At 37.8% G+C, this 288,358-nt stretch overlaps 2 protein-coding genes, 1 long non-coding RNA gene and 1 other non-coding gene across 21 annotated transcripts; 3 read left to right on the top strand and 1 right to left on the bottom strand.

The window, feature by feature from the left end:
- Nucleotides 1-58,706: 58,706 nt before the first annotated feature.
- C2CD5 (C2 calcium dependent domain containing 5) lies at nt 58,707-150,478 on the bottom strand. 18 transcript variants are annotated; one of them, XM_070789951.1, is made up of 30 exons: nt 150,309-150,477; nt 150,030-150,148; nt 137,427-137,513; nt 135,341-135,512; nt 133,194-133,289; nt 130,465-130,620; nt 128,794-128,992; nt 123,586-123,737; nt 120,128-120,319; nt 118,425-118,510; nt 117,815-117,847; nt 112,550-112,658; nt 109,508-109,573; nt 100,435-100,549; nt 96,970-97,065; nt 91,205-91,396; nt 87,648-87,834; nt 85,704-85,868; nt 83,747-83,887; nt 81,776-81,839; nt 81,327-81,388; nt 81,003-81,101; nt 80,296-80,385; nt 79,730-79,817; nt 78,585-78,671; nt 67,045-67,095; nt 66,047-66,148; nt 64,541-64,731; nt 60,731-60,877; nt 58,707-60,005 (listed from the first exon to the last, which is right to left on the bottom strand). In XM_070789951.1, exons 2-30 carry the CDS (start codon nt 150,117-150,119, stop codon nt 59,874-59,876), a joined length of 3,447 nt encoding a protein of 1,148 aa, XP_070646052.1. In that variant the 5' UTR covers nt 150,120-150,148; nt 150,309-150,477; the 3' UTR covers nt 58,707-59,873. The 18 variants fall into 18 exon arrangements, with proteins under 18 accessions (XP_070646052.1, XP_070646056.1, XP_070646060.1 ...); XM_070789955.1 differs by lacking the exon at nt 81,003-81,101 and having other exon boundaries at nt 150,309-150,478; XM_070789959.1 differs by lacking the exons at nt 120,128-120,319; nt 123,586-123,737 and adding an exon at nt 124,766-124,890.
- On the top strand, nt 142,776-142,848 carry TRNAG-CCC (transfer RNA glycine (anticodon CCC)). Its single transcript has one exon. It is a non-coding gene; the product is annotated as a tRNA-Gly (tRNA).
- Nucleotides 150,479-150,641: 163 nt separating the features above from the next.
- On the top strand, nt 150,642-174,775 carry LOC139183184 (uncharacterized). The gene is made up of 3 exons (XR_011566718.1): nt 150,642-150,958; nt 167,765-167,806; nt 173,384-174,775. It is a non-coding gene; the product is annotated as an uncharacterized lncRNA (long non-coding RNA).
- Nucleotides 174,776-232,035: 57,260 nt separating this feature from the next.
- On the top strand, nt 232,036-286,803 carry ETNK1 (ethanolamine kinase 1). Its single transcript, XM_019961461.2, has 8 exons — nt 232,036-232,472; nt 245,742-246,001; nt 257,506-257,646; nt 262,568-262,710; nt 271,517-271,600; nt 273,406-273,566; nt 280,728-280,801; nt 281,114-286,803. Exons 1-8 carry the CDS (start codon nt 232,317-232,319, stop codon nt 281,184-281,186), a joined length of 1,092 nt encoding a protein of 363 aa, XP_019817020.1. The 5' UTR covers nt 232,036-232,316; the 3' UTR covers nt 281,187-286,803.
- The last annotated feature ends 1,555 nt before the right edge of the window (nt 286,804-288,358 follow it).

The following is a 288,358-nucleotide window of genomic DNA, read 5'->3' as shown; positions in this document are numbered from 1 at the left end:
AGAGTATCCCCCACTCCCTGCAACCAAGAGAAAAGCCTGTGCAGCAACAAAGAACTCAGCACAGCCAAAAATAAATGCAATTTTAAAATAATAAAATACATGCTTAAAAAATATATCTGTCGATGTCACTTAGGTAAAGCTGATTATCCCAGTTTCTGGAAAAGGCTTGTGGACAAAGCATGGACAATAAAAAATCTGAGGCTCCCCGTACCAGAGTGATTGATTCAGGAATGGGCACCTGACCCAACCTGGGCCAACCACTGCCAATAAGACTCTGTTTTAAGACTTTTATAAAAATTTGTTGGGAAAGTGAAGCTCTCTTTCTACTGAACTTGAACTAGTAGAGTGTATATCTTAAGATATTGGTGTCCATCTCCCCTGGTGGCTCAGATGGTAAAGAATCTGCCTGCAATACAGGCAACTTGGGTTCAATCCCTGGGTCAGGAAGATCCCCTGGAGAAGGAAATGGCAACCCACTCTAGTATTCTTGCCTGTTGAATTCCATGGAGCCTGGTGAGCTACAGTCTGTGGGGTCACAATGAGTTGGACATGACTGAGAGACTAACACTTTACTACCATGCAAAGAGAGTTGAGCAAGGAGTCAACACAGAGAAAGTAGAGCCTCCAGATGTAGATAGAAACTGAGTCTTTGATGGTATCATGTACATCTCTGGGTCTATTTCTGTAGCTCTACCTTTGAACTTTCCAGTTATTGAGTGAATAAATTTACTACGTTTGTTAGTCCGTTTTAGTTAGGATCTGCCAAATCTAATGGAAAGCACCCAGGCTAATACAATTTATAAGTGTCTTTTTCTACATTTATGATTCAAAAAAACAAAAACCAAACTGAAAAACCAGCAGTAAGAGTGAAGGACCAGTAGATAGGGCAACTGATTGCAAAAATGAGTTGGGAAGCAGGAAGTGTGGAGTGCCCCTCTGCCTCATTTCCCATCAGCAATATCAAATTGAGAAAAGTTTTTTTTTCGTTTTTTAAGGGGGTGGGCTATGCTGTGCCTTCATTGCTTTTCTCTAGTTGTGGCCAGCAGGGGTTACTTTCTAGTTGCAATGCACAGGTTTCTCCTTGCAGAGGCTTCTTGTTGCAGAGCACAGGATGGCTCCAGCCTCTAGAGCACAGGCTCAGTAGTTGTGGTGCACGGGCTTAGTTGCTCCACATCAAATGGGATCTTCCTAGATCAGCGATGAAATCCGTATCTCCTTCATTGGCAGGTGGATTTTTTTTTTTTTTTTAACCACTGAGCCACCAAGGAAGCCCAAGAGACGATTTTTAAAAAAGCTTCTATTTGTGTCTGATTCTGAAGCACAAGCTGGAATCAAGATTGCTAGGAGAAATATTAATAACCTCAGATATGTAGATGACACCATGCTTATGGCAGAAAGCTAAGAGGAACTAAAGAGCCTCTTGATGAATGTGAAAGAGAAGAGTGAAAAAGTTGGGTTAAAACTCAACATTCGGAAAACAAAGATCATGGCATCTGGTCCCATCACTTGATGGCAAATAGATGGGGAAACAATGGAAACAGTGACAGACTTTGTTTTTGGGGGCTCCAAAATCACTGCAGATGATGACTGCAGCCATGAAATTAAAAGATGCTTATGTCTAGTCAAGGCTATGGTTTTTCCAGTGGTCATGTATGGATGTGAGAGTTGGACTGTGAAGAAGACTGAGCGCTGAAGAATTGATACTTTTGAACTGTGGTGTTGGAGAAGACTCTTGAGAGTCCCTTGGACTGCAAGATCCAACCAGTCCATCCTGAAGGAGATCAGCCCTGGGATTTCTTTGGAAGGAATGATGCTAAAGCTGAAACTCCAGTATTTTGGCCACCTCATGGGAAGAGTTGACTCATTGGAAAAGACTCTGACGCTGGGAGGGATTGAAGGCGGGAGGAGAAAGGGACGACAGAGGATGAGATGGTTGGACGGCATCACCGACTCGATGGACATGAGTTTGAGTAAACTTCAGGAGTTGGTGATGGATAGGGAGGCCTGGCGTGCTGCAGTCCATGGGGTCGCAAAGAGCTGGACACGACTGAGCAACTGAACTGAACTGAACTGTGTCTGATTCTCCGTTCAGCACCATACAAGTGGATTATGACATATGTATGTCAGCAGTCTTCAACCAAAGAGATTTTTTCTCCAGGTGCTGCTGGGCAATGTCTGGATGGAGACAGTCTTGGCTGTGATAACTGGGGGAGAGGGTGCTACAAGCATCTAGCGGTAGAGACCAGGAACAGGGGTGCCAGCAAAGTCTACAGTGCACAACACTGCCTTCCACAACAAAAAATTACCCAGTCCAAAATATCACGAGAATCAAGGCTGGAAAACTCTCATCTGTGTCTCTCAACATCTACATGCTTATTTGTGTCTATTTTTAGGTCAAGTACTTGTTTGGGTTTCCGGTGGCGTTTACAGTTTTCAATGTTTGGGGTTTTCTGATAAGTATCACAGGTTCTGGGTGAAAGACCACAGGCTCCAGTACCAGACTTTCCTAAGGCCTTAAACAAAGATGTTTTCAGTCATACTGACCATTTGCAATTAGTTTCTGACTCAAGTGACAGAGCCCTGATTTATACAACCACATAAACCCTGAAAAGGAACAGATCCTGTGATCAGGAATGGCAGCTTCCACAGTTCTGAAGATTGCACAGCTGGCCTCCACTGGAGAGGTAATATTATTCCTGTGGCACTTCTTTAAAATGATAGCAAAAGGGAGGGCTAAAAAGGAAACTAGCTTTTGGTGTAGAATGCCAGCATGAATATATTTTCAAATACTTGGGAAACTGGTACTTCTTTACCTGGAATCTGGTGGCTTAGATGGTAAAGAATCTGCCTGCAATGCAGGAGACCTGGGTTTGATCCCTGGGTCGAGAAGATCCCCTGGAGAAAGGAATGGTAACTCAGACCTCCAGTATTCTTGCCTGGGAAATTCTATGGACAAGAGAGGCTGGTAGGCTACAGTCCATGGAGTCGCAAGGAGTCAGACACCTCTGAGTGACTAACACTACCTGGAATAATAATAAGTAAATTCGATTTACTCCTAAATGGGTATTCAGGCTCAGGTAATACTATTCATCTCTGAGAGGCACTGAAAGTGCAAAACTTAGGTTCACCCTGTTAAGTGGATAGATGATTTATGTATGAAATAAATCAGAGAAAATCTTTATTTTTGAAAATGGAGAGTGTCTCAATAAATCAAACGTTTACTAACAAAAGAGTATGGGGGAGGGAGTGAGAGTAAAAACTGAAAAATTCTCTAGTTTGCATGTAGCAAAACCTCTCTATAAGAGTAAAAAGATAAAGCTACATTTTGAGCCATGGTATATTTAAAACTGGCTTGGGTATAAAAACAAAGAAAAAAGTCTTTTTAATCGTTGCTTTATTTTAAATGCATTTTTTAAAGATTTCAAAAAATTTTTAAAAATTTGCTGTGCTAGACTTACGAAAACTTTGATTACAACCATGTTTAAGTATGTGGAAATTTTAATTGACTACATAAATAAATTTCTACATATAGTTATAAAAATAATTTGTAAATATTTGTATTAAGGATTAAACAAACATAAAAGTGAAGATTCCTCTACACACATAAAAAACCTTCCAGAAGAATGTTCATTTTACAAATTACTACTTCATATTTGTCTCCCTTTACTCTAGGTTTCTCTGATTATAATGTCATAAGGAAGCATGAATCCACTGAGAGAAATCATTTGTTATAAAAGATTAAATTACCCCATTACAAAATCCTTTCTCTGAATCATAATATTTTATTTAAGAGTCCATGTATGAGAACTAGATTTCATAGATTTAACTCCTTTGGCTCAGCCATTTAATACTGGTGTCCCGTGGACAAATTATTTAGCTTATTCAATTATTCTCTAACTCAGTTAATTTATTTATAAATGGGGAGAATAATAGGGTGGTTATGAGAATTGTTGTTATTATTAAGTTGCTAAGTCGTGTCCAGGTTTTTGTGTTACCCCATGGAATGTAACCCAGCAGGCTCCTCTATCCAGGGGATTTCCCAGACAAGAACACTGGAGCTGGTTGCCATTTCCTCCTCCAAGGGATCTTCCTGACCCAGAGATCAAACCCGAGTCTCCTGTGTTAGCAGGCGGATTCATTACCACTGAGCCACCTGGGAAGCCCAGCTATGAGGATAGAATGAGATAATTTTTTAAAGACTTGGCATAACACATGAAAGATGGATAATCTTATATTACTCAAAACACTGTAAACTTTCTCCCTGTCCCCTAGAATTGGCAGGGGTTTGTTTTTGCTATTGTTGTTTGATTTTGATTTTTACATTTCAGAGACACAATCCTGAAAATCAGAAGGGGAACTAGATAAAAATTTTCAAAATATTCCTCTGACTTCACCAAACTGTACAAGAAATGTTCTGTTACTTTTAGTAAAATGTTCTAATAGTGCATTTAACAAATACAAACAAAAAAAGTACAAGGTTGAAAATAGAACATAAGATACATCACTGAGTTCCATTTAATACTTGACTGGATCAGAATGAGATAAAACTTAGAATAAAAGGAGTCATATGGACTTTCACAGTGATGGTGATATGGGGATATGGGGATGGTTCTGATTTGTTGGATGTCTACTGTACCCACAGTCTCTATTAGGTATTTGTTCACTCATATTCATTCAACTGGTTTTCAGAACATCCTTGTAAGTGGACACGAGTGTGATTTTCATTTTTGTAAATGAAGAAGCTACACACTGAGAAGTTGAGAAGTTTACCCAGGTCTGTGACAGATGTCACGCCAAAAAGGTTGAGACTTGTGTCTGTAAGAGTATAACATTTGTCTTTTATTATACTTAGTTTACTACATTGTGTTAGTTTCAAGTGTACAGCAAACTGAACAAGTTATGCAAGTATGCTGCTGCTAAGTCACTTCAGTCGTGTCTGACTGCGTGACCCCATAGACGGCAGCACACCAGGCTCCCCGTCCCTGGGATTCTCCAGGCAAGAACACTGGAGTGGGTTGCCATTTCCTTCTCCAATGCATGAAAGTGAAAAGTGAAAGTGAAGTCGCTCAGTTGAGTCCGACTCTTTGCGACCCCATGGACTGCACCCTACCAGGCTCCTCCATCCATGGGATTTTCCAGGCAAGAGTACTGGAGTGGGTTGCCATTGCCTTCTCCAATATGCAAGTATATATTGATATATATATATATTCCCTTTTCAGATTCTTTTCCATTATGGTTTATTACAAAATATTGAATATAGTTCCCTGTGCTACACGGTAAGTCCTTGTTGGCTATCTGTTCTATGTATAGTAGTATGTATACATTAATCCTAAACTCCTAATTTATCTCTCTGTCTCCACCATCCCCTTTGGTAACCATAGAATATAATATTTTTAAATTACTTTTATTACTGTAATAATAGTTTACTTATATGAAACAATAAAGTTAATAAAATGCTTTTTAGGCTCATAATTGTAGCAGGTAACACTTAATGCTTACTATGCCCCAAGAGCTATTCCAAATGCTTTACATATGTTAGCTCTCTTCACACTCAAAACTCTAGGAAATGATTTGCTGTTATTTGACCCAACTTGTAGATGAGGACGCCAAGGCCCAAGGAAAGCTAAGTGACTTGCCAAGGAGTATCCATGTCAGGGAAAGGAAAAGGGTCAAGTTGCATCAGAAATCTATATCCAAGAGGAATACTGCCTCTTACTATGAAAGAAATAGTCTTTCTACCTTAAAACAGTAAATGATAAATATGTATTATGTATCTGAAAATAGTAATAAAAGGCTAATTATGGGAGAAATAGTTTAGTTCCTATGTTGGCTCATAAATTCATATTTTCATCTAACTCCTTTCAAATGTGTACTAAAAATTGTTCTCCTTAGTGACAATCCTGGCGTGAATCACTAATACTTATACAAACAAATTAGATTCAAGAAAAATGTGTTGCTTCAAGACAGAAGCAAGAGACAGAAATGTTTCTCTATTTGAACTAGGTATTTAATAGATTCCTGAAACTTTCATTGCCAACGTGTACAGCAAATAATTTCTTTGTAAATCTTTGTATTTATCTGGGCCAAGCAAAATAGAATATTACCTTGATTAAATGTCTTTGAGACTTTTATAAGCTTCATCATTTGCATGAAAATCTATCTTACTCAATTAAAACCTGGCACGGAGAGAAAGCTACTAAAGTGTTCAATTTTTCTATTTTAATCTTCAATATTTCAAATATTTCTATTTTATTATTTTTTATTTCATGTGTAAATCTTGTTAAGTAAGAATGATCTTCATAAACTATAACAGAAATCATCTGAATGAATTTATTTACCAAACACAAACAGATTCAGTCACTACCTTTATGTAAAAGTTGGTGGTTAACCTTTATGGTTACTAAAGGTGAAAGGTGAGGGCAAGGGATAAAGTAAGACCTTGGGATTAACATATACACACTACTATACATAAATAGGTAATCAACGAGGATGTACAATTTATCATGGGGCTTCCCTGGTGGCACAGTGGTAAAGAATCTGCCTGCCAATGCAGGAGACATGGTTCGATCCCTGGATGGGGAAGATCCCCCAGAGGAGGAAATGACAATACACCTCAGTATTCTTGCCTGAGAAATCCCTTGGACAGAGAAACCTGGCAGGCTACAGTCCACGGGATCGCAAAAGGATCAGACACTGCTTAGCGACTAAACAACAGCAATATCATACAGCACAGGGAACTCTGCTCAGTGTTTTGTAAGAACCTATATGTGGAAAGAATCTGAAAGAGAATGGATACATGTATAACGGAATCATTTTGCTCTACAGCAAAAACTAACACAGCATTATAAACCAACTATACTCTAATATGAAATAAAAATTAAATTAAATTTAAAAAAGAAACAAGCTGGCATCATACCCATACCTCACTGACATTTTAAGCAGTGAGGAAAATATAATTCGGCTTAGGTAGTTTGAAACCCTGGTCTGAGGCCACAGCTTCTGTAGCTTTGAACTGTTTCACAAAGAAGTCGAAGTTTGAATTCTCCTTTCTACATTTTTTCATAAAAAGAGGGATGTTACATGAGCGACACTTTATTTGTTCATTTATTTATCTTTGTTGGTGTTGGCTCTTCATTGCCGTGCTGGCTCTTCTCCAGCTGTGGCGAGTGAGGGCTACTCTCCAGTTACAGTGAGCGGGCTTCACGTCGCAGTGCTTCTCTCGCTGTGGAGCACCAGCTCTAGGACATGCAGGCTTCATTAGTTACACATATAGGCTCAGTAGTTGTGGCTCCTGGGCTTTAGAACACAGGCTCGATAGTTGTGATGCACAGGCTTAGTTGCTCCGAGGCATGTGGAGTCTTCCTAGATCAGTGATTGAACCCATGTCTCCTGCATTGGCAAGTAGATTCTTAGCCACTGAGCCAACCAGGGAAGCCCTAGATGAGTGACATTAATCAAAGAAAAAAACTATATTTTCAGAGTTAGTCAACATGCATCAGAAGTCCAGATGCCAAGAGTCGGAAGAAGTGAAGGGTGAGAAAGTGATCCCCAAACTGAAAGCCGATGTGTAGTATCCAGACTCCAGTAAGACTGTGGGATTCCCTCATCCCTGGGCATACAAAGCCTGGACACAGCCATGCTGGCAGAACCAATTTAAAAAGAAAGCATCAGAGAAAAACTGAAGAAACAAAGCAATGCCCAAGAATGAGGGAGGCAGATAGATGCAGGCTAGAATGAGTAATTATGATTAGCCTCATGGAAAAGCACATCATCTCTGCTTTAAGTAGATGTATGGTAGGACCAAGCATCGTCCTCATTCATCTAGAAAGACAAAGTAGCCCTTCCTGAAATTGTTGGTATGAGGCTTAAAGATGAGGTCACTTAAACTGTATGTAATGCTACTCTATCTTCAGACATGTGCTATTTAGACTTGCAAAACAAGACACTAATAATTACCAGCTCCAAACAAATAATTTAGGGTATTTAAGCTCTTGGGAATCACACGCTTAGGGGTATTCCTAAAAAGCCCACGCAGTGGAAAATGTTTTTATGACACTTCTCGACCTCATGCTGGCTGAATTTCTTTATCATCACTCTAGCTGAAAATAACTACAAATGTTGCATACAATTTATGTGTTTTTATCTCATCTTAAAGTCGCTAAAGAGAAAAAGAGATAGTAAGCAATCTCAATGTCTAAATCTAAATGAAGGCAGAGACCCACAGAGGGAAACCAAGCCTTAATTTTTCCCTAAGAGTATTTGATAAAACTAGGCAACTTTTGATTTTGTTTTCACCATCTATAGGAGTGTATAGTCATGGGTGGAAGGAATAGGCAAAGACAATGTATGTGCCAAACATCCCCTTTCTTCATCCTAGACCTGCAGGGTGACTGTATTTCCCATTCCTACTTATAGGAATGTTGAAGGCACATGTCTAGTTTTGGACAATGGAATAGGTGCAGAATTTAATGTATGCAGCTTCAGGCCTGACTCTTCGCATAATCCACAAGGTCCTTGGCTTGTTAAGCTAAAAGTTCAAGGTTTCTAGAAAGGGACTGTGATGGAGATTAACCCAAGAGAGCCATTTGACTTACATCTGATTGTGACATGAGCAAAATAATAAATTTCTATTTTTTTAAACCACCAAGGTTTTGGCTGGGGCAGCTTGTGAGCATTATGTTAACAAATTTGGAGACTAAGAAGAGCCCTTAAGCCCCATAAATATAAAAACAATGTCAACTCATGCTATTATCCTAAACCTAGGAAACAAAGGGAACACCATCTCAAGTTGAACAAAAAATGGAGACAGTGAGAATGAGCTTGAAAAATTGGAAACACTAGTGATTATTAGATTATTAGATGGATTATTAGATTCTATTCTTATTTCCTGGATAGTGAAAAACACCTCAAGTTGAAAATTTGGCTTAAAATTATCTCAGATGATATTGAATAGTTTTACCTGGAAATATCAAATGAAAACAAAAATTCTTTCTGTGGAATTCATCTTCATCCTGGGCATCAAAGAACTTCCAAAAATAATTTTACAGGAAACACTCGTGAATCACCCCCCAAAATCACTGGAAACAGGGAGAAACAAAGCAGCAAAATAGCAGAAATAATACACAGTAGAAACAGACATTAAAAAGGATGATATAGTAGAATCATCAGATATATAATTCTATAATTACTATGCTTAAAACATAAAAGATTTATTTGAATGTATCTGAAATCAGAAAACTGTAAAGAATGACCAAGAGATTTGAAAAGCATGAAAACAGAGCTTCTAGAATTGAAAAAAATCTAATAATCAATTTCATGAACATAATATGTATTTATTTCTCCTTTTTACTTCTTTGAAGTTGAGAGGTTGCTCACAAGCTATGACAACACTGTTACAAAGAAACATCATCACTGAAATGAAAATTCGTTGGAAATTTAAACAGTAGATGAGACAGAGCTAGAGACAGAACTGGTAAAATGCAAGATAGCTCAGAAGGAATTATCCAGAAAGATGCACAATGAGAAAAAGAAATTGAAAATATTTTTTGAAAGATTTTCAAAACATGGGGGGAAAGTACTTCCAGAATTGTGGAATATGGATCTCTGAAAATCATCTCCTTCATAAAAGTAGATGTTGTCAAAATCAAGTTTCTTAGAACTCTGGAAATTAACTACTAGTTTACAACAATCTAAGGGGTATTGTTCAAGAAAACAGCTGCATCTCAGTAGTAATTATGAGCCTTGTGATGTTTTAATTTGCTCTAGTCTCATCTGCCTTTCCAGCTTCATGGTAGCCATGAAAGCCAACAGCCTCACAACTGTCATAGGTGTGAAAACCAGCACACTAGAGAACCTAGACAGGACAGACAGACTTGAAGCTGCCTGAAAATCCCATATGCAGAAAATTGTCAGTATCTGAATATCTGTTAGTTTCCTGAAAAAGCTTCATTCTCAAGACTTGACTCAGCACATGGTCTGTGCAAGCTATTCTGTCCTAGCATATTTCTTGAAACAATAAATGGCAATTGTTTAACATAATCCCTAACTTCTCACAGACCTTGAGACTGTGCAAGCAAGAAGAGAGTTAAGGCAGAGTTGTGAACTTCCTGCTGTAGCATTGAAAACATGTCCAGTGCATGCATCCGCGCAAAGATACTTAGCAAAGGCTGGGATAGTTATTGAAATAACTATTAGAATCATTACCTGATCAATAAGTTAACTGATTTCAGTTGCTGCACAGAATGCAGAATATAGACTTTATAGAATTAGTCCAGGAAAGTCACTAAACAATCAAACAGCAACAACAGTAATAATACCAATGAAAAGCAACAACTAACCCTAAAGGAGGAAGAAGGAGACTGTGATTCCCAGAATTAAAATATTTTATTATTTTAAATATTAAATCTTAAACAAAAAAAAAATGATGAGAAACAAGAAACTATGACCCATACTCAGAAAATAAAAAGTTAATAGAAATTGTCCCTGAATATTTCTACTGGATGTACTAGACAAGAACTTTAAAGCAAGCTATTATAAATATTTTCAAAGAAATAAAAACAACCATGACTAAAGAATTAAGGGGAAGTGTGAGAACCATGTGTCACCAAATAGAGAATATCAACGAAGAGACAAATTATGACAAAGAACCAAAGAGAAATTATGGAGTTGAAAAGAATAACTGAAATGAAAAATTCACTAGACGGGCTCAACATCAGATTTGAAATGGCAGAAGAAAAAACTATAAAACTATGACCTAGGTTACTTGATATTATATACACTTAGGAGTAGAAAGAAAAGAGAATAAACAAAACTGAACAGAGCCTCAGAGTCTTATGGGAAACCCTCAAGCATTCAACATACATATAATGGGCATATTAGGAGGAGAGGTGAGAGAAAATTGAGAAGGAGGAATATTTGAAAAATAATAATTAATAAATGCACACATTCCATGACTTTGCATCAGGAATCATGGAGCCAAGGAACAGTAGGACAGCATATTCAAAGTTCTGAGAGAAATAGACTGTCAGCCAAGAATATTATATCCAGAAAAACTGTCTTTCAAAAAACAAATGTGAATTTCAAGACATTCCCAGATTAACAAAAACTTAAAAAATCCATCACTAGCAGATGCACCTTACAAGAAGTATTAATTTTACCGAAGCTACAGTTGATCATTGAGTACAGGCTCATCACTTTTATATAACTTTTTATTGAAGATTCTAGGGAAAAATTTTATTCCTAAAAGGAAAACATTCAGAAAATATAATTTTTTTAAATGTGTACTTTCCTGTTTATAACCACAAAATATAGAGAGTAAAATTTTACATAACTATAATGGAAAGTTAATACTTGCACAATCAGAATGGAAAAATTTTAACACCTCTTCCTTCAGTAGATTAGAATTCAGATTAAAAAAAAAGCTATAAAATGTTTGAATAGCGCACCCTACAAATCTGACCTGATGAACAGCAGTGCTTCTGGAACATAAGCACAAACTCTACAAATCACATTCTTTCAAATACACATGAATTATTTACAAAAAGATTTGAAGTCACATAAATGATATACTATGACCTTAATTCAACTTAGAAGTCAGTAACAAAAATATAATGGAAAAAACTTCCAAGTTTGGAAATAAAGAAATATGCTTTTGACTGAGCCATGGTCCAGTTAATGAATTATAATGGAAGCAGATGACAAGGAAAGTAAAACTGTCTTCTGAAAATGAAATAGACTATATAGTAACATAATAAAAGAGGAAGAAAGGAAGGGAATGATGTCTTGAAAATATAAAAAGGAGTTAGGAAAGAAGATAGTAGGTGGAGAAACCACGAATATCTTTAGAAACAATAGAAACAAACAAAATAATAGGAACAGAATTTTCAGAAAGTAAGGTGGAATGGACAGAATTTACATCAATCTTGACATGTAAAATTCAACAAAATAGGAGCATCTGAATATGTCCTTTACACATTCACCACACACACATTTCAACCACCTAGTCTGACTGACTTACTATCAGGACAGAAACAGCAGAAGAATAAAATCAAAAGAAAGGAAAAAACTTTATTACACTGAAGGGAAAAAAAAAGATATTTTCTTAGGAAGTGGGATTGAGGGCATACTAGAGAAACATGAAAGGAAAATGAGATTTTAGAGACTAGCAAAAATACACCTAAAATGGAGAAAAAGATCTATCCAGCTATTGGAAAAGAGAGATGTACAAGCTGTATAACAGAAAGGGCGACTGGAGCCCCAATAAATCGGACAAAGGAAGAGTGGTGAGGTCTCAGACCGTCATCAGGAAGGGCCCAGCCTTTGACCCCCAACAGGAGACAGGATCAAAGGTGCAGAGAGACCACAGTACAATTAACTGGGAGAATTACCCTTGAAGATTGGGAAAGGTTTGCAAAATGGCTAAATAAAATTTGGACAGATTTGATGGGGGAAACCAAGAGTAAATTATTCAAAGAATTATTGGATGAGCTTCAAAACAACACATTTACTCTAAGTAGACAATGCAAGCATTAGCCAGGCCCTGTAGAGACATGCCAAGAAATGTATGGAATTTGGGACTCTTAAGGAAAGACCCAACCAGGATGAGCCAAGATAAAAGGGAGCCAGGTAGGACAACAATAGATCAAAAATAGGCCTGTGGTAGATGTTCACAGAATACAAAATACCTCCTCTGTCAGATTAGTCAGTTCAAAAAGGTGAAGATGGATGAGGTTTGTTTCAACATTGATGCTTTTAATAGATCCATAACTTAAATGACTCATCTATCTTACTATGAGAAATACCACAAAGCAAACTCCAATAGAACAAATGAGAAAATAAACATATGGGCTGGAAATAAAGAATTAAAAACAAAAATGCATTCATCTTGGGGTTTTTCTACAGTAGAGAAGTAAAGGGTACAAGCATTTTAAATGCAAGGATCTCAGCCAAACCTTTCTGAAAGAGGTCAAGAAAGAGCAGAGGGGAAGCAAAATACTTAAGATATACCCTGCAATTGACAAAATAAAGATATAAGAGTAAGAAATGCTACTTAGGGCATGAAACAAAGGCTGACAGAACATGTCTTAAGGAGCAGATGGCAGAGGTGCCCATCCACCTTATGATAACCCTGGTGGCACACTTTTGAGACCCTCAGTTCAGGAACTGAGGGTCTTCTCAGTTCAGGCATCTTCTCTAGTTGAAACCTAAATGGAGACTAGGTAACAATTTCTTCCAGAAGAAGTAGGTTTCACACACACTTCATCAATGAGAGGCAGTCACAGTTGCCCCTGTGTCATGAGCTGAACTTGGCTCACAAAAGTAGAACAGCGCCCAAATTCAAAGGATCAGTGGAAATAAAGAGATTTTGTACATTCTTGCTGAGGTAAAACTAGAGACCCACGAAAGACCTGAGAACTGGGATTGCCACCATTGAAATCCTCAATTCTTGAGAAAGACCATAAGGTACACAGGTTGGGACATCCCTCCTCTTCATGGATCACAGCCTTGTCATAGCAAAGAGGCTTGTGTAACTCGGTGAAGCTATGAGACTTGCTGTGCAGAGCCACCCAAGGCAGGCAGGTCATAGTGAAGAGTTCTGACAAAGTGCGGTCCACTGGAGGAGGAAATGGCAGTCCACACCAGTATTCTTGCCTGGAGAACCCCGTGGACAATAGGAAAAGGCAAAAGATATGACACCAGAAGATGAGCTCCCCCAGGTCAAAAGGGGTCCAATATGCTATTGGGGAAGTGGTGGTGGTTTAGTCACTAAGTCATTTCCAACTCTCGCGAACCTATGGACTGTAGCCTGCTAGGCTCCTCTGTCCATGGGATTCTCCAGGCATGAATACTGGAATGGGTTGCCATTTCCTTCTCCAGGGGATCTTCCTGACCTAGGAATCAAACCCAGGTCTCCTGCGTTGCAGGCAGATTCTTTACCAACTGAGCTATTCGGGAAGAGCAGAGGATAACTATTAATAGCTCCGAAACAATGAAGTGGTTGGGCCAAAGTGGAAACAATGCTCAGTTTTGGATGCATTTGGTGGTGAAAGTAAAGCCCAATGCTGTAAAGAACAATTATTGTATAGGAACCTGGAATGTTAGGTCCACGAATCAAAGTAAACTGTATGTGCTCAAGCAGGAGAAGGCAATGGCACCCCACTCCAGTACTCTTGCCTGGAAAATCCCACGGACAGAGGAGCCTGGTAGGCTGCAGTCTGTGGGGTCACTAAGAGTCGGACACAACTGAGTGACTTCACTTTCACTTTTCACTTTCATGCATTGGAGAAGGAAATGGCAACCCACTCCAGTGTTCTTGCCTGGAGAATCCCAGGGACGGGGGTAACCCTAGTGGGCTGCCATCTATGGGGTCACACAGAGTTGGACACGACTGAAGCGACTTAGCAGCAAGCAGGAGATGGCAAGATTGAACATTCACATCTGAGGAATCAGTGAAATAAAATGATAAAAGTGGGAGAATTTAATTCAGATGACCATTATATCTACTACTGTGGGCAAGAATCCCTTAGAAGAAATGGAGTAGCTCTCATAGTCACCAAAAGCGTCCAAAATGCAGTACTTGGTGCAATCTTAAAAATGCCAATATGATCTCAGTTAATTTCCAAAACAAACCATTCAATATCACAGTAATCAAAGTCTATGCTCCAACCACTATGCCAAAGAAACTGAAGTTCACCTGTTCTATGAAAAACTACAACACTTTCTAGAACTAACACCACAAAAAAAAAAAAATGTCCTTTTCATCATAGGGGATTGGAATGCAAGGGTAGAAAGTCAAGAGAGACACAGAGTAACAAATAAGTTTGGTCTTGGAGTACAAAGTGAAGCAGGGCTGGCAGAGTTTTGTCAAGAGAGCATAGTGGTCATAACAAACACCCTTTTCCAACAACACAAGACATGACTCTACACAAGGAGATCACCAAAATGGTCAATACCAAAATCAGATTAATTATATTTTTTGTAGCCGAAGATGGAGAAGCTGTATACAGTCTGCAAAAACAAGGCCTGGAGCTAGCTGTGGTTCAGATCATCACCTCCTTATTGCAAAATTCAGGCTTAAATTGAAGAAAGTAGGGAAAACCACTAGGCCATTCAGATACTACCTAAATCAAATCTATAATGATTATACAGTGGAGATAATGAATAGATTCAAAAGATTAGATCTAGTAGACAGAGCAATTGAAGAACTATGGGCAGGGCTTCACAACATTGTACAAGAGGCAGTGACCAAAACCACTCCAAAGAAAAAGAAATGCTAGAAGGCAAACTGGTTGTCTGAGGAGGCTGTACAAATAGCTGAGGAAAGAAAAGAAGTAAAAGGCAGGTGAGAAAGGGAAAGATATACCCAACTGAATGCAGTATTTCAGAAAACAGCAAGGAGAGATAAGAAGGCCTTCTTAATTGAACAATGCAAAGATATAGAGGAAAACAGTAGAATGGGAAAGACTAGAGCTCTCTTCAAGGAAATTGGAGATATCAAGGGAACATTTCATGCAAGGATGGGCACAATAAAGGACAGAAGTGGTATGGACCTAACAGAAACAGAAGAGATTAAGAAGTGGCAAGAACACACAGAAGAACTATATAAGAAAGGTTTCAATGACCTGAATAACCATGATGGTGTAGTCACTCATCTAGAGCTGGACATCTTGGATTGTGAAGTCAAGTGAGCCTTCAGAGGCATTACTGCAAACAAAGCTAGCTGACATAACAGAATTCCAACTGAGCTATTTAAAATCCTAAAAGATGATGCTGTTAAAGTGCTGCACTCAATATGTCAGCAAATTTGAAAACTCAGCAGTGGCCATAGGAGTAGAAAAACTGTTTTGATTCTAATCCCATAAAAAGGCAATGCCAAAAAATGTTCAAATTACTGCCCATTTCACATGCTAGCAAAGTAGTACTCAAAATCCTTCAAGTTATGTTTCAACAGTAAGTGAATTGAGAACTTCCAGATGTACAAGCTAGATTTAGAAAAGGCAGAGGAACCAGAGATCAAATTGCCAACATCAATTGGTTTGTAGAAAAAGCAAGAGAATTCCAGAAAAACATCTACTTCTGTTTCATTGGCTACATTAAAGCCTTAGACTGTATGGATCACAACAAACTGTGGAAAATTCTGAAAGAGATGAGAGTATCAGATCACCTTACCTGTCTCTTGAGAAATCTATATATATATAGCTCAATAAGCAATAGTTAAAACTGGCATGGAAAAAAGGATTGGTTCAAAATTGGGAAAGGAGTATGTCAAGGCTGTATATTGTTACCCTGCTTGTTTAATTTATATGCAGAGTACATCATGTGAAATGTGGGACTGGATGAAGCACAAGCTGGAATCAAGATTGCTGAGAGAAACATCAACAACCTCAGATATGCAGATTACACGACTCTAATGGCAGAAAGCGAAGAGGAACTAAAGAGTCTCTTAATGAAAGTGAAAGAGGAGAGTGAAAAGACTGGCTTAAAACACAACATTCAAAAAACTAAGATGATGGCATCCAGTCCCATAACTTCATGGCAAGTAGAAGGGAAAAAAGTGGAAACAGTGAAGATTTCATTTTCTTGGGTTCCAAAATAACTGTGGATGGTGACTGCAGTCATGAAATTAAAAGATGCTTGCCCCTTGGAGAAAAGCTAAGACTAATCTAGACAGCTTATTAACAAGCAGTGACATCACTTTGCCAACAAAGATCTATATAGTCAAAACTGTGATTTTTCCAATAGTCATGTGCAGATGTGAGAATTGGACCATGAAGAAGGCCGAGAACTTAAGAGTTGATGCTTTTGAACTGTGGTGCTGGAGAAGACACTTAAGAGTCCTTTGGACTGCAAGGAGATACAACCAGTCAGTTGTAAAGGAAATCAACCCTGGACATTCACTGAAGGACTGATGCTGAAGCTGAAACCCTACTACTCTGGCCACATGATGTGAAGAGCCAACTCATTGGAAAAGACCCAGATGCTGGGAAAGATTGAAGGGTGAAATGGTTAGACAGCATCACTGTCCAAATGGATATGAAATTGAGCAAACTCTGGGAGACAGTGAAGGGCAGGGAAGCCTGGTATGCTATAGTCCATGGGGTCACGAAGAGTTGGGCATGACTGAGCGACTGAACAACAACAACAGGGACTTCCCTGGCAAGACTTAGCCTTTCAATGCACAGGATATGGTTTAAATCCTAGTGAGGGAGCTAGGATCCCACGAGTTTCAAGACCAAGAAATACCAAGACATAAAACAGAAGCAATACTGTAACAAATTCAATAAAGGTTTTAAAATGGTCCCCATTAAAAAAAAAAAAAAACTTTAGAAAAAACTATTTTAAAATATAGACAGGGGATATTCTAACAAATGCACAGTAGCGTAATTGCCTCAGGAAACCCCATGGCTCAGATGGTAAAGAATCTGCCTGCAATACAAGAGACCTGGGTTCAATCCCTGGGTTGGGAAGATCCCTTGGAGAAGGAAATAGCAACACACCAGTATTCTTGCCTGTAGAATTCCATGGACAGAGGAGCCTGGCAGTCTACAGTCCATGGGGTCGCAAAGAGTTGGACACAACTGAGCAACTAATACACACACACACACACACGCACATAATTACCTCTGGTGAATTAATGTTGACAAACCATGGAATCCGAACAACTCACTTAGATGGATTGGCATCCTGGTGAGCCAGAAATCATTCATGGTTCTCTCTTTTCCATCAGTCTCCTTAATACACTTACAGAGTTCCCATCTTTGGAGTTTACCAAGTTCTAGGTTCTAAGATGGAGAAGGAAATGGCAACCCACTCCAGTACTCTCGCCTGGAAACACCCTTGGACGGAGGAGCCTGGTAGGCTGCAGTCCATGGGGTCGAGAAGAGTCAGACATGACTGAGCAACTTCACTTTCACTTTTCACTTTCATGCATTGGAGAAGGAAATGGCAACCCACTCCAGTGTTCTTGCCTGGAGAATCCCAGGGATGGGGGAGCCTGGTGTGCTGCTGTCTATGGGGTCACACAGAGTCAGACATGACTGAAGTGACTTAGCAGCAGCAGCAGCAAGTTCTAAGAACATCATTTTGCTTGGTATAGGTCTTCTCTAGGAGGTATTTTTTTCTTTCTTTTTTTTTAGTCTTATAGTAGGGTAGCTGATTATCCTGTGTAGCCTGTCATTCAAAGATGAAAAGTGAGAGTGAAAGTTGCTCAGTCGTGTCTGACTCTTTGTGACCCTGTGGACTATACAGTCCATGGAATTCTCCAGGCCAGAATACTGGAGTGGGTAGCCTTTCCCTTCTCCAGGGGATCTTCCCAACCCAGGATTTGAACTGGGGTATTCTGCATTGTAGGCAGATTCTTCACTAACTGAGCTATGAGGGAAGAACCATTCAAGGATGAGTCATATTTAATTTTCTGAGGTCCCCAAAGAACCACACCCACATCGGTTACAGATAGTACCTGCTGAACATTTTCAAACAGTGGTTCTCAGCCTTGACTGACATTAAAATCAGCTCGGAGCTTTTAAAAAACTGCCAGTTCCACAGCGCAGTGAGTGTCAGGGTTTGGTCCCCAGACTGCTACCAGAACCACCAATAGCATCTGGGAACTGTTCAGAAATGCAAATCAGGGACCTCCCTAGTAGTCCAGCAGATGGTACTCGGTGCTTCCACTGTTAGGGGGGCACCTCTTGATCCCTGGTCAGAAAACTAAGATCCCACAGTCCACGTGGTTCAACCAAAAAGAAAAGAAAAAGAAAGTACAAACCAGGGGATAGGGTCCAGCAATCTGTGTTTTATCAAGCCTTCCAGGGGATTCTAAGATACATAACAGTTTGAGAACTACTGCTCTAGTTCATCTCAAGCAAAAGAAATTAGAATTTTTGGAGGAAAGGCCTAAACATAAGACTAAGGACCACTGTATTAAAAAAAAAAAAAAAAAAAGCAAACACTAAATCTATTCATGCAATTGGAGATGCACCTGGCTGAGATTAAGCAGAAAAAAAGACTGGGAAATTGGGGTAGGGGGTTAATTTAAGAAAGTTAGATTATAATTTCTTTGGACTTTCAAAGATCAAGAAAATTTGATTAGGAGTTACATTTTTTGGATTTATGACTCACAAAAGTAAAATAATTTGATTTTAGATTTTAAATCTTCTGTTGTTCAGTCACTCAATCATGCTGACTCTTTGTGACCTCATGGACTGCAGCACACTAGGCTTCCCTGTCCTTCACCATCTCCCAGAGATCACTCAAACTTTAAAAGAAAAATCTATTAAAATGAAAGTTGTCAAGCATACAGAAATGTACAGTTAATAGTATAAGTGAACTACATATTTCTCAGATTAAACTGTTATTACTATTAACACTTTAAAAATACTCTTTTCAACTAATTTTTTTTCCATTTTTCTTTCCTTCATTTTTGTTTCATTATGTTTTCTTTTCTAGGGGTATGTGTTGGAGGGTGGAGTTGGTGCTATAGTATTTTCAGGAAAATTCTTGGTATTATCTTATTTAAAATCACAAGTACTTCCATAGATGTCACTGAAATTAGGAGCATTATTCATGTAATAACAATCTTATTTTCTTTTGTAACAGAATTAACAATAATTCTTTGAGATTATCTAATAACTTGTTTGTAATAGTATTTCCTCAGTTGTATCAAAAATATCTTTTGCGATTCCTTTGAAACAGAAAAAAAACCAAGGTTCGCACACAGCATATGATGGTTATATTTCTTAGGTCTCTGTTAGTTTGGGCTACCCAGGTGGTGCTAGTGGTAAAAACCCTCCTGCCAACGCAGGTGCACCTAAGAGATGTGGGTTCAATCCCTGGGTTGGAAAGATTCCCTGGAGGAGGGCACAGCAACCCACTTCTTATTCTTGCCTGGAAAATCCCATGAACAAAAGAGCCTGGTGGGCTACAGTCCAGGGGTCACAGAGTCTGACATGACTGAAGCCACTTAGTATGCGCTGTTAGTTTAGAACAGTCACCCTCCCTTTTGTATTCATGTCATTGACTTATGGATGAAATAAGATGGTTCTTCTGTAGAATATCCTCCTTCAGAATTTGTCTATTTGCTTCCCCCTGGTGATATTTAACTTTCCCCCTGCTCTTCTTCTCTCATTAAACCAGAAGTTAAATTAATAATCTCACTTACAGTCAAGTCCAAGATATTTTGCAAGAAATATTGACATGTTTACATTTACTCACACGTAAATTCAAGAGTGCCTGTCTGATCTATTATAGTCATCAACTTTCCTCTTGATGTTTTGATATCCATTAATGATTATTGCTTGAAACAGTTATTACTGTAGAAGTTATAAAATGGTTCATTTATAATACTATCACTCTTCCTGTATTTTCATCTGGAATTCTTCTATAAAACCAACTACTTTTGTAACTGAATAACAAGCTCATACTGCTCACCACACAGCAGGCCAATAAATCGAGTGATGAGTTGTTGGGACAAGAAACAGTGATTTTATTTGGAACTCCAGCAAACCGAGAAGATAATGGACAAGTGTCCCCCAAAAATCTTACCCAAGTTAGAATGCAGGCTTCTTTATACTAAAGGGGGAAGGGGTGTGTGCAAACATTTTGGCACCAGAATCCTTTGTTCTTGCAGCTATCTGGAAGGTCTGGTCATATTATTCCTGTAAACCTCCAACAAGATCATTGTTATTTTACAACAATTTTAAACTCTGTTAAGGACTTTGAAAACAAACTCGATAAAAGGAGAGATAACCATGTTCATGGTTGAAAAACCTGAGATTGCAGAGATATTTTTCCTTACACAGAAACACATAAAGAAAAATAATCCAGAAATTCCTCATGGTCCCAATCAAAACCCAGGTGGATTTTGAGAAAAATATGACAAACAGACTCTCAAATTTAAAAGAAGGAATAAATGTTTAAGGATAATTGACACAGCTTTGAAAAAAAGGGTTAAAGTGACTATAACTGATACTATTAGCTGCCTATACAGCAACCATTTCCCCATTCTTCCTCATTACCAGAGGTCCAGTTGTGTTCACCTTCTTTGCTGCAGAAGGAATGCCCCTTTCCCATGTCATTCCTAGGGCTCATTGTAACTGGTCTTAGACAATCAACAGTCATGTCTCATCCTCTTTGCCTCAATGTGGGTGTTTGGCGATCTGCCCAATGATGTGTAAGGGGGCAAGTTTTCTTCACTCTTTATTTTTTTTAACTGAAGTACAGTTAATTTCTTCACTCTTAAAGAAACAAGAAAAGACAGTTCCTCTTTCAAAACAATGCTTTGGCATATGCCAGAATACACTTTCTGCTACTACGACAGCCATTGTGTAACTAGGAAGAGAAAGCCGACTTGCCAATGACAACTGAGTAAATAAAGCCTTGGTGATTTCTTATCTCAGGATTTTTGGTTTATATAACATAGTTAATGACCCTTCTTATATAAAAATTGGGTGATATATATATATTCAAAAACTTGATAGTAGAAAAATAATTCAAAATAGTATGTATAGTATGATTCCATTTATGCAAAACAAAATACATATGTATTATTTACATGTCATATGCATAAAAAATTCATCCAAAGAAACAAAGCAAACTATTAACAATGTTTACTTTTTTGCATAATATTAGGCTCTTACTTTATAATATTTTAAATTTTAAAAATTTTATTTTCTGTTTATTTTATTATTTTTGGCTGTGCCAGGTCTTCATTGATGCATGCGGGCTTTTTCTCTAGTTGCAGCAAGTAGGGGCTACTCTCTAGCTGCAGTGTGCAGGCTTTTCATTGCGGTGGCTGCTGTTGTTTCAGAGCACAAGTTCTAGACACGTATGCTTCACTAGTTGTGGCTCGTGGTCTCAGTAGCTGCGGTGCACAGGCTTAGTTGCCCCACAGCATGTAGAATCTTTCCAGATGAGAGATCGAATTTATGTCCCCTGTGTTGGCAAGTGGATTATTAACCACTGAAACCACCAGGGATGTTCTATAATACTTTTTAATATTTGAATGGTTTTATCATGATTATACATTATTTCTGGGGGAAAAATGAGATAGAAGAAAACGGCAATTTGTCAGGTCAGAGATGAGATAAAGAATAGAGCACAGAGTAATGTAAAGAGTTGTGAATAAAGAACAAAAAAACAAAGGTACTAGCAAATAACAAATAAGTCTGACGTCAAAACCTCTGGGTGATGACATAGGTTGGACTAGGCTTCAGTGTACTAAAGTGAAGCTTCAGTTTCAGTCATAGTCAAAATCTAGCTGCTGCCCCGTGTTCTGGGATTCTGGAACAGTGAATGGGGAAGGAGAATAAATTCCAGGTGGGCTCTTTGTATATCTGCCCTCTGCTGGCTGAGGAAATGTTTATTTTTGAAACCTTGGCTCATCTCATGGAATGCCCACCTGCATTGTCTGCCATCAATGGATTTGGGGCTACAAGAGGCAAGTTTCACAAGTCATTAATTATACCAGATGGTGGTGGAAGATTTAATAGACAACATAAATCTTCTGGGGAAAACAAACATCAACCAATCAGTTCAGAAAATAGCATCCATCCATATATCAGTACAGACAGTTACTAGTCTTGGCACAGCAGGTATCCATCATGGAAGTTGGTGAGGTAGTTGTAAATTACATCACCCAGATACAAAACATAAAATCCCAGAATGATCACCTCTAGGATAAAAAAATATATATTTTTTATGCTTCTCTATTTGAACAGAAATATAACTCAATGTGATAGAGTCACAGTACAGCCTGCATAGGACCCTGTGAAAATAGAAAATTGATTAAGAACACACATGTTACAGGGGCAGAGATCTTGAGTCTGTGACAGAGTTGCTCTTTTGAGTAGAAAATGGTGCTAATGTATTAGCAACCAGGTCAAAGTTGTGTGTTCAGTACCCCAGGTAGGCCAATTTTCTGTGTTTTCAGGCTACACTGTGCAATTTGCCCTTAAATAGGTCAAAAAAAGGAGGGCATTGAGAATGTATGGATCTATCTCTATTACTGGAAAGCCATTCAAATGGCTTAATCTGCCAGTGACAGGTCAGCAGTTTCACCTTTAAAACAGGAGAGAACCAATCATTATGAACACAGCAGACACTCGTAATTCATATCAGTGGTGGAAATGTTAAATAATATTATTGGGTGTGTGCCAAGTTGCTTCAGTCATGTCTGACTCTTTGCGACCCTTTGGACTGTAGCCCACAAGGCTCCTCTGTCCATGGGATGCTCCAGGCAAGAATACTGGAGTGGGTTGCCATGCCCTCTTCCAAATATTATTATTATTAGATGTTAAATATTATTTCCAGAAATATGACTTTTACTTTTGGCATAAAGTAAAATGTGTCCCAGTTTTCAGGACACTGAAAACTATATCTTCTTTGCAATTTTCCTAGTTCAGCATTAAACATCAAAAGAACTCACCATAGTAACTCATGGAGAAGGAACATATTCTAATGATCTTGCCCCTGATATTGCAAAATGTCATTCTGTTAGTTCTTTTCCATGACACTTGTCATTACAATACTTTTAGCACTTGACTTTTCCTTTGTGAGTTAAAGAAATAGGTATTAAAAACTTAATAATAACACTAATCAGGCAAATACTACCACTAGTATATAAATACTAGTATAATAAAAGTAATAGTATTTATTTATTATGTTTAGAAATGACTCATTAGTTGGACACCTTGAAAATCTTTGCCAATTTGTCCAAACTGCTACTCATCAAATATTTCAAGTGTAGATGTTTAAATAAAAAAATTAACACTGAATCTAATTAAACCAAAACCTTGATACTTGCATTCTAGTCATAATTTTTGAAGATAAAGTTACCTTAGAAAGAAATGCATAGCTTCTTTAGTCTACAAATATAGCCCCTGGCTGCTTAACAGCTGCAGATGAAGAAAATAAAAGAAGAAAGAAGAAGAAGAAAATAAAATCTATGGAATGAGGCAGAAGTGGAGAAATTACTGCTACCTTTCTGGGTTGAGCAAGGAAGGTTCTTTCTGGGTAAATCCATGTATCAGGTAGGACTGGCAAATACTACAGCAACCCAGGAGCTCAATGGCTTAACCTTATAGAAGTTTGTTTCCTATCCAGTCCTGCCTGGACTCTGAGCATCATTGCAAATTTCAGTCAGACCTTTACCATTCTTTACCAGGACCGTCCGCAGGGTTATAGTTACTGTGTCAGCCTTGAAAGACGAAGTAATGTCTTCTCCACAGAAAAGGGCAGGCTTGATTCTGCTTACAATAAAAGTGGTGACTTCCCCAAGCTAAGTTTCCTTCCCTATAACATAGCTCACTGCATGTGGAGACATCTCTCCCATGTCCTGTGTAGCCTGAATAGAACTTGGGAGACAAGAAAAATAGATAAAAACCAACAGGAAGCTCTGGCTACCGATTTTGCCAGGAATAGTAAAGTCTTTTGTTTCTGACTACAGAGTTTTATGTCTTCTTCCAAGATCCACGAAACAGTAGCAGATACACCAGTTATCCTGTGAGTCTTGTAAAATCCCAGATCCTTCATAATTCTTGACAGGTGGAGGTTGGGGCTCTGTTCCAAACACAATTGTTCAGGGATCAAGGCATATATCAGCTTTTCCAGCCAATGAGTCCTCACCTACATCTTCAGCACACAAATGACAGGTGAGGGAAGTAACAGGGAATGTATAGGAGGTTCTAGGGCCCAGACCGCCAAGCAACATAAATCGCTTCCATCCATTTACAATAGACAGGACATGGAAACAACCTAAATGTCCATCAAGAGGTGAATGGATAAAGAAGGCCTGATACATATATAAAATGGAATATTACTCAGCCATCAAAAGGAATAAAACTGGGTCATTTGTAGAGATGTGGATGAACCTAGAGTCATATGGAGTGAGGTAAGTCATAAGAGAAAAACAAATTTCTGTATGAACGTGTGTATGTGGAATCTAGAAAAATGGCACAGATGAACCTATTTCCAGGGCTAGGATAGAGATGCAGATGTAGAGAGTGGACATATGGACAGAGCAGGAAAGGGAAGGTGGGAGGAATTGAGAGATTGTTTGACATAAGTACAAAGAGCTAGTGGGAAGCTAGCTGTAAAACAGACAGCTGGTGGGAAGCTATTATATAGAACAAGAAGCTCAGCTCGGTGCTCTGTGATGACTGAGATGAGTGATGAGGGGGGTGGAGTGGGAGGGAGATCCAAGACGGAGGGCATATATGTATAATACATAGCTGAGTCACTACGTCATGCAGCAGGAGCTAACACAACATTGTAAAGCAATTATATTTCAATAAAAAAATAAATCACTTCTACATTCCATTGGCTGGAATGTAGCCATAGCCATAGCCAATAGCCCAACCTGTTAATGGGAATCTGAGATATAATCTGTGTGGTCAGGAAGATCCCCTGGAGAAGGGAATGGCTACCCACTCCAGTATTCTTGCCTGGAGAACTTCATGGGCAGAGGAGCCTCCCTGACGAGTTACAGTCTGTAAGTCACAAAGAGTCAGACACAACTGAGCAACTAACACTTCCACTTTCAGGAGTAAAAAAGAAACAGGTCTTGAAAAGGATACAGGGATCTCCTTGCTACAGTCCAACAAGGTGATGTGATCATGGAAAACATGAAATCATTTTTGGAATTTTAGAATTTACTCAATAGGAGTTAGTGCCTGGACCAAATAAAGTTAACAAGCACATCTAGAGTTTTGTTTTCTGTGGAGGAATCAGCATTTCTACAACACTTTCAGAAGAGGGGGAAAAAATAAGAAACGCACGGCATTCTCTATTTTTCTAGAGAACGAGGAAAGCTTTCCCATCTTGACCTGTAAAGGTTTGAAGCAAAAAGTGCAATTAAATTTGCCAATGAAATATAACTTGGGCACCCATATTGTTTAAAATTCTACTCGGGTTTAACTTTTTTTATTTCAGGTGATTGCTCAGGTGTTCAGAATGTTTCCTCTATCAGAGAATGTGTGGAGGCGGAGATGAGGAGGAAAGGATCCTGAGGCCTGGGGCTCTCACCCTGTTTTGCCAGGGTCCAGCCCCGGCTGATCCAGGGTAGAAGGAGAGACGTCGAAGGAGAGACGGCGTAGGTGAGGATCAGGAAACAACTGTTTAATTAAATGTTAATTAAGGATATAAAGAGAAATAGAATGAGGATAGCTCAGTAGGAAAATTCAGTGGAGAAAAGAGGCTGAGTAGCTTGGTTTACGCGGGAGACCAATAAAACTTCAAGACAAGAAGTTTGCACCACTTACGTAGGCCGCAGGCGTCCTTCCATTCTCCCGAAGGAGAGGAGACACTAAGGCCTCCCCGGTCGGATCTTAGAAGCCCAGGCATAATTAGCAAGCATGGCGGGTTCCGCGCTCCAGATGGAGACTCAGCCAGAATTTGAGAGAGAGAGCGACATGGGGAGACCAAGTTTCGGTGAACAAGGCCTGCACTTTATTTTCCAAAGTAGTTTTTATACCTTAAGTTATGCATAGAGGATAATGGGGGAAGGGGTGGAGTCATGCAAGGACAGCAGTTCCTGGTTTTAATCGAAGCCAGGCTTTCAAACTTATCATATGCAAAAGTTCAGGTGATTTACATCATCTTCTGGCCAGGAGGCCTGTTAACATTTTAAGGAACTTATTTTTCTCTAAAGGTGATTATTCCAAAGTCAGGCACCAGCCTCCAAAAAAGCATTGGACAAAGCTGCATTCCTATAGGGCAAAGGTGAGGTGGGCTCAATCAAGAAAAGAACTAACTCAAGGGTCCAAGGTTACAAACATTGAGGCTACTACTTACATTTCTATACACCCATTATATCAGTCAATACACTGCCAAGGACACAGTAGGTAAGGAGTATGGAGACTTGGCAGCAAACATTGGCCCAATAAGTGAAAAACCCTTCACCAATACAATTTCTAATCAATCTTTTAACTACTCAAAGGAATCTGTGTTTAGACAATTCAGAACATCTCCTGCCTCTCACAGTTGGGAGGCTCTGAATAATCACATGTGGCCGGAAAAACCTATTCAGGCAGGCTAGAGGACTTCCAAAGGAGTTGTAGGTTGAAACACTGTCACACCCAGGAATTATTAACTGGAGCTGTAAGCTAACTCTTTTTTCAGAGAGGTAGTGGGGGACAGCCCCCCGTAAAGTCAGAGGTGTAGGTGAAAGCACAAAGCAGAAAGTAGGCAGACTCTGGTTTTGGCGGTAGATGCTCAGAATTTCCAGGGGGACTCCTGAGGCTCAATCCCGCCTTTGCGTATGCCAAGCCTCCTTCCTCATGACCTTTGTCATGGTGGAGCTCCTCACGCTGGCTCCCGGCAGTGATAGAATTCCAGTTGAGCTATTCCAGATCCTGAAAGATGATGCTGTGGAAAGTGCTGCACTCAATATGCAATATGCACTCAATACGCAATATGCCGGCTCCCGGCACTGTTTGACTTCTCTGAGGCTGTTTCTGATCTTCCCTGGACACTGGGCATTTTTCTATTCGTTTGTTGTTGTTTAGGTGCTAAGTCATGTTCAACTTTTTGTGATCCCATGGATTGAAGCCCACCAGGCTCCTTTGTCCATAGGATTTTCCAGGCAAGAATACCGGAGTGGGTTGCCATGCCCTCCTCCAGGGGATTTTCCTGACCCAGAGGTCGAAACTGCAGTCTCTGTTATTCGTTGCTAAAAGTCACTGGGAGGAAAACTTGCAGTTTTTTCTCTTTCCTGATCAGATCCTTGTGCTTGTCCCTCCACGATGACTGAACTCTGCCTTGGTTGGAGAGGCGAGGAGTCGACAACACCCCCAACATCTGTTCTAACCTGTCAACTGGATGCACCTGGCTGGTTGCTCTTCTTTCTGTCAGTCAGTCAGTCAGTTCAGTCACTCAGTCGTGTCTGACTTTTTGTGACCCTGTGAATCACAGCACACCAGGCCTCCCTGTCCATCACCAACTCCTGGAGTTCACTCAAACTCATGTCCATCGAGTCGGTGATGCCATCCAGCCATCTCATCCTCTGTTGTCCCCTTCTCCTCCTGCCCCCAATCCCTCCCAGCATCAGGGTCTTTTCCAATGAGGGGACTTGAAATTCCAGCCTGTGCCCAGAAAAAATGGAGAGAAAGCCCTTCTTCTCTTACATGCCCGAAACCTTACCTGGTTGTTTTTAATACCTCACTTCCAGGCCTTGACGTGAAACAGGGAGGAAGGAGTCATTGATCTGACCATGTCCTCTGTCTTCCTTTTCTCCACTCACCCCTGGGGATCTCCGGTTCTTCCCTGTGCAATCAATATCCTTCCTAGATCTCAGCCCATCTGCTCCCTCTTCCTGCAATCCCTAGTGAAAGCTGAAGTTCAGACCACCAATCTTTAAGGAGTTTGAAAATGTAGAAAGCCTTTCTCTCTCATCAAACCTTGCCTCCCAGGATCCTGCTTTTTGCAAGAGTCCTATAAATATCCAAGCAATTAAGTAGTGTGTCCTAGCCTTCCACTGAGGGGCTTCCCAGGTGGTGCTAGTGGTAAAGAACCCACCTGCCAATGCTGGGGACACGAGAGACTTGGGTTCAATCCCTAGATTGGGAAGATACCCTGGAGGAGGGCAAAGCAACCCACTCTAGTATTCTTGCCTGGGAAATCCTATGGACAGAGGAACCTGGCAGACTACAGAGCTGCACAGAGTTTGACACAACTGAAGCAACTTAGCACAACACACACACCCTTCTTCTGAAGAACTGAAACCCACTGGTTCATTAAGTGGAAAGTCCCGGGACACGATACTGGATGCTTGGGGCTGGTGCACTGGGACGACCCAGAGGGAGGGTATGGGGAGGGAGGAGGGAGGAGGGTTCAGGATGCGGAACACAGGTATACCTGTGGCGGATTCATTTCGATATTTGGCAAAACTAATACAATATTGTAAAGTTTAAAATAAAATTAAAAAAATAAAGGGAAGAAAAATATATCACTGTTTCAAGTAGGTATCTGTTACACTCTCACTCTTGAAGGAAAACAACTAAAAATATGGATAATGTTTTCTTCCCATACATATTCTTCCAGCACCACTTGTAACAAATATTCTCTTGTGGTATTTGGGGCTATCATAACTTTACCTTCCAGGACCACACTCACATCTTGGATGACTTTCAAATCCAGTGTTATGCAGTCTACATCCAGTTGTTACTTCTTTGGCTCTTTTTTCCACATGAGTGTTGAGTAGTATCCATTGTCTTAGAACCACACTTGGAACTAGAGTATGGCTATTTTATTTTTTAAAAGGAAGCTCTTGTCTCATTTGAGTTTTCACTGTTCATATCACTATTATAATTAAAAAGGGAAGTTTTCTTGTTTACCAGTACAGTTTTTCAATGTGATTTTGAGACAGGGCTGGTCTTTGTGCTAGAGGCCTGGCTCCTCAGGTCAGAAAAATTAAAAACTGTCTCAAGTAGAGAATTAGGAAATAGACAGGACTTCCCTGGTGGTCCAGTGGCTAAGACTCCACACTCTTAATGCCTGGGTTCAATCCCTGGTCAGAGAACTAGATCCCACGTGCTGCAACTAAGACAGTGTACATGAGTGCTAAGTCGCTTCAGTCGTATCTGACTCGTTGCAACCCTATGGACTATAGCTCCTCTGTCCATGGGATTCTCCAGGCGAGAATACTGCAGCGGGTTGCCACGCCCTTCTCCAGGGGATCTTCCCCACCCAGGGTTCGAATCTGCATCTCCTAAGGCTCCTGCATTTCAGGCACTTTCTTTACCTCTGAGTTACCAGGGAAACACATGACTCAGCACAGCCAAGTAAATAAATAACATTTCTAAGAAAAGAAAATTAGGAAGTAGAATTACAGAAGTTTGCTATTCTAAACATGCTACCAGAAGAATCACTCTAGGCCAGAACTCAGCAGAGTGGTGTCACGGAGTAAGCAACTATAGTTAAGCACGTCCCTAGATTCAGGTTCCAGCTTGGAGTGAGCATAGAGTATGAACACTAGTATTTGGGCAACCAAGAGGCTAAATATGGGGCCAGATACAGGCTGTGGGGAGAAGAAGTTGTGGAGTCCTGGTGGTTAAAGACCCCAAACAATATCCTCCATACACTTTTGTCAGATGGACGTTTCCTCAGCCACAGGTCATGAGGAATATTTTGTCCTTACACACCACAAAAACATGCTCTGACAATTGCCAACCGTCGATATCAATGTTCTCATACTCCAAGCTGTATTTCTTAAAATAGAAAATCTGTCCTCTGAGTTGTTTGATTCTTATCACAGGAAGTATTTAAACAGAGGCTGTTGAGGCTTATTATTGAAATGCGAAAATAGATTCGCCTTTTCCAAGCTCTACAGTACAAAGAGCAAAAAGACAAAATAAAGATTTGGATTTGCAGAAGAAAAATCACGTCATCCAAAAAAAAAGATTTTGTCTGTAAGAATGGGCTCAGTATTAGGAAGTGGTTCTTGTTGATTTACTTCTACAATTTTTCCACTTCTCTATTTTTATAACTTCAACAACATAAATATCAAAACATCTCACGTTCTACAAAGAGTATCAGCAAGACATGGCTTTTATGTGTAAGCCAGTAAAAGACTGATCGAAGATTCTTTTCCCATGTTTGCCGAGCATTTGCAATAATTTCTATTTTAGGAGCTTCCAATGATCCAGAGTGGAATTAAAGCCAATGTGCACCGTTTTTTTTTTTTTTTTTTTTTTTTGTAAGAATCATAAATATCCTGTGATTTCCCTGGTGGTCCAGTAGTTAAGACTTCATCTTCCAATGTAGGGGGTGCAGGTTCAATCCCTGGCCAGGGAGCTAAAATCCCACATACCTCAGGGCCAAAAGAGCAAAACATAAGACAGAAGCGATATTGAAACAAATTCAATAAAGACTTTTTTTTAATTAATTACAATTTTTTTAAATTTTAAAATGTAAATTTTAAATTTTAAAAGACTTTTGTTTATTAATTGGGCATTCCCGATAACTCAGCTGTAAAGAATCTGCCTGCAATGCAGGAGACCTGGGTTTGATCCCAAGTTGGGAAGATCCCCTGGAGAAGGGAATGGCTACCCACTCCAGTGTTTTGGCCTGGAGAATTCCACAGACTGGTTGCAGAGTCAGACACGACTGAGCGACTTTCAGTAAAAATGGTCTATGTCAAAAAAATCTTTTAAAAAATTTGTAAATACCCAAAACACTGATGACTCAGGAGAAGCACTCAAAGCCCCTCTAACGCTCTCACACCTCCCTCCTCCAGCTCCCAGGCCAGCAACCACATAGTATTCTGGCACCTCCTTGATGTCCCTGGAGTAGCAATAGGAATTTCTTGTTCTTACTATCTTTGGGGAGCATAAGAAATACCCCAGGGGAGAAACACTTGTTGTTTTAGAGTATCAGTTGCCCTTTTTGTTCCTCTCTTGTGGCAGAAGAGGAAGCCATATAAAAAGATGTTAAAAATAGAAATAGCTGTGGTTACTCATGTTTGGCAAAGAGATTCAGAGAGCTTTGTCCAGGTTTTATTGCAGTGTTGGACTCAGAGAATTTAAATTGAAATGACAGTTTTGCCACTGCTAGCTGTGTGACTTTGGGGAAAAGACTTCATTACTCTGTGTTTCATGGAGCCCACAAAATAAAAAATGAGGAGAGTAAAATTCATCCCTTCCTGAACTGTTGCATGAAAGTTAAAAATTGAATAGATGTAAAGCTTTTGAAGTAGTAACTGTATATAAGAAGCATGATATAAATGTCAGCTGTTTTTGTGGTGGTTTGCTCAGGTGGAAATGAAGAACACAGATGGAGCCGGTGTCCTAACCCTCCTGTTATTTCAGTGTATTCCTTCCTGTTTGGTCTTCAGGAAAACTACTGGCTTATCCCCTTTACCTCAAAGCGTTCGTGTCATTCACATTTGCATGCTCAGTTGCTTCAGTCATGTCCGACTATTTTGTGACCCCATGGACTGTAGTCACCAGGCTCCTCTGTCCATCAGATTCTCCAGGCAAGGATACTGGAGTGGGCAGCCATTTCCTCCTCCAGGGGATCTTTCCAACCCAGGGATCGAACCTGAGTCTCCTGAGTTTCCTGCATTGTGGGCTCTTTATCGCTAAGTCACCAGGGAAGCCATCATTCACATTTACTCAGCCTTAAAAAAGAATGAAATTTTGCCATTTGCAGAAACATGAATGGAATTGGAGGGCATTACACTACATGAAATAAATCAGAGAGAGGACAAATATTGTATGATATCACCTATATGCAGAATCTAGAAAAATAAAACAAACTAGTGAATATAACCAAAAAGAGAAAGCAGAGCCACAGATATGGAGAGCAAACTAGTAGTTTGAGAGAAGGGAGGGGGCAATATAAGGGTTAGGAGGAAGAGGTACAAAACTATTAGATATAAAATAAGTTACAAGGATGTATTGTACAACAGAAAGAATATAGCCAATATTTTATAATAACAGTAAATGGAGTATAACCTTTAAAATTGTGAGTCACTATATTGCATACCTCTAACTTGTATAATATTGTACAGCAACTACACATCAGTTTAAAAAATAAAGATTGTTTTCATCCAACCTAGAAAATGACTTCCAGTCACAGCAGAAGCATAAACAGAATCTGAAGCCACGTGTTAATTATTCTTCCTGTTGAGGGCACAGGGACCCAGGCTTTCAATCTCATTAAATGACACCATGATGGATAGAACCATCATCCATACAAGAGAGGCTTAAAGACAAGACAGATTTTCCAATCTAAGGATTTGTGACTTTTTGCTCTGATTTGAGACTGCTGTCTGTGATTCACAAAGGAGAATCATGGACAACAGCCTAAAGGAGCCCCTAAATGCAGCTCCTTTACCTTAGAGGAACTGAATACATCCAGTCTGCCTTCTCTAACAAACCACTGACTTTTTCATGTATTTTCTAATGGAAAATAAACACACTTTTTCCCATCTATTTCTGTACTAATTTATTTTCTCAAAGGCACCAACATGCCACAAGGATTGACTCCTTTATTTTATCACCTACTTCTACTGACTGCTAACCTCTTAATAATCTGATATCAAGAATAGGTGAGTTTTTAGAAAACTGGTAGAAACTGATAGAAAGTTTCTGGAAACAAGATAGAGATCAAAGGGGGGAAAGTAAAGGTAATTTGAAAAGTATAAAGCACTACAATTTAAATAATTACACAGGGTATAATTAATAACATCAATAACCCTGGTGGTCCAGTGGTTAAGAATGTGCCTTCCAGTGCAGGGAAAGTGGGTTTGATCCCTGTTGGGGGAAACTAAGATCTCACAAGCCACAGGGCTACTGAGCCCATGCACTCTAGAGTCCTGGAGCCACAACTGGAGACATGCCTGTGTGCTGCAAAGAAGGTCCATTGCAGCCTAATAAATAAATAATTTTAAAATAAAGAAATAATTACATATACATATGCACCCAAATATATTATTTATATATATGTGTATATATGTCTCTACCTTTTTTGTAGACCTGTGTAAATATTAATGAAACAAGGAGTGGAAAATGTCAGTTTTTCATTCCAGTCTCTAAGAAAGGCAATGCCAAATAATGCTCAAACTACCACACAATTGCACTCATCTCACACGCTAGTAAAGTAATGCTCAAAATTTTCCAAGCCAGGCTTCAGCAATACGTGAACCATGAACTTCCAGATGTTCAAGCTGGTTTTAGAAAAGCCAGAGGAACCAGAGATCAAATTGCCAACATCTGCTGGATCATCAAAAAAGCAAGAGAGTTCCAGAAAAACATCCATTCCTGCTTTATTGACTATGCTAAAGCCTTTGACTGTGTGGATCACAATAAACTGTGGAAAATTCTGAAAGAGATGGGAATACCAGACCACCTGACCTGCCTCTTGAGAAACCTATATGCAGGTCAGGAAGCAACAGTCAGAACTGGACATGGAGCTGCCGGGGTCCTGCCCCGGCTGATCCAGGGTATTCGAAGCGGGGACGGCGTCGGCGACCTATTTATTTAAATATTTTATCAAAGATATAAAGAGTAATAGGATGAGGATAGCTCAGTAGGAAAATTCAGTGGAGAAAAGAGGCTGAGTAGCTTGGTTTACGCGGGAGACCAATAAAACTTCAAGACAAGAAGTTTGCACCACTTACGTAGGCCGCAGGCGTCCTTCCGTTCTCCCGAAGGAGAGGAGACACTGAGGCCTCCCCGGTCGGATCTTAGAAGCCCAGGCATAATTAGTAAGCATGGTGGGTTCCGCGCTCCAGATGGAGACTCAGCCAGAGTGAGAGAGAGAGCGACATGGGGAGACCAGTATTTCGAGAAACTGATCCCAATTCTTTATTTTCCAGAGTCTGTTTTTATACACTGAGATGTTATACAAAAGTCACGTGGGGACAGCAGTCCTGACTTTTATTAAAGTCAGGTGCTTCACACAAATGTATACAGAGGTCTTAGGGGTGTTACATCATCTTCTGGCCAGGGGGGCCTGCTGACAATTTACGACCCTCTCCTTGTGACAGCGGTCAGTCAATCAGGACACTTATTTCTCCAGGGCTGATTATTCTCAAAACAGACGCCACCCAAGTAAAGTTACACTCCTACAGGGTGAGGGTGTAGTGGGTTTTAGTTAAGGAAAGAATTTACTTAGCCTAAGGTCTAACGTGATTAATATCAAAGGTCAATTCTATATATTCATTAATGTGTGTAAGGGCAGGGGATATGGAGACTTAGCAACAAACATTGGCTCAACAAATGAAAAACCCTTCACCAACACAATTTCTAATTAGCCCATTATACTTATACTAATAGTTTTCTAACTTCTCTAAAGAACCTGTTTTTAGAGGGTTTAAAGCATCTTGTTCCTCTCACGGTTGGGAGGCTGTGAGCAATCACATGTGGCTGGACGAGCCTGTCAGGCAGGCTAGAGAACCTTCAGAGGAGTTTGTAGGTTAAAACACTCTTATCACGCCCAAGAATTATTATTAACTGGAGCTCTAGGTTAACTCCTTCTCCGAAAGAGGTGGTGGGGGACAGCCCCCCGTAAAGTCAGAGGTGTAGGTAAGAGCACAAAGTAGTAAAGTAGGCAGGCTCTGGTTATGGGGTAGACGCTCGAGGATTTCCAGGGGGACTCCTGAGGCTCGATCCCGCCTTTGTGTATGTCGAGCCTCCTTCCTCATGACCTTTGCCATGGGCGGAGTACCTCACTCTGGCCCCCAACATCTCCCCCTTTTTTATTTCTTAAAACAACCAGATGCAGCTCAGTCGCGAGCCTCCGAATGCTCTGCCAGAGAATCCTGACAATACAAGGAAGAATGATTATGAGAAGTAGAATTAGAGACTAGGGATATTAGACAGAATATTTTTTCCAGAAATAAAGTTAGAGAAGGTGTTAAAAAAGTCATTAGCTGCTCCAGTGGCGGTAAAATCCAGCCAAGATTGTTCCAAGGTCTGTATTTGATTATGAAGTTTCCCTAAGTCCAGGCCAATATCAGAACTGTTCCAAACACCTGAGATATGATTTTTAATCTTTTCCCATTCATAATCTGTCTCATTTACCTTCAAAGATGTCACGCATATCCACCTGTAATCAGCGTGGCATGTCAATGCCATCTTCACCTTTAAAGCCTGTAACTCAGTCCCAATATGCATAATTGCTTCTTCTAAGGCATCTACTCTCATCTCTAATTTCCTATCTATAGCTTCCTGTGTTGCTAGAGTTAAAGAGACAATTTTAAACATGGTATCAACATATTGGGCAGTATGCACTTGTTGAGTCAATGATATTGCTGCCGCAGTAACAGAAGTAATTGTTGCTATCAAAGCTGATATTCCTAGGATAAGCAAGACCACAAACCGTCGCGATCGCATTAATTCCTGCAGTTGTTGTAACACAGTAAGACCATAGCTATCATATAGGCACCATAAGATAGGATGGGCATTGTAACACCACAAAGGAGCAAACATTACATTGAGGGTTTAAACAAGATGAAAGCATACATTGTTCACAAGTCACTACGTTAGGTCCACCTGAATAATTCATGCCTACATTAAGTTTGTTGGAGTCATTAGTAAAAAGGAAAACATAAGGCGAGGGTGGACAAGCTAAAACAGAATAAGTAGAATTATTTTCTGGTTGGAGTTCACGCTGCAGCTGCCCTGTCAGTCTCGCCGGGATCTCGATGTTTATCTTGTCTCCCCTGCTGGCCGGCGCCGCGCTGGTCTGGACGGCACTTTGCGGGTGCGCTCTCCTCTCTGGCCCTGGAAGGCGCAAACGGAGGCGGCGGCTATCGCCCCAAATCAGAAAGTGGTGGATAAGTTTTTTTAAAAGTTTGCGCAGAGGGGGAGGTAGCTCGCCAGGGCGTCTGGCCACAGTGTCCTGTAAGTCCTCTCCTCTCTCCTCTGCTGATTTTTTCTTCCTTCTACTCTTTAAATCTTTCTCAAGTTTTCTTTCCCTCACTCTATCTTTTTTCCTTCCTCTTCTCTTCTCTTTTACTTTCTATCATTTCCTTCTTGTTTCCCTCTTTCATTCTCCCTTCTTCCTTCTTACTGTCTTCTCTTTCTTTCGTTTCTTTTCCTTTACTTTCTTTCTCTCTAACTTTTTCTTTCCTCCTCCCTCTCTTTCTCTCTGTATCTCTTTTTCTAACTTCCTTTTTTCCTTTTTCTATCTTGCTGCATTCCCTGATTTCTTCCTCCTCCGTTCCTCTCTCCTTTTCACTCTTTAGTTCTTTTTCTATCTTTAGATCTTTCTCTATTTTCTTTCCTTTTTTCTTTTTCACTTTTTTTCTTTTTTCTTTTTCTTTTTCTCTCTCTTTTTTTTTTTTTTTGCTTGGGTGAAGCCCCCCTGAGGGGGTTTTTCTGCAAGGAGTAGGCTCTGTATATTGTGTATTTTTTAAAAGCTCCTTTCTTTAAAAATAAAACTTTTTAATCTTTTTCAACCTTAGGCAATGCTCTGGGAGGCTTTGGATGTAAACTGGGGAATTTTTAGGCCCTGAGAGGTGCAAGCGGAGGTGGAGTAGTCGCCTTAAATCAGAAATTGTTGGATAAATTTTTAAAGGTTTGTGTAGAGGGAGAGGGGGCTCGCCAGGGCGCCCGGCCGCAGCGTCCTGTAAGCCCTCTCACTCCTCGGGAGGTAGAGCACAGTGTCCCTCCTCTTCCTTGTCAATGGCAGAAAATATGATCTGCGCAGAAGGTGGAGACCCACTACCATCCACCGCTATAGCCTCTCCCATAGGTCATCCCACAGCCTCATGATGAGGGTCCAGAACATTTTTAATCATATTTATAGGATAAGTGTTCAGTTGTTTTTTTCACCTTCACCCAAGTATCTAAATTAACAGTAGCTTTAACAGTTTCAAGATTACTTGTATAAAGAGTTGCCATTCTTAGTTTCAGTGTTACCCATGTCAGAAAGTTAAGTATAGTAAAAGATTTTGCTTTAAGCTATCAAAAGATCAGGCTTTTCTTTGGCCTTTTAACTTCAGAAACTGTTTTTTCTAACTCTAACTCTTTAACACTTTCAACACTTCCCACTCCTACTCGCCCTGTCTATCCTACAGGGGGGTCCGCGGCACCCTGAGTGGGGTCCTATCCGTCCCTAAAATTCAACACTGGGGGAAAGGGTTGAGGACCTACCTTCGAATCGTCCCTGTATCGGGCGCCACCTGCCGGGGTCCTGCCCCGGCTGATCCAGGGTATTCGAAGCGGGGACGGCGTCGGCGACCTATTTATTTAAATATTTTATCAAAGATATAAAGAGTAATAGGATGAGGATAGCTCAGTAGGAAAATTCAGTGGAGAAAAGAGGCTGAGTAGCTTGGTTTACGCGGGAGACCAATAAAACTTCAAGACAAGAAGTTTGCACCACTTACGTAGGCCGCAGGCGTCCTTCCGTTCTCCCGAAGGAGAGGAGACACTGAGGCCTCCCCGGTCGGATCTTAGAAGCCCAGGCATAATTAGTAAGCATGGTGGGTTCCGCGCTCCAGATGGAGACTCAGCCAGAGTGAGAGAGAGAGCGACATGGGGAGACCAGTATTTCGAGAAACTGATCCCAATTCTTTATTTTCCAGAGTCTGTTTTTATACACTGAGATGTTATACAAAAGTCACATGGGGACAGCAGTCCTGACTTTTATTAAAGTCAGGTGCTTCACACAAATGTATACAGAGGTCTTAGGGGTGTTACATCATCTTCTGGCCAGGGGGGCCTGCTGACAATTTACGACCCTCTCCTTGTGACAGCGGTCAGTCAATCAGGACACTTATTTCTCCAGGGCTGATTATTCTCAAAACAGACGCCACCCAAGTAAAGTTACACTCCTACAGGGTGAGGGTGTAGTGGGTTTTAGTTAAGGAAAGAATTTACTTAGCCTAAGGTCTAACGTGATTAATATCAAAGGTCAATTCTATATATTCATTAATGTGTGTAAGGGCAGGGGATATGGAGACTTAGCAACAAACATTGGCTCAACAAATGAAAAACCCTTCACCAACACAATTTCTAATTAGCCCATTATACTTATACTAATAGTTTTCTAACTTCTCTAAAGAACCTGTTTTTAGAGGGTTTAAAGCATCTTGTTCCTCTCACGGTTGGGAGGCTGTGAGCAATCACATGTGGCTGGACGAGCCTGTCAGGCAGGCTAGAGAACCTTCAGAGGAGTTTGTAGGTTAAAACACTCTTATCACGCCCAAGAATTATTATTAACTGGAGCTCTAGGTTAACTCCTTCTCCGAAAGAGGTGGTGGGGGACAGCCCCCCGTAAAGTCAGAGGTGTAGGTAAGAGCACAAAGTAGTAAAGTAGGCAGGCTCTGGTTATGGGGTAGACGCTCGAGGATTTCCAGGGGGACTCCTGAGGCTCGATCCCGCCTTTGCGTATGTCGAGCCTCCTTCCTCATGACCTTTGCCATGGGCGGAGTACCTCACTCTGGCCCCCAACATGGAGCAACAGACTGGTTCCAAATAGGGAAAGGAGTATGTCAAGGCCGTATATTGTCACCCTGCTTATTTAACGTACATGCAGAGTATATCTTGAGAAATGCTGGGCTGGATACAGCACAAGCTGGAATCAAGATTGCTGGGAGAAATATCAGTAACCTCAGATATGCCGATGACACCACCCTTATGGCAGAAAGTGAAGAATAACTAAAGAGCCTCTTGATGAAAGTGAAAGAGGAGAGTGAAAAAGTTGGCTTAAAGCTCAACATTCAGAAAACAAAGATCATGGCATCACGTCCCATCATTTCATGGGAAATAGATGGGGAAACAATAGAAACAGTGTCAGACTTTATTTTTGGGGGCTCCCAAATCACTGCAGATGGTGACTGCAGCCATGAAATTAAAAGACGCTTACTCCTTGGAAGGAAAGTTATGACCAACCTAGATAGCATATTCAAAAGCAGAGACATTACTTTGCCAACAAAGATCCGTCTAGTCAAGGCTATGGTTTTTCCAGTATGTATGGATGTGAGTTGGACTATAAAGAAAGCTGAGTGCTGAAGAATTGATACTTTTGAACTGTGGTGTTGGAGAAGATTCTTGAGAGTCCCTTGGACTGCAAGGAGCTCCAACCAGTCAATCCTAAAGGAGATCAGTCCTGAATATTCATTGGAAAGACTGATGTTGAAGCTGAAACTCCAATACTTTGGGTACCTGATGCGAAGAGCTGACTCATTGGAAAAGACCCTGATGCTGGGAAAGATTGAGGACAGGAGGAGAAAGGGCCGACAGAGGATGAGATGGTTGGATGGCATCACCAACTCAATGAATATGAGTTTGGGTGAACTCCAGGAGTTGGTGATGGACATGGAGGCCTGGCATGCTGCAGTCCATGGGGTTGCAAACAGTCGGACAGGACTGAGCAACTGAACTGCACTGAACTGATGCAAACTCTGGGAGGTGGTGAAGGACAGAGACACCTGGCAGGCTGCAGTCCATGGTGTTGCAAGGAGTTGGACATGACTTAGCAACTGAACAACTATGTAAGGGATGCAGTGATGAACAAGAGACACCTTAAAGCAGAGGAAGCCGGGATGGCTGGGAGCTTCTGTCAGAGCGGGTGCCTGGGGACAATTCATATAGGATCTTGCAGGATTTTAGTTGCATTCTAAATGAATGAGACTTAAAAGCAGGGTAAGGGGGTTATTGGGGGAGAGTTTGACTTGAAAACTCTGTGTTCAGGTTCACTAATACAGTTATACCTGGTTTGTTGTTATTTTAACTCTTCTTTGTATTTATTCTATATGTGATAATATTTCAGGCCTTCCCAGGGTTTTTGGACACTTACATGTGAGATGAGTTTTTAATTTGCTGCTCAGTTGCTCAGTCGTGTCTGACTCTTTGTGACCCCATGAACTGCAGCACGCCAGGTTTCCCTGTCCTGCACCATATCCCAGAGTTGGTTCAAACTCATGTCCATTGAGTCAGTGATGTCATCCAACCATCTCATCCTCTGTCATCCTCTTCTCCTCCTGCCCTCAACCTTTCTCAATCTTTCCCATCATCAAGGTCTTTTCCAACGAGTCAGCTCTTCGTATCAGGTGAAGGAGATCAGGGGAGAAGAAGTCATACATACATACATTTCACATTCTCCTCCCTTGATTATCCTTGCTTCAGCTTCAGCATCAGTCCTTCCAGTGAATATTCAGGGTTGATATCCTTTAGGATTGACCGGTTTGATCTCCTTGCTGTCCAAGGGACTTGCTTTCGAAGAGTTTTCTCCAGCACCACAGTTCGAAGGCATCAATTCTTCCTTGCTCAGACTTTTTTTTTTTTATTGTCCAGCTCTCACATCTGTACATGACTACTGGAAAAACCATAGCTTTGCCTATATGGAGCTTTGTAGGCAAAATAACGTCTCTGCATTTTAATATGCTTTTCAATATCCTTCACTAAAACCTGTAGCAAAATATTTAAAAATGGATAAGCAACAAGGACCTACTGTAAAGCACAGGAAACTCTGCTCAGTGTTATGTGGCAGCCTAGATGGGAGGGGAGTTTGGGGGAGAATGGATACATGTGTATATGTACGGCTGAGTTGCTTAGGTATTCACTTGAAACTATTTCAACATTGTTAATTGGCTATACTCCAATACAAAATAAAAAGTGAAAAAAAAAACTGTAAAAAAGAATAACCTTAATGGACAGTAGATGGGTCTTGGTAAACCTGAATTTACCAGGCATATAATTCCATATACAATCATTGGGAAGCTTCCAAGAAGGGGGAGAAAGTTACCTAGAAAAAGCATCCTATCTAATCTTCTCCAAGGTGTTAGCTGCAAATGGATAAGTGATGTTTTCCACATCCTCAGTTGGGAGACATCTCTTATCACCTCCATTTCAGGCCTTAGCATCTGCACAGAACCATAAACAATAAAAGACGTATTTAAATGGAGAAGGTGATGGCACCCCACTCCAGTTCTCTTGCCTGGAGAATCCCATGGATGGAGGAGCCTGGTGGGCTGCAGTCCATGGGGTTGTGAAGAGTCAGACAGGACTGAGAGACTTCCCTTTCACTTTTCACTTTTATGCATTGGAGAAGGAAATGGCAACCCACTCCAGTGTTCTTGCCTGGAGAATCCCAGGGACAGGGGAGCCTGGTGGGCTGCCGTCTGTGGGGTCACACAGAGTCGGACATGACTGAAGTGACTTAGCAGCAAACAATTGGCTTGGAACATAAATCTCTTACCCATCTTTCATTTTATTTGTTTATCCTGCATCTAATAATAAATTCTGTCAATGTTTTTGTGTCAAATTTCCCTAACTTGTTATTTTTCTTTAAGCTTTACCAAATATATATATATATATATATATATATATTTAGTGCCTTTATTATTAAAAAAAAGAAAACAGTTGACCAAGAGTGATTGTTCAAAATGCTAATAGTGTAAATTAGCATACATGTGGTTTGAAATGTGGCAGGTAGTTTTCCATTATGTAGGATTCTTGAAAGCTAGTATATAATGAATAATGTATCTGAAAGAGTGTAGCCATTAGTCTGAACCTCTAGGGTTTTGCAGTTTCAAAGGAGAAAATATATTCTGTATATCATTACTTGGTATTTTCAGTGCCTGCAGAAATACCAATAACTAAATACTTTTGATGATAATATTAGCAAAATAATTTAGCAGGGTACTTAATAATTTTTAGTAAATGCAATACATTCAGAACTGGTGGGATATTATAAGTATTCCTGAAGTCGTCTTTAAATATTGAAATGGGCTTCTTTCTAGTCCTTCTTTGATTTTGACTTGGAAGTAGAATTTCAAATTATGCTGAGAAACAGAGTCCCAAGGTAGTGGGGGGTGTTAGCACCATGCCAGATATAAGAAGGGGTCTGGGAGGCAAGTTTACGACAACTTCTCTCTGCAGGACGTAACAAAACTGGAATGTTTCCTGGGGCACTAAAACTACGATAAATTATCTATTACAGGATGGCATTAAAAAAAGAAAGGAATGTGTACTCCATTGTTCTTCCCCAGTTCTCTGCGGAGTATCTCATAACCTAGAGAAAGAAACAGGCAGGAAGCAATTACTTACAATAGTCAGATACTGTCGGTAATAGCAAAAACAAAGGAGAAGTCAATCCAAGGTTTCCTTATTCTAGTTTCAATCATCTCACTGATGTGCAGAAGGTCACTGTGTCTAAGATATGGCCTCCTGAAACATAGCGAGGTTTATAGCAATTTCAAGGCCATAGAGATTACTTGGTGTAGGTAGCCATTCTGGGCAGTGCCTATAGACATACTTAGCTGGATGGTGTGAATACACACACGGGTTATCTGGTGGTTCATGGAGTTGCTCCCCAGATTTGTAGGCACTACCTTCAGGCTTATAAAGGAGCAATTCTGTATTCACAAAGTGTCCATTCAGCCATGTCTGGAGATATAAGACCCTGAGGGCTATGTACAGAAAGAATCAAGACAAAATTGGACAGACAAGATATTTTAACTTATGCCCATTGGGTCACCAGCAGTCAGACCAGATAGTCCTTTTACAATGTCTGGAACCTGAGTCTTGGTCAGGTCATCCCTTCTTTACATCCCGAGCCATATAGAGGTTAAACATATATTTGTTCCTGTCTGGAAACCCGCTCAATGATGTTTTTCTCTCTCTGATGGCAGTGTTCTGGGTGCTGTACACTCACTCACCATCTGCAACTGGGCAGCTAGGCAAAGGCACCAGTTAAGTGTGGTGAGAATCCCCACCCTCCACATAACTTACATCTTTTGAGCTGAGCTCTTGCACCTTCCATCAGTCTCCTGAAGAAATAGATGGGTGGGATTCTTATTGTCTAACCTGGAATTTTGAACATTTGAAGACCAAAATTAGTTAGAGGATTTTTTTTTTAATAGTTCACCTGAACTACACTGTCTTACATTTATACAACTCTAGCCACTTACAAGAAGAGACAATTTTTCTTTTAGTAAAAAATGATCTTAGAGGGCTTCTAGTCTCACACCTTAATTTTCTATATTAGAAAACAAGACTCAAGGAATAAACTGGCTTGCCTAAGGACAGAGAGCTTCATTTCTCCAAGTATTCAAAACGCATTTATTTATTGAGTATCTATAACCCATTCGGGCAATTCATGGATGTACAATTTTTCATATTTTGACAACTCTGAAATCTGGGTGACTTTTAGAGTTGCTATCTGCCAGGCATTGACTGTCCACAAGCATCAAAACTTGCAGAGCAAATGTTACCCTCTGGGAAGAAAATCACAAAGACAATAATGGCTCAGTCTTTTAAGAAACACTGCTTTGCTAATGCTCTTGATGACAAAGACAATAATACTGTGTGAAAAGTGTGTGTACTGGCAACTTTTCATTGAAAATTGATACTGGAGAGTTGGATTCTGAGTGAGAAGTTGTTTCAGGAATAGGTTAACCAGTTTAGTTTTGCTTATGTTCTCATCTTTCAAGTGTTCGGTAAGATGTATGATAAATTTATGGTCTTTCTAAATAAATCTAAAAGAGCTCTTCAATATTTTGAGATTAAAAATCTAAAGTGACAAGAAGACATTGTGCCATAGCTTAAGTGGTGGCGTTTTTTACATACATATGTAAAATGATGGTGTGTCTTATAATTGACATCATGCTAGATTTGGTGAGATAGGTATACTCCTGCTTCTCTTCTAGACGCTGGATATTTAGCAAAGAAAAAGACATAAAGTCTCTGAAGCTTAAATTCTGGGAGGATCAGTCACAAGAAACAAATAAGAAAAATATCAAGTAGTAAGTGATAAGGGCTATGTAGAGAATTAGTATTAGGTGATGTGTAAGAGAGAGATTGGGTGGCTTTAAAGATCAAGGAGTTAAGGAGGTGACTTTAAGGTGAAGAAGTAATAATACTAGGTGAGTGGAAGAGCCACCCACCTGGACACCAGTTCCTGAACACCAGTGCCTTTGCCAATATACCTACACAGGCTGAGAGTATAATTACTGTGCCAAAGCTTATCCATAGGTTTTTTTCCCACTCTGGAGGCACAATTCTTATTTCAAAGCGAATGTGGACTTTAAAGCAAACTACTTTTTATCTCATCATTTTAAATGGAAATGCCTTAGAGGGCTAGTGTTTTATGAATTAAAAAAAAAAAAACCACTGAAGCTTTGATTCATTGCGATTTTGGAAGAAATGAATCTCTCAAATCCTTGTGAAATGAAGAATGAAAGGAGGGAAGGAAAGAAGGAAGGAAGGAAAGAAGGGAGGAAGAATGAAGGAAGATGGAAAGGGAAAGAAAAAGAGAGAGGGAGGAAAGGAAGAGAGGGAGGGAAGGAGAAAAACAATTACTTAATATCAACTTTCCTGTGAAAACTTTTGCCAAAGCGTTAAATAATCAGACAAAACTGATTTTATTTTCTTGGGCTCCAAAATCACTGCAGATGGTGACTGCAGCCATGAAATTAAAAGACTCTTGCTCCTTGGAAGAAAAGCTATGACAAACCTAGGCAGCATATTAAAAAACAGAGACATTACTTTGCCAACAAAGGTCTGTCTAATCAAAGCTATGGTTTTTACAGTAGTCATGTATGGATGTAAGAATTGGACCATAGAGAAGGCTGAGTGCCAAAGAATTGATGCTTTTGCACTGTGGTGTTGGAGAAGACTCTTGAGACTCCCATGGACTGCAAGGAGATCCAACCAGTCAATCCTAAAGGAAATCAGTCCTGAATATTCATTGGAAGGACTGATGCTGAAGCTGAAACTCCAATACTTTGACCACTTGATGTGAAAAACTGACTCATTGTAAAAGACCCTGATGCTGTGAAAGACTGAAGGCAGGAGGAGAAGGGCATGACAGAGGATGAGGTGGTTGGAAGGCATCACCGACTTGATGGACATGAGTCTGAGCAAGCTCTGGAAGTCGGTGATGGACAGGGAAGCCTGGTGTGCAGCAGTCCATGGGGTCGCAAAGACTTGGACACGACTGAGTGACTGAACTGAACTGAAAGACCCTGATGCTGGGAAAGATTGAAGGCAAAAGGAGAAGGGGGCAACAGAGCATGAACTGGTTGGATGACATCACACTGACTCAATGGACATGAGTTTGAGCAAACTGTGGGAGATGAAGGACAGGGAATCCTGATGAGCTGCAGTCCATGGGGACTGCAGTCCATGTGTCCACAAAGAGTGGGACACAACTTAGTGACTGAACAACAACAATTTCAGAACGGAAGAGTATCAATCTGGAGTTTGGGCAGAGGGATAATCAACCTCATTGGCTTTTTATTCTTCTCTTGATTGATTGCTATTTAGATAACATGTATTTAATATCAGGATGTCTACTTAAAAATGACCAAAAGATTCTTGGCCTGTGATCTTAGTTTTAAAATATCAGAGGTTCTGAAAATTAGATTCAAACAAACAAGTGTATGAAGAAAGTGATCAAATAAAAGATTCTTAAACACTAGGATCAAAAAAAATTTTAAGTTAATTAAAAAAAAAAGACACACAAGGCAACTCCTAGGACAGATGAAAACTCAGGGAGCATGATGCCAAAATGATAAAATTTATTAGAGATACACAAGCACTAAGAGATATAACTGGTTTTTACCTTAAACAGCTTTATGCTTAAAAGTTTATCTTGAATTGCATTTTGATTTTTTTAAAAGAAGAAACAAAAGCTTCTCATTCATTTTACTTGTAATAAATATTTACTCTGCCCTTACTATGTACCATTCACTGCATTAGAAGAGTGGCAGAACTCTTAATATACTAAGATCAGTTGAAGCAAAATAAAAGAAACTGTAAATAGGTTATTAGTAGTTTAAGACCTAAAATCTGAGGGATAAAGTGGTATCTATGTCCATCCCAATGAGCATCCAAGAAAACTGGCCTATAGTTTCCCAGCTAGAGACATTAAGTGGTAATCCCTTAGGGTCCATGCCTCTGAAACACGATAAGAATAAATGTGAAAGGCCTTTCTGGAAAATGCCTAAGGTTATGAATAGCAATCAGTCCACGGAACCCAGCTGCTCCCCACCTCCTTCCACCCATTACAAACTGATGCTTCATCTTTTATTTCCATCATTATAACCACTCTGGTAAATGAGGTATTTATGCCAATGTGTGGAGGAAAATCTTAGGGACCAATAAGTATCTCTTCTATCTATCCTGGGATCCAATAATGGCTGAGTACTTTATTTCAAAGTGGAGGATTAGGAGACTGATCAATGGAAATTTTGGCAAAGGTCCATCCAACATAACTGAATGTGACCAAGCAAAAATAGAAATGATTATTCCTCAATTTCCTCAACTTCAGAGAGGGAGAAAGAGATGAGAACGTCTGTAAATAGGTCCTTTCTATTTAGATTGTTTCTCTAAAAACACCTAGCAAACACCACCCAAGGCAGGCAAGAGCAATTCACCCAGGTGACTCTGCTATTAAAACATGCATGTGTGCCTTTTTGTCTTATGGGTATGGAATAGTTACCTTCATTCTTATGCCATAAAGAATCCATCTTGTTCCCTCAACCTGAAGCCTAGTAAGATTTTCAAAGAAAATTTCACAGATTTTCTTTGAAAATCTTACCTGTGAGGATAAAGTGCTATGTGCGACTAACTGCAATGCAAAATGTTTTCTAACCATTACAGATTCTGGTTCATTATTCATTCGAAGCTTCATCTGTCATCTTCTCTACAGATCTCATCAACTCCCTTAAACAGTCTCAAATAAATAATTTCCTGTCAAGAAAACATTACTGCTAGGAATATCAAGGCTTCTAATTAACCTTTTACACATAAAGTTACTTCAAAAACCATCACTATGGAAATGCTGTACTGATATACTAGAGAAGAGTCTTCAGATACACAATATATTTTGCTGTGGCAATATGAAAGTGAAGTGAAAGTTGCTCAGTCGTGTCCAACTCTTTACGACCCCTTGGACTATACACTGCATGGAATTCTCCAGGCCAGAATACTACAGTGGGTATTCACTATCCCTTCTCCAGCAGATCTTCCCAACTCAGGAACTGAACCGGGGATCTCCTGCATTGCAGGTGGATTCTTTACCAACTGAACTATCAGGGAAGCCCCTTGCTGTGGCAATATACTTTTTACTAATTGATGTAATTAAATCTCACAGGTCAAAGTTATGTTTGTGAAACATAATCATTTACTTGTTTAGCAATAAAAAAAAAAAATATCAACCTTGTCAAATACTCTGAATCACTTGAAAGAGACACTCTCAAGCCCAGTAAGTGGATGTAGATTTAAATCAGCGTTTTGGAAATGCTTTTCAGTTCAGTTCAGTTCAGTCGCTCAGTTGTGTCCGACTCTTTGTGACCCCATGGACTGCACCATCACCAACTCCCGAAATTTACTCAAACTCATGTCCATTGAGTTGGTTGGATCTCCTTGCTGTTCAAGGGACTCTCAAGAATCTTCTCCAACACCACAGTTCAAAAGCAACAATTCTTTGACGCTCAACTTTCTTTATAGTTCAACTCACATTCATACATGACTACTGGAAAAACCATACCTTTGACTAGATGGATCTTTGTTGGCAAAGTTATGTCTCTGCTTTTTAATATGCTGTCTAGGTTTGTCATAACTTTTCTTCCATGAAGCAAGAGTCTTTTTCATGGATGCCATGAAATGCAGTCACCATTTCTGAGTAATCAATTACTTATTATAAAAATAATTAATATAACAAGTAATTGATTACTCAGATATTGTAAAATTTCACAATTCACAAAGAATGTTCAGATCCATTATTTTCTTTTTATTTGGAAACTCACAAGACCATTGTGATTTAGGGCACAGATTAATATCCCCATTTTCAAGTGAGATTGTTATGTTAAGTGGCTTTGTCTAAACCAAACTGTGATAAGGAGCTCTGGCATTTAAGGCCAGTTCTTCTGAACGCCAGTCCATGTTTTCATCCTAATGATTATTTTCACTCTTCTGTTCTCTTAATATCTGTAAAGTTCATTCATTCATTCACCCCTAGGTATCTGGTGCTCTGCTAGAAAATATGGTACTCTTCGGAGGGAAAAATATTGTGAACCTAGAATTATAGAGTCAACTATACTACATAGTGAAGGTGGAACAAAAAAATTTCAGATACAAAATTTTAAATATGCACAGGACCCGAGCAAACTAAATTCTAATAAATATACTTGTGATGCAAGAATGAAAATAAACCCAGAAAAAAGGAATGGTACACAAAAAGCAATGCTAAGTAGATATCAGAAAAGTACATCAGTAATCTCCATAAATACATAAAACTCAGAAACAACCACAATTTGTTTATGTTTTAAAGTGTGAGAATTAAAAATCATAGACAGTAACATTAAATCTTTGCTTATTTGGGAGAAATATAGGAACACTCAAAAGTTTCGACTTGTTAGAGAAATAACATACTAAGAATGGGTACATGAGGACTTATCTCATGGTCCAGTGGTTAAGAATCTGCCTTGCAATGCAGGGGACGCAAGTTTGATCCCTGCTTGGGGAACCACATGTCACATACCCTGTGCCGCAACTACTGAGCCCATGTGCCATAACTAGAGAGAAGACCCTGCACTGCAATGAAAGAACCTGCATGATGCTCAGAAGATCCAGAGTGCCACATCTAAGACCTGATGCAGACAAATAAATAGGCAATTTTTTTTTAAGAAAAAAAAAACATATATGTGGTAGGCTCCTTAAAGGGCCCCAGAGACAGCCATGCCCTAAATCCAGATCTGTGAATATTATTTTATACACCAAAGGGGCTTTGCTGACGGGATTAAGGATCTTGAGATGGGGAGGTTATCCTGGTTAATCCAGGTGGGTCCTACATGTAACCACAAGTGTCCATAAGTGTCCTTCCACTCTGAATGCAGGCTTTCTCTAGCTACAGCTCAGTCTCTTCTAATCTTTGGGATCAGCTATCAAAAACCTCAGATATGCAGATGACACCACCCTTATGGCAGAAAGTGAAGAGGAACTAAAAAGCCTCTTGATGAAATTGAAAGTGAAGAGTGAAAAAGTTGGCTTAAAGCTCAACATTCAGAAAACGAAGATCATGGCATCCGGTCCCATCACTTCATGGGAAATAGATGGGGAAACAGTGGAAATAGTGTCAGACTTTATTTTTGGGGGCTCCAAAATTACTGCAGATGGTGACTGCAGCCATGAAATTAAAAGAGGCTTACTCCTTGGAAGGAAAGTTATGACCAACCTAGATAGCATATTCAAAAGCAGAGACATTACTTTGCCAACAAAGGTCCGTCTAGTCAAGGCTATGGTTTTTCCTGTGGTCATGTATGGCTGTGAGAGTTGGACTGTGAAGAAGGCTGAGCACCGAAGAATTGATGCTTTTGAACTGTGGTGTTGGAGAAGACTCTTGAGAGTCCCTTGGACTGCAAGGAGATCCAACCAGTCCATTCTGAAGGAGATCAGCCCTGGGATTTCTTTGGAAGGAATGATGCTAAAGCTGAAATTCCAGTACTTTGGCTACCTCATGCGAAGAGTTGACTCATTGGAAAAGACTCTGATGCTAGGAGGGATTGAGGGCAGGAGGAGAAGGGGACGACAGAGGATGAGATGGCTAGATGGCATCACTGACTCGATGGACGTGAGTCTGAGTGAACTCCGGGAGTTGGTGATGGACAGGGAGGCCTGGCGTGCTGCAATTCATGGGGTCGCAAAGAGTCGGACATGACTGAGCGACTGATCTGATCTGATCTGATCTATCAGTAGAGAACACAAATTCTGCTCTGTTCTGTTTTGCGCCTCAGTAAGGAAGGAATCCTGTGGTTACTCTACACTGTTAGGAACCAGATAAGTCTGCCTAATTCAGAGATAATAGACTTAAAGTCACATTCTCCAAAATGTCATCATTAGTAATAATTGACAACTACATAATTACAGTGGAAAATTTTTTAAATTATGTATCAGTTAGTTATTCCTTCATAAAAATTACCCTCAAACTCTCTGGCTTAAAGCAATTGTCATTCATTACTATTTATGAATCTACCTAACAGTTAATTAATTCAAGTGTGGGATGGACTCAGAAGGACTTATTTTTGCTTCACAAAGTTCCTCAGCTTCTAGCAGACTAGCCAGGGCCTGTTTGCATGGCATGGTAGAGGTTCCAGAGAGAAAGCAGAAACTCACAGTAGAGTACATGTGTGATCCAAGTGCAGTGTAAGCAAATATACTCCTGCTTTATCCCATTGGCCTTTGCAAAGCAGGAGGCCAGTCTGTTTCCTCAAAATCTGGGGAAATAGAGTCCACCTCTTGATGGTAGGAGCCACAAAGTCATATGCTAAATGCCTGGTTACCTGGAGGCCATTATTTAGGGCCATCAGTGTAATCAATGCACCACAGTCACCTCTTTCAGAAATTGACAGGTCAAGGGGACAAAAATAGTGGTAAGGATGTAGAAGATTCAATAACGTAATTAATAAGCTTGATTTAATAGAGCCATGATGATAGATGACAGATAGATGATATAGAGATATACAACTTGCTTGCAACAAATGAATTTTCTTTTCAAGTGCATATGAAACAGTTACATAAACTGAACAGAAAAACAACCAGGGAATTTTCAACAATTTTCAAAGAACTGATTGAGATCACAATATCTTATCATAGTGCAACTTAATTAGAAAACACCAAAGAAAACAACAACAAGAACATGCTTTTGGAAACTAAGAATACACTTCTAATGAAGACATCATAATGGTAATTGCTAATATTCAGGTAAAAATCTAGAGATACTGAATTAAACGTGCGGGATGATAAAAAAGCAATTGCAGGGGAATTTATAACTTTAGATACACTTATGAGAGTGTATCTAAGTGTATCTAACTAAGAGTGTATTAGTTAGAAAGTGTATCTAACTAAGAGTGACAATAAACAAGCTAAATGTTCACCCTAGGAAGCTGATAAAGTCCAAAGGGAAAAAAATGAAAAGTAAAATTGATTTCAATCATTCAAAGAATATTCTTGAACTGCAAAGTTATGCTGCTATACTATTATTTGATGGTAGACTGTGATAAATATGAAAATACATATTGAAGAGTCTAGAGCAACCACCAAAGCTATATTAAGAAGAGGCAAAATTTATATGTCAATTTTGAAGACAAAATGAAATCAGAAAATCTGACCTTGAGGATATTATGCTGAGTGAGATAAGTCAGACAAAGACACAAATACTGTAAGGTATGTAGAATCTTAAAAAAATAAAACTTGTTATAGTATAGTGATTATAGACAACATACTGTGTTTCAAACATAACACTTGCCAAGAGACTAGATCTTAATTATTCCCATCACAAAAAAGAAATGATAATTACATGAGCAAATAGAGGTATTAGTTAACAGTATGGTGGCAATCATATTGCAATACATAAATGTAACAAATTAATAAAAAATTGCGCACCCTAACCTTACACAAGGTTACACATCAATTGTATCAATAAGCTAAATAAACAGTAAACATTTTAAAATGAAAAGTTGAACTCATAGAAACAGAGAATAGGATGGTAGTTATCAGAGCTCAGGATGGGGAACCAGTGGGGGCATTGGGGAGATGCTCTTTAAGGGTAAAAACTTGCAAACAATAGATAAGTAAGTCTTGGAGCTCCAACGCACAGCATAGTTATTACAGTCAACATCATGTATTCAGTTCAGTTCAGTTCAGTCGCTCAGTCATGTCCGACTCTTTGCGACCCCATGAATCGCAGCACGCCAGGCCTCCCTGTCCATCACCAACTCCCGGAGTTCACTCAGACTCACGTCCATCCAGTCAGTGATGCCATCCAGCCATCTCATCCTCTGTTGTCCCCTTCTCCTCCTGCCCCCAATCCCTCCCAGCATCAGAGTCTTTTCCAAGGAGTCAACTCTTTGCATGAGGTGGCCAAAGTACTGGAGTTTCAGCTTTAGCATCATTCCTTCCAAAGAAATCCCAGGGCTGATCTCCTTCAGAATGGACTGGTTGGATCTCCTTGCAGTCCAAGGGACTCTCAAGAGTCTTCTCCAACACCACAGTTCAAAGGCATCAATTCTTCAGCACACAGCCTTCTTCACAGTCCAACTCTCACATCCATACAGGACCACAGGAAAAACCATAGCCTTGACTAGATGGACCTTTGTTGGCAAAGTAATGTCTCTGCTTTTGAATATGCTATCTAGGTTGGACATAACTTTCCTTCCAAGGAGTAAGCCTCTTTTAATTTCATGGCTGCAGTCACCATCTGCAGTGATTTTGGAGCCCAAAAAAATAAAGTCTGACACTGTTTCCACTGTTTCCCCATCTACTTCCCATGAAGTGATGGGACCAGATGCCATGATCTTCATTTTCTGAATGTTGAGCTTTAAGCCAACTTTTTTACTCTCCACTTTCACTTTCATCAAGAGGCTTTTTAGTTCCTCTTCACTTTCTGCCATAAGGGTGGTGTCATCTGCATATCTGAGGTTATTGATATTTCTCCCAGCAATCTTGATTCCAGCTTGTGTTTCTTCCAGTCCAGCGTTTCTCATGATGTACTCTGCATAGAAGTTAAATAAGCAGGGTGACAATATACAGCCTTGACGTACTCAGTTTCCTGTTTGGAACCAGTCTGTTGTTCCATGTCCAGTTCTAACTGTTGCTTCTTGACCTGCATACAGATTTCTCAAGAGGCAGGTCAGGTGGCCTGGTATTCCCATCTCTTTCAGAATTTTCTACAGTTTATTGTGATCCACACAGTCAAAGGCCAGACATCCTGGAATGTGAAGTCAAATGGGCCTTAGAAAGCATCACTACGAACATCATGTATTATAAACTTCAAAATTGCTGAAAGACTCAATCTGGCTATCACCACAAAAAAATAACTGGAAAAATCCCTAAATATTTGGAAATTAACACTCTTTTAAACAACTCATTAGTTCAAGAGGAAGTTAAAAGGAAAATTGTGAACTATTTTGAATTTAAGAAAAATATAAAAATTTGGGGAGCCTCTTCAAGGAGTGTATATAGAGAAATGTGTCACATTCAATTTTACATTAGAAAAGAGGCCTCAAATCCATGATCTAAGCTTCTGCCTTAAGAAACTAGAAAAATAAGAGAAAATTAAACCAAAAGCAAGTATAAAGAAGGAAATATAAAGGTAAAAGCAGACACAGAGTCTGAATACAGAGGGGAAAACAGTAGAGAAAAATCAATGAAACCAAAAGCTGCTTCTTTGAAAATATGCTTCTTCGCCCCCTGAGATCTGGAACAAGGTTAGAATATCCACTCTTATCATTCTACATTATACTTAATAATTTAATAAGATAATTACTAATAAAGCCAATTAAGTAAGGAACAAGAAAAATAAATATACACTAGATTCAAAGGAATAAATAAAACCGTCCCCATGTACAGTCATAAAAATGATCCTCCACATAAAAACTCCAAAGAAATACAGAAAAAGCTAGTGAATCAATACATCCTGGATGCAGGATGCAATACCAATGTAAATAATCAATATTTGTATATACTAAAAATCAGTTCTCAACCAAGAGGTCCTGTCAATCCAGTGTAGCAGAGCTAGTCAACATTGTCATTGCTGGAGCAATTCAACATCCATATGCAAGCAAAGGAATGAATCAATGAATAAATCCTTGACCCCTACCTTATACCATATACAAATGTAAATTGAAATGATCATGTACTTAAATGTAGAGGCAAAAACTGAAATTTCTAGAAAATGTTTTCGAGGTTCATTAGGCAAAAATTTCTTAGAACACCACACAAATTACAAAACAAAAAAAAAAAGAATTAGACCTCACCGAAATTTAAAATTTCTATTCCTCAGAGATAATGTTTAAAGAATGCAAAATAAGCCACAAACTGAGGGGAAATGTTTGCAAAGTACATATTAAAAAAAAAAAACCCTGATATCTAGAATTTGTAACTCTCAGAACTCAATAAACAGTTGAGCACCATAAACTGAATTTTGGCAGGTTTCCTCAGATGGAGCAGGCATGAAGAAAATTACTTGCTAAAGAATCCTGGAAACATACATGCGCATCTTGGCCAGTTTGACATCCTCACTGCAGAAAAACCAGCATCGTCTGCTCTACTGTGTGGAACCCGTTACAACAGTGACACCATGTGGCAATGAGAAGCAAGTGCAAACCAAAGAGGTTCTGAGAGCTGAGTGCTTTGGGGGCTGAGACCTAGAATTGAAGGCAACTTCAAAGACTGGAGATCATGAATTTCTGCTTAGTCAATGAGTATTAAAAAATTAATTGGAAAACAAAAGAGATACAACTATACTCGTACCTTGAGTTAGTGAAGCATTTTGTATTAGATGTTATTACCATGTGCTGTGCTTCAGTTCAGTTCAGTCGCTCAGTCGTGTCCGACTCTTTGCGACCCCATGAATCGCAGCACACCAGGCCTTCCTGTCCATCACCAACTCCCGGAGTTCACCCAGACTCATGTCCATCGAGTCAGTGATGCCATCCAGCCATCTCATCCTCTGTCGTCCCCTTCTCCTCCTGCCCCCAATCCCTCCCAGCATCACAGTCTTTTCCAAGGAGTCAACTCTTCGCATGAGGTGGCCAAAGTACTGGAGTTTCAGCTTTAGCATCATTCCTTCCAAAGAAATTCCAGGGCTGATCTCCTTCAGAATGGACTGGTTGGATCTCCTTGCAGTCCAAGGGACTCTTAAGAGTCTTCTCCAACACCACAGTTCAAAAGCATCAATTCTTCGGCGCTCAGCCTTCTTCACAGTCCAACTCTTGCCGGGGTCCGGCGAACTCTCACAGCCATAGATGACTGCTGGAAAAACCATAGCCTTGACTAGACGAACCTTTGTTGGCAAAGTAATGTCTCTGCTTTTGAATATGCTATCTAGGTTGGTCATAACTTTCCTTCCAAGGAGTAAGCCTCTTTTAATTTCATGGCTGCAGTCACCATCTGCAGTGATTTTGGAGCCCTCAAAAATAAAGTCTGACACTGTTTCCACTGTTTCCCCATCTATTTTCCATGAAGTGATGGGACTGGATGCCATGATCTTCATTTTCTGAATGTTGAGCTTTAAGCCAACTTTTTCGCTCTCCACTTTCATTTTCATCAAGAGGATTTTTAGTTCCTCTTCACTTTCTGCCATAAGGGTGGTGTCATCTGCATATCTGAGGTTATTGTGCTTAGTCACTCATAAAGAGCACTGTATTTGATATTTGAACTATATCTCTTCAGTTTAAACTTATGAGAACTTGTATTAGTTTACTATTCCTACTATTAAAAAATGACTGCAAACTTAGTGACTTATACAAGTTTAGCTTACAGTTCCACAGGTCATTAAGTCTGATGTGAGTCTCCCTAGGCTAAAACCCCTTTCTGCAGGCTCAAAGGAAAGAATCTATTTCCTCCTCCATTTGAGGTGAGGCAACATTCAGTTCTTGCAGGTGTAGAACTGAGAACCCTGTTTCCTGGCTAGCTGTCAGCTGGTGGCCATTCCCAGCATTGAGATGCCACCCACATTCCTTGGTTTATAGCTCTCTTCTTTCTTCTTGAAAGTCAGCAATGGCAGTTGAGTTCACCTCTCAAAAGAATCTCTACGACCTAGTCTCCTATCCCTCTTTGAGAGGTAAACTCAACCTGCCATTGCTGAATTTCAAGAAGAAAGATTAGGTTCTAGGACTTTCACAGATAAACTTAGATAATTCGCCCATCTCTAGGTCTTTAGCTTTGACCCTATCTGTGAAGTCCCTTTTGTCACGTAAGGTAATATGTTCACAGGCCCTGCAGGTTAGGCTGTGCACATCTTTGCTGGGAGGTGGGAGGCCGGGGGGACATCATCCTGCCTACCATAAATATACATCTTTCAAATATTTAAACGTCTAATCTTAAAAATGTCTTTTCTACTGGAGAAGAGGCAAACATTTTAGGACAGGATTTACCCAAATCTTCCTAATGTTTCCTTCAGCCTGGTTCCTTATTCCCCTCCATATGCTGTGCTGTGCTAAGTTGCTTCAGTCATGTCTGACTCTGACCCCATGGACTGTAGCCCACCAGGCTTCTCTGTCCATAGGGTTCTCTAGGCAATACTAGGGTGGGTTGCCATGCCCTCCTCCAGGGGATCTTCCACATGCAGAGATGGAACCCACGCCCCTTATGTCTCCTGCATTGTTCTTCACCCCTAGCGCCACCTGGGGCCTGTACTAAATTTAACTTGAGCTCAACAATGGGGCTTCAACAAACCTGAAATAGTGTGCAAAATTTCACCTCTGTGCTTATTTTTCTGGAGAAGAGTTCCAGAGCTTAGATCAGATTCTCACAGTACTGTTTGAAAGACCTCATAGAACAGAAACACAAGTTTCACAAGAAAGTGTGAACTTAAATAAAAGTTTTATTCATAATAGCCAAAAATGTTGTCCAAATGGGATGCCTCATACTAAGTGAAAGTTACCAAGCACAAGATCGTATTGACATGGAGGGGGTAAGTTAACTGACTACAAAGGGGCACAAGGCATTCTCCTTGGTGATGAAATGTTATCTTGGTTACACAACTGAATCTATTTGTCAAACTTTGACTCATACACTTAAAATAGATAAATTTTATTGAATGTAAATTATATATTAGCATATTGTAATATGTAAGAATACATACTAGGTTATTAACATGGATTGGGAGGGATAAGATGGGGGAAGAGAAAACCAGGTGAAAAGGTAAAAAAAACAAACAAACACCAATATACTTAAAAATTAGGTACTTGATCCAATTTATGAAAAACTGTTTGTGTATGCATGAAGCTTCTTAGCTACCTGATACTGCAGTCCAATACTTGCATCCTTGCCAAGTTCAAATTTAGGGGTAGATCAGATGATGGAAACCTGGTGATGGTTTATGGCAGAGTAGGGCTTCCTGCATGGCTCAGCAGGTGAAGAATCCTCCTACAACGCTGGAGACATAGGAGATGCAGGTTCAATTCCTGGGTAGGGAAAATCCCCTTGGAAAAGAATATGGAAACCCACTCCAGTATTCTTGCCTGGGAAATTCCATGGACAAAGGCGCCTGGTGGGGTACAGTCCATGGGGTCACAAAGAGTTGGAGATAACTGAGTGACTAAACACAGACACACGGGAAGTGAGGAAATGGGACAGTGAGTTTAGCAAATCTAACAAAGGATTGGATAACTTGTATAGTTTAAGCTTTGGAGTACCAATAGAGAATGAGATACTACAAGGTGTGCTAAAGTCCTGTCACTGGCCTCAATATTTCCAAAAGATTAAGTCCCAGTATGTTTGTCTAAAATGATGTTTCTGAGGGAACTTACACACAATGAACAGCAGCAACTCTTTCGGCATCAGGTAACATCAGCCTTTCCAGAAGGAGCCATTTCTGGCATGGGCTGACTACCTCACATGTGACCCACATTGAGCAAATGGCCTGTGTCAGCAGACAGAAAACCTGAGTAGTTATAGAAACTCTAGCTTTTCTAGAAATCAGTCTGTGCCTCTGTTAAGTATCCAAATGTTGAGACCAAAATGGAAATACATTTTGGTCTCAAAAGGTAAAACAAAAACAGCCAGTATTATGTTTTAAACATTAGTAATAAGGTACATGCACAAACCTAAAGGAAATCAACTCTCAATATTCATTGGAAGGACTGTTGCTGAAGCTCCAATACTTTGGCCACCTGACGGGAAGAGCTAACTCATTGGAAAAGACCCTGATGCTGGGGAAAATTGAAGGCAAAAAGAGAAGGGGACAGCAGAGGATCAGACAACTAGCAGATAGCATCACTGACTCAGCTGACATGAATTTGAGCAAACTCCAGAATGTAGTGGAGGACAGGAGCCAGGCATGCTGCAGTCCACGGGGTCGCAGAGTTAAACATGACTTAGTGATTGAACAACAACAACATGCACAGGATATGACACAAAACAGGCACTCAACCAGTGAGCTACATTATTAAGCCCCTGTCAAGAAAGAACTCAGAAACATACTCAGGAATCACAAAATAGCTGTTGTATGGATGGATAAAACTATGAACAAGTCAGTCAATTCCAAGTACCTGTTTTTCCAGAATGAGCTTAAGTATTATCCTCTTGGGGAAGCCACCTTCATCCCAAGCTACACACATTTTCTCACTTAACCGTGCAGGTTTCCTACCACCAACAACGAAAGTGGCACAATTACAAGTGTATTTCTCCTCCAAATGAAGAACAGACATACAACAGAAGATTGTTGACTAAAGAAATGAAGATGATCATATGGAAAGTGGTTTCTGACCACTGACAATACTACAAAGGGGCAAAAAAACAGATTTAGGAATATTCCAGTTTATAAAATCTTTTATTTAAAAAATAAAATTATAAACAAAATACAGAAAAATATTGACACCTGTGATAACAAGGAAATGACTCCTAATCTTTAGGGCAGTTGTTATCCTGGAAGAGCAAAATCATGAGTTTTAAAAAGAAATTTTATTGTCCAAAGGAGGAATGTACTTTTAAAGGTTCATCTGTAATATGTATTTGGCATTGACAAAAAAAAAAGTATTTCTATCTATACATTCAACATTCTGCAGCATATTTACATTCAAGTTACATTTCCAAATTCTATGCCAAATACAGTCTACCTCACCACCCCAAACCCCTAATAAGATAGTACTAAAATTCTGTTTATTTGTAAGAGTTCAGTATGACTTTATTAGAAAATAATTTTATGTTCCAACTAGATCAATCATATTTTAACTACTCCAACAAAACTCATTGGCCTGTTCTTCCCAGTTGAAGCCAAGCCCCTTCCAGAAAAATTAAACACAAATTGAAACTTGGGTAAAAATGAAGTTATATAGTAATTTTTGCCTCCTTCCTTAGAGATATTATTAAGCTTCCGATAAAAGGACATTGGCTCTGATAAACAGATTTTACTTTTGCAGCAATTAAGATACAAGTCACAGAAGCTTAACTCCTTTTTCAAAGATGGCTAAAGTACTTTTCCCTTTCAGCTGTTACCAGATTCTTCATCAAAATAACACATTAATAAACTCAGAGTTTTCTGAAAACTTTTCTCCATTTTCCCCATACATTCCTCAAATCAGATTATTTATTAACAATTTGTTAATTTCTTGCTTAATTTTTATAAATTACACCAGGATAGCTAGCCTAATTTCCTGATAATTTAAATTACGATTTTATTAAAATCAACATAAATTATAAATAGCTTGCATCTTTGCTACAGTTCTCAGAGAAATTTATCTGAACTTCCTGGGGAGTCAAGCCTCCATAAGGCCTGTCTGTCTAGCCTTGGTTAAAAAAAACGTCAAGATTCGAAAATTCTCATGCCTCCAAGCGATCCCATTCAAATCAAACATTCTCATATGGGATCAATTCTTTCTTAATTCTCTCATATTAAGTTCATTTTTTATGTCTAGTACGATAAATGAATGACAAAGGAAATTGATGAATGTCATTTAGTTGAGCTCTTTCTAACTGACTTCAGGTTGTGACTTCTCCTCCAGTACATGAGGGCTGGCAACTGGCAGCAGGCTGCGGAGTAGACACCACTTCTAATTCAGATTCACGAACAAAAACCACCGCATCACCACTGACGTTTATAAGACACTGTGCCTAAAAGAATAACACATTTCAGTCACATTTCAGTAACACGCTCATACTCTCCTGTTACGCTGGGGGCAGTGTTTATGTTCTACTGTTTCTGTAGAGCAGAAACAGGCATACAGTTCAAGAAAAAAATGAGCAAAGGCTAAGAAGGCAATGCATAGGAAAGGAAACAAAAAAAATTCATTAATATAGTTATTTAATTTTTTAAAGGACTATGTTTAACAGTTGTAAGTGAATTATTATGTTAACAAAGCTGATAAGAGAAATCTATTCTAAAATTTAACCTAAGTAACACTCCCCTATCCTCATTAACAAAATTATATTACTTATTAGAATTAACAGTGTGGCCCCATCAGGATGTACTCTTTACCAGCAGGGCAGTCAGAAGTGGACAGCATCACAGCTCAAACCACAGGGCATCTTTAACTGTCCTCCATTAGCCATCACTGGATCCCAAAAACACCCCCCCTAAGAAGGTGGTGGGAAAAGTAATTTAGGAGCAAAACTTCCAGAGGTATTTCAGACTACTAACTAGTCACTGGGGATGTGAAAACAACACCTGACCTATGTATGACCACAGTTACCAAAATATTTACTAAAACATGTTTTAAGCCTCTGGAATCAAAGAGCTCTGAGGAACAATTCTCTTTTTTGGAGGCGGATGGGAGGTGAAAAGGCCATAGGGTGAATTCGTAGGGTCTCCCCATCAGAGGTTTTTAACTCCACCTCACCTGGTTTTTGTTTGGATTCTCCATGAAGACACACTGCTTCATTATGTAGGAGACGACAGCGTTCCCTCCCAGCGCAGCCACGTGTGCACGCACCATTGCAAACACTTCAGCGATAAAAGCATGGAGAAAACCACTGACCCCACCTTCCTAAAGGACAATGCACAAGCAAACCAAACTATATACCTGGGTAAATGAATGTACATAAAACATCAAAGAATATATATTAAAACAGTTTAAGTGATCTTACTATAATGGATGGTCCTTTTAATTTCCTTCACCATGCAGATCTGTTGCATGAATGAAAAACCTTTACCTAACACATGTCTACAACAGGGATTATTGTTGGTGTTCAGTCATTAAGGTGTGTCATAATCCCAACAGGGATTACTATCTTGATTTTAGAGACGATGAAACTGAAGCTCATGTGATGTGTCCATGATGAAGGTGGAACACAGAGCTAGTGGACAGATGGCAGAGCAAGAGTTCTAACTGTTCCTCCACCGTCAACACCTCCCTCCATGAAGCTGTTCCCGTCATCATTCAAATAAATTGATGGTAAATATACACAATGAGACTTCCCTGCTATCCCTATCTCCCACTTTGAAAATGAACCATGTTCCAAGTCACACTTGTCTTTTACAGTTTCTTGAAGGTTTGACACCTTTTCCAGCCTCGGGGTCATCGTACATGAAAGGTCCATACCCAATTTTCCACCAGGGTAACTCATACTCAATTCTTCAGGTCCTGGTTTACACGTGACTTCTTCAGAGCAATCTACCCCGCTGCTGTTGCTGCTAAGTCGCTTCAATCGTGTCCGACTCTGTGTGACCCCATAGACGGCAGCCCACCAGGCTCCCCCATCCCTGGGATTCTCCAGGCAAGAACACTGGAGTGGGTTGCCATTTCCTTCTCCAATGCATGAAAGTGAAAAGTGAAAGTGAAGTCGCTCAGTTGTGTCTGATTCGCGACCCCATGGACTGCAGCCTACCAGCCTCCTCCATCCATGGGATTTTCCAGGCAAGAGTACTGGAGTGGGGTGCTATTGCCTTCTCTGGCAATCTACCCCATCAGACCTAAATTACATTGTCCTGTTAATATTCTCTGAGAGCCCTTGTTGTATTTCTTTATATGACTTACTATTACTAAGAGCTATCTATTCACCACATGATGATGATTTACTCCACTAAATTCCATCATGCCAGGGACCGCATCTGCCATGCTCACAACTATATACGCTAACACCTGTTTCAACAGGGGCATGTACCCAGTGATCTATACATATTTGTCATGGAAGGAAATCCAACAATTTGGGGAACTTTTGCAGTGTTCAAAACCAAACAAGACAGAAACCAAAGGCTAGCTGATAGCTTAGAACGCTTTACAATCTAAATTTCCCACAAATTTTACTGAAGGTTTTTTACAGTCTAGGAAGAAATTTCCAACTTCAAATTGGAAGGTAAGGGCAAAATTTAATACACTGTTAGAAAAAGCATTTGTCTAGGTCACATTTTTCTGAAAAGCTACAGGATCCTACATAAAGTTTGTCATTAAGGAATTAAAGGAGTTGCTTCAGCCTCCCTCTGACTCAATCACAGTCCAGGACAGTCTTTTCTTCTACTTTCATCAGTTTTCCTCTTACATATAAAATCAAAAAATTCTTAGAGTAAAAGACACTACAGAGGGGTAAATTCTAATATTATGTAATTGAAAGCAAATAACTCAACAAGGAATGAACAGATTTCAGATATTACACTATATACAGGCTTCTCAGGTAGCACTAGTGGTCAAGAACCCACCTGCCAAAGCAGGAGACGTAAGAGATGTGGGTTAATCCCTGGGTCAGGAAGATCCCCTGTAGAATATGGCGACCCAGTCCAGTATTCTTTCCTTGAGAATCTCATGTTCAGAGACGCCTGGTGGGCTACAGTCATGGGGTTGCAAACAGCCAGACACAACTGAAGCAAATTAGCCCACATGCATGCATATACTACATATTATACTATTAACTATATTACAGCTGGTATTATAAATCTCTGTTGAAGGAAAATCTGTGAAGCAACATTTCGGGGTATGGTTGCTTCAGCAGTTGAAAAGACACTTTGGAAAGAAAATTTTACGCATTCAACAGTATAATATCCATGTGCAACTGGAAAAGGTTAATTCACCAATCTATGACAGCTTCTCAAACCCAAATTTGTCAAACCTCAATGGATTTAAGTGTTGCCTATTTTAATTCTATATTAAAAGGTTTTTGAGAATATCGAGATAGTTTCTTTTCCATCTCAACACAGTTAGAATATGATTATAAAAATAATTTTTCTTAAAGGAAACATCTATCTAATTAATTAATCTGTCAGAAGTCACTCCCTCATTTACACAAAAACGGCTTGTGGTTACTCTGCACCAGGCACTCTGCTGGGTGCAGGAGGGTGAGCCTGAGTTAGTAAGCAGGCTGCCATTTCCAAGAAGGCATAGAAACACTGCTGGTGAAACAAGGGGGGGAAAAACACAATTAAGTTGTGTTTATAATTGACACACTTTTAAAAAATACAAACTTCTGCTAAAGTAAATTTTGAAGAGTTTATTGGGTTTCACATTTAAATAATTAAACATTTTCCCTACTCACTATATTAATTTGTTTAGCAGCCCTGCTCAAGAAACATAAGACAAATAGAAATATAATCTTTTCCTGAGTTTAAATTCTTCTGTAATGCAAGATATAATAGGCTGACTCTGATTCTTAATTCTGACCTCATCAAGCAAGAGATTATAACTGCTGTTACTTAAAAAACAAATTAAAGTTTAATGATACCCAGTGTGAGGTAGAACTTGAACAAATAACACTGATGGCTAGAGGAGAAAACAAGCAGCCTCCTTCTTTGTCAGGAGAAAACGACAGAACTAAATGATATAAAAAAACCTCCAAAGACATCTATTCAGGATACAGTCCCCTACTATTTAATGTGAACTCTTAAAAATTGCCATTTAAATCCATCTCAGGCAAATACCTACTGAGAAACTAAGCTATTCTTTCAGGGCTGTTTTAAACCTCTATCAAACATGGATACATTTATTTTTTTTAATTTACCATCTGATAAGGATCTGTAACTTCTAATAACAAATGAATTTAAACCCAACACAACTCTTGTGATAATACTGAAAGTGAAAATGAAGTCGCTCAGTCACGTCCAACTTTTTGCGACCCTGTGGACTATAGCCTACCAGGCTCCTCTGTCCATGGAATTTTCCAGGCAAGAATATTAGAGTGGGGTTGCCATTTCCTTGGAGAAGGCAATGGCACCCCACTCCAGTACTCTTGCCTGGAAAATCCCATGGACGGAGGAGCCTGGTAGGCTGCAGTCCATGGGGTCTCTAAGAGTTGGACACAACTGAGCGACTTCACTTTCACTTTTTACTTTCATGCATTGGAGAAGGAAATAGCAACCCATTCCAGTGTTCTTGCCTGGAGAATCCCAGGGACCGGGGAACCTGGCGGGCTGCTATCTATGGGTTCGCACAGAGTCAGACACAACTGAAGCGACTTAGCAGTAGCAGCAGCCATTTCCTTCTCCAGGGCATCTTCCTGACCCAGGAATTGAACCTGGGTCTCCTGCATTGCTGGCAGACACTTTTACCATCTGAGCCTAATCTACAGCCAATCCAGACAGGTTATGGCAAAAAGTGTGTGTGTGTGTGTGTGTGTGTGTTACTTTTGGCAAAAAAACAATTTGAAACATGTTTAGTTTTGATACTACTACTTTCAACCACAGAAAATTCACACACACAATGAAATAACAACTATAAAATTACCTCACGTAGAGAAGTGGTTTCCCGAATGAAAAACATGTTAATTATCCCAAGATATTTTGTTATTTTTGCTCCAGGAATGAAAGAAAGAGGTGTCATCTTAACAACCCCAACGGTGGAATTTGCACAAGGGGGAGCAGAACGATTCCGGAAGTTTCCTTCACCCATTGGACTTGCTTTTTCAACTGTCACTGCTAAAATTGGAAAGAGAAGAGAAAGCATCAAGATCACATGTTGGTGACTCAATGATTCCCTAGTGTTTCCAAATAAGTGGTGACAACATTCAGCTGTCTGTGAGGCTAAGCCATGTCATGAAAGAAAAGAAATTATCATGCACTGCATGCAGTTACAAATAGAGAGAGAAAGAAAAACGTAAGAGGAAATGCTGGAATGGAATCTTTGGGAAGAAAAATGGCATTCCTGCAAAAGAAAATGTCAATGCGGTGTAGCTACACACACAATGATCGTTATAAAGTGAAGACAAAGAAAAAGCGGTAGAGCATTAAAAAATCTGCTGTAGGAACAAATTATTATGAGAGTGTGAAAGTTGTTACATTTCCCAGTGCAGTTTTCCATCTCTTTTTCAGACGACTTCTTCATTGTCAACTTGTAGATAAACCTTATCTTAACTAGTTGTAGCAGGTTTCTTTTCCAAACCTTCTCGATCAAAGTTGTCATTTAAAAAATTTAACAAATGACCTTGGCTGTCTAAAAGTTAATTGTTCATAAAATAACAAATACCTACTGCTTATCAAATAACTACCATGAACCAGACACACACACACGTGTGTGTGTGTGTAATTTTCACAGCAACGCAGCGACATAGGTGTTGTCATCCCCATTTAACACATGAGGAAACTGAGGCTCACAAAACTTAAATAACTTGCCAAGGTCACACAGCTATTAAAATGACACTTTTAGGATTCAAAACCAGACCTGGTTGGTTTCATAGCCTGTGAGCTTCCCCCTAAATACAGTTCCTTCCCTTTAATGTCAACTCTTTCACTCAAATACATTTACCTCAAAGTCTACCAAAACACATGGAGTATAGATTAAAAAAAAAAAAAAAATCTTAGTCCTGATGCTGAGTCTAGCAGTGAGGTAAGAGTTGGCCACTTTCTCTCTGGAGATACCTTCTACTCTCACTCTAGACATTACTCTTAGTAATCTGACAGATGCCATATACTACCGAGTACCTTGGGCCCTGAAAGAGTCTCTTCAATAAAAGCTCATTAATTTCCTTCCACTATGTGACATAATATCTATTTATATACATCTAAGAATACCTTCCTAAAATAAAATACTAACAACACAACCCTGCAGCTACAATTTAAACATCTAAAGGCCCTTCAAAAGCTTTTGCTAAATGACAATTAGCATCTGCAGCTTTCACACTCCAACACATGATTGATTGGCAATGTTATTACTGAGTAGTCAGGGCCAGCCTTCACCACTGGGAAATCACGGATATGCTTCTCAAATCACAACGTGGTAGAAACATCCGCCTACTTGTCTTAATTGATCCGCGCCTTATGGTCTGAGCTTTCAGTTTAATGAGCTCTATCCAGCTGCTGCATCTGTCTGCAAAGGAACTGTAATCAACTGACGTTGCTGAAAACACAGACAGAAAACAAAAGAAAAAACAAAGAAAAAATATGGATGACGTCTCTTACTCATCACAACACTCCTCTCGATGATGTAATTTAACTGTAACTTAGGGGGAAAGGTGGTCCTTTTCAAGTCAGGTTGAGAGAGATAGTAAAGAATCAAGCTTTAGACACTGATTTGTCCAAAGCCAAGTTGTCGGTTGGCTGAGCATCTCTGGTGATGTCAGAGCTGTGTGGTCTCTTAGCGGGAACAGAAGCGGGTCTACCAAGATCAAGGAAAGGGTCACGTGCTGCGTTTTAACTAACTTCCTTTCCCTTGTTTTTATTTTACACTGTTTTTAGCTGTTTATACTTAGGACTTTAATTTACAATCAGAACTTTGTGAGTAATTCCTTGCCCTGTTTTTGCCCTGAAATCAAAAAAATAAATGAATAAATAAATAATGAGAATCAAATGCTAAAGGATACATGAAAAAAAATCACTAGTTAACTTATTTTTTGCAAACGATCTTCTTTCTACCAGTAGTAACAAGGAAGCCAAAGGGTCATTTTTATCAATATTCTATTTCCACATCTGATTTTGGCAACAAAACTTCGATTAACATGGAGTGAGGATCAAGTGTGAGCCCAACAAGTTCTCCTTTTCCAAAGGATATCTTTTACTACTGTTGAGCTAAAAAATAATATTAAAAAGCTAAAGTCTTATATTTAGAAACTGGGACACTACTAAAATGCTAGATGGCGTAAATATTACTTGAATTTCACAATCTAACTACAACAAAGCCACATTTTGGTGTGTATCCCATTGTCCAGAGCACTTCTTCGATGTCTGTATGCTTATGCACCACCACGCTAGAATTTCACACCTTTGGTGACTATTGGCTTCATTAGACAAACTCACCTCTCTGTGCAGCTGGTATACCTGAGTTAGAACTTGCACTCTCCAGGTGTTCTAGTAAGACAATATGAACAACATTAGCTTGGATGCTAAATACAAGCCAGTATCTCTTTGCTCTTGGTTAATACTCTCTAAAAACCAGATGAATAGGAGAAAATTTTTATGGCCTCATTATAAAAGCAAACCAAATAGAAGTACTTAGGTTTAAAATGGCAGTTTCTATTGATATATGAAAACTAGCTCGGTTAATAAACACCATGCCAAGAAAGATTACTTGTTATTATAACACAAAGAAAGTTCCAGAAAGTCTACATGTTAGAAAATATCAACACAGTAACAAATGTTAGCGGGAGGGAAGCAGGATGTGGGAAACCTGAACAGAGAAAAGGGTCGATGTACTGGGAAGAAAATCTGAAATGAAAGAGGGAAGGTAAATGTCTATGGGGGAAAAGCCAGTAAGATTAAGAGCTACAGACAAAGCAATGACCTGTGTCTCATAGATAAACACACACCATACATTAGCCCTGCCCCACCCACCTCACCACCAACCCCCTCATTCAAAGCTTTCACTTTCAACAGCTTCCTCTGAAACTATCATGACTTTATGGAACTAAAAGGTGACTACTTTTCACAGAAATAACTAGGAATCCCAAACTATAACCTCCTTTCTAGTACGCTCACAAAAGCAACATCTTGAATTCTTCCTGAAAGTTTACATTTTTATCATACATATTTAAGGAACTGTACAATTCAAACAGCACTACATTAAAAAAAAAAAAGTCATCATCTATTTCTAATTTTCAGGCTCTACCCACACTAGCATATTTGAATTTTTGTTTCTAAGAATCTCATAACTGAAGATATATAGTGTTGCCAAGACAGAAATAACTCATAAAAACACTAAGAATAATTTGGGTCAGCCATTTTTTATTATTATTATAAACTAAGTAAGTAAATATATAATATTTTTGTGTCTGTGTCATATGGTGATTTTGGGGGTAATATTCTTAAATTTGTAAAAGTTGTACTTTTCAAAAATCAGAAGTATACAGAATGTATCTGCCAACTGGGGGACAATGACATATCTCCCATCCCCACTCCACCTCTTTTTCCCTAAGGCTAGTGACCACGAGCTAATACTGGAGAGAGTACAGTGGTCAACATTCCTCTTGAGATACACAGCTGTCCAATAAAAGGGATCATGAGGAGAAGTTCACAAAATGACTTGTGAGGGGATCACACTGGGTGTGCCCTGACCATCATGAAGTTCTCGAGGGAGTGTCCTCCTGATTCGGGATCCTGAGGGGTACTGGAAGCCCAGAAGGAGACAGGACCTACAGCAGGAAGACTAAACAGAACTGACACTCAATTTCTAGCAACAGCTGATCCAATGCAGAAGCTGGGAAAGTAAGTGGCCCACCCCAGGCTCACATATCCCAGGAGAGTTCCAGGACTCCCAGAGGTCCTGGGCAGCACAGCCTCACTGAGTACAGACACAGAAAATACAGTTGGCATTAAAGACCCTAGTTTTATCGTGTGGGGATGGGAAGAAGGGAGAGGAAGCTAAGAGAAAACATGAAAATGACTAAATTATCCTCTATACCTTCATATTATCTTGGCAATATGGAATTCCCTGGTAGCAACTGTATATGAAATGTCCACAAAAAGAGCTTATACATGTAGAATCTATCTGCTCCCATCTTCAAATATGTCAAGTGTTAAAAAGTAAAGGTATACAATGGTCTGTAGATTATCTGTGTTTTTTTTTTTTTTTTTAAGGATAAATAGAACATCTTTGCAAAGAGAGACAATATAGCTATTAGAAGCACTTGCCTCTTGGGAAGGAAAATGAAGGGAGAAGGGAGCTTTATTTTGGACAATGTGGTCTTTTTGCAGGGTTTGAATTTTTTATCATGTACACTTACTACACTTACTACTTTCCCCAAAGTTTTACAAAAGTGGAGAAGAAGAGAACCAAGAGAGCAAAAGTATTTATTCCCAGCCCTCAAATGTGAATGAGTCAGGAGACCTCTGACCTCACTGAAGGAGAGCAGGTTCACCTTCTGCCACGTTTGCCTGGACACTCATTTTTTTCCATCAGAGAAAAGGCCCAAGAGAAGCTAGTCCTGTGGACTTCAGCACTTTGGACTGGTCTGAACACCTCAAACATCTAATGACCTCAGGCTCTCTGCCCCTTCTGATTACTGTTTGGCTTCCCAGGTAACAGCCTTTTCAAGAGAAGGTGGCATAGACATTAGCTGTCTGGCTCACTGACAAAGCAGAAATTCTGGTGGTGTGTGTGTTAGTTGCTCAGTAGTATCTGACTCTTTGTGATCCCATGGACTGTACAGCCTACCAGGCTCTTCTGTCCATGGGATTTTCTAGGCAAGGATACTGGAGTGGATTGCCATTTCCTTCTCCAGGGGATCTTCCCGACCCAGGGATCGAACTCAGGTCTCCTGCATTGCAGGAAGATGCTTTACCGTCTGAGCTACTAGGGAAGCCCTCTGCAATCTCTAGTGCGTGCATGCTCAATTGTGTCTGACTCTTTGTGACCCCATGGACCATAGCCTACCAGGTTCCTCTGTCCACGGGATTCTCTAAGGCAAGAAAACTGCAGTAGGTTGCTGTTTCCTTCTCAGGGGCTCTTCCCCACCCACGGGTCAAACCCGCATCTCCTGTTCCCTGCACTGCAGGCAGATTCTCTATTGCTGAGCCATCGGGGAAGCCCCATGCAATCTCTAAGCCAGTACTTTAAAAAGGCAACAGATTTCATACTCAGAAGTAGAAACTTTTTAAATGTCCTTGAGGCTTTGCTGGGGAGCCAATGCTCAGTTCTGGCCATTTGTATATCTCTGTGGAAGACTTTGAGACAAACACTTCGTATGTCAGGTCCCCACTGAAGCCGCAAAGAGAGTTTAAATCAAGCCACACAGCAGCCCAGTTCTCTTACCATTTCCTTGCCCACTGAATACAATTTTGCTATTCAAAAAATCTACTAAGTGATAGTGATGATCCCTCAAAAAAAAACAATGCTGGAAAGTTAACAAGGCAAGCAGAACAACATATAGAACTATTTCCTTAGTATACTCTAATGACTTTTAACAGGCCTGAGCAGAGTGGGGAGGGGGATTAATCCAGATTAAAGTGGTTTAGTGGAAATGAGCATACAGATGAAAAACAAAAAGAAAATGTAGCAAGAATTCTTCCTCCTTCAATTATACCCCTGCCAGTGCTTCCGAAGTTTGAGATGCCTCCATCCTCCTAAACAATCTGTCATACCAATGACAAAGGGATGTACTAGTCACGATAAAGTCTTACACTGACTACTCTTCTGACAATTTACTATCATTAAATTTTACAGATCATCTTTGCTCTGAATAATTAAAAAAGTCTTTGAGACATTCTTTTCCTGTCACCCTAAGAAAAGTATTAAAGCTGAAAAAATTCCTGCAAACTCTGAAAAGATTCTCTGGCAGATAAAACTATGTGCAATCTGGAGTCTCTAAACTATATTGCTTTATTTTCCTATTTAAACATGCTCAGTTTTAAACTATGATGATCAAAATTTGGTTTTATGTTCCTTTAGGCATTTCCTTAATGCACTGATCAGTATCTGGCTTAATGACTGAGTGAGACAAATGATGTATGTAAACATTCAGTATATACCTGGACCCTAATGGTCTTCAAATATTGGTGGTTTGATAATGAAATTGACATATTACAGTTAAAAATTATTAAGGCATGGAGAAAAATATAAGTTGTTTTTCACTAGAAGAAAAAAATTCAACTAGAATACACAGATAATACATATATGACAAAAGACAATTAGTTGCCCTATTTGAATCATTAAAACTTCCAATTAAAGGTGTACAGTATCTTAACCCACTTGCTTTTCTTCTTTAGTCCCCATCATTCACTCCTCTCACTACTATCCTTTGTTATCTTTTTTCCCCAAATAATCCTGGGTTTTGGTCAGTAGCCCAATTCAACTTTCTTTGCTTTTCACTCCCTCGATTCCTGATTGGCTTTTACTGCCCTCGGGCTGCCTTGAAGAAGCTAAGATTCCCTATCTCTACTTCTTCATCCAACTCTTTGCTTCCTTCACACTTCTTAGGTGCAATTTTCACATTTTCCACTCTTTATAGAGTTCCTATTCATTCTCTTTCCCCTCAGTATCTTTCTCCTTTCAGGATCCCCTACTGATTGCTGTGGCCACCAATAACAAGGAAAATTTAGCATTTTTAATAGATTTCCCTGGTGGCTCAGACGGTAAAGCGTCTGTCTACAATGTGAGAGACCCAGGTTCGAGCCCTGGTTTGGGAAGATCCCCTGGAGAAGGAAATGGCAATCCACTCCAGTACTATTGCCTGGAAAATCTCATGGACAGAGAAGCCTGGTAGGCTACAGTTTGTGGGGTCGCAAAGAGTCGGACACGACTGAGCGACTTCACTTTCACACTTTCAGCGTTTGGTCACGTGTGCTTAGTCTCTCAGTCCTGCCCAACTCTGTAGCCTGCAAAGCACTTCTGTCCATGGGGATTCTCCAGGCAAGAATTCTGGAGTGGGCTGCCATGCCCTCCTCCAGGGGATCTTCCCAACCCAGGGATCAAACCCAGGTTTCCTGCATGGCAGGCAGATTCTTCACCATCTGAGCCACCAGGGAAGCCCAAGAATACTGGAGTGGGTAGCCTATCCCTTCTCCAGGGGATCTTCCTGACCCAGGAATTGAACTGGGGTCTCCTGCATTGCAGGTAGATTCTTTACCAGCTGAGCTACCAGGGAAGCCCACCATTTGGTCATAGTGACTAAATATATCTTAAAAAATAAGAGAGAAAAAACAGACATGCAATGAACTGTTAATATAAAAAAACTTTAGTTAATATAAAGAATTATATATACTTGTAAGAATTCAGAACCATTAGTTGGTAGGAAAAACTAAAAGCTAATTTCTGTAATTCTTATAGATTTATATTTCTAATAACTAGTTTACAATAATTTAAAGCAAGTCATTTAAGTTTAAAATATTAAACTATATTTTAAAATCAAATTTGGTTTAACAAAAAAGTAAACTCCAATAGTCTACTGTAAAAATAAAGGAAAAAGGTTCCAATGTGGATACCTAATTATGGAGTACAATGCATTGAGGGGTGTAAGTTTTCTTTTTTACTGAAATCCAGAATGTGACCTATGTTTGTCACATTAGTCAGCAACTGCTCAGTGAAAAGAGAACTCCTCCCAGCCTCTAGTTAATGCAACTGAACGTGAGGATACCACCCCAGCATAAAGCCAAGTGACAGCAGAAATAAGCATGGGGGGTAGGGAGTAATAAAAAAATGTTTCCTCTATACAGTTTCATCCAACAGTATACAAACACTAAAAGTGACTCAATTAAACACTTTTATAGCCTTAAATTCTCAGAATTTTAGTGAAAACCATTATCCTGATATAGATTAGATTTATAAAGTATTTGATATCTATTTATATATGTGTGTGTATATAGTGGTATATGATTCACACACGTTTGTCTAACGTAAGTTCTTAAAGTCCCACAATATGGTATCTAATATCTCAAGATTCAGGTCTTTAAATGTGTATCTACTAAAGCAATATGCTAATCTTTTATATAAAAAAATTATACACATCTTTTACCCAGATTAATTTACTCAGATTCTCTATTTTTACTATATTTGCTCAATCTTTTTTCACTTTCACTTCATAAAATATATATGATTTTAAAATTCTCTTAAAAACCATTTCAGAGTGAAGTGACATATTAAAAAAAATTGACATATAGATATTAATGAAGGGGAAAAATATTATGAAAGTGCCATAAAAATTTATGATAAAAACTCTCCAGAAAGCAGGAATAGAAGGAGCATACCTCAACATAATAAAAGCTATATATGACAAACCCACAGCAAACATTATCCTCAATGGTGAAAAATTGAAAGCATTTCCTCTAAAGTCAGGAACAAGACAAGGGTGCCCACTTTCACCATTACTATTCAACATAGTTTTGGAAGTTCTGGCCACAGCAATCAGAGCAGAAAAAGAAATAAAAGGAATCCAAATTGAAAAAGAAAAAGTAAAACTCTCACTGTTTACAGGTGACATGATCCTAAAGACTCCACCAGAAAATTACTAGAACTAATCAATGAATATAGTAAAGTTTCAGGATATAAAATCAACACACAGAAATCCCTTGCATTCCTATACACTAATAATGAGAAAATAGAAAGAGAAAATTAAGGAAACAATTCCATTCACCATTGCAATGAAAAGAATAAAATACTTAGGAATATATCTACCTAAAGAAACTAAAGACCTATATATAGAAAACTACAAAACACTGGTCAAAGAAATCAAAGAGGACACTAATAGATGGAGAAATATACCATGTTCATGGATTGGAAGAATCAATATACTGAAAATGAGTATACTACCCAAAGCAATTTATAGATTCAATGCAATCCCTATCAAGCTACCAACGGTATTCTTCACAGAGCTAGAACAAATAATTTCACAATTTGTATGGAAATACAAAAAACCTCGAATAGCCAAAGCGATCTTGAGAAAGAAGAATGGAACTGGAGGAATCAACCTGCCTGACTTCAGGCTCTACTACAAAGCCACAGTCATCAAGACAGTATGGTACTGGCACAAAGACAGAAATATAGATCAATGGAACAAAAAGAAAGCCCAGAGATAAATCCACGCACATATGGACATCTTATCTTTGACAAAGGAGGCAAGAATATACAATGGATTAAAGACAATCTCTTTAACAAGTGGTGCTGGGAAAACTGGTCAACCACTTGTAAAAGAATGAAACTAGACCACTTTCTAACACCATACACAAAAATAAACTCAAAATGGATTAAAGATCTCAACGTAAGACCAGAAACTATAAAACTCCTAGAGAAGAACATGGGCAAAACACTCTCCGACATACATCACAGCAGGATCCTCTATGACCCACCTCCCAGAATATTGGAAATAAAAGCAAAAATAAACAAAGGGGACCTAATTAAACTTAAAAGCTTCTGCACAACAAAGGAAACTATAAGCAAGGTGAAAAGACAGCCTTCAGAATGGGAGAAAATAATAGCAAATGACACAATAGACAAACAACTAATCTCAAAAATATACAAGCAACTCCTACAGCTCAATTCCAGAAAAATAAATGACCCAATCAAAAAATGGGCCAAAGAACTAAATAGACATTTCTCCAAAGAAGACATACAGATGGCTAACAAACACATGAAAAGATGCTCAACATCACTCGTTATCAGAGAAATGCAAATCAAAACCACTATGAGGTATCATTTCACGCCAGTCAGAATGGCTGCGATCCAAAAGTCTACAAGCAATAAATGCTGGAGAGGGTGTGGAGAAAAGGGAACCCTCTTACACTGTTGGTGGGAATGCAAACTAGTACAGCCACTATGGAGAACAGTGTGGAGATTCCTTAAAAAACTGGAAATAGAACTGCCTTATGATCCAGCAATCCCACTGCTGGGCATACACACTGAGGAAACCAGAAGGGAAAGAGACACATGTACCCCAATGTTCATCGCAGCACTGTTTATAATAGCCACGACATGGAAGCAACCTAGATGTCCATCAGCAGATGAATGGATAAGAAAGCTGTGGTACATATACACAATGGAGTATTACTCAGCCATTAAAAAGAATACATTTGAATCAGTTCTAATGAGGTGGATGAAACTGGAGCCTATTATACAGGGTAAAGTAAGCCAGAAAGAAAAACACCAATACAGTATACTAATGCATATATATGGAATTTAGAAAGATGGTAACAATAACCCTATATACGAGACAGCAAAAGAGACACTGATGTATAGAACAGTCTTTTGGACTCTGTGGGAGAGGGAGAGGGTGGGATGATTTGGGAGAATGGCATTGAAATATGTATAATATCATATATGAGACGAGTTGCCAGTCCAGGTTTGATGCACGATACTGGATGCTTGGGGCTGGTGCACTGGGACGACCCAGAGGGATGGTATGGGGAGGGAGGAGGGTTCAGGATGGGGAACACATGTATACCTGTGGCAGATTCATTTTGATATATGGCAAAACCAATACAATATTGTAAAGTTAAATAAAATAAAATTTTAAAAAATTGCTATTGTTATCTTTTTTTCTTATAACACAGGTTCATATGAAAAAAAAGTAATTTATGGTGATGCCACATCATCTCTGTTCCTCACAGTATTCAGAGAATTTTGATGACCTTCACTTGATAATGTTCTTTAAGAAATTACTTAAATTACTAAAATTACTTAAATATCAAAAATTACTTTTTGATATTTCAAATCAGAAAAATCAAGATAACTAGCAAGGTAACATGAAATCAACCATAATTTGAGACACACATCAAAACTGTTTTGTTTACCTTGAGAAACAAAACCAAGTATAACAAAACATAGAAGGGGAAAAAAACTGAACATGGATGGACAACTCAGGCCCAGGCTTACTCTACACAGTCAATTAGAATACACATAATTGAAACATATTCTCTTCAAAGAGTCTCTCATTTTCAGTAACACCAAAAGATAAGTAAAGGTTTATCTACAAGTGAAAAGATGGAAGTATTAATAAACATACTGTGCATAGCTCTTGACACTACTCTGTCAACTAAAAAGAAATAAAAATTTTCATAAATCATCTCATTTGTGATGAGAACTTGGAAAATAAATTAGTATTCAAAGTTTTCAGAATTAAAAAAGATAAACCTCAGTCAGCTTAGCTAACTGACCTAACTATAAAAACTATATTTATTTATCATATCAGTTGTCAATTTTTAAGCCTCTGGTTGCAGAAAGAAAGTAAAGTTTTTTTTTTTTAACATTTATTTCCCATCCTTGCCTTTCTATCTCCCACCTATTTCCTCTAAACTGCTAAGCTTAACTGTTTCCAGATATTTCTATTCTCTATTCAAAGCCTGTCTTCATGTTAAAATATTCAGCTACTACATTCATGATATAACACTCTATTATTACATGTTTCCTACCTTTCAAAAGCCATTCTATCCTCAAATTTTCTAAAATATTTTGAAATAACTTTTTCTAATGTATATAGCATAGCACACGTTCTCCTGGAGAGACGTCAGGAAGCAAAGACAATAAGTAAGCATGCAACGTAAACCACAGTATACACGACTTTAAAAAAAATGCACAGGTAAACTTTTTAGTATTCACTGATGAATTTAAAATATAACATTCAAAGAAAGGCACGTAGGTTTTACAGTTAAGTACTTAGTATTAAAAGTTTTATATATATATATATATATATATAAGTATTAGATGTGATGATATTATTATGAAGCTGATAACGGTGACAACGATGATGATAAAGGCAGCAGGATCTCATTCAGTGATTTTCAAACTTTTTGAAACCCTTTCTTCTAACAAAATCACACAGAAAGCGAACACAGAAAGCACAGTGAATCAAAGCTACTCTAGTTCAGAGGTAGGTGAGCCAGCACTAACCCCGATACCTTGCCTCTTGGAAGGCCACAAGGCACCTCTGAAGAAATTCTAGGGTTTGGAGGGACAGAGTTTAAAAATCATTGGTTTAACTGATTTGAAGCTATTTGGAAAATGAACTCAAAGAAGCTCAATGTGACCTCAGGCATAATTTAGCTTTTGTTTTTAGTAATAATTGAAGAACCATACACCATAGAAACTCAAAAAAATCCGAGAATTTTAAAGGCTGGAGAGAATCTTCATCTTTTCACATTTTACAAATGAAGAACTGAGACTTCAGTGGCTTAACTGCAGATTAACTGGCCCAAGTTCTCACATTTGATATCATCAGGAGTAGAACTGAGAAAAAAGCCAGGTCTCTTGCTTTATTAGTCCACTTTATGGCCGTTTCCCATGCTCCTTAAAATAAACTGCAAATATTTTAGGTATTGTTTAGATATAACTTATTCTGCTCAAATTCTTCTTTGTTTTTCAGTTCACAGAGTATCATTTGTGCAAAATACACTGATTACTACAAAAAGCATTAGTTTTAATTACCTTTGAAAACATTTTGAAAGCTATTACTGAAACTGTAAGTTATCAATATAGACATGGTTAATTTACAGAGTTTAAATTTAATCTTCCGCAGATTTCAGTAGCTATTAACAACATGGTAAAATAGAGCTGACAGGGACCTCAACTCCACAAATAAATATTTTTATAGATTAGCAACTAATCAAACCTTATTGCTGATAGGGTTATTGGTTTTAGTTGCCCCCTCCTCACCACTGCTGGGTAAGGATAAACTAAGTGAAAACTAAAAGTAGTTTGAAACTAACCCCGTGTTAAATGTAAGTTTCTATAGAAAGCAGGTGTTTAAAAAAAAAAAATCTTATGAAGTCAGTTCAAGGAAGATTCTAGACTGTTCTGCTTTTTGTTCTAAAAGCTATATTTAAGTTATAAATCTGAACTCAGATTGTCTTTGGATTTATCCCTTCTTTTTTTTTTTTTTTAAAGAAATTCTCTATGAAGTTCTAAATGAGAATTTTATTTGGATAAAAAGGAAAAAGAACCACATGGTAACCATGTTAGAAAGTTCCAAATCTGAAAGTAGCTTAACTTTTTCAGCTCCAAAATATGAGTCAAGATCTATTTATCTTCATAGACTCTGAACTGATTTAGTAAAGACTCTACTGATATACACACAATGTGAATTTAAAGCTATTATGTATTATAACTAACTTCATATCAGATAAAGTAACTGACAAATAGAAATCATATGCATGATAAAATGTAAACATTAGAAAGGCCATCTGATTTTAAATAATGAATGCATCATTTCTCAGAATAAAAAATTTAGGAAAAACACAAACATTTATTGTATATAAACTGCTCTAAGATAAGGTACAGTAATTCTGAAATTTTTGTAAGAATTACATTGAAATCACAAGAGAAATGGAAAAAACTACCTCCCATTTTTCTCCAAAGATTGTAGAGATATAAATATACCTAATGTTACTGAATTAAGGGATAATCATTTTGCATTTGAAAAAATGTTCCTCAAATATAAGATACCCGAAAGACAGAAAGCTCATCCCTTTCTCACTTGCACTAATCCTTGCCCAAAACCTCTCTCCACATAGCTTCTGAAGAAAATAAGTATTTTGTTGTCTAAGAAAATCTAGAAGTTTCTGCAAGAGGTTACAATGTTGCTGGAAAAAATTCACCAGATAAAAATATCAAAAATACCATATGTGAACAGTTAACTTTGGGAAATCCAAATCTCTGAAAATAAAACTTTAATATATTTGAGGTATTAGAACAGAATATTATATGAAAAATTACCTTAATAAGTTATGATGAGATTACTAGAGAAATCAAAATGAAAGCAACAGTACTCCCTCCCCTTTATGAACATGAAGAAACATACAATGGGGAATGAAGAACAAATCTCCATTTCAAAATTAAGTTAAGATCACCTACAATCAAGAAGCAAGTAAAAGCATCTAGAAACTAGTATTTGTGCTTGCATTTCTCTTGCTTAACCAACCTTTAGCTGGTGGAAAAGGATGAGAAGGAAGTGAATCTGAACAGAGTTCCAGGGGAAACTGCAGAAGTTCTTCATTATCTGTAGAGGCTAGAGAAGCAAGAAAAAATATAAATTACTATGTAATGATCTCTTATTAATTTTTTAAAAATTAAGAATCTGGGATAATATATGTATTTTTCCCCAACTCAATTTATTCTGGTTATTTTCTCCTTGCTTTCTACCTTCACGTGCAGACACTGAGAGTGGTTGCTATCTTTCCAGGTGGGACTGTTAAGATTTAGAAAGGATGATACATATAAACCTCTTAGCACAATGCCTTTCAAAGAATAAGCACTCACTAATAATTATTACTATCCTACTTTTGTATTGATACTATAGTAGTTCTATAATACTTAAACCAGTTACTGTCTATTTATTTTTGATAAGTATCTGAACACATCATCATTTAACACATCTTTCAATCTGACATTTAATCAATACTATATAGGTGTAATCGGAGAAGGCAATGGCACCCCACTCCAGTACTCTTGCCTGGAAAACCCCATGGATGGAAGAGCCTGGTGGGCTGCAGTCCATGGGGTCACTAAGAGTCAGACATGACTGAGCGACTTCACTTTCACTTTTCACTTTCATGCATTGGAGAAGGAAATGGCAACCCACTCCAGTGTTCTTGCCTGGAGAATCCTAGGGACGGCGGAGCCTGGTGGGCTGCCATCTATGGGGTCACACAGAGTCGGACACGACTGAAGCGACTTAGCAGCAGCAGCAGCAGCATATAGGTGTAATATATTCAACTTAAAATATTTTAGATATTTATTTAGCCAGCAAGTCATTAAACTTCAGAAAGTTTCTTTTTTTTCAGAGCCTCTAAATTGCTGAAGAATTAATGATACAATCTAAGTCTAAAAAACAGCCACATTTTCTGTGTAATCAGCAGTGAACCACCTATCCATGTGTGAAACAAAAAAAAGCCAGTCATATGCTTATCCATACAGTTATCCTGATAAAGAAAACAGAAAAAGTAACAGTATCTTACCAAAAAACATATCATTTAGTTACCTATCCTCTATATTTTTTCACTGAACTATAAAACAGACAAATATATTTTTTTCACTGAACCATACTCCCATCTACCACAGGTTTACCTCTTTGCAATAACTTCTCAGCGTGTGTTTTTGTAGTCTGTAAAGCCTGATTTTTGTCAAAAGTTATTGCAACTGCTGTGACTGTAACCTAGAATCACAGAAACAATATGATGAGCGAAGTAATCATTCCCAAAATCATCTTCTCACAGATCTTTCTCACTACATACAACTTATACAAACTGGCTAATCTGCCTTTAGTTTTACTGGTTAAGATTCTTAACCGGAACTGCACATAAACTCAGATATTCAGACTACAACTAAGCCCAACATGTACACTGAAACCTAGGTATTCCAGAAAAAGCTCAAGAACCTTCTCTAAAGGATGGAGACTGCAGAAGTCACACTGAGACAGAATTCCCAGTGGGTATTACGCTGGAACACACATGTGATTCCACCTTTAGATAACTAGAGTTCACAAAAGTAAACGGACAGATAAGGTCTGACTCATACTAACATGTTTAAAAATATTTTGAAATAAAGCAGTTTATACTTCTCAATTATGGCAAATGTATAATATTAAAACAGATCAAAGAAATCTTTTTAATAATAGACTAAACTGTAATTACCTGAATTAATTCATCTTCAGGGAGAGAGACTGTAAAATTGACATGGCAGAGGCAGCAGGGGATCATAGACCGGAGTTTAAAATACAGGCTCTACACAAAAGATGTAATATCACTTCTTGTAATTTAAAAATCCATAAAAAATGATTTTTAATGCATATTTTACTGTGGCAAATAAAATTCAAAAGATTAAAACATTTCTGTTTTGTCTATTCTTTCATTAAGAATACAGTTTGGGTGGGGGGAACACATGTATACCCATGGCTGATTCATGTTGATATAAAGCAAAAACCATCACGATATTGTAAAGTAATTATCTTCCAATTAAAATAAATTAATTAAAAAAATAAAAAATGGAGATATTAAAAAATGAATACAGTTTTAATATCTGAGCAGACAGTAATATTTAGTCATATTTCTAAGTCATAAAAACATAAGAAAGAGGGATTTTAAAAATTTATAAATACAGATTTTTATGCAGTTTAAAGCTATGAAATAACTCAAAATATATATCTTTTATACTATGGCATATTAGGATGGAGAGGACAACTTTGGCATTTTACTTGGTGGCAAGTTAAGACTGACAAATAAATAAAATAATTGTCCCTACCACTGTGCAAGGTATTCCAGACAATACAAGCACTTTTCTTTTTAAATCTCATGATCCTTAGGCATTTTAACTAAGGTATAGTTAGTCAGAAGGTTCCTACCTTAAGCAAGTTTTCACAGAGATCATTAAAGTTCTTATTAAGGGCTTGATTAGTCAGGTTAAGGCTGCTTAATCGGATTACTCTTACTGATGTAAACATCTAAATATGGGAAGATATAATGGCATGTCATTTCATTATTTTTAACTATATACTGTAACAGAAAATAAAATAAACAATAACTACCATACTACTACTATAATAATTATTTTCTAAAAAGATAAGATTTAATTGCAATAAGGAGGTAAAAAGAAGACACATGTTAAGAAAAAACTTGCCAAAATCACACATGCTATACTTGTTTAAAATTAAGAATAAAAGGTTTACCTGTATTTCAGATGTCCAATTATTTATACCAGGCATGATTTCTGTATTACAACTATAAAAGCCTGTCAAAATAAATTAGAGTTAAAACTTAGGATACTATTTCATTTATTCTTGTTGTTAAAGGATAACATATTTCAATTATTACATGAAGTCCTAACTGTAAAATCTACTCATTCTTTTCTTCTAAAACTCTATACCTCTGGGAAACTTCAGACCACGTTAATAAATCAGCATGGTTTTGGGGGTAATGATAAACATAAAAGGATTGAAAATCAGCTCACAAGTTCTAATGTAAATATTTTTAAACACTGTGTTTTCGATCTTGGGCAGCAAAGAACATGATAGAATGTAACACTGACAAAGCCTTTAAAGTTAGTGCTATAACAATTATGAACCGAAATACTGATATGCAAAATTAGTCTCCTCTCAGGTAATTTTTCTCTATTTACCTGAAGGAGGTGGGACATCAGTGAGGAGAGAATGTACATCTTCCATAGCATCTGTGTCATCAATCTGAAAATGAAAAGATTAAACCTATCACATAAATAATAAATATATAGTTATTTCAAATTTTTAAGATTATTTTTATTATTTATTAAATAGAAAACATAAAGCGTCAAGGAAAAGTAGAGCCATTTTCCCCTAAGTTAAAGCATAAAATTTGAAAAAACTTTTCTAAAATCTATAAACTTTACTGCAATAATAATTATAAATACTTCTAAATGAAATATCTTACATTACAAAGTACACTGGGTTAAAAAAAAATCAAGCCTTTTCTCAAGACTTTTTGAGGGCATGTTTCAACAGATTTACAAAGATAACATAAATAATCACTACCTCTGTTTAAACTAATAAAGTGTAACTTTAAAAAATCTTTTGGCTAAATATGGAACTGCTTTAAAACAGAATTACATAGGGATAAATTTAAAGGTATATCTTAAAAGAATAAGTACAAATTCCATTTTTCTTACATCTCAATATTCTGTTGTGAATTATAAATAGTGAACATATCCAACTGGACATATATAGACATTCCTCTGTACCTTGGGGGTCTAAGTCCTATCTCATACCCTTGAGGTGTCAAGAATCACTTTCACTTACACTTTGCTTCAGTTACCCACAGTCATGGCCATACCTCAACTGTGGTATTCCCCAAAACATTTCACACCAAGATCTCAAGCACTCTCCAAACACAACCCCTGTGTCTCTCTGTCCCTTCTTTTACTGAATCTACACCTTGCCTTCTTGTCCACACTTGAAGCACTTCCATTCTCCAATTAGCTAGAATCCCAGGATCAGAAGTATCAAAAATGCTCTGGACCAAGGTTTAAGTAATGCTAAGAATCATCTAGAGGTTTGTGAAAGATTCCTGGGCCCCACATTGAAATATTCATGTTTGAGGTCTGAGTAGGGGCCCCAAGGGTCTGAATTTCTTACAAACTCCCAGCTGGTGCCAATGCCACTTCACAGGACACTGAGTAGCACTGCTCGAAACAGAACCCTGGAGCTTGTTCTTAATCTTTCACTGACCTACTACACTTTTCTTTTTCCATTCTCAGACTGTAGAAATTATGAGAAAAGTGTACAAAGTCATATAGTTTGAGTTTTCTACAAGGTAACACTCTTATTTCAGTTAAGCCTTGAGCATCTTCTACAGCTGACATCCTAATCATTCACAGGCACTGTTCTAGACTCTTCAAGCCTCCAATCTCAACCCAGTTCAATTCTACTATCACCTTCCTGCTTTACTGAGATGCAGATGTCGGATTTTTTCTCTCAACTGTCACCTTACCAGGAAACATTTCTCAGTATCTTCATTTATTTTCCTTTCCTTCAGGATCAAAGAAAGATCATCAACCCTTTTAAAGCTAAGCATTCTACAGGGGAGTGCCTGGGAAGCAGATCTGTGAAAGCAGAGGTTCCATAAACCTTTCATGTCACATTTATTCTTCAGGAAAGTCAGTTCTGAATGTCTTTGTACAATGAAAATTCGATTACATATTCTGAACTCGGCAAGAAAACACTACAGTGCTTATATTATTATGTTTACATGTAAAAATGTTATAGTAACATTATAACCTATAAAGTAGATAAGAACTATAGTAAGTGAAGGAATAGAACCTTATTTAAATTAATTCAAATTTACAAAAATAGCTCCAAAAGTTTAATGTTTTTATTTCAACCCCAACATTAATTCTTCTCAAACCATCTACATTATTTAATCAGTCATCTGGTGTTAAACAAAAGATATATTACCAAGTCTTGATATCTTCAAATTTGTTGTAATTTCTGTAAGAAAACATTCTTCTGACATTTATAACAGTTGTAATGATAAAAATCGCACCAATTTAGGATTTGATTGCAAAAATATGTATCTTATCGTCCAAAAACTTTTAGAAATTATTTCAATGCAATAATACCTCCAAAACAAAGGCATCTTTTTTCCCATGTGAAAGGTCCAATTCTGTAACTTCATCAGAGCTTTCTGACTGAGATCTCAAAAGTCTTGAGCGTTGTCTAGGTTCTGGAATGGGGGATCCTATAATCTCTTCAGATATCTCCTAAAAGAAATATAATTGCTTTATATCGTATCTTTTTCTGTTTAATGGAGCTTCCGTTGACATGTAACATAGCAGTTTCAGGTATTCAACACAATGATTTGATATTTGTATGCTTCGGTCTGGTTTTAAATTTGCATATTAATAGAAAACTACAGGGCGGGTCTGTAAAATGTATTTCTAGTCTATATTTAATTATAATCTTTAGGAATAATTAAACTTTTATAGAATACATGTCTATCTCTTTTAGTCAGACACAACTTGGGGACTAAACAACCACCACCGCCTTGATACAATAATCCAGAAACTATCAGACACAGCAAGGCAACACTGACATCTAGTGTACAAAGAGGACACTACAACTGGTAGGGAACTAGCCGTTTTTCCAGCTCACAGTGTTTTCTACTCAACATTTGAAAGTCCTAAATAACTCATAAAGAATTAAAGATTATGTACCAAAATAACATTCTAATCTTTTATATCTTATGCAGTGTTAGTTTTTCAAAGCCCCAAATAGTAAAATGTGGTATATGACATACGTATCTATGTTTGTGTTTGTACACATAATACATATATTATACATGTATTTGCTATGCAACTTATTAAGCTAAATAAATTTTGACAGTTACAATGATCTTTTTAAGGTAAATGTATGGTGCAATCTTTTATGGGTTTGTAAGTTTTTACCTATTTTATAGCCAAAGATCGCAGCTAACTAGAGGTTCTAAACAGCTGCTGGCCACAAGGATATCAACAGAAAGTGGATATGTGAACACAAATGTAAAAGACAAAGCTTGCTGTTGGTATAAGAGAGCTATCTTAAAAAAAAAAAAAAAAAAAAGACCAAGGAAATTATTTTTAAAAAGGTTTTTCCAAACTGTTTTCAACGTTCTCTGCTAGTGCATACCTTACATAAGACTGCCACCGCAGTTTCCTAACTCAGCTACTCCGCAGCACCTTCATATCCATTACCTTACTTGCTTTCCACATTAATCTGCCCTACATAAATCTGACAGGGTGCCTGTTACAGTGACTACAAAGTGAGAAAGAAAAGACCCTGCATTTTTTAGTATTTTTGCCATAGACAAGCAATCTTTCTTTATACTAAACAAAGAAAATTTTACACCATTTATTTGGTTACTTAACAAGAACTTATCTATCAGGAGGCTACTACTAGGAGGAATTGGTTGAGCCACTAGGAATACAGCCCTGATGCAGCTTCATTCTATTGAGAGCATCAGGCAAGTAAGTGAAAGTCACTCAGTCGTGTCCATCTCTTTGTGACGCCATGGACTATACAGTCCTTGGAATTCTCTAGGCCAGAATACTGGAGTGGGTAGCCTTTCCGTTCTCCAGGGGATCTTTCCAACCCAGGAATCAAACCCAGGTCTCCCATATTGCAAGTGGATTCTTTATTAGCTGAGCCACCAGGGAAGCCCAAGAGTACTGGAGATAGCCTAGCCCTTCTACAGTAGATCTTCCTGATTTAAACCGAGGTCTCCTGCATTGCAGGCAGATTCTTTACTAACTGAGCTATCAGGGAAGCCCAGGAGCAACAAGCAATACACAAAAACATACTTTACACATAAAGACACACAGAAATAAGAGAAACAGAAAACAATAAAACACTGAAGGGAGATGGGAAGTACCAAAAATTGATGGGACAGTTACCATTTTTTAAATAGGGTGTTTGGAGTTGGCTTCCCTAAAAGATAAGACATTTGAGCATGGATGTAAAGGAAGGATAAAGAATGAGTAATAGGGACAGCAAATTTAGACAATAACTTATGTATTCACAATGGAGATTTATTTCACTTACCGGAGGATTGATTTCATACAACTCTTTATTCTTGGCAATCGTGTCATTTATCTTCTTCTGCATATGAGATATATGCTGCTCGTATGAGCCATCATTAGGAGTCTTTCCAGCAATCTGAATACCACCAGGCGTTGGTAAAGCTGCTAAGTACACACCGGTGGCCGACTGGTAAAAATAATGGGGGAATAATGAGAAAAAAAATATCTAAATCATAACAGTCCTTCAGTATTCATATTCAGAAATATGGTCCTTGTCCTGTAGGAAAAAGATAATTAGCACCAGTGTTCGCACAGGACATATGTAAAAGAACACAGAAAACCAGAACTGGTAGCACAGGGGTTGGTTACTCCCAGTGAGAACCCTGGGTAGGTCAGACAGTAGTGAAAGGACAATTTCCTTGGCTCTGCACACACAACTGGACTGTAATGTGCACAGAAAGAAACAGCTCAGGAAAATACGATTGAAAATTGTAATAAAATAAGTATTTCATGAATGAGTAGTTTATCTTTAAAATGGCAAAAGTAAAAAAGAAACTTATGCAAAGCAAGTAAAGAAACTGAAGTTCAGAAAGGATAGGAAGCTTACTCAAGATCACATCAATAAATGTGGAGAAGAGATGTGAATGTGTTTCAAACTCTTAAAACCAAGAACTTTCCACTATATCATCCTAACTTCATAATCACCAAGAAAGAAAACCTGATACAGATTTATTTTAAATATTTAATTAAATAAAATTCTGACTTTGTAACAGTACTGCATGTCATTAGTACTGAAAACCTATTAGGGGAAATACAAAACAAGATAAAACACACACACATATGTGCTTTATGTTTAAATATGTTTCTGTAAGGAAAGAAAGCAAAAAAAAAATGTATAAAAGTACCCACAGCAAATCATTAACATCAAAGGAGTAGAATGGAGAAAAGAGAAGACAATTCTTTTAACTCTGGATAGTTGCATAAATTGTAAGAGCTGTTGTTGTTACTATAATTTTTAAGCAACTGCCAATTTTGTTAAAGTCCATCCTGGAAAGCGTGTGGTGCTCTATGAAGTCTGGTCCCCAGAAGCTCTTTCTCCTGGTTTGTTCACATGTCCATGACTGGACTCACAACCCAGTCTCTGATGCTCAAACTTAGAATGCCCTCCGCACCATATGAAGCCTGAGAGCACCATCTCTTAACACTTTCTTAACTGCATTCACTAATGAGGCAACAACCCAGCATAGCTGAGAACACAAACTCTGGAACTAGACAGGCCTGCATTTGAAACTGAGTTCTGGTATGTACAACCATATCACTTTGGACAAGTCTCAATCTATTATGGCATCTGTCTTCTCTTGTAAAGTTAAGATAATGTCACATTCCTTCCAGAGCAGTGCAGTGCCACATACCCAGGAGACACTCATCAGAGATTACCTATTATGAAAGCTACTCTTGGGACCTTGAGATTCAGGTGTACAGACTAAAAAAGTCTCCACTAGTTACAATGAGTGTCTCTAGTGATTAAGAAGAAAAGATCAGTAAGAATCAGAAAAGGCAGTATTTGAGGCAGGAATGTTACCAATGCTGAGAAGGAAAAACCCTATGTTAGCAAGTATAAACAATAATAAAGTCCAGACAATGGTGGCCAACTTACAAAATAAGGTCTACATGGTAATTCTTAGAAATGTGACTATAAGAATTATAATCTGAATACAAAAATAGAATAATAACAAATATAAATTTATATAATAGTTTATTAATTTAATTTCAAAATAATTTCATAAAGAAATATAAAAGTATCTGAAAGTCTATCACTGGATTTCTTTTCTTCTTATAATGTCCCTAGCCTTTAGAAGTCTTAATGCCAATAGCTAAGTCTTCTTAAAAGACTCTTTGAATCTCATAAAACAGAATCTACAACTACATGAATCACAAAACAAAAACAAAACATCTTGAAACTTACCGCTAAGCCCATCAACATATTTTCACCCACTGTGATCTGAATTCTCAGTCCAAATAAAGCATTCATTGCTTTGAGTTTTAGTTTATTCATTAGCTGAGTATGCACTTCATATTCCATAAATGGCAAGAGATTACTGATGGCTGTGGCATTTGCTTCTGCCTGTGCCTTCTTTTTTAAGCGACACAACCTATTAAGGAAAATAATGTAGTCAGTGGATAGTGTTCCTGATACCATCTTAAGCAATACCCAATTTTTAAAACTTCATAAAAATGTGCTTGATTAAAAACATTTACTTGCTTCAGATGGGCTTATTATGTTTTATCAATAATCCTTTCTGCCATTTTTTCATTGTATACACTTTTGGTAAAAGTCCCATTTTGATAAACAAAATGAAAAAAAAAATCTCAAAATCTCTAGAAATGAAACAAACAGTAATCAAAATCATCAGAGAATATAATTTTAAATCTTAGGTTTCATAACTCCACATGATCATATAATGGGTGGACAATAGAGAAAACAGTTAATTTACTCATTAAAAGAATATAAAACTTGAGTATCTACTACATGCCAGGCACTGTTCTAGGTGGTGAGCAATGATCAAGGAATAAAACACAGAGACCCTGCTCATGACTGTATTCCAGGGGAGGAGTAATAAAAAAAAGGCAAAGAAACAAAGCCAACTGCAGACAACACTTAAGAATCAGGTGTGTGCAGAAAATAAACCAGGGGAAGAAAGAATAACTGGACAGAAGGCCTCAGCGCAGAGATAACACCTGAGCCAGGATCTTAAAGGCAAAATAGAATTGGGACTGCTGGAGAAAGACAATGATGGAATGAAGTTGGCATATTACAAGAACCAAAAGGAGACCACTGCAGCTCCAGTGAAGTGAGCAAAGGTGAGGGCAGCACAGAGGAGGATGCAGTTAAGCATGGGCATGAATATGTTAGGACTGGTCATGGTGAGGAGTTTGATTTTATTCTACCAGCAATGGGAACGCCAGATAGATTTTAAGAAGTAACATGATCTAATGTATATTTTAGGACACCATTTATACTGCTACACAGAGAATGGTGCAAAGAGAACTGATGTGGGAATGGTGAACAAGAGCTACTTAGGTGACAGACAGCAAAAGCTTGGACTAAAAAGTTGACTGAAAAGATGAAGAGAAGATCCCCAAACTGGTAAGCCAGGCTGCTCAGGCCAGTAGTTGTTAAAAAACAATTGCCGGGCTCCATCCCTAGGGTTTCCAAATCAACAGTTCTGGCACAGAGCCTCAACAAGCATTTCTATACATTCCCCCAGGATGGTGATGCTATTGGTCTAAGGGCCACACTCTGAGAACTGCTGAAGAAGACTACCTAAAACAAGGAAAAAAAAAAAAACTGGATAAACTATGTACTTTTAAAAATCTTCCTAAAAGCATCACAGGACCAGGGCAAGGGGCAATACAGGGTATAAATATAAGTGGGCAGCAGAAGGAAGTTCTTTCGTGGTGGTAAACAGCTGTGGATCTTGACTGTGACGGTGGTTTACACCATCTATTTGTTGGATAAAACTGCATAGACATATATATACACACATGTACACAAATACTTAAATGAATGCAAGTATTACAAATGTAAAACTGATTCAGGTCTGGAGCATAGTTAAAACCATTATAACAGTGTCAATATCCTAGCTGATACCCTACTACAGCTGTGTAAGATGTCACCAATCGGGGAAGCTAGGTGAACACAGGACTTTTTACAATATTTGCCAAAGCAAGTAAAACACAATGAACAATAAGCAGCAGAAACAACAGAAAAAAAAATGTTTTAGATATTAAAATAATCAGTTACAGAATTAAACACAGACTATAGTATGTGATATCAGATTTGAAAAAGAATAAAATACAACTTCTGGAAATAAAAAATCAAAAATTTTAAACCCTATTATTAGGCATAACAGCATATTAAAGACAGCTGAAGACAAAACTAAAGAACTGAAAGATAAGAAAATATCCAAAATATAACATAAAGAAATAAAAAGATTAAAAATATAGATAAGAAAGTAACAGACATAGAAGAGGCGGTCAGAAAGACACACATACTTTAATTGGAATATCAAGACGAGAGAACAGATGAATCACAGAACTAACCTAAAATTTTTTAAAACACATGAAAGATACCAATCTATAAATTCAAGATGTCCAAGGTATAGCAATTAGGATAAAGAGAACTCCATACCTAATACTCTACAGGGAAACTGAAGAAAACTGAAGACAAATAAAATAGCTTGCACACAGCCTGAGGGAAAAAAATAGACAAACTTCAAAAGAAGAACAGTTAGTCTAAGAGGTTATTTCTCAACAGTTGCAATGAAGGCCAGAAGGCAGTGGAAGAGTATTTTCAATGTGCTTAAAGAAAATAACTGCTAGCCAAAGATACTGTTTAAAGATAAAATAGGCTCATTTTCAAACACGTAAAAATTGTTCACCATCAACAGATCCATCAAAAAAATACTCAAGGAGATAACTCAGGTGAAAGAAAAACTATTCTAAATGGAAGGTCTAAGATGCAAGACGGAATGAAAGCAAAAAGGAAATACATTAGAAATATAAATAACTCTGATGTGGGGAGGTTAGGAAAGAGAACAATGTCTAAGAATACCATATTTGCAATGAAGAACTGAATAGAGCAAGTATCACTTATGAAAACAGGAAAGACCAATATGAGAGAAATGGATAAAATCAGCAGTTCAATATGGAACAAGTATGAGATGCTTATGAAAGTGGGGTATAAAGTAGACAGCAAAGTATATGGGTCTGAAGCTCAGAAGAAAGTTCTGAACTAGAGCTATAAATTTAGGAGTCCTAGACTTACAGACAGAATACAGATATATAGGAGTTGATGACTTCAACTAGCGAGAGAGCTTCGAGAAGAGGGTCTGAACTCATGGCTCTCAAGGAACAAGAAAGGAGGAGGAATGAAGACTACATATAAAGGCAGGAAAAAAGAGGACATGTGGCATTGTGAAGTCATGAATTTCAAGGAGAAAACGATCAGCTGTGTGATTATTGCTGAGACCTTAAGTAAAATGAAGACAGAAATGCTCCATGGATTTGGCAGCCTGGCAGTTGTTAGTGACCTAGATAGCTGCAGCTGTTTCCTGTGTGCCTTCCAATTTCCTATTCCAGCACACTTTAAAGAGAACTCTTAACAGCTAACTGAAATTGTTTAAAAAAAAAAAAAAAACACAAAAAACCACATAGCACCATTCTTAAAAAGAACAAAAAGTCAACTTCCAAAATGTATCAGATATTTAACGTCATTAAAGCATACTGAGTCACATCCCTCACCTGTGACAGGTTAGTTAATAATCTTCATAATAATAAACATTTGTACCTAATTTCAATTTTTAAGACTGCTTTTGCATTAAAGTTTATCTGAGTCTCATAAAGAGGATTATTTTTCCTTCCAATTTTCCATACAGTAAAATCATATGGATCAAATATGTCTATTTGACTTCATACTCTACATTCCTTCAAGGACCCCAAGTACTGTCTTCACAAACATACCTTGCTTGAATGAGACAACCTTTTCCAATAACTGTTGCATCCACTGGGAGGTCTATGGTTGTGAAGAGAACATCAGGAACTTTTTGTTTCCTGCAGTTATTGCAGTATGTGAGATGAGCTGGAAATGGCATATTCAGTTCATCATATGGTATATGGCAAAATCCACAGCCTGCAGGCAAATTTTCTTCTAGCCTATATGGATACATTAAGGGGAAAAAAGGCATTCTTGAAAAATTCTACGCATTTTTCCAAAAACAAATATTCTCTATCCAGTACCTGTGTACAAACTATATCATAACTTTGACCATAATAGGTACTACTATGATTGATAAGAAATAAACAGGAAATCAGAACCACACATTGTTATGAAAGAAGAGGCTTATACAAGTAGAGAGGCATTTTCTATCAATTATGTTTTTTTTATTTTTTTAATTGAAGGATAATTGCTTTACAGAATTTTGTTGTTTTCTGTCAAACCTCAACATGAATCAGCCATTGGTATACATATATCCCTTCCCTCAATTCTTATGTTTGATGACCTGACAAAAACCACTATTATTCCAATGGTTTCTTCTTTAGGATACAACATAAAAATGAATGGTTGATATATGACAGAAATCAAACCAATATTGCAAACCAATCATCAATCAATTAAAAATTAAATATTTTTAAAAATGGCTAGATAATAAGAGTGATATGCTTTTATTATCTGAAAAGATAATACACATAAAATCAGAAAATAATTCCTAAGGGAAAAAACTTTACCAATCTGAAAAAAATCTACAGTTAGAAACAAATGTATTTAAGAGGGGGAAAAAAAGTCAAAGCTAGGCACACTCTAAAGTTTCTAATTTCTAATGTCTGTTGTAGCCTTTCAGAGAAACCAAAACACCTGTGTTTCAGAAATGAACATTTATCATACATGAAGCAGAAAAAAATAACCCACAACCTTCCCATTCATTGTAAAATGTCTACTGTAATAGGCTGTTTATGAAATCACTTTAGAATGATAAAATCTTTTTCCAGTCATTAAATCTGAAGAAATCAGGAGAATAGGAAGGGAAGAGGGAAACTCCACGGAGAACAGCAGGATTTCACAGTCACATCCATGAATCTGAAAAGATGTGGGTTCTCAATTCTGTTTCATCTAAAAGTTTACAAGTTACTATATTTCCCAGGAATCAGGCTTTGCATAGATTCTTTGTATACATTATTTCACAGAATAAGCCTCTAAATTATTAAGTTTCTCCCAGATATTATTCTTTTACTGGTGGGATGGCATTCTGGCTTATTAGAAGTAACAGGGGAAACAGATATGAGCAGAGCTGTGAGCCTAAGCAAGTCATTTAACCTCTGAGAGTCTCCTCTATAAAACTGGAACAACAGTATCTACTCAGAAACGTTCTTTTTTTTTTTAAAGATTAAGAAAACTATAGCTACATGAACACCCCCTTCAATATAATGCCAAGCACAGGGAAACAAAACCTAGTTTCACTTGGCCTGAAACCAAGCTGAGATGCTAAGTAATTTGCTCAGTCACAAAAAGTACTAAGTAGCAGACATCAGATTTTAAAGTCAGTTTGTTTGAATCCAAAGGTCATGTGGTACAAGGGGGCCACAGAAAGATGAAAATTTGGGACAACTTTTAACCAAATAACTCCCAGAAATTTGAACACAGGTGGTGTAACATCATAAAGCATAAAGAATAAAAGTGCTAAAATGTATGACGTTCAGTTCAGTTTAGTCACTCACTCGTGTCTCTTTGCGACCCCATGGCCTGCATGACATGAGGCTTCCCGGTCCATCACCAACTGCCAGAGCTTGCTCAAACTCCTGTCCATCAAGTTGGTGATGCCATCCAACCATCTCATCCTCTGTTGTTCCCTTCTCCTCCCGCCTTCAATCTTTCCCAGCATCAGGGTCTTTTCCAATGAGTCAGTTATTGGAGCTTCAGCTTTAGCATCAGTCCTTCCAATGAATACTCAGGTTTGATTTCCTTTAGGATTGACTGGTTTGATCTCCTTACTGTACAAGGAAATATCAAGAGTCTTCTCCAAGATCACAGTTTAAAAGCATCAATTCTTTGGCATTCAGCTTCCTTGAATGGTCTACCTCTCACATCCATACATGACTACCGGAAAAACCATGCCTTTGACTAGATGGACTTTAGTCAGCAAAGTAATGTCTCTGCTTCTTAATATGTTGTCTAGGTTGGTCATAGCTTTTCTTCCAAGGAGCAAGCGTTTTTTAATTTCATGGCTGTAATCACCACCTGCAGTGATTTTGGAGCCCAATAAAATAAAGTCTGTCACTATTTCCATTGTTTTCCATCTATTTGCAATTAAGTGATGGGACCAGATGCCATGATCTTAGTTTCTGAATGCTGAGTTTTAAGCCAGTTTTTTCACTCTCCTCTTTCACTTCATCAAGAGGTTCTTTAGTTTCTCTTTACTTTCTGCGATAATGGTGGTGTCATCTGCATATCTGAGGTTATTGATATTTCTCCCGGCAATCTTGATTTCAGCTTGTGCTTAACCCAGGTCTGGCATTTTGCATAATGTACTCTGCATATACGTTAAATAAGCAGGGTAACAATATATAGGCTTGATGTACTCCTTTCCCTATTTGGAACCAGTCTGTTGCTGGTTCCATGTCCAGTTCTAACTGTTGCTTAAGAATTTTCCACAATTTGTTGTGATCTACACAAAGGCTTTGGCGCAATGAAACAGATTTTTTCTGGAATTCTCTTGCTTTTTCTATGATCCAGTGGATGTTGGCGATTTGGTCTCTGGTTCCTCTGCCTTTTCTAAATTCAGCTTGAACATCTGGAAGTTCATGGTTCACGTAACGTTGAAACCTAGCTTGGAGAATTTTGAGCATTACTTTGCTAGTGTGTGAGATGAGTGCAATTGTGCGGTAGTTTGAACATTCTTTGGCATTGCCTTTCTTTGGGATTGGAATGAAAACTGACCTTTTCCAGTCCTGTGGCCACTGGTGAGTTTTCCAAATTTGCTAGCATATTGAGTGCAGCACTTTCACAGCATCATCTTTCAGGATTTGAAATAGCTCAACTGGAATTCCATCATCTCCACTAGCTTTGTTCATAGTGATGCTTCCTAAGGTCCACTTGACTTCACATTTCAGGACGTCTGGCTCTACGTGAGTGATCACACCACTGTGGTTATCTGGGTCATTAAGATCTTTTTTGTATAGTTCTTCTGTGTATTCTTGCCACCTCTTAATATCATCTGCTTCTGTTAGGTCCATACCATTTCTGTCCTTTATCGTGCCCATCTTTGCATGAAATGTTCCCTTGGTGTCTCTAATTTTCTTAAAGAGATCTCTAGTCTTTCCCATTCTATTGTTTTCCTCTATTTCTTTGCACTGATCGCTGAGGAAGGCTTTCTTATCTCTCCTTGCTATTTTCTGGACCTCTGCTTTCAGATGGATATATCTTTCCTTTTCTCCTTTGCCTTTCACTTATCTTCTTTGCTCAGCTATTTGTAAGGCTTCCTCAGACAACCATGTTGCCTTTTTGCATTTTGTGACTGGTGATGGATGTAAAGTCTGATGCTGTAAAGTACAATATTGCATAGAAAACATTCCTAACCTGGAATGTTATGTCCATGAATCAAGGTTAATTGGAAGTGTTCAAACGGGAGATGGCAAGAGTGAACATCAACATTTCAGGAATCAGTAAACTAAAATGGACTGGAATGGGCGAATTTAATTCAGATGACCATTAAATCTACTATTATATCTACATTATATCTATTATATCTACTAGTGGGCAAGAATCCCTTAGAAGAAATGGAGTAGCCCTCATAGTCAACAAGAGAGTCTGAAATGCAGTACTTGGGTACAATATCAAAAGTGATAGAATGATCTCTGTTTATTTCCAAGACAAACCATTCAATAGCACAGTTATCCAAATCTATGCCCCAACCACTTATGCTAAAGAAGCTGAATGGTTCTGTGAAGACCTACAAGACCTTCTAGAACTAACACCAAAAAAGATGTCCATTTCATCATAGGGGATGGGAATGCAAAAGTAGGAAGTCATGAAATACCTGTAGTAACAGGCAAGTTTGGCCTTAAGAGTATAAAATGAAGCAGGGCAAAGGCTAAAAGAGTTTTGCCAAGAGAATGCACTGGTCATGGCAAACTCCCTCTTCCAACAACACAAAAGACTACTCTACTCATGAACATCACCAGATGGTCAACACCAAAATCAGATTTTTGCAGCTGAAGATGGAAAAGCTCTATACAGTCAGCAAAAACAAGAGCAGGAGCTGACTGTGGTTCCAATCATGAACTTCTTATTGCAAAATTCAGACTTAAATTGAAGAAAGTAGGGAAAACCACTAGACCATTTACGTATGATTAAATCAAATCCCTTAAGATTATGCAGTGGAAGTGACAAATAGAGTTAAGGAATTAGATATGAAAGAGTGCCTGAAGAACTATGGGTGGAGGTTCATAATACTGTACAGGAGGAGGTGATCAAAATCATCCCAAATAAGAAGAAATGCAAAAAAAGTATGAAAACATTTGAAATATGAAATGTACAAAATGGATAATCTCTAAATACTGACATCCTAGGGAATTTTTTTCTTCCTTCTACTCTCCTACATTTTTTCAAATTTTCTTTAGTAAGCGCTAATAATTTCATGTGTCCATCTAAGCCATTATATGGAAACAACCAAACTGCATGAGAAAGGCTGTTCATTAAATTAGGCTTCTACCTACTACAGAATGGAAGCTACTGACATAAGCAAGAACTATATGGCAGCCCTGGGACAACTCACTGGCAAAGTCAGTTTCCTCAACAGAATATTCCAATTGTTTAGTATACTTCAAAATGTCCAACCTTCACTTTCCTATTATTTACCATGACTTTTAATGCTCTGAAAAATATTATGGTCAAAATCCATTTTTAATACTGACAAAAGAAACTAACCAAGGTCTTTGTAACACATTTTTCTTGGCTACATAGAGACTTTCAAATTTATAGTAAATTTGATAACGTATAGATTTTTTTTTTGGCTTTCTTCCTTAATATATATTATACATTAATACTGGGGAAAAATATGTATAGTGTTAGGTAAGAAGTATTTAAGATTTATATTATTCAGGCAAGCTCTGGTATCAAACTTACAGCTTTTTGTATATATAGTTGATAACCTCATCTTTTTATTTATGGACACTAACAGATTAAAGGAACCAATAATCAAATAAACCAAAAAGCAGTCTCATTTTACCCAATGCTTTCATTTTTACTTTCTCTTTTACATATCTTAAAGTCATATTTCACAAGATTTTTATACATAATTGAAGCTTTTATATATAATTTTCATACAACATAGTGTCTGTTTTATAATTAGGAATTTTCTTTATGGAAATTGTGTCATGACCTTTTCCTATTTTGGAGGTAGAACAAAAGGAAAAGAAAGGAAGAGAAAACTCAAAAGAAATTATTTCTACATTGTAGCAAACACAAAAACATATACCTGAAATTCTTCAATTGGTAATCATATGTGCCATTTACTGAGGTGTTAGAAATAACAGTGTGCGTCATGCAGTGCAGAACCCAATACTTGTTTGTTGCTATGGTGTTGCTATGGATTAGGTAAAAATCAGTCAAGTGCCTGGTCCTGATTTCTGCACCGCACCCGTGTAACCCGCCCTCATAAAGAAGGATTATCCCAGCTCTGAGATTTCCCTTCTCTACCCTTAAGGAAAATAAGCCATGCTGTCGTGACAACCTCTGTTCCAAACAGCCCTCCACGGTGCCATCCTGCAAAAATCTAGGGTTCAGTACAGCTGCCGTGCCGGATGCAGATAAAATACAGACCTCTTCACTACAAGAGAAAAAAAAAAAAAAATGTAACCAAGTTAATATTTTCAGGCAGTCTAACTTACCAAGGTGACAATTTAAATTTAAGATAGACTTTACTAAATATTATTATCACTGGATTACCTCCTAAATCTAGGATAGAAAATAGAAGTAATATTGTTAAAATGAAGAGGAAGAGTATTCTTTGCCACTTAAAAATTGTAAAAGATTAGTATTAGTGACAATTCCTTTAAAATATGGCAAAGCTTATAAAGACTGGAATGTTTCAAAATAATAGTAGTAACAAACTATATTGCTGAATCCAGCAATAGCCCATTAAACTGTAATAAAATACTCTTTAAATGAATATTGAATTTTATTAAAATTATTCTAAAAGCACAACTATGTAAATATCTATATTGCTTTAGCTTAATTTAAACTTAATAATAAAAAGACAACTGACACAAACATCCAAAGTATACTAGACAGAACTTAAGCTACATCATATTATATATATGATAAAAACCGATTTTCCAAAGAATTATCTGAAACTCTTTATTACATATTACCCAACTTGAAAGCCAAAAAACAATCAACATAATTATTGAATTATGAATGAGATCACCCAAAGCTAATGGGAAAAGTAGCAACCTAGGGACAATACACTTGAAACAAAGTAAATGGATAAGAAGCAAGGCCATAAAAGAAATGATCTGCAAGAGGCCAGGCTTCTAACGGTTAAATGCACATTGAGAATATAAAAAAAACATAAAGCCACAGAAGGCGCTGAATCAAAGAGCTACTAGAGCAGGTGTGCATTTCAAGGTGTGCATTGCAGGGAACTAAACCAGTAATAGTAAGTAGGACGGGTTAGAACAGAAAAAAACTAGTAAAGACAGGATTTAAATACAAAATTTCTGAGGTCTCCAGGGAAAACAGAAGCTTACATCAGGTGAATGCAAACTTCTAAACAAATGAATTGGACTCATTTCTGTAGACTCCTGCATCTGTGACTTATCTCCAGCAACTGAATCCACACCTCTGGCCTTCTCCACATGCTACTCGTTTCACCCTGAAAACCCTCCCTATGCCTTTTCTCTTCATTGATATAACTCATCTCTCAAGATACAGTTCAAGCTTCAGTTACTTCATTAAAACTTTCTTCCAATCCTCCTATAGCCCTCTAGGATCCTAAGATATCCTGGGATATCTCTACCATAAAATGTATTATGCTTGTCATAATTCTCCAGGAGAATGTGAATCTGATGGTAAGAACTATGTCTTCTAAAACTATACCCCTCAGAGCTGAAAGTATATGAAAATAAATCCACAAATAGAGCAAGAGTATCTACTGGGAAGAAAGGCAGGATAAGCCTAACAAGGTTAGTAGGTTAACAAAAGTAGAACAGCTACAATGAGAATAGAGCAGTTCAAGAGTATAATATATACAAAGGAGTACTACTCAGCAATGAAAAGGAACAGGTTCTTGCTGTTACAGGGATGACACTCAATTTAATCTCAACTTAAACATGCTGAGTGAAATTAAACAAAAAGGAGTGCATAATGTTAAGATTCTATTTACATAAAATTTTGTAAAAGTGAAAACTTATTCTAGTGATAGAAAGCAGATCAGCAGTATATCCTATGACAGGGGTGGGATGAGAAGGGACTGAAGGGAGAGAGTACAAAGGAATATAGAGAAGCTTTGGGGGTGATATATGTGTTCACTGTCTCAATGACACTAATGGTTTTATGGTTTCATGACTGATGCTAATGGTTTCATGATAATAATGGTTTCATGAGTTTTATGGTTTCACATAAAAGTTATGTTAGAACTTTTCAAAGTAATGTACTTTAAACATGTGAGATTATATGCCTATTATATATCACTAAAGTTGTTTTTTAAAAAGAGTATAATATATAGTCTGCAAAGAAAAAAAAAGGATCCTTAGAGAATTAAACAGCATGGCTCTGTAACATCCTCATTTATTACAGTCTAATCATTTTTTCTCCAACAAAAATGATCAGCACCACCACAAGAAAGTTATCCATGTAATAGCTGGCAGTTAAGAATTACCCAACAGAAGGTGGAAAAATAAGACAGCCTAAAGTCAAACAGTGTCTGCTGCTGCTGCTAAGTCACTTCAGTTGTGTCCGACTCTGTACAACCCCATAGACGGCAGCCCACCAGGCTCCCCCCTGTCCCTGGGATTCTCCAGGCAAGAACACTGGAGTGGGTTGCCATTTCCTTCTCCAATGCATGAAAGTGAAAAGTGAAAGTGAAGTCGCTCAGTCGTGTCCGACACTCAGCGACCCCATGGACTTCAGCCTTCCAGGCTCCTCCATCCATGGGATTTTCCAGGCAAGAGTACTGGAGTGGGATGCCATTGCCTTCTCCGCAAACAGTGTCTAGATGACATCTATTACCAACTTCTGAAGGAGTGGAAAGTAGGGTTCAAGGATGGCAGACAGCAAGTAAAGTCAGAACCTAAGTAAGGAACTGGGAAAACTCTTGATTAAGAGAAGGGCCAAAATAAACCAGAAATAAATAAGCAAATGGGATGAGTAGGAAAATATCAGGTTGTGATCCAAGAGTGAAATTTTATGGTTTCAAATTTTTAAAGAGGAACAGTTTCATGCAATAATGAAGTCAAAATAAGGTTGAAAGTCAACTAAGGATAGAGGACTTGAGAATGAGAAAGCACAATGACAGACTGTTAGAAGGGAGATAATTGTGTTTAACTGGAGGAGATGGGCAGGAAAAAAAAGAGCAGAAAAAAGTTTTGGAGGTAGAAAATCCTGAACAGTGGATTGGCACGGACTTAAATGGGGAAGAAGTTGTCCAAATGAAAGACAGGAGAAAAAGAAATTGAGAACTGAGAGTATGGAAGTCCCTTCCTAACTGGGTAGCATTAGGGAGATTTGTTGGTAGGAAAAAGTTAAGTTATAGTTAATTAATGAAGGCAGAAAGAGTTTACAAATGAACTTGAAAGACACACGGCGGTTTGTTTACAATAGATTAAGAGTTTCAAAATCCCAGAGGAAAGAGCTGGTGGAGTCACAAACTGGAGTAAAGTAGGCTTGGAGTTAATACTTGCTGTGTGCCAGTATTATATTCTCATTTAATGCCTCAATAACCTTAACTGACAGGTAGTTACTGTCTCCAATGTATAACTGAGGCTTGGAGGAGTAGAACAATTTTCCTGAAGTTTCACATTAACTAAGCAGTAAAGATAGCATACGAATTTCCTCTTGATGTATTCTAAAAAAGCCCACACTAACTGGATCAATCCACTTTTCTTCTTTTCTCCGTATCTGCATAAAGCTTTTCCCCTTTCAGATGACAATCTGTAAACCACAGCATCTAGAAAATCAAGTTGTTATTATCATTTACCAGATGCTAGTTGATTCACTGTAGCCCACTACAGCATGACAGCCTAATGCTTTGGCATGGGATTTTATTTCTTGTCTGATTTCTGCCCACCATGCATCTCGAGTTTCTGGTTCATCTGAAAAATAAATTTTAAATCAGTTCACTACTCAATAGCATATTGTCTATTTGAACAAGAAATATTTAAAGTACGCATACTCTGGAAGGCAAAGAACTACTATTCTACAACAGGTTTTCAAACTTCACATCTTTAAAATGCTACTTCTCAAAAAGCTTATTAACATTTTCATTTAATGCTACGTCTCAAGAAGTTTAACATTTTAAACTCACGTGCAAAAAAAAATAAATAAATAAACTCAGGTGCTAGAAAATAAATCATCTAGTTCTATTTGCTTTTTTGCTTTAGGGCTATCTATAGGGATCTGTTTTATGAAATACAATTTGAAAGGTAGACCCAGAGTTTTCAGACTCTAATCTTAAACTAAAATGACTTCCTATGTCTCACCCCACTGAGTGAGCACCTTGAGTCATATCCATAAATTTATTTTAAATTCTGATTTCATTTCCTGTACTTAATTTTTAATAATGCAATACATTCTGGGTTCTCTGCAAGGCATAGATTTATCAACTTTAAAAAGCAGAAAGCCATCTATAGCCATCCTTCTAAAGAGATGTGGGTCCTGAAGCAAAGTGACAAGAAATAAAGGGACTGGCCAGTTCAAAATAAAGAAAGCAAATACATTGAAAACATTAGTACGAAGAATCTAGTTAATGTACATAAGGACAAATTTCAGAAAGAACACTGCAACTCCATATATAGCTCTGTCATTAAGAAAATGCTTTCAAATCACAGAATCACATTTTATTACCATAGAGTAGCCCAACATTGCTTGCAATGGAGCATTATAGATGGAACATCTGTCACATACACTTTCTAATTACTTGCATTTAGCTGCAAACTACTGATGAACAGCAGCTGCATATATAGTTAGCTTTTCATGCCCAAAGATGTTAAAAACAGAAACGGTCTATAATCAGCATATCCTAAATTGTTTCTTTTTTTGTGGCCAATTCCATTTGGGAACAATTTGGAAAAGAAAAAACCTGATCAACTCTAAATAAGATGCTAAGCTCTTACTGTAAATCTTTCACATTAAAAAGGCACTATTACGACTAAAAATCCAACAATCCAAAAGCCTTCTGAGTTTCTGTACATATGCAGTTTTCAAATACGTTTTTCAAAATAAGTAGAATAAGTAGAATCATACTCACTAGTGAAATACTGAAGACAGCAAAGTAAAGAAAGGGTAAAAGCCTTGTTATAGCTCACATTCCTATGGTGGAATTTTGTTTCCCCCACAGGGAGATCAGCAAAAAGAAGTGAGGAGATAAAAACCAGAACTACAAATGATGCCAGCCAGTTCTTGCGTTAAAGTCTTAGATCCAAGACCGTGCTACCCTAAAACTTTCTTTCAGAAGAGAAGAAAGAAACACAAAACTCCAGGAAACCAAGGAAAAGATCAAAGTACGAGATAAAGAAGGAAAAGAAATAGAAAATACTACAATATGGTGTTAGCAATCAATATTACGAATTCAGAAATGGGTGAGACAATTAGGTGGCCCTATTTTGCACATATGCTACTACGTTAAAGAATTTGTTCATATTCCTAGCTGAAATGTAGACATTAAGAGCACAAAAACACTTTCATATCCATTCTCTCTTTTTAGGACATACAAGTTTCCAGATTAATTTGGACATCTATGAACATCATCTTTTCCTAATAGGGAAATTTTATATCATAAGACAAACTATCATTCAACTAGTTGCTCCATCTATCAAGTTACTTATGATTTTCGAAAAAGATAGCAAAAATAAGAGAACTATATCTCAGCTTAGAAAAAAATTATTTTCCTGAAAAACTATGTAAAATGAAAAGTTGACTTTCTAAAACATAATAGTAAAACCTGCAATTTACTTTTCAAATCATTCTGGAAGTTTACAATAATATTTACTAAATCAAATAATCATATACTCCGTTTTTATAAATTAGATTTTCTCACATTAGGTTAGCCTACATCTTGCTACATAGTGATACATGGCAGTTTTCTGCTTTAAAAATTTTACAGGATGTAATCAACAGTATTATATTTTTTTAAATTAATGAAAAATTTGGAAGAAGCTACTTATTTCAAGTTCGAGATCTATTTATTTAGAAAGGCCAGCATGCCTAAATGGAAAAAGTATGTAATCATAATTACTATGAGATACATGTAACCACACAGAATACAAAGTTTATCTACATCAAACTTACCTTGGTATAACACATAAAATAATCAGATAATTAAACCAAACACTATGAAAGAATAAGTGGCTGATTTAAAAAAACAAACAAAAAACCAACAAAAAGCTGAATGCAGCGCAAGTAGAGCATTCATACTCTTCTGACAAGTTCACAAGCAGCCTTTATTTTGACACACGAGCCACACAATTGCACATGGGGATGCCGCTGCTGTAGTTAATACAGTATTTACAAGTTTAATAAAAGCTAAAGAGTTACATACAGGAGGGCTAAGGAAGCAAATGGTGTTATGTCCACACTCCAAAGAATTTCTTAAATTTGGTTTTTGGCTAAAGCAAAAGCTCAAAGAACAAAGGGTTTTGCAAAGCAGATTCAGCAGACGGGAGCCAGAAACAGTGGAAACTTTGGCGCATGCTTGGATCAGGTGACAGTACAGACTGAAAACTATGGCAGCTCACTGAAATGGTTACAGAAAGTAATGGCCCTAGATTCTAGGTGAAAGCAAGGCAAGCATACAGTAGGGAGCACTTCATCACAAACTAGGAATTGGATTAAAATAATTACCTACAACTGTGAGCAAGAAGTCAAAGGATGAATTTTTTGGCTATTAAATTTAGGGGTTAATTAAGATACAATTAAGAAAAATCAATTTATTTAATATTACAGAAAAATTAAACTTCTCTTCAAAGCCTATCTTATATTTAATGCCAGAGATGAGCCACAGAATATTCAAGTAGCAATCATGATTCAGTCTAACTTACTAGTACTGAAAATTCAGAAACAAAAATCAGAGTATTTAATCCCTACTAATGGAAATCTTAAAAACTGCTAATTATACTTCTTATAGGAAATACATTAGTGAATCTGAACTGTTTTATTCACCCTACAAAAGTAAAAACTGAGGATTTACCATACTTCTGTAAAAGGCAAAACAAAGAACCTGGCTTAAAAATTTACTGGCAACTATACACACCTTATATGAAACTGGATACAATTTGGTCACTTGAAGGATATACAGCTGAGATGTGAGGGTTGCAAATTAACGTTTCAGAGATGTGAAGAAAAAATATCTTCACTTAAAATACCATGCTCCTTCCAAGAATCTATAGAATTATTGATAATCGTAAAAAGATTATCATTTTAGGAGATATGAAAAGTTACTTATTATATAAATTATATTTCATACTATTTTGTATTTTTCTTCTAAGGGTCAGAACTATACATAGATAATTATCACAGATCTTTTACTATATTCTTTTAATTGCAAGCAAGAATTGAGTTCTAGATCAATGCCTCACTGATGCCTCTTACGAGGGTAATGTCCTCACACTTATGTTGACACCACAGTTAATTTGTTTTTCTATTACTTGTCTAGAGCATGGCCATAGCTTGATATCTTGCCATCTTTTTAGTATTTAATCTTGTTTCTAAAGTACAGGTGACACTGGTAAAGATTCCTAAAATGACAGTAATAGTTTACCCCTCAAAAAGTAAAGAAGTGAACAACTCAACACAATATGCCTTTATAAAAGTCAATTCCTTCGAGATTTTAGGCAATTACACATTTGCAACTAAGAAATGCTGACTACATGAAGAGTTAAATGTAGTTCTATTTTCATATAGGTCTAGAAGAGAATAATTCTGTCCCTGGAAACCTTTTAATCAAGTTGAAAGAAAATAAAAAAGGAAATGGGCAGTTATTCAATCTAATTTTTAAATAAACAAGATAAAGTGTTAGATAGGATTTTCAGAAAAAGGACAATGTATCTTGTTAATGGACAGCACAAAAAGCTACCTTCTCAAATGTCTGAAAGTAATAGTCCAACGCAAAACAACCTTTTGAAGAAGATAAATTTCCACTAATAGAACAGAAATTAGAGAGTCCAGGTTCAAGGAAGTATAGAACCTCAAACTGGTTGGGGATTCAGTACAGACTAAAAAGAAGAATCTCATTATAGAAGAAGTAATGTGCAAACTGAGAGTGAACTTCAAGATGTGGTAATTTGGAATATTAGGATGGTGGCTCAGATACAATCCATGTTGGACCAAGCTGCAGTCATTACTATTTGTTTAAAAAAAAAAAGTCAAATATGTAATTTACTCCTTGACTGTGACATTTCATTCTTTATATATATAATGTAACTGGTGACCAGTTACATTATTTTATACAGAGAATGATACATTACATTTACATGTTACATTATAATAATGTAATGGAATATCCAGTTACATTTTACATATTTCATATATATGAAGAGTGAAACTTCCCACTTAAGGAGATTACCCATCTGACTTTTTTTTTACAGATAGTAGAAAAGTAATGAATATCCAGTTACATTATATATAGAAAGAAAATTAAATATTACATTTATGTCACATTATAAAGGAAAGCTCACAAGTCATGCATGCTATATTTATGCCTTCTTGAACTCTATGTATCTACTTTCTGAAAACCTTATTAAAATACTGAAAACCAAATGCTGCTTAACTACTTTAGGCTTACTTTGCACATCTGCTCATGAATGTCCCTCAGATGTAGAAAAATAATGATTGCTGAGATCATCAGTAGAATTCAAATTCCAAGAAAGTCTATCTCCATTTAACTCTCTCTCTCTCTCTCTCACACACACACAGCAAAGTAGTGTAAGAAACAGACTAGACTAGTATGTAAACAGGAGGTCTGCCTGGGTGAACCCTGGTTATTTCCAATCCCAGAATTGTGCTTAAGACATGTAGGCACTTGACAAACATCTATTGGAGAAAAATTTGAATGATCAGAGTGATAAGTATATTCTATATAAATATTTCCTTATATAAGTATTTCCTCAGCTGACTCATATTCTGTTACATATTTTTAAAGTAGTAACTACATTTTTAGATGTTAACTATTAATTTTGCCTCCAAAATAAAGTCAAATTTCTAACTATATTTCTGAAAACAAAAAAGAGAAAAAGAGTAACATTTTCTAAATTTAAACCACTAAATCTATCATTAGCTTAAGTTCATTCATTGTAAGATTGAGAAAATTTCCAGTCTAATAAGTCTTAAAACCTACGATCTGTCTAAAACAGTAAAAAAAGAAAAAATATTTTTAGAATATTCTCAAAAACAAAAGAAAGGCTATTCAAACATCTTGCTTTACTAACTCAGGGCTTAAAAACACTTAAAAATATTGTCTAAGTTCATAAGCTACTTCAAACTTGTATTTTTCAAATGACATTATACACGTATTTTAATTTCCTCTTGTCACTTCTAAAAAAGTTATCTAAATTGACATGCATCCTACACAGGAAAGAATAACAAATTTTCCTCAACTCACTGAGACTGTTATAAGTAAGAAACTATGTGTGACCTATTCAGAAATACTTCTAGTGGTAAACTCAGAAGAAAAATAGATTACAGCCATTTGAGAAGCAATGAGCTAGGGCTATCAGGATTTACTCTTAAAATATTATTTACAACTGAACTTTCAAACAGACTTGAGTTTCTAAAAGATAGGAATCATTTGTCCCCTGGGATGTTAAGACTTGCAGACATGTGGGACAATCATTACCCTTCTCTCTCTCTCAGCTGACAATTGCACAGAGCCTGTTTCACTCACCACATTCTCCTTTAATTACCAAGTCCTGCAGGCTTCCCATTCTAAACAGTTTGTAAACTTGTGGTTAAGAGTTTAAGCCCTGAAGCCAAAATTGCAAGGTTCAACCTGGGGCTCAGTCACTCCCTATTTGACCTCGGACAAATGGCTATGTTTCATACTGCTCACGTCCAAAATGAGAACACGTATGTGAGCACTGTGCTTGAGGACTAAATGAGCTACTACCATAAAATCTTAGAATAGTACGTAGTAAGTGCACCACAAAACTTTAGCTCTCCTGTCACCATCAGATCCCAGGTCACAATCTGGCTAGGACTCCTGCGCTGCACTAACTGGGATCTCTCTAGTCTTGCTGCTTTTAAATTCATTCTGAACCAGCAGGCAGCATTTAATGCAAATCTGACTACTCCGTCTTCTGAGAATCTCCTCCCTGGCATGTCACACACAAGATCTTTAAATGTTACATTCTCCTTCCAGTAGCAAGGTTCATTTTATCTTTCTCAGTGTATTAACAGGCCAAAGAAAAAGAAACAAGGTAATAAAAGGTAAGAGTTTTGAATAAATTTTCAAATACTGAGTTCCTTTCTTCCTGCTCTATAAAAATACACAAACTAACAGGACAAAGCAGAAGAAAAGGGGGTGGGGAAAAAAGGTAAACTAAGACATTTTGTATTAATAGCAAACAAAAAGTATGAACTAGCTATGTAATAAACTTCATTGAATGAGTAATGGCTAGGATATTGTTTTGCAAATGCTTGAAGTTTCAGAACTAAACTCAAAGAATATATTAACATGGTTCCAAATGCACTGTCTGAAATATAAATCTAAGTGAATCTTCATATACTATCCAAAACTGAGCTCAAGATTACTACCTCTATAAGGTACCCTGCCACACAGAGTTAATCCTAACTTTCTCTTTAACTCTGAATCTACTATCACACCATACTACACAGTAAGCCGTTTACATATTCGTCTATCCTCCCAGAATATAAAAATAGGGGGACAGGCACCTTTGCACATCTCTTATCTAACAAATTGCATAGTACAAAATAAATTCTAATAACTGCCCACATGGTTTACTGTTTTGCATGAAACACTATTGTGTGATATAAAATGTTTTCCTATACTGTTCCACATTTTAATGTTTCTGAAATAAAAATGTCGAATAATTAGTACATTTGACTACCACGTGTTCCTCTTTTTTCTTAGAAGACTTTTATGAAGTCAATGATATATCATATTATAGCTGGTATCAGAGACCAGGAAATACAGTATTGATAAATAATTTCTAGCATTAATAGAAACTGTATCAACAACTACTTTTCTACAATTTTTGATTTTCTGTGGTAATTCAGGACAGGAGTGGCTAAATATTGCCTAATTACACAGAAAAATATATAAAGGATTTGAATACATTTACCAAATATATAACTTTTTTTGCAGAACTATCAAGCTATTTTTCTGAAACTAGTATCAGAAAAACCCTGGTTTCTAAGTATGTACCAATTCTTATCAGAAAGACTCTAAATACCCCCAATCAAAAACATAAAACTATAAGCATATTAAACTGAAAGCATCACTTTTTATGTTATTTTAATATGCTGTAACATATCCATCTTTTCTTTCTTACACTTCCTACTGGATTTTATTTTAAATGATGGCAAGATATACTGCTTCCTCAACCATGTTCCTCCTCACCAAATTCTGTTTACAGGGAACAAAGTCTTTACTGTGTCTTTAAAAACTTTTGCCTTTTCCACATTTCAAAACAGTTCTATCATCTATTATATCTCTCATCTTAAACATCGTTGCCCTCACAAACTTTCAGCTCCTTAAATTATTAATGATGATGCCTCAATGTTCTATTCTTATGTAACTAGCCTTTTCTCTGCCCACCACCATAATCTGCCCATGTTTTTCTAAAATATATTCTTATTAAATGAATCCAGCAGGACGTTTTTAATTTCTCATTAAAGAAACCAATATAAAGCATGACATTACAAGAGATTACTTTAACTCTAACCAATGTGATACATGCTGGCAAAAACTTAGATAGGAAATAGAGGTAATTTCCTCAAAGATTTACCAACTGACGTCAGTCCAAATCTGCAAAGGTTGGACCAGATCAGCTTGTTTACTAGACTGACTTTAGGTTAAATCCACATGATGAACATGAGTTACTTCAGAGTCAAACATGCACTACTTACATCAGAACTTACTCCTGGACTCCTAAAAACAAAAGAAGTTTATAATACTGAAAAGACTATGGAATATTATCTCAAATGTTGAGCCTCTTGGTGCTTCTGCTTTTGTTTTTCTGTAAATAGATGTACTTTCTGACACAACTAAAAAAGTTCTTTAGGAAAATGCCAGTTTCTGAGACTGAATCAAAATAGCTCTATTATTTAATTCTAAAATAGAGTTAATATAAATATCTACATTTTTATGTTAAGAGAACATGCTTTTAATCAAAAAGAAAAATTGTTTTGACTCTAAACCACATCATCAGCTGTAAAGCTATCTTAAGTTTCTTTAAAAGCTACAAACTATATTCATATGTAAAATTACTTAAAAAGAAAAAATATATTCTATTTGGAAAGGGAGAGAGGAAAGCTTATGAAAGCTGTTAATCCCCCCAAAATCTGCTCCTACTTACCAAATTTTAGAACACTTCTAGAATTATAAATAAAAATACAGCAAAACCACCACAATATTGTAAAGGAATTAGCCTCCAATTAAAATAAATTTTAAAAAATTAAAAATACAGTTATACTTTTATAATATTTATAGAACACTAAATATATTCAAATCTAAATTGAAGTTTAAATAATTACTATTCCCTTAATGATAAAGCTAATCTAGTATCATTCACCTGGTATGAAAAAAACTGTACAAAAATGTAATAAATTTAAAATTATCACTCTGAAAGTTCATCACCTAACAGAAGTCATTCATAATTCATGGTATTTCTATGGTTTTGATTAATTCATTTTAGTAAAAACATTTTTATGTTTGTATTTCCAAGGAAATTACAAAAGTTATCACATATGTATTCCAAAATGTATCTGTATTAACTGAATTGACATTAAGCCTATTTAATTGAGAACATTTCTAAAAACTTCACTGAGCTGCCATAATTTTTGTCAGCATATGTAGTACTGAATGACCATTAAAATACCTGAATTGAAACTATTCCAGTCTAGCAGTTTGTAAGATCTTGTGTTACCCATAATTCCGACAAAGGCTGAGTTCAAAACAGCAAATTAGTAGATCAGTTTTAGGTGCAGAATAGTAGGAAAAAAAAACAAAAAATACTACAAATAAGAACACAATTGACAACACCACTTGACAGGAACTAGAAAGACACAGACAGCAGAGTTAATAAGAAGTAGAAATAGAGAAGAAGGAACATGCTATAGTAATCTAACATTAACTGAAGTCTAATTATTATTTCAGACAATTACCTTTTAAAACCATCCCATTCTCTCCCTTATTGTATGACCTGTTTGTTTAATATTGAAGAAGAGGAAGTTCTAAAGAAGTAACTCCAAAATAATAATCAATAGTTAGCAGGTGGTAGTCGTTTTAAAATAAGGCTTTTCCTTTTATACTTAGTGTGAAATGAAAATTTCCCATATTCACTAGTCAAAAAATAGCCGCAAGATTCATCTGAGAGTGCAAATATAGGTCTTTTAACATTAGCGCGTGTTATCTCATCTGTCATAATTTTCTTTCAGCAGAGTAACTCAGAATCATAAAATTAATAAATCTTTATTATGGTAGATGCTAACTGAGTTTTGTTCTGACATTTAGCTTCTGTAAACAAATTAAAATTTTTTCACACATAATTATTTACGGGGCCTGAAGATTAACAAAATGTTAAACAAATGTTCCTTTTTCAGGCACAATACATATATAAAAAACAATCCAAATAATGTGATAATTGTATCAAAATAATATAATATTAGGGCCATTAGAATATGATCTGTATTTAACTGAAAATAAAAACAAAACTGAAATACAATATTTATAACATTACAAGTATTTATATGTATTATATATGCCCATAATCTTCTGGAAAATAAACCATCAGTAACTGAGAATTTCTCCACGTAAACTGAAAAAATATTCTGATAGGGAAGGAGAGGAAGAAAATGGATGTGCTATAGTTACAATATACAAATCATATTTTATAAGAAGGAAGAACTTGTTTTTTCTTCCCTGGGCCTGGAATTTTATATTTCTTACACAACTAAAAATAAACTGGCAAGTATAGAAAACGCTCAAAAGCAGGTTTTTGGGGTTTTTTTTTAAGTAATGCAATTTAAAATTTGGCTCTCTACTTAAATTTGGTTTAAATAACCTTTGTTTCTTCTCCTAGATTCTACAGCTTACTCAGAGTACATGGAAGCAATGATGAAGTCTAAATGCTTCCATCACGAACAACTGAATATATTCCTATAACCATTTTTGGAGCTATTTGGAGTTGGTGGATGCCAACTATCAAAATACTTGAGTCAAGGGTACACAGAAACTCAGCTAACTGGCCTTGGGTCACCCAGTTAGTGTCAGGTATCTTAACTCAGTATTTCCTTGCACTTCTCAAATAATTCAAGCTCCTAAATGCACAGATATGAAACTTGGCATAGTTTTCAAGATCTCAATCCATTAAAACTGGCATCAGTCTAAATTTGCCTTTAATTGCTGCTGCTGCTGCTGCTAAGTCGCTTCAGTCGTGTCCGACTCTGTGCGACCCCAGAGACGGCAGCCCACCAGGCTCCCCCATCCCCGGGATTCTCCAGGCAAGAACACTGGAGTGGGTTGCCATTTCCTTCTCCAATGCATGAAAGCGAAAAGTGAAAGTGAAGTCGCTCAGTTGTGTCCAACCCTTAGCGACCCCATGGACTGCAGCCTTCCAGGCTCCTCTGTCCATGGGATTTTCCAGGCAAGAGTACTGGAGTGGGGTGCCATTGCCTTCTCCATTTAATTACTACAGAATGCATAAAATACTGCATGAAGAAAAGATTTTAAATTGACCCCAAAAATGAGATACAGGGGAAAAAAATAATAAACCAGAGAAGAAAAAGAGAAGACTGGCACTTAAAATATGTATTTGCCCAACGTTAGGAGTTTAACTAATCCCAAATAGTATTGCTTTTCTGCAATTCCATTCAGGGTCTAGAAAAATTCCATTCTGTTTTAATTCAAATGACATCAAACTATGGGGCCCAGATTAAATTTTTTAAAAATCTAAAAGAACGGTAATGCTTTGTATCCTCAAAATCACTACTTGAGTTTTGCATACAGTAATTTCAAAGCATTTTTCTTTTTTCATAGCTGTCAGTACAAGGCCCCGAAGAGGTTACTGGAAGTGACCATTTCAATTTTCAAAAACACATTCGCATACATGCCAGGTAAGAATACTAACATAACTTCAAGTTTAAGGTATGTCATCAAAATAATAAGTGACCTGAGCAAGTTACTGGGCATCCAGTCAATGAGAGATGCAAGAACAAGTTCCACAGGGAAAGTTCCTACTATACTTCTCATGCTTATTTTAGATTTAGAAAAATCAGCAAAGCATTTCTAATCCAAGGGTCTGAAATTACCGGGACTTGCATGCTTTTTTTCTCTTTTATAATCAAGGTTCATGTCTTAAAGAAGTGAGTTGCCATTTTCTCCTGTTTGCTTAAATGGAATAAATAGCTACTGAAAGAAACCAAGGACCCAAAGACAATAATTATTTTTTTAAAACTTTTAGGTTCTCTACACAATTTATACATTTCAAACTAAGACTTCTTTTATGAATAAGAAAATTACTCAAACAACCCATAAAGAATTATTCCAGTGAAAAGAACTAACCTAACCTCTTAAGCTAATGGCCACAATGATCAAATTGTAAATTTCGTTATCTGCCTGAGTCAAAGAAAACAGCTGACTCAAAAGTGATTTAAGGATTGCCTCAGAGTGATATACCTTGGCCAAAAATGAATCAAGATTTGCTTTGTATTAAAAAAAGTAACTGAAATATACACTTCTACTTAGTTTATTTTTAGTTAAGATTGCTGCAAATATTTATAAGCAATGTGTGCTAGTTTATACTTTTTTCGTCATTTTTCTTTTTGGATAAATTCAGCTTAAAAAACTATCAAAATCAGTGTTAATAATAATCACAGTGTAAGTAAATGAAACACAGAAAACAAATGTTTAGAGAACATACCAGGATTGTGGATACGATCCAAAAGCTTCACAGAGCGTGCACTAACAACGCCCCCAACATGCACAAGGAATCCAGGAGGAAATGCCGTCAGGGTGAAAAATGGAAATTCCTAGTAGAAAGAATGGGGGAAAAATATGCCTGACCATGTGTGAAGTACAAATGCATGCCTGTTAAAAAGCCTGTCATAAAGAAATGAATTCTACCCCTTAACAAAAGGCTACCAATTATACATTACAGATGCTTTGTAATGAAAAGCTTCCTTGGATGTTGAGTTCCCAATCCATTTTCCCATATGTATTATGTTATAGAGAATCCGAACACCTTTTTTATCACTTCTAAACGAGAAAAAAAAAAAAAAATTCTCAGAGTTTCAATTTGAGATATTTGAACACACTCTTCCTTCCTCTCAATCGCCTATTGCGATCCAACTTAGCAATGAGATGGGGAATCTGCCAGAACCACAATCCACGTCTACTTCTCGACGGGGCAGAGTCTCCCTCAGACACCTACCCTGTTCCAGGCTACTGGCAGACTCTGAAGTTCTGGGGCAGGAGGTCTAAAACAAGGTGGGGCTGAGGGAGGAGGAGGGAGAGGATGAGCAGAGCAGGTTAACCCTACATTGAAAGGTGAAGAGAAGAGCCAATGTCAAGTTCAGGTAGGCAGAGAATTATTGTGTGGGCTTATTTCCTCTATCAACAAGGGGGCAGCAGGAAAAAAAATCTAAATATATAAATGCAAATTAAGAAGGGAGAGGTATGTAGATGACAGCAAGGGAGGCAATCAAATTCTACAAGTTCTTCCAAGATTTATTCTCCTCTCTCTCTCTCTCTCTCTCTCTCGGACATCAAATTTGTCAACTTAGAAAAGTTCGACTCTTTGCCAGGCTCCTCTGTCCATGGCATTTTCCAGGCAATAGCACTGGAGTGGATTGCCATTTCCTTCTCCAGGGAACTTCCCGATCCAGGGATCGAACCCAGGTCTCCCACATTGTAGACAGACGCTTAACCGTCTGAGCCACCAGGGAAGTCTAGAAATGAAGAGATGCAGGCAACAGAGAAATGGTAAAGCAGAGAAAGAAAATTTACTGAAACAGCAGCCAAAGGAAAGGAGAGTTCCTGAGGCCGCTCATATGATAAAAACTGGATGCAAGAAAGGAAAACAATATCCGACCTGTCTGGCGGCCAAGATTAACGTAGCTCACTTAACCACAAGTCACTTAGCAGTAGCCTCAGCTATTCAGAACATAACTGAGAACTGGAAATTAAGCAAAACAGAGTTCTCAACAATCAAATGAACTGTTAAAGTTGCAAGGACTAAACTTCATGTATTTCATTCCTAAGAGATCCCCATAGACTATATTCATACAATGATATACGGTAATTACAAGTGTATAACATTACAATTATATTCTAAAATCTACTGGTATCTTTTTTTTCTGGACCATAGCAGATTAAATGCAGCAAATAAAAGTTGGGAGATAAAGAGATACAGAATACTACAAGAAGCAGGCACATTAACCACAGCAAGACTACTGACTGGCTGTTTAAAGCATGGGGATATGAACTGACCATAATTCACACAGCAAAGCAACTTGGAGTCATTTAGCACACAGGCAAACAGTCCTGCACACCCCAATAACCCATGAGGTATAGTATTAAAATATATATACATGTGTGAGTGTGTGCACACACACACTCATATTCAGAAATAAATTCATTAAAATTTAAAAGTAATCTTTAACAAAGGCAAGAAAAACCTATGCTATGTAAAAAGGGAGTAAAAAAACAGTGGAAGTGGACAGGTCTGACCCAGTTGATAGGTAGAGGCCCCCTTATTTCCACCTAAATTTTTTACATATAAATTTTAAATGAGAAATGTACAGATAAGGTCATACTATTGGAAACATGAGTCTTTTGTTCAGTCTCTGAGTTGTGTCCTTAAGATCCTTAAGATTTGTTTTTAATTTAAAAATTTTAAAATTTCCTCAAAGTACTGTGGTAAAGCCCAAAAAGCATGTTACACTTTATCTTTATATTTAACATTTTAAATATTTTGGATAACAGTGAAAATGCAAATTTTGGAAGCTAAATGGAACGTAGTACTTCCACCTAAACTTGAGAAATAAGTAAATTCCATGCTGGAAATATGCATATAAGATTTTAGATAAGATAGAAAAAGAAAATGAACCTAAATGATTTTTCTATTTGGGAGTCTCTGACCCTTCTCCCCAAACTTCAGAATATGGAAGAACAGGATGGGGAGACAGGATCTGGAGACAGCTCACTCCAGAGCTGGTCAGAGCAGAAGTAGTAGGGACCAGCTGACCTCAGAGGTGGACGATGCCCTGCCAACTTAGACTCTGTCCTAACTGTCCCCAGTTCATCCAGGCAGCACACTCCCCCAGTTTAACACAAAACTTAACCTTGGAGGGACTTCCCTGAAAGTTCAGTGCTTAGGACTCGCACTTTCACTGCAGGGGGCATGAGTTCCACCCACGGTTAGGGCTAGGATCCCGCATGCCACAGGGCGTGGCCAAAAACAAACCAACAAACTTAACCTAGAATTAAAATGGCATTGTTATTCAACCCAAACTATGATTGGCAAACAACACTTTCAGAAGAGCTTACCGCCAGTATCTCAACTGAAGGTTAAATAGCTGTCCTCCCACCAGCATCACCAGTAACTATTATGGAGCACTTCCAATGTGCCAGTCCTGTACACAGTACCTCAAAACTAGGCTTCACAGATGTTACCATACCCTGAGATGGATGTCCTATCAAATCCAGGGTTCAGGTGAAACACTGAAATGAGGAGGCCTACACTCTCTGAGCCACAAACTTTGTCACCTGGCTTCTTACCATTGCTGGTTAAATCACTGAGTAAAAGAATTGATTTTAATCTCTAGTCTATTACTACACCTGATGAATCCATAGGCTCTCCTCCACTGAAAAGGACAGCTTCGTTAAGATCCGCCCAAGCACACCCTGCCTTCAGTGTCCAGATGGGAATGCCAGGGACCACATTTTCTCTGGAAAGCCCTTATTTTGCCCTGTGGAGCCTAGATAAGACTTCATACATTGATGCTTTGACATAAGCCAAGTGCATGCAGCATAAATCATTTAATAGCATGTGCTCAGAGGCAGGCTACTTGAAAATTCTGAGAACAAATGGAATTTTTTTTAAAGATTTAAATAGGATTTTTCTCAAAAGATATTTAATCAATTTCATTTTTTGAAATCAGAGATTTTTTTATTATCCCAAGACACCACAGAAAACTTTCTAGATACAAAACTCCCCACTAGGTTCCTACAATGATTTATCATATAATTTTATCCCTACTTCAAAAAATATCATAATTTATCAAAAGAATCCATTTTAAATCTAAGTTTTCCAAAGTGGGTTCCTAACAGGCATTTTAAATGGAAGGACTTCATGGTAAAATACATTTGGGAAATACTAAACTAAACTAAGTCAATTAGGATTCTTTATTGAAGAAAAATATACATTCCAGAATCTAAAAAGTAACTTCATTTTTCTGGCAAGTTAAAAAAGAATCATATTGGAAAAATAAATCTATTTGCTTCACAGCAAATACTTCACAGGCAGAACCTTAATCTAAACTTTTACCTCCCAATAATCTGATACCAATTACCACGATCTTGTCAATTCATTTTTTAATGCTTTTGTGAGGAAGAAAAAAGCACTTTTATTTTTGATAACTGCTACTTGAGTAACTCAAAATAAAAGACGATGGACAAATAAAGTTCCTCTTTTCCACAAGAAACAAAAGGCCATATAATATATTAAGGGTAGCAAGGGGCAGAAGTGAATATTTTAAAAATGAATATATAAAATGATAAGTAGATCATATGTTCAATCAACTTGGCAGAGTTAAAGCATAAGTGACCACATATAGGAAGAATTCTACATTATTTCTGCACAAATTTTCCCATACTGATGGCAGCCACAGGTAAATGGGGAAGCCAAGCATGACAATGCTTTTTCTACCCATTATGTACACAGGGTAGAGAGGGAGGCTCACACATACAACTCACTGCCACTGCAAGGTTTGATAATGTAAATATATTGCCAACTGAGGTTTACAGAGTGGTAAACGAAAACTATAGACCTCCACATCTCTGCTGCTAATGCCTCGAGGATTATCTAGTAATGTATGTCTAATGTGTTAATGCGCCCAAAAGTTTAAGAATGTTTGAAAGCATATTTGAAAACATAAATTTTATCCAAACTAAATCCAAAACCTTTTCAATGATTAGTATTTCTTTTGTCTTTTAAAACTAGGTGCTTTTTAAAGCTCTTAGTACAGACAGGAGAGTCACGGACTCAACACACAGGCAAAGTCTCATTATATCAAACGTCAAGGCAAGTCAAGTTTCTCTGTTCATGTGAATTCTAGAATGGTAATTAGATTACAGAAAATATTCCTAGCGTAAGGGACTCCAGAAAATGTAAAACTGGGAGGGGGTAGGCAATAAGAGTTCTCTGGCCTAAAAACTGTAAGTGACACACACACTTTAACTCTGATCCTCTTCCCCACGCTGTTAGTCTTTCTTTATATTTGGTTTCAATGTATAGTTTGAATGTTTAGGTGAGCTACTTGATGGCAGCCGTTGGCACGATATGCCTGCCGATGTAAGAGTAGTAGCTCAAAGGCAAAGAACCAGGTACCACCCAAGTCCTACCAAAGTCCCAAGTTTAGTTCAGCTCTGTTCTCTCCAGACTTTCATAACAGGCAAACTGCACGCATAGATACTTTCAGCACACGGAAAGGAAGTCTAAAAAAATTACTTGTTGTATTGTTTATAATAATAGCATCTGAAAAACACTCTTGTTGAAAGCCAACTTCTAGCAAATAAATACCTTTGTTTTATAAAATGCATCCTTTTACAGGCATTTGATATGTTTCATCTTTTTTTTTTTACTGTAGTATAAAACGGAACATGTAAAAGAAAATTCTGTAAATGCTTGTAACTTCCAAATCAGACATAATGAAAGCTATGGAACTGTGCCTTAAAATAACTGACATGACATATAAAACCATGCACTGTATTAGTTAGGGGGGAAAAAAAAATGAGTCTCATAGTGCCATTAAATTAAAACAAAAAACAAACAATTTTGCATTATAAAAAGAAAAAAAGCTGGCAACATTTGTTAAATGCTTAAATAAAACTTAAATGACCAAGATTAAAACTAGAAAAGCTACCAATACATGAAATAGGCTCTCACACATGTTCAGAAACATACCCGCCTTCTACAGAACCTATGAGGCGATCCTCCCTTAGCAATGAAGTTTATACAAAAAAATAAAGAGAGAAAATCATCCAAACACTTTAGCTCTTCATACAACATATTTAATTAAATAAATTTACAGTACTTAATACAGATGTATTCACATACTGAACAATCATATTATCTATGTTAATCTGTAAAAATATGGAATCTGCATTTCTTAATCCCAAAGAGACTGGCCACTGATAAAATTCATCTCAGCAAATCTATATTAATATACTAAAGAATTATTTTTAATACAACACTAATAAACTTTTTTCTAGAAAATTATCCACTATTTCCTTTTATATATTAAACTGTAATGTAAAATTAGAAATGATTTCATTATTCAGTGGATATTTCCAAACAGACTATTTCTAATATAACTTTGGGAGATAAGACCAAAATAGTTATAGAATTATTCCAAATTAAAAGTAATCATTTATAAGCAAATTATTATGATACCTTTTGGACTGAAATTATAATATTAATCAAAACTAGTATATGGAAACAAGTAAGTACATAGAAGCATGAGAATAAAATCATATTAACAGTGTAAGAAGAAAGAATATTGAGTGAACCTTACCCTCTGTTCCAATGCTGATTGAGTCTGTTGTCTTAAAAGAGCTTTAAAGGGCCCCCCTTCTTTTCCAGCACTACCACTTCCCATTCCTACAGAACATCAGTATGTAAATAACGACCAAAAACAACTAGAGACATAGAAAGTTTAATTGCATTTATCTTCATAAATATCATGAACAAAATCTGTTAAAAACAAAAATCTAAACATTTTAAGTATTTGTGATGGCAACTAAGCACATACTCTTTTTTATTCACAAGGTTTTCTTTAGAAGCAAGATGTCAAAATTCTGATCACAGTGAGTGTGGACTTAATTTATTCTAAAAATCATTTTTAAAATTACATTAAGGTGATAAACTTTTTTATGTAATATTCAATTTTAAAAGCTGAATCTTCTAATAAAAAAATCAATGTAGTATCAATTATTTATACCCTGCTAACAAGTGAAAAGTACTAAAAGAAATAAGAGAAACATTAAATGTTTGTTTCAAACTAAATATATACAGAGAGAAAGCACTAATTGAGCTTAAAATACTCCAAAATTCTCTAAGGAGTATGAATTTTAGGCAATTTTGAAATATAGTCACATCTATTTTCTGATAATTTTGCATTCATAAACATAATATTCATTACAAAATAGCACTAATATTCATATCATAACACTCATTTGCAAAAACTGACATAAAGTTTTTAAAAACTAAAAATTGCAGACATAGAATAGACACATCACAAATGTACATGGTTATGGATGAAAGAATTACATTTCCCAAGCTCTTAGATGTATTTATTTTTAAGGCATAAGTTTAAATGTCTTTCCTTATTTTGTTCTTTTGATAGTACTAATAGACCAACTATGGTCAAAGAATTAAAGAAAGCAGGGGGCAGGTGAGAAGCCAGTGCTCTACAAACTAAAATTAATAATTTAGTCCCACCTTTTAAATCTGAAGATACATGCAAGCATATTTACTACAATGACTTAAGAAAGGAACTAATTTACTTTATATTTTTAGCTGTTCTTGGATAAGGAAACAAAGTTAGCATGTGTATAGTCCCATTTTGTTCTTTAAAAATTAAAAAGAAATGTATTTTTCTTGTAGTAACCTAAACATAATTTTTAGAGACTATACAATACTAAACACAGAAACAAAACTAAGATCTTCATATGAAGCATATTGAAAGCCATAAAATAAAATGTAATTTGGTAGAGATAAACGAAATATCAGAAAATAGAGCAGAATAACTTGAAAATTAATGCAATGGACAAGAAAAAAAATAGATAATGAAAGAATATCACTAAAATGAGACTTAAACTGATTCAAACAGAATAATTTACTAATGTAACCATATGGTTTAGCAACATGATGGCATAGGTCCAACGTGAATGGAGTTGGTGTGAAGGGAAAGAAAGTAAAAGCATCTAGAACAGAAATTCTAGTAATGAGAACCTAATAATTACTGGAAATATGCAGCTCTAAGCACTTAGACATACAATTTTTAATACATAAGATTATTTAGCAGAATATCCATAATTATCCATCAAGTAATCCTCAATCGTGTTCTCATGGTAATTTTACTGTCCGCCAATAAGAAAAATAAGAAATACATCCTGTGTCAAATACTCAATACTTCTGTATAGTATGAAATAATTAATTTTTTTCAAAAATGATTTCGAATAAAGGGATTAAAAAGCTGACATAATATGATCCTACCAGAAGCAGCCAGGAACAGCTCTTCACTGAAAGAAACACTTTTCCTCAGAACTGGGCTGACAAGGCTAGAAGGATGAGGGGGAAGGCTAGATTCCGAGAGGAGGAGACAGGACTTTTTAAGATGAAGGGACCCACAAGGGAGAGAGGGGGAGCTGGGACACAGGTAAATCCTAGGCCCCTGTGGGTAAGGTGCTGTGGAGGAAAGTAGCAGAGAAAAGATGCAGATTCAGAAGATGACCAGAAAATGCAGGATAAGGAAAGCAATGGTGAAGCAAAACGTAACAGTAAAATGAACTGTAAAATGCATACACAAATTACAGTAAGCATATGAAGTCATTAGCAAGATCATCTGTTCAACGTAATAGAAATAAAAGGCATAGTCTAAAACTTAACAAAACCTTTACAAACTCTGCACTCATTAAACATTTTTAAATCGATCAACAGGATTTTATGCCATTCTGATTACTTTTAGCTGACTCCTTAAAAACATTTAAATTACTTCTCATTTTTTTGCTTAAGACTGTTTAAGGTCAAAATGTATCACATTTTTTAAAGCCAGAAATTTGTTGTCTCAAATACAAAAACCTTTTTAAAGAGGTAAGAGTATAGTTCTTCCAATGTTACTAGCTAAAACACATGACTTATGAGTATTTTAATTGAATTTTTAAAAAATCAAACACCTGCTACCACATTAAGCAGATAGCCATCATTAAGTTTAAATAAATACAATATTAACTACCTTCTGTCATGCTTCAGGATGTATGTTAATGCTTTTCTTTTTCCTCTAAAATTTTAAATACTCAAATCTGATCATAGCACTGTTTGCATTTACAAAGATCTGAGTACCTGAGAGTCAAAGGAATATGCTCTGAACCACAAAAAACACACATGGCAAAAAGCCTGATCAAAAAAAAGTAAAAATTAGCTTGAGTCAGATGTCACATCAGTATCTTAACACTAGCATTCTAAAATTCCACTTCTCCTAGTTGAATACTTGAAAAAAAAACATGAAAATAAAATCTGGTAAAATGTCAAAAAATAAAAATCTAGAGAAATAAGTGTGAAATTTTTTTAAAACAAGACTCATCTGAAGGTGGATGAGAGCTTTATCTACAAACAGAAAAACAACTTTCTCAGTCTAAGTTCTATTAACTTTATTCTATTCTGTTTTTGTTTCCCAATGTACATATAATTATCAATCATGAGCAACCAATCTATCATGAAATACATGCTGACCTACAGCTCTAGAAATTTTAGAACATTCACAGTTTTGGCACTTTCAATCTCCATGAAAAACAGGAATACTTCCTAGTGGCTCAGACGATAAAGAATCTGCCTGCAATGCAGGAGACCTGGGTTCAATCCCTGGGTCAGGAAGACCCCCTGGAGAAGGGAATGGCAACCCACTCCAGTATTCTTGCCTGGAGAATCCCATGGACAGAGGAGCCTGGCGGGCTATAGCCCATGCAGTTGCAAAGAGGCAGACAGGACTGAGCAACTAACACTTTCACTTTCACTTTTTCAGAAGTATTAAGGACCCATGATTAGGACAAGCACCTAAAAACTGTTAATATCCTATAAAAATGCAACTGATGTAGTGAATAATTACAGGCAAAACAAAATAATTTACTTAGAAGCAGCTTATATAGAAATACATGAGAACAATACTTTTGTAAATGAATTTTTAAAAACCAAAAATTTGGAGCTAGAAAATACGAAAAAAGTTTCCATTGATAATACAATTGATTGCCTACTAGAAAGCTAAGGGAATAGAAGTCTGGTTTGGTTAATTTATTACTTGACAATCTTCACTAGATTTGGTTTTCCTGATCAATTAAAAAGAAACAGAAAGACAAAGGAAAATACTTTAAAAAATGTGTCTGTAGCATGGCAAAAAAAAGATAAGGAATACTGAAAAGTGGCTTGGAATACAAAAATGAACAAGCAGTGGACAAAGTCTCAAAAAATTAAGAAACTACTCAAATGTTATGCTACATCCTTATTGTTTTGATATTATGAATCTCAAAGCCAGAATCTTATTCTTTACTTAAAAACAAAATTTAAAAAAACAAAACAAAAAAAAACACCCCCAATTCCCTACAGTTTCAATGATTCTGTTTTTATGACACCAATATGGTTAAGATGCCACATTCCATAGCATCCATTACTATCAAATATCACATTTTTTTGTTTTTGTTCATCGTTATACATGTAAAAATAAAGTAATGCTTTTCAAAGAATTAGGTATTAATAATTATCTTCTTTACATTTTGTGACTACATTTATAAAAAATAATATTGTGTCTGGTGGTGGTGGTTTAGTCACTAAACTGTGTCCAACTCTTGTGACCCTATGGACCCTAGTCTGCCAGGTGCCTCCACCCATGGTATTTCTCAGGCAAGAATACTAGAGTCTGCTGTTATTTCCTTCTCTAGATATTATGACTACAGGCTTTTTAAAAACACCCTATCTTTACTTTGAAAGTAGCACTGGTTCTAGAATTAGATTTCTTCTCCTTTAATCTTTCATAAAATCAAAAATTTCAAATAAAGGGGTCATAAAATTTTCTAAATTTCTTGTCTAACATAAAAATAGTTACTAAAGATTACAAATTAAAAATAACACATGAACTAGGCAAAACGTTTTCCTCAATCTGTCAAGGAAACTCCCAAACATGCTATTTGCAAAAACTGCAAACGATTAACTTTTAAATGTTTCATTTATCTTTTATTTTTCTTAAGAATATTAATTTGATGATTTAAATAAGCTAATTTTATTTTAAGGCATAAGAAACTAATTTGATTCATTAATCAATTTTTATCATAAAACATATTCACAAAACTGAGAGATCAGCAAAATACAAATAGGAGAGGGAAAAATTATAAATTTCATATACTGAGAAATATGCAAGAATAAGTAAAGCATAATTGCTATTTTCTAACCTAGAGAATACGACTAGCAAAACCAAACATTTTAAATAAAAGCTAATAAATATATATACTCCAGTATAACAATATCAGCTGTTCTTAAGGTTTTTTTCATAATAAAATCTTAGAATTAAATTTCAAAATAGAAACAATGAATTCAAAACTGTTTATACTGCATGAGGAACTGGACTGCAAGCTACTAGTGTTACTTTCTATTCAAATGCTTTGAGATGTTATTCCTCTTAATTTGAGCATGAAATGAAAAATATCTACATGCAAAAATAAATCCTGGACTTCATATCTAAACTATAGTTAAATCAACAAAATGTCATGCTTTAAACAAAATAACTTCTGAACTATACAAAGTTTTCACATTTTAATTGTAATCACTGAAAATGATCAGTATTTCCATTAGCTTTTAACTTAAATGCCAAAAACAGGAAGAAAGGCTTGGATGGAAAGCTAATAAGGAACAAAAAACAAATTTGGAAAATAAAAGAAAAAAAGAAAAGGTGAGTGGAAGTGCCTTACCAGTTTTGGGTGTCAAACTCAAATCTGTGTCAGAAGAAGAGGACTGTCGACTGTAGGACTTGGAAGGTGAAAAGGAATAAGTTTGGTTTTTCAGAGGGGTTGAGGGTCCTGATGAGTGAGTATTGGGATTGGGATCTTCATTGAAGGGAATCCTGCCAGAAGAAGGTGGAGAAATATTAAGCAATCATGTGCCAAAGGACCTGACAGAGGCAGCATGATCCAAACACCAGGGAAGGATTGGGGCAGGGCCAGTAGTCATTTCTTAAATGTGGAGCTGGGTCTGAGGCCAAAGGCATCCAACTGTTGTTTAACCATTCACCATTCTCCAGATAAGTAATTATCTGCATTGAAACAGTTAATAAGACAAGGGAAAAAGCAAAAAAGCATGAAATGGCAGACTCAAGGGGTAAAAAAATATTAAAAGAAGAAATAAACAAAAAGGATCAATACATGATTAAAAATATTTTCAAACAAACAATGCTTTTTTAAGTTACAAAATAAAAAATGGTGACTGCAAATGGTGTGTGTAAATATTCACAATAGTTTTTATATTTGCACACACGGGTATCTTGGAAAAAAAACATGTTTCCTTATCCTATAGCATCAAGAGTGCCACAGCTAAAAACACAGCAGAGTGGAAAATGAATACAGTTACATAGAGACATCGCATTTTATGCACAAGAGTCGCTTACCTGTTTTCCAATAGCTCTCTTCCACAGAACGAAACAGACCCTACTGTAACAAGCTTTGTACATAAAGAAAATAAGCAAATTGGAAGCTTTGGCAGCTATTTCATTTAGATTCCAATTATCTATTTTATTTCTAATGCAGAAATAATGGCAAAAATACACACTGGAAGATTCTCCCAAAACTCACAGTATCTATATGTATGTGTATATATATGTGTGTGTATATATATATACACACACACACACAAGATAGGGGTCTTAGAGGATCTATGGAAGAGACTTTGGAAGCTGGAAGAACACTTTCACTTCCATGTAGTTAGAGCCTCTGCGGCGGCTAAATACAGGATTCTTCACTGCCGCTGGACTAGGAGTGAGAAAAGGAGGAAGCAAAGACTAGCGGGGGCCTGCCTACGCTACCTGCCTGCCTGCCCTCTGCAGCCACTCTGCCCGTGGCCTGCTTCCCCAGCTCTGGAGTCTGAGCAGTCTCGTACCAGTATAGATGAGAGTGGGAACAGACACAGAGAAGTTCTGAGTAAGTCGTGAGCCAGTAGCAGTGTGAATTGGGCTGTTGTGAGTCGAGCGGCATCCATGGCTTGGAGGATGAACCAGCGGAGACCTGAGGGAGTTTGTGGTCAAAGTGGAAGAAAAGAAAACAATACATACAACAGATAGCAAAGTTATGTTAAAACAGTTTAAAAGGAGCTTTAGTTAGGGGAGAGGAATTATTTTTTTAATCCCTAGCATGCACAAAACAAGTTGAGATAAAAAAGAGCTAGATATTAATTTGTTAGGAATCAGATTAATAAATTATGACTGTGAATAGAAAAACAGCAAGCAGAACTGTCAGTGGAATTAAATAAGAAAAAGACTATGATTTGGATTTTCAGTTACTTTAAAATGCCTGTTATTATTTTGATCATCACTGAGCTTACTGAACAGTATTTCAGGAAGAAAATACCCATAAAAATGAAAGTCAAATATGAAGTTCTTACACGGACTTTGAAACTGAGATATGAATAATTGCTAATATAATTAATTATATTTTTCTATAAAGAAAGTTTAATAACAGAACTGTTTCTGTCTAGAATATCAAGATGGGTACATTAGAATATGAAAAATGACAGCATAAAGATAAATAAGTGAATAGAATATATATATGTATATCCAATCATCCATATTTCTGCACACTAAATATCTACCTTAAAATCAGGTTACAATGGGAACAAAACAAAGCAAAGGAACACTACTCTTAAAAAAATAAAAACATTAAACAATATAAATGACTCTTCTGTAACTTTCAAACAGAAAATATTATTTAAACTTAAACAGAATTTATTTCAACTAAATTCTAAACTGAAACTTTGTAGGATATCAACTATATCTTGCAACAGATCACATCTGTGTACATGTAAAGACACATATTTAGACCAGATACACAGATATACATTCATCTATGACATTTAAAATTTTCACAAAGAAATTTAGCTGAAAGAACAGTTTCAATGGATGGCCAAAAAGGAGAGAAAAAAAGGCATATTATATAATTAAGAATCCTGGACTTCATATAATCAATTATTTCACTGTGCAATTCCTTCCCTTATGTTTCTCCCAATGGGGAGAAACAAATAAGTGACTATACTCTGAAAAGCTCTCATGCTCCCATTTTTTAGAATTCAAATTAATAGTAGTTTAAGAGCCCAACTTTTCCTGGCCTTTCTTCCTTTTCCATCTCCCAGTAAACATTCCCAAGTCACAGTTTGTCAAGATTCAAACATGACTTCTCATTAACTGGCAACAGTGGTCCTTTACAGACCATCTACTTTCTGAAAATATCACTGCTTTTACTGCAGGACAAATGTTTCTGCTTTTGTTGCTAACTTAAATTTTTAAGTGTTTAATGGATAAAAATCAAATATCTCATGGGTGACCAATTTCTATACAAGCAACTAAGTGAGGTTTTGTTTTTTTCTTTCTCTGCTCCAGAGACTAATGGTTAAAAAGTATAAGAATCAGTGCCATACAGAGGAGAAACTATAACTAAAAGCTCCTAAAAAGTACTTTTTAAAAAAGAGTAGGGAATTGATAAATCATATTTAAATGCACTTTCTACCATTAAGATAGTTCAACTAGGAAACACCAAAGAGATTTATACTCTGTAATACACTAAACATCTAAAATGAAAACAAACTGATGGAGTAGAACACATGGTTAATAAAAGCAAAATAAAATGAACACTGTTAAATGTTCAAATTATTACATCGAATTAAAATCCAAGCATAGTGGAAGGAGCATCACCATAATGTATTCTTGGAGCCCTAATTCTTATTGGTCTTATATGAGAGGTTGCCTTACAAGAATATGTCAGTGGTATTTCTTAACATTAAGTCCATTCAGACAAGAACATAATCCAAATTACCTTTATCAAATTCCTGTCTAGAATCAACAAAGTTAAAATTAAATAGCAAAGTAATACAATCAGATGACTCATAAAACAATTTTAAACTAGCACCCAAACTAATTCTTTATCAAAAAGACAAAGAAGGTGGTTGAAAGTGGTTTTTTTTTTTTTTTTTAAATAACGTGACTTAAGTAATAAGATGCCATCAGAAAATCTTAATGAAGCCACTTAAATTCTTCATGGTGTGAATATCTGAAAATTTAAGGCAAATGGCTGCAACAAAATTAGAAAAAAGAGAAAACTTAGACAAGCTCAGGTTTACTATAAATGGAACTCTCCCTGAATGCAGGCAAAATGTATTTCTCTACTATCCATATATCATTTTAAGACAACAACAGGTACTGCAGCTTTATTTCCACTAAGTAATTTAGTGAAAAGAGGAAAACTTCAGACATCACAGTTGTAAAGGCCAGGCCCCTTCAGGCAGTACAGATAAAGCAGGAGGGTGGCGGAAGGAGGAGGGACCCAGGTCTTCAAGTAAATTTGCTATGGAAAGAAAAAAATCTCAATCCCCCAAAAGGTTATACCTGCCATCTGACTTTATCTATAGCATAAGGTAGTTCACAGCTTTTTTAAGACATATTTTAAATGGAATATAAAGCAAATTCACTCAATTTATTTAAAACAATTACACATCAATACTTCTAAATAAATTAGGTAGCATACGCAATACTGTCCTCCCTCTTGTGACTAAAATTTAATTCAAATAACTAAAGGTCAGCAGAAAGAAATAATTAAAAAGAGTTAAGCTGAGACAAAGAGAAAAATTTCACCTTTATAAAGACTGTTGGAAAAAACATTGTGATTGCTTTCTAGGCAACCTCTCTTTACTGCTGAACTAGGAAACATTTTGGGTTTTTTTACTACAGAACTCTGACTCCCTGATGATGAAAGTCAGAGGTCAGCACACTACACAGTACAGACCAAATCCATCTTGCCATCCATTTTTCAAAAATAAGTAAGTTTTATTGGAATGAAAGACACACCCATTCATTTGCAAACTACTGTTGGCTGCCTTCTTGCAACAACAGCAAAGTTGAGTCCTTGCTATTCCCATTCTGGTCATTTACCAAAACAAGTTTTTTGACCTGTGATCTACAAGAATCTCTAGAGCAATGGCTCTCAGTGGAAATACTATCAGCATTTTTAGTATAAAACAAGTCTTTGTTATATAAGTTGTCCCTTGCTCTGCAGAACAGGCAGCATTTCTGGTCTCCAACAGAATCATCCACCTTACCCCAGACATTACAACAGAAACTTTTCATTTCAAGTACTCCTTCTTGATAGCACCACCACCATGTTGAGAATCTCTGCCTTAAGCACATACGATGACACATAAGCCAAATCAAGCCAACAGAAATGTTTTGTTGGATCAGATGGAGTTTTTTTTTTTTAAATGTGAGACTCTAACTTCCTAAACTTCCTAAAGGTCAAAATCAACTAAACTTCCTAAAGGTCAAAATCACCAAATTCCTTTTTTTAAAATTTTTTTTGATAAACAAAGATCAAAACTATATGTCCAGTGCATGAAATATTTACTATCTATTTACTATTTGGTCTTTTACAGAAAAAGTTTGCCAACATCTGCTGTATGTAGTCCCAGTATTCACCATTTAATTATACCCAATTATTTTATTTATATAAATTGCTTGACCTCTGCAGACACTGAAGTTTGAGACCCCTGAACAGGTCTCTTCCCTGCTGTCTATACTATGTTGCTAATAATATGCATAATTGGATTATGAGATATGGGGTATTAACCATTTCCCATAAAACAAGTAAAATTCCCCACAATGCATAAAAGTTCATTTTATGCTTTAGGTACACAGTGCCTAAAGATGTAGAACAAGTTTAATTATACATTATTTAATATGAATTTCACAAGACAGTATAAAAAATACTAGAAAGATCTAAGTTTCAAATTGTGATAGTCATCTCTGATAAGTAAAATTGCCACAGGAAAAAATGTATTTTGAACAACTCTACTGTTCCAAATCAAATGAAAATATGTAAGCAAAAGACAAAAAGCTCCATAAGAACAATTCATCAATTCATACTTACTCCTTCATTTCTTTGGACGGGGAATTACATGCAGGAAGGAATGCTGCTGGGCTACTTAATTTATCCAGCGTACACGCTGTTCCTATGGCTCGTACCACTAACCCAGATTCGCCTTCCAGATCAAAACACTGTAAGTACCCAACAACCGCATTTCCTCTCATTTCAAGAACTTTTAAGCCAATCTTCCTCTGCAGTTCACCTACAAAAAAGGGAAGAAAATTCAGTCAGCTTTTTATCTGTATGTTTCAAAATACAAAGCTGGGTATGGTGGTGATTTGAAAGAGTTCAGAAAAATCACAGATTTTGAGAACTTGAAGGGAACCTAGAAGATTACCTGGTACATACTCCTATAGTCAAGGAGGTAAGATATTACTAGCTACATTTTACAGATGTGCTAAGTAAGGTTCACTCATTCGTGCATTCATTTATTAAATAATTTCTCACCGTATACTGTGCACCTGGCATTCTTTTCTTCTGTGCTAGAGATACAGAGGGGAACAAGAAAGACAAAGCCCTAAAACTAGTGGGATTTACATACTAGGGGGAGAAACAGATAAAAAACAAGTAAACAAGTATTATATATAATATAAATAAAATACATAGAATATACAGCACATAATATACTCTAATATATTATAAATAAATATAATAAATTATATATTTCTTAATATGTAGACTAAATACAAAAAACATTTAATTAAATTAATATATTAACAGTAACATATTAAATATAACATGCATATGCATTCAAACATTAAATATTTATATTTAAAATTTCATCAATTATATTAAAAATTTACAAATATTAAGTACATGTTTAATATACTTAATAATATATTAATAACTATAAATATATCTATATTTCTATTTAAATATGCAAATTTATTATAAACACATTTGTGTTTATTATCTGATATATATGAGAGAATGAATGTATGTGCGTGTGTGTGCGTATGCAGTCACACACACATACATATAAATACAAACTTTAGATGGAAATAAGTTCTTCAAAGGAAAATAAAGTAATGGGGTAAGAGTGGCAGGGGAGTAGGGGATAAAAGGAGGTATAAATTGTCAGAGAAGGACTATGAAAAGACATTTAAACAAAAAGCCTAGGGGCTTTCCTGGTGGCTCAGCAGTAAAGAATCTGCCCACAATACAGGAAAAATTATCTATTATGTAGGAGACGTGGGTTCAATCCCTGGGTTGGAAGAGTCCCTGGAGGAGGGCATGGCAACCCAGTCCAGTATTCTTGCCAGGATAATGCCACGGACAGAGGAGTCTGGTGGGCTGCAGTCCATGGGCTTGCAAAGAGTCAGACACCACTGAAGTAACTGAGCACGCACGCAAACAGGAAGCCTCAGAGAGATCACCTAAGCTTTGCATACAAATAAACACTCAAAGGAGGGAAACTACTTCCCTCTCTTCCACTTCATAAGCGCAATTTCCTTTCACCACCTAGAAAAAAGGAACCATAAGCTTCTGATTCAGATTTCTTGTTATAAGACAACAATGCACATGTGTTTAGCAGAATGGGGCCAAGGATAGGGAAACAGTCAGTTACAATTCAGTCTTCATTGTAAAGTTTTAGTAAAATGTCAAAAGGAAGTGAAGAATTCTCGAGGATTAAGTCAATCAGCCATGAAGTTATTATTATTATTTTTCAAATACCTGACATTAAAGAAATGAGCCTCTGTCTGGCCTCATTTGATGCCCTTGGCGTGCGAATTCGATCAATCCATTGATACTCTGGGTCTTCATTGACCACAAGTTCTTCTACAAATCCATGAATTATTACAGCTCTATAGCATTTTGGAATGGATGTTGCTGTTAAAAAAAATTATTTATTATGCTCTGTTTATCACAAAGTTAAATTCAACCCTTTAAAAATGTACAACTAGTTCTTACCTTGTGGATACATACTACAAGAACATCTTTGACTGTGATAACCTCAGTATAATCATAATAATACTTCCAATCAAACAACTGATTCTAATGATTCTTGATTAGAATAATATTAGAATATTATTATTCGAATAATATTAGAATAATCAAGAATCAATTGATTCTAATTGATTCTTCCAATCTATTGATTCTAATGATTATTCTTAGAAACAATAATTTTCTTTCATGAGGCTTCTCACCTTTCTCATATAAGCATAGTAGATACAAACTTTACTTTTATAATACAGAAAATAGCTACACACCATCTTAAGTAGTATTCAATACAGAATATAAAAAAAGTCAAAATTCAACTGAGCTAAGTAGGTATTATACAAAAAATCAGAAAGCAGATAATGAATACCAAAAACCTCTAATTACTGGAAGCCCTTTTAAAAAGTTTAAAAACACCTCATAATGCAGCCTCAAAAATCACACCATTACCTTTCTGACTTAATCTGAGAAGTCCTACAGGTTTGTAGTTCCTAATAATCCATGGCTCCATAGCCAACTGGTTCAGTAGTCACTACACTACTTAACAGACTCATTCAATACTGAGAACAACAAAGCTCAGTGGATTTATCAAAAAGGGGAGAATTCGAGAATTCACATTTTCTCAACCAATTAAAAAAATGCCATTAATATCAACATCTGGGAAACAAATCTGATAAGGTTACATGTGTGGCGTATTTACACTTAATTGATATAGGCTGTTCAAAATCAGACAATACTGACATGGAGCCATTTGTGGTGGAGTCATTAGTTTCAAGCCATTCATGTACCTTGAAACGAACTCAATTATTTAGGCGTTTTCAACCTTGTTAGTTCAGGCTGGCTATGAATTGCCCAGAACTGCTTAATTGCAACCCCATATTTCATGGCATTTGTAGGGCTCCATACCTGTAGGTGTTTATGTCGTTCTGGATAGTACCACGGTACTCCACTCCTATCTTTTAGCATCCTATACCAACATAAAACGCCACTGGATTTTTCTTTTTTGGGACACTTAGTCAAAGCTTAATTATAGTCAGATCTTTTACACATTTGACAAAAATAACTTGTTCTAATTTATGAAAAAAATGTAATAGGCAATAAAATATTAATTTTTATAAAATAAGACAAATATGTGCAAATTATTTTAAGATTTTGTTGACTACTGGTACAAGAGTAAAACTCAAACCAGATGAGTAGCTTGCAATCTTCTCTATAAGTTAGTGTCCTGTAATTATGCTTTTTAAATAATTCTGCTTTTTAAAGCCATGTCAGACTTCTGCAAGATATACATGTCCATCCACCACAAATGGTTCCACATCTATATTGTCTGATTTTGAACAACCTATTTGAATTAGGTCTGAATATTCCACACATGTAGCCTCATCCAGTATGTTTCCCAAATGTAGATATTAATGGGATTTGTCTTCATTGATTGAGAAAGTGCAACAAGTTCTCTCCCCTCGTGTTGTCTCTCTGACCACTGACTACCTGCTGACATCAAGACAGCGTAGGCTATGTTCAAATACAGTATATCAGCTGTTTTATATCACAATGTTTTATATTACACATGGGCTCACACCTAGTTTAAGAATGCACTGATTTTCTTTCAACATGTAGCCTGGATGAACTGTGGGCTCATTATATATCAGTTTGGGTTTATTCCCTTAATTATTGCATTTTGAGTTAAGACTGTACCAAATGCTAGCACACTTTGCATTCCCATATCTAATTTCTCTAAGGCTGAATTAATTTGTTGCATTGCAGGAAAAAACTTTTCACCTTTATCTTCAATCTTGTTTCCAGTCCTTCTTAAATATTTCTTATGTAGTGCTTTACCAATCAATTCTCCACCTTAAACCCAGTATCACTAAACATAAGGTTTAAGTAAATATTCTCTCATTAACATATGGATTCTTCTTTAAAAATTCTGAAAAAGATTCAAAAATCCTCACCTGTTACTCTTTCTAATGGTGTTAAGTACTGTAACCCGCAGTGACTAATGTGATTCCTTCTAATCACGCTCTGTGGGCCTGGGCGGAGGCTGGCATAGAGACTAGAGAAGTCAGGGAAGGGGGGAACAACCAAAGGCAGCCTCCCTGTAGGCCACAGGGACATCGTCATGACAACCACATGCACAGACATGCCCTACTGGATTTTTCTAGAAAAAACCTTCTATGAACTTGTGAAAATTGGCTATCATCTACTTTAAAATCAGATAAGTTTCCAGAACTACAGCAATTAGTTTTGAAAAACTAGCAATTTTCTCTTTGACATTAAGACCAAAGTATAAATAGGTTTTCTGTCAGCCTTCTGAAATATTAATTTGATTTCTCACACGTAACGTATTTATTAATACATTTTCATATTTATTAATATAAATATGTATAAATTAACAAAATTTCTCATATTTATTAATAAATGCATTAAATTTCCTGTCAAATGAGTAATAAAATATATTTACTTACTGCAAAAGAATTTGACTCCACATGATGACTGCCTGAATCGATTTAAATCATTGAAGAGGTCTACTTTGACAACTACATTGATTTCCCCACGGATTCCTGTAATTTCAAAAGGAAAATCAAGTTTCTACCTTTAGAAAATAAAGTATAATTAAATAATCAGCAAATAAATGCCAATTAATGATTTTAAAATAATGTATCGATCATAATAGCAATGCTAACCTTGTTTCCTAATTATTTTTATTCTACAGATGCTCTAAGTAAATATTGTTCCCAACTTATTTTACCATTTTAAATATCAGTAAAAATACAGAATATGAATAATGTCACAATACACACAAATCTCATCAAATATCTTACTTCTTATAATAAACTACTATCGATGGAATTGCCAGATCAAAAACGTAAAATAGGCAAAAAGTACAAGACTGTAGGCAGAAGTATCTGCCAGTTTCTTATGAGTCCATCTGCCCTTTTAAAGAGATGACATTATTTTTAGGTTAGTGGTTCTCAACTTTTTGATCACTGGGCCTCTCTAATCTCAAAAACTATTGAGGATCTCAAAGAGTCTTTGTCTATATGGGTCAAAACCTATCTTCAATATTTACCATGTTACAAATCTAAACTGAGAATTCAGAAAAATATTTACTTATTACTTCATTTAAACAGGAAATCTATGTCAAAATAAACATTTTTATAAAAATAACTATATTTTGAAAAACAAAAAAATGTTTAATGATAAGAATGGCATTACATTTTTTCGAACCTTTATAGTGCGTAACTTAATGAAATATTTAGATTCTCATTTCTGCTCTGCATTCAGTGTGTGGTAACATGATATTATCATCAGATCAGATCAGATCAGTCGCTCAGTCATGTCCGACTCCTTGCGACCCCATGAATCGCAGCACGCCAGGCCTCCCTGTCCATCACCAACTCCCGGAGTTCACCGAGACTCACGTCCATCGAGTCAGTGATGCCAACCAGCCATCTCATCCTCTGTCGTCCCCTTCTCCTCTTGCCCCCAATCCCTCCCACCATCAGAGTCTTTTCCAATGAGTCAACTCTTCGCATGAGGTGGCCAAAGTACTGGAGTTTCAGCTTTAGCATCATTCCTTCCAAAGAAATCCCAGGGCTGATCTCCTTTGCAATGGACTGGTTGGATCTCCTTGCAGTCCAAGGGACTCTCAAGAGTCTTCTCCAACACCACAATTCAAAAGCATCAATTCTTCCGCGCTCAGCCTTCTTCACAGTCCAACTCTCACATCCATACATGACCACAGGAAAAACCATAGCCTTGACTAGACGAACCTTTGTTGGCAAAGTAATGTCTCTGCTTTTGAATATGCTATCTAAGATACCTCTAGAAAGCTCCATTGTACCCTCGTAAGAAAATGAGGCTAAAAATGGCAAATGACATACATGTAAGTATCATGCCGAAAACAGTTCTCATCTCACTTCTCAGGGCCTGTGAAAGTATCTCAGGGACACACAGATGTCCCTAGACCATACTTTGAGAACTTTACTTTAGGTAACAAAAAGCCTTTGAACACTTTTCTTCCTTTCAAGAATTTTTACAAAGTTTCAAAATCATTCATTTTAAAGTATGCTTTAGAAACAGAGTACTAATATTAGATGATTTTCAAATGATGTATTTGCTTATTATATTGCACAAATTCAGCAAGCATTATTCCAAATTACGGTCAGAAAAGTTACAATTCTACCAACAATACATACTACCACATGTCTATTAAAACAAAAGTCATATTTTTAAAAAAACCAAATTTAGCACAAAAGTCTTTAAGATAAATTAAAAGATTGTGAGGACTTCCCTGGTGGTCCAGTGATTAAGTATAGGCCTGCCAATGGGGACATGGGTTCAAATCCCTGGTCCAGGAAGACCCCATATGACACCCAGGGCAACACCCATGCACCACAACTGCTGAGCCTGAGCTCTGGAACCCATGAGCCACAACCACTGAAGCCCGGGCACCTGGAGCCCATGCTCCATAACAACAGAGAAGCCCTCGCTTACCTCAACTAGAGAAAAGCCCACGCAGCAACAAAGTCCTGGCACAACCAAAAATAATTTTGAAGATTTAATTTTTTAAAAAACATTGTGACTTATTTTCTTAAAATGTACTGCTTACCGTGAATAGTATCATAAATTGGAAACCATCCTGAGATGACAGTTGCAGCCTCACTGTAGAGTAAAGGATCAATGTCAATGTACACTTTACCAATGGCATCGTTTGCACTATATGTATCATGGTCAAGAACTGTGATCTGGAGAGGTTCATCTTGTAAATCTTCATCATCCACCTAAAAAAGGATACTTTAAAAGTTAAATCTTATAATAAAAATATAATAAAAATCTTCATTACCATAAATGTATGCATAATGTAGAAGATTACTTATCTCTGGGGAAAAAAAAATCACACAGATTTATCTCCAAGTAAAGGTAGAGAGACTAGTCATCAGAGAAATGCAGAAGAAAACCAATGAGATACCACCTCACATTTACATTCTTTGTATTAAAATAGTCATCAAGTCTGGTGAAGTCTACCTCGAAAATCTACATATCTTCCTTTGGTGGCTAAAGTACGAAACAGTTCAAAGTAAAAAAATGCAAATGAGCCTTAGCCATAAGAAATCAAACTCACCTCATTCATAATAAAAATACACATTAAAATTATATAATAATGTATATAATTTATAGGATAATTTATATAATTAAATTATCCTTCGTATTAGGATGACTTACATTTTTAAAATAAATAAATATGGACAAGAATATGGAAAAACTGAAACTCTCAAGACATGCTGGTGGGAATGCAAAATGGTGCAACCACTGTGGAAAAGTTTGGCAGTTCTTTAAAAAGCTAAACACAGAAATTACCATATGACTCACCCACTCCACTTCTAGGTATATATCCAAAAGAACTGAAAACAAAGATTCAAACAGATCCTTGTATACCAGTGTTCACTGGTGTGGCATTAGTCACAACAGCCAAAAGGCAGAAACAAATCCAAGTGTTCAACAACAGATAAAGAGAATAAACAAAATATGGTATGTTCATAAGATGAAATATTATTCTGCCATAAAAAGAAATGAAATTTGGATACACACTGCACAACACAGATGAACCCTGAAAACATCATGTTAAGTGAAAGAAGCCACACACAAGAGGACAAATACTTATGATTCCACTTACATGAAATACTTACATAGGCAACTTCAGAGACAGAGAGTAGATGAGAGGCTACAAGGGGCAGGGGAGAGGAGGGCATAGGGAGTTGGTGCTGAATGAGTGGTTTCTCTGAAGTGACCAAAAAGTTTTGGAAATAGTGGTGATGCTTGCGTATCATTGTATGCAGGTAAATGCAATTAATGCTGTTGTATTGTACACTTAAAAATGGTTAAAATGGTAATATTTATGACATATTTTTAGAAAATTCAAAAACTTTTAATCTATACACAGTGCATATGTGATTTTTGGTATATGCTAAAATCCAGAGGAAAATTATTACATAATAATATAATACCTTTTTAATCTGGGCTCTCCTATTCATACACCATTTTTCTAAACTGTAACATAATTTTTTTGAAAATTCAATATTCGTAGGGCTTCCCACAGAGAAATCAATGGCACCCCACTCCAGTACTCTTGCCTGGAAAATCCCATGGACGGAGAAGCCTGGTAGGCTGCAGTCCATGGGGTCGCTAAGAGTCGGACATGACTAAGCGACTTCACTTTCACTTTTCACTTTCATGCATTGAAGAAGGAAATGGCAACCCACTCCAGTGTTCTTGCCTGGAGAATCCCAAGGATGGGGGAGCCTGGTGGGCTGCCATTGGGCTGCCATCTCTGGGGTCGCACAGAGTCAGACATGACTGAAGCGACTTAGCAGCAGCAGGGCTTCCCAGCTGGCACTAGTGGTAAAGAATATACCTGCCAATGCAGGAGATGCAGGTTTGATCACTGGGTTGAGAAGATGCCCTGGAAGATGCAACCCACTGCAGTAATCTTACCTGGAGAATCCCATGGGCAGAGGCCAATGGGGCCGAAAAGAGACACAATTGAGTGACTGAGCACACACACAGGAAATATTTTCCTGGTGTACAAAAACTACATTACCTGAAATAAAAGGTAGTGCAATCATTCCTGGGGAGAGGAGAAAAAAGGGTCATATCAAAAATACACACACAAAAAATGCTGACATTTAAAAACTTACCTCAAATTTAAACCACTCTGAGTTCCACTGAGGGTTGAGGGACTTGAGATACACATCTGTTTTAAAGGTAGTATTACCAAATTTTACCTAAAAACAAATGAGAAATAATTCAAATATAAAGATCAAAAATGTGAATAAAAATAAAATTTAACGTCAGCTAAGCAATGGGAAGATTAACCATGCAGGGGGAAAAAGACAACTATCCCTGAGATGAAAGGGGAGAAAATAGGATAGGCCCAGGTAAGTTGATAGATTACACCTGGGAACAAGGGCTCGCCCACTGTTCTGTTTGACTAGCTCTGCCGATCCCTGGGTCAGGAAGATCCCCTGGAGGAGGGCATGGCAACCCACTCCAGTATTCTTGCCTGGAGACTCCCCAAGGACAGAGGAGCCTGGTAGGCTACAGTCCACGGGGGTCATAAAGAGTAGGACACAACTGAGTGATGAAGCACAGCACGGCATGGGGAAATTAAAATCAGACCATTATGTCAGTGTGAGAGCTTCCCTGGTGGCTGAGTCTGTAAAGAATCCACCTGCAATGCAGGAGACCCAAGTTCAATCCCTAGTCGGTAAGATCTCCTGGAGAAAGAAATGGCAACCCACTCTACTATTCTTGCCTGGAAAATCCCAGGACAGAGGAGCCTGGTGGGCTACAGTCCATGAGGCCACAAGTGTGGGACAAGACTTAGTGGCTAATCCACCACCAAGTCCGTATGGAGGAAGTACTCAACACGGCGTTCACTAAACAGGAGCTTAAACAAAAGAGGAAAGTCTTAAGGGTGGAGGACCAGCAAAACAAATCAGAAGGTAAAAAGGACAACTGTCTCACCAGCTTATCAAGGGAATCCAGAACTACAGACTATTATTACAAGAACTTGGTAACATATACTCCCCTATTTTCTTACTTCCTCATATTTGTTATTTTTTTTAATCTTTACTTGTGTATACATCGGTTCAGTTCAGTCGCTCAGTCGTGTCTGACTCTTCGCGACCCCATGAATCACAGAACGCCAGACCTCCCTGTCCATCACCAACTCCCGGAGTTCACTCAGACTCATGTGCATCGAGTCAGTGATGCCATCCAGCCATCTCATCCTCTGTCGTCCCCTTCTCCTCCTGCCTCCAATCCCTCCCAGCATCAGTGATCAGCAATAACTATGGTCATTATGGGTTTTATGTTCCTACGTCAGGGGACAATAAAAGGGGTTGGATGGGGAGTCTATCTGGTTTCACAGTCAGTCTTGGTGGGCACTAAATCAAAAAGAAAAAGTAAATAAGGAAATGAAGAAGATGGAAAGCAGGCTAAATCCCTGGGACATTTCTAACAAAGAATGGAGATTGTGAAACCTTAGACTGGACTTGAGAAGTGGTCAGGAAGCTTAAGAGCAAAACAGATAAGAAACTACTTCCTAGACTGTCTCATCTTTCCTAAATTTGATCTTGCCAAGCTCTTTCCCAGTTCTATCAGTTTTCACCAGTGTGTATGCCCCACCCTCAAAATTCACTAAAGGTTTATCCCAATACCCAATAAAGAATTTTGCACATTGTAGATACTCAGGAAATGCTGGTTCAGTCAGATTACCCATGAAATCTCCTTTCCTCCCTGACTGACAATCCTACTTTTGGTATTATAATGCTGGCAGACATTAACGTTTAATCAGTCCAGAAAATATTCTAAAAGCAAAATACCCAAAACTATAGTCATTATCTTCGTACATTTTATCACACAATTTGAATTATCAGGGATGATACCCACCATTTTGTACCTAGGTAGTTGCATCAGAGGGTAGAAAAAGTTTAAGAAATTACACAAAAATAGTAAGTTCTTGCATGGTGAGTGCGCTTAGTTGCTCAGTCGTGTCCCACTCTGCGATCCCATGAACTGTAGCCAGCCAGGCTCCTCTGTTCATGGAATTTTCCAGGCAAGAATACTGATTTGCCATTTCCTACTCCATCACGCTTGGTAAGGACTATGATAAATAAGAAAACTGAGAAAAAGGATTTGCCAACATGTCACAAACAGCTAATTTCCTTGATTTCTAACAAGTTCCTACAAAGCAGTAAGAAAAAGATCAATAAACCAACTGAAAAAAAGAAATTCAAAGAAATGGAACGTAGATGTCTTTTTAATATATCAAAAGATGAAAACAAACTAAACCAACACGTTGACTGCTTGGGTTGGTAGAGGTCCAAAGTCCGAAAAAACAGTGTGAGTGTTTCATACTCGTACTCTTGTTGCTGTAAGTGCAACTCTGAACAATCTTCACAAAGTGCAATCTGACAACAGTTATCAAAATGTTAAATGCCCATACCCTTTAAACTCATACAGAGATGCACAATGACATATACAAGCAGCATGATGGTGGCAAATGACTGGAAGTAACCTAGATGTCCATCAATTGGGAACTGGCTAAATCAAGTATGGGAAAGCTGCATGATGCAGTGCTAAAGAGAAAAATGAAGCCGTTCTCCAAACACTAGTACAGAACAATGTCTAAGGGCCCAGGTTTGATCCCTGGTCAGGGAACTAAGATCCCACATACCACGACTAAGCCCATGTGCTGCAAGCAGAGAAGTCTGTGTGCTGAACCAAAGAGCCCAGTGCAGCCAAAATAATTTGAATTTAAAAAATTTTTCAAAAGGAACAATGTCTATGATACATCTCTACTGCAGGGCAGTGTGTATGGTATTCTTTGTGGAGGAAAAAAATGACAAAATGTCATAAGGCATATGACATATGCCTATATGTGCACGCATTATTTCTGGAAGGATATACAACAAATGTTAACAGAGGCCACTGAACAGAACAAAACAGATCAGTTGAAGGAGAGGCAATGAGAGGCTGACTCATTTTGCACCTGCTGGAATTTTGACATGCATGTATATTACGTATTTTTTAAATGGGCTATTTTAAAAGTCAAAAACATCAAAAATAAATTCAAATGGCAAAAACTCTGTTTAGATTCGAATTACAGAACTCTGGATTCACATCCAGGAATTTATCCTCAAGTAGTACTTTCACATGTGGCTCCTCCTCCAAAAAATACACAAAAACCTAGTGAGAACAAGAAAGGGACTAAATCACACACTCCCTACTAAAGAACGGGGTTAACTATATATGCTGGGAGGGGAATATGAAAAAAACAAGAAACATATGATATGTAAGAGTTGCTTTTTTTTAGAAGGAGGAGTAGACATAGACATGCCAAAAAAGAGACAGCAATGATCTCTGAAGAAGGAACTGATAAGGGAGCAGATAACACAGTACAGTGTAGCAAGAAGTATGGGGCTTTCAAGTTTACATCTGAGTATCTAAATCTTTTGTAACAGGAGTTATTCGTGCTCAGCTGTCTCTCAGTACCCAGGTATTGGTTCCAGGACTCCTCCCTACCCCTCATCCAACCCCCAGATATCCAAATCTGTGGATGCTCAGGTCCCTTATATACAATGGTACGGTATCTGCACATAATTTCCTGTACACTTGAAATCATCTCTAGTCCAGAGGGTCGAAAAGAGGACATGTCTGAAGCCCTGTGCTAAGTCGCTTCAGCCCTGTCCTCTTTGTGACCCTATGGACTGTGGCCCACCAGGCTCCTCTGTCCAAGGAATTCTCCAGGCAAGAATACTGGAGTGGGTTGCCACTTCCTTCTCCAAAATGCTATGTAAATAGCTGTAAATACAACATGTGTGTATGCTAAGTCACTTCAGTCCTCTCTCTGTGACTCTCTGGACTATAGCCTGCCAGGCTCCTCTGGCCATGGGATTCTCAAGGCAAGACTATTGTGTTGCCATCCCCTTCTCCAGCAGATCTTCCCAACCCAGGGATTCAACCCTACCCTTGTCTCATGTCTCCTGCATTGGCAGGTAGGTTCTTTACTGCTAATGCCACCTGGGAAGCCCATACTATGTAAACAGCTGCCACACACAAAAAATTCAACTGCTGCCTTTTGGAACTTTCTGGAATTTTTTTTCCCAAATATTTTCTACCTGCAGTTGGTTGACTCCAAGGAAGCAGACCCCAGGGCCATGAAGGGCCAACTGTATTACTCTGTAACTATCTTTTCACTTTTAAACCACAAATGTAAAAGAAATGAAATGAGGAAAAAGACCCCTCAGAAGAAACCTGATTACTACTTCTTTAATGTTTATTACATTTCAATATTCAAAACACCAAAGAAATATTTATTTTTTAATTTACCTAAAAACTACTTTATTTGAAGTAAAATATCACTAGGATTCATAATACCACTCAACACCATTCAAAAGCCAAATGTACCCAAGGGTTTTGGCTCAACTGCCAAAAACCAGCATATCATTCCCTAAGTTATGATTTTGGCACCCTCTTGAGTTCTGTCCCACTACCGTGTAGTGCCATAATGTGCTTTTTTTGGGGGGGGTGGGGTGGGGACGGTCAACTGTCCATTTCATCTACAGTAAAAATCTAATAGTCCCCATACTACTCTAAACCAACAAAAGATTTTAGAAGAAAAAGGCTAGAGCGGGTACTCTGCCAACATTGCGGTGATTCCCTACCTACTAAAGAAGAATCAGAGTTCATTTGGTCTTATTTAATTCAAAGGAGATTTTATTACTCAGCAATTAAATGAATGCCTCACCATTTAGCTAAAGAACATCAGGGATTTTAACGAGATTCCATGGTAAGGTAAAGGCATTCTCTTTCCCCACTCATTAGCTAAATTACCTTGAGAAAGTTATTTAACCTGTTATTTAAAGCTGCTTCCTCCTCTGAAAAGAGGAGTTGCTGTAAGCATTAATCAGGATAATGCATGTAGAGACCTAGCAAAATGTCTGGTAGAAGATGCTCATTAACTATTAATTTCTTTTCCGCTCCCAGTTCCTTCAAAGGCTCCTGGGTAAACACCACATGATAATGTAGTTTAGCAGAACAGTTTGTAACATGCACATTAATACTGGGATATATTTTGATTAATACTTCCCTTGTACAGAATCCCATCCCATTCATCCTGGAGATTCCCATTTAATAATCATCTTTAAGTACTACTTGGTCTTCATTGGCTTCCTGAAAGCCTCACATCAAATACAGCAGAAATTCCCTCAACCAATACAACCAGGACCAATATCTGAGTAGTCAGTCAAATAATTTGTAGTCAGATAATAATTAAAAATGATACAAGCAGTAAACATTTTCAAATAAAACAGGCAAACAAATATTCACTTCTCTATCTTTTATCTTAAGACTAAAGGCCTCATCTTTGAGTAAGGATCCACTGCTGATAGTTCTGTGGCATCTTTTTTGCATAAACAATACTCATAATGTATCATCTGTGTTTACCAGTTTGGGTTTCCTTATAATGTGGTAGAGGGACTTCCCTGGTAGTCCAGTGGCTAAGACTCTGAACTCCCAATGCAGGGGGCCCAGGTTCGACCCCTGGTCAGGGACCTAGATTGTACATGCCATAGCTAAAGACCTGGTGCGGCCATATAAACAAATAATTTTTTTTTTTTCATGCAGTAGACTTAAAATTGCTGGTAAAAAACTATGGATAGAAAATACTCATTTTAAAATCTTCATCTAATTCAGGAGTCATTTTTAGCAACTGTATCCATAAATCTTTACACAGCATTATCAACTTCATCATCCCACTTAAATCACTGATTTGTATGAGGTTTAAACAAATAACGATAACAAATGGAGTTGGCATAAATAGGATAGGGCATAAATAAACACAACTGCCTCTTAGTAATATATCAGAACTGATGAGAGAAACAGGCACACTGGAGCAGAATCTAATGATACGAGGTATTCAAAAATGTGTTTATGGTAGAAACGCAGAGCACTGGAGACCGTAATGAGTCAGCTGGTAGAAACTGGTTAAGAGAGCATCCACCGTACAGACTTCTCCCCGTCCTTTTCAGACCACTTGGTAATCTGTATCCATCTGAGCCACCAGGGGGCCTGTATCCCCTTTACTCAGCCAAATTTTATTTCCCAGTTCTATTCAACAAGAACCCTCTCTTCAATGACATGTGCTCTATCACCTCCTTTTGCTTTTATCAAGTTTGTCCTATTCATCCAAAAAATGCTCCCTTTTCCTCTCTGCCTGTGGAGATGTTACTATCCTTCCAGTCCAGCACAAAGGCTTCTTATCACCAGCCCAGACTTCATTATGCTCCTTTCCTATGTGTTCATACAGTACTTAGAGTCTACCCCATACAATGTATCCCTTTATTATATTATAATCCTTCATTATCCCCTTTTTCCTGCATTAATCTTTCCCTTTCTGCTGGATTATTCCTACTAGCACACAAATATGTTCTAATATCTTCTAATTTATTTTTTAAGTACTAAAAGCTGCATACCCCCTCAATATCACACTGTTTCTCCTCTCCCCTCACAGCCTTATTTCTTGAAACAGTTGCCTATTCATGCCACCCCTACTTCCTTATTCCTGTGTACAGTGCGTGTGTGCTGAGTCGCTTCAGTTGTGTCCAGCTCTTTGCGACCCTGTGGACTGTAGCCCACCAGGCTCCTCTGTCCATGGGGTTCTCCCATGGAGTGGGTTGCCATGCCCTCCTCCAGGGGCTCTTCCCAACCCAGGGATCAAACGTGGGTCTCTTATTATGTCTGCCGTCTTGGCAGGTGGGTTCTGTACCACTAGCACCACCCGCGAAGCCCTCCTGCGTACTTACTTTTCTACAGTATGCGTTTCCGGCCTTGTCACTCCTTCTGAGTGTCAATGCCATCTGAGACATTACTTTCCTGATTCTCTCCTAAAATCACTGGCTGACAGTATGTTTCCATTCCACAATCCTCAACTTCTAATAAATTCTTAATGTCAAATTTGTTCAAGGATCCATCCTTCTTCTTGCTCCCTCTTCTCTCCCCCTTAGTCAGTGGTTTGCAAAAGGGACAGAACCAACTTCTAATGGAACTTTAAAAATTGCCACCAGGTATTTTGGGGACAAACAGTAGTACTATTAAGCGAAGAAGCTCAGAGATGCTAGGTGTCCTGCAATTCAAGAGACAGTCCCCAACAATGAAGACTTGTCCAATGTCATGACTATCAAAATGTCCGCACCAGATAGCCAGATGGGTCAAAAACCTACCTAGAACCTAAATCAGTTTTACAAATATAAGTATTATAGTGTGGTTTAAATATACACTCACTTTAATATACATAATTGTCAAGAAATATGACCACTGTAAAAATCAGTGGACAACTTTTTTCCCATGAGCTGACTATTTTGGAAACCCAGATCACCTATGGCCGTGAAGGCCCATCTGAGATGCCAGCACTACACAACTGTCTCACTCTGTTCGAGGAGCAGCCGTGTTCAGGAGATCGTACGTGGAGGTGAGGTATTTGCTATCCTGAATCCCTGCTTTATTTTCTCCACATGGGGCACTTCTCACCACCTTGCACAGTTTCTCTCTTACTTAACAATTTTCCTGATTAACTCTCTCCTCCCACTAAAACCTACATTCCAGGACTACAGAAATTGTTTTGCTCACTGCTCTATCCTTGCATGCTGTACTATAGCCAGTACAGTATCTGATATATACAAAGCCTCAATAAATATCATGGACTCAATCTGACTACTTCATGTCTTCTACTATGGTCATTAACAAGTATGTCCATATTAAAATACATATTATAAAATACTTTTATTTCTGTATCATATTACAGTTAGAGCATTATATTGATTATTTAGAACTGTAAGCATGTAAAGATAGTAAAGGGAAGATTCCAAAATACCTGCTATATAAATGCGAGATTGGGTCTCACAGAGTTGAGAAGTATTGGACTGTGGGAGCTTATTTTTAACTCATACCTCTCTTCAGAACACCATCCTCACAAATCCAACCTTTTCTCCTAAATAACTCCAATTAAAGGACCCAAAGACACTTCAAACTGAACATGCCCAAACGGAAGCTGATGCTCAACCCACTCAGCCAATCTCTCTGAACCCCATGGAGACTGAGAAAATTACTCCAGTGACACCAGAAGGCTAGGAATCATCTCTACATCTCCCTTTCCCTGGCCCCTACTCCAACCTACCAAGTCCTCTACTGTCTACTTTCAAAGTGTATCTGGAATCCATCCACTTCTATTACCAAAACCATCACCTTGACCCTCACGATCTCTTTTTTGAACTATTATGAAATCTCCTAACTAGTTGACTGCTTTTGCTCTTTCCCCTCTGCAGTCCATTCTCTAGACAATAACAGAAATACTCATTTTAATAAGTGCTTCCCACTGAACTGACAATCAAAACCAAACTTCAGTCATGGCCTCTAGGATCCTGCACAATTGGCTCCCTGATTAACTGTCCAGTGTTCTCTCACAGCACTCGCTCCTTCCCTTATTACTTGCCAGCACACATCTCTTCCCTCACTTCCTGCAATAAGCAAATCCTCAGGATCTTCCCTCTGCTGAGGTTTCCTTCTCCTCCAGCCCCTCCGCTACACACACATACACCGCCACTGCCACCAAGCAGCTATTCCTTCTCATCCAGCAGGTCTGTGCCTAGCTGGCACTTTCTCGGGGGCCTCCCTTGATAATCCAACCAAAAGTTCCAGAGATTCTTCTTCTTTTTTAATAGTTACTGACAATTAGAAAAGAGTATCTGCATATATTTATTTTTTTACTCCAGGACAGTGACTATGCAAAATTAAATTTTAACAGTCTAGTACTTCTAAAAGGGTACAAGTACATGGTATTTAATTTTTTTTAAACCTTTTTTTTTTTTTTGGAGCTGCCACTTCATTTATTAGAAGATCGAGAACAATTACAGGTTGAAGAACAGAAACTTTAAAATCTGTAGCTTAAAAAATTGAGGTCAGATAATACTGGATGCATGGCATAGTCCCTCTTGGGCAGGAATTCTTTGCAAGGTCTCTATACTTGTGGTTTTAGAATATCCACTGATGACCAGTTTATAGAGTGATCCATGGTACCAAATATGAGTGTGAAACAAAGAAAAACAAATCAGATTTGCCAAAGCATGGCAGGAGAAATTAGTACATTTAGGAAAAAAATGAAAAGGTATGATGACTGAGCGACTGAACTGAACTGATGATGATGTAAAAAAGGAGGTCCAGTTTTCTCATGTGTAAAATGGGTCAGCCGGGGTACCTTTAGTATCTTTCTTACATCTGTAAAAATTATGAGTTGATTTGTTCACTGATTTGCACTGAGATGTGACCAAATCTTGATTGTACTGCATCTCACTTTCTTAGGTCCCATTTTACACATGGGAAATATACTTAGCCTCTGACAGGAAAAAAGGAGTAGGCAAAAAGCAAAAATAATAGAAGTAGTTCAGGATATAGACAAGTTTAGCTAATAAATCACATACTCTGTCTCTGTGGTGAAAGAAATGCTGTGACTTCTACCACGTACTTTGTTCCTTCCATACCATTTAGGTGGAAGAAAGAAACAAGGAAAAACTAACACATCCATCCACACACTTTTTGATGCAAAAAGCAAACTATTATTAGATTGATTTATTTGTATACCTTACGTCAGGGCAAAAAAAAAATTTTTTTTTTTTTGGTGAAATGAATGTTTGATCTACAATAAATACCAATAGGAAAAGTAGTATTTGCTTTACAGAATTCAAGGCAGCATCTATTCTGTCGCTAATCGCTAAGTCGCTTCAGTCGTGTCCGCCTCTGTATGACCCCATAGACGGCAGCCCACCAGGCTCCCCCGTCCCTGGGATTCTCCAGGCAAGAACACTGGAGTGGGTTGCCATTTCCTTCTCCAATGCATGAAAAGTGAAAAGTGAAAGTGAAGTCGCTCAGTCGTGTCCGACTCTTAGCGACCCCATGGACTGTAGCCACCAGGCTCCTCCGTCCATGGAATTTTCCAGGCAAAAGTACTGGAGTGGGGTGCCATTGCCTTCTCCATTTTAAAACCTTTTATTTTGGATTGGCGTACAGCCGATTAACAATGTCGTGATAATTTCAGGTGAACAGTGAGGGTAAACCCCCTGAGATTCTCTATCACTTTTCTTTCATGACTCTCACCACTATTTCTAATTATAAATTTAAGTTTCCTTTACTTTTTAACATCTGGTTCTCCCACCAAAATATACAGTCCATAAAAACAGGAACCAAGAATATTTTATTCACTATCACATATGCATCGGCTAGATCGGTGACTACCACAAGGCTTGGCAAACAGCAGACACTCAGTAACTATTTGTTGAAAGAAGGAATGAATGAGTCACCATTAAATCCAACTCCTCCCTCTCCAGCAAACACCATTTGTTACCAAGGCCTGAGAATGTTACCTCACAAACGTCCCTCAAATCTTTCTCCTTTAATTCATTCCCACTATCATCTAAACACGCACACATTGTCTGGATAATTTTACCACCTTCTCAACTGATCTCCTTGCCTCGTCTCTCATCTATCCAGGCTATCAATAACATCACCATTCAAGTCATCCTAGAAAGAAACAACCTAATACAAAAATGATCTTATTTCATTTCTGCTTGAAAAACTTCCCCAAACGACCCTACACTCAAAAAAATAAAGGAAAATTGTCTTTAATACAGAAAATGAGGTTGGCGCAAACCTACCTTTCTAGCTTTAACCCCCCAAAGCTCCACTACCCACATATCCCTTCTGACACCAAGCACATCACAAACTAAGTTGGTCTCCTCACACACCACGTATCCCACTCGGTGCCTTTGATGTTCTGCGCCTTTTCACTCTGCCTGGAAAATTCTGGGTATTCTACAAAGCCCAGCTCTGATGTCTCTTTCTTAGGAAGACCCCTCAACCTTCAGAGACAGAATTAAGTTTCCAGAGTCTACAGAAAACACCCATCATCTTGTCCGGAAAGGCAGTATGAGCACAGTGGATTAACAGACCACAAGGCTATGGAGAATTACAAGGTTAAGTTACCTCGGCAAAATACTTACTGTTCCTAGGATTTTTCCAAGTTGTAAAGCATTTTTAATTGTAAAAACAGTCAATACAGGTTGACAATGCAAATGTTATCTCAGAACATTTTCCCCTGGCTCCTGAACTTGCCAGGTTCCTTTGCACCAGCAAGTCTTCATAGCATTTCTCAGGTATCATGATTCTTTCCAGACATGTTTTAATTGATTATATGTACATATTGCTTGGAAACAAAAGTTCATATGCTATTAAAACAAACCAATCTGTTGTGTCCTTCCAGTACTTCCACTGTAAATGGGAAATAATACAACAGTAGGACTGATACAAAGGCTGGGTTGTGTGTTAGTCCCGCACTCGTGTCCAACTCTTCGAACCCATGGGCTGTAGCCCTCCAGGCTCCTCTGTCTGTGGAATTCTCCAGGCAAGTATACTGGAGTGGGTAACCATTCCCTTCTCCAGGGGATCTTCCCAACTCAAGGATCAAACCTGGGTCTCCTGCACTGCATGCAGCTTCTTTACGGCCTGAGCTAGCAGGGAAGTCCGATATAAAGACTAAGACGTAAGACTAAAATTTAAGATATAAAGACTAAGAATTGAAAAATACTTAGCACAGACCTGGCAATAACAAGACTCAACACATGTTAGCTACTATTTATTAACCTAAACTGTGCAGGTCAGTCTCTGATATACCTGAGAGCAAAGACTATGCTTTTGCAATCTGTGCAACCCCATGACTTATCATCTGGCCCAAGAACATACTCAGTAACTGTTGCTCAAATAAAAATGAAGTTGAGACTAAGAATGTAAATGTTTGTGTCAATATTTGACTGAGTTAGAGAATCTTTAGGGACCATGAACAGTATTTTATATTGAGATGGAATCAGGCTGTATATTATCATGTATCTATCAACTCGAAGCATTAATAGCCCAAACAATTACTGTTCTAATGCTCTGGCTCGTCCTGACAATTTTTTATTACAGTATTACTAGGCTTCTTTCAGACTCTGGATTATTACTTTCTGCGCCCCAGGCCTGTGCTAATTTGCATGAGTTTTAAACTAATCATTAGATTTAAAAAGCAATTTTGCAATTTAAACCCATGGCACTTAATTGGCTTCCTACCTCAAGGCACTAAATTACCCTGAAACAGCTCATCAGACCTACCAGTCTATACAAGAGCAGAAAAGTGTTACACTTGGGTTTCAGAACTTGCACTGATGATTCAGAAATCACTATGCTAAAGAGGAGATCGCCTTGCAGCTCTCCCGAGTCCATAACAGACTGTATCTACATTCTTAAATATCTCCATCACTCTAACATTAAAAAACCAGGTACCCTGCCCCCAGAGAAGGGTGGATGTGGGTGTGGGTGTGTGTGTGTGTGTGTTTCAGTGGCCGCCTGGCCACGCCTTGCGATCTCCTGACTGGCGGGTGGCCTGTTAGGAGTCCTGACATCAGGGTCACCCCTGCAGACAGAGCAGTAACAGCCTTCCCTCGCGGCTGAGCGTGCCGCTGACGCCTGCGAGCCGTGCACCCATTACATGGGCTGCAGCCTCAGCAGCCAGCTCTCCAGGGAGGGCTGGCTAAGCACCGCACCCGGCAGGCCGGTGGGCGGGGAACGGGCTGAGGGACTGCGGGCAAGGTGGCTAGGATCCTTCACAGGGCTTGGCGCTCCCTGTGTTTGGAGGGGCAGGACCTTGCACCAACCTCCACGAAGGCATCAGTCAGGTCACTAGCTCGGTCCATCACTGGTAAATGGCGCCCGGCCACGATTTTCACCTTCAGCTTCCCAGGCATCGTCTCGGCTTCGGCCTCTTCTCGGGCTCCTGCAGACACAAACAAGCGAGTCTGCGCCGAGCGCCCAGCCTGGGAGGGGGAGGGGGAGGGCGGGAGCGCGCAGGGAACGGCGCGCGGCCGCGGGGACGCGCGGGGTAACTGACAGAGGAGGGCGCGCGGGGGCGCGCTGCGCCGCCTGGTGCTACTTACTCTTGGAGGAGAAAGGGGGCCTTCCGGTGCGGGAACTTAGGCCTCATTCCGGAGAGGCAGGCGGAGGAGTGGCCCCTATGGAGGCTTCTGCCCGAGCTCCACAGCGCTGGCAAGAGAAGCAGGAGCCAGTCGACATCCCGTTGAGCCGCTGCCGCCCCTACTTGTGTTTCTCCTCCCCCCAAAATGGCGGCTCCCGGGGCGGAGGAGGAGGCATCGATTGCTCGGCGCTCGGCCCACCTCGCAGAGGAGATGCGAAATTGACTGAGAGCAGATGAGAGGCGGGACGGACTTCGAGGAAGCGGAGGGCAGGGAAACTGGTGGAGCTCCGCATCATCCAGCGAGCGCGGGCTGTGAGTTGCAGCCCAGCTGCTTCCGGAGAGGAAACCGGTCTACCGGTCAAGGGCGGACCGCAGGTGCAGCTCCTAACCTCTCCGCGGGCCGTTACCTTCCCGGCAGCCAGCGCCGCGTTTCCAAAGGGCCAGGAGAGACCAGGCAGCAGCAGAGACGGATAGAGGAGCGGTTTCAGTTTGCCTTTAACGACCATTTAGTAGTTCGTGAAATCAGCTTACCTGGTTTCTACCTGGAAGGGCTACAGTTTTTGTCTTACATGAAATAGAGTGAGAAATTTCAGGAACCTCTCGGGTAGTCGAGTAAGTATTGGAGTAAGATAGTCGAGTATTTTATAGTAACATTCTTTATTCAGTCATATACACGTGTACTGGGTTACAGATGTTAAGGTAGATTTTGGACAGAAAATTTTTGAAATCCAAAGGCACTTCTTGCAGGAATTTGCCTCGTACCCTTAGGTCATCGCAGGCTGGTTATGCTGGCCATAAATCGGGCCAATCAATCAGGAGATGAGTTGTTGGAAGAAAAAATAACGATTTTAATTGGAAAGTTAGCAGACTGAGAAGATGGCCGACTAAGGCCTGAAAAAGCTACCTCTGCTTAATCTCAATTCAGGCTCCTTTTATACAGTGGGAGAGGGGCCCACTCTGTTAGTGTTAGTCGCTCAGTCGTGTCTGACTCTTTGCGACCCCATGGACTGTAGCCGGCCATGTTCTTCTGTCCATGGGATTCTCCAGGCAGGAATACTGGAGCGGGTAGCCATTCCCTTCTCCGCAATATCTTCCCGAACTTGGGTCTCCCATATTGCAGGCATATTCTTTATGGGTCTGAGCCACCAGGGAAGTCCAAATCACTGAGCAGAACCAGTAACAGCTGCGGGTTGACAGTTGCTCCCTGTCAACTGCTTGGAGGAGGAGCCCATTGGGTGCTAACCAATGGCTATAAAGCTGAGCGGCTATAGCTTGCCCCTGCACTGACACTCTTATAACTTCTTGAAGGGAATTGCCCTCCAATCTTAGTTCATTTCAGTGTGGTTATGGCACCCCACTCCAGTACTCTTGCCTGGAAAATCCCATGGACGGAGGAGCCTGGTAGGCTGCAGTCCATGGGGTCGCTAAGAGTCGGACACGACTGAGTGACTTCACTTTCACTTTTCACTTTCATACATTGGAGAAGGAAATGGCAACCCACTCCAGTATTCTTGCCTGGAGAATCCCAGGGACAGAGGAGCCTAGTGGGCTGCCGTCTATGGGGTCGCACAGAGTCGGACACGACTGAAGCGACTTAGCAGCAGCGGCAGCAAACATCTACAGTTCTGCCGAATTTCAGGACCTCCTACCATTGGAAGTTGGGCTTTTCTGGTGGCTCAGATGGTAAAGAATCTGCTTACAATGCAGAAGACCTCGGTTCTATCCCTGGGTTGGAAAGATCCCCTGGAGAAGGAAATGGCAACCCACTCCAGTATTCTTGCCTGGAGAATCCCATGGACAGAGGAGCCTGGTGGTCTATAGTCAGGGGACTAAAAGAGTCAGACACGACTGAGCAACTAATACACACCCCATAGGAAATTATGTTCAGCTAATTGGACGTACTTGATTAAACAGTTTGAAGACTCGACCCAATTGTATATATACATAAACTTGCTAAAATCAAGCCTAATTTATAGGTTCAGACCATCAGAAAAAGAGAAATTGAAACACACATATGAGGTAACACAAATCACTCCATAAAAGTATCAAAAACAGCGTTAACGATGCATGGCATGTTAAATACCAGAATGAGCATTAGCAATTTCAGTAGAAATATTATACCACTGGGATTCATCAGGAGTGGAAAATTCCAGATGAAGATATCAAGATGATATTTTTAACTTTGAAAATACTCAACAAGATAGGCATCCAAATTGGAAGGCAAGAAGTAAAACTTACTATTTACAGATGATGTGATACTGTATAAAGAAAGACTCCATGGAAAACATTGTTAGAACTAACATGAATTCTCTATAGTTGCAGGATACAAAATCAATATATAGAAACCTATTGCTTTCTTTAAAACTATCAGAGAAATTAAAATTCCATTTACAACTATCAAAAAGAATAAAGTATCTAGAAATAAATTTAACCAAAGAGATGAAAGACTTGTATACTGAAAACTGTTAAGACATTGATGAAAGAAGACACAAAATATTGAAGAATATTCCATGCTCATACATTGGAAGAATTACTGTTGTTAAAATGTCCATATTACCAAAAGCATTGTATAGATTCAATGCAATCCCTATCAAAGTTACAAAGCCATGTTCCACAGGACTAGAAGAAACAATTCTAAAATTTTTATGGAATCAAACAAACAAACAAAAAAACCCCACAAATAGCCAAAGCAACCTTGAGAAAGAGGTATCACACTGCCCAATTTCAAACTATACTGCAAAGTTATAGAGTGATGTTGTCATAAACATAGGCACACAGATTAGTGGAACAGAATACAAAGCAATAAATAGACCCACAAGTGTATGGGCAATTTCCATAAAGGAGCCAAGAGTATACATTGGAGAATTTTATAAGTACGTGCAATGTACGAAACTAGACCACTATCTTACACTATACACAACAGTTAACTTAAAATGGATTAAAGCCTTAAATATAAGACCTGAAACCATAAAACCTCTAGAAGAAAACATAGGCAATGAGGTCCTTGACTTTGGTCTTGGCATTAAATTTTTAGACTGAATCCGAAAGCAAAGCCTTTTAGGGCTTTCCCGATGGTTCAGCGGGTAAAGGAATCCACCTGCAATTCAGGAGACGTAGGAGATGCAGTTTTGATCCCTGGGTCAGGAAGATCCCTAGAGGAGGAATGGTATCCCAGTCCAGTATTCTTGCCTGGAAAACCCCATGGACAGAGGAGCCTAGCAGGCTACAGTCCAAAGGGTTGCAAAGAGTCGGACACAACTGCACACTGCATGCAAAACTAAAGGCAACAAAAGCAAAAATAAGTGAGCTTACATCAGACTAAAAAGCTGCACAATAAAGGAAATCATCCACAAAATGAAAAGGCATCCTAGTGAATAGAAGTGCAAATATATATCTAATGAGGGGTTAGTATCTAAAATGTCGAACGCAAACAATAGTAAATAAAATAATCTGATTTTAAAATGGACAAAGGATCTAAATAGACATTTTTCCAGAGAAGACATGTAGGTGGTAAACAGGCACATGAAAAGGTGTTCAACATCACTATCATGGAAATGCAAATCAAACTACATTGAGATATCAGCACACAATATTAGACTACTCTCAAAATGGCAAAAGTTAACAAGTGTTGAAGAGGATGTGGAGAAGGGAGTCCATGCGCATTGTTGGTGGGAGTGTAAATTGGTACAGTCACTATGGAAAACATTATGGAGGTACCTCAAAAAATTAAAAATTGAACTATGATATGATCAAGCTTATGGATATTTGTCTACTGAACACAAAAACACTAATTTGAAAAGATGCATCCATTTTAATTGCAGCATTATTTACAAACTAGCCAACATACGAAAGCAACCTATGTCCTGTGTATATACAATAAAACACTAGTCAGTCATAAACAAGGTAATTTTGCCATTTGTGACAACATGAATGGACATTAAGGGTATCATGCTAAGTGAAATAAGTCAGAGAAAGACAAATACCATATGATTTCACATACATGCAGGATCTAAAAAAAAAAATGAACAGAGAACAGACAAAGCAAAACCAAACTCACAGAAAAAAAACTGATGATTAGAGGACAAGAGGGCTGAGAGCAAAATGGTGAAAGTGGTCAATTGTATAGTGATGGATGGTAACTAGACTTACTGTGTTGATCACTTCATCATTTCAGTCGCTCAGTAGTGTCCAACTCTTTGCGACGCCATGAATTGCAGCACACCAGGCCTCCCTATCCATCACCAACTCCCGGAGTTGACTCAAACTCATGTCCATGGAGTCGGTGATGTCATTCAGTCATCTCATCCTCTGTCATCCCCTTCTCCTGCCCCCAATCCCTTCCAGCATCAGAGTCTTTTCCAAGGAGTCAACTCTTTGCATGAGGTGGCCAAAGTGTTGAACTTTCAGCTTTAGCATCAGTCCTTCCAAAGAACCCCAGGACTGATCTTCTTTAGAATGGAGTGGTTGGATCTCCTTGCAGTCCAAGGGACTCTCAAGAGTCTTCTCCAACACCACAGTTCAAAAGCATCAATTCTTTGGCGCTCAGCTTTCTTCACAGTCCAACTCTCACATCCATACATGACCACGGGAAAAACCATAGCCTTGACTAGACGGATCTTTGTTGGCAAAGTAATGTCTCTGCTTTTGAATATGCTATCTAGGTTGGTCATAACTTTCCTTCCAAGGAGTAAGCGTCTTTTAATTTCATGGCTGCAATCACCATCTGCAGTGATTTTGAAGCCCAGAAAAATAAAGTCTGACACTGTTTCCACTGTTTCTCCATCTATTTCCCATGAAGTGATGGGACCAGATGCCATGATCTTGGTTTTCTGAATGTTGAGCTTTAAGCCAACTTTTTCACTCTCCTCTTTCACTTTCATCAAGAGGCTTTTGAGTTCCTCTTCACTTTCTGCCATAAGGGTGGTGTCATCTGCGTATCTGAGGTTATTGATATTTCTCCCAGCAATCTTGATTCCAGCTTGTGCTTCTTCCAGCCTAGCGTTTCTCATGATGTATTCTGCATATAAGTTAAATAAGCAGGGTGACAATATACAGCCTTGACGTACTCCTTTTCCTATTTGGAACCAGTCTGTTGTTCCACGTCCAGTTCTAACTGTTGCTTCCTGACCTGCATATAGGTTTCTCCAGAGGCAGGTCAGGTGGTCTGGTGTTCCCATTTCTTTCAGAATTTTCCACAGTTTATTGTGATCCACACAGTCAAAGGCTTTGGCATAGTCAATAAAGCAGAAATAGCAAATTATTATGTTGTATACCTGAAATTAATACAGTGTTATATGTTAGTTTTACCTCAATTAAAAAAAAATACTCAACAGGTTAAATTAAGTATACTAGACAGTGGTGACCCAGAATTATCTTTTCAAAGGAAAAATTTCTTTACAGAAGGAATACTGTTCATGTAAGTAAGAAGTTGAACTCCCCCCTCCAAAAAAAAGAAAGACTACCTCAAAATTAAAGTCTAAAAGATTAAACTAGAGAAACCTTTACCCATCCAAACTATGACAAATGAATAGAGGCAACAGTTTCAATGCAAATTTCCTTAAATCTACCTGCAGTTTTTGTGGAGTGTAACTCTACACTTAAAATGCCCTTACAATACTCTCAAGGTCAGCTATAATAAGTACATGATCAGCTAATCTTGGTTTGTTTTATTTTGTTTCAATGGTAGAGGTGAAAGAGCTTTTTTGCTGAAATCAAAATGTAGCTATAGTATCATTTTTTAATACCAAAAAATATATATATAAAGAGAAGAATTAGATAAATGAAGTTTAGCAACAATCTTAATGGAAAAATACTGCGTTATGTTACAGGATGTTGTAATAAAAAAATTTGTAAATTGCACAATTAGAAATTAGTCATTCAGCCTCCTAATTAGTAGCCTGAGAGGTACTTGTACATAGCTGTTGCCTTAGGCTTATCAACAGGAGATTATAATTAAGATGCTTCCTGAAGTTTTTTTTTTTTTTAGCAGAATTAAATCTGGCTTCAGTTTGTCATCTAATAATTGTACTGGTTTCTTTTAATTAGTTCTGTGAACAATACTGACTTTCCTGACAAATCCATCATGATCTGCTTCCTGATTACCTCTTTAGCTTCATACCCTCTCACACTTTTTACATGTTATATCCTACCGTATTAACCAAAGTTAATGTATATTGAATATTTGATGTGCAACAGTCAGCGCATCTCAACTTTTAAGCCTCCCTAAAAACCTGAGATAGTAATTATCAGCTTTCATTTTATAGATGAGGAAACTGAGGCTTGGCAAACACACGGTGATTACCCAAAGTCATAGAGCTGGTAACTTGGAGGCAGGATTTATATCTAGACAGTGCCATTCCAAGAACCCTTGTTATTTAAAGGCTACATGTAGTTTTTCAATAAATTATGCTTTTCTCTCTGCTTGAAATGCCTTTCTGAGATAGTAATCATAGAAAACATTTAAAAATTCATGTGTGTGCTGTGCTTAGTCGCTCAATCATGTCCAACTCTTTGTGAAGCAATGGACAGAGGAGCCTAGCAGGCTGCATACAGTCCATGGGGATTCTCCAGGCAAGAATATTGGAGTGGGTTGCCATACCATCCTCCAGGGGATGTTCTCAACCCAGGGATGGAACCCAGGTCTCCTGCATTGCAGGCAGATTCTTTACTGTCTGAGTCACCAGGGAAGCCCAAGAATACTTGAGTGGGTAGCCTATCCCTTCTCCAGCTGATCTTCCCGACCCAGGAATCGAATCAGGGTCTCCTGCATTATAGGCGGATTCTTTACCAGCTGAGCTACCAGGGACACCTAAAAATTCATGACTCAGTTTAAATGTAACTTAGATGTCTTCCCTGTTCTCCTTCCTAATAAACGTACAATGCTATCACTGAATCTAACACGTGTAATATTGCACTGTCCATATACATAATTTTTGGCCTGTCTCTCCCCATTCAACTTTGAGCAACTTGAGGACTTCTTTCTGCTCACTCATCTCTCAGTTCTCAGTTCCCTGCCCTTCATGTGATCAAGAAAATACTTGTTGAATTAAGTTTAAGTAACACTTACAGTATTAATACATTGCTCGCTCTTTCCTGATTTCCTAAAATCCTTTCATCTCTCTCCATCCCCTCAAAGTTAAGCCTCTCAAGGGTTGTCTACATGTGCTGTCCTAAATTCTGAAAGGGATGGGAATACCAGACCACCTGATCTGCCTCTTGAGAAATGTGTATGCAGGTCAGGAAGCAACAGTTAGAACTGGACATGGAACAACAGACTGGTTCCAAATAGGAAAAGGAGTTCATCAAGGCTGTATACTGTCACCCTGTTTATTTAACTTATATACAGAGTACATCATGAGAAATGCTGGAATGGAAGAAACACAATCTGAAATCAAGATTGCCAGGAGAAATATCAATAACCTCAGATAAGCAGATGACACCACTCTTACGGCAGAAAGTGAAGAGGAACTAAAAAACCTCTTGATGAAAGTGAAAGTGGAGAGTGAAAAAGTTGGCTTCAAGCTCAACATTCAGAAAACGAAGATCAAGGCACCTTGACTGAGCGACTTCACTCTCACTTTCTCTTCCGCTGCTGCTGCTGCTAAGACACTTCAGTCATGTCCGACTCTGTGCGACCCCATAGATGGCAGCCCGCCAGGCTCCCCTGTCCCTGGGATTCTCCAGGCAAGAACACTGGTGTGGGTTGCCATTTCCTTCTCCAATGCATGAAAGTGAAAAGTGAAAGTGAAGTCGCTCAGTCGTGTCCAACTCTTAGCGACCCCATGGACTGCAGCCTACCAGGCTCCTCCGTCCATGGGATTTTCCAGGCAAGAGTACTGGAGTGGGTTGTCATTTCCTTCTCCATAGTAAGCATAAAAATGAGCCAAATAGGCAGCTAAGTAGGATCATCTTCCCACTGGTTCCTCTGAATCTCATAAAGCCATAATGGTGGACATCCTGACCACATTGAGTAAGATGTTCTCCAGATTGTTCCATTATTGAAGTGGAACACATTGTTTGGTGTCAGTAACCAACAATGCTCTCAATGAGCCAAGTCACCCACGTGTAATGGGTAGGTTAAAGGCCTTGACGTTCTTATTTTGACAAGCTTATTATTTCTTATTGTGACAAACTCCATTTATTAGTGCCTGTATTGCAAAGCCTAGAGGATTTCCATTTATGTCCATTTAAGATCTTTCTAACAGAAGCAGAAGATATTAAGAAGAGGTGGCAAGAATACACAGAAGAACTGTACAACAAAGATTTTCATGACCCAGATAATCACCATGGTGTGATCACTCACCTAGAGCCAGACATCCTATAATATGAAGTCAAGTGGACCTTAGAAACCATCACTACGAACAAAGCTAGTGGAGGTGATGGAATTCCAGTTGAGCTATTCCAAATCCTGAAAGATGATGCTTTAAAAGTGCTGCACTTAATATGTCAGCAGATTTGGAAGACTCAGCAGTGGCCACAGGCCTGGAAAAGGTCAGTTTTCATTCCAATCCCAAAGAAAGTCAATGCCAAAGGATGTTCAAACTATTGCACAATTGCACTCATCTCACACGCTAGTAAAGTAATGCTCAAAACTCTCCAAACCAGGCTTCAGCAATACGTGAACCATGAACTTCCAGATGTTCAAGCTAAAGGCAGAGGAACCAGAGATCAAATTGCCAAGATCTGCTGGATCATGGAAAAAGGAAGAGAATTCCAGAAAAACATCTACTTCTGCTTTATTGACTATGCCTTGACACTCAAAGCCTTTGTGTGGATCACAATAAACTGTGGAAAATTCTGAAAGAGATGGGAATACCAGACTACCTGACCTGCCTCTTGAGAAACCTATATGCAGGTCAGGAAGCAACAGTTAGAACTGGACATGGAACAACAGACTGGTTCCAAATAGGGAAAGGAGTATGTCAAGGCTGTATACTGTCACCCTGCTTATTTAACTTACATGCAGAATACATCATGAGAAACGCTAGGCTGGAAGAAGCACAAGCTGGAATCAAGATTGCCGGGAGAAATATCAATAACCTCAGATACGCAGATGACACCACCCTTATGGCAGAAAGTGAAGAGGAACTCAAAAGCCTCTTGATGAAAGTGAAAGAGGAGAGTGAAAAAGTTGGCTTAAAGCTCAACATTCAGAAAACGAAGATTATGGCATCCGGTCCCATCACTTCATGGGAAACAGATGGGGAAACAGTGGAAACAGTGTCAGACTTTATTTTTTTGGGCTCCAAAATCACTGCAGATGGTGATTGCAGCCATGAAATTAAAAAATGCTTACTCCTTGGAAGGAAAGTTATGACCAACCTAGATAGCATATTCAAAAGCAGAGACATTACTTTGCCAACAAAGGTCCATCTAGTCAAGGCTATGATTTTTCCAGTGGTCATGTATGGATGTGAGAGTTGGACTGTGAAGAAAGCTGAGCGCTGAAGAATTTATGCCTTTGAACTGTTATGTTGGAGAAGAGGGAGTCTCTTGGACTACAGGGAGATCCAACCAGTCCATTCTGAAGGAGATCAGTCCTGGGTGTTCTTTGGAAGGACTGATGCTGAAGCTGAAACTCCAGTACTTTGGCCACCTCATGGGAAGAGTTGACTCATTGGAAAAGACTCTGATGCTGGGAGGGATTGAGGGCAGGAGGAGAAGGGGACGGCAGAGGATAAGATGACTGAATGACATCACCGACTCCATGGACATGGGTTTGAGTGAACTCCAGGAGTTGGTGATGGACAGGGAGGCCTGGCATGCTGCAATTCATGGGGTCGCAAAGAGTTGGACACGACTGAGAGACTGAACTGAATTGAAGATCTTTCTGGAAAACTCTAACCACAATTGATAATTACCTTGGACTCTTCCTCTTACCCTTAACACTCAAAGAATTGCCAAGTCCTGTGGCTTTTTACTCCTAGTTCAGTTCAGTTCAGTTCAGTCGCTCAGTCATGTTGACTCTTTGGGACCCCATGAATCACAGCACACCAGGCCTCCCTGTCCATCACCAACTCCCAGAGTTTATTCAAACTCATGTCCATCAAGTCGGTGATGCCATCCAGCCATCTCATCCTCTGTAGTCCCCTTCTCTTCCTGCCCCCAATCCCTCCCAGCATCAGAGTCTTTTCCAATGAGTCAACTCTTCCCATGAGGTGGCCAAAGTACTGGAGTTTTAGCTTTAGTATCAGTCCTTCCAATAAGTATCTTTCAAATCCATCTACTTCCTTCACTATTTATCACCTGGATGTCTGGTAACCCCACTTCCACTTTTGTTTTAAATCTATGAAGCTGCCAAAGAGATGTTTTTAAATAGCAAATATATTTGCATCACTCTATTTTAGGGGAATATTTTTGCCAAAGATTAGATGACATCCCTTTTTTCTTGTCAGAGACTTTTCTTTATAAGAAAGTAAAAATGTTCAAAACTTAGGGAGATCAGAAGTGGCTTTTTAGTTTAATATTTGCCTTGATGGGTTTGTTTAAAGCCAAACTATGACTTTCCACCTGTGTTACCCTATCACCTAATGGGAGATTATTCCATTTCTAAGGGATTGTTATTCAAATGAATTGTTTTGTTTCAGTATCTACAGACTGAAATAGATCCCAATTCACCATAATTCATTACAAGTTATACAAGTTAGACTGCCTCCTGTGTATGCATGCTCAGTTTTGTCTGACTCTATGCCACCCCTTGGACTGTAGCCCACCAGGCTCTTCTATCCATTGTTTTCTCCAGGGAAGAATACTGGAATGGGTAGCTATTCCTTTCTGCAGGGGATCTTCCTGACCCAGAGATTGAACTCACGTCTCCTGCCTTGGAAGGCTGAGTCTTTACCACTGAGCCACCTGGGAAGTCATATACAAGTTAGATACTGACCCTTAAAAGTTTTAACTCAGCCACTGTATTTCCTCTGATGCAGATTATTTTTCCTTTGCCAGTTACATGACATTAATAGAGTTTTCCTGACCCTATAGGCCATTATCTTCACAGAGACACTGAATGTAACAATCGAATTACACTGGTATAAATTTCTCAACCCCTTTGTTAATGTCCAGTATTTTCCTATTGTTAGAGGAGATGTTCAATAATGTTCCAATGTATCTTGAAAAGTAAAGCTAGAGATATATATTTACTAAAATCTGTAATGAGCAAGATTCAGCTCCTAGGCTGAACTCACTGTGGACTATTTAAAGGAGGGATGGTAAGAAGTGAGGCAGTTACTAATTACTGCAATTGATGGGAAGAACAGAAGTGAACCTAATCTATGGCTAGTATCCCTGTACAGCTCACTGTGATATGACACACTTGCAGTCTGTTCCAAACAGTTGCGTAAAGGATTTCTAGACCTGCTATGGATTGAGTTGCTTCCCACAGGAGAAAGTAACTTCACACGTTACAGGCAACATACATACAGACAGCTACTGCAATTCAGATGCAACCAGTTGAAATTTTAGCAATACCTATGGGGTTGGAACAACAAAACTCAGCTGATGTAGGGATCTGAATATTCCAAGAATAAATTCAGCTACATACCTTGGGACTTTAGTTCCTACTTAACTCCTGTGGCTTGTCTTCACTCCCACTTGGGTAAAGAAATTGACTCACCACCACCACACCTAGCCAAAGGAAGTTTGCTCAAACATCTCCTGATATATATTACTATTGAATATTTGTCTACTGCTACAAAGAGAAAAACCAAAATTTCTAAAGTATACTATAAGATTTTATGTGATTTGGCCCCTACAAACACTAAGTAAGTGTTAGTTGCTCAGTCGTGCCTGACTCGTTGCAACCCCATGGACTGCAGCCCACGAGGCTCCTCTGTCCATGAGATTTTCCAGGCAAGGATACTGGAGTGGGTTGCCATTTCCTTCACCAGGGGATCTTCCCAACCCAGGGATCTAACCCAGGTCTGCACTGCAGGCAAGTTCTTTACCGACTAAGCTACAAGGGAAGCCTAACTTTACTAGCTTAATTTTCATGACCCTCCCTCCCACTGACCTATTCCAACTGCATTGGTCTCCTTTAAACAATACCATTTTCCATTTCTTAATAATTAATGTTGAGATAACTAAATAGCTGTATGGAAAAGGAAAAATTGAACATGTTCCTCACATCATAGTAGTTGGAACTTATATCACAGAAAAAGGATTAATAGCTCTGTATATAAAGAGCTTCTAAAAAAGATCTTTAATGACTAAGAAGTATAAACATAGTTCATGTCCATCCTGTTTGTGGGTGTTCAGTCATGTCTGACTCTGTGATCCATGGGCCTTTGCCTGCCAGGTTCCTCTGTCTGTGGGATTTCCCAGGCAAGAATGCTGGAGTGGGTTACCATTTCCTACTTCAGGGAATCTTTCTGACCCAGGGATCAAACCCACATCTCTCTTTTGCATCTCCAGCATTGGCAGGCAGATTCTGTACCCTGAACCACCTGAAAAGAGAAAATCAGGGAATTCTCTGGCAGTCCAGTGCTTAGGATTTTCACTGACAAGGGCACAGGTTCAATCCCTGGTCTGGGAATTAGAATCCCCAGAGCTTCGCAGAGCAGGGGCAGACAAAGAAAAAAAAGAAAATCGAATGGTCCTGGAGCATATAAAATATGCTCATAATTTTAAAAGGTGCAAATAATACCATAATGAATTGTCGTTTCTTATATATCTGGTAGGAAAAAAACCCAAAAGTTTGACAAACATACTCTGTTGGCAAAGCTGCAGGGAAACATATATCATACATTTCTGGTGGGAATGCCAAAACATAATCCATGTGGAGAAGAATGTGGGGATATTTAGCACAATTACAAATGAATTTTTGTTTGATGCAAAAATCCCACTTCGAGAAACATATCCCAAAGAAACACTAACAAAAACACAGAAGATTGTGTGCACAAGGCTATTAATGATAGCACTCTTTGTAACAGCAAAAGACTAAGAACACATACACCTATCATGAAAAAGACTGAAAATCATGAAAGGCTGAATAAAGTACTATGTCATTTGCATATTTAATATGAATAGTATGCAACTGTAATATGAGTAAAGACAGTATCTATGTACTACTGAGGAACAATTACCAGGATATACAGGCTAAGCATGAAAAAAAGAAGCATGTTTTGAAAACAACCAAGTTGAGGGGGAAAAAAAAACAACCACCAAATATCTTTTCTCGAAGGAAGGGGAGGAATAATAATAAATAGAAAAGTATTCACATATATTATTTTGAAGCAAAGAATAAATTAAAACTAATAAAAATGGTTACCTGTGAGGAGAGAGAGAAGATAGGAAAGAAGCTAGCCTTTTTAGAAAAGTACTTTATTCTGTCGCACAGGCTTTGGAAACAAAGTACAAAAAAAATGTTTTTAATTGAAATCAAAATAAGGCAAATCTAACTATATAGAAGGTGCTTGCCTCGTAGCTCAGATGGTAAAGAATCTGCCTGCAATGCAGGAGCGGAGAAGGCAATGGCACCCCACTCCAGTACTCTTACCTGGAAAATCCCATGGACGGAGGAGCCTGGTAGGCTGCAGTCCATGAGGTCACTAGGAGTCGGACTCAACTGAGCAACTTCACTTTCACTTTTCACTTTCATGCATTGGAGAAGGAAATGGCAACCCACTCCAGTGTTCTTGCCTGGAGAATCCCAGGGACAGGGGAGCCTGGTGGGCTGCCGTCTCTGGGGTCGCACAGAGTCAGACACGACTGGAGTAACTTAGCAGCAGCAGCAGCAATGCAGGAGACCTGGGTTCAATCCCTGGGTCGGGAAGATCACCCTGGAGATAGAAATGGCTACCCACTCAGTATTCTTGCCTGGGAAATACCATGGACAGAGGAGCCTGGCGGGCTACAGTCCGTGGGTCTCAAAGAGGAAAACGGTAAATTAACCACACACACAAAAAACCAAATGTCTTTACAACATAGAAGTTCATCTATGTATCCCTACTGCAAAGAATCCCAGGGATGAAAATAACTACAAAGAAATCTTAATCTGTTTTATATGATCAAATCTTTAGTAATAATATCCATATTGAATATATGTGTGTATATATATATATTTATTATTGGGCCACATCAAATTTAATAGCATGTATATTTTGTTGGAACACATCAAATGTGTAAAAATCCAATGTTCATAATATTTACAGCAATAGAATAAAAAGCCTCATTGTTCCCTTTGGAGAATGCTAGGAAACAAACACATTATTCTGAGAACAGAAACTAAAGAGAATGAATAAAGTATTATCTTGCCTTTTCTAGAAGAATTTCACCTCAGGATAACCTAAGGGAATAATATATAAGGGAAAGTTTTTCTTTATAGATATATTCCAGTTCATAAATAAAGGAATAGTAAAATTAAAATATTACCAGTCTGGGGTGTATAGCACAGGGAACTATATTCAATACCTTATAATAAACTGTAAAGGAAAATATATGTATCTAGCTGAATCAGTTCAGAGATGACTTCTCTATCTGAAAGACTTGTGTGTGGCAAGCCAAACTCTTCTCATGTTCCGGGGACTTGTCTTCCTCCTTTTGAAGTCCCAGGCCCCTACCTGTGTCTCCTTAGCTGAAGAGGACACAGCCTTATATAATCCTCAATTTCCTGACAGATTTTGACCATCATTGTCTCTGAGGGTCTCTTGTACATATATATTTAAATGTGTTTTTCTCCTGTTATTCTATCTTATTTAATTATTAGACCAACCCAAGAACCTAGAAATTTTTTCACCCCTACAAGAAATATATAGAATTAATAAATGTTTTCTTTTAAAATTAAGTCTACCGTGAATTATTTTACTCATCCTGTGTCTAGGGTGCTCAAGACATTTAAGTTGAAAGATGAGTGGGAATTAATTTCAACACAATTGGCATTTTTTCAAAGAAACCTTCCCTGCATTCCCAGATTAGGTCAGCATTGTGTAGTACTTTAAGTTACCCCTTTTAATGTTAAAATAATTGTAACTAAATAATTAATTACGTGAGTAGTTGTTTAAAGCCCTCTGCCCTGGTAATAAGCCCTGTGAAATCAAGCACTGTCCATTTCTGTCTCATCATTGCATTGCTGGCAGATTACACACAGTAGGCAATACAGTATATTTTTATTAAATGAATAAAATGTCATGTCCCTGTGTAAGAAGAACAGATTCTCAAGTTTGATGAAATGCTAAGGACTTGCAAGGAGACAAGAGCCCTGGATTTAAATCTTTAACTCCTCATTTACTGTTTGAGACTGAGTAAATTACTTACACTGTAAAAACTAAGGATTTCTATAAAATTAAGAAGTACTGGGAGCATTTCAATAATGCATTTAAACTTTCTGGAGGGACTTCCCTGGTGGCTCAGTGGTAAAGAATCTGCCTGTTAATACGGGAGACACGGATTTGATCCCTGGTCCAGGAAGATCCCACATGCCGTGGAGCAACTAAGTGTATAGGCCACAACTACTAAGCCTGTGCTCTGGAGCCTGGGAGCCGCAACTGCTGCAGCCCCCTTGCCCTAGAGCCTGCACTTTGCAACAAGAGAAGCCACTGCAACGAGACGCTCTTGTACCACAAGAGAGTAGCCCCCTCTGCAACTAGAGAAAAGCAGGAGCAGCCACTAAGACCCAGCACAGCCATAAGTAAGTAATTCTTCAAAAAAAAACATAAAAAAACAGTTTCTGGAACACAGAAGTATCCAACAACCATTGACTATTGTTTAGCTACTCATTTATTCAGCAAACATTTTTATGTGGCAGAAACTGTTCAGGGAACCAAAGATTTCATGGTGAAGGAGAAATATTATCACTACCCTCATGGGATATATTTCAATAGAGGAGAAATTAGGAAGTAGGTAAACGAATACTGTAATCTCAGGCAAGTATAGGCACAGTAAAGAATAATAGGAATTATTTTAAATAGAATAACTTGAAAATAGCCCTTTTAGAAGATACTATCAGGAAAAAAGGAGGGGAATACACAATGTAACGATGTAGAGGGAGAAGGGATGGTAAAGAAATTAGCTTCTCCTTAATAAACTATTATGATTGTGGATTTATTTATTTTCCATTACAGTTCTATCAATTTTTTTTTGTTTTATATATATTGAGGCTGTTATTCAGAGGACACAGAAATAAAATTGTGATCTCTTCTTGTTGATCATTTCAACATTACAAAGTGAACTGTTCACAATATTTTTTTAATGAACATTTATCTATTAATATTGCCCAACCAGCTCTTGACTGGTCAATATTCTCAACAGTATATTCTCTGTCCTTGGAATTTTCCAGGCAAGAATACTGGAATGGGTTGCCATTTGCTTCTCCAGGGCATCTCCCCAACCCAGGAATTGAAACCACATCTCCTGTGTTTCCTAGCATTGGCAGGCAGATTCTTTACCTCTGTGCTGCCTTGGTGGTATATTCCTGCCCTTGAAAATGTTACTTGCTCTTCGTGTCCCACTCTTTGTGACTGCATGGATAGTAGCCCACCAGGCTCCTCTATCCATGGAATTCTCCTGACAAGAATACTGGAGTGGGCTGCCATTCCCTTCTCCGGGGGATCTTCCTGACCCAGGGATCGAACTTAGGTCTCTTCTACATTGCAGGCAGATTTTTTACCAACTGAGCCACCTCATAAGACTTCTCTGTATATAAATTTTTCATATTTTTTATTGTGAGGCATGTTTCTCCTAGCATAGTGTTTATCTCATAGTTGGCACTCAGAGAATATTTGTTGAATAAATGAATTTGTTGAATGGTGACACCACTACATGTCGATTGTTAGAGAATTTAAGGGCTCATGTAAATAGTGGTTACTGAGTGTTTTATTGGACCAACTGCATGAATCTTTCAAATATATGCAAACAGCACCCTTTTTAAACAGCTCTTTAGAACTTTTGACTACAGGGCCCTCTCTTCTGCCACCCTGCTCATTTAGGGAGGCGTTTCCTTGTGCTAAGCCACAAGACAACTCTGAGGAAGAGAGGCTGGGAGGTGGGCGGACAGGTATAAATAGATCCTGTCATATGTTAAGGAACTGGGGTTCAGTGGTAATTTGCCTACGGTTAGTGAACACGCCCCCTCTTTCCTTCCTGTAACACACCTCTTGCAAACAACAAAGTAATTTTAAAATTCTGTTTTGGTTATCATATTTTCCACAACAAGTGTTGAAGTCCTGAGGCAAAAATGAGCCCCGATGTGCCTTGGAGAAAAGTAAGCAAGTGGAAGGATAGTTGAGCACTGCTTTTATCGTTGCTGTTGTTAGGGACTTAAATTGACCCTTTATTTGATATCATCTTTCTAGTCTCTGGAACAAACTGCATATTTTATTGTCCCTGTTGTTCCTCTAGAATGCCCTTTCTCTCCCCAATTATGCAAATCTACTGCTTCCTTTAGCACCAGTTACTATTTACTGACGATGCTTTATCCTTATACAGGTGTAAGGTATGGATCTTGATCTCCAGAAGTTTGTAGTTCAGGTATGTGGATGAAACATTTATTACACATGAAAAATGTTAACTATAATAAATGACTACATGTTGTTGATTAGTCGCTAAGTCATGTCCGACTCTTGGTGACCCCATAAATTGTAGCCTGCCATGCTCCTCTGTTCGTGGTATTTCCCAGGCAAGAATACTGGAGTACTTTGCCATTTCCTTCTCCAGAGGATCTTCCCAACCCAGGGATTGAATCCATGTCTGCTCCATTGCAAGCAGTCTCTTGCATTGTAGGCAGATTATTTACCACTGAGCAACCTTTTGGGTGTTAACTGAATGGTTTGGACAAAATATTAAAGGACTTAAGGAATCTGAGAAAAGTCACGGAAGAAGCCTCACATAAAAGACAGATTTGAGTTGGCAATTTGAGGATTAGCAGTGGGGGTTCCTTTGAGAAAAAAATCAAGAGCAAAACTATTGAAGAAAGAATGCTGATGGAATAGTCTAGAAATAATGACTAGAGTTATGGCTGGATTTTGGAGAAAAGTGGTAACATGTAAGAAGGATAGGTTATCCCCAGGGCAACAAATGGCCACCAGAATTGGGAGGGAGGTGATTTGATCAATAAATCGAAGGAGCAAGAACATTGTTATGTCAGCAAAGGAAGCCATCCAAGGATTTTTTTGGAGTAAAGAGGCATAATTAGAGCAATATTTTACTAAATGAAAATTCCATGAGGATTCAGGATAAATTGAACTGCTGAAGGCCAAAGAATCATTGCTGTGCTTTAGCTATTAAATTAGCATAAACATGGTAACTGTTAGTGGAAAGGAAAGTAGAGTCGGAAATTATTAAGGAAGAATTGATGAGACATAGCTCTGCACATTAAAGGGAAATAAAATGAAAGAAAAAGACTGCCTCAAGTTTTGAAACATGAGGACACAGAAATGAAGGCACTGTTACTAGAAAAGGGGGAAAACGAAAATCAAGAAAAATGAGTTAAGTTTTGTAATATTTTTAAAGAACAAAAATTCAACCGAGTCAATATAAGCATCAAATTGGCTTTATTAAACAATCCATGAATCAGGCAACACCCATCTAGTAAACAGATAGGAGCTCCCTTGAGTTATGGAAAAGGAAAGGTTTTTAAAGGCAGAAAGGGGGTAGAAATAGAAAATTATTAACAAACAATGCAGTTTCAGACAGGATCACCTTTCTAAGGGGAGAGAAAGTACCTATTGGCCAAATTGCTTCAGTTAGTGCTGACAGGTAATTTCAGGCTAACTGGTTAAAGATCACATTCCAAGGGAGTTAAGACAGCAATTAGATTAGGTATTAAGTCTTGATTTGGTGACGTGGACTTAGCATAAATGACTCTATTTTGGGACTATTGTTTCTTTTTTAAAACATTGAGTTTCATGAAGTCTTCCTCAACTGTCCCAATCTGCTTTAAGCATCCCAAAACCCAGTGACTTTACAGCAAGGATTTCTTATGCCAATTCTGAGTTGGTTGGATGGCTCCTCTGTCAATTTTGCTGACCCACTCATGCAGCTACATATTTGCAAGAATGGCTGTTCTTGCAAGAACGCTGGAATTTGCAAGACTGGGGGTTCGACACTGGCTGTTAACTAGGGGGTCTCAGGTCTCCTGAGAATGTGCTCCATCCTGTGGTGGGGTAGACTGGCTCTAATATGGTAGACATAGCCAGCATTCCAGTAGGGCAGAAACAGTCTGTCACTGAAATTTCTTGCCTTCGAAGTTTCCAAAGTCCACCTAACAGTCAGGAACCATTGTCATGACCCAGTCTCCTCTTTCCTTGCAAAGTGAACTTGATACTTAAAATGATACCATTTAAAAAGTTTATTTTTTTATACTTAGGGCCTTGAAAGGCAGGCTTTTTTCAATTGAAATGTTACATGTATTGGGGTTCAGACTACTTCACTCCAAAATGTACCTCAATAGCATATTGATTATTTTGAAACAATGTTGCTAAAGAAATGTCCAATGCAACAGGGCCACTCTGACTCTCCTCTCTGTCTCCCTGAAAGCAGGAAATAAATGTCTCATGTGAAAGATGCCCTTCTTTCACCTGGAGGCAGAAGGACATTCTTATGTCCTGAGGTAGGAAATTGGGGCTGAGAAGCCTCTGTAAATAAACCTGGCCACTTTTAAAATTTACTACCCCAAGCCCAAATGCAGTTCAGATGTTTCACTAATTGGGGGCCCCAAACCTAAATTTCTTTGTCAGGTCAATTCCTCACAAATTTATTGTTTCTTTGTATAAAAAGTATAAAAGTTGCCTGTTTTCATTACTTCTTAGGTGTCATTTATATGGGACTACCATGTGCATGAATCAAATTGTGTTCCTTTTTCTCATATGAATCAGTCGTGTGTCAATTTTATTATTACTCCAGTTACAAGAACACAAGAAGGGGAGAAGAGGAAACTTCCCCCTCCCTAACACATGCATTCAACACACGTGAACTTCCAGATGTTGAAACTGGTTTTAGAAAAGGCAGAGGAACCAGAGATCAAATTGCCAACATCTGCACGATCATTGAAAAAGCAAGAGAGTTCCAGAAAAACATCTATTTCTGCTTTATTGACTATGCCAAAGCCTTTGACTGTGTGGATCACAATAAACTATGGAAAATTCTGAAGGAAATGGGAATACCAGACTACCTGACCTACCTCTTGAGAAACCTGTATGCAGGTCAGGAAGCAACAATTAGAACTGGACATGGAAAAACAGACTGGTTCCAAATAGGGAAAGGAGTATGTCAAGGCTGTATATTGTCACCCTGCTTATTTAACTTATATGCAGACTACATAGGAGAAACGCTGGGCTGGAGGAAGCACAAGCTGGAATCAAGATTGCCAGGAGAAATATCAATAACCTCAGATATGCAGATGACACCACCCTTATGGCAGAAAGTGAAGAACTAAAGAGCCTCTTGATTAAAGTGAAAGAGGAGAATGAAAAAGTTGGCTTAAAGCTGAACATTTAGAAAACTATGATCATGGCATCTGGTCCCATTACTTCATGGCAAATAGATGAAGAAACTGTGGCTGACTTTATTTTCTTGGGCTCCGAAATCACTACAGATGGTGATTGCAGCCATGAAATTAAAAGACGCTTACTCCTTGGAAGGAAAGTTATGACCAACCTAGATAGCATATTCAAAAGCAGAGACATTACTTTGTCAACAAAGGTCCGTCTAGTCAAGGCTATGGTTTTTCCAGTAATCATGTATGGATGTGAGAGTTGGACTGTGAAGAAGGCTGAGCACCGAAGAATTGATGCTTTTGAACTGTGGTGTTGGAGAAGACTCCTGAGAGTCCCTTGGACTGCAAGGAGATCCAACCAGTCCATTCTAAAGGAGATCGGTCCTGGGTGTTCATTGGAAGGACTGATGTTGAAGCTGAAATTCCAATGCTTTGGCCACCTTTTGCGAAGAGCTGACTCATTTGAAAAGACCCCAATGCTGAGAAAGATTGAGGGCAGGAGGAGAAGGGGACGACAGAGGATGAGATGGCTGGATGGCATTACCGACTCAATGGACATGAGTTTGGGTAAACTCCAGGAGTTGGTGATGGACAGGGAGGCTTGGCATGCTGTGGTTCATGGGGTCACAAAGAGTCGGACATGACTGAGAAACTGAACACACGCATGCAAAAATTTTCATGATGTAGAGAAAGATATAAAGACAAAAACATCCTTTATACTCTTTCCTTAGACCATACAGCTTTGGGGTACCTTGAATTTTAATGGCAGTGTATCAAATCTGTCTCTTTCCACGTAAGAGAGATGGTCACATGGCCCATGCTAAAGTCTGATGTTTCAAAAGTCCTTGTCATCCATAACTTTCTCCACTTTCTGTTTTTCTGACTCAGAAAGAAATGATGGTTTGAGATGTTCCCTGAAGATTAGCAATTCTGTGAAAAATAAGCAGAGATTAGCAGAGTGCGGACGTGTCAGTTAATGACTTCAATTATTACAGTCTTGGAGTGATGATGCATCTTTAATGAAGATGTGAGGAGAAAATAGCTGGTGAATGGCATCTGGAACTTACCTGAAAAATTTTTTGCTTGGGGTCAAATAGAGAAATAAGTAAGAGATTGATGTCTTTCTTAGCATAGGATACTTTTATTTTGAAGCTTCATTATATAACAAGCTAAAACATAATAGTTCTTTCTAATACTTTTTATGGTAAAAATCATAATGAACAGAATCAAAGACTCATTTCAGCTCTTCTCTCTTCTCACCTAGGATGTAGCCTATCCATAGAGAAGAATATATTTATGGGTTCATCACATGGTGATGGTAACTGAAATCACAGAAACAGTGTCTAGGAGAAAATATGTTCCTTGCTCTTTGAGTGCTTCACACCATTTTTTTTTTAAATCATTCTCTTTTACGTGGTTACAAAAGCCATAATATTTTTGCTTAAAACATCTGATCCTCTGCATAATATAATGGAAACTTAGGGAAAGCTTTGATTTCCAATATTCTAAACAACACACAAACTTCAAAGCATGAGTAGATAATTCACTCACTCTGTAAAATTTAGAAACTGATCTAGAAACTCAGCTGACTTAAGCTGGGGAAGAGCCTGTCTAGAGCTTTTGATCAGATTCCTCACTTAGGATATTCCAAAAATTCTTTCTCATTCTATCTTGCTCCCCTTTCATGTATCTTTTTCTTCTGGAAAAAACAAAATCAATGCCCCAGTGTTCCAGATAGCTGGCACCTGAATTTAATGTGCCACCAAAAAAGTGGATAGTTTTTTAAAATTAAACTTTGAGTTTTAAGGTGAAATTTGTAGGTTCACATGCAGGTGTAAGAGTAACAAAGAGATCCCACGCACCCCTTACCCAGTTTCCCCCAATAGTAAGTTGTTGTTTAGTCACTAAGTCATCCCCAACCCTTTACAATCCCATGACTGCAGCGCATCAGGCTCCCCTGTTCTTCACTATCTCCGGGAGTTTGCTAGATTCATGCCCATCGAGTCAGTGATGCTATCCAATCATCTCATCCTCTGTCACCCCCTTTTCCTCCTGCCCTCAATCTTTCCCAGCATCAGGGTCTTTTCCAATAGTAAGTAGCATCTTACAAAACTCTAGTACAATAATACAGACATCGTTGGATATTGTTAGCACTCCAAAAAAATATTTTATTGTTATTTAATGGTTTAGCTAAATTAACCCAAAATGAAGTCACTGGCAAGCAAGGATAACCCACACATGCTAACACTTGCCACCATCATTGTCTAACAAATGGAAATTCAGAGTCGTGCTGGAAGAATTGGATTTAGTCATATAAATCACAATGAATGAAACTAATTATGTAATCGTGAATAATTCAAGTTTAATTCCATTAAAGAAAGGATTCTCTTTGAGAATGTGGGGGAAAGTACTAAGAAAAATCTTAGATGTTCTTTGTTTGTTGGGTTCTTTTCAAAATATATTCCCATCCTGATAAACTTTCATGGGTAGTGGTATGGTTGACAAAATTCTCAAATGGTCCCCAAATATCCCACTGACAGGTTGTGCATTACCTGATAATCCCTGGGACTATGACTCTGATGAATTTTCCTCTTGTGATTATGTTGTTACAGGAAGAAGTGACCTTAAGTTAGGGAGATTATCTGGATGGACCTGACCTAATTATATTGAATCTTTAAAAGTAGAGCATTTTTGGGCTTCCCTGGTGATCTGGTGGTTAAGAATCCACCTTACAATGCAGGGGACACTGGTTCCACCCCTGGTCCAGGAAGATTCCACCTGCGTCGGGGCAAGTAAGTCCATGTACCAAAACTACGGCAGCAACTACTGAAGCCAGGGTGCCCTAGAGCCATCTCTGCAACAAGAGAAGCCACCACAATGAAAAGAGCAAGCACCACAACTAGAGGAAAGCCCACATGCAGCAACGAAGAGCCAGGGCAGTCAATAATCAATAAATAAATGTAAATGTGGTGGTTTAGTGGCTAAGTCGTGACCAACTCTTGTGACCGCATGAGCTGTAGCCCACCAGGCTCCTCTGTCCATGGGATTTTCCAGGCAAGAATATTGGAGTGGGTTTCCATTTCCTTTTCCAGGGGATCTTCCTGACCCAGGGATTGCAGGAAGATTTATTTATATTTAAATATAAACAAATGTTTTTTTAAAGTAGAGCATTTTCTCTGGCTAGTTGAAGAAGGGGACATTAGAGAACTGTCTGGCTTCCCATGTTGTGAAGTGGTAATGGTGGCCACGCAGAAGCGGGCTAAGGGCAGCCTCTAGTGCCTGGGAATAGCTCCTGGCTGACAGCCAGCAAGCAAAGGGGACCTCAGTCTTAGAAGAACCACAAGGAACTGAATTCGGCCAACTACACCAATGAATTTGGAAGTTAATTTTCCCCTAGAGCCCCCAGGCAAAAATCTCAGTCCATATGACGCTTTGATTTCAGGTTCGTAATATCCTGAACAGAGAGCCTGGCCACACCATGCTGGCATCTGGTGACACAGAAGATGCAAAAGAAACGGATGACTCTGTAATGCTGCTGCTAAGTCGCTTCAGTTGTGTCCGCCTTTGTGCGACCCCATAGACGGCAGCCCACCAGGCTCCTCTGTCCATGGGATTCTGCAGGCAAGATCACTGGAGTGGGTTGCCATTTCCTCCTCCAATGCCAAAGAACGCTCAAAGTACCGCACAATTGCACTCATCTCACACGCTAGTAAAGTAATGCTCAAAATTCTCCAAGCCAGGCTTCAGCAATACGTGAACCGTGAACTTCCTGATGTTCAAGCTGGTTTTAGAAAAGGCAGAGGAACCAGAGATCAAATTGCCAACATCCGCTGGATCATCAAAAAAGCAAGAGAGTTCCAGAAAAACATCTATTTCTGCTTTATTGACTATGCCAAAGCCTCTGACTGTGTGGATCACAATAAACTGTGGAAAATTCTTCAAGAGATGGGAATACCAGACCACCTGATCTGCCTCTTGAGAAATCTGTATGCAGGTCAGGAAGCAACAGTTAGAACTGGACATGGAACAACAGACTGGTTCCAAACAGGAAAAGGAGTACTTCAAGGCTGTATATTGTCACCCTGCTTATTTAACTTACATGCAGAGAACATGAGAAACGCTGGGCTGGAAGAAGCACAAGCTGGAATCAAGATTGCTGGGAGAAATATCAATAACCTCAGATATGCAGATGACACCACCCTTATGGCAGAGTGAAGAAGAATTAAAGAGCCTATTGATGAGAGTGAAAGAGGAGAGTGAAAAAGTTGGCTGAAAGCTCAACATTCAGAAAACGAAGATCATGGCATCTGGTCCCATCACTTCATGGGAAATAGATGGGGAAACAGTGGAAACAGTGTCAGACTTTATTTTTGGGGGCTCCAAGATCACTGTAGATGGTGATTGCAGCCATGAAATTAAAAGACGCTTACTCCTTGGAAGGAAAGTTATGACCAAGCTAGATAGCATATTCAAAAGCAGAGACATTACTTTGCCAACAAAGGTTTGTCTAGTCAAGGCTATGCTTTTTCCTGTGGTCATGTATGGATGTGAGAGTTGGACTGTGAAGAAGGCTGAGCACCGAAGAATTGATGCTTTTGAACTGTGGTGTTGGAGAAGACTCTTGAGAGTCCCCTGGACTGCAAGGAGATCCAACCAGTCCATTCTGAAGGAGATCAGCCCTGGGATTTCTTTGGAAGGAATGATGCTAAAGCTGAAACTCCAGTACTTTGGCTACCTCATGCGAAGAGTTGACTCATTGGAAAAGACTCTGATGCTGAGAGGGATTGGGGGCAGGAGGAGAAGGGGACGACAGAGGATGAGATGGCTGGATGGCATCACTGACTCAATGGACATGAGTCTGAGTGAACTCCAGGAGTTGGTTATGGACAGGGAGGCCTGGTGTGCTGCGATTCATGGGGTCGCAAAGAGTCGGACGCGACTGAGTGACTGAACTCAACTAAACTGAACTGAATGCATGAAAGTGAAAAGTCAAAGTGAAGTCGCTCGACCGTGTCCAACTCTTAGCGACCCCATGGACTGCAGCCTACCAGGCTCCTCCATCCATGGGATTTTCCAGGCAAGAGTACTGGAGTGGGGTGCCATTGCCTAATTCTATAATCCATCGCAATTTGGTAATGATCACCCCCTTTGAGAATCTGCATACTAACATTACATCATCAAGCTAGAGGATAACAAATATTTATGACAAAAGGAAAATAGGAATAAATAAATTGCCATGTGGCCCTGACTCATGTTGAAATCATATTCAGAGGTAACAAGCCCAGCCCAGCCACATTCAATTCATTATTGTCATAAATAAAAATGTCCTGTCTCAGGCACATAGGTCACGTCTAAGCATGTGTCTTACTATGTAAGAAACTTAGAAACACCTGTTAAACCTCAAATTACTTAATAATTTCACTTCTTCTTGCTTTGATGCTTCATTTGTTTCCCTGCACAAAGCAGATTTCTCGTAGTTGTCAAGGCAACCACCGCCTCCATCTGTATTCATGGGGTATTTAGGAAAAAGTCCACTTCTTGCCTGTTTAATTTTTATCTTTTTTTCTGGCTAGGAATACAAATTTAGCTGAATTGTAAACTTAATAGCCATGACACATGATTTTAGTATGACCATCAGTTCAGTTCAGTTCAGTCGCTCAGTCGTGTCTGACTCTTTGCGACCCCATGAACCGCAGCACGCCAGGCCTCCCTGTCCAACACCAACTCTCAGAGTCCACCCAAACCCATGTCCATTGTGTCGGTGATGCCATCCAACCATCTGATCCTCTGTTGTCCCCTTCTCCTCCTGCCCTCAATCTTTCCCAGCATCAGGGTCTTTTCAAATGAGTCAGCTCTTCGCATCAGGTGGCCAAAGCATTGGAGTTCCAACTTCAACATCAGCCCCTCCAATGAACACCTAGGACTGGTTGGATCTCCTTGCAGTCCAAGGGACTCTCAAGAGTCTTCTCCAACACCACAGTTCAAAAGCATCAATTCTTCGGTGCTCAGCTTGCTTTATAGTCCAACTCTCACATCCATACATGATTACTGGAAAAACCATAGCCTTGACTAGACGGACCTTTGTTGGCAAAGTAATGTCTCTGCTTTTGAATATGCTATCTAGGTTGGTCATAACTTTCCTTCCAAGGAGTAAGCGTCTTTTAATTTCATGGCTGCAATCACCATCTGCAGTGATTTTGGAGCTCAGAAAAATAAAGTCTGACACTGTTTCCCCATCTATTTGCCATGAAGTGATGGGACTGGATGCCATGATCTTAGTTTTCTGAATGTTGAGCTTTCAGCCAACTTTTTCACTCTCCTCTTTCACTTTCATCAATAGGCTCTTTAGTTCTTCTTCACTCTGCCATAAGGGTGGTGTCATCTGCATATCTGAGGTTATTGATATTTCTCCCAGCAATCTTGATTCTAGCTTGTGCTTCTTCCAGCCCAGTGTTTCTCATGATGTACTCTGTATATAAGTTAAATAAGCATGGTGACAATATACAGCCTTGATGTACTCCTTTTCCTACTTGGGACTAGTCTGCTGTTCCATGTGCAGTTCTAACTGTTGCTTCCTGACCTGCATATAGGTTTCTCCAGAGGCAGGACAGGTGGTCTGGTATTCCCATGTCTTTCAGAATTTTCCACAGTTTATTGTGATCCACACAGTCAAAGGCTTTGGCATAGGCAATAAAGCAGAAATAGATGTTTTTCTGGAACTCTCTTGCTTTTTCCATGATCCAGCAGATGTTGGCAATTTGATCCCTGATTCCTCTGCCTTTTCTAAAACCAGCTTGAACATCAGGAAGTTCACGGTTCACGTATTGCTGAAGCCTGGCTTGGAGAATTTTGAGCATTACTTTACTAGCGTGTGAGATGAGTGCAATTGTGCGGTACTTTGAGCATTCTTTGGCATTGCCTTTCTTTGGGATTGGAATGAAAACTGACCTTTTCCTGGCCTGTGGCCAATGCTGAGTTTTCCAAATTTGCTGGCATATTGAGTGCAATACTTTCACAGCATCATCTTTCAGGATTTGAAAGAGCTCAACTGGAATTCCATCACCTCCATTAGCTTTATTTGTAGTGATGCTTCCTAAGGCCCACTTGACTTCACATTCCAGGATGTCTGGCTCTAGGTGAGTGTGAGTGATCACACCATTGTGATTATCTGGGTTGTGAAGATCTTTTTTGTAGAGTTCTTCTGTGTATTCTTGCCAGCTCTTCTTAATATCTTCCTCTTCTGTTAGGTCCATACCATTTCTGTCTTTTATTGAGCCCATCTTTGCATGAAACGTTCCCTTGGTATCTCTAATTTTCTTGAAGAGATCTCTAGTCTTTAGATTGGTTCCAAATAGGGAAAGGAGTACATCGAGGCTGTATATTATCACCCTGCTTATTTAACTTATAAACAGAGTACATCATGAGAAACGCTGGGCTGGGTGAAGCACAAGCTGGAATCAAGATTGCCAGGAGATATATCAGTAACTTCAGATATGCAGATGACACCAGCTTATGGCAGAAAGCAAAGAGGAACTAAGAACCTCTCAATGAAAGTGAAAGAGGAAAGCAAAAAAGCTGCCTTAAAACTCAACATTCAGAAAACTAAGATCATGGCATCTGGGCCTATCACTTCATGGCAAATAGATCAGGAAACGATAGAAACAGTGAGAGATTTTATTGGCGGGGGGGGGGGACCTCCAAAATCACTGCAGATGGTGACTGCAGCCATGAAATTAAAAGATACTTGTTCCTTGGAAACTTTCTCTGTCCCTTTTCACTTTAATAAAACTCTGCTATACAAAACTCTTGAGTGATTAAGCCTGGTGTCTGGCCCCACAGCTAAATCTTCTTCAGAGATCATGAATCCAACACCATTCACCATAAGCTATCATCTTGGGGGCTCCTCCAGGATCTTCAGGACAAGGTAAGAACACTCAAGAGCTCTAGCCTCTCTGCTCTCTCAGTGTAAACATTTTCTGCTCTACTTCACTAACTCTATGGTGTGCTTGTGTGAATGAATGATATGCCCTGTATGAAGCAAGTGATGAGCCCTGCTCTGTGGTTTTGCAGTGCCTTGTAATGACTGAAGGCAGTCCCCAAAAGGGGAACCTTGGCTGGGGTTTATACCTACCTGCCAATGCCAAGAGACACTCAACGTCCCTGTGAAGAGAATGGCCAGAAATGGGCGAAGCGTGTAGACCAAACTTTCCTTTCTAGGTCAACTTTTCCTGGTCCCTTTGGCTACTTCATGATTACATGGGGAATTAGAACTACTAACCTAATCTGTCAGATTATAGACTTTCAAGGGACTTGTGATCCATGCTGTTGCTGTGTACTTTTACTTAGACCCCATGTATGGAAGCATTTAGGCTTGCTAGGAGCTAAAAGTTACAGGAGCATGTTTGGGAAGGAAGTGGAACTCTAGCTTCAGCAACGTCTCTCTTGGTTGCCTGCCTCAGGGGCCAATGACCTGAAAGCGAATCTTTGTCATGGCTGTGCCTCTGATCTATGTGGATAGAAGCACTGCTGAAGATCGTGAGGTTTTTGAGGACACAGATCAGGAATTGCAGGATCTGGTTAGATTGCAAGTGCAATGGGCCTCTTCCTTTGGTCGTGCTAGCTCTTAGAAGACCAGAGAAAGCTCTCCAGTGGCTTCTGTTTCAACTCCTTAGATATTCTTTTTGTGGAATCTGTGGACAAGAACTGGAAGGATTGGCCCTAATAGCTTGAGGACAAAAACCACTTTTTCCTCGCTGGCCGACCCTTTTGCTCTCACATATGCTGGCATGGTGACACTCAGAAGGGACATCTTGGTTGTTTTTCATCCCTTTATGACTCACCATTTCTACTGCAGTCAGGACTGTACTCAGGAATGTGCACAGGCAGAGGGAAGATGGATGCTTCCCCTAGTCATCTTAGCTCGGGAAACATTACAAAAGACTACTCTGATCCACTCTGGGTGGCATCAGAGGAGGAGAAGAAATCAAACAAAGGTCTTGGTGGTAAGGAACAAAGTCAATCTGGGATGCCATCAGGTCTACCCCTGGTGCATCTCCACCCCACATCTGTGGTAGAACCAGGGGGGATGAATAAGGTACCTGCATCCATAAGGGACAGACTAAGTCTGACCAGGGAAGGAAAGCTTCAGTGGAAAGTCTGTCTACACCCCCATCTAGAGTGGAGAGGGACGCCTCTGGTGGAAAGAAACCACAGCTGTGGATGCACTTTTTTCCCTCTTACAGATGGGAGCTAGCAGTTCTTTTATAATATTTTTTTTTTTTAAAGGAACAAGTTTGACCCAAAGTTTAAAAAAGACACACCTGATCTTCTTCTGTGATACTGAATGTCACAGTATCCTTTAGAAGATGTGGAATGCTAGCCTGTTGAAGTGTCTCTTAATTACAATACTGTTTTATAACTAGACCAGTTCCATAGAAAACAAGAGAAATGGGTAGAAGTACCATATATGTTGCTCTTTATTTCTCTGTGAGACATGCCAGACTTCTGTCCTAAAGGTGCAGATTTGGGTGTGAAACCTTTGGCTCCCTCCTGTCCTCTTACTTTGCCCCTGTATCTGAGGCTCCCAACTGAACAGGCTGAGAAGGCTGAACAGGGCACCCTTCCAGGAGGGGTTGCCTCAGTCTTGGTAAAAATTCAAACAGTCCCAATTGTGGTTGAACTATTTAGAGGATCCAAAAGGTACATAGAAGGCTTTACAGAACTAACTTTACTTTATAATGTTACTTGGAGAGATGTAACGCATGTCTTTATTGGGACAGACACTGACTCCTGACTCAAAAACTTGAGTTTTGGGGAAATCAATTACTTTTGGAGATAAATGGCTTGAACGTGAGATAAGGGGAAAGAGGGAACACGAAATAGCCCTCCTTCCTACTGGGAGCCAAGTGGTTCCAATAACAGAGTTGCTTTGCCAGATGTATACTTGAGGGACTTAAGCAAGTGCACACTAAGATTTTAAACTATATTAAGTTGGCTGACATAGAACGAGGAGAGAAGGAAACTCCTGGTAAATTCCTCGATAGACTACAGAAGTCTCTCCACAAGTTTACTGATGTTCATTCCAAAAGTTCAGAGGAGGAGTAATATTAAACAATAGATTTCTCACTCAGTCAGCTCCAGATATCCGCCATAAGTTATGAAAATAGGCTTTTGGACCAAATCAGTCTTTAGAAAAACTGTTACAGATGGCTCAGACAGATATTATGGTAGAGAATATGAGGAGGAAAATAGGAAAAAAAAAATCAGGCAAAAGACTGAAGCACCAACAATGGCTGTTAAACCTGCTCTGAAACAGCCTGAGAAAAATACCCAGAGGGACCCAGGTGAAAAGGGATGGACTTGTTATTACTGTGGAAAGAAAGGGCATCTCAAGCAGGAATGCCCTCAGGCATCTAAGCTGCCCCCAGCTCCATGTCCGGTCTGCAAAGGACCATACTGGAGAAGAGACTGCCCTCTGAGGTGTAGGCCCCAGGGGTCAGACTCTCAAGACAATCAGGACCGAAGGTGCCTGGGGGTCCCCACACAAGCCCCCATCCTAATAATACCCGAGGAACCCCGGGTATTAATAACTTTGGGGGGCCAATCAGTCGATTCCTTTTGGACCCCAAGGAAACTTACTCTGTGCTCACTGAAGCCCCGGTCCACTTTTCTCCCAGTCCACTACTGTAATGGGCTGTCAGGACGAGCCAAAGGCTATTATTTCAGTCATCCTTTAAGCTGCAATTGGGACTCTGTGCTGTTTTCTCATGAGTTTCTGATCTTGCCAGAGTTTCACTCACCCCTTCTAGCAAAGGATATACTGAACAAGGTCCAGGCCTCTGTGTTCATGAATATAGAGCTTACTCTTTCTCTCATTAATTGAACAAAATGTAAATTCTAGAGTGTAGACTGATGGGAAAACTATGAGTTGAGCACAAAATACTGTTCCTGTCATTATCAAGCTCAATGACCCTGACCTATTTTCACATCAAAAGCAGTATCCACTAAAGCCCAAGGTTAATTGAATGGGCAAAATCTTACTGTACTAACTTCTCATGATGTAAGTGGGCTCTTAAACTCTGAAGTTCAGAGCAACAGTGCTCTACCTTTAAAGGTGCTGTAACTCGAGGGGTGTCAAAAACTTGAGGAACAGAATATCACTTACCGTGTTCTTAGAGACCCCAATGTCAGAAAAACTGAAAAGGCTAATGACATTATTAAGAGACATCTGTGTAAGCTAACTCAGGAAACACAAGACAGTTGGTTTAAAGCTTGACCCATAGTTTTAATGAGGGCTTAACTGCCCCTAAGAAGAAGGGATTATCTCAATGACAGTTTTTGTGCACAGATATTGTCTGATCCTGAAGCCTTCGAATTAACTATGTGACTCAGCTTTCAGCTTTTCAGCCTCCTCATCAATTGAAGGCTTCCCAGGGTGGGTTTCTCCACTTCCAAGAAAGGACTTTCCTCAACTGTGCGATGACATCTAACAATCCTAAGATAAACTGATGTAACTATGGACATAATGTGACTCTTAATTTTGATTATATTTTAACTTGGTTTAATGACTATTTTGCTTCACATAAGAACTTCAGGTCCTCCTTTTTGCCTGGCCAGGCACTGATTGGGACTGGATCCCTCAGTCATGCTGGCTTGCTCTAAAATGGACCTACTGTATACGTGGCTCTTACCTATGGGTGTGGCTTCCCCCTGGCTGGACAGGGAGATGCACCCTAGGTGCAGCTTTTACTCATGGCTTCATATTTTCAGAGTTTCCAGAGAAGCCTGCTAATCTGCCACACCTTAAAACTCATTGGGCAAGGTCTGTATTTCACTGGTATGATTATCTCTCTGGGAACTATAGATGTTATACTACAAGTTGATGTTCTGACTAACTTTACTCAACAGGCTTTACAAGATTCTCAAAAAGCTACTTCAGCCCTTCAGTTCAGTTCAGTTGCTCAGTCGTGTCCGACTCTTTGTGACCCCATTAACTACAGCACCCCAGGCCTCCCTGTCCATCACCAACTCCTGGAGTTCACTCAAACTCATGTCTATCGAGCAGGGATGCCATCCAGGCATCTCATCCTCTGACGTCCCCTTTCCCTCCTGCCCCCAATCCTTTCCAGCATCAGAGTCTTTTCCAATGAGTCAACTCTTCGCATGAGATGGCCAAAGTACTGGAGTTTCAGCTTTAGCATCATTCCTTCCAAAGAACACCCAGGACTGATCTCCTTCAGAATGGACTGGTTGGATCTCCTTGCAGTCCAGGGGACTCTCAAGAGTCTTCTCCAACACCACAGTTCAAAAGCATCAATTCTTCAGCACTCAGCTTTCTTCACAGTCCAACTCTAACTCCATACATGACTACTGGAAAAACCATAGCCTTGACTAGACAGACCTTTGTTGGCAAAGTAATGTTTCTGCTTTTGAATATGCTATCTAGGTTGATCATAACTTTCCTTCCAAGGAGTAAGCGTCTTCTAATTTCATGGCTGCAGTCACCATCTTCAGTGATTTTGGAGCCCAAAAAAATAAAGTCTGACACTGTTTCCACTGTTTCCCCATCTATTTGCCATGAAGTGATGGGACCAGATGCCATGATCTTCGTTTTCTGAATGTTGAGCTTTAAGCCAACTTTTTCACTCTCCTCTTTCACTTTCATCAAGAGGTTTTTTAGTTCCTCTTCACTTTCTGCCATAAGGGTGGTGACATCTGCATATCTGAGGTTACTGATATTTCGCCCAGCAATCTTGATTCCAGTTTGTGCTTCTTCCAGCCCAGCATTTCTCATGATGTACTCTGCATAAAAGTTAAATAAGCAGGGTGACAATATACAGCCTTGAAGTACTCCTTTTCCTATTTGGAACCAGTCTGTTGTTCCATGTCCAGTTCTAACTGTTGCTTCCGGACCTGCATACAGGTTTCTCAAGAGGTGTAGGTCAGGTGGTCTGCTATTCCCATCTCTTTCAGAATTTTCCACAGTTTATTGTGATCCATACAGTCAAAGGCTTTGGCATAGGCAATAAAGCAGAAATAGATGTTTTTCTGGAACGCTCTTGCTTTTTCCATGATCCAGTGGGTGTTGGCAATTCCATCTCTGGTTCCTCTGCCTTTTCTAAAACTAGCTTGAACATCTGGAAGTTCATGGTTCATGTATTGCTGAAGCCTGACTTGGAGAATTTTGAGCATTACTTTACTAGCGTGTGAGATGAGTGCAATTGTGCGGTACTTTGAGCATTCTTTGGCATTGCCTTTCTTTGGGATTGGAATGAAAACTGACCTTTTCCAGTCCTGTGGCCACTGCTGAGTTTTCCAAATTTGCTGGCATATTGAGTGTAGCACTTTCACAGCATCATCTTTCAGGATTTGGAATAGCCCCACTGGAATTCCACCACCTCCACTAGCTTTGTTTGTAGTGATGCTTTCTAAGGCCCACTTGACTTCACATTCCAGGATGTCTGGCTCTAGGTCAGTGATCACACCTTCATGATTATCTGGGTCGTGAAGATTTTTTTTGTACAGTTCTTCTGTGTATTCTTGCCACCTCTTCTTAATATCTTCTGCTTCTGTTAGGTCCATACCATTTCTGTCCTTTATTGAGCCCATCTTTGCATGAAATATTCCCTTAGTATCTCTAATTTTCTTGGAAGAGATCTCTAGTCTTTCCCATTCTGTTGTTTTCCTCTATTTCTTTGCATTGATTGCTGAAGAAGGCTTTCTTATCTCTTCTTGCTATTCTTTGGAACTCTGCATTCAGATGCTTATATCTTTCCTTTTCTCCTTTGCTTTTCACTTCTCTTCTTTTCACAGCTATTTGTAAGGCCTCCCCAGACAGCCATTTTGCTTTTTTGCATTTGGACCATTTTAAAGTCTTTACTGAATTTTTTACAATATTGCTTCTATTTTATGTTTTGATTTTCTGACCAAGAGGCACATGGGATTATATCTCCCTGACCAGGGATCGAACTGGCACCCTCTGTGTTGGAAGGTAAAGTCTCAACCACTGGACCACCAGGGAAGTCATTTTAGCCCTTAATGCTGAACAAATACAAATTAGAAAGGTGATTTTACAAATCAGATTGGCCTTAGATACTCTAACGGCTGCACAAGGAGGAACTTGTGCCATTATTCATACCCAATGTTGTACATATATACCAGATATGAGTACTAATGTTACTCACTTTATTAAACACATGAACAACATTTTCAGGCTATGGATTCTCCTGAAGCTTCAGTCACCTCACTTTGGGAAATGTTAACTAGCTCCTCATGGTGAAAAACTATCCTAATTGTAATTGTTCTAATTGTTCTGTTTTTACTTTTTGCTCCCTGCATCTGTAACTGTAACTGGATTTGTTTCTAACCGTCTGAAAGCTTTTAGGTTACAAATGGTTGTTCGAGCTCCTATGAGTGCCACAACTTCCTCCAACTATTACCTGGGGCCCCTCGATCAGAGACCCTCAGTATGAGAGTTAGGAGAATATGATGCCTTAATAGTTTAGGGACAATGCCTCTCAACAGCAGGAAGTAGTTATGGAATGAAAATGATGCCCCTTTCCCTTGGCGACATAATTCTGAAAGAAAAGGGGAGAAAGAGAGAGTCAATTCCTAGGCAGGTTGATAAGAAGTCCAGGATTCCCGAGAAGGAGAAAGGGACCTGGGGCTCTCGAAGAGGAGATAGGGGTCTGGAATTCTCAAGGAGGAGGAAAGGACAAGCTTTTTCTCCTACATTCCTTAGTAAGGATTATGTAAAAACAATGTATCCTGCTTGAGGACAGTTTCTCCTTGAAAACCTTCTGACTAATCCTGTTAACTTAAAATGTATATTATGGGAGTGGGCCTGGTAAGATCTTTACAACCTTGAGGCATTCTTTTGATTTATTGTAATAACCAATTAAAAAAGTATATAACTCCCTTGCTTAGACTAGCGAGGGGGCACTCTCCATCCCCCTTCTGATGTCTATGTCAGAAGCTTTCTCTGTCCCTTTTCACTTTAATAAAACTCTGCTATAAAAAAAAAAAAAGAGAGACATTACTTTGCCAACTAAAGTCCATCTAGTCAAAGCTATGGTTTTTCCAGTAGTCATGTATGGATATGAGAGTTGGACCATAAAGAAAGCTGAGCACTGAAGAATTGATGCTTTTGAACTGTGGTGTTGGAGAAGACTCTTGAGAGTCCCTTGGACTGCAAGGAGATCCAACCAGTCCATCCTAATGGAGATCAGTCCTAAATATTCATTGGAAGGACTGATGCTGAAGCTGAAGCTCCAATATTTTGGCCACCTGACATGAAGAACTCACTCACTGAAAAAGACCTTGATCCTGGGAAAGATTGAAGGCAAGAGGAGAAGGGGACAACAGAGGGTGAGATGGTTGGATGGCATCACAGATGGTTGATGGTCATCAGTTTGAGCAAACTCTGGGAGTGATGATGGACAGGGAAGCCTGGCTTGCTGCAGTCCATGGGGTTGCAAAGAGTCAGACACGACTGAGCGACTGAACTGAACTGAACTGACGGTGACAGTCAAAGCTTCTTCCTGAATCTTCTGGGCCTTGATTGATTTCAGCTCAAAATAATCCACTTACCAAAGAGATATTTGGGAGTGACAAGTCTTGGTCCTAGCCCAGAAATGCAATGCAGTAAGGCAGGTACTATGAGGAAGGCAAGGTCAGGAAAAGGAGGCAACATTGAAGAGGAACACTGAACTCAGTTTGGGGGCATCAAAAAAAGGTTTTCTCAGCAAGTGTGCCCTATTGCTGCTTTAACAAATTGCCACACAAATGTTAGTAACTTAGTACCTTAATACCTTAAAGCAGCACGCATTTGTACAACATGGTAACTATAGTTAATAACACAGTATTGCATATTTGATAATTGTTTAGAAAGTAGATCTTGGGCTTACTGGAGTTTTAGTGGTAAAGAATCCACCTACCAATTCAGGAGATGCAAGACACATGGATTTGATCGCTGGGTTGGGAAGATCCCTGGAGAAGGAAATGGCAACCCGCTCCAGTATTCCTGTCTGGAAAATCCTGCCGGGGTCCAGCCCCAGCTGATCCAGGGTATTCGAAGGAGAGACGGTGTCGGCGAGGATCAGGAAACAACTGCTTAATTAAACGTTAATTAAGGATATAAAGAGTAATAGAATGAGGATAGCTCAGTGAGGAAATTCAGTGGAGAAAAGAGGCTGAAATAAGGATAGCTCAGTAGGAAAATTCAGTGAAGAAAAGAGGCTGAATAAAATTCCAAAGCAGGGAATTAATGTCACCTATGAAGGCCGCAGGCGTCCTCCCGTTCTCCCGAAGGAGAGGAGACACTAAGGCCTCCCCGGTCAGATCTTAGAAGCCCAGGCAAAATTAGTAGGCTTGATGAGCTTCCCCGCCTCAGAGAAAAAATTCAGCCAGAAGGTGAAAGAAAGAACGACATGGGGAGACCAAATTTCAGTGAACAAAAAGGGGCGTACTTTATTTTCCAAAGTAGTTTTATACCTTAAGTTGTGCATAGAGGATAATGGGGGAAGGGGTGGAGTCATGCAAGGACAGCAGTTCCTGATCCTAATCGAAGCCAGGCTTTCAAATTTATCATATGCAAAAGTTCAGGTGATTTACATCATCTTCTGGCCAGGAGGCCTGTTAACATTTTAAGAAACTTATCTTTCTCTAAAGGTGATTATTCTAAAGTCAGGCACCAGCCTCCAAAAAGCATTGGATAGAGTTGCATTCCTATAGGGCAAAGGTGAGGTGGGCTCAATCAAGAAAAGAATTAACTCAAGTGTCCAAGGTTACAAACATTGAGGCTACTACTTACATTTCTATACACCCATTATATCAATCAATACACTGCCAAGGACACAGTAGGTAAGGGGTGTGGAGCCTTAGCAGCAAACATTGGCCCAATAAGTGAAAAACCCTTCACCAATACAATTTCTAATCTTTTAACTACTCAAAAGAATCTGTGTTTAGACAGTTCAGAACATCTCCTGCCTCTCACAGTTGGGAGGCTCTGAACAATCACATGTGGCCGGAAAAACCTATTCAGGCAGGCTAGAGGACTTCCAAAGGAGTTTGTAGGTTGAAACACTGTCACACCCAGGAATTATTAACTGGAGCTGTAAGCTAACTCTTTTTTCAGAGAGGTAGTGGGGGACAGCCCCCCCTAAAGTCAGAGGTGTAGGTGAAAGCACAAAGCAGAAAGTATGCAGACTCTGGTTTTGGGGGTAGATGCTCGAGAATTTCCAGGGGGACTCCTGAGGCTCGATCCTGCCTTTGTGTATGCCAAGCCTCTTTCCTCATGACCTTTGTCATGGATGGAGCTCCTCACGCTGGCTCCCGGCAGTGATCTAGTTGAGCTATTCCAGATCCTGAAAGATGATGCTGTGGAAAGTGCTGCACTCAATATGCAATATGCCGGCTCCCAGCAAAATCCCATGGACAGAAAGGCCTGGTGGGCTATAATCTATGGGGTGGCAAAGAGTCACATGTGACTGAGGATGCACAGAAGGTGGGAAAAGGATGAAGTGAGTGAAGCACTTGCTTTGTGAGTACCACTTAAGGAGGCCCCCAGAGACTTAGTAAATAAGATAAATGGTATTCAAAAATAAAAATGTAAAAAATCCATGATGAAAAACTTATGAAAATTTTAAATAAAGGCCAGGTTTTTAGGGAAATCATTAAAAAGAAAAGAGTTGTGGCAGGGAAGGGTTGATGATGTCTTTCAGTAGTACAGTATACTCAAGAGGAGGCAAATGTTTAGATGGGGGAGGTGGGAGAGTGCCTCAAGGAGAAAATCAAGTTCTATCTGGGCATGCTGAGTTTAAGAAGCCTGTGATATTTTCAACTGGAGAGCCAGTAGGCAACTTAAATATACGAATATAATGAAGCAAAAAAAAAAAAAAAAAAGTGACCCAGCTTTCCTTCTCCCTCACCTATTATCTTCTAAGTGTCTTTACTACTGTTTCTCTGCCAGACTGGTTCTTGGAAAGAAAAGAAAAGGATCTTAAAGGACCTAATTCCTTGGGATGTAAGAACAAAAGGTTGGTAGCTAATTTTTGGAAGGGAGATGGTTAGAGACTGTTTGGTGTATGTTAGAGCAATTGATAGATCTCCCCTCTGGTCCTGAACCATTTTCAAATCATTATACTTTCATCCTCACTGTTCCTATATGATTCATGTCATCAGCTATATCAACTTCTTTTTTTTTTTTTTTATCAACTTCCAACCTTTGTTAGTGCAGTCGCTTATCGACAACTTGGTCTTTCTTTCTTTCTCATCACAGACTTTGACCCCTGAATGAGAAACACACACTGTCATCATCTGAAAACATTTCACTCTAAAATCACACCACTCTAGGACTTTCATCTTCCTTCCAACTCTTCCCCTCGCTATTCCTATTACATCAGATCCTTGGGTTCATCAACACTTAATGGCCCTTGACCCACTTGTCTGGATGTCTATCAGCCCCTTTCTACCTCCACTTCCATTCCTATCCAGCTTACACTGCAGTGGCTCATAACTTCAGCCATTTTTCTGCCAATATTCTCAATTCCTGTGCTTTTCTTCCTGCTGTCATATCATGTGATAGACTTTAATTCTGTGAGGACCCTTATATACATAGGTGCTTGTTGTGTACTGCAGAAGTGCATCCTACAAATGGAAGGCAACCCCGGCTCTACTCAGAGTTCTGGGGTAGTTCTTCTTCAAGGGTGTAACTTTTTTCTGATCTGTCACATTGTGTAGTGTAGAGGCTCACAAGTTTTGGTCCCCACAGACCAAAGCCACTTGTTGCCTGTAAATATTTATGTGTAGAATTTAAAGCAGTTGGAAAAAAAGTCAAAAGAAGTATAATAATTTGTGATATATAAAAATAAATATATATAAACAGAAAAACTGTATTAAATTCAAATTTCAATTTCCATAAATAAAGTCTTATTGGAATACAGTGATTCTTTTTCATTTTTATATTGCCTATGACAGATTTCACACTACAAAAACAGAGCTGAATAACTGATGGCCTTATGACCCAAAACTCCTAAAATAGGTACTATCATGCTGTTTGCGGAAAAAGTTTACCTGTCGCTGGTCCAGCAGTTCTGCTGTCTGTCTTCTCTGTCCCAACAGCTGGGATGTTAAATATTTGTCAGAGAAAAAAATCCTTCAGTTACATCAACTGGTAAATTGGATGATATATTCATGATCTCTAACCCCACCTGGAAACATCACCTGCTTAGCCGTCTCATTTCTCTAGTCTGCTCTCTCTCTTCGCCTTTCACTTTTTCTACTCTTCTAAGCCTCCAAACATGTTACATCTTTATCTTAACAATGCCTCACTTCCAACTACTAGGTGAAAACAGAAGCCATCACATTGGCACCCCCTGAGTTTCCTGTTCCTGTACCTACAAATTTGCCTGTAGGTGCCCTCATCCTTCACTCACTGCCTCTTGTTTCAGGTTGAAGTGGGAACTTGTCACTCATTTATGGCAAATTCTTCAACCATTGCTTCAGATGTCATCACCTTCCTCAGCGTTCTAACACAAATGATTAGCCCTCCTCTCCCCTGAAGCTCCATGTCTATTGGGTCCTTATCATTAGCAATTTGACAATTCTGTATTAGTTGGCACATTTAACCTGACCCTCCTCCTTGAAACAATTTCTTCATTTGGCTTCCAGGACATCACATTTCTGGTTTCCTCCTTCCTCATGAGCTGGTCTTCTTCTGTCTCATTTTCTGATTCTGTCCCATGTTCCCAACTTCTAAACCAGTAGTTTAGTCAAATATTTTGGACTCCCTTTATACTCTTAGAAATTATTGAGAATCTCAAAGAGCTTTGGTTATGTGGCTTATATCTGTTGATATTTACTCCACTAAAAATTTAGCTTCCCTGGTGGCTCAGATGGTAAAGAATCTCCTGCAATGCCAGGAGACCCAGGTCTCATCCCTGGATCAGGAAGATCCCCTGGAGAAGGGAATTGCTATCCATTCCAGTATTCTTGCCTGGAGAATTCCATGGATAGAGGAGCCTGGCAGGCTACAGTCCTTAGTATCAAAAAGAGTCAGACATGACTGAATGACTAACACATGTAAAAACTCTACCCACTCATGTAAAAATAATAATTATAAGCTCATTACATGTTGACATAAATACTTAAAGTTGTTTTCATTAAAATTTTATTGATGTATAATTGACATAAAACATGTATTAGTTTCAAATGTACAATGTAATGATTTAATATTTGTACATATTGTAAAATGAGCACCACAGTACGACTGGTTACTAGGTATGTAACCTCACACACTTAACAAAAATTCTTTTCTTGTGAAGAGAACTTTTAAGATCCACTGTCTTAGCAACTTTGAAATATGCAATACCATTAACTATAGTTGCCGTGCTGTACATTACATCCCCATGACATTTATTTTAATGACTCATTTCACTAACTTCCATACCCTGCCTCTGGCAACCACCAATCTATTTTCTGTATCTATGACTCATTGTTTTTTTTTAATTCCACATACATGTGAAATTATATGGTATCTGTCTTTCTTTGTCTGACTTATTCCACTTAACATAATGCCCTCAAGGGCAATTCATGCTGGTGAGATCTCCTTTCTTATGGTTGAATCATATTTCTTTGTGTGTGTGAGTTTCTCTATATATAGGCACATCTTCACATCTTGATGATTCATTTGTCCATCAGTGGAACTTAGATAGTTTCCATGTCTTGGCTATTATAAATAATGTGGCAGTGAACATGGTGATAATATGGCCTTCAAGCTAATGTTTACATTTTCTTCAGATAAATACCCGGAAGTGGTGTTGCTGGATCACATCATACTGTTTCCCATAGTGACTTCACCAATTCATAATCCCATCAACAGTGGATCAGGGCTTCCCTGATAGCTCAGTTGGTAAAGAATCCACCTGCAATGCAGGAGACCCTGGTTCAATTCCTGGATCAGGAAGATCCTCTGGAGAAGGGATAGGCTACCCACTCCAGTATTCTTGGGCTTCCCTTGTGGCTCAGCTGGTAAAGAATCTGCCTGCAATTCGGGAGACCTGGGTTTGATCCCTGGGTTGGGAAGATCCCCTGGAGAAGGGAAAGGCTACCCACTCCAGTATTCTGGCCTGGAGACACGACTGAGCGACTTTCAACAGTGGATGAGGGTACTTTTTAGGAGAACAAACAAACAAAAACTTTATTCTTCAAAACAAATTAATGAGAAAACTGACATTGTTTTACAGTTTTGAAAATCTCTTTACTATCTAGTTTAGAGGTCCAGAAGTCCACAAATTATGGCCTACAGATCAAATTTAGCCCACTGCCTATTTTTGTAAATACAAATTTATTGGTACATAGCCATGCTTATTCACTTTCATACTGTTTATGGCAGTTTTCCCACTACAGTGAAGAATTGTATTTTTGTGAAAGAGACCGTATGGCCTGCAAATCCTAAAATATTAACTATCTGGACTTTTATAGAAAAAGTTTGCCTATTCCTGGTCAAATTGGTCTCATTTAATAGAAACAAGCTGGATTATGATTTCTGCTTCTTACTCAGTCTATTGGAATTATGTTGTTTTGGTTGAAGAGTTACCAAGTCTAAGCTCATACTGTTCACCACACAACAGGCCAATGAATTAGAGACTAGTTGTTGGGTCAAAGAATAGCGACTTTATTAAGAAAGCCAGAAAATTGAGGAGATGGTGAACTAGTGTTCCAAAGAACTATCTTACCTGACTTAGAATTCAAGCTTCTTTTATACCAAAAAAGCAGGGGATGTGACTGGTTGTTGCAAATTTCTTGGTGCCAGAATCTTTTGTTTTTGCAGTTGTCCTCATAAGGTTGATCACAATGTTCTTACAAACCTCCAGCAAGACAAATACTATTCTTTGTTCTGTGTCTTTTCATCTCTATATGGATGGAAAATTCTTATACCTTTAAAGGTCAGAACCTTGACAATGAACTATCCTGTATATTTCAGTCTATAAGCAACATTCTTTTACAAAAGGTGTAGAGTCAGCATAACCATGCTAAGTCACTTCAGTTGTGTCCAACTCTGTGTGATTCTGTAAGCCTCCAGGCTCCTCTGTCCATGGGATTCTCCAGGCCAGAATACTGGATTGTGTTGCTATGTTCTTCTCCAGGAGATCTTCCCCACCCAGTGATTGAACCCATGTCTCTTATGTCTCCTGCATTAGCAGGTAGATTCTTTGCCACTAGCACCGCCTGGGAACCCCCAGCATGACTAAGCACAGGCAACGAAGCACAAGGTTTAGAGCTCAAACAATAGGTTCAATATGGAGTCAGGTTTGTTCTTCTCTGTTACGTCATGAATTTATAAATCATTTAAATGCTCACAAGTACTAAATTTTAATCTGCAGCCTGAATCATTTTCCTACAGATTGGATGTGCATTGGTATTTCAAACTTAACCTTCTGAAATAGAATTCCTGATCTTACTGGTAAGTCTTCCCCTAAATTCCTATCTTCATTCTTCCCTATCTCATTAATTGTTCTCATCATATCAACTCTCTGAGGCAAAAAACCTTTGAGCCATCCTTGACTTCCCCTTTTCTTTTTTTTTGCCACACCATGCAGCAGATGGGGTCTTAGTTCCCCAACCAAGGATCTTAGTTCCCAAGGCAGGGATCAAACCTGTGCCCCCTGGATTGGAAGGGCAGTCTTAACCTCTGGACCATCAGGGAGGTTCTCCTTCCTCTTTCTTTTGTACCTCACATTTTTTAGCAAATTTTGTTTGTGGCTTCTGAAACCAGATTCTTATCATTTCTCACTTTATGTTTAACTACTATCTAAGTGGTTCAAACCATCATCACATCTCATGTATATTATTATTTCACCAACTTTCTAACTGGTCTTCCTGTTTCTTCCCTTAGCTACCCATGGTTGTCTAGGTTTTCTCAACACAGCAGCCAGAATAATTCCTATGAAGAATTACATTATGTCACTCTTTGACTCAGAAGCTTCTACTGACCTCTTGTATGTTTTAGCTTAGGCAATCTTAACAAAATGTTATAGACTGGGTGGCTTAAACAACATAAATTTATTTTTTCATGGTTCAGAAGACTAGAAGTCCAAGATCGCAGTGCCAATATAACTGGGTTCTGGTGAGAGCTCGTTGGTGACAGCTACCTCTCATTGTGTCCCCACATGTTGGAGAGAGAGTATGCATGCTCTCTGACTCCTCTTCTTACAAGGATACTAATTTTATTGGATCAGAACCCCACCCTTTTGCTCTCATTGATCTCAAGATTTTATAGCTCTGTAAAGTCCCTGTCTCCAATACAGTCACCAGAGGGATTCAGTTCAGTCGCTCAGTCGTGTCCGACTCTTTGTGACCCCATGAATCGCAGCACACCAGGCCTCCCTGTCCATCAACAACTCCCGGAGTTCACCCAGACTCACGTCCATCGAGTCAGTGATGCCATCCAGCCGATTAGGACTTAGCAATATATGAAATATATTAATACATTAAAGGGAAACGCAGCGCAATTTAATCCATAACGTGTGTTTAGTGAAAAATTAAGCACTGTGTTTCCATTTATTAAGAATATTGGTGATAGAAGTATTACTTGCACAATATATTTGCTACTATTTAAATCCACCATGGGGATAACAGTAATGGCTACTAAATGACTGCTAAAAATCCAGAAAAGAAAAATTAGTCGAAGAAGTGATATATACTTCAAAAGTAAGCACTTCTTTGAAAAAGACTATGCCCCAAAACCAAAAATTTAACGTGTGCAGTTGTAGAAAGCCTTAACATACCACATTGTGATGCATTGATCAAATGATGGTTTCAATTAATTTTACTCATTTTTTATTGAATGTTTTTTGCACTCATGAAAAGTGGAGCAAGGGCTGTTAATGTGTTGGGTCCATTAGCAGAACAAGTTGTTTGTAAATAGTTAAAATGGTGCCTGCTTTTATATCAGTGTTATCAGATCTTCAAATAAAAAATCAGTTCATTTCAGTAGTTTTTAATACAATTCATGGAATCAAAATTAAGTTTTTGAAAGGTCATTCTAAGGTAAAACATGTAACATTATTGTGAAGGTTACTGTAAATTTCATTTAAAGATATCAGCATTGAAACCTAATTTTTGCAAAGTTTATTCAAATACAAAATACTGATGAATCACAGTATTATGATAAAAACAATGATCTAACGAGAAATCTGGAACAAAAATTAGTTTTGATGCAACAATATTCATCAGTTCAGTTTTGCCACTCAGTCGTATCCAATTCTTTGTGACCCCACGGACTGTGGCACACCAGGCTTCCCTACCCATCACCAACTCCCAGAGCTTGTTCAAACTCATGTCCATCAAGTTGGTGATGCCATCCAGTCATCTCATCTTCTCTCATCCCCTTCTCCTCCTGCCTTCAGTCTTTCCCAGCATCAGGGTCTTTTCCAATGAGTCAGTTCTTTGGATCAGGTGGCCGAAGTATTGGAAGTTTAATATTCATAATTGTATGGAAATGTATACTTCACAAGAAGACCTAGAGATGTCAGATGAGTACATGAAAAGAGGTTCAACATCACTAATCACTCAGGAAATGCAAATTAAAACCATATGAGATTCCACTATATACTTGTAGTAGTCTGTGCTAGCTACTATAAGAGAATACCTCTGACTGGGTGACTTAACTAACAGAAATTAATCTTCTCACAGTTCTAGAGGCTGGAAGTCAGAGATCAAGGTGTTGGCAGGGTAAGTTTCTGGTGCAACCTCTTTTCCTGGCTTGTAGATTGCTGCCATATTGCTGTGTCCTCATTTGGCCTTTTTCCCGTGCTTGTGTACCTCTGGGGTCTCTTCCTCTTCTTATAAGGACACCAGTCCTGTTGAATTAAGCCTCCACTCTATAACTTCATTTAGCTTTAAAGACTCTGTCTCCAAATACAGTTATACTCAGAGGTTAGGGTTTCAACATAGAATTGGGGGAGGACACAATTCAATCCATAATATTAGAAACATTAATATTTTTAATGATAGTACCAAATGCTGGCTAGGATGCAGAGCAACTGGGACTATCATACATTGCTGGTGGGAATTCAATTTGTGTAGCCATTGTAGAAACATGTTGATAGATTTTTGTAAACTGAAACATGCATTTCTGGGGGCCTGAATCACACAATTTGCAGGATCTTAGTTCCCCGACCAGGGATCAAGCCTGTATCCTCTGCTTTGGGAGTTCAGAGTCCCAACCATCAGACCACCAGGGAATTCCCAAAATGTACCTTTAGCATACAGTATAGCAATTCCACTCTTAGGCGTTTACCCAGGAGAAATAAAACCTGAAGTCTATAGAAACACTTATACCTAAATATTTATAACCCTAAATTAGAAACAACCCATGTCCATCAGCTAGTGAATAAAAAAAAAAAAATAGCCCACCCATAAAATCCAATATTACTTAGTAATAAAAGGAGATATTCTTGCTTATTCATTAACCACATTTGGATTGAATTCAGTTTTGTGCTATTATGCATAAAGTTGCTCATAATATTTAGGATCAAGTCTTTATGGAGACATATATTTTCATTCTCTAGGAATAAATATTGAAGAGTGGAATTTCTGGACTGTGTTTTAATTGTATGTTTGACTTTATAGGAAACTGCCAAATTGCTTTCCAGCATGGCTGCACAATTTGGATTTCCCTCAGCAGCCAGTTGCTTCATATTCTCCAACACTTGGCATTGTCAGTCTTTTAAATTTTAACCACTCTAGTGGATGGGGAGTGGTGTCTTATTATGGTTTTAATTTGTATTTCTGTAATTCCACATTGAACATTTTTTTAGTGCTCAGTTTTTTCTAGTGTAATTTTTTAAAAAGCAGTTTTAGGCTCACAGCCTTTCCTGGACTCTCAGCCTCCTTTCCTGAATCTCTTACATATTGAATCTCAGAGCCTCTGCCATAAGCTGACTTCTCTCTAAAATCTCTTCAGATCAAGCTCCTTTACTCTTAGGACTTCGGATACTGTCTAGATGATAATGATTTTATGGTGTTTAATGGTAATGACTATGAATATTTAATAAGCAGAATGTTTTATCTCTACTATTACATTATGATATTCCTAGAAACAAGAAGAATGATCACCTTGGAGTCCCCACACAGCCTAGCAAAAACTACGTAGACATCTGCTCAGACTGTGAATACTTTTGGATACTATCCCCTTCCTACTTTCAATATGTGACATTACACTCCATTATAAAAATACAATCGCAAATTACCTGATGGTCCAGTTGTTAGGACTCAGCACTTTAACTACATGGCTTCAATCCCTGCTCGGGGGATTAAGATTCTGCAAGTCTCACAGTGTAACCAAATTAAATAAAATAACAACTGATCCAAGTAAATAACAAAACGTATGAGCCAAATAATTCTATGATCAGTAAAAGCTTTAAGACTAAAGAAGACTTCAGATGAGGCTGAACATTTCCATGAAAGCGTTAGGAGGTGATAGCTATTGAACATGGACTTAAAGGTACATACCTGTTCAGAACACGAAGAGGGGAAAGTTGTGTCTTCTAAGCACTGGGAAGCTGTGTGCTCAGGAATATGGAGCAGTGCTAAGTGCTGGGTGTGGTAGCGCCTCTTTCCTGAATTTTCAAGAACCTTTCACATCCACTTAGCTAAAGAACAACATAACTATCACGTTGGCAGAGTAAGCTGTAAGTTCTCTGCTTTATATATGATCTCTAGTGAAGTCACATTGCAGAAAAAAGGCAGAGCCAGGACCAAAACAATTCATCACTTGGGAGCATTTGTAGACACCGAAGTTCATATACTTAGATGGTTTCTTTCCAGCTCAAGATAGATCTTCTCTTGAAGATCTTGGATTTACTACAAAGGCAAATTATCTGCATAGATGAAAATGGGTTATATGGTGCAACAACACATAATTTACAGCAATATCCATTTTTATTCCTAAAATATTTTTCACATCTGTTGCAATTTGCTCATAGGAATGACCGTTTCTAATTTAATTATTACAAGTGTCTTTCTAAGTTTTCTTCCATTCTGCTTGCACGTAATTGTGACTGTAAGGGTATATCTTACACTTCCTTTGTATTTGAGCAGGATAAAATTTCTAATTAATTTCTTCCATTGGTGCATGTGAAAGAGATGTAAAGTAATAGCACTGAATCAGCATACAAGCAGCAGAACTTAAGAAGAGGGTCAAAGTGAATTCTGCAGTGTCACAAGATATGCTTAAGGAAGAAGATTTATTGGGGAAACAAAACTGAAAGTTTAGCAAATGGAGACGATAAATTTCAAGCTCCACAAATCCAAGATTCAACCCTTTCTGGAGCTCTTTCAATCCGTGAAAAATTGTAATCCTGGTAGGTAGAAGAAGCCACCAGCTGGTGGATAGCTGAGTTCAAAGGCAGCCCCTCCCCCTGAGAGACAGCTGCTTATTGTCTGGGAAACCTGCAGTAAATTCTCTGGGCCATTTTTGAACAAAGCTGCTCCTTATAGAACAGTCCTCAAAAAAAAAAAGAAAAAGAAAAAGGAAAAAAATGTCTTTCTTAGCAGTTTACTATTGGAAATATTTAAACATTCAAACTAAGTTTTAGAAATGTAAATTTTAGCTATTAAACAAATAGAGAAACAAAGCAGGAGAATGCACACACATGGTAGCATTTATTCCTTTTCACCAAAAGCTGCACCTAACATTGATGAACCCTTAATCTACGTTATTTAAATGAGAATATTTGGGTGTCCTTGACAATGTCTTGGGAAAAGATTACTTGAGGTTATTAAATTAATGTTTGATTTATTAAAGTTATAAGTTAAAAAGCTCATTTCTTCTTAAGCTTTTAACTTCACTTATGAATCAAATTATTAATTTAAAATCTGAAAAGATTTAACAATTACTTTTAAGAGGCTTTTGATTAAAACTGTCTGATCAGCAAAACTTCCCAAGTATTTGAATAACTCCTAAATCTAGAAAATTAAATATGTAAATGTATTTATGTTGAATCTCAAGCTATTTTAAGTTATAATATTATTTATAAAACCTAATAACACTGTCTTATGTCTTTCAACTTAAAATTGCAAACATAAATTGACTTAACTTTTTATATTGAAAAATGAGAATATCATGAGGATAATCTGTAAAATATTAAATATGTCAAGTACTTAAAGCACCAAACCATAAAACATTAAAATGGCAAATGGCTAATTCCCAAATCTACCATGAAAATATTAATACTGTAATTTTGGTTTCCTTCATCACTTTAATATGCATTTCTTAAATGGGATTCTTCTTTCTCAATGTGGAAGGCCCATAATTTATATATATATATATATGTGATATTCTAGTAAACCTTAGTACACCTATCAGAGTTGACCTATGGCTTATCGTTATTGCAAGATACTATGGATATCAAGGCTGTTGGGAATGGGGGTGGAGGGGACTAGAGAAATAGCCCAGTCTATCTTTGCTAGAAGCTACCAGTACATACAAAAATATTCTGAAAATTGTTAACTAGCTAAGAGATTTTGAAACATTTACATTTTCTTTCAACCCCTAGCAGAATGCCTGAAACATGATAGATTATTAGTAAATACTTGTTCAACCAATCAGTGCTTAAATTGTGTTATAAATATATACTCCTATTTTATTCTTCTTTTGTTGTTTAGTCGTTAAGTCATGTCTGACTGGCAGCCCCATGGATTGTAGCCTGCCAAGCTCCTCATTCCATGGGATTTTTCAGGCAAGGATACTGGACTGGGTTGCCATTTCCTTCTCCTTACTCTTCTTTGTGTGTGCTTAGTCACTCAATCCTGAGAAAGCAATAGCAACCCACTCCAGTACTCTTGCCTGGAAAATCCCATGGACGGAGGAGCCTGGTAGGCTGCAGTCCATGGGGTCACTGAGGGTTGGACACCATTGAGCGACTTCACTTTCACTTTTCACTTTCATGCATTGGAGAAGGAAATGGCAACTCACTCCAGTGTTCTTGCCTGGAGAATCCCAGGGATGGGGGAGCCTGGTGAGCTGCCGTCTATGGGGTCCCACAGAGTTGGACACGACTGAAGCGACCTAGCAGCAGCAGCAGCAGCAGCAGTCATTGAGTCGTGCCCTACTCTTTGTGACTCCATGGACTGTAGCCCTCCAGTCCATGGGGATTCTCCAGGCAAGAATAATGGAGTGGGTTGCCATGCCCTCTTCCAGGGGATCTTCCCAATCCAGGGATTGAACCCAGGTCTCCTGATTTTTCTGGTAGTCATGTATGGATGTGAGAGTTGGACTATAAAGAAAACTGAATGCCAAAGAATTGATGCTTTTGAACTGTGGTGTTGGAGAAGACCACTCTTGAGAGTCTCTTGGACTGCAAGGAGATCAAACCAGTCCATCCTGAAGGATATCAGTCCTGAATATTCATTGGAAGGACTGATGCTGAAGCTGAAACTCCAACACTGTGGCCACCTAATGTGAAGAACTGACTCATTTGAAAAGACCCTGATGGTGGGAAAGATTGAAGGTAAGAGGAGAAGGGGACGACAGAGGATGAGATGGTTGGATGGCATCACCGACTCAATGGACATGAGTTTGAGTAAACTTTGGAAGTTGGTGATGGACAGGAGGCCTGGTGTGCTGCAGTCCAGGGGGTCACCGGGAGTCGGACATGACTGAGAGACTGAACTGAACTGAACTCCTACATTGCAGGCAGATTCTTTACCATCTGAGCCACCAGATAATATTCTTACTCTTTAAGGTGTTATAAATTTGACAGCAGAATATTTAAATTTGTATTTTCCACTCTGATCTCAAATTCAACATATTTAAATCCCTAATTATCTGTTTCCATAAATGTGTTCCACCATCCCCCCCAAAATGGTCTCAAGCACCTTGTTTTAGTTATTTATTGTTGCATAACAAACCAGCCCAATAATTTAGTGGCTTTTAAAAACGATTATTTATTTGTTCATGATTCTGCAGTTTGAGCAGGGGTCAGTGGCATGGCTTATCTCTGTCTGATGTGGTGCTATCTGAATTGTGGAAAGTTGTGCATCTAAGAGCTAATGCATGGAAATGTCCAAGATCATTTCCTTCCTAAGTCTAAGGCCTTAGCAGGGAGTACAGGAAGCCGGAGTTTTTTCTTTGGAAGTCTATGGTCTCTCCACTATTCAAAAGTCTCCTGACCCAAGGATTGAACTTGGGTCTCCCGCGTTGCAGGCAGATTCTTTACTATCTGAGTCACCAGGGAAGCCCTATTCAATAGTCTAGTCCAGGTTTATTTATACTGCTGCTGGATCTCCAAAAGAAGAAACCTCTTAAGGCCTGTGTTTGAATGTTCTAGTGTAAAATCGAAGTACAAAAAACTGAATTACAATATTGAATTACAATATTCTGTAGTTTCAGGTATACAGCAAAGTGATTATATACACATATATGTTTTTTCGGTCTGCAATGCAGGAGACCCGGGTTCTATTCCTGGGAAGGGAAGATCCCCTGGAGAAAGGATAGGCTGCCTACTTCAATATTCTTGGGCTTCCCTGGTGGCTCAAACAATAAAGAATCCACCTGTAATGCAGGAGACCTGGGTTCGATCCCTGGGTTGGGAAGATCCCCTGAAGGCGGGTATGGCAACCACTCCAGTATTCTTGCCTGGAGAATCCCATAGACAGAGGAGCCTGGCAGGCTACAGTCCATGGAGTCACAAACAGTTGGACATGACTGAGCGACTAAGCACAACACAGAAACCTTGGTACTAAAATTAATTGTGAGTGAACTCTGGGAGTTGGTGATGGACAGGGAGGCCTGGCGTGCTGCGATTCATGGGGTCGCAAAGAGTCGGACATGACTGAGCAACTGATGTGATCTGATCTGATAAGAAAATAACATCATAGACAAACCTCAGTTGTGAACGTAGAGCCAAAGATCATATATAAAATGTGCTTCGAATCTAGTAACTGAAAAAAGTTATGACCAAATAAGGTTTATTCCATGAATATAAGCATGGTCCAAAGGCAGAAAATCTATAACAATTTATCATATTAACATTTTTTTCATGTTCAAATGTTTATACTAAAGAGATTCTCACATATGTCATCATGAAAAGTTTTTCACAGTGACTTTTTTTGGTGTAATTTCCCCCCAAATTGGAGATTATAATTTTAATGCTTTTCCATAAGAAAATATGTATGTAAACAAATCGTATGCTATTCACTCTGGAATCCTATGCAGCAATTAAAATGAATTCATTACATATATCTGCATGCAACAATCTTAAATGCAAGTATCCCTCACTTTCCAAATGTTTGCTTTATGTCACTTCCCCTTCTATCAAAGACCTACACTAGTGTGTGTTTTTGTTAACCAAATGAAATCTGGTTAGCAAATCTGAGAGCTTGTGTGCTTAGGAAAATGGCAAAAAGTAAAATAGCCTTCAGCATTGTTTTTGCAGAATTCCCTGATAGCTCAGTGGTAAAGAATCCACCTGGAGAAACAAGAGATGGCAGGTTCAATCCCTGGATTGGGAAGGAGGAAATGACCACCCACTCCAGTACCCTTGCTTGGAAATTTCCATGGACCCCTGGTGGGTTAAAGTCGACAATGACCACATTTGTTTTTCAGCCCATGATTATAGAGGCCGTGTGTGCCAGAGAGAGAGGCAACACCTGGGATTTACACTCAAGCCGCCATAGCTTTGAATTCCAAGCACCTGTGCTTTATCTCGACTTATTTTAGCAGGATCTGTGCTTTATCTCGACATCCTTTTAGCAGGATGTGCCCTAAAGGATGGAGAAGGAAATGGCACCACACTCCAGTACTCTTGCCTGGAAAATCCCATGGACAGAGGAGCCTGGTAGGCTGCAGTCCATGGGGTTGCTAGAGTTGGACACAACTGAACGACTTCACTTTCACTTTTCACTTTCATGCATTGGAGAAGGAAATGGCAACCCACTCCAGTGTTCTTGCCTGGAGAATCCCAGGGACGATGGAGCCTGGTGGGCTGCCGTCTATGGGGTCATACAGAGTCGGACACAACTGAAGCAACTTAGCAGCAGCAGCAGCCCTAAAGGAAATTGTTTCTTTGCTCTCCACAACTTTGGCTTAGGAAAATACCATAGGAATGCTCCATGAACTTTTAGATTGCAGGAGAAACCTGTGAATAATTTTTAATATAAAAGCAGTTTGCCGTTTGCAACAATATGGTGGGCCTAGAGATTGTCATGCTTAGTGAATTAAGTCAGAGAAGAACCAATATTATATGATATCGCTTATATGTAGAATAAAAAAAAAAAATCATACTAATGAACCTATTTACAGAACAGAAATAGAGTCACGGATGTAGAGAACAAACTTATGATTACCAAGGGGTGTGAGGTGAGATAAATTGGAACGTGGGATTGACATATACACACTGCTACATATATGATAGATAAGTAATAAAAATCTATTGAGTAGCACAGGGAATTCTACCAATACTCTGTAATGACATATGGGAATAGAATATGAAAAAGAGTGGATATATTGGGGCAGTCAGAAAGTTCATTTGGATTTTTCTTTATGATGTTAAGAAAAAAAACTGAAGGAACTTTTTAGCCAATTCAATATGTATATGCATAACAGATCCACTTTGCTCTACAGCAGAAACTAACGCAATGTTGTAAATCAACCATAGTCTCATAAAAATTAACTTTATAAAAGCAGTTTGCAAGGGGATGAGTGAGTGCTCAGTCCTGTCTGACTCTTTGTGACCCTAGGGACTGCAGCCCACCAGACTTCTCTGTCCTTGAAATTTTCCAGGCAGCGGGATCTTTCTGACCCAGGGATTGAACCCCCATCTCTTGCATCTCCTGCTTTGGCAGACAGGTTCTTTGCTAGCTGAGCCATCAGGGAAGCTCACACATAGTGTAACATTTGTGTAACATTTGTAAACATACAGAATAATACTACATAGTATATAGTGAATATAAATAATACATATGCTAAAAATATAAAAACATGCATGAGAATATACATATCAACTTCAGGATAGCTGTTCTTCTGGGGAAAGAGAAAAGAAAACGAGGTAAGAGGGATTCTACTCAGTAATTTTTTATTTCACAGGAAAAATGAATGCTCATATTTGCTAAATCTCACTTATATGAATATGGCTATCTGTAATATTGTTGTTACTACTCTTCCATATGTCCTCATTTCATTTTTAAAAAGTTAGACCTATTTGCTTGATGTGACTGAAATAAAATGCTTGATTATAGAAAGGGCAATAATGACTCCTTCTGTGACCATAAAGCCACAGTTAATTATATAGTAATTCTAATATTGACATACGATTTCAGTTTGTATGGAACTGCACTCTGTTTTAGGACTCCCTCCTTTGTTTCATTCATTACCATATCAAAAGGGTCTGTCTTCAGAGTTTGTATCCTTGGGAACCCTCCTGGTTGCTAGGTAAACCAGTAACAGCCCCAAGATTCACATTCAGTTGTCCATGACGGTTACTAAGCTGAAAGGAACCAAAGAGAGGTAAGGGAAAGACGCGTGTGCTCTGACCAAAGCAGAGTTTTAGTTCAATGTTCAGCCTACAAATAAAACATCACATTCAGCCCCTTAAGAGTCCAGAGACATCTAGAAAAGAGTCACTGCTCTTAAATGAGTTCCATTTTAGTTCATATACTTACATGTAACAATAGAGAAGAGCCTGAACATGAATAGTAAATATGATAGGAATTCAGAGGAATTCAGAAACACAGCTTTGTGAAGCCAGATGCTTGGTGAAATTTCAAGGCAAAAATGGGGCTTGCAGTGGGAAATCAATCCTGCTTCCTCCTCTAAAACTGACTCTAAGTTATTTTTAATTTTAAAATATAAACAACACTATTTTATGAAAAGGTGATTTTCCAAAGAAAGTAGAGGAATGTTGCTAAAAAAATAATTGAAAGCTATTTCCAGAAGTACAAAGGCAAGGAGAGGAGCGATGTGGGAGGTGGCAGAGAGCTGGTGAAGAATCTTGGTTGAAGAAGCAATTGGATTTTCTACTCGTGACAAGAAATGCGAGTTGGTGTTACTTTTAATGTCAAAATGTCTTAAATCTGATATTTATTGTTTACATATGTTTCTGTCATCCTTGGCTATTTAGAACACTTTTTATATCAGAAATTTTTAATACTATTCTGCACAAATCAAGATGTAACCAAAAAAACTTCATTGGTGGAACGTGAAACTTTATTCTTTAAAGCTAAGAGCTAGAAATTGCCTTCAATGTAACTACTGATTTTAATCGTATTATAAAAAATTGCAAACACTCACAAAGGTGGAGAGACTAGTAGTATAATGAACCCTAATACACGCAACTCAGAGATTTAAACGTTTATTAGTATTAGCCATACTGGCTTCATCTACCCTCTTTTTCTTTCTTTTTATTACTAAAGTATTTTAAAGTAGGTGGTGCGAGTGGTAAAGAATCCACCTGCCAATGCAGGAGACCTAAGAGACGTGGGTTCAATCCCTGAGTCGGGAAGATCACGTGGAGGAGGGCACAGTAACCCACTCTAGCATTCTTGCTGGAGAATCCCATGGACAGAGGAGCCTGGCGGGCTACAGTCCATGGGGTCGCAGACAGCAGGACACAACTGAAGCAACTTAGCACAGCAGAGCAGAGCACAGCAGAGCACAGCACAATCCATGCAGCTCAGAGATTTAAAGGCTTATCAGCATTAGCCATACTGGCTGCATCTACCTTCCTTTTTTTTCTTATTACTAAAGTATTTGAAAGTAAATCCAAGACCTCATGAAACTTCATCCCATCTACTTATAAGTCTTCTGAGTTTTAATTGAACTATTGATTAAGTAGTTAAGAGAAAACAGGATATTACAGGAAGTATCTACTGAGCTGCAAAGTACAGCAATTAATCTTTTCTCATTTAATCAAAGAGAGCAGCAGGGCTCTAGTAATATCAATTATGTTTAGAAATGGAAATTTTTTAAAAAAATCAAAAACAAGGAAGCAATTTTAAATATTTTTCAGCCCTCACTTCTGCTTTACTTCCTCTTGACATATTCCCTGTTAACAACTGGCTACTTCTGAGGGCTCTGACCTCTCAGGGTAAACAAAGGTTATATGTAAATCATATTTATGTGGCTCAGCAAGGGGTTGGCAGGATCCTAGAACATAATTCCAATAAAAGTTTCTATTCTGTACCGCAAAACCCTTGCCCTTCTGACTGAGAGACCTTTCCAGTGCTTTATATTTTAGCTCTTCTGTTGATGTTACTATTGTTGTTACTGTGTATTTATCAGTATTTTAAAATAAATTTTCCTAGATTCACATGAAAAAACACACAAAGAAGTAAAATATCTAATGTTAATAAAGGTTTATATGATGAATTTCTGGTGGGAGTATTTACAAGTTGTCACACTTAAACCAAAAAAAAGCCAGTTTGATAATCATACTTGAATAGCAAGTTTTAATATTTGGTATCTTAAACTCTGTTAGCCTCTTCATAACTGAGCAGGATAAAAAATTCTTAATGTGGAAATGACGCTTCCTCCGCTGAAAGAGATAATGCTGACTTTCTATTTTGTTTTATTCCAGCATCCCATCTTTTCCTCCAGAGAAAAGGTCCCTCTGCCAGGATGGATTGAGGGACTTTTGAGATGTACGGTTCCAAATTAGGAAGCAGTGGGAAGAAGAGAAAAATTAATAGACTGTAAAATCTATTAATTTAAAAATAAGTAATGAAGAGGGGTGGACAGAAGGGGGAAAGAGTTGAGAAAATATTAGAGTGTGGCTTATAATAAAGAGGCTCATGCCAGGCTCCTCTGTGCATGAAATTTTCTACATGAGTACTGGAGTGGGTTGCCATTTGCTACTCTAGGGGATCATCTCTATCCAGGGATCGAACCCCTATCTCTTGTGTCTCCTGCATTGGCAGGCAGATTCTTTACCACTGAGCTACCTGGGAAACCCCTTGTAACTAAGAGGCTCCAGAGTAATATGAGTTTACAGAAAATTGAAAAGGAGAGAAAAAAGAGATGTAGGAAGTGTTACTGGAGTGTTAACAGCTTTAGAGGAGAGCCAAGTTCAGTTAAGCTCAGTCACTCAGTCTTGCCTGATTCTTTGGGACCCCATGGACTGCAGCATGCCAGGCTTCCCTGTCTATCACCAACTCTTAGAGCTTGCTCACACTCATGTCCATTGAGTCCGTGATGCCATCCAACCATCTCATCCTCTGTTGTCCCTTTCTCCTCCTGCCTTCAATCTCTCCCAGCATCAAGGTCTTTTCTAATAAGTCAGTTCTTCACATCAGGTGGCCAAAATATTGGAGCTTCAGCTTCAGCATCAATCCTTCCAATGAATATTCAGGATTGATTTCCTTTAGGATCCTTTAGGATCTCCTTGCCATCTATAGGACTCTCAAGAGTCTTCTCTAATACCACAGTTCAAAAGAATCAGTTCTTCGGTGCTCAGCTTTCATTATGGTTCATCTCTCACATCCATACATGACTACCGGAAAAACCATAGCTTTGACTAGACGGACCTTTGTTGTCAAAGTAATGTCTTTCCTTTTTAATATGTTGTCGAGGTTGGTCATAGCTTTTCTTCCAGAGCAAGTGTCTTTTAATTTCATGGCTGCAGTCACCATCTGCAGTGATTTTGGAGCCCAGGAAAATAAAGTCTGTCACTGGTTCCATGGTTTCCCCATCTACTTGCCATGAAGTGATGGGACTAGGTGCCATAATCTTAGTTTTCTGAATGTTGAGTTTGAAGCCAACTTTTTCACTGTCCTTTTTCACTTTCATCAAGAGGCTCTTTAATTCTTTGCTTTCTGCCATAACGGTGGTGTCATCTGCATATGTGAGGTTATTGATATTTCTCCCAGCAATCTTGATTCCAGCTTGTGCTTCTTCCAGCCCAGCATTTCTCATGATGTACTCTGTATAGAAGTTAAATAAGCAGGGTGACAATATACAGCCTTGATATACTCCTTTCCCTATTTGGAACCAGTCTGTTGTCCCATGTCCAGTTCTAACTGTTGCTTCTTGACCTGCATACAGATTTCTCAGTAGGAAATCAGGTGGTCTGGTATTCCCATCTCTTTCAGAATTTTCCATGGTTTATTGTGACCTACACAGTTAAAGGCTTTAGTGTAGTCAGTAAAGAAGAAGTAGATGTTTTTCTCAAACTCTTGCTTTTTTGATGATCCAACAGATGTTGGCAATTTGATCTCTGATTTCTCTACATTTTCTAAATCCAGCTTGAACATCTGGAAGTTCTCGGTTCAAGTACTGTTGAAGCCTTGCTTGGAGAATTTTGAGCATTACTTAGCTAGCATGTGAGATGAGTGCAGTTGTTCAGTAGTTTGAACATTTTTTGGCATTGCCTTTCTTTGAGATTGAAATAAAAACCTATCTTTTCCAGTTCTGTGGCCACTGCTGAGTTTTCCAAACTTGCTGGCATATTGAGTGCAGCACTTTCACAGCATCATCTTTTAGGATTTGATATAGCTCAACTGGAATTCCATCACCTCCACTAGCTTTGTTCGTAGTGATGCTCCCTAAGGCCCATTTGACTTTGCACTCTAGGATGTCTGGCTCTAGGTGAGTGATCACACCACTGTGATTATCTGGGTTATTAAGATCTTTTTTGTATAGTTCTTCTGTGTATTCTTGCCACCTCTTCTTAATATCTTCTGCTTCTGTTAAGTCTGTACTGTTTCTGTCTTTTATTGTGCCTATCTTTGCATAAAATATTCCCTTGGTATCTCATTTTCTTGAAGAGATCTCTAGTCTTTCCTTTTCTACTGTTTTTCTCTACTTCTTTGCACTGATCACTGAGGAAGACTTTCTTATCTCTCCTTGCTATTCTTTGGAGCTCTGCACTCAGATGGTATCTTTCCTTTTCTCCTTTGCCTTTAGCTTCTCTTCTTTTCTCAGCTATTTTAAGGCCTCCTCAGACAACTGTTTTGCCTTTTTGCATTTCTTTGTCTTGGGGATGGTCTTGATCACCGCCTCCTGTACAATTCATGAAACTCCATCCATGGTTTTTCAGGCACTTTGTCTATCAGATATAATCCCTTGAATCTATTTGTCACTTCCACTGTATAATCATAAGGGATTTGATTCAGGTCATACCTGAATGGTCTAGTAGTTTTCCCTACTTTCATCAATTAAAGTTTGAATTTTGCAATAAAGAGTTCATGATATGAGCTACAGTCAGCTGCCAGTAGTTTTTACTGACTGTATAGGAGAGCCATGTAAATTATTAGAATTCCTTAATGGGACTTGCCTGGTGATCCAGTAGCTAAGACTGCACACTTTCAGTGCAAGGCCCCTGGATTCAATCCCCGGTCAGGGCTTTAGATTCCACATGCCACAAAAAAATCCTGCCTGCTGTAATGAAGATTGATGATCCTGCTTGCCAAAACTAAGACCCAGTGCAGCCAAATAAATTTTTTAAGAAAGAATTCCTTAAAAATATCTGAACAATATTTCTTTGAGAGTGTTTCCATTTATCAAAAGTGTTCTCTTTTGTTGATGAATGGAACATCTATACTAGTACACATTATTTGAAACAAATTTTTGATGATAGCATAAGGCTCTGTCCAGTGAAAATACTGTGGTTAATGTGTCATTCCTTTGTAATTGGATTTATATTATTTCTATTTTTCTACTATTTAAAAACCACTGGGGTGAATATATTTTTACTCATTGCTTTGAGTCCCCCTAAAACAGCTCTCTTGCTAAGTTTATGACTAACCTCTCTGTTCAAAACTTTATTCCCTTTCTTGTCATGTATCTGTTCCCCTAAGAGCTCATGTCTCATCATGGTTCTCTTTCACAGTGTTTGTGAAGGTTAATGATATTCACAGTGTGCAGACCCCTGGCTGGCGTAGAGTAATGGTCAATGAATGTTAGTTCTATGTTAGTGACCACCATATTACATTAGCTCCCAGGAAGCACAGATATAATCAACCTAGATTTTCTGTTCATGTTTATCCATACTCATTAGAAGAGTATTATTTGAGTGGCAGAAACCAACACAATTTTGTAAAGCAGTTACCCTTTGATTAAAAATTAAAGAAATTTAAAATAAAAAAACAAATGAGCTAATATACAAGAAAGACTATTATTCTTTTGTCTTTATTTTGATGGCATTATGAATTAGCAACAATCCTATAAAAGTTTGATCTGCATTCAGTTCAGTGGAACTAACAGTTTCCTTGCTCAAGACACCCATCTTTGTGTGAAAAACAGTCATATATCAAAAAGAAAGAAAATTATTTAACTGCATCTAAGTTGGGGCATCTAAGTTGGGCTTTCCTGGTGGCTCAGATGGTAAACAATTTGGCTGTAGTACTGGAGACCCAGGTTCAATCCTTGGGTTGGGAAGATCTCGTAGAGAAGGAAATGGCAACCCACTCCAGTATTCTTTCCTAGAGGATCCCATGGACAGAGGAGCCTGGCAGGGTACAGTCCATGGGCTTGCAGAGTCGGACATCACCTAGCGACTAACACCCAGACTTTAAGTACTCTTAAAATATAAAATAATAATTAGGTTTCTGTAGGGGATTTTTTTTTGCCAGGAAAACAAATGATGAACAAGACAGGCATAAATGCCTTAATTGTTGCTTAGCTCAGTTTTCACTTAGTACTACTTCTGAAAATATTTCTCTTTTATTTTAGGAAATTTTATATTTCCATTATACATGTTACTGGAATCAACAGATATGAGGATACCTGTAACCAGACTTGTAAAACTGAGATAATAGCCACATTAATACCAATGTCACTTTTAGTTAGAATCTAAAAGATATATAACCATGTATAAGAATCTGCACAAAACAATATTAAATTAGCTTTAAAAAAAATAGGATTTTTTTTCAAATCATCACTGTGTCACCGTGTGTATTTCTTTGAAAATTATCTCTCTGCACATATTTGAGTATGTGCCAAGTTGGAATTTCCTTGTTATGAGAAATGAGTCACAAAACAAAGTTCAAAGGAAGTGTTCACAACCCTAACTGCACCACGTTTGAAGTTGGGATAGTTAAACATACAATAAAAATTTGAGGGAATGTCTCAGTGAATCAAAGACAACTCACAAGCTGTATAGCCCTAGAACACTGCAAAAATGTAAAGGATTTCCCATTTCCAGAAATGTTTATCAGTCTGCTTAGTTCTTTCAGCATCATCATGCCCTTTCTATTTGCAATTCAAATAGTTAATGAGTTACTGAAGAAGTTAAACACTAGTGTAGAATTGCAAACCTTAGGTCATATTCCACCATCCAGCTCACTCTCATGTTACTGGGAAATTAAGATCTCTTAGAGCTGTTCATTGACTTAAAAGTTCATCAGAGCCTGAAGTAAACAAAGTGATCTTTACAACGCCAACAAAACTTAGATGCTTTTCATAATTTTAAGAGCTGTGTTAGTGTCGGCAGTTGGGTGATGATAAAGTCAATTATCAGCTCTGTTAGGTAAATCTCCTGTAATCTTAAGAAAAAAGGTTTAATGACCTAGCACATTCAGCACTTCATGATCATGAATATCTGTGACTTTTCCAAAATGTGCTAGTTATCCGAAACTTACTTCAGTTTTTCAATTCTGAGAAATACATGTGAGTTAATTCAGTAATTACCTCAGTGATTTATTAAATGCCTACTATTTGAAGCACGATGCTAGGTAGGGAATAAAAAGCAAATAAAATGTAGTTTCTGCATGCTGCAGTCCATGGGGTCAAAGGAGTCAGACACGACTGAGCGACTGAACTGAACTGATCCTTAAGAACAGGCTTACCTGGTAGCTCAGCTGGTGAAGAATCTGCCTGCAATGCAGGAGACCCCTGTTCAGTTCCTGGGTTGGGAAGATCCCCCTGGAGAATGAATAAGCTACCCACTTCAGTATTCTTGGGCTTCCCTGGTAGCTCAGATCTATCACCTCACATAGTTACCAATTTTCCTTGTGTGATGTAGGTTTCACGTTAAGCAACTGTATAAAATACAGTATTCTTCACTATACTCACTAAGCTGTACATTAGATCCTCAGAATTTATTCATCTTATCAATATAACTGGAAGTTTATACTCTTTGTCTTCACTCATTCCTTTCTCTCATCAATCCCTCATGACCAATCTCCTGTTTCTGTGAGGTGTTTTTTTTTTAGATTCCACATTTAAGTGAGATTATAGAATATGTCTTTGTCTTATCTCACATTTCATAATGTCCTCTAGGTCCATCTGTGTTGTAGCAAATGGCATGATTTCTTTCTTTTTTATGATATATGAGATATGTATAATAAGTTTTCTTTATACATGCATCCTATAGTAAGCAATGCTACAGTAAACATTAAGTGAAGTGAAGTGAAAGTCACTCAGTCGTGTCCTACTCTTAGGGTCCATGGAATTCTCTGGGCCAGAATACTGGATTGGGTAGACTTTCCCTTCTCCAGGGCATCTTCCTAACCCAGGGATCAAATCCAGGTCTCCCACATTGCAGGCAGATTCTTTTATCAGCTGAGCCACAAGGGAAGACCAAGAATACTGGAGTGGGTAGCCTATCCCTTCTCCAGGGGCATCTTCCCTACCCAGGAATCAAACCGGGGTCTCCTGCATTGCAGATGGATTCTTTACCAACTGAGCTATCAGGGAAGCCACAATAAACATGGGGATGCATATATATTTTCAACTTAGTGTTTTCGTTTTTTTTCAGATAAATACACAGATGTGGTATTACTGGATTATATGGTAGTTTTATTTTTAATTTTTGAGGACCCTCCATACTGTTTTCCATAGTAGCTGCACCAATTCACATTTCTGCCCCCAATGCACAAATGTTCCCCTTTCTCCACACCTTCACTTGCATTTATTGTCACTTGTCTTTTTGATAATAGCCATTCTAAGAGGTGTGAGGTGATAGCTCAATGTGGCTTTGATTTGCATTTTTCTGATGATTAATGATGTTAAGTACCTCTACTTATACCATTGACTATGTGTATGTCTTCTTTGGAAAAATATATATTTATGTCCTTTGCCTGTTTTAAAATCAGATATTTTCTTGTTTTACTTTTGTGTTGTATGAGTTCCTTACATATTTTGGATATTAATCATTTATAAGATATTGGTTTGCAAATATTTTCTCCCATTCTATAACTTACCTTTTCATTTTGTTGATCTATACTGGTCTTGAAATATAAGCAGAAGCTTTTCCAGGCATGGACTGGAAGGACATACTTCAGGTATCCTACTATTGCTTTTTCTCCCCCCAAATGGGCTATTTATTTGCTCTCAATAAATCTATTGATAATGATTAAGAAATCGATGTGGCCTGAGGTGGGCGAATAGCTCTCAGGGAGGGAAAGCTATACTATTTTTATTATAAATCATTAATCACAATTCACAAGTGATATTTCTAGTACAATAAAATTAAGTGAAACAAATAATGTTACAGTTTTAGTATACTACTTATTTGTTACTAATGCTAATATCAGATGATTCATATAAATTATCAATTATTTCTTAAGTAGCTTAAGGTTTCTTAAACTCTAAAGGTTCAAAGTTTTTCAAGGTCCTTTTATCCAAAAAACATGCATAACTACTTTTCAGCAGTCTCCCTTCAACATAACATAAACATAAAGCTTCGAGTTTTCTAAATGACTTCAACTCTTCTATCAAATTCCCCTGACTCATCTCTTAAGGACAACCCAGTCAGACCCCAGAGCTTTCCAATCAGCTTTAAATCAGCTTTAAAATCCAGTCTCGTTTGACCAATTTCTGCTCACCTAAGTGCCCCTCTTCCCCTACACTGGCTAGTCTGTCACCTGAGGGATTGAAATAGAAAGTAAAGCTCAGTTCTTTTATTCGTTATCAGACATCTTGCCAGACAAGTATGGGAGGATCTTCAGCACAACAGTAATGAAATATAGACGGCGGACTTGACTGTTTGTTTACAGGAAGGCAATAAACCCATTAACATTTTTATTATCTACCATCATATAATATATCAACATTTCACAGTTTGAAGCATATGGTTGCCTCTTTATAGCTTTACAACCCTGTTCTTTCAGGAAATATTTATTGATTACCCACTTTGGGTCAAATACTGTTCTACAGGTCAGACCATAGCGCAGACAGAGGAGCCTGGCAGGTTACAGTCCATGGGGTCACAAGAGTCGGACGTGATTTAGTGACTAAACCTATAGTTGCTTTACAATGTTGTGTTAGCTTCTACTGTAGGGATATACTATATGTTTTTAAGATGTCTTCCTAGGTAGTCCAAATAGATATTTTCTTTTTTATTGATGCAAATTCTAAGTTGTTTCTAAGTATTTCAAGGTCCCCATCATGACTGATAGTTCAGGTTGGTTTAAAGTGACCAACACATACCACAATAGCACACATATATTGAGTATATTGAGTAGGTATTATGTGCTACTGTCTTAAGTGATTCAAATGTTTTATTTAACCTAGGTACTAATCAAGTATATGACTAGTCAGTCATATTATTCTCATTCTACAATGAGGTTTGATACACTTTATAATTCAGAATCAGTCAGATTTTAGAAAAGTAAATGAGACCCTTCACCAAAGTTTGTATAACATTTTCAGCAGAGTCTGGATACCTCCCCATAAGCAAAGAAATAAATATATCTGATTTAAATTTATTGCTTCACATGGAGTGGAACAAATGAGGACTTTAAGTAGTTTGATTTCACTTCAAGTCTGAATTTGTTACCCAATGAGTTTAGGGCAAATGTAAAACAATATTTTTGGGTTTTAGAACCTTTGGGATTTGAGAATTTTGGTAAAGGGCCTATTATTAACAACTAAGTTATACTGCCTACCCCATAATAATTAGAATCATCTTTACTTCAGGTTCTAGAATTTCAAATGGGATTCAAAGGAATATTTTTCATGTAAATCTTCCCTTCCAGTTACTTGGCAAAATTTAACACTCAGTGATATTGTTTGACATAACCAATTTCATTTCATCTGCTTCACAAAAAGTCTCTTGAGTTTCCATTTCAGAATTCCCAAAAGACATTTGAAATCTTTATAAAATTTCTGCTAGCTCTCCAACACAAAGCTTCTGATTCACATTTAGATTTTATCTTCTGCCATAAAGTTTCAAAACCATGTAAAAGCTTAATCATTTTGGTGCTGTAATCAGAAAACTTTGTAAATCATAGCAATATTTAGGATACACTGGGTTTTATTGCAGTTAACATACAGTCCAGGTTTCGCTGGTGGCAAAATGGTAAATAATCTGCCTGCCAAAGCAGGAGACACAGGTTCTATCCCTAGGTCGGGAAGATCCCCTGGAGTAGAAAATGGCAACATACTCCAGTATTTCTGCCTGGGAAATCCCAAGGAGTGAGGAGCCTGGCAGGTTACAGTCCATGGGGTTACAAAAAAATTGGATGTGACTTGGTGAGTAAACAACAACATACAGTTCCTCAAATCTCCATGGCTTAAACAATATAGGCAGATGAACATGTACTTAACTTATAGAAATGTACTTTGAAAAAGACTTTTGGGAAAGCAATCATTAATCAAATCTTAAATATAGTTATAGCCTTTGACACAGTCATCTTTATTTTTTTAATCTATCATAAAAAGTAATCCAAAATTAAAGAAAAGATACATGCAGAAAGATACTACTCAAAATGTTCATTACAACAAGGCATCTGGAAAAAAAAAACTACTGAAATAGAATGAATAAATAAATTATGACAGAATGCTGAAACAAGTTAGACATAAATAAACCAAAATATACCCTGCCTTCATGAATTGGAAGAATGAATAGGGTTAAAATGTCCATATTACCCAAAGCAAGCTACAGATTCAGTGCAGTCCCTATCAAAATGTCAATGGCTATATCAAATCATCATGTTGTACCCTAATAAACAGCTTATAATTTTACTTTTCATTTATATTTCAATAGAAATTAATTTAAAAAATTTTGCTACAGGTTTAGTGGTGTGAGAAAATTACACAAAATAGCATATGCTGTAATTATATTTTGTTTCTGTCATTTAAGGTGACCTAAAAAGTCCTTCCTTTCAGACTCAACAAATTCAATTTATTTAGCAAAATTGAAAAAAATCTTGAAATTCACATGGAAACATAAAGGACTCTAAATTGCCAAAAACAATCTTGATAAAGAAGAACAAAGCTGGAGACTCCACATTTCATTTCAAAACATATTATAAAGCTATTAATATTAATACAATACTCGAAATAGCATGGTATTGGCATAAAGACAGGCATATAGACCAGTTGAATAGAATAGAGAACCCAGAAATAAACTCATGTATTTACATTGAAATCAACTCTGACAGAAGTGCCAAGACATATTGTACATAATGGGGAAAAGATAGTCTATTCAAAAAATGATGAGAAAACTGGATATGGACATGTAAAAAATTGAAACTGGACCTTACTTTACACCCACCAAGATCAATACAAAATGGGTTAAAGACAAACATAAGACTTGAAAAGAAATAAAACTGCTGGAAGAAAACTTAGGGGGGAAACTTTCTAACACTGGTCTTGGCAATGATTTCTTGGATATGTCACTAAAAGCACAGAAAACAAAAGCAAAAACAGACAAATGGGAGCACATCAAAATAGAAAGCTTTTGTGCTGCAAGCAATCAACAGAGTGAAAAGTAACCTATGGACTGAGAGAAAATATTTGCAAACCACGTATCTGAAAAGGAAATGATATCCAAAATATAAGAAGGACTCCTACATGTCAATAACAAAACCCCAAATAACCCAACTTAAAAATGGGTTAAGGCCTTAATAAATAGATATTTCTCCAGGGAATACATAAAAATGGTCTATGAGTGGATAAAAGTATGTTCAGCATCACTAATCTTCAAGGAAATGCCGTCAAAACTACAATGAGATGTCACCTCACACTTGTTAGTATGGCCGTTATAAAAAAAAGTGTTGGTAAAGATGTGAGGAAATTGGAATATTTGTACACTGTTGGTGGGAATGTAAAATGGTGGAATCACTATGGAAAACGGCATGGATGTCCCTCAAAACATTTTAAGTAGAACTACAATATGATTCAGAAATCTTATCTGGGGATTTATTCAAAAGAATTGAAAACAGGATCTCATATAGATATTTGTGCCACTATGTTCATTGCAGTATTATTCACAAACAGTGAAGAAACAGAAAAAAACCTAAAAGTCCACAGATGAATGAATGGGTAAAGAAAATGATGTATATCCAAACAATGGAATATTATTGTCTTAAAAAGAAGGAAATTCTGGAGACTTCTCTGGTGTTCTGGTTGTTAAGACTTACCTTTCTTCCAATGCAGGGGATGTAGTTTAGATCCCTGGTCGGGCTGCTAAGATCCCACATGCCAAAACATGAAAGCAATATTGTAACAAATTCAATAAAGACTTAGAAAAAAAAAAAAAAAAAGGAAATTCTGTCATACGCTACAACACGTGAATTTTGAGGACATCACGTTGAGTGAAATAAGCCAATCCCTAAATTAGGACAAATACTTGGATTCACTTATATAAAGTATCTAAAGCAGTCAGATTCATAGAAGCAAAAAGTAGGGTGACAGGAGTTGATGAGGGTAAGGGGACAATGAGAGGTTTCTGTTCAACAGAATCCCAGTCATGAAAGATGAAAAAACTCTAGAGATATGCTGTACAGCAATGTGCACACAGCGAACAGTACAGCACCAGATAGTTAAACATTTATCCAGGGGCTCTGTGTGTGTGCTCAGTCTCTCAGTCATGTTAGACTCTTTGTGACCCCATGGACTACGGCTGGCCAGGCTCCTCTGTCCATGGACTTCTCCAGGCAAGAATACTGGAGGGGGTTGCCACTTCCTTCTCCAGTGGATCTTCCAGACCCAGGGATCAAACCTGAACCTCTTGCATTGGCAAGATCACTGTGCCGCCTGGGAAGCCTGTTAAGGCAACAGCTTCTTCCTAATTCCTTTTCTGCTCCTGCAAAGACACACACACACCCAATTCTTTACCTTGAAAACACATTATATACATTACATTTTGTCTTTCATTCCCAAATGTAAATTAAAAAAATTATTTGAATTAATTTATTTACTTGGCTGTGCTGAGTCTTAGTGGTGGCATGTGGAATCTAGATCCTGACAAGGGATTGACCCTGGGTCTCCTGGAAGTGTGGCGTCTTAGCCACTAGACCACCAAGGAAGTCCCTCAAAATGTAAAATTTTGAAACTACATTTTAATTTATGATTGCATAAATTTATGCTACACAGGCATATTCAAACAAGTTTTGAATATTTAGGTTACTTTCCAACTTCATTATTTTAAATAGCTCAGAGTAGTATAATTAGCAGTAAATACTTGGGAAGAAAAGCAAAAATAATCTGAAAAAATTCTGAAACAGGCAAAAATTTTAAGAGATGTATGAATGTATGAAGAAATTGTGAAACAGGGCATCATGTGTGTGAAATTTAAGGTTACTGGAAATATGTTTTGACCACTTTGTCATTCTGTTCAGTTGCTGTTTTGTTTTCTTTGGTTTGGTTTTGTGACTTGTGGGATCTTAGTTCCCCAACCAAAGATTGAGCCTGGGTCTTTGGTAGTGGAAGTGTTTAGTCCTAAGTACTGGACCCCTGGAAAATCCCTCAATTGCCATGTTGATTAAATTACTTTTAACCAAAAATCTGGAGCTATTGTTATTAGAGTTAATGTTATCTGATTATGTTATTGATAATTACTGCAGATGTTTTTCTCTTACTGAGAAAAAAAAATACTGGATTTTTCTTTATACATGTTAATATTTTATAGTTTAAAAAAGTAAGTATGCACTATAGGAAAAGCTTTCTTACACATCTTTATTCCTGGATAATTTATTCTTTTGTCTGACTTGCCAATACAATTTAAACATTTTTTTTCCTCCCAAACTAGTTATTGGATGTACCTAAGAATCCCATTTTGGAGAAGGCAGTGGCAACCCACTCCAGTACTCTTGCCTGGAAAATCCCATGGACGGAGGAGCCTGGTAGGCTGCAGTCCATGGGGTTGCTAAGAGTCAGATATGACTGAGCGACTTCCCTTTCACTTTTCACTTTCACGCATTGGAGAAGGAAATGGCAACCCACTCCAGTGTTCTTGCCTGGAGAATCCCAGGACTGGGGAGCCTGGTGGGCTGCCATCTATGGGGTCGCACAGAGTCGGACACGACTGAAGCGACTTAGCAGCAGCAGCAGTAAGAATCCCATTTATATTTGCATATTCTATTACAGCTAAGAAAGCCTTGGCTGAGCTGAAAGAGAGGTTGATTTTATGGGATGTGTGCCCACCCCTCATCTTCCCCTCCTTGGGGTATTTTTTAAATGAAAACTACAGTGCTTATTTTCTCTTTTTTAATTTTGATGATAAAACACAAAATCATAAATTAATTTACAAGTCCGAGTTCTGATTTAGCAGAGGTCTATCTTGCAACACTGTTTTCATATCAATTATTTCCCAAATTGTTACTGTATTTTTAAGTTCCTTTTTGACTTAGTTTTCGTTTGGAAGACTATTCATTTGCCTCTTAATGTTGGGCCCTTCTTTTTAATCTCAGGCTAATAATTTTGATTTTGTATTATTTGGCATGCATCCTATTTTAATGTTTATTATTTTGTAAACGACTCAAGATATAATTAATATTGAAAAATAATTTGGGACTTTCCTGGTGGTACAGTGGATAGGAATCTGCCTGCCAGTGCTGGGGACTGGGGTTCAATTCCTGGTCCTGGAAGATGCACATGCCTCAAAGCAACTAAGCCCATGCACTGCAACTGCTGAGACCACTCTGCAACAAGAGAAGCCGCTACAGCTAGAGCGTAGCCCCCACTCGCTGCAAATGGAGAAAGCCTGAACACAACAGTGAGGACCCAGCACAGCCAAACAATAAATATTTTTTAAAACTTTTTTCTTTTTTTAGTTTGTACCTAAATAAATATATATTTCATATCCTTGTCATGTCCAATTAGAACACTTTACATTATTTACACATTTTAAAAAATACATTTTGCTCCTTCCTCTTTTCTCCCTAACCCAAATTTTTATTTCTTCTGTATGAATGTCTGTGTATTAGCCACCTCTAATATATTTGTACCTTATTGTAGTCGTTGTTTCAGTTGCTAATTTGCTACCTCATGGACAGTAGCCCTGCCAGGCTCCTTTGCCCATGGGATTTCTCATACTGGAGTGGGTTGCCATTTCCTTCTCCAGGTGATCTTCCCGACCCAGGGATTGACCCTGTGTCTCCTGCATTGGCAGGCACATTCTTTACCACTGAGCCATCAGGGAAGCCCCATTTGTACCTTGGTTTGGGTATTATTATCACTGAGCACTAACTCAAGGGTATGGGAGTGGGTAGAAATTCCTACTGGTTTTCTACAATACTTGTCATATGTAAGTGTATTTAAAAAAAAAAAAACCACAAGACTCTAGACATGATCCTCAAGTAGCCTACCTGGCACATTTCACCATCCGTGATAGTTTTAACCACTTGGATAAGATTTTCAGTCAAATTTCTTTCTAATTTATAATACTGAATTTAAAGGACTGGATCTATATAATCCTAACGTGTTGATAAGAAGAAAGAACCACATCTTCCCAAATTCCAAATAGGTGAAATTCAGTGTTTCCTCATTATGGCCTGACACCATTATGAAAGTTAATTAATTAGTACAGTAGGCTATGTTCTCTTTGAGCCATCAGAATTTTGCCTTTCCTATTAAGGCTCTTCCAGATGTCTATTTTTGGATGGCTTAAGAATCTGTTATTTAGTAGTCACCTAGGACTCCTGGTTTATCTCACTAGTTTACCATTAATAGGGTGACATTCTGCCCACCTTCCTTAAAAAGGCTTGTTCGTCACTTTTCAGCAGTCTTCAGAATTTTCATTACCCATCAGTTCAGTTCAGTTCAGTCGCTCAGTCGTGTCCAACTCCCTGCGACCCCATGAACCAAAGCACGCCAGGCCTCCCTGTCCATCACCAACTCCCGGAGTTTACCCAAACTCATGTCCATTGAATCGGTGATGCCATCTAACCACCTCATCCTCTGTCGTTACCTTTCAGTCCTGCAAAATAATGGCCCCATTGCTCCGCTCAGGTCGTAGGAGCCTGGCAGACGTTATCAGTGAGCCGCCAGTTACTGCATCACTCCTCATTCCCGGCTATTGTACTCCCTTTCCGGGTCCTGTTACTCAGAGCAGCTTTAAAATATACAAAGGGAAGAAAAGGCGAGTAACCTGAGCAGCCTAGTGGATTACAAAGGGCCAGAGAAAGTAGGTCCTTGATACTCTCCTTACCCTTCCCCCAGAATATTCTCTTCTAGTGCCTCAATGGCACCCCACTCCAGTACTCTTGCCTGGAAAATCCCACGGATGGAGGAGCCTGGTAGCCTGCAGTCCACGGGGTCGCTAAGAGTTGGACATGACTGAACGACTTCACTTTCACTTTTCACTTTCATGCATTGGAGAAGGAAATGGCAACCCACTCCAGTGTTCTTGCCTGGAGAATCCAAGGGACAGGGGAGCCTGATGGGCTGCCGTCTATGGGGTCGCATAGAGTCGGACAGGACTGAAGCGACTTAGCAGCAGCAGCAGCAGCACCTGATACACCTCTCCCAAGGAAAGAAAAAAGATTTCATTAGTTTAGGCAGACCTCCAAACCATAACTTAGTTATAGATTTTGAAATCCCTTTACTGAACTAAGGTTTAAGCATTGTGATAATGTTCCTGGATTAAGCTAAGAAGGTCGTTTACCTTTTATAGTCAAATAATAATAGCACCATCTCATTTAATAATAGCTAATTAGGGGGAAGGAGGAAAAGGGGACTACATAGGATATTGGCCGGATGGCATCACCGACTCGATGGACGTGACTTTGAGTGAACTCCAGGAGTTGGTGATGGACAGGGAGGCCTAGAGTGCTGTGATTCATGGGGTCGCCGGACACGACTGAGCGACTGAACTGAACTGACTGAATTATTATGTTGTTGTTGTATAGTCGCTAAGTTGTGTGTGACTCTTTGCAATCCCATGGACTGCAGCATACCAGGTTTCCCTCCCAGAGTTTGCTCAACCTGATGTCCACTGAGTCTTCATTTAATCCAGATAAAAAACTTAAATAAGGGCTCAACACATATTTGAGCCCTTACTGGGACCAGGCATTATCTTGAAGATTGGATAATCATCTATTTACATCTTTTTGGCATCTCTGTTATTATCACTGTTTTGCAGATGGGAAAACTGAGGTTAAAGGAGATTAAGTACATTGCTCAAATTCGGCAGTAGTATCATCTAGCTGCAAAGCTCAAATCCTTTCAGCCCCTTCGATATGTCTCCAGTATCTGTATAATATACTTTAAGAGCTAGAAAGCAAAGTTTCATCCTTTGGAACAAGATAGAGTAGAGTCTGAACTTGGAGAGACTGGTTCTTACTTGCTGTATTTTTCAAATGCTGTAGGCCCACAAGTAGTAGACATTAGACCTTTGTAGAGTATTCATTCGGAGAAGGCAATGGCACCCCACTCTAGTACTCTTGCCTGGAAAATCCCATGGACGGAGGAGCCTGGTAGGCTGCAGTCCATGAGGTCGCTAAGAGTTGGACACAACCGAGTGACTTCACTTTCATGCACTGGAGAAGGAAATGGCAACCCACTCCAGTGTTCTTGCCTGGAGAAACCCAGGGACAGGGGAGCCTGGTAGGAGGCCGTCTATGGGGTCCCACAGAGCTGGACACAACTAAAGCGACTTAGCAGCAGCAGCAGCAGGGTATTCATTGGAAAGACTGACGTTGAAGCTGAAACTCCAATACTTTGGCCACATGATGCAAAGAGCTGACTCATTTGAAAAGACCCTGATGCTGGGAAAGATTGAGGGCAGGAGGAGAAGGGGACAACAGAGGATGAAATGGTTGGATGGCATCACCGATTTGATGGACATGGGTTTGGGTGGACTCAGGGAGTTGGTGATGGACAGGGAGGCCTGGCGTGCTGCAGTTCATGGGGTTGCAGAGTCGGACACGACTGAGCGACTGAACTGAACTGAACTGAGTTTGTGTGCATAACATGATTGCTCTGAAATCCTGATTTCCAACTATTAAAACACAGTTTCAAACACTTCTTATAAGGACTGAATAAGCATGAAAATAGAGATATTAAATGTTTAATTTGGGAATTGGTATTTAAACTCTTGGGTGCATTTGGGAGAAAGTTGGAATGGTACTAAAAACAACATAGAGTGATTCAGTGTACCTTAGGGGTCTGAAAAAATTGTTTTAAACTATAATGCAGAACATATTTAGCCTGTCACCATTTTATTATTCAAGAAATAATTAAGTGACTGTTAAATGGCAATCATCAGCAAAGTCCTGGAAAAATGGATTAATAAAAACACAGGATTTAATTAAGCTAAATATGTTTCTCCCTTTTTTTGGGTCTCATCACGTGGCTTGTGGGATCTTACAGTTCCCTGATTGGTCCAACAGCAGCGAAACTCTGGCCCCCCAGGGAATTCCCTGTTTCTTCATTTTTAAAATGATGTTCTTGGCTGTGATTTATATAGAATTAAAGATGAAAGGGAAGCCTGGTGCGCTGCAGTCCACGGGGGTCACAAAGAGTCGGACACTACTTGGTGACTGAACAACAGCAACAAAAGATGAAATATTGGTCAGGACTTATGAACTTTTAATTAATATCACTTAAATAACAATAATAGGGAATTCCCTGGCTGTCCAGTGGTTAGGGCTCCATGCTTTCACTGTCAGGGGCCCAGGTTCAAGGCCTGGTGGGGCAGCTAAAATCCTGCAAGCCACACTGCATGGCCAAAAAAATCCAAAAGGAAATAAATAAATAAAAATAATAAACGCAGAATTTTAACAAATTCTGTGAGAAATATGATCTCAACATTATTTTTTAATTAATTTGCCTTCTCCCACTGATTTAAACTATTAAAGTTTATTACATCTAAATACCCATTTACACATGGATTTTTCTTTTTGGGATCTGTATATTCCAGTGCCAGCCTCACAACTTATAGCTTTATAATATGATTCAATATTTGGTAAGGTACATTCCCTCTCATTACCCATATATCTTTAACAACATTTTCCCCGCTTACATATTTTAGATTCTTATAATTCAGAATCATTTGAAATATTTCTCTGTTCTACTAAATCCACAATTGTAATTTACAGTATGCAAGACACTCTTGACACCATCGAGGCTATTAAGAGGAAAATGATAGAATTCTTGCTATTAAGGAATTAACCTATTATATGAAATAGTTATAATCCGATTCTAGGAACAGGAGAAAGAAGCAAGCTAGAACAAGCACCAATAGACATGTTTTATAGAGTTAAATATTTATTAGCTTTTAAAACTGAGCACACATGTGATTGTTGCAGTGGTTTTATAGATGGCCAGCTCCCTTAGGCTATCTTAAAGTTGTAAAGTGAAGAACAGGGGCAGCTTCATTTTTATGCAGCATCTGAAAATCCAAACACCTAGAGGGTCTTGTTTTTCTCTCTCTCTTTTTTTTTTTTTTTTTTTAAGAGAAGGAGCAGGTGTGTGGAGCATGCCTGTCCTTGAATATGAAAGAGGGGTCACAGATGTTTTGAATTTCTAAATTTTCAGTTCAGTCTATGATAGCATTAATGAATCCTGATTCTCTGGTAGGTGTACAAGAGTGATTTCTTCTTAAACACGTGTTGAATCTGGTGGATGATCTAGCGATTAGATATGCCCACATGATCTTGTTTCACAGAATATTTTCTTCTGTGAATTCTTTGCGTTATTACTCTGGTGAAGTGAAGTTGCTCAGTTGTGTCCGACTCTGCGGTCCCATGGACTGTAGCCTACCAGGCTCCTCCGTTCATGGGATTTTCCAGGCAAGAGTACTGGAATGGGTTGCCATTTCCTTCTTCAGGAAGATCTTTCCAAGCCTGGGATTGAACCCATTACTCTGGTAACTAAGGTTAACTCCACTGTAATTAAAATATTTATGACTAGAGCCTCTGGATGTATATTCAGTAGTCCTTTTATTCCCTCATATAAAATGTTTATTATGTAGCAAGTTATAAATATTTTACTAGTCTTTTATGTGTTGCATAATCTTTATGACTTAAGTCTACAATACAGGTGGCACAAGGCAGAATTTTTAAAGTGTTCTAGTAGATGCTGGCGTGCTGTGATTCATGGGGTCACAAAGAGTCAGACACGACTGAGTGACTGAACTGAACTGAACTGAATGGATGCATAAAAGGGATAAAAGTAAAATTAGATTGGGAAAATCTAGCTAAACTCTGTGAAGATGGTTGCTGGAGGTTAAGCTCTGAAGAATGAATCCGATTTCAAGAAGCAGAGATAGAAGACAGATCTTCACAAGTATTGGAAGGCCACAACGTAATGCTAAATACTGGAGGGGGACTAAAGTTTGTTGGAATGTTATATTGCTGTTATACCTTCACTTCTATTTTACAAGCTGAACAATTTTAATGATGCCCTGAAGCTAAGGAATTTTTCCAAAGCCAAAGATAATTTATGGGCTGGCCTATGACCTAGGAAGAGGACAGAGACAGGAAAGTTCAGCGTGATCAGTTCAGTTCAGTTCAGTTGCTCAGCTGTGTCCGACTCTTTGCGACCCCATGGATTGCAGCACACCAGGCCTCCCTATCCATCACCAACTTCTGGAGTTTACTCAAACTCATATCCATTGAGTCGGTGATGCCATCCAATCATCTCATCCTCTGTTGTCCCCTTCTCCTCTCTCCTTCAATATTTCCCAGCATCAGGGTCTTTTCCAATGAGTCACTTCTTCACATCAGGTGGCCAAAGTGTTGGAGTTTCAGCTTCAACATCAGTTCTTCCAATGAATATTCAGGACTGATTTCCTTTAGGATGGACTTGTTAGATCTCCTTGCAGTCCAAGGGACTCTCAAGAGTCTTCTCCAATGCCACAGTTCAAAAGCATCAATTCTTTGACACTCAGCTTTCTTTATAATCCAACTCTCACATCCATACATGACTACTGGAAAAAACATAGATCCATAGCTCAGCATGATCAGAGTACTCTATGAGTTCAGTTCAGTTGCTCAGTCGTGCCTGATTCTTTGCAACCCCATGAACTTCAGCACAGCCAGGCTTCTGTGTCCATCACCAACTCCAGCTAATTCAGCCCCTGGCTAATGCTATTCTTATCTGTGACTGGGTGTTTCAGGAGCTAATGAGGTGAACTCAAGCATTTGTTCATTAAGTACCTTTTATTTTCTAGGCACTATTCTACGTAGTGGAAGGGGCAGTAGACAAGAGAGACTGTGGATTTGCTCTTTTAGGGCTAGCACTGTGCTACCAAGGTAGCTACTAAAAAAGTTAATACATTGATTTTGAGATAACTTACATAGTGACAAGTTATATATAAAAAAATCAAACAGGTTATTATGATAAAGGAAGCAATGGAAAGACCTTTTTGGGAACAACTGTTGAGTAAGCTCTGAGTGATAGGGAACCCATGGAAAGAAACCAGTAGGGAGAAATCACAAGAAAGCAAAAACAGACAATTAGAAGCAGACTAGAGATAAAAACAGGGGAAGAGAGGAGACAGAGAAGGCAGCTATTTGCAAACTATCCAGAGGCACTGTTGCTATTGGGTCCTTAAAGCTACAGCTTGACCTCTGACTTCTATGGACATTGTTGTCTCCTAATGTATGTATAAGTAGATGGATGTATTCCACCTGCTGTCATGATTCTGCTGTAGGATATTTCTACTTGTCTATTTATCCATCTATCTATCATTTATCCAAGTACATGTTGACTGAGGGACAGCTTGGAGGAGGGGATGGCAACCCACTCCAGTATTCCTGCCTGGAGAATCTCATGGACAGAGGAACCTGGCAGGCTACAGCCCATGGAGTCACAGAGTCAGACACAACTAAAACGACTTGGCATACTTGCATGTACATTCTTTACACACTTTCTCATGTACATATGTGAGATTTTTGTATATATCTGGAATTGAAGTTGGTGGATGGCAAAGAACGCTTATATTCATCTTAATAAATACTGCAAAATTGCTCTCCATAGGTTTTTTTTCATTTTTATTTTTTTAATATTTCACCTTCCTACCAGTAATGTACACTTGGCACTGTAAGAATTTAAAATTTTTCCCAGTCTAATGGATGGAAATAAAATGATGTCTCGTTGTTTCAACTTGCATTGCTTATTAGTTATAGAAGTATATTTTGATGTTTATTTCCTGTTTGGATTTTCTCTTCTGAAAATTAATATTCTTCATTCATTTTCTCTTGGGTGACGACTTTCTTATTGATTAGTGATATTCAGAATATTAGCCCTTTTTTGAGGATATATGTCACAATTATCTTTTATCTTTTTTATGTGTTGTCAATTAATATGTCTTTTTATGACTAGCCAATTAATTTCATAAAGTTTTAAATTTTAATATTTTCAATTCTTTTCCTTTATGGTATGCGCTTTATGAAACTTCTTTAGGAAATCTTTCCTTAACTTGCAAAATTGATCCTCTGTTTCCTTCTACAATTTTTCCATGCATTCATTTACATTGTTAAAATAAATACTGCCTTGCCAAAGACATAAATATGAACTAAAGTCCCTAGTTTATATTAGGGTTCAGTCTTTGTGTTGTACAGTTCTACAGGTTTTGAAAAGTTCAAGTCTTGTAGCCACATTACAGTATCATACATACAGAATAGTTTCACTGCTCTGAAACTTCCTGCGAGCCATCTATTCATCCTTCCTTTCCTCTGGCTGAACACTTGGTCACCATTGATCTTTATACTGTCTCTACTATTGTTTTGCTTTTTCCAGAATGGCATATAATTAGAATCATTTTATAGCCTTTTCAAATCGGCAGACTTGACTTAGCAATATGCATTAAAGTTTCTTTCATTTTTTTTTTTTTTTGGTGGATCTATCCCTCATTTATTATTGCTGAATAATATTCCATTGGATACATGTCCTGGTGGTTTTTGTTGTTGTTGCTGTTGTTGTTATTTTTACACCTATTCAGTTCAGTTCAGTCGCTCAGTTGTGTCCAGCTCTTTGTGACCCATGGACTGCAGCACGCCAGGCCTCCCTGTCCATTGCTAACTACCAGAGTTTACTCAAACTCATGTCCATTGAGTTGGTGATGCCATCCAACCATTTGATCCTCTGTCGTCCCCTTCTCCTCCTGCCTTCAATTTTTCCCAGCATCAGGGTTTTTCAAATGAGTCAGCTCTTCACATCAGGTGGCCAAAGTATTGGAGTTTCAGCTTCAACATCAGTCCTTCCAATGAGTATTCAGGACTGACCTCCTTTAGGATGGACTGGTTGGATCTCCTTGCAGTCCAAAGGACTCTCGAGAGTCTTCTCCAACACCACAGTTCAAAAGCATCAATTCTTCAGTGCTCAGCTTTCTTTATAGTCCAACTCTCACATCCATACATGACTACTGGAAAAACCATAGCCTTGACCAGATGGACCTTTGTTGGCAAAGTAATGCCTCCGCTTTTTAATATGTTGTCTAGGTTGGTCATAACTTTCCTTCCAAGGAGTAAGCATCTTTTAATTTCATAGCTGCAGTCACCATCTGCAGTTATTTTGGAGCCCCCCAAAATAAAGTCTGCCACTGTTTCCATTATTTCCCCATCTATTTGCCATGAAGTGATGGGACTGGATGCCATCTATTCATCTATTAAATCTATTCACCTGTTCACTGATATCTTGGTTGTTTCCAAGTTTTGGGAATTATGAATAAAAATGCTATAAATGAATAAAAATTCTATAAATATTCTTATGCAGGTTTTTTTGTGTGAATGTATGTTTTCAACTCATTTCAGTAAAGATCAAGGAGCATGATTACTGATTTTATGGTAAGACAATGTTTACCTTTGTAAGAACCTCCTCAACTCTCTTCCAAAGTGACTATACCATTATCATTGTCAGTATTAAGAGTTCCTGTTTCTCTATATCTTCAACACCATTTTTTGTATTTTGTATTTCAGCTATTTTAATAAATGTGTAGTCATATCACATTGTTGTATAAAGTTGCAGTTTCCTAATGATCTGATGTTAAATGTTTTCATATGCTTGTTTGCTGTCTGTGTATGGAATTGGGGTTAGGTCACTGTTCTGATCCTTTGCCCATTTTTAAATTGGATTGTTTGTTTTCCATTAGTAAGTTTTAAAAGTTATTTGCACATTTTGGATACAAATCTTTTATTAGATATATGTTGTGCAAATATTTTCTCCCAGTCTGTGTCTTGGACTTGCATTCTCTTAAATACAGAGATGTTTTTCACAGAGCAGAAATTTTTAATTTTAATTAAGCCTGTAAGCAGATAGTATAGAGGGTCTCCAGAGAAAGAAAACCAGGCATGGCTTTCTGGACATAAGAGAAGCCATTTTTGGCCTAAGCCATTTTGTGATGTAACTAATGATCTCAAGGGAACAAAGGAGTTTAGAAACAGAAGAAAAGCAATCAAGAAACAACAGTTAAGCTATAAAGTAGTCCTAGTTCTTTCTCAAGGTGTATCTGTATATCTATCTATATAATTTGACACAAATCTTTGAGCTATTCTACAGACGCTTAAGTCCCCTCACCCAGATGGAAGACCCAGACTGGTCACAACCTAAGGAAGGAAGACGCTGACCTTTTCTGACCCTCATGACTTCCATTAGCTAAAGCTTGGACTCTGCTGACCTTTGCCCCAGTAATATGCTGAATTATCCTCTATTCAGCTGGGAAACACTGGGCTGGAAGAAGCACAAGCTGGAATCAAGATTGCTGGGAGAAATATCAATAACCTCAGATATGCAGATGACACCACCCTTATGGCAGAAAGTGAAGAGGAACTAAAAAGCCTCTTGATGAAAGTGAAAGTGGAGAGTGAAAAAGTTGGCTTAAAGCTCAACATTCAGAAAATGAAGATCATGGCATCTGGTCCCATCACTTCATGGCAAATAGATGGGGAAACAGTGGAAACAGTGTCAGACTTTATTTTTCTGGGCTCCAAAATCCCTACAGATGGTGACTGCAGCCATGAAATTAAAAGACGCTTACTCCCTGGAAGGAAAGTTATGACTAACCTAGATAGCATATTCAAAAGCAGAGACATTACTTTGCCAACAAAGGTTTGTCTAGTCAAGGCTATGGTTTTTCCAGTAGTCATGTATGGATGTGAGAGTTGGACTGTGAAGAAAGCTGAGCGCCGAAGAGTTGATGCTTTTGAACTGTGGTGTTGGAGAAGACTCTTGAGAGTCCCTGGGACTACAAGAAGATCCAACCAGTCCATTCTGAAGATCAGCCGTGGGATTTCTTTGGAAGGAATGATGCTAAAGCTGAAACTCCAGCACTTTGGCCACCTCATGCGAAGAGTTGACTCATTAGAAAAGACTCTGATGCTGAGAGGGATTAGGGGCAGGAGGAGAAGGGGACGACAGAGGATGAGATGGCTGGATGGCATCACTGACTGGATGGACGTGAGTCTGAGTGAACTGCGGGAGTTGGTGATGGACAGGGAGGCCTGGTGTGCTGCGATTCATGGGGCCGCAAAGAGTTGGACACAACTGAGCCACTGAACTGAACTGAAAACCGTTATATAATAAATCTTGGTAGGATGCGTTCTCCCAACTTATTCTCCAATCTCCCTCTCCCACAAAGAATCATAGCAGCTTTTGTTTGACCTTAAGTTCTGGTGTGAATTTAATGTCACTTTAACAAGTTTTGTGAAAAACTCAGTTGAGATTTTAATTGTAATTGCACTATATTTATTGATTAGTTCAGTGAAAACTGAGGTCTTTATAATAACTATGTTTTCTTATTCATGGATGTGGTTCATTTCTCCATTAGTATAATTTCACCCATAAAGTATTACACATATTGTGTTAGTTTTATTCTTAGGCACCTAATAGTTTTTTTTTTTTGGGGGGGGGGTCTAATTATTAACAGATATTTCTTTAAAATTACAAACTTGTGTAATTCCAGAAATAATTTTTAAAATCATTTCACAATTCAGAATAGTTTCAAAATTCTTAAAATTCCAACTGTTTAATACAAGTACAAATTATACAAAAATAAAATAGATTCTACCTGAAATGTGAAATTATTAGTATATTATTTCCACACAAACAAGAAGAACATGTAATTTAGCATTTCTTGCAATATACGATTTAAAAAAGACTAAGTTTGGAATATACTGAATCAACTTTCTTGCTATCTATAAAACTCTCTTTTCCTTGTTTTCAGTTTATGAAGTTTGGCACGCGCACAGGCCCCCTCCACCCCCGCCCCCGCCGGCCTCCCCTTATTGAAAGTAAGCTATTTTGTGATTTACAAAGGTAAGTAGGTTCTTAACAATCGGAATGTAAACTGATGTTAATCAGATAATTAAACATTTTGACTGTTAAGCTGAGTTGTTAGTGATGTAATTCACCACTAACAAGTATATTCACCATTTACCAAGTGTTGCAGAGAAGACAGATTAAGAGGTCAAATCTAAAACCAATTTCCTCACATTATAAGGAAAATTAGGAAGTCCCAGTAAATTACTTGTGGATTACCCAGTTTCCAGTATTCTCTTAGCAGTGGTATTAGCTGATACAAGACCAAAAGCCCACCCGGCACCTCCATCGCTGAGACTCAGAATTACTTCCCTTCCATCTTCATAGACTATAACCTGTTCCTCCTGACTCTAAATAATTCTCAGTACGGTCAAATAACCGACCTTTAAAAATACATCTTGAAGTGCAGTCTCCGTTTTACCCAATTATCTTAACTGTCCCAGTATACCATGAGCTCAGTATACTGCTGATGATAATTTAGTTGTCAACCCAACTATGTGGACCTCAGTACACAGCAGTTCCGAGATCAAGGCGACCCAGTTAATTTAGATTGCCCAGACTCAGGCCAAACTCAGAGGCTGACCCTGGGGTTATTTCAGGACGCGTCCCTGGCATTCCAGAAAAAGTCAGCCCTACCTCAAACCCAGATCCCAAGACCCACCCCTTCCTCCAAAAAGGTGAGCTAAAGCTTCAGTGCCTTTCGTTCGGGGCTTGGCAGGGCTCAACCTCATTCCAGAAGGCGAGCCCCGCGTGTTTCCGACTAACACCACGCCAGGAAGAGTCTGATAAAGGCCAAGAAACCGAGCTCTGGGAACCAGGCCCATTGTGCCCCGGAGCTAGACACGCGGCCTTGAGCCTGACGCAGCCGAGGCCCCGCCCCACGCGTGACGCCAGCGTCAGGCCAGTCCCGGCATGCTCCGCGCCCGCCGGCGGCCGAGCGCAGACGAGAGGAATTTTTTTCCCGTGAGCATTCCCCGCTCAGTTCAGCCGCTGTCCAGACCCGGGTCGGCGAGAGTGCCGCCTCCACCGGTTCTCCTACCGCTCGGCCGTCAGTCTGAACGCCCCCAGCCCTCCCGCGAGGGCGCCCCGGGACGGAAGGATCCAGCAGCCTGTCGGCGCCCGCCGTTCTCGTGGTCGCCGTCGCCGTCGTCGTTGTGGTAGTCTCTGCCGTCGCCTGGGCCATGGCCAATTATATCCACGTCCCGCCCGGCTCCCCGGAGGTCCCCAAGCTGGACGTCACGGTGCAAGATCAGGAGGAGCAGCGCTGCCGGGAGGGGGCCTTGAGCCTCCTGCAACACCTGCGGCCGCACTGGGACCCTCAGGAGGTGACCCTGCAGGTAACGCCCACACCTTAGCCCCGGGTCTCTCCCGACCTTGACGCGGCCCAGGGGGAAGGGAGTGGGGGGTTTTCACCTCACCGTCCTTTATGGTCCCCGGGGCCCCAGAAGGATCTCCGGGAACGTCTTTTCGCTCCGTTCTTTGGGAAGTGACCCTGTGTTTCCTCCGTCACACCTAGGAAGGTCACTCCCCCTTCTTTCATCTTTGCTTACTAAGGTTGTCCTGAGGGCAGATTTCCTTTTTCCCGAAGCGGCTACGTTAGTGACGCACCCCTTCCACCTCAGGAAGGTTCTTGTTGTTACTTGCCCCTCCTCCCCCTCCCCTTTCCTAGAAGACTGCGGAATGAACCCTTTCCACTCCCCTTGCAAGGGGTCCTCGCTCGTCGGCCTAAGCCACTGTCGCCTTTCCTTTCACGAATAATGCAGTAATTAATTTTCTCTGATCTTTTCCTTTCCCTTTCCAACCCTCCCCCCGTCGGTGTAACCCACTGATGCTCACCCTGCGTTTTATCTTCTCAAATCCTGGGATTGGCGACAGCCCTGTATCCCAAAGTAATGACCATGGTCATCATGCATTATCAGATTGGGTTCTTAGGTGGCCCTGCACACGTTATTTTATTTGTATCAGTATTTCTGTAAAGGTTTTAATCATGTGAGTGAAACTAACAATATCTGGTGTTAGAACGATAGGTGGCTTGTGAATATTTCTTTTTCCGGAGCCACTGTATTCATAGACAGAAATTGGGAGAAAAAGTCCTGGAGAACCTATGCGTTTTTGAATAGCTTATTTTCAATAAGTTATGATGCAGCATACAGGAAATGTATTTTGAGCACTTATTTCTTTTTAACTTTTGCAGTTTTAGGTACTATATACGAAAATGAACCTCCTTTTCCGTTGCAAACACAGAGTAATTTTAAAGGCTGGCGTATTTGAGGTTTGTTTCAAATCTGAGCAATAATGTAAGAGCCAGATCATCTGCCTTATTTTGTTGACTGTTTCAGCAAAGTTAAGTGACTCAACAGTATCTCAGGTGCTTTGCTAAAGTAGTCACCTATATAAAAATGAATAAAACATGAATAGTGCCCTAGGGCCCAGAACAGTCCTTGACACTTGAGTTTCATAAATGTTGGCTTCAATTCTTACTGTCTGGAAGAGTTTTGAGCAGATTAAAAGGACCCATATGTTTTGGAAAAAAGTTATGAGACAAAAATTTTGAAAATTTAAGGGAGTGTTTGTTAGCCAGATATGTAGGACATTGTGAATCAAAAGTGATTTTCATGTGTAATTTAAAAAAAAAATAGTAGAGTTGGACCATAAAGAAGGATGAGCACCGGAGAATTGATGCTTTTGAATTGCGGTGTTGGAGAAGACTCCTGAGAGTCCCTTGGACTGAAAGGAGATCAAACCAGTCAATCCTCGAAGGAAATCAGTCCTGAATATTCTTTGGAAGGACTTATGCTGAAGTTCCAATACTTAGGCCACCTGATTTGAAAAACTGACTCATTGGAAAAGACCCTGATGCTGGGAAAGATTGATGGCAAAAGGAGAAGGAGGGAGTGGGACACAGAGGATGAGACGGTTAGATAGCATTGCCGACTCAAGGGACATGAATTTAAGCAAACTGGGAGATAGTGAAGAACAGGGAAGCCTGGCGTGCCGCAGTCCATGGGTTGCAGAGTCCAACACAACTTAGTGACTGAACAATAACAGCGTATTTTCTTTAAGGAAAATTAGTTTAATTGAAACTTCCAAGTTGAAACTCTACACTTCTTTAGTTTATTATTTATTAACTTATTCTGGTTTTTTACATTTATTTAAATAAGTTATGTTCCGGCCATCAGTTATTAATTAAACATATTAATTAAAGACATTGCCGTTTTCTGGTAAACTCTGGTTCTGATAAGATGTATTACTTTTTAAGCAGAGACTTAAGAGTTTGAAGCTTTGATGACTGGAATTTTAGAGGTGCATTAGGTGTTTTTTTAAATCGTTTAATCCCTCAGACAACCATTTTAGATGGGTACTATCATTTTTTTAGATATAACTCAGTGAAGTAAAGCCAGGATATAGGTTGAAAAAAAAGATAAAATGTGTTAACATTCAGACTGTTTCTGGTTGTTGAAAGTACTTGAGATTGAGCCTTACCTGAAACCCGAGTACCAGCTTTTGACTTTAAGACCTTTGTACTCATTATCCAAACTTCCAATGTGCTTATTTGTAAATGAAGGTAAATACTACCATTTGTTTTGCTCTTATGATGACTGTTATTTAGAAATCTAATCCCTCCATGTGCAAGCAAAGCTTTTGATCCAGAAGCTGGGACAACTGCTAAGCTGAGTTGATGGTTATTCATCTCTCAATTTAGTAGATCTGACTCCCACATTCTAGGTCATTATAAACTCTGCTTTTATGATGCTTCAGAATTTCTTTAGTAAATATGGACAGGAATATTTTCTTTTGAGATTTGCTTTTATCTCCTTTGAAGTATAAAGATAAAAGTCATACCTCACATGTAGTCAAAAGACTAAAACAAGTATCAGTAATAATGGCACATATTTTTAAAAGATTTTTTCTCAAATTCTTTTGTGATATAAAATATTATTTAAACATACCTTAGAGTGGGCGACTTCACTTTCACTTTTCACTTAGGTGCATTGGAGAAGGAAATGGCAGCCCATTCCAGTGTTCTTGCCTGGAGAATCCCAGGGACGGGGGAGCCTGGTAGGCTACCGTCTATGGGGTCACACAGAGTTGGACACGACTGAAGTGACTTAGCATAGCATAGCATAGAAGCTTAATCTAATAATACTTATTTACCTGGCACTTACTCTTGCCAGCTGAACTTTGAGAGCACATTACAAAATCCAGAAGCAAACAAAAAAAGATGTTAGTACATTCAAAATGATAGAGGGTCCCGTCTTTGCTCACAACTTATGGACATATGGGATAATATATCTTAGTTTAGATAGAGCTTTAAAAAGTTGAGTTATTTTTTCCCTATCTCTGCCAAATTAAAAGACTACAATATAAAAGTAGTGGTGAGCTTTGTGGAGTGTAGTATGTTAGAATAGGGAGAGTAGGTCTAAAATAATACATCAGAGTGTTTTTTATTTAATATTTTACTGTTTATAAAGAAAGCACTTTGGCATACACTCTCCCAACAATCCTGTGAGATAGATGTAAACTGTTAATATGTATTTTATAGTTAAATGATACTGAACTTGAAGTTAGTAATGGCAGATCTGGGATGAGAACTCATAAATTATTGCTCTTTGATAAAAGTTTATGTTTGTTCAGTTCAGTTGCTCAGTCGGGTCCAACTCCTTGTGACCCCGTGGACTGCAGTTTGTATATTATGATTAAGACAGGGAAGCCATTTCTCTGCAAAGTTCATAGAAAGATTTTGTCTTAAGTTCCTTACAAATATAATTTCATTACTTTTTCCACACGTGACAATATTTTGGAAAAGGGATTCACTTCTGCTTTCTTTTAAAATCATTACTATCTAATAGGAAAGTATTTGAGTGGGAGATAACACCTAAGAGTATTTTAACTATGACAAAGAGAGATGGGATGTTTAATAGGCTCCTGTGAAGGATGTGTAATGTTTGATAGGCTCCCGTGTGTTTTGATAATGTGTGACCACAAAGTCAGGGGTCTAATGTGCTAGTTCACTTTCAGGTATTAATAGCTATATGTCTTGGACTGAGCAACCATTTCATCACTTTTTGAGGCCTCAGCATAGTGTAGTAGAAAGAGGATGGTTTCAAATCCTGATGTCAGCCATTTGTCACCTTTGGCAAGTTTAAAAATCTCTATAAAAAGAAATTACTATCTACCTTGGAAAATAGTAGCATAGTCCAAAACAGAATTTAACTACTATCAGTTCAGTTCAGTCACTCAGTCATGTTGCACCCCATGGACTGAAGCTTGCCAGGCCTTCCTGTCCATCACCAACTCCCAGAGTTTACTCAGACTCATGTCTGTTGAGTCGGTGATACCTCCAACCATCTCATCCTCTGTCGTCCCCTTCTCCTCCCGCCTTCAATCTTTCCCAGCATCAGGGTCTTTTCCAATAAATCAGTTCTTCTCATCAGGTGGCCAAAGTTTTGGAATTTCAGCTTCAGCATCAGTGCTTCCAATGAATATTCAGGACTGATTTCCTTTAGGATGGACTTGTTGGATCTCCTTGCAGTCCAAGAGACTCTCAAGAGTCTTCTCCAACACCACAGTTCAAAAGCATCGCTTCTTCAGTGCTCAGCTTTCTTTATAGTTCAACTCTCACATCCATAGATGACTGCTGGAAAAACCATAGCTTTGACTAGATGGACCCTTGTTGGCAAAGTAACGTCTGCTTTTTAATATGTTGTCTAGGTTGGCCATAACTTTCTTTCAAGGAACAAGTGTCTTTTAATTTCATGGCTGCAATCACCATCTGCAGTGATTTTGGAGCCCCTCAAAATAAAGTCTGTCACTGTTTCCATTGTTTCCCCATCTATTTGCCATGAAGTGATGGGACCAGATGCCTTGATCTTAGTTTTCTAATGTTTAGTTTTAAGCCAACTTTTTCACTCTCCTCTTACACTACTACAAATAGTAATTTTAATACTATTCTTTTACTACTTTACTACTAAGAGTAGAGTATCAGGAGAATTAAATGAAATAGGTAAAAATTATGCACAGTATGTTTAATTACTTCACCCTGCCCCCCATCCCTGGCTCACCACCCCCCCAGCCTTTGTAAGTAGAAAGTTGTTCTAAAAGAATTGTAAGCTCCTAAAATTTTGACATGTATTTTTTTGTACTGGCATAATGCTAATTTTCAGCAGCATTTCTTGTAGCAGAAGGTAGGCATGGGAGAATGGAGAAGGAAAGGCTTCACAGAAAGGCTTCAAGGGGTACCTTGAATTGAGTTTGGAAGGAAAGATAGGAGATGGAATGGGGAAGTATTTCTGGGCAAAGAAAAACCACTTGCGTAAACTATGAGTGTTTCATGGAGTATGAGTGTGGTGTACAAAGTGATTTCCAAATAAGGGAGAGGTTAAATATGAAGTATTTATGCTTCATTAGGAGGTGGTATTTTATTATCTAGGACATAATGGGAAGTTGGTGAATGTTTTTAAGGAGGTATGTTACATATTTTTTAGAGAAATGGCAGATTACTATTTAGGCAGCATCCATTGAAGAAAATGTTTTGAATTGGGAAGTGAGTGATTACTTATAACGGAGAAGGCAATGGAACCCAACTCCAGTACCTTTGCCTGGAAAATCCCATGGACGGAGGAGCCTGGTAGGCTGCAGTCCATGGGGTCGCTAGAGTCCGACACGACTGATCGATTTCACTTTCACTTTTCACTTTCATGCATTGGAGAAGGAAATGGCAACCCACTCCAGTGTTCTTGCCTGGAGAATCCCAGGGACAGGGGAGCCTGGTGGGCTGCCGTCTCTGGGGTCGCACAGAGTTGGACACGGCTGAAGCGACTTAGCAGCAGCAGCAGATCACTTAAAAAGGACATTATTTTTGAAACTCTTGGTTGCTGCTTACTAAGAGGATGCTAAATTAGTATAGTGGATTGAAACCACTACAGTTTAAAAAGATGAGTTAAGATGTGATAGGATAGATCAGAGAGCATTGCAAGTAATACGGTTGAATATTTCTTGTGAAGCTTTCTTTAGTTTTACATAAAACTATATATGTGTTGAATTAAACCATAAATACGTTTTTTTCCCCAGTGTATTGCGTTAAAAAATGTTTGTGAAAGACAACTGAGGAGAGACTGTTATGTTAGTATAGATAAGCGGTGCTGGGATCCAAATTAGGACAGTGGCCTTGAAGCTGGAAATAAGGGATAGATTTGACATTTCAGAAAATAAATGTGCAGGACTTGTTAATTGCTTGCAGGTCTGGGAGGAAGTGGGAAGCTTAAGGGCTTTGTTTTGTTTCTTGTTTCTTTTTGTGGCTGACAAAGATAGGGCAGTAATGAAAGGCCTTTATGTAAGGAATCAAGTTGTATTTTTCAGGATTCTGTCATTGTTTTTTATCTTTTGGCCTTGCCACGTGACAGGTGGGATCTTAGTTCCTTGGCCAGGGATTGAACTTGAACCCTCTGCAGTGGAAGCACAGAATCTTACTTGGGACTACCAGGGAAGTCCCCCGAATTTTTTCTTAGAAGTTCTTTTACTCTGATACATCTTATGGGCTATAGATAAATTTTGTCACCCTTTTAAAAATTGTGAGATACAACAAGCCTACAGAAAAAAATGAAACATAAATTGTTGTAGAACAAATACCTTTGTAGCCCTAGCTCAGGGAAAGAGAGAAAATATTAACCAGTAACCCAGAATATCTCCCACTTCCCTTTCTGCTCCTACCTTTTCCCTCCCTCTAGTGGTAATCACAGTAACAGTTTAAAAAAAAGTTAACAGAACAATATTTTTGAATTGAATTAGTCATTTTTTCTAGTACTCTGAGAAAATATACTGTATGTGTAAATTTTTTAAATAAAGAACTATATAATCATGAAGTAATTTAGTTTTACTGAAAAGATGTAACACAATATTAAAACTTTGAGTAGCAAAAAACCCCCACTTCCTGTTCATATTTTATTAAACAATCAACCGTTCTATTTTGTTTATTACAGTCTACTTCTCCCTTAAATATTTTACATAGTTGTTTTATTGAATCTTACGTACACTTCTGTATTCCTGTTCTTCACATCAGTTCAGTTCAGTTGCTCGATCGTGTCCGACTCTTTGTGACCCCATGGACTGCAGGCTTCCCCGTCCATCACCACCTCCTGGAGCTTGCTCAAACTCATGTCCGTTGTAAATATTTTCATGTTTTTATGGTATTGACCACAATTTTTGATAGCTAGAAACATAATATTTGATCATGTTAAAGATCATGTGACTTAATTACTTTAAAGTGAGGTTTTAAAAAGAATTCTAAAGAGTATAAAGAGCAATATTAGAAAGGCTCAGCAGATAAAGAATCTGCCTGCGTTGCAGGAGACACAGGAGACAGCTTGATCTCTTGGTTGGGAAGATCCCCTGGAGGAGGAAATAACAACCCGCTGCAGTATTCTTGCCTGGAGAATTCCATGGATGGAGGAGCCTGGCGAACCACAGTCCATAGGGTTGCAAAGAGCTGGACATGACTTGAGCGACTACACACACACATAGGCATGTCACATTCATAAAAGAACACTATCTAACCCTGTTGATTTTGTTTAATAGATACATATGGTTCATGCTCTTAATAAAATATTTAAAACATAAATAAGACTATAAAATGGAAAGTAAAAAAAAAAAAACAACACCTAAATCCCTCAATACCAAGTCCTTCTCCTCAAAGGTAATTTTTTGAACAGTTTTTTTTGACTTATAAAAAATTGTCAGATTATTTACCAGCATAAATAATTTATGTATGGGTTTACCAGCATACATTATCTACTTACATTTATAAATATAGTAAATATAATTAAATTATTCTATATTGTGCTTTTAAAATAATATATCTTCGATATCTCCATATCAGTGTATGTAATCTTTTTTTAAATTTTGTTTTTATTTTTTAGATATTAAAATCAGTATTGCAGTGAACTACTTTTATGCATATATTTTGGGTAACTTCTTTTAAGTATATCCATAGAGTAAATTCTTAGTGAAATTAAATTTAAAGGAAAAAATATACAAACACATATACATGTGTGTGTGTATATATATATATATATATGATCTACTTCAAGGAACTGGCTCACACAGTTGTAGAGGTTGGTAAACCTGAAATTTGTATGGCATTGTCTGGTAAGCTGGAAACTCTTAAGACAGGAATTGATGCTGTAGCCTTAAGGCAGAGTATCTTCAGGAAAACCTAAGTTTTGCTTTAGTAGCTCTTCACCTGGTCGAATGAGGCTCACTTAAGGGGATTAATCTTTTACCTGAAGTTATCTGGTTAATAAGTCTGCGAAATACCTACAGAGCTGCATCTAAATTAATGTTTGATTGAATAATTGGGCCTTATAGCCAGTCCAAGTTGACATAAAACTGTCATGCTATTTCTCACTTTATGTAATTTTTTATTCCTCAAAACAGTATTGTAAAGTATCTTTTTCTGTATACCTTCTCCAATCTCTGATATTAAAAAATTTTTTGCCAGTTAGATACATGAAAATGGTATTTTGTTTTCTTTTTACATTGCTTTTCATTCTGTCATTTTGGAAGGTGGTGGAATCACAATGGTTTCTTCCACAAAACAATTAACTGACACAAATTAATTCCATCTTTCTAAATTCCTGGTCTTGTCTAGTAGTCATTGTCTTAAAGAATAATTGAAACTTGTCTTTCCCATTATCTTGGCCTGTGGAAGCTTATTTATTTGAATTTAGTAGTTAATTGGTCATTTTAAACCATAAATAAATATCAAAACTCTGCTTGGTTTCTTAATCATCTTAGGGACTAAAGAAATTTCGTGGTAGCTAAGATATAGAGTTTGTCATTGCAGGATAGTGTCATGTACTGAAAGGAGGCATTGGATTATGTTTTGGGGGTCTCAAGAAGGTCTTCAGGTTCACTGATAGTCACTTTAACTTCTAAGGTGTCATTAAACTATAATTTCTTTTCGCCAACCAGAGTTTCTGTGTTACTTCAAATGGCAACCTGTACAGGTTTGGGCAGTGCAGCACACAGAGTCTAGGGCTAATCTGTAACATAGATCTTGTCATAATTATTAACTTTTATGATCTCATTATGAATCATTTTGCTGTCTTGTGTTGAAATTTAAATATGTAGTTATCTGCATACTTGATAAGAGCTTATTTTGTGTCAGAAACTGTTGTATGTGCTTCTGTATATGTTAAGTCATTAATTCTCATGAGTGAAAGTCGTTCGGTCGTGTCCAGCTCTTTGCGACCCCATGGACTATACAGTCCACAGAATTCTCCAGGCTAGAATACTGGAGTGGGTAGCATTTTCCTTCTCCAGGGGATCGTCCCAACCCAGGGATTGAACCCGTATTGCAGGCGGATTCTTTATCAGCTGAGCCACAAGGGAAGCTATTAATTCTCATAAAAACATATTAAGTGAAAAAATAAAAACTAAAACTATAAAGTAGATTCTAATTGCTTATATTAAACATGAGATGAATAAAGCACATACAAGTTAAGTGGCTTGCCTAAGAATAGACTAACACACCTAGAATTTACAGTCAGGTGGAGCAGTCTTGCTCTGAGCTCATTCTCTGAACTAGTACTATCTTACATACTTGACAAACAGTGTAGGATAAGCCCTGTGAAAAGGAGCTCCATGAGATTTCTATTGTTTTTGTACCCCCTCCAATGAGGTGGAATTTTACATTTCTAGTGTATATCTGATACAATACTCATACCTAGCATATACCTAGTATATTTTTGTCTGTTTTGGAAAGCTGAAGTACCTTGAATTAATTATTGATTTATGCATGAGGTAGGAACCATCCAAGAGCGAAAAAGCATTATCCATACATCTTTAAATTCAGAAATCTCCATCAAGAGGTCATTTGAATAGCTGAACAAATTGGATTTATTACTCCTTGCAGTTGCGGAAGACTTATTCCATGAGTAATGGTGGGTATTAGAAAGGACTTAGTATAAAAATTTAGGAGAGGGTTCAGGGAAGCTTCCCTGATAGCTCAGTTGGTAAAGAATCCACCTGCAAATCAGGAGACCCTTGTTGATTCCTGGGTCAGGCAGATCCCCTGGAGAAGGGATAGGCTACCCACTCCAGTATTCTTGGGCTTTCCTTGTGGCTCAGCTGGTAAAGAATCCACCTGCAACCTAGGAGACCTGGGTTCAATCCCTGGGTTGGGAAGATCCCCTGAAGAAGGGAAAGGCTACCCACTCCAGTATTCTGGCCTGGAGAATTCCATGGACTGTATAGTCCATGGGATCACAAAGAGTCAGACATGAGGCTTTCCTGTGGATTGGGTGCTGTCAGAAAGGAAGTGGAGCAAGTCTGTGACTGTGGGTAACTTACGTTACCTAGAGGACTGGAGGAATGAAGCAGGGACAGAGCTGTGACTTGAAAAGGAACAGCAGTTCCTCATATTAGCCAGAGCAGGGGGATGTTTGGTGATTTTTGTGGTTTGGAAAAAATTCATGGTTTTATCTGTGTTCACACATGATTACGGAGTGGCTTTGTTTTTGTCTTGATGCGTTATGGACACAGAGTGGTCTCATCTGATATTGATGTTCTGTGAAATTACTTATGTTCAACTGAATCTCCAGGCCTTGCTGTATGTACTGGGTCTGTTCCTAGCTATTGGGCTCCTTTTGTTTTTCTCACTAATTTAATTTTTTCGCATTTAAACTGGATTGATTGTGGAAGAAAAAAAAAAGAAAACATGCATAAGCCAAAAGAAAAAAGTTTAAAACAGGGAAACAGGAGACAGGATTTAAACTACCTAATATTTCTGTTGGATATTTTTGTAGACATTTCTATCCTTATTTATACATAAATATAAATTAAGTGATACTTTACATAAAATATTCTTATGAAGTGAAATAAAAGTCGCTTAGTCGTGTCTGACTCTTTGTGACCTCATGGACTATATACAGTTCATGAAATTCTCTAGGCCAGAATATTGGAGTGGGTAGCCGTTCCCTTCTCCAGGAAAACTTCCCAACCCAGCGATTGAACCCAGGTCTCCCACATTGCAGGTGGATTCCTTACCAGCTGAGCCAATCAGGGAAGCAAAATACTCTTATAAATGAAGTAATATTTTTTTGCCCCAGAAATTTATTGTGACTATCATTTTATTGTAAATTTTTAGCTATTTTGTATAGTAGAGTATGTTAGGGTTAGTGTCATTGGAGTTGTGACTCAATGTCATCCTTATAAATGTGTGTATATTATTCAATAATCTTATCCAGTAATGTTATCCACTTCTAGCCCTTTTAAGTGCATATATCTTAAATGTGTGTTTCTGTGTGTACACATAAATATACAATATAGCATGCACAATTAAAGAAATTTATTATAGGCAAGAGTGAAAGAATAAATTTGTTATAAGTTATATCAATAAGACAAGCTAGTATTTAAAGTGAAAGTGAAGTCGCTCAGTCGTGTCCGACTCTTTTCGACCCCGTGGACTGTAGCCCACCAGGCTCCTCCGTCCATGGGATTCTCCAGGCGTGAGTACTGGAGTGGGGTGCCATTTCCTTCTCCAGGGGATCTTCCTGACTCAGGGATTGAACCCAGGTCTCCCGAGTTGCAGGCAGAAGCTTTAACCGGTGAGCCACCAGGGAAGCCAGTATTTAAGTCCTTACTAAATATTTGTTGAGGGGATGTAGAAAACATAGATTTTACTCCTTTGAGAAGTGTGGAGTGTCATTCATCATAAGCATTTCAGAACATTAATTTCTCAAACTTTATTTCAATAATTGAAATATTTTATTTCTACATGACATTTGGAGGAGTTACAGAGTAATATGTGTGAGTTGATATTTTAATAAGAACAAACTTGCAGCATAGTTTTTAAGAAAATGATGATTGGAATTTAGTATAAGGGCATATGCTTCTTGTCATTGTCTCCCTACCTACTAGCTTTTTGAAATCTAGGTGGAAAGCAGAGTTTGTATGTCTCTGCATACCCCCAAAACATAGATATTCAAAATAAATCTTTTCACATTAGCTCATTAAATTTACCTACATTAGGTAAATAAGGATAAGTAAACACTTCTTTTAAATTTCACCTGAAGATCTAAAGCCTTTTCAGGTATCATTTATCATTACAACAGTCTTATCAAAATAAAAATGATTACCCTCTTTCTCAGGCATTAGTTACATGTGTATACATTTAAAACTTATCCTTTGTTCATTATTCTTGTTCTTTCCCATTTGTCTTGGGAAAAATGTCCTTAACACTTGCTTTCACTTTTATCCCTTTATTCTACCCAAGAGCCTCCAAAAGCTCTGAGTTACAATTGGGTAAATAGAAAGTTTTAATGTCAATTTTAGGAGAAGGGGATGACAGAGGGTGAGATGGTTGGATGGCATCACTGACTCGATGGACATAAGTTTGAGTAAACTCTGGGAGTTGGTGATGGACAGGGAGGCCTGGCGTGCTGCAGTCCATGGGGTTGCAGAGAGTCGGACACGACTGAGCAACTGAACTGAACTGAGTGTCAAATTAATGTAGAGGAAGACAAAAGTTGCAGTTTTTGAATAGACTTAGAGAACTAATATTGCTAATCATCTGTTTGCTTTTTCATATAATATTATATGCAAATCTGAAAAAGGACCTTAAAACTCCTGAGGGGACTTCCCTGGTGGGCTGTTGGTTAAGACTCTGCCCTTCCACTGCAGGGGACATGGGTTCAGTCCCTGGTTGGGGAACTAAGATCCCTCATGCCTCAGGGTGCAGCAAAAAAAATCTTGAAAAGTCCTCAAACTCCCTTTTAGAAAATATCTGTGAAATCTCTAGTTACTTCTCTATCTTCATCTAATTAAGATTGTGCTGCTGCTGCTTATTTAGCTGTAGCATTCAAGTTTAAATTATTATAACCTGAATACTTAGAAGAATTTCTAGTGTATATTATGTTAAGTAATCTTTGAAAATAACATTTAAAATTAAGTTTTTTTTATAAATTGGAGATTTACCATAATAAAAATTATGGTACATTATGTTTGTAGTTTTAAACTTGTGAACATTATTAAAGACTTTTTTATAACATATATTATGCTAGGAAGAAAGCCACTTTCCCTATCTTCAGAGATTTTCCAATCTGTTAGACATAGGCGAGAGAAAGAATGTGTGTGTTGTACTACACAACATATTAAATAGCAGCATTCCATTTTGTTTACATCTGGAATTAAAGTTATAGACATGTTAGGCAATGGCACCCCACTCCGGTATTCTTGCCTGGAAAATCCCATGGACGGAGGAGCCTGGTAGGCTTCAGACCATGGGGTCGTGAAGAGTCCGACACGACTGAGCGACTTCACTTTCACTTTTCCCTTTCATGCATTGGAGAAGGAAATGGCTGCCCACTCCAGTGTTCTTGCCTGGAGAATCCCAGGGATGGGGGAGCCTGGTGGGCTGCCGTCTATGGGGTCGCACAGAGTCGGACACGACTGAATCGACATAGCAGCAGCAGCAACAGGCAAAATTATATTCAAAAATTAAGTAGATTTTTTTTCAATTAGTGTTTAATGTTTTTCAAGTTATCTCCTAATTCTTCCTTAAAAGTGAATAATTGTTTTTCCTTTTTTTTTCTTTTTTTTGGGGGCAGCTTTTCACTGATGGAATCACAAATAAACTTATTGGCTGTTATGTGGGTAATACAATGGAGGATGTCGTCCTGGTGCGAATTTATGGCAATAAGACTGAGTTGTTAGTCGACCGTGATGAGGAAGTGAAGAGTTTCCGAGTGTTGCAGGCTCATGGCTGCGCACCACAGCTCTACTGTACCTTCAATAATGGACTGTGCTATGAATTTATACAGGGAGAAGCGTTGGATCCAAAGCATGTCTGCAACCCTGCCATTTTCAGGTACATTTCTTTTCCTAAGTAATTTATCCTTTTGAAAAGTTAAGTGCACCAAGGAAATGTTTTTTGAAACTGCCTTTTCTTTCTTTAAGCAACTATTTAGTAAATTTAGAAACTTTCTCTTGTTTGGGTTTTGTTTTGTTTTTGCTAAAGAAAAAGCATTCCTTTTTATCTGAATTCTCATAGTTTACTCTGCAAAAGAAATATAAGTGATAGGTTTTAGATTAGCTTGCTATAGAAGGTCAAGGTTTCTCCTTAATTTTTTAAAATAGTGCTTGAATCAAAGCATTACACATTTCTTATTAAGTTTTGTCACTCAGTTGCTCATAGTTTCAGAGTTATTGCTCACTAAGATCCTTTTAATACTGTTAACACTTCTTTGTTACTCTTTAAACTTCTATTATTTAATTCAGTATATTGTGTTTTTATAAGGAAATGCTCTAAAAATTTTCTAAAATTGATAAAATTTTCTTTTCTGCTCTTGAAAACTGTAATAAGTGGGCTTGATTTGAAAACCGCAAGTTCGTTTATAGTTTAGATCTAAACTTCTCAGTTTGGTCCTAAGACTCTTTTAAAACTTTTAAAGTTTACTGAGGACCTAAAGAGCTTTTGTTATTGTGAATTATATTTATCAGTATTTACTATGTTAGACCATTCAGGTATGACCTAAATCAAATCCCTTATGACTGTACAGTGGAAGTGAGAAACAGATTTAAGGGACTAGATCTGATAGATAGAGTGCCTGATGAACTATGGATGGAGGTTCGTGACAAGGTACAGGAGACAGGAATCAAGACCATCCCCAAGAAAAACAAATGCAGAAAAGCAAAATGGTTGTCTGAGGAGGCCTTACAAATAGCTGTGACAAGAAGGCAAGCGAAAAGCAAAGGAGAAAATGAAAGATAAAAGCATTTGAATGCAGTGTTCCAAAGAATAGCAAGGAGAGATAAGAAAGCCTTCCTCAGTGATCAATGCAAAGAAATAGAGGAAAACAACAGAATGGGAAAGATTAGAGATCTCTTCAAGAAAATTAGACATACCAAGGGAACATTTCATGCAAAGATGGGCTCAATAAAGGACAGAAATGGTATGGACCTAACAGAAGCAGAAGATATTAAGAAAAGGTGGCAAGAATACACAGAAGAACTGTACAACAAAGATCTTCACGACCCAGATAATCCCAATGGTGTGATCACTCACACTCACATAGAGCCAGACATCCTGGAATGTGAAGTCAAGTGGGCCTTAGGAAGCATCACTATGAACAAAGCTAGTGGAGGTGATGGAATTCCAGTTGAGCTATTTCAAATCCTGAAAGATGATGCTGTGAAAGTGCTGCCCTCAATATGCCAGCAAATTTGGAAAACTCAGCAGTGACCACAGGACTGGAAAAGGTCAGTTTTCATTCCAATCCCAAAGAAAGGCAATGCCAAAGAATGCTCAAACTACTGCACAATTGCACTCATCTCACACGCTAGTAAAGTAATGCTCAAAATTCTCCAAGCCAGGCTTCAGCTATATGTGAACCATAAACTTCCAGATGTTCAAGCTGATTTTAGAAAAGGCAGAGGAACCAGAGATCAAATTGCCAACGTTCGTTGGAGTTCCAGAAAAACATCTATTTCTACTTTGTTTATTACGCCAAAGCCTTTGACTGTGTGGATCTGTGGAAAATTCTGAAAGAGATGGAAATACCAGACCACCTGACCTGCCTCTGGAGAAACCTGTATGCAGGTCAGGAAGCAACAGTTAGAATTGGACATGGAACAACAGACTGGTTCCAAATAGGAAAAGGAGTATGTCAAGGCTGTATATTGTCACCCTGCTTATTTAACTTATATGCAGAATACATCATGAGAAACGCTAGGCTGGAAGAAGCACAAGCTGGAATCAAGATTGCCGGGAGAAATATCAGTAATCTCAGATATGCAGATGACACCACCCTTATGGCAGAAAGTGAAGAAGAAACTAAGAGCCTCTTGATGAAAGGGAAAGAAGAGAGTGAAAAAGTTGATTTAAAGCTCAACATTCAGAAAACCAAGATCATGGCATCTGGTCCCATTACTTCAGGGGAAATAGATGGGGAAACAGTGGTAACAGGGGCTGACTTTATTTTTCTGGGCTCCAAAATCACTGCAGATGGTTACTGCAGCCATGAAATTAAAAGATGCTTACTCCTTGGAAGGAAAGTTATGACCAACCTAGATAGCATATTCAAAAGCAGAGACATTACTTTGCCAACAAAGGTTCGTCTAGTCAAGGCTATGGTTTTTCCTGTGGTCATGTATGGATGTGAGAGTTGGACTGTGAAGAAGGCTGAGCGCCGAAGAATTGATGCTTTTGAACTGTGGTGTTGGAGAAGACTCTTGAGAGTCCCCTGGACTGCAAGGAGATCCAACCAGTCCATTCTGAAGGAGATCAGCCCTGGGATTTCTTTGGAAGGAATGATGCTAAAGCTGAAACTCCAGTACTTTGGCCACCTCATGCAAAGAGTTGACTCCTTGGAAAAGACTCTGATGGTGGGAGGGATTGGGGGCAGGAGGAGAAGGGGACGACAGAGGATGAGATGGCTGGATGGCATCACTGACTGGATGGACGTGAGTCTGAGTGAACTGCGGGAGTTGGTGATGGACAGGGAGGCCTGGTGTGCTGCAATTCATGGGGTCGCAAAGAGTCGGGCACAACTGAGTGACTGATCTGAGGGGAGGAAAAGTAATTCAAACAGTCAGCTGGTCTACTAGTAAGTAATACAGTCTGTGATAGACAGTAGCCTTGGGGGGAAAATAAGCTAAATAGTATACATAGAGGAGTAGAAAAGGTTTTAAAAAAAGTACAACTATTTTTCTGTGGTATAGTTGGGAAATAAGCAGTGTTTAACTAAGACGATATTTGAATTGGACCTTAAAGGTGATGCAGAACATGGAGGAGTCTGAGGGAGATGACAGGTAAAGATGAATTACATCATGCTAATACTTAACTAGTAATTCAGCCTATGCAAGTTTATCATGAACTTTTTTATTTGAATTTCTCTACAGCAGTCAAGTATTACAGAAACCTTTAATTATTATTATATTTTTTGTTAAATTCTAAGGTGTTTAGGAATTTTCTTACCTGGTATTTCTCTAAAATTTGCCTCTTGCTGGAAATATTGGCTGAAGTGTAATTAAAACCGCTGAGCAACAGACATACAGGGAGAAGTGCAGTTTAAAATGAGTTATTGCACATTTATCAATAAACATAACTAAAAAATGCCAGCTTCCAGTGCTGAGCATATTATAGTGGAACTGGTAAACTATGGGTTGCAAATAGAATTGGTAATGTTCTCTTTTGGAAATCAGTAGGGCAATATATAGTAAGTTATAAAAGAAAGTCATATGGCTTGGTTGTGTGATAACAACTCATATTTGAATATAACAAAGGTACATTAGCACAAATAAATGTTATGTTATTATTGAATGTTGTCTAAAACATACAAAATGTCTGATGTAGGACTAAGAAAAAATCAGCTTATTTGTTGGGGGCCAGAGTGAGGTACTCCACCCGTGACAAAGGTCATGAGGAAGGAGGCTCGACATACGCAAAGGCGGGATCGAGCCTCAGGAGTCCCCCTGGAACTCCTCGAGCATCTACCCCCATAACCAGAGCCTGCCTACTTTACTACTTTGTGCTCTCACCTACATTGCCCCGGCTCTTATTAGTTGAACTGTGGCTGCAATCAGGCAGTAATTTGTTTATGTAAAAAACTGAAAGGAGTGTTTAAAAAATCTGTTGGGAAGGTAGGATTTGGGATCTTTTATTTCAATTTCAAAAAATGCCTGTTATAGTTACAGTTTTTAAAAAGCTTCCAAGAAAGGAGCAACTAGTGAGTATTAGTGGGTATTTGAAGAAATTCTCTGCAGCCTTGAGGTTTTCAAACATTTGGCTTTATTGAATATGGAATTTAAAGTAGCATTTGCCTTGATGTTAGTGCAGTAAAACCTTATCTTATTGAGACTACATAGAAGAAGGACCATCTGTGATAGTGAAAATAAGAAATCTTATTTTTATTACCTAATTGTTTTTCCTGTTGTATATAAAATTAGCTAATAGAAAATAATTGAATTGTTCTAATCAAGTCTTTTTAAGAACTGTATTCTTTTTTATGACCATTTATATTATTTAACATTTTTATTTTTAATTGTAATAAAATACATGTAACATAATTTGCCATCTTAATTTTAAGTATGCAGTTGCATAGTGTTAAGTACATTCACATTGTTTTGCAAACACTCTCCACAATTCTTTCCTCTTGCAAAACTAAAATTGTATATACAAAAGCAACAACTTCCTATTCTCCCCTCCCGCCCCCTTGGCAGCCATACTACTTTTTGTCTGTATGAATTTGACTGCTCTGGATACCTTATATTAGTGTTACTTCTGTTTTTTTGTGACTGGCTTATTTCACTTAGCTTAATGTCTTGATCCATGTTGTAGCATGTATCAGAGTTTCCTTCCATTTTTTAAAGGCTGAATAATATTCCATTGTACGTGTAGACTATGTTTTGTTTACTCACTAATTCATGGATGAACATTTGGGTATTACTACTTTTTTTGCTGTTATGTATAATGTTCTTACGAACGTGGGTGAGCAAATGCTTTTTTAGACCCTGTTTTCAGTTCTTTAGGGTATATTATCAGAAGTAGAATTGCTCGATCATACAGTCATTCTATTTTTAATTTTTTTTGAAACTGCCATACTGTTTTCCATAGCACCTATACGAATTTACATTCTCACCAGCAGTGCACAGGGTCCAGTTTTTCCAAGTCCTTGCTGACATTATTATTATTATTTTTTGATAGTAGCCATCCTGATTATAAGGAGATGGTATCTCATTGTGATTTTGATCTCTTTTTCCCTAATAGTTAGTCACATTTAGCATCTTTTCTTATGCCTGTTGGCCATTTGTGTATCTTCTTGGGGGAAATGTCAATTCAGGTCCTCTTCCAGTTTTCTAATTGGATTATTTTTTGTTGTCAAGATGTAAGAGTACTTATATATTGAATATTAACTCCATGTCATATATATAACTTACAAATACTTTATTTAATTCTATGGGTTGCCTTTTCACTCTGTTGATTTTGCCCTTTAATGCACAGTTTTAAATTTTGATGTACATGGATTGTTTTGTTGATCACTAACAACCTCTGCAGTTGTTGGAAGAGATCATCAAGGAGATGTGAGCATCAGTTGACCGGGGCTGTACTCACACAGTAGGAGGTTCCTCACACCCCCACCCTTGGAATGTGTTCTCTGCTCACTGTCCCCCCAGTGGAAGCTATGTTCGAGGATAGAGCCTTGAGAGAATGGGGTGGTGTTGAGACTATCTGGATGGCATACATTACCGAACCCCGTTAAGACTTCTATATAAACTTCTAAGATTCTGGCAGGCAGGTAGATCTATTTCTCCTGCAGCTACCCAAGACAAGCCTTATATGTAAGTTCTCTTGCTTATTTAACCTGCCACCTACCTACCCATCTGGGGAAAAAAGAAAAAATCGATATATGTAGTCAGTTTGTTTGCTTTTACTTTTGTCATCTGTGCTATTGGTGTCATATCCAGGAAGTTTTTAGCAAGTCCAGTGTCATGAAGATTTTCCCCTGTATTTTCTTCTAAAAGTTTTATAGTTTTAGTTCTTACATTTAGATTTTTGACAGGTTAATTTTTATGATGATTTAAGGAAAGGATTAAGGAATTTCTGTCTTTTACATGTGGATATTCTGTTTTTCTAGCACCATCTGTTGAGAAAACTGTCCTTTGCCATTGAATAGTCTTGGCATCCTTATTGAAAATCATTTGCTCATAAACTGGGGGGTTTATTTTGGGGCTCTATTCCATTGGTCTGTGTGTGTGGTGATATGCCAGTACCACTCTGTTTTGATAACTATAGCTTTGTAATAAGTTTTGAAATCAGGAAATGTGAGACCTCTAACTTTATTCTTTTTTTCTTTAACTTGTTTTTATCTGTCTGGGTTTCCTTAAAATTACATTTGAATTTTAGGTGTTTTTTTTTTCTGTTTAATGTAAAAAATGCTATTAGGATTTTGGTAGTGATAGTATTGAATTTATAGATCATTTTGGCTAGTATTGACATTTTAGCAATTTTAAGTCTTCCAGTCCACAAACAGGGGATATATTTCCATTTAATTCTGTATTTAATTTTTTTCAGCAACGTTTTGTATAGAAATTTTTTTACCTTCGATAAATTTATTTTTAAGCATTTTATTCTTTTTGATGCTATTGTAAATGTAGTTGTTTTACTTAATCTCCTTTTTGAGGAGAATTTTGTTCATTGATAATGTAGAATTGCAACATATTTTATGTGTTGATTTTGTGTTCTGCAACTGTGTTGAATTCAGTTACAAGTGAAAAACCAAAAATTTTCCTAACAAAGCCATCCTTCACAAATTACATGTTGTTTTTTTTCAAGACCAATTTATTGAAAATTTCAGATGAGTATGGAACTTGTAAGTAGACTTATTTAATTTTTAAAATCTCTTAGCAAAGCCTGGTTTTTAAGTATGTAGTTGCTGTGCTTGCAGTTTAACTATATTTGTTATTTCCATGAGGATATTTGTATAATAGATTTTCTTCCTTTCCTTGTTAATTTTGCTGCAGAGAAGATAGACCAGTAGTTCTAAGCCCTGTAGAAATTAGCTTGAATTCTAAATTTTGAGGGAAAAAAAAGACTTATTATACAAGTTATGTCTTGTCAAAGAACAGGCAGTGTTTCAAATGGATGGTCACTTTGTCTTTCTGTAGCTCTGCATTAATTTTGGCACAACTGGTATTATATGAGATTAAAAAAAAATCCAGGATAGATTTTAATCCACCTGAGAATAACTCCAATAGTGGTAGAATCCTGTGGTAAGTTTCTAAATGTACCCTGAATCTGTTACCAAGATGATGATTCTTATTCATCAAGTATCTATCAAGTACCTCCTCTTAGTGCTGAATGCTAAGAGAGAAGAATAAGGCATGGTGTTTGCCTCTTGTAGGATAACCTAGTGATAGTATTGATCAGTAGCATTAATAAAGCAATCTCAACTATACTATTATTATTTGCTGCTATTTTTAAAAAATTACATAGGAAAATGCTATAAAACATTTAAATAATATTCTGAATATATTTTTACCTGTTATATAAGCATGATATTATCATTTAATATTAACATTATCCCTTATGTTATCAAATACTATTTTGACAATGCACCTTTAGAAAGGACAAATACATCTATAATTTACTTTAGAAGATACTAATCATTAGCTCTTAAGTTTTGATATAGCTTTGTTTGAAAATACTAATTTTGCTCTTGTAGGTTGGTAATTAATAGTTTGTTTTCCATTTGAGTAGATATGTATCTCATTATGTAACAGTATTTTTAAAATTTCATATAAAATAATTTTTATAATTTCACTTGTAATTTCAGAAATTTACTCAAAGATGAAAATAGTTGCTGATTTTTGATAAAAATCAGTATCATTTGGAAAACTTTGCCTCTTTTAGTCCATAGATCATGTATATTTAATATTTCTATTATGACTAGTAGGAAATGGTTATGAGATGGGAAGTTAGTTTACAGGAGCCTTGTATATGAATATGAATGTGAAATTCCTATTGTCATTATTGAACTTAAATCTCTAAACTGAGTGGACGTTTATGTAAATTTTTTTCTTTTATTCACAGACATCCCCTCTTAGATTTGAAGGAGAGATTTTAAGATTACACGAGTAATTTGGCTTTCCTTCTAAGAACCCAGAGACTCAGAGAAATGCATTGATTTGCTAATTCCATGCAGTGTTAGTGCAGTATACTGTAGTGGAAAGACCTTGGACTTTGCATCACATAATCAGTTCAAATCCTGGCCCAGCTCCAGTTAGCCGTCTTTCTGCCCCAAAAGTCAAGATTCTCACAATTAGTAGGTGCTTTTTCTCGTAGCAGCTGTTCAACAGATTCTGTTAACATGTAAGAGCCCTTTGGAGTTATGACCATTCTATTTACCGTAGAATTGTCATTTCAGTCACTCGTAGCTGAATAACTTGTATTTGGAGAACTTCTGAAACTACATTCTGTGGTTTTCAAATCAGAGTCTCATATAAACTCTGGGGTAAAACAATGAAAAATGACATTATTATTTATTTTTAAAACAGCAAATAAAAATTTGTTGGTATTAAGTATCTATTCTAATATGTGACCCTTCTCTGGAATCATTGGTCTCATTTGTTGGGTAAACAGTTTTAGGTCATAATGTTGTGTTGATGTAGATTTCTCCTTGAGTTTTATGTAACATGGATTACTTTTCTTCAGACCTCTTGTCCCAACTCCCTCTCTTAAAGTTTAAAACCAGTTTACGTATACATGTATGCACGTGGATATAAATATATATGTGTGTTTATTTGCACTTTGTTTTAACTATCACTTGGTTTTTTAATGAAGTTTCTTAGTGCTTAAAGTGCTATATGTTTATTTATAGCACTTTTATGGGCCTAGCTTTTTAATGCAAATACTGTATGAGAGATTGATAATAAAAATAGATTTTTTATTCTGTATTCTTATAGAATATGTGGTCTTAAGATCATTCAGGCAATAATTATTGATAAAAAATGATTACTTGGTAATTTGAGAGGTATGAACCAAAACACACATACCTAAAAAGATCACGGATTTTAATATTTTGGTAATGCATTAGGATTCTTTTTTTTTTTTTCATCAAAATACGATTTATTCTTCTCATGGTTGCATACTTAGTTTTATTCTCAAATCAGCAAAGTTTTCCATCTTAGACAAGAATGCAGTGCCTTAAAGGCAAAAGATATTCTCAGATAAGATACCTTTTGCCTCTCCTTTTAAATAACTTCAGCATCCGTAGATAGAATTGTAACTTAATCATCAAGATAAAGGCCAAAATCAAGTATTACTCAGTTACAGTGAAACCTCATCATACTTATTTTTCAGAATAGAAAACAGTAGAAGGAGAAAAATATTGAATGTCTCACAAGAAGAAAAATATTGAATGTGTCAGACATGACACTTGCAACGTCTTTAGGCCGAGGAACTGGCTGGATGTGATCTACATGTAATCTTTAAGCTTCAGAGTAACAATATTAGGAAGTTTCTCTTTAAAAATTTAGGTAGGTTAAAGAACAGCATTACAAATACTTTTTTACTCATTTTTAATTCGATAGTAAAATCCAGTAGTGCTCTGAAGACAAGAGAAACTGACCAATTTCTGTATCTGGGTACAGGAGAGAATCAATAGGGAAACAGTGAATTCAGTTACAGCATTGTGCATCAAAGACAGATCTGTGAGGGCTGTGTCCCCTAGACCTCATTTTGTTGCTTCAAGTGCTGTCAGACCAGTTACAATTTTCTGCTTCTTACAAGCATTGAGCATTACCCCCACTGTGAAATATTTTTCAGATCATCGAATATCAAAATAGATGTGATCAGCTGAATTATAATCATCTAAATGGAAAGATGAAGAATATAAGTCAATTGCTTGGTTCTTTAAAGCTATGTTCTTTCAAACAAAGCATTGAATATTTCTTGTAGTAAAACTGGAACTCACTTGCAGTAATGTCTAAACACTTCCGAGCTGCATCAGGACTCTTATTGAGGATAATAATATGAAAATTCAGACTGGCTCAAAGAAGAAGGAATTTGTTGGTGTCTATATCTGAGAATACTAAGTTCAAGCATGGGTGGATCCAGGGGCTCTAATAGTGTCTGTCATGAGGAGTGTTGCTATCTATTTTACTGTATGCTAGCTTTTTTTTTCTGGCAAACTTTTCTGAAGAGTGACAGTTACAATTACTTGCCGTTGCAGACTTATCTAATCAATTTGCACAGTGTGCGTGTGTGTGTGTGTGTGTGTGAGGGTGTGTTCCTCTTTTTCTGATGGCTTCACCCAAAGTCAGTAGCTTCCGTAGAAGTCTTGGGATCAAATCCTTTTAGCCTGGGCTTGGGTAATATACCCTGAACAAATCACTCTGGCATGCAGAATGGAGTGCTCTGGGCAAGTCTGTGTCATCTCTTCACTCCTGAAGTTAGTGGTGCAGCTGGGATAGGGGGTTAGGATGGAGATCAGCTCTGAAGGAACCACATGAACTAAAAGTGAGAGGGATGGAAGTTTTTCCAAAGGAAAATCAGGAATCTTATTAAAAACTAAGTAGATAAGAATATTCATTGTAGTATAAAAACATAATAAAACTGTGTTATTTTATCACAGATTGGTGAGCTATAACTACAGTACTAGATTCCGTGTGTGTTTAAAGTGATTTTTGCGTATTCACGGCATCTGAGAAGCTTTTAAAATACCTTGATGCCGTGGCTGCACCCCAAACCATTTAATTTCTGGGGTAATACCCAGGCTTTTTTTTTTTTCTTTTTTTTTTAAGTTTCCAAAGATCCATTTTAGTACATAGGCCAGCTAATGTTTGTTAACATAAGATATAGAAATTAAGTCGTAGAACCTGTTAATCTGCCCACTTACCTCTTTACCTTAGTCTCTTTTGCCCTTTAACCTCAGTGACTTCAAAAGCAGAATTGGAACATTAAGTCAGTACTTCTCAAATTACACAGTGAATTGGAATCACCTGGAAATCTTGTTTAAAATGCAGAGTGCTAGGGTGTACCCCTAGAGTTTGTGATTCAGTAGATGCAGGGTAGAACTTCAGAAATTCCTTGGTGGTGCTGTATTGTAAGTCCTAGGACTTTACTTTGAGGGATGTTACATTAGATTGTAATGTTGAAGATTTGCCAGTTTTAAGTTCTTCTTTTGTAGATTATTGTTGTCACTTTTCTATCTACTGTTCTATGGACTGAATGTTAATTTAGTTCTTATTTCTATGTAGTATGCTTATTCCTCCATTAGCATTTGCTGTACTAGGTTCTACAGATAAAAAGATAGTGTGGACATAAATACACACAGCTTCAAATTATTTTGTCATTATATCAAGATTGATTGACATCATAAAATCCTAACATTTGTTCAGAGAATTTGTTAACACCCCCCTTCAGAAATTAACTCATAAAACCTTTTTATCTGCCCATTTACCTTTTAGTCCTCTTTGCCCTTTAACTTCAGTGACTTCAAAGGCTCAAAATTAAAATGACTCATTGTAATTTAAATGTATTGGTAATTAATGTCTAATATGTGCCTTGAAATCATTTATAGTTGTGTATTCTTCTGCTGGTTGCTGACATTGTATAATCAAAATAGGCTGCCACTCAATCCCTTTGGACTATAATTGCTTTATTAATTTTAGGTATTTCTTCCTACTTATGTATTAAATGTTTACCTTTTCTAATGAGAGTTGACTTGCCATATTATTTTGAATCTTATGTAAGGTAAAAAGAAATCATGTTACATGATAAAAGCATCCTAATTATTTTAGTTTACCTTTGAGTAAATATGAACTGTATGGTGCATAACACTTTCCTTTTTATGCTGTTTTGTTTTTAAACAGGCTAATAGCTCGTCAGCTTGCTAAAATCCATGCTATTCATGCACACAATGGCTGGATTCCCAAATCTAACCTGTGGCTAAAGATGGGAAAATATTTCTCTCTCATTCCCACAGGATTTGCAGATGAAGACATTAATAAAAGGTAGAATTACTTTTTTCATTTGAAATTATGTTTTACATTGTTTTGCTACATATATAGGGTTTCGAAGATAACTGTAAGGTGTGTAAAATCTGATTTTGTTTATCTCTTTGTATTTAAGTAAAATAAACATTAATTCATTTGACTCTGAGAAGGCACTACAGAAATCTGCTTTCTTCCCTAGTCAGCTCAAAAAAAAAAAAAAAAAAAAAAAAAAATCAGTCCCTATAAAAGTGGGGAAGTGGGGAGCCAAGAAACAAATATAGAACATTTATTTGGCAGTAAACATAATATAAAGGTTACTGTTATTGGGTATATTTTTTATAGTGTGAATTGACCATAGAGACCTTTTTAAAGCAATTCTTTCTGTTCCAAGGAAGGCTGCTTTGAATGGGCCTAGAGATCTACACTGGGGCAGTGTAGTCATATTGAAGTGTGAAAAGGTTTGGGTTGTCTTAGTTTATTGTGACTTTTAAAGTCTCATATAATGAGATTGAAAATTCTTTTACTGGAGTCTCAGATTTTGTAGGACTTCAGGTTCAGAGTAACTAAGATATTTCATTTCCTATAAAGATAAATGTGTAAATCAGAATTTAGAATCTAAATTATATAAACAAGTTTTTTCCTTCCATTTTTATTGAGATATAATTGACACACAGCACTGAATAAGTTTTAAGATATACAGCATAATGATTTGACTTATATATGTTATGAAATTATTACTGCAATAAGTTTAGTGAACATCTGTCATAATAAAGACATAGAAAAAAAATTTTTTTCCTTGTGGTGAGAACTCGTAGGTTTTACTCTCTTAACAACTTCCGTGTATAACGTACAGCAATGTTAAGCGGGCCAGGCTGGCTCTCTGGTGGGCAGAACTGGGTCTGGGGTCGGTGGTTGTGGGGCTACAGATCCTCAGTCTAGTGTGGGCCTCTGGTGGACAGGGCGCAGATCCTGGAACTTCCTGGGCCTAGAGCTGGTCTGCTGTGGGGTGGAGTCAGGTCCCAGGGTCTCTGGCTACAGGACCCTGAGGTTCCTCAGAGTAGGTGTCAGGACCTCCAGTGGGCAGGGCTGGTTCAAGCACAGCTGGCTTTGGGGTCCAGGGTGTCCTGGAAGCTGGTATCAGCTTGCTGGTGGGTGGGGCAAGATCCCTGGATGGCTGCGGTAGGGGCCCAAGGTGTCCTAAAACTTTAGCAGCTAGAGTGGGGCTGGGTCCTGGTGCCAGTGAGCTAGAGGGAGGATTCCATAGTGGGGCTTGCCAGGACCAGTGTCTTCTTGGTAGAATGAGCTCCCAGAATGGCTGCTGCTAGTGCCTGTGAGCCCAGGGAGAGCTTCATTTGCTTCTTGCCTCTCCAGGAGGCTCTTGAAGATCAGCAGGTGGGTGTGACCCAGGCTCCTTTCAGATTACTGCTTCTGCCCTGGATCCCAGAGTATGTGGGATATTGTATGTGCCCTTTAAGAGTGGAATCTCTGTTTCCCACAGCCCTCTGGTTCTCCTGAAAGTGTGCCCTTAAAAAGCCAAATGTTCTAGGAGCCAGCCTTCCCAGTGTAGGATTCCTGGGCTAGGGAGCCAGGTATGGAGCTTGTCTTCTCTCCATGTGGAGAACCTCTGCAATTGTAATTATTATCCTCCCATTTGTGGGTTGCCCACCCAGGGTTGTGGGTCTTCACTGTGCTGCATCTCTGCCCCTTCTACTTGTCTTACTGTGGCTTCTCCATTCTACCTTTGAAAAATCTTTTGTGCTAGTCTTCTGGTCTTTGTCCTCATTAGTAGCTCTGTCGGTAGTTGTAATTTTGATGTGCCCGCTGGAGCAGGTGAGCTCAGTCTTCCTACTTAACCATCTTGAATGCTCCTAACAAAGAGAGCGCAGTCCTGCTGGGACCCTCTGAAACAGTCTGTGACACATGCCTCAGAAACTACACTGAGCATGTTTTTCCATAATGTTATTAATACTAGTACAGAAATTGCAAATCTTGCTTTGTCTTTATATCTAGAATGTACATGAAGACTTCTGCTTTTGTATTCAGGAAGTCTTTAAGAATGACAGAGGTAAGCAGGACCTGTGGATTTTTTTTTCTTGTTTTATTTTTTATAATTCATTAGGAAAAAATTAAAGTTGATTATTTTGAAAGATTAGTTTGACTCACTATGTGTGTGCTTTGTTTGCGCACAGTTTGTCAGACTCTGAAAGGACAGGGATATGATACCCTGTAAACTGGGGTAGACAGACCTCTGAAAGTGTGTCCATGGTGCTGGATACTCAGACAGTGATCACCTAAAAACAAAAAGAATCCACCTTCGTAATAACAATTTTATTGAAAGGTTTCAGGAAAAAAATCACTTTAAAATAATGAAGCTGGCAGTGGTTCAGTGTTGAGAGGCAGTATGATATTGTATGGATTAAGAGTACAAGGCTCTGGAGCCAGACTACCTGGGATCAAATCTCAGTTCTGCTGTGTAACCCTGGACAAAGTACCTGTTTCCTTTTCTGTAAAATGGAAATAACAAGGGTAAGATGTTTACGTTTTAGGGATTTTGTGAGGATTGAGTCAGTATATACACATATCTTAGAACAGTGCTTGTACATTTAAGTGCTAAATAAATGTTAGCTGCTATTTTAAAAATTATTATTCAGAGGTTACTTTAAATTCTTGAGGTTAGTGATAAATCTGGAGATGCCCTATGGTAGATAACAAAAGATCCTTGCCCCAGTAGAAAATACACAACTAAAGTATTAAAAATAGTTAATATTAAAAATATTTTTCATATTTCCTTTCATTCCTTTTTGTCTGTACATGATTGTGATTATGTTAATAATCCTTTGAGTCCTATTTTTCCATTCAACTCGGTACTTTTAAAATAAATTCTTGAATAATTACACCATTTTAAAAAGCGCATATACGGATCTCTGTTGGAAGCTATGTGTAGAAGAGAATGCAGCAGTTGGGAGAACAGTGAATAGGCAGATTCATTAAAGTAAACTGTGATACAGACTGTTTATTGTATTGTAAAATGAAAGGGGTAATCTGAGAGACTGTATAGAGAAAGAATGAAGAGAACTTGTCTTGAAGTTTTAGGGAAGAAGAGGAGGAACAGCAATTTTGTAAGCCTGATGGTGCTATTGAGGAATTAATAGCAGCACACTATTTTTGTTCCATTGTATTTTTATTATTACAAATATGGCACAATAAATAGTACAGAAAAGAGTACAGAATAAAAAGCCATAATCGCCAATCCTTCTTGTCAAACTAACTCTCATCCTTCCAGTCTAATTACTGAGGCAATTCTCTGTAAAGATGAATATTCTATGATATCGTTATCATATGATAGTATCATAATGTTTATATGATTGATGATTATCATATAATAATGAGTTGATTTGTCAGCAATAGATAATATCTGCATGCATGTGTGCAAAGTCACTTCAGTCATGTCTCTCTCTGCGACCCCGTAGACTGTAGCCTTCTCTATCCATGGGATTCTCCAGGCAAGAATACTGGAGTGGGTTGCCATTTCTTCCTCCAGGAGATCTTCCCAAGTCTCCTGCAGCTCTTGCACTGCAGGTGGATTCTTTACTGCTGAGCCACCTGGAAGCCCAAATATATCTGTTGACTTTCAAATGTGACTTTAACTAATTTATTCTACATTCACCCTTCCAAGCTTGAGATAGATGTTTTAGTTCTTTAATAGGCTGTCTTTGTGACTTTAAATACTTAAACTTCTTTTTATTAAACTATGTGTCTTGGTTTCTCCCATCTGTAAAATGGAGATAAATATAAAACATTGAGAAGAATAGTGTTAGTAAATGTCAGCTGTTAGACATGTATATTCTTCCCTCGCCCTGTTTTGTACTGATACACTTTTTACTTTTATGCTGTGCATTTAAGGTGTCTTGTTCAGTTGCTTTTTATTCATACTAAAGTTGTTTATCATGGATTTTTTTTATTCTAATCTTAGAATAATTGGCCTGTTTTAATTCAGAAGTCTACATTTAAATGGAAAGAACTTATTAAAAATAGATTTTTTGTTACGTATTGAAATACCGAATTACTATGTTGTACACCAGGAAGTAACAATATTGTAGGTCATTTATATTTCAAAAACAAACAAACTAACTCAGACAAAAAGAGATCAGATCTGTGATTACCAAAGGTGGGATGTGGGGAAGGGGGAATTGGATGAAAGTAGGCAAAAATTTCAAACTTCCAGATATGAAATAAATAAGCACTGCTGCTGCTAAGTCGCTTCAGTTGTGTCCGACTCTGTGTGACCCCATAGACGGCAGCCCACCAGGCTCCCCTGTCCCTGGGATTCTCCAGGCAAGAACACTGGAGTGGGTTGCCATTTCCTTCTCCAGTGCGTGAAAGTGGAAAGTGAAAGTGAAGTCGCTCAGTCATGTCTGACTCTAGCGACCACATGGACTGCAGCCCACCAGGCTCCTCCATCCATGGGATTTTCCAGGCAAGAGTACTAGAGTGGGGTGCCATTGCCTTCTCTGAAATAAGCACTAGGGATGTAATATACAACATGGTAAAGTAACATTGCTGTGTTATATATGAAAGTTGTTATATTGTTATAACAACTTTTGTTATATTGTTACATTGTTATATATGAAAGTTGTTAAGAACATGAGTTCCTTAAGAGAAAAATATTTCTTTTTATTTTATATCTGTATGAGATGATGGATACTTAACTAACCTTATTGTAGTAATCATTTCATTATGTATGTAAGTCAAATTTAATTTTGTACACCTTGTATAATGCTGTGTGTGTCAGTTATATCTTAAAACTGAAAGGAAAAAATTCAAGTTATATATGACCAAAAAGAAAAAAAAAGGTTTTATTCCTTAGGGAAACTTAAAAAAACATGTTGTCATTAATATAAACAAGATGTAACTTTTTTTTTTTTTTTTTAACTGAAAGGTTCTTAAGTGATATCCCAAGCTCTCAGATTCTTCAGGAAGAAATGACTTGGATGAAGAAGATTCTTTCCAACCTGGGCTCACCTGTTGTGCTTTGCCATAATGACCTGTTGTGTAAGAATATAATCTACAATGAGAAACAAGGTAGGTATCTGACTTTAGCAGTAAGTAAAGTTTTTTTTTCTTTGTGTTTATAACAGTCTTTTGATCTTTGTATCAATCAATATAATTCAAATGTAAGGGTTAAAAACATGTATGAAGACTGAAGTGTTTTCTTTTGGTTACAAAGTCATGGTAACTGTGCTATATTAGGAATATTCTGCATAGTTGTATAAAATATGTTTCTTAGAATTGGTTTATTAGAAATAGTTTTTGGTTTCTGTTAGAGTTTTAAGTGAAAAGTGATGACATGACTGTTTATAAATTTAATTGTAAATATTTGATAATTCGTGGTTTGAAAATGCACCTGCTTGTAATGAGGGTTATTGAAAAACCAACTTGACATTGCACTGTTTTATAAATATAGAAATATTCTGAGTGTTGGGGGGGGACAGAGTATTAAACACAAATGTATCCAGGTTTCCTATTACCTGTTTATTTTACTGACTTGTTAGATATTTTGATGCTAAGGAAATAAGCCACAGATGGAGGAAATTTTATTTTGTAGTTGCTGAAATTTTATCTACTGAAGTAATAATCAAGACACTTTAATAAATTGTCTTAACATTTTTTGAGGAGGACAGAGATACTTTTTGGTGAAATGTTTTTGGGGATTGTTTTTATCTTGTTGTATTCAAATTCCCTAATGTTTTCATATTTAAGAAACACATGATTGTATAATATTATTGGATAAAGTGGTTTGAGGTTTGGTTGCTAAAATGGTAGATGCCCTTCAAGACACAATTTTGTGTTAAAAGACACAATTTTGGTTGAAAGATTAGTGTTAATTCAAAAAGTCTGTCTGAAACTTTGAAGCTGTTGCATTTTGTAGGAAACCAGTTTTGAAGATAAATATTACAGTTGGAAGATTATTTTGAATTACAAGTGTGCTTTTTGAAGATACTGAAGCCAAAGAATTCTGATTAAGTGGTCATACTATGTCAAATTATTATTTATGACCATTCTTATCAAATTATAAGTTGAGACTGTTCTAATGCAAAAGCTTGTAATATTTATAACTGACTTCAACTTGAAAAACAAAGAACACTGTCAAGAATGGTAGACTGAAGCACATATTTTCAAAAACATGCTTAAGTCCCTTTTATATTTTATATTTTAATCTAGATTAGAGAGTCTAAAAAAGTTTTGAGCTAACATCTCTATTTTGAATGTCTTGAAGTCTGTGGAATAATTTTTTTAAAAACTTCCAGTGTATCCTACAACATTAAGTACTTGACAGTGTCCTTTAATTTATTGTTATCCATTTATTACCTATAGTTGTTACAGTATATATGTACTACATTGTATAATAGTAACCAAATCTCAATGCCATTTGTGAAACAAGAATATTAGTTATTCATTAAAGTGATGTATTATCTTTTAAGTTCAGTGCAAGACCTAATAACACATTATATTATATAATGGAATTTCAAGTAAGGGCCTTCATCTTACATTTGAAGTGGACACTCAGCTTTATTTTTAACTGCAAGTTAATTAAGAGAATCTGTTATTTCCTTTGGAATATAATTTTAACTTTTTACATTTTTATTTTATAAGTTTCTTTTGCATATTCATTTCACCAAACAAACGTAATTTATATCTAAAATAAAAGGGACCAAAAAAATCAGATTACTATGTTTTAGGTATAAAACATGAATTTTTGCTTTTTTATTTAACTAGTTGGCTATCTGAACTGCTGATTAGTGATATGAAAAGTTCTCCTATTTTCAAATAAAATATTTATGCTTCATCCTGGCTTTAAAAGTTCAAACTTCTTGTCATTCTTTGTTTTACCAGGAGTTACCTAAATCATACTTTTGTGTCTAATTTTTCTTCCTGACATTGAAGAATAAAACTCACAGTTTAACAAGTTTAACATCAACTGTATGTTGATACAGTTTAAGAGTTTGCCCTTCGTCATAGGAGTCTATTATGTACTATTTGTTTCTTCTTGTCTTTGTGGTTATGTTTGTGTGTTAGTTATGAAAATATTATGTTATATTTTCTTACAATTTTTTTTTTTCCTTCTTACCAATGGTTTTATACTATTCATTAGGAAGGCTACTTTGGACTTTGCGGCAGCCATTAAAAAAATCAATTTCTATGTGATTAGTTGATACATAAGCATTAAGAAAACATGTTTGGAATGTTGTTCAGGTAAAATCTGAAACTCATGAAAATGTGGCAAGAAGCTTGTTTTTATTTTTTATTATCTTATCCTGCTATTATCTTACTTGTTTTGAATTAGGAGCTAATGGTTTTGAAGTAATGTGGTTATGACATATTGTCTTTAGTTATAAGGAGAAGTAACTTGCCTCATACTTTTAAAAAAGGTAAATTATATAAATTTAGTGAATTTAATAAGCAAAGAATATATGTATTTGAGCTGTAGCATAGCATTAGTACTTATAATGGTACTCTCAGGAGGTTCATTGAAATTAGAAACATACACTGCAGAGTTCTTTAACTTACTGCTTTGTAGCATCTGAAATCCCAAGTTTTAAGTCTTTCAGAATTAAAATGGTTTCTACATAGAATAAATGATTAAATTACATATTATGTTCACAAATGTGTTTGATTTGTTATCACTTGTTAAGTCCTTCATGTGATTTGAGCTCAGGGCTTCACCATTTTGTACCCACCTATTGATATATATAAAGTAATAAGATATAGTGTATTTCAGACCCTTAATTTCTTGAAAGTACAAATTTTAAACTTCATGAATGTATATTGGATCATCTTGGTCTCTGCATGTACTTTTCAGCTATAATAACTTAGATTTGTATATAGTATAACTAGATTAAAAATCTCTTAAGTAACTCTTATCAGGAGATATATTACTCTTAAAAGAGTAATCAGACTCTTAAGTAACTTTAAAGAGAAGTCAAAAGGAATATAGATTTTGGAACCAAACACTCTTGTGTGCAGATCCCTGCTCAATCACATATGGAAGTAGGTGGTATTAAAGAAGTTGTTTTTATCTCTTCATTAAGTGTTTATATTTAATCCTTTACTGTCTGCACCGGAATCACTTAGGGTACTTGGGGAAAATGTAGGTATCTGGGCTCCATCCAAGACCATCTGAACAAAAATTTTTATGGATGGGCTTAAGACTCTAGGAAGTGCTGCTTATACTGTTGATAGTCTAGAACTTTGATTTGCTCTGTTTGAGACTAGAGTTAATAGCTACTCCAGATGGTTCCTGACAAGATTTTAGATGAGGCATATAACACATATTGCACCAGGCTAGGTACTTAACAGCTCTCAGTTGCAGCTATTATACTGTGATAAGAGTTGGCAAACTGTAAGGAGCTTTCTGTAAGGAGCTATGTAGTACATACTTTAGACTTTTCATCCCATATTAAAGTCTCTGTTTCCACTATTAAGCTCTGTGTTGTGGCACAAACACAGCCATATATTGTTAGGCACTGGGTTGAATTTGGCTCGAGAACACATTGTTTGCCAACCCCTGTATTATGTTCATAGGAGATGTATTATACAAAGTGTATCTGATTCTGAAAAAGTAAAAATGGTAACTGTAAGCCAGAAGGATTTATGGCTTAGTAGTATGAGATGACAATTCAGATTGTCTTTAAATGCAATTTACAGATTTTATCTTAACTATAATTTGAGTGATTAATTTAAAGTTAAAAATGTATATATGTATGTGTGCTGTACTTATTCATATGCACACAAACACAGACAGACTATGAGCACTCTGCAGTTTGTAGGCATTTTCACCTGTGAATGTTACAGGAACTGGTAGGCATCACAGAAGAAATCCTGCCTCTACTTGTTTTCATCATGTCAGTTGACAGGACTCAGGAATATGGGAGAAGAGTAAGCTTCCTTTCTGAAGTCGATGGTAGTTGTCAAGATTTTTGAAATGTTAGTCAGTGCCAGGAATTAGGTGGTTGGTAAGACAGCGTCCCATTCCTTGGCTTCAGTGAAATGACATCTTAAAAAGGTAAGAAAAGTATACTTGATGATATGATGATGGAATTTGCTATATAATGATAAAACCAAAAGCAGTGACTCTTGCTCCAGAACTATATGATAAGACTTATCAGTCTTCTTTTAAGTTAATCAGCAATTAATTAAAAAGAATTTATACTGAGTGGAACAAATTTCAATATTGCTTATTAACTGACTTCAAATCTCGTATTTTAATTTCAACTAATCCTTTAGCTGCTGACAGTTAGAAGTAATCGCTAAAGCTTTTGAGTTTGTCGTCTCATGTCTTGATCCTCTGTCAGAATGTTTACTGGTGGCTGTTTTGTTTCTTCTTTTCCCCAATTCATAAAGTGAATTTTGCTCAGTCGTGTCTGACTCTTTGGGACATGAAATTCTTCATGAACATGAAGTCGTGTCTGACTCTTTGGGACATGAAATTCTTTGCCATGAAATTCTTCAGGCAAGAATACTGGAGTGGGTAGCCTTTCCTTTATCCAGGGGATCTTCCCAACCCAGGGATCAAACACAGGTCTCCTGCATTCCAGGTGGATTCTTTACTAGCTGAACCACCAGGGAAGCCCCCCGTTGATAAAAACTTCATAAAAAGCTTAAGACCTAATATGTAACTTTAAATGGCTGCCACTGATTATTTTTTTCTGTCAGCAAATGCAGGAAGCTAATGTATAACTAAGGAAACAAAGCTTTTTTGGGCAATTACAGAGTAAGCTAGGTTTTTCTTCAGAGTTTTAAACAATATAATTAGAAAATGGGTGAGTCACCATTCGTAGTCTTTTGATTGACTCTAAATCTTACTCACTTTATTATTATTCATGAAAGAGCACCGTTGTTACTTTATTGATTTTTAACAAGAGTGTTTTTTGGTTAGTTTTATTTTTAAATTAAAATTTGTTATCGTATTTGTTAGAGTATATTTTCCAGGGTAGAATTATTATGAAGGATAGTCTTAACTTTGTTTTACCTTGTAGTCTAAATCACTATTTAGCATAAAATAAAATATCCCTAAATCACATAATAAAACACTTAAATGGACTGTAAAAACTTGAACTATTAAGGAAGAGCTACCTAAAATAGTTACTAGTTTAGAATTTTTTCTTTACTCATACATTCACTTCCACTGTATGTTCAACCATATACTTGAATAAGAATGTCAGAAATGCCATACTTTGTTCCTTAGTGTTTCATACTTATCTCCCCTGCTCCCATTTAAACATGTGTTATCACTGTGTCTGAGCATTCTCTGCAAAACTTCCATTTATTACTATTTCACTAGCATTTGACTACTTCCTGTGTGCTAGGGTTTGCTCTGTGGATTGCATGAAGAAAGGTGGAAGGGACCTGCTGCCCCTCCTACTGCCCCTCCAGGAAACGATGGAGGAGTCAGATAAGAAAACGGATGTTTACATTCACAACGATGAGTGCTGTGGTGAAGGTGTACATGTCCAGGGTAAAGTCACTGGACTCCAGAGAAAGAGATGAAAGGAAACTTTCCCAGAATTGAATACTTCCTTTTTCTGCCTAAGAGAGAAAACATTTTGCCAACTTGAGTGTAATTGTGGTTACTTTCTCTCTTCTCTTCCTGTCTTACATAACTCTGTAGAGCAAGTAGGGTGAATTGGAATCATTTTCAGGTTCTCATATTGGTTATTTTGCTTTTAATCCTTTCTTCCTTAACAACAAGTAAAGGAGTCCAAATGAATGCATCATGTGAATTATATAGCCTTAGTTAATTAACTTTTTTTGGTTTTAAAGTACTTTAAATATTGTTTAAACTATACTGAGATTTAAATGATTTAACTCAGTAAGAGTGGACTTCATTACTGTGAAGATAAAGAAACAGTAATAAAAGAAAAAGTAGCTTTTGAGAAAACAAGATAGTCATGCCATATGAGCTGTTAGTTTTTAATAGTGATGTGGATGTTTCTCTAAATTGGAAATTTTAGAATTCAGAAGTTAAATTTGTAGAGGAAAAAAGTTCAGGATATTTTTTTTTTCTTGTAGGAAAGCATTTTCCAGTAATTTGATTTTTCTGGCACCCAAAATAAGGAAAGCAGGCCTCTTTAATTGTACTTTGTTGCAGAAGATTAAATTTAAGGTTGAGTTCCACTTTGTTTGCAGTAGTTTGAAAAGAATAGTTAATGCAGATTAAAAAAAATTTTTTTTTCCTTTTAAGCTTTGTGTCTTGTAAAATGTGAGTTTGCCAAATTTTCTTCATCTGCTACAGATTAGGTATGCCATTGTTGCTGCCATGTGGCGGCGCACCCGTGCTTCTTAAACGCACTGACTGGAGGTTTATCGCATCACTTGTTCACATGCACGGAGCCTGGTAACAGCCTCATCTGTATCTTGTTAGCTTCATTTTCTTATTTTTAAAATTTCATTATTTATAAACTCAACATAGCATTTAAAAATAAAGGCTAGTTTTAATGAATTAATGCTACTACAAAAAGTCATTGCTAAAATTTTCATACTGAAACAGATTTTAACTTTTGTTAAAATGATCTATGCTTTATTTAAATTGTGTATACTCTATAAGCAGGCATGTTTTACCTGCTGTTTTATTTATATTTGCCAAATTCTAAATATGATTTTGAAAATTGAAATTGAAGCTTTTGTTTATGTGGCTAAAGTAAGCTTCAGGACTGGGCTGTGTATTTTTATTGGCATGTAACAGTTTGTATGAGCTCTACAAGAATTTATATTTAAAGAGCTAAAACAATCAACAGCTGTAATTTGAAAAATTGTTTATTAAAATTGTTTGGTTGACTCAGTAAGACAACTTGGTAAATCCTCTGGAATCCTCATATTTTGAAGTCTGGGTGGGTAGATAGGTATTTCCCAAATCATTATGTTTAGTCTCTTTCATCCTAATCTTTTTAAACTATCATTTTTTTTCTCCTTAAAATAATGTTTATTGTAAAGAATTAAGGGAAAAAGGTCACTTGTCTACCATCTGAAATGAAACCAATAAAAATGTTTTGGTTTATTTCCACCGTCTTTTTCCCCCTATGTATTATGTTTCTTTTTTTTTCCTTCTCTCTTCAGGCATATTTTAATAATTTGGATCACTGTGTTTACTATTTTGTATCTTTTGTCATATAACATTTGTAATTCTCCTGGCCGTTAAATAACTTTTGAAAATGAAATTTTTATCATGGCTGCAAAGTATTTTGTCATCATGGTGGTCTTTACCCTGTCATTCCCAAGGGTACCTAGAAGAAAATTTTAAAATATATTCTGACCTTTCATTTTGCAACTTATTGGTGAAGTGATTTGGTTAAAGCTTGTTCTGTCCTCCTGTTCTGCAGGTTAGTGAAGTGCTTTGGTTAACTTTAAGACTTTCTGCGGGATAGTTTTTGTTTTTCCAAGAATATAAATTGGTTGAGTTGCAATGGTTTATGTAGTCACCAGCTCTTAGAAACCTTATTTTGTCAATATGCATATAGATTTTGGTAACTGGACTTTTATACTTTGATGATCTCACTTTTTTACTCTAGATGACTATTATGAAAGTTTTGAATTATATATTAAATGCAATTATATTAATTTTTTTTTGCTTTTGTGTAAAATACTCCACTTGCTATTACATTTTTTTGGTCGTATAATACTCTTTTTCTGAGTTGGAATATGATCAACATACAGTCCAAGATTAAACATATAAATTTATAGCAACACATGATAGTTAAAAGGCTCTTTCATCTGGGAAAAGCCAGTGTGTTTAAACCAGAAGTTTATTACCTCAGCTTGATGTTTTAAAAGATAGTGTAACTAGACATATGCTCTGTATTTTCTCAATATCAGCAGCTTAGAAACTATTCTTACAGCCTTACATCTGTGTTCATGTATCCATTTTAACTGTTGAGCCTTTTGAGTTTGTGATCTCCTGGTGTAGACAGTGACCCATTTTGATGTTTTTTTCTTAATGTTTCTCTTTCTCTCTCCCTCCCTCCCTCTCTTTTCCTCATCTGTCTTTTAAAAAATAGGACCTATATCTGTGTTGAGCCAAATCTTCTAACTAATGCTCAGTATTCACAGATGAAGCTTCCTAAGCAGGAATTTGTCCCTTGGGTGAATGGAACAGGATAGTCTGAAGAATTATAATAAAATTTGCATATATATCTATATAAAGCACTAATTTAGAATAGGAATTTTTTTAGTTTATATAAAAATTTCTCAAAAAGAAAAAATAGCTTACCTTTGTTCCTTTAAATGATAAAATGACCACCTTAATGCTGCTCAAGTAAGCTATTGGAAACCTTAATTATGTAGCATTTCAAGAATATTTAAGAGTTTGATAGCAACTATCTTACCTTAAAGAGATTCTGTTAATCAGCAAGTGTTATAGCTTAAGTGCAGGACTCGCAGAATTCAAACCTTTGAAAGTCTATGTATTTTTTCCATCGGTAAACTCACTGTTGGAATATATATTAATTTTTTTAGAAGATTGCATAAATTATTGTTTCCAAAGGTAGTTTTCATTTCTAACTAAACTTGAATTTTTAAGTAACTGATGCCCCCATGTGGTTAAATACATATTTGCTTTTGTTTGAATGTGGAGAATGACTGTAGTTTTTGACTTTTATTTAGTATAGTGGACATTGATGTCCGCAAAGAAGCTGTTGACATATGTATGTAATTTGAATTTTGTAAAGCTCATTGCCATAAAATTCACAGCCTTACCCTGTATTGTCTCAGAAGTGCATGTAACCAAGCACGTACAATGAGACAGAATATTGGAAGCTATTTAATTATAAAGAGCATAGGGATTTTCTTATCCTATATGTGATTTCTTATGTCTTTGTTTTTGTGTCTCACATAGGTGATGTACAGTTCATTGATTATGAATATTCTGGATACAACTACCTGGCATATGATATTGGAAATCATTTCAATGAATTTGCAGGTAAAATCCAGTAGAGAATGTGTTCCTCTAGCAGGGTAGCATATATAACTTTGAAAGGATGCTTTTAGAATTTTTTCTTTACAGAAGATCAACTTGGGGGTAGGGGCAACACTTTTTATGTTCTTCATGACCATTTTGGTTTTTCTTTATTATTAGAGAAAAGAGATGATGACCTCTTCCTTAATTTCTTAAGGAAAATAAGAGAAAAATAATGATTGTGGCTTTTAACTTTTTTTTTAAGAATTGACATAGTTGCTTTATAAATCCCATCTAATTTTTTCTATACACAATCCATGTTCTCAATTTACAAATGAGTAAAGTAAAAGTAATTCACCAAGGTCACGGTAAAATGCAGAGAACTAAGATTTGAAGCCAACTTTTTTTTTTTTTTTTTATCATTTAAAGGCCTTTGCTGTTTCCATTGTGTGTGAGTGAAAGTCACTCAGTTGTGTCCAACTCTTTGCAAGTCCGTGGACTATACAGTCCATGGAATTCTCCAGGCCAGAATACTGGAGTGGGTAGCCGTTCCCTTCTCCAGGGGATCTTCCCAACCTAGGGATCAAACATAGGTCTCCTGCATTGCAGGCGGATTCTTTACCAGCTGAACCACCAGGGAAGCCCTAGTGGAGAATTCCATGGTCAGAGGAGCCTGGCAGGCTACAGTCCATGGGGTCCTAAACAGTTGGACATAGCTGAGTGACTTTGACTTTCCATTGTATACCTGGGCTTTTCAAATGTCATCTAACTAAAAAGCTCAAGAATTTATTTCTTTATCTATAGGAAGGGAGAGTAGCTGTGCATAAAAAGAGTTATCACCATGAATATGCTTAACTGGTGAGGATACGAAGCTTCAGTGATCTTAATATGATTTTGTGTAGAAAAAAAATTGAGAAAGGTAGAATTTGGATATGCAAATAGAAAGGAGGGCACTGCAAGAAGAAGGAAGAAATCTTCAAGGTGAATACACCTATTCCTGTAGGATATAAAATCCATGAAGGAGAATAGAGTGTCATAAGACCAGAGAAGAAAGTTTGGATCAACTTAGGATCAACTTGAATGCTAGGTAAAATACTAGGAACTAAATTAGTATTTTTCAAACTGCACATTATGAGATCAGATGTGTAGAGGAATTAATTAAAGCAAAGAATGCAAAAGAAATAGAAAATATCAGAATTGGAAGGTGTAGTTAGGGTAAATATTGTTTCATGAAATATAGTATCAGGTGCATGTGTAAGGCTTCAATATAAAAATGTATTTATGGTTTTCACTAGTGGTCTAGTAGTTAGGACTCCCTGTTTCCAATGTAGGGGGTGCAGGTTCACTGCTTGGTTGGGGAACTAAGAGCCCACATGCTGCGTGACCAGAAAACAAAAAATAGGTCTATCCACTTAAATGTATTTGTTACTTTGGGAGTAATGGTTAAAGATGCTTTAAAGCCATAGTTCTAGAAAATGCTCTAGATGCTAGTGTGCATGAGAATCGTAAGAATCTCCTGAGGTACTGAGGTAAATGAAGATTTGTGACACCTAATGGTAGTTGGTTCAGGCTTCACATTTTGAGGAAAAATTGAGGCAGTGAAAATTGATTATGGTGATCAACTGTATTGTGTATTAGAATTTAATTAGGAATACGTTATGATTGGTTTATTTAGTAAATGGTATTTACTTAATATCTAGTGTTTCAGCAAAAAATGGAGACATTTAATAATTTTTTTCTGAAAAAATAGGTAGGTGGTGCACATTATTAAAGTAGACAGAAGATATGTCATGTGTTTTAAAAAATCTCAGTGTACTTTTCTATTTTAGGTGTGAGTGATGTAGACTATAGTCTTTATCCAGGTAGAGAACTACAGGGCCAGTGGCTGCGTTCTTACCTTGAAGCCTACAAAGAATATAAGGGTTTTGGGACTGAAGTTACTGAAAAGGAAGTGGAAATACTCTTCATTCAAGTCAATCAGTTTGCTTTGGTAAGTTTAAATTTAAGTAATTAATGAAAGGTTCTTGATACAGTGTTAATAGCTTAAAAAAAGTTTTCCATCATTTTTTTAAGCAGTTCCCATTTTGAGTTTTTTGAACTTGTTAATTGTTTAAAATAATGACAAAACAAGAGTGTTTACAATTCCTCCACTGTAAAGCTTTTGAGGACAAAGATTTTATTTCATTCACTACTGTATCCTCAGGCCCTAGAACAGCAATGCCAAACTACAGGTTAAGTGCTCAATAAAATTATTTGTTCAGTGAATGGATTTGAGTTACAGTTAGGATTAAAGTGTGAAGCACTTTTTTAAAATACCAAATTCTCTTTATGTTATAAAAAACATAATCAAGGATAGATGTATGAGAAGTGAGGTTATTTCCAGAATACATGTAATCATCACATGAACTTATCATGTTAACATGATTAAAAGTAAATTGGAAGAACCAGTAGAATTGTGTTCATAACTGTGCAGTATTTTGTCTTCATGACCTTTTGATAAGCAGTTATTTCCCACATCTTTGGTATTTTAATGCTCTGTTATTTTCAAGACCCACCTCTCTTTACTCTAAATGCATCTACTTTTTCAAAATTTAATTCATTTAAATTATCTTTTGAGAATGACATGCTGCCATTAGAATGAGCTTTCATTTCGATTCATTTCAATGTTTGGCAAAACTAATACAATATTGTAAAGTTTAAAAATAAAAAAAATAAAAAAAAGAATGAGCTTTCAGCTAAGGTATTGAGACAAATTGAATATTGGGTTGCAGTTCTTTTACCTACTATGTCTTTTTAGTTTTAATACAATTCTCTACAATTGACAGGGGAATTATTTGCTATGTAGTCTGTACAAATAGACCCTAATGGTGGCTCATGGGCGTACTGTTTTCATAGTATTAAAAGTAGCATTTCTCCAGAGCCATTCAGAATACATCTTAAGAGGATGTGCTGAAATGTGACTTCTTTGTCTACTGTTCTGATGACTTTAGAACATTAATGACATGCTCTCCATTTGGTCCTAGGATGCCTGCTGTTTCTATTTATTCTTTTTTAAGCATGATCTTAGAGATTATAGGGTTTTCTTAACAATAATGGCATAATTGCTAAATCCAGTTAAAACTCTTAAGTCTTATCTTACTTTGTCTGTCCATAGCATTTGATGGTATATTTTCCCATTGATTCCAGTTTTTTATTTGTTAATTTTTGTGGTACCATTTTTCCTTGGTTTTCCTCTTTTGTGCTCTCCTGCTTGTCTGCTTCTCTGGCTATTTCTTCTTACTCTTCCTCTCATTCTCTTGCATTCTAGTGTTTCCTAGTGTTCAGATTTTGGGCTCTGCACCCCCCCCCCCTTTTTTTTTTGGCAGTGCCATACAGCTTGTGGGATCTTAGTTCCCTGACCAGGGATTGAACCTGGACCCTTAGCAGTGAGAGTGCCTAGTCCTAGTCACTGGACTACCAGGGAATTCCCTACTTTATATACAGTTCCCTGGCTTTTACTGCCCTTTCTTTTAATGATCCCAAGTTGAGTTTCCTCCCACTGTCAAGCTCCAGATCTGGACTGTATCTCTCCAGGGTCCCGTTAGTATTTGACCACAATGTGTCCAAACTTGAATTTTATTTTCAGCATCCTGTCCTGTTTCCCATTATTTATTCTTTACTGTACTGTTTTGACTTAATTAAAATGATGTGTACTCTGTTGTTGTATTCTGAAACCAGGAAAGAAGGAATTATCTTTCAAGTGTTCCTCTTCTCACACTTTTCTATTTTCAGGTTCTTTTTTTTTTTTTTTTTTGGTTCCTGAAATTCTGTGAATTGCACCCCTTTTCTCCTTAATTGCATGACCTATGATTAAGGACTTAATCTCTCACCTATGTTAGTCTTTACTTGTCTCTTCACCTTTAGGTTTTTTCTGTCTGTAATTCATACTGTACGTTTTAAAAGTGATCTTTCTAATAACTAGAATCTAATTTATGAATCTGATTGTGTCATTTTTCTACTTTATGGCTCCCTGTGGTTTACAGAGTGACATACAAATGATAGCATCTACAGATTTTCTTATTTCCCACTGTATTTCTCACATCCCACTTCCTCCTCTAGCAGAGTCATCATGTTTTATAAACACTCCAAGGTGTTTTAAGCTTGTATGCTTTTGTATAGATTATTTCTTTCTACCTAGGATGCCCTTTTCCCAGTATTTTCTGGCAAGTCCCTCTTATTCCTTATGGATGTGTCTTAAAAACTCTTTCCTCCTCCTCCCTTGATCACTTGTCATGAAGAAGATAGCACTGACATACATTATAAGGCTGTTTTGATAAGGGAGGAAAAGAGGTTTGAGTAATAAGATCAAGGTGTAGATGATTTAAATAAATAAATGGTTATGTGAAAGTCACTCAATCATGTCTGATTCTTTGCAACCCCATGGACTATAGAGTCCATGGAATTCTCCAGGCCAGAATATTGCAGTTGGTAGCCTTTCCCTTCTTCCCAACCCAGGGATCAAACCCAGGTCTCCTGCGTTACAGGCAGATCCTTTACCAGCTAAGCCACCAGAGAAGCTCCAAAATAAATGGTTGGTAAATGTTTATTCCTCAGGGCATGGTCAGACTCTTAAATATTAAAAGACTTCACTTGTTATTGATTGTTTACTATAATTAATTAATGTTTCTGCTAAGTCACTTCAGTCGTGTGTGACTCTGTGACGGCAGCCCACCAGGCTCCTCTGTCCCTGGGATTCTCCAGGCAAGAATACTGGAGTGGGCTGCCATTTCCTTCTCCAATGCAGGAAAGTGAAAAGTGAAAGTGAAGTCGCTCAGTCTGCCCAACTCTTAGCGACCCCATGGACTGCAGCCTACCAGGCTCCTCCGTCCATGGGATTTTCCAGGCAAGAGTACTGGAGTGGGGTGCCATTGCCTTCTCCAATTAATGTTGAGATGATGACAAACAAAAGTAGGTATTTACATTATAAAACCAAATAGATAATGCATGGGTTTTTTAAGCTCTGACGAGTTTTTAGACACGTTGTTGGCAGACTTCAGATTCTTTGTAAGTAAAGTTATATTGTATAATTATATATTTATAAACATAAAATTTGTATTATTTATAATATATTAAAATTATATATGAGGTTTTCAGAAAAGAGTTTGAGAATTTATTTTAAGTCGTTTATTCACTATATAAAGCTTCTAATTTTTCTTGGCAACATATGTGGGTGGCCTAGGAATTAAAATGCCCTTTGATAGACTTACGTATCTGTAACTTCGAAATCTGAGAGAAATAGTATTAGTAAATCATAGAATCACAGATTATTATATTAGTTGTACTTCAGTATTCTCACTTTTCCATTTTTGAGAATGCAAATAATAAATGGACTGTTCCCTCACTTTCCTTTTTATTCATATAGGAGTCTAATATAAATATAATTTTTTTCATTTTCAGCCTGTAAAAGGTGTTAACCTACCAAAATAAGTGAGGTTCTATGTATAATGCTTCTCTAGTAGAGAATCCGGAGAATGCAATGGCAACCCATTCCAGTACTCTTGCCTGGAAAATCCCATGGATGGAGGGGCCTGGTGGGCTGCAGGCCATGGGGTCGCTAAGAGTCGGACACGACTGAGTGACTTCACTTTCACTTTTCACTTTCATGCATTGGAGAAGGAAATAGCAACCCACTCCAGTGTTCTTGCCTGGAGAATCCCAGGGACGGGGGAGCCTGGTGGGCTGCTGTCTATGGGGTCCCACAGAGTTGGACACGACTGAAGCGACTAAGCAGCAGCAGCAGCAGTAGAGAATCATTTAGTTATTTTACATTACTGTATGAATAAAAATTGAGAAATACGGTTGATAACAGTGCTTGAAACACTGGGGAGAGCTGTTTTGATGTTATTTTTAGGTGTAGAATTTCCCCTGATTTTAGTTTTCCTACTACAGAACCAGACTAATAGAAAGAGATACTATTTGCAGATGATTTTTTATATTATTAGGGTTCTCAAACATTTTGGTCTCATTACCCTCTTTTATACTTTAAAAAAATTTTTGAAGACTTCTATGAGATCTTGTTTATATGGTTTAGTTATCAATATTTACCATCTTGGATATTAAATTTAAAATATTTACTAAATATATATATTTTTAAAAAGCTCAGATTAACATAAACAGCTTTTTAAAAATTAAAAATAACTATTTTCCAAAGCAAAAAACACTTCAGTGAGAAGAAAGACATAATTTTATACTTTTACAAATTTCTCTGATGTCTAGCTTAACAAAAGTTAGATTCTCATATTTGCTTCTGCATTTCATCTCATATAATGTGTTGTTTTCTCTCAAGTGTGTGAAGATAGTCCTGTTTCACACACATATGTTGTTGGGAAAGAGAAGTATTTTGCCTTTTCAGAGAACTGTGGATATTTTTTTCTGATGCTTCACCAAAATTCAATAAGTAATAGTTTCTTAAAGGTTAGTAGTAATGTTTAATCTGAGCATATCAGTTAACTTTTGTACTCTATTACATTAAACTTCCTTAGTTTATCTTACACTTTGAATACCTCTTATACCAGTGTGTGATTTTGTAATTTTAATGTCATTCATTACTTATTTGGAAAATATGCATTTATTAAGTTGTATAATCATCTCAAAGTTGATACATCTCATTATATATTGAAAAATTACACTTATTTATGTCACTGCCAATATCAGAAAAATATTAAATACTTAATTGAGAAGCTGATAATCTCACAGAGTTGAACACAGATTTTCCAGTGTTCTAATTTAGGTTGAATAGTCTTAAGTCTGTCATTGGCAACAAATACTGTCAGTTATTTTCATTGAAATGACAAGTTCTCTTTTTTTATATTTGAGAAATGTCTGCCAAATACACAAGTCTAATAACTAGTTCATATGTCAGTTGTTCTTTCAAGTAAAAATGATATTCCATTAAAATTGTGCAAGTTTAGGTCACACAACTCAATCATATGTGTGTTACCTTGAGACAGCCTTCATACTTTGGGTAGGCATCAGCCGTGCTTTATGTGTATTTCCAGTGTCATCTCACAGAATGTCAGAATATCATGTATTCAAGGGTGGAGATGTAATAAGATTAATAGTTTTAATGGCTTCATAAAGTACATTCTTTAGTGAGACTGGATTTGTACTGTGAGTGTGTGGTGGTAAAGAGTAAGACCATTATACTAGTACAGTTCAGTGTACCACTGCCTTGGCTTATGTTAAGGAACCAGGAGCTTCACCCATTATTGCTTTTCCATTACTGGAAATGTAAACAGAGTCATAAAGACAAGTAACATATTAGTATTGTAATGAAAATAGCTTGGGGCCTCAGAATCTTCCATGGATTCATGGACCACTTTGAGAACCGCTGACTTAGACTTTCAAAAGAAGGAGAGCATTTCATAATTCACCTTTCAATACCTGAGACATATCCTTAGATAGAAAGAAGACCATTTTTTAAAGTCTTCCTCATTTTTGTCATTCTGGTTTTGTGTAATTATAATAATTAACATTTTATTGGATGTTTGTTGTATGCCAGGTGTAAATACTATTGTTAGTTGCTCTGAGGTGGTTCTCTCCTTCCCCCGCCCCCAACACACACACACACTAAGCAGTTCTCCAGTTCTCAGCAGGCAGTGATTGGGTGTCTTACATATTCTACTCAAGTCTGATGCTTTCCACCTGGAGATAGTGTCAGATTCTATAAGGTCAGGGTTCAGTCCCACAAGACTGTGCCCTCACCCCTTTAGATGCTACTTGCAAGTTTGGGGTGCTATTGGTACTTCTTACCAACTGGCTATAAATGGGAGGTTTCCACAGCTCCCTCCTTGGGGCCTATTAATTTGCCAAAGTGGCTCACAGACCTTAGAGAAATGTTTGCATATGTTCACCAGTTTATCATTAAGGATATTACAAGGATATAGAAGAAAGTTCGATGAAGAAGTATGGTCGAGTGAGGTCTGGAAGTGTCCTGGGTTCAGGAACTTCTCTTCCGTGGAGTGTAGGGTAGAACACACCCCTCCCCTCCCCAGCATGTGCACAGGTTGTGGTTCGTGAAATCAGGAAACTCGCCAGACCCCTTCCTTTTGGGTTTTAATGGATGCTTCATTACAGAGGCAAGATTGATTAAATCATTGGCCATTGATTTATCTCAGTCTTCAAGCTCCTCTTCCCTCCCCTGAGGTGCGGAGGTGATGGGGTTGAAAGTTCCAACCATCTAATCACCTGGTTGGTTCCCCCTGGCAACCAGCCCTCAAGTTTAGCATCTTTTCAAAAGACACCTCAGTAACATGTGGTTGAAAGGGACTTGTTAAGAATAACCAGACATTCTTTTCAATTTTATGGCTTTGGAACTGTTTTAGGAACCAACGACAAAAGACCAGATATTATATAAAAAATGCTCCCAGTTGCTTTATGCTTAGGAAAGTCCAAGGAGCCATGAGCCAGAAACAGTGAATGTAGATCAGATGTTTATTTCTTATTATAAATGATCACACCTGCATTTTACAGATGAGGAAACAAAGATGCAGAGGGTTTAATTAAGTTGCTTACAGCCACACAGCTAGTAATTTTTTTCTAGTTATAGTACTTCTGGTTACAATAGAATATTTCCTGGGAAGTGAATTCTTAGATTCATTAAGTGAATAGTGAAATAGATTTTAGTAAAGCATACATACAAAATTATTGTGCAGCTTCTGATTATACCGTAAAAGGCAGTGTCACCCCACTCCAGTACTCTTGCCTGAAAAATCCCTTGGATGGAGGAGCCTGGTAGGCTGCAGTCCACGGGGTCTCTAAGAGTCGGACACGGCTGAGTGACTTCCCTTTCACTTTTCACTTTCATGCCTTGGAGAAGGAAATGGCAACCCACTCCAGTGTTCTTGCCTGGAGAATCCCAGGGACGGCGGGGCCTGGTGGGCTGCTGTCTATGGGGTCGCACAGAGTCGGACACAACTGAAGCGACTTAGCAGCAGCAGCAGCAACAGAGAATTGTGCACTTCAGTATTACCTGTGTTGTAGATACTTTGTGTTAAAAAGGCATCAAGAAAATATGCATGGAGTTGATGAAAGAGGAAAAACTTACAATTTGATATTTGTTTTGAAAAGAAATCAATTATCATAATTCTTGATATTTCTTTCCTTCTTTTAGGCTTCTCATTTCTTTTGGGGATTGTGGGCTTTGATTCAAGCCAAATACTCCACTATTGATTTTGATTTCCTTGGGTAAGTTTAATTTTATTGTATGCATTACATTTGTCTCTACTCATTTTGGATTCATTTTAGAATCCATAAGGGACATGTAGTTATTGTTTTTAGTCAGATGTTACAAAAGTTGTATGCATTTAATAGTTGGTTTGCAAGGAAATCTGGTTTAATCTGTTAAATGTTCTCAGTATTAGAAAAGTGTCCAGTAGGTGGTGCAATAAACTAAAAATATGTCCTTTTAAATTTTAAAACTTAACTTAGAAGGGTGAGTGAAAATGAAGGATTAAGGTTTTTAGCTCTAATTCTGTTGTTACTCTCTTTTCTTGATAGGTATGCAGTTGTTCGTTTTAACCAGTACTTTAAAATGAAGCCTGAGGTTACTGCATTGAAAGTGCCTGAGTAAAGAAGACTTTAATTATTCTTAAGTAGCTGAACAGTGCTTGTGGATCTTTAAGAAATTCCAAAAAGTCAATATTTGTTAAAATTCTTTTAATTTGGTTTTCTTGCTTTACAAATTATGCCTCTTAACAACCAATTTATTTTTAAAATAGTCTGAATGATGTCAAGAAATATACCTACTGCTTTCAGTATGTGGTGGGTTAGAAGTTTGTTAAATCGGCAAAAAGATACAAAGATGTCAGTTTAATCCTTTTATAATTTAATCTATGTTATATGTGAATTATTTATTATAAATTTAACATGAATTTTGTGACCGCTTTCATCTGTTTCATCTGTTTGTTGAGTGTAAGCAGTGAAAAATTTCCAGAGAAAATATTGTTTTTGTTATGTTTAAAGTAAGATTAATTTCAGTAAACATTTTTGGTTTTTAGTGTAACCTTTCTGACACACTGTAAGTAAAATGAATCATTTACTCTTGAAATGCCAGACGCTGGTTTAGATAACTTAAAATGTTCATAGAAAAATACCTGTGTAGGAGAATGAAATACATTCACTGTCTATGACAGTGGTACATCTTTCTGAAGTATTGGAAAGCATTTTGGAGGGGGGAATATCTTAGAATTTAAATTTCCCTCTTCTTACATAGTCTGGCAGAATAAATATTAATATTTACCATATAATCCTGGAATAGATATATGATGGTTTTGTTACCAAAATCCGCATTAAATAATGTTTTCATGTACTATATATGGTCATTTAAGGTACAGTTTGTTTTTAAAATTTTACTGTATCAATTTGTTTCTAACCAAAAATTTTGTTTCACTTATTGGGATATTCTGTATTTTGTTTGTTATTAAATAGTAGCTAGTACAGCAGTTACTAATTTTTGAAACAAAGGTAGAATGCTTATAATATTTGGGAACAAGAAAATGTTGTTTAGATTAATTCTTTTTTACTTCTCCAGATTCATTCCTTACACTGTGGCTTTATGTTTTAGTTTGGCTTCTGTGTCTTTAGAATGATAGCATTCATTCAGCATTCATTCTACTACTTGATAACACGTAGTTTCAGAGAAATAAGTTGAGGTGGTTAAAAGAATTAAATAAGGAACATTTAGAACATCCTGTACACTTAAAATCTAATATAACAGTGTGAATTAAGCAAAAATACTCATGGTAGGAGGGCTTCTGTTTGTTTTGATTTCTTTTGATTTTGTTTTTGTCTGTTTGTGAGAGGATGACAGTTACTATTTGGAAGGAACTTGGGTCTTTGGGATAGATAAGCAAACTTCAAGTTTTGAAGACTGCTGTGTGGAGTTGAGCAGTCATGGTTAACTTTGCTTAGAAAATTAGTCTGAGAAGCTTTGCACACTTTGGTCACATAAGTGCCCATGTACAAGGTTGGCTTAATGGATCTACATATTCAGAATATGCAACTGCAAATTTATCCTCTGAGAAATCTTATGGAGTGTCTGATGTATTATTCCAAATGACTTATACTCTCAGATAAGTGCTTTAAAATAACTTGGATTAGCTCAAGATGTTTAAAACTGGTAAAGTAAGTAGAAACACAGGCATTTAAAATGGTAAATTCTAGTTACATGAGTAGAATCTTAAAATCTGTTTGAATCTGTAACAGTGTTAGCCACGATTTGTTTCCTACCTCCCCAACATTGCAAATGTTCGTTTCTGTTTTTATAAACCGTATTACCATTGGATCAGTAGAATTTTACCTAATTAACTAAAGGAAAGGAACCAATTAAACAGTTAATAGCTTTTTATAGAATGTTAAGAGTGAACTTGAGAAATTGTTTTTGGTGGAATTTTCATCTGTGGCTGGAACGTTTTCTTAGGACAACGAAGAATATGTAGGACTGGAGGTTTTTTTTGCTTTCTGACTTCCTAAAAGGGCAACAGTATACATCTTGGAGAGGGTGGGAGGAGAGGAGATCATTTTTCTATCTTCCTCCGTGTTCTTCAGACTATTTTGAATAGATTCACTGAGCCATTCCTGGTAGACTGTGCATGGCTGCTCGCTGTGACACCCGTTGTAAGTGGTTCAAAGAGATTCAGGAAGTGAATGTAAAGGGGAATAAAGACTCTCACTTTAGCCCTAGGCAGTGGATCTTGGGAACAAAATAAGATACTTAAGATATTTCTCCCACTCTTTGGGGTATCATGATGTTCTCACTTCCTTTGCAGGTTTTGGGGATCATACTTCAGCCTAATAATAGAGTTCACAATTGCTTCCCTTTGAATTGACCATTTAAGGGATTCTCAAGGGAAAGCATCCCTCTAAAATTTGTCCTGTGGCTTGCTGAGATGTCTTTTGCCTTTTTATGTTAAGGAACTTGAATGCCTTACCTAATAACTGATAGTAAGCTCATTTTGTAAATATGAAAATGGTTGTTAGAGAAGTGGCATTCATGTATACTCATTGTTAGTCAGTAGACCATAGTGGCCTGGATGCTTAAACAAGCAGAATTCCACAATTCTTTTCCCCTTTGTTCCGTACCTACTTGTGTGATCTTACCTGACCAGTAATACTTGACATTTTTCCCTCCAGACCCCATGCTACCACCACTTTCTGGGAATTAAAGAGATGTGGTAGTAAATCATACTGTTCACGTGATCATTTGAGATCAATATGAGCACAAAACTCATCAACTAGGTCTGCCTGGAATGTATATACAACAGTGTAAATAAAAGTTTGTAAATTAGTGTGAATTGTATCTTGCATATGAGATTGTGTATTGTTTTTTGCATTCTCTTCCCTTTTGTAGACATTTTTCTGTAAGGGAATGATCCAGCTCTTTGGTTTAGACTGGAAATAACCAACAGATGGGGCGGTACAGTGGGATAACAAGAGGAACTGGAAATAGGGTTATCCATTTTTGTTAACGTCAGTACTTAGTTGTTTAGCCTATCAGTGCCTAATATGACTTTTTTTCATTCTTTATTCGGCCGTTAGTTTTTGGAGGTTAGATTCTTGCAAGCATTAAATTAATACCCTGTAAGAATTCCATTCTTTGAGTCATGATTCTAAACTAAAGCAAATTAAAAATGCAATTTTATGATTGCAAACTGAAGTATTACCCTTTTCTATTTTCAAGGCTGTTAACTTTTTCCTACCAAAAAAACACTTTCAATTTTTATATATCTCAATATGATTCTTAAGTCCCATATGTACAAGGGAGATGATAAATAATAGCTTCTAGTTCAACTTAAGCATATCTCAGTTGGCTTCTCTAAGTATGAAATTGTTCATTAGGGGATTGTAAAATACAGAAAAAGATAGAACTGTTCTTTTAATGACTGCTAATTCCATTTTTGTTGAACTAGGAATATTTAACTTCATAAACATATTATGAAAGCTTCCAGATTTAAAGGAAAAATTCCCCCTAAACACTCTGAATTAAAAGTTAAAAACCTCCACTTTTAAAGTTATATAGATATTTCTTTCTTACATTTTCAAAATCCTTCATAATGTAAATGAGAAAACTATCATTTTGCTTTTCTGCTTTACATTGCTTTTAATAAGCATTTTATACTTCGTTCCAAAGTGATATAGACAAACTTTTAATATTAGTCAGTATTTCAGTTAATAGAGTTAACAATGCTTTATGCTAGGAGGAAAGTTTTGTTATTGACGGCAACTTGCATCACTCAACACAAAAGGCAAATGCTAGTAACTATTATGTACCAAGAAAAGTGAATTATAAGGATGTCCTAAAGCAACCTTAATCTTTATTTCAAAATTGATTTGCTCTGAATTTTCTAATATGGTTTGTTAGATTTTAGAATGTGTTTGACTGGAGACTTAGTTACATATTAAGGCCATTTGTTTTTGTTTCTTTTTTTAACAAAAGATATTAGTTATAGGGAACCACCTTTTTTTTTTTTTCTGTTACATACCATTTGTGTGATTACAGTGTTTTGTCTTGGGTTTGGTGTCTTCAGACAGAAAAATGTAGCAATTATTTTAAATGAATTTCCCCCCATCTTTGAAGTTTAGTGTGTAAATGTATTGCTCTAAAGGAAAATGCTTGAGTTTGCATTACTTGAGTACTTGAAAAACTGAAATTAATAAGATATATTACATGATGAATTGGATTTTTTTGAACAGGTTTTACACTAAAATTTTCCTTTCTGGATTATAATTTGAAATGGACAGATTTCAACCATTTGAATAGAAAAAATAATGGTAGTGCTTGTAGAAAATACCTTTTTGAGTTTGAGGCATTCAGAACTCAAGTTTTTAGTAGGGTTCTATCCTGCAATCTGCTTTCTCTTCTTTTTCCTGTACTTACTGATGTTATCAAACAGCCAGTTAAAATCTGTGTTCATTATGTATCCTATGACTTTTCTAGTTATGAAAAAAGTTGCTCTGTAAAATACTCTTAATCCCTAAATGTAGACATATTTTTGTTTACATCTTGCCCATTAATGGTATTAATACCATTAATCATTTTGACAAAACACAAGGTGTTTATAAAAACTGAAAACATTATGTATTATATTTGAACTAGTTAATGAAGAGTAAGAAAAAGCTGGCTGATTTGAATTGTTCCATTAGTTAAATTTCAAAACTCTTAAGGAAGGGACTTTAAGAGAGAGACCAAGATCTGATGATATCCATGAATACTAGATCCTATGAACTGGAAAAGGACCACCCCCCCAAAAAAAGCAGTGGCGGAAATAAGAGCACTTGCATGGTTGTGGTGTGCTGCTACCTAATTTATGTAGTGACACACTGACATTTTTATTGTTCAATAATCTGAGGAAGTTTTCTGTTACTTCCGTGTACTAAAGTAATTGTAAATTGGTGGAATTTGCAAAGAGGAGAGTTTTAAACTCTATTCTCTTTAGGAAGCTTTATAGCTGGGTGAAGTTTCCATGATTTGAAGTATTTGGATTTTAAAATATACTATTATTTTAAGAAAGAAGACCTGGCATTATTCCATGTTCTTAAATGATAATGTCCTTATCATTTTCAGAAGAAAAAAACTAAATAACTGTCATTGCATTAGCTGTATGTTGAATTGGGAAATTGTGGCATAAAGGTTAAATTTGTGTTTATCAAATGTGAAACATAGTAGTATAATGCTGCTCTGTAAATACTGTAAGTGCTACAAATAGTCTCAGCACTGAAAATGTATTGATACCTCTCAAATGAATGCAACGTTTGAGGTAGGTGTATTTGATATGCCTCAGAAAGTATCTGAGTGTCTGAGAACTTGTAATCTGTTTGGTAATGAAGATACTTCCTGTTTTTTGTTGTTTATTTTCATGTTTCAAATTTAATTTTTACATTTTTACTGCTGTTAATTTAAGTAAAATTTGTTCTGTGGTTAAAATGGGGTTGCCAGTGAATAAAATTAAAAACAGCCTCATTCATGTAAACTGCTTAAATAAAAATGCATTTTTTGCTATATGTTCACAAACTTTTCATGAATCTGTATTTCTGTTAAATATAAGTGATGTTTAGGCTTTATTTCCGTTTAATAAGGCCTTTTACCATTGATTAAATGAAGGAATGTATCTTTTTGAAGAGATTTATATTCTGTAAATAAAAATTGGTTGTAACAATAAAGTTGAGTTCTAACTGCTTGTATCCATAAACTTGTGACTTCAACTTATTTTTGTAGTTTTCCTTTTGTAGAAAAAGCTTTTCAGTGTTTGTGTATTCTGTTTGTATATTTGAAGTTGTTCAGTTGCTCAGTTGTGTCTTAACTCTTTGTAACCCCATGGACCACAGCACTCCAGTCCCCGATGTCCTTGAAAGAGTTTGCTCAAACTCAGGTCCATTGAATCGATGATGCTCTCCAGCCTTCTCATCCTCTGTTGCCCGCTTCTGCTGCCCTCAGTCTTCCTCAGAGTCTTTTCCAATGAGTCGGCTCTTCACATCAGATGGCCAAAATATTGGAGCTCCAACTTAGCATCAGTCCTTCCAGTGAATATTCAGGGTTAATTTCCTTTAGGATTGAGTCCATACTGATAGCTCCAATATCTGATTCAACTTTCTAGAGTTCTTCCTTGCCTCTCCAAACAAATATTTCTTATTTGTTTTTCTTACTTCCTTACTCTGAAAATATAGATATGAATTTTTGTTAAGAATACCATGGTAATGTATCCTTTTTGGTATATCTTATGAGATTGTTGTTATAGTCGCTCAGTCATATCTGACTCTTTTGCCACCCCATGGACTGTAGCCTGCCAGGCTCCTCTGTCCATGGGATTTCCCAGGCAAGAATATTGGAGAGGGTTGCCACTTCCTTCTCCAGGGAATCTTCCCAGTCCTGGGTTCGAACCTGGGTCTCTTGCTTCGGCAGACGGATTCTTTACCGCTGAGTCTCCTGGGAAGTTATGTGAGGTATAATATATTGATATGTATGTTACTAGTGGTTTTAATCTTAGTTACTTGATTAAAATGTCTCCCAGGTATTTGAAGCTCTGCAGGATTTTTTGCTTTTTTTGCTATTAACTTTAGCGTCCATGGGCAGTTTTTGCCCTGAGACAGTATTATGACGTTTGCATGATCTTGCTTTTCTGTTGCCCTCTTTCCTTCTACATTCATAAATTAGAATTTTACTCTTAAGGAAAAGCTGTACCTTTGTTTATTTACTTTTATTTATCCAACCAGTAGGGATGCAAGGATGTTTTGTGAGCTGTAATTTTTTTTTGTTCTAGTGCTCAATTAGTTTCAACTTGGTGATTGAGAGCTCCTTCACTGTATTGGCTGCTGTGTTCTTTCAACACTGTCCACATCATTTCTAGAGCACTTCCTTTTATGGCAAAATAAGGTGTTCCAGGCTAGATTTGTACTTTCCCTGCCCCAACCCTCAGTTCAAATACTTACGGAGCCTTAACATTTTTTTAATTTTTAGAGAATATTTAGAAATTAAGGCCTTAACCATTTTGGGGCATTACTACTTCTAAGTTCCATCAGTGGACAGAATTAGGAAATACTAGCAAAGTCACAGTGCTTTCCCTGTGGCTCAGATGGTAAAGAAACTGCCTATAGTGCAGGAGACCTGGGTTCAATATCTGGGTTGGGAAGATCCCCTGGAAAAGGGAGTGACAACCCACTCCAGTATTCTTCCCTGGAGATTTCCGTGGACAGAGGAGCCTGGCAGGCTACAGTCATGGCATCACAAAGAGTCGGACACGACTGAGC

This window comes from Bos indicus, chromosome 5 (assembly GCF_029378745.1).
Source record: "Bos indicus isolate NIAB-ARS_2022 breed Sahiwal x Tharparkar chromosome 5, NIAB-ARS_B.indTharparkar_mat_pri_1.0, whole genome shotgun sequence".
Classification (NCBI taxonomy): domain Eukaryota; kingdom Metazoa; phylum Chordata; class Mammalia; order Artiodactyla; family Bovidae; genus Bos; species Bos indicus.
The sequence above is the reverse complement of the archived record's forward strand: the minus strand, read 5'-3'. Positions and strand labels throughout refer to the sequence as shown.

What these genes read in the sequence shown, in the direction of transcription:
- C2CD5 (XM_070789951.1), bottom strand. Translation starts at nt 150,119, where the DNA reads ATGCCTGGGAAGCTGAAGGTGAAAATCGTGGCCGGGCGCCATTTACCA. An exon ending in GAGGGCTGTTTGGAACAGAG is followed by an intron (nt 91,397 to 96,969) that starts GTTGTCACGACA and finishes GTATCCATATAG; the next exon opens with GCTAGAAGAAAATTTGCCTG. An exon ending in GCGCGGATCAATTAAGACAA is followed by an intron (nt 64,732 to 66,046) that starts GTAGGCGGATGT and finishes TTCCAATTTTAG; the next exon opens with CAGTGACAGTTGAAAAAGCA.
- ETNK1 (XM_019961461.2), top strand. Translation starts at nt 232,317, where the DNA reads ATGGCCAATTATATCCACGTCCCGCCCGGCTCCCCGGAGGTCCCCAAG. An exon ending in CTCAGGAGGTGACCCTGCAG is followed by an intron (nt 232,473 to 245,741) that starts GTAACGCCCACA and finishes TTTTGGGGGCAG; the next exon opens with CTTTTCACTGATGGAATCAC. An exon ending in AAGTCAATCAGTTTGCTTTG is followed by an intron (nt 273,567 to 280,727) that starts GTAAGTTTAAAT and finishes TCCTTCTTTTAG; the next exon opens with GCTTCTCATTTCTTTTGGGG.